The following is a 231,039-nucleotide window of genomic DNA, read 5'->3' on the forward strand; positions in this document are numbered from 1 at the left end:
ACTCCTGACATGTTGTGCATCCTCAATGATTTAGGTGTTCAGTGAATCAATTATGAATAAATTAAGGGTTTTTTTTCAGTTGAAGGTAAAAAGCCCCAACACAAATTCTCTTAAACAAAAAAATAACAAACCTGAGGAGTCCAGGTTTAGATTTGACTTCAGAAGCAGCCAAATGCAAGGCCCAAATACTATCATCAGGATGTGCGGATTCTCTTTCCATTCTCAGACCACCAACACTTCACAGGGCTACATGCGTTCTGAGTCTCATCCAGCAGGAGAAGGGAGAAGTCTTTCACATACATGAATGGGGGTGAGAGGGGGAGCATACAGCATTGCTTCTGCTTGGAACACACACCACTTTTGAGTCAATTACTGGAGTTAAAGGAATGCAAAGTGCTGAATGTCTGAAGCCTCTTTAAGAAGAGCATAAGATCAGCTTCACAGTGGCCACCTGTACTGACAGAGATGGAGGGGATTCACCAAAGGGAAATCTGGTTAAGGTTATTTCTTAGAACAAGTGTGAGTGAGTGTTGGGCTCCATACACAACACATGTCCACACTGAAGCAGCAGGCCCAGGCATGAGTGGGCCACCTTGAATCAAGGTAGTCTTGCAGCAGGGACCAAAACATGAGGTCTAGACAAGGCTCCAGTCCCTGGGAGCCCTGATGGGAGTAAAGCAATGCTGGTGGATTGGAAGTACAGATTGGGGTAACCAGGGAAGTGGGACTCAATCATGATTAGGAACTGCTACTAAAACTAAGGGGAAGGGCAAGACTGTGGGTGAAATTAAAATGAGACCAGCCTCAAATACTTCCTTCAAATGAGATCATGGCTGGCTTTGGTGAAACCAAGGAGATGGTAGCATTCAGTGATGACTTATAGGATGTAGGAGTATTTAAGATATTAGATGTATAAAGATCAGGATGATAATAAGGTTCAAAGTATCACCACCATGGGGCCCCAATTATTATCCTCTTACTCAGCTAGGGCTTAAATATCTCCTCCAGTACTGGCACTTTAGCTTTAGGCATGTTTCAGGCTCTTATATTAAACTGTATGTTGGACATTATCTACAAAGATGTGCCACAGGTACCCCAACTTCAACTTCCTACTTTAACTCCCACCTCTCCTTGCCCCAACCAGTACAATATTTTCCTCCAAATCTGGCTCTTCGTCTATATTGCCTTCATCTAAGCCAGAAATCTATCCACAATCTTTCTCTATCTCTATCTATCTATTATCTATCTATCTATCTATCTATCTATCTATCTATCTATCTATCTATCTACCTACCTACCTATTTATCTTTATCTATATCTCTACCTCTATTTCTTCTCCTGTCTAATCAATCATTAAATCCTGCTTCTTATATTTCCTATTTATTGCCAGCTCTATCCCCTTTCCCCTAGCCCAAAAACTCTTGCCTGAATCAGGCTCATCTTTTGTGAAAAGTATTTCAATTGCCCCCTTGCTGGATTCCTTACCTTGAGATACACATTTCTGAAAACCATAGTCCACATTTCCTCTGTGTTCCCATAGCATTCTGTGCTGCTTCCAACTTAATATTTATAATATCATATGTGGTTATGGGTTTATGTGTCTGTCACCCTTACCAGACACTGAATTTCTTAAGCATGAGAGTTCATCTTTGCATCCTCAGGACCTAACAGTGTCTATAGAAGTAAACCCAATCATTGAGTATTTATATCCTTAAAGACAAGACTGGATCAATAGATACTTTCAACTCTCTGTTAATCACATGACCACACACACAAGATCGACAGTGGCTTGTCTTAGAACCATTGGGTAAAATAATTTTCCTTGGCACTTAGAGTGCAATTGACCAGACTGTTTTTTAGGATTGGTAGACAAAATTCTACTTTATTGGAATCTTTTGCTCTGATGACATGATTTACTTTCACCAGGAATTTGCAGATGCAATGGCCTGTGATTCTGTAATATGCATATTATATCTTTGAAGATGAAAGAAAACATTCCAACCTTGGGCTGTCTCTCTCAATTATAATTATAGATAGCCTACTTTGCGCCATCATTCTGGATAAGATACAGAGTATCTTCGGTCATCAATTTGAAAACTCTACTATAATAGTCTAACCTCATCTAAATAATCAATCTAAAACTCCAAGTAGACATAGGGACATAAAAATCTTACCATGGGGGCGCCTGGGTGGCTCAGTTGGTTAAGCGACTGCCTTCAGCTCAGGTCATGATCCTGGAGTCCCGGGATCGAGTCCTGCATCGGACTCCCTGCTCCGCGGGGAGCCTGCTTCTCCCTCTGCCTCTGTCTCTCTCTCTCTCTCTGTCTCTCATGAATAAATAAATAAAATCTTTAAAAAAAAAAAATCTTACCATGAACAATGAAATTTCTTCTGAATTTATCAGTTAATAGATTGAATTATATGTAATCATTTTGGCTCGCCAACTTAAATGATGCTATGATTATGTAAGTTACTGAAATTTTTAATCATGTTTCTAGGTTACCACATGTGTTTATCTTTGTTTTGATTGTGATATGCTTTAACTCTTCAGACAAGAGATATTACATAATATGTTTATAGGCATATGCTTTATAGTAAAATTGATTAGATGATCTATGATAGGCTTTGATTCTAATAATGAGAAGTTTTTGTAAGTGCCTTCTTACTCTTCCCTGCAAGAAAGCTCAATTGAAAATTAAAGATTTTATCACTTTTTAAAAAGATTTTATTTATTTATTTATTTGAGAGAGAAAGAGAGCACAAGCAGGGGGAGGGGCAGAGGCAGAGGGAGAAGCAGACTCCCCACTGAACAGGGAGCCTGATTCAAGGCTCGATCCCAGGACCCTGAGATCATGACCTGACCTGAAAGCAGATGCTTAACCATCTGAGCCATGCAGGCGCCCCCAAATTTTATCACTTTTAAGAATTAAAGGTACTTATTGATATTTATGCATTCTTAGATACCATGACCAAGTTCCCTTCTTTTAGAAAAATAAGTGTCATATTAGAAAACATTTATCTTATAACTCCAATGAATAACTTAGAAGTAACACTGATGAATTTGCTCAAGACAGCCTTAGGGCTGCGTGATGAAAGGCTCTAGGTGATGAATCTTGCAGAAACAAGTGATCTAAAGTTTAACCATAGTCAAAGGCAGAAAAAAAAAAAGGCACAAATTAGAGATAATGTTATCTTCAAAAGTAACTAAATACGCAAAATTCATTGTCAAGTCATTCCAAAAGATTTAAATCTTGGGTCTTTGAAAATAATACATAGCCTTGTGTTTACTTAATAAACACCCACTGGGTTATTTAATGATTTATGATTTAAAATAAATAAAATGCTTACTTTAAAAATGCACAACCTCTAACATATTTAATAAGCACCTGAGATGATGACAATTCTAAACTATACATACTCAATAATGAGAAAACTCACTATTCTTCATCTTCTGCTCAACATGCATCTTTTTAATTTATAAAAACAAGCTCATTCATTCATGCCAAGGACTGCCTGCTTCTATTAATGATCTATACTGTGCTAGCATGTTAGAAGTTAAATAAAGATAAGAACTGTTGAGGCAAGATCACTTCCAAATAACCTGCTCTAATAAGTTCTGGAAGCTCTTATCATTTAATAATTACACATGGGTTATATTAGATGTATTAGAGTTTTATTTGTAGACATATGGACCCTGACCTTTCAGATTTGTAATTACACAGTGCCTTCTACCAATGCATATTCTGTTTCACAGTGCCTCTGTGTGTGTGTGTGTGTTTGTGTGTGTGTGTGTGTAAGATGAAAGAGAACAAGAGGTCAGTTTTCTTGTCCTCAGTGAGTCAGTGGTGTTGGGTCGGTAAAATTAACATACATATCTCACTCATTAAGTGGAAATAAGTTCACATGTCAATGGGTGTGTGTGTTGATTATGGTGAAGCCTTTGCCCAAAATATATACACAGTTTTCCTAATGAACACTCAAAAAAATTACAGTTGTGAGTTTTTCCTTATTTTTTATAATAACATCTGCCATTCAATGTCTTATGTGCATCTGCCATTCAATGTCTTATGTGGCAGAGAAAGATGAAAATGCCACAATTTGGGGTTAAAATGAAGAGTCATAAATTGGTAGATCACAAAGCTAATCTACCCAACAGGTATATTTTATTTGACAAACACAATGTTTCTAAAAATTATTTAACTCCCAGCATTAAGTGATTGGGAGATTTTGTAAAAAAAAAAAAAAAAAAGTCTACATTGGAGTTCTCTTGACAATCAAAAGATCTAGAAATTTTGGGAGTCTCATTACTATGTGAACTGAGTGGAGTCCTGCTTTAGACTGGGTGTGAATCTTCAGCTTAAGAATTTTCTCCATGCTATACACAGTATTTCATCATTCATATTATCTACCTGGCTCCTGCAAACATTTGAGGTTGTAATTCCTGGTCTCCTTATAGAGTATAATTTAATTATCTGGTAAATAGGTTAATTAAAAATTTATTTTCCCTGTTTCCTTCCCACCCTATAGTGAAGGATATTGATATCTCTTAAGTATTCTGTTTATTAGCTTCAAAATGATTCTTTGTAAGGGCCTTATGATCCTTTAAACAAAACAAAATCCTTTTCATTGGTTGTTCTAAAACCAGAAAGTCAAGTCTTTCTACTCAATGGATTACCAGTTTTTGTAAAAATGTATTTTTGTAAGTTCAGATTTCTATACAATTATTTACCCCTTTACTAGAAAATCAGTCTTAATGATAGCTGACAAGCAACATTATCTTCTTATACAAAGCATGACATATGTCCATGGGGGTAGCCCAAGATCAAGACACCTAGCTGTCAGCTTGTGGATTTATTTACTGACTTTTATTTCTTTAAAAGTGTTATTTTTAGAAAAAGGTTTTTCCTGAAAGCATGTAGGAGAGGTTCTTGGTATTAAATGATGATGAGAAATTATTTTAAAAAATTATTTTTTCCCACTGACATTCATTATTATTATGATTATGTCCACCATAAACTTTTCCTATTTGTTCAAATATTAGACACAGGTAAAAACTGAGTATATGAATATTCCAGTACATTACCCATAATGATAGTAATTTTAAACTCAGAAACTTTAGGAAAAGGTCTGCTGACAGATACATTGTTCAAGTTTTACCTTGAGGCATTTTCCTAGGGCTGAGTTAGGAACAAAGTTTTGCATGGATGGAAACATTGAGGTATCTTAGCTGATAGCAGATACAACCTGCTATATTTAAAAGTGAGGCATTTAACTTTTGTCTCCTTATATGGATGCAAGAAATTAACCTCCAATTTTTTTTAATATCTTCAAAATCTATTTAATGTGCACAAAAAGAGAGCTACATGTTTATGTGCTGATATAAATATTTAAATGAACTAATTTTACCAAATGAAGCATTTTAGAAGTTAAACAACATAAAAATTATAACAGCATTAACTTAAACTTTACTAATTTTCCTTGAGAAATTATTATGTATTTTTCTTCATAAAGGTAAATTTGCCTGAAGAAAACCCCCACAAAAACAACAGCTCTCTATACCAATTAAAGCTTTGGGAAAGAATTTGAGAAATTTATCATTTATTATCTACTACCTCCTACAAAGATGGTTCTACCACCCACTCTCATTGGCCTTCAGCTATTCATCCAGAAATAGAGATGAACGTGTAATGATCTACCAACTTTCCCCAGTGCCCCATTCCACCTGTACTTGATGCCTTGGATTGTGAGTGGAATGTAGACTGTGGCCAAGAACAAGAATAATTTATCCCATCTCAGTAGGGAACTGAATCTGTGACAGAACTCCAACCAGCTGAGTCAACAGGGTAAGGACAGATAATGCTATATACACACAGAGTGCATAATTTAAATTTTCCCCTCAAACTGGATCATCCCAGTTCTCCTACCATCTCTCCCACCATTTCTCAATGCTCTTTAGTAGGTTTTATTTTCTCATAAAATAGAACGGGGTCTTCTTTTAATATTGAGTCTTTTAAAATACATTATTTATTTATTTTATTTAGTTTTAGTTTTTTCAAGTTTTTATTTTAATTCCAGTTAGTTAACATACAGTGTTATATTAGTTTCAGGCATATAATATATAGTGATTTAACAATTACATACATCAACTGCTGCTCATCACCACCTTAATCCCCACCAATTTCACCCATCCCCCCACACACCTCCCCTCTGGTAACCATCAGTTTGTTCTCTATAATTAAGAGTCTGTTTCTTGATTTCTCTCTCTCTCTTTTTTTCCCCCCTTTGCTCATTTGTTTCATTTCTTAAATTCCACATATAAATGACGTAATATGGTATTTGTCTTTCTATGACTTATTTTGCTTAGCACTATACCCTCTAGGTCCATCAATGTCATTGCAAATGGCAAGATTTCACTTTTTATGGCTGAATAATATTTCACTGTATATATATACCACTTTTTTACCCATTCATCGATTGATGGACACAGGCTGCTTCCATAATTTGGCTATTGTAAATAATGCTGCTATAAACATAGGGGTACATGTATCCCTTTGCATTAGTGTTTTTGTATTCTTAGAGAAATACCCAGTAGTGTGATGACTGGATCATAGAGTAGTTCTATTTTTAACTTTTTGAAGAAACTCCTCAGTATATGGGTGTTCCTTTTTCTCCACATCCTCACCAACACCTGTTTTTTCTTGTGTTACTGATTTAGCCATTCTGACGAGTGTGAGGCATTCAAAACTCATTGTAGTTTTGATTTGCATTTCCTGGATAATGAGTGATGATGAGCACCTTTTCATGTGTCTGTTGGCCATCTGGATGTCTTCTTTGGAGAAATGTCTGTTCATGTCTTCTGCCCATTTTTAATTGCATTATTTGTTTTTTGGGTGCTGAGTTTTATAAGTTCTATATATTTTGGATACTAAGCCTTTATCAGATATGTTATTTGCTAATATCTTCTCCCATTCCATAGGTTGTCTTTTAGTTTTGTTGATTGCTTCCTTTGCTTTTCAGAAGCTTTTTATTTTGATGAAGTCACAATAGTTTATTTTTGCTTTTGTTTCCCTTGCCTCAGGAGACGTATCCAGAAAGAAGTTGCTCTGCCCGATGTCAAAGAAGTTACTGACTGTGTTCTCTTCTAGGATTTTTATGGTTTCGGGCCTCACATTTAGGTCTCTAATCCATTTTGCACTTATTTTTGTGTATTATGTAAGAAAGTGGTCCAGTTTCATCCTTTTGCATTGGCTGTCCAGTTTTTCCAACACCGTTTGTTGAAAACCCTGTCTTTTTCCCATTGGATATTCTTTCCTGCTTTTCAAAGATTAATTGACTGTATAGTTGTGGGTTTATTTCTGGGTTTTCTATTCTGTTCCCTCGATCTATGTGTCTGGTTTTGTGCCTGTACCACACTGTTTCGATTACTACAGTTTTGTAACGTAATTTGAAGTCTGGAATTGTGATGCCTCCAGCTTTGCTTTTCTTTTTCAAAATTGCTTTGGCTATTTGGGGTCTTTTGTGGTTCCATACGAATTTTAGAATTGTTTGTTCTAGTTCTGTGAAAAATGCTGGTGCTTATTTTGATTGGGATTGCATTAAATCTGTAGATTGCTTTGTGTAGAATAGACATTTTAACAATATTTATTCTTTCAATCCATGAGCATGGAATGTCTTTCCAGTTCTTTGTGTCCTCTTTAATTTCTTTCATCAGTGTTTTATATTTTTCAGGTCTTTCACCTCTTTGGTTAGGTTTATTTTTAGGTATCTTATTATTTTTGGTGCAACTGTAAATGGTTTTGTTTTCTTAATTCCTCTTTCTGCTGCTTCATTATTAGTGTATACCAATGCAACAGATTTCTGCACGTTAACTTCGTATCCTGAGACTTTACTGAATTTGTTTATAAGGACTAGCAGGTTTTTTTGGTGGGGTCTTTTGGGTTTCCTATATAGTATCATGTCATCTGCAAAAAGTGAGTTTTACTTCTTCCTTACTGATTTGGATGCCTTTTATGTCTTTTTGTTGTCTGATTGCTGTGGCTAGGACTTCCAGTACTATACTGAATACAAGTGCTGAGAGTGGACATCCGATTTGTCTTTTTCCTGATCTTAGAGGAAAAGCTCTCAGTTTTTTACCATTAAGGATGATGTTACTGTGGGTTTTTTCATATATGACCTTGATTATGTTGAGGTATGCTCCCTCTAAACCCACTTTGTTGAGGGTTTTATCGTGAATGGATGTTATACTTCGTCAACTGTTTTTTCTGTGTCTATTGAAATGATCATATCCTTTATCTTACTGATGTGATGCATTACATTGATTGATTTGTAGATATTGAACCACTCTTGCAACCCAGGAATAAATCCCACTTGATCATGATGTATGATATTTTAATGTATTGTTGAAATGGGTTTGCTAGTATTTTGTTGAGAATTTTTGCACCTGTGTTCATCAGGGATATTGGCCTATAATTTTTTTCTTTAGTGTTGTCTTTATCTGGTTTTTGTATCAGGGTAGTGCTGGACTCATAGAATGAATTTGGAAGTTCTCCTTTCTTTTCCAGTTTTAGGAATAGTTTGAGAAGAATAGGTATTACTTTCTCTTTAAATGTTTGGTAGAATTCACCTTCAAAGCCATCCAGTCCTGGACTTTTGTTTGTTGGGAGGTTTTTTTTATTAACTTTGAAAAGATACATGGGATGACTTTGAACTTCTTGAATTTGTTGAGGCTTGTTTTATGGGTTAATATGTGATTTATTCTGGAAAATTTTCCATGTGCACTTGAAAAGAATGTATATTCTGCTGTTTTAGGATGGAATGTTCTGAATATATCTGTTAAATCAATCTGTTCCAGTGTGTCATTCAAAGCCATTGTTTCCTTGCTGATTTTCTGCTTAGATGATCTGTCCATTGCTGTAAGTGGGGTGTTAAAGTCCCCTACTATTATTGGATTATTATCAATTAGTTCCTTTATGTTAGTTATTAACTGTTTTAGGTATTTGGGTGCTCTTATGTTGGGTGTGTAAATATTTACAATTGTTCTATCATATCTTCTTTTTTTTTTTTAAAGATTTTATTTATTTATTTGACAGAGAGAGACATAGTGAGAGCAGGAACACAGGCAGGGGGAATGGGAGAGGGAGAAGCAGGCTTCCCGCCGAGCAGGGAGCCCGATGCGGGACTCGATCCCAGGACCCCCGGGATCATGACCTGAGCCGAAGGCAGACGCTCAACGACTGAGCCACCCAGGCGCCCTCTATCATATCTTCTTGCTGAGTTGTCCCCTTTATGATTATATACTGCCCTTCTTTGTCTCTTATTACAGGCTTTGTTTTAAAGTCTACTTTTTCTGATATTGTACTCCAGCTTTTTTTTGACATCCATTTGTGTGGTAGATGTTTCTCCATCCCCTCACTTTCAATCTGCAAGTCTAAAATGAGTCTCTTACTCTTAATCTCAGGAAACAAACTGAGGGTTGCTGGAGTGGTGGGGGGTGTGAGGGTGCGGTGACTGGGTGATGGACATTGGGGAGTGTATGTGCTATGGTGAGCGCTGTAAATTGTGTAAGACTGATGAATCACAGATCTGTACCCCTGAAACAAATAATACATTATATGTTAATAAAAAATAAATTAATTAAATAAAATGAGTCTCTTTTAGGCAGCATATAGATGGGTCACCCAATGTCTTTTGATTGGAGTGTTTAGTCCACTTAAATTCAAAGTAATCATTGTTATATATGTATTTATTGTCATTTTATTTATTTTATTTTATTTTTTGGTTGTGTCTGAAGATTTTCTCTGATCCTTTTTTGTCTTTCTCTCTTTCATGGTTTACTGATTTTCTTTAGTGATACATTTGGATTTCTTTCCCTTTATTCTTTGCATATTTATTAGTGGTTTTTGATATATGGTTACCATTAGGTTTATACATAACATCTTCTGCATATAGTGGTCTATATTAAGTTAATGGCTGTTTAAAGTCGAACCCATTCTTTACTACTTTCCTCCCCATATTTTAGGTATATGTTGATATATTTACATCCTTTTATTTTATGAATTTCTTTGACTGTTTTTTTTTACAGAAATATTCATTTTTACAACTTTTGTGTTTCCTACCTTTATACTGTTACTTTTGGTCTCTCCACTCAAAGAGTCCCTTTTAATATTTCTTGCAGGACTAATTCAGTGGTCATAACTCCTTTGGTTTGTGTTTGTCTGGGAAACTCTTTATCTCTCCTTCTATTCTAAATGATAGCCCTCCTGGATAGAGTATCTTGGCTGCAGATTTTCCCTGTTTAGCACTTTGAATATATCATGCCACTCGTTTCTGCTGAAAAATCCCCTGATAGCCTTATGGGTTTTCCCTTGTAATTTACTGTCTTTTGTTTTGCTGCTTTTAAATTTTTTTCTTTATCACTATATTTTGCCAATTTAATTACAATATGTCTTGGTGTGATTCTGCTTTTGCTGATTTTGATGGAGTTCTCTGTACATCCTGGATCTGGATATCTGTTTCCTTCCCCAGATTAGAGAAGTTTTCAGCTATTATCTCTTCAAATAAATGTTCTACCCCCTTTCTCTCTCTTCTTTTGGGACTCCTATAATATGAATATTATTATGTTTGATGGAGTCACCGAGTTCCCTAAGTCTATTCTCATTTTGCATAATTATTTTTTCTCTCTTTTGTTCAGTCTAATTACTTTCCATTATTCTGTCTTCTAGGTCATTCATTTGTTCCTCTGCTTCTTCCAGCCTGCGGTTCATTCCATCAAAAGTGTTTCTCATTTGGTTTATTGAGCCCTTTTTATCTCTGTTATGTTATTCATTATATTTGTGTTAAGGGTCTCACTCTTCCACTCTTTTCTCAAGTCTGGTGAGTATTCTTATGATCATTACTTTCAATTCTCTATCAGGCATGTTACTTATATCTGTTTTGCTTAGATCTCTGGCTGTGGCCTTTTCCTGTTTGTTCATTTGGGATAAATTTCTCTGTTTTCTCCATTTCCCAAGTCTTTGCCTGTTTCTGTGTGTTAGGAAAGCCAACCACATCTCCTGTTCTTGAGGATAATGGCCTTATAAAAAGAGGTCCTCTAGTGCCCTGCTGTGTAGTGTCCCTGTTCCCAAGGGCCTGATGCTTCCAGGAATGGCTCCGATGGGTGCCATGTGGGCTCTGCTATTTTACCCTGGCTGCCTTATCCTTCAGGCCACTTGTCTGCAGGGGCTCTCTTTGCCTGTTGTGGGCAGCGTTTGGTCCCTGGCCTAAATGTGGTGTGTTTTAACTAGGTGTGCTCTGGTCTCTTTGTGAAATAAGACCTGTTGCCACCACCACCAGATCCAAGTCTCCACAAAACTCCTGCACCAGGAGACATGGTGTGAGCAAAGGTTTGGGCTGATCTTCTTGGAGGGGCATGAGGGACTCACCACTCTGGGATTGGGGCATGTATGACTAGGAGGGCTGGTTCCACTGGAACACTGGGGATGGGGCTTGGTATAAGCAAGTTAGGTAGTAAGTGTCACTGCTGCGCTGGTTCCTATAGGTGGCTTTGTGCTTACACTGAGGAGCAGGGGAGTGAAATGGTGCTTGCCAGTTCTTTTGTTTCTGGAGAGGTTTCTCTGTGAACATTATCTCTCTGGGACACTCCAAGATGAGCTAATAACCTCCCCACTGTGTGCCCAGGTGCTCTTTGGATTTGCTTTTTCCATGCTGTATGTCTACAGGTTTTTTGCCTGCCTTCCCTCCAAGAGCAGTGCAATGCCCTCAGGGCCATATCCCAGCCAAGCTCCCTGACCTTTAACACTCCAGGCTTTAAGTCTTATAACTTAGTCTTCCTCTTCAATCACATCAGGAGCTATTCTTTTCTACAAATACCTATGTCAATTTAGCCTCTTTGCCATTGGTTAACAGGGTTCATCCACTCATACCTATAGACTCTAGCCTGGGAACAAAACACCCAGAAGTTGGGAAGACAGATTACAATAAGTGCCTGTTATAGCTTTATGTGTAAACTTTGTTCTTCCTATGTACCATATTACCACCTCAGGACAAAGATTACTATATTACTTTTTTATGGACCACAGTACACAAAAGATGCTTAAACATGTGTGCTGACTTAATAAAGGAACATAAGGACTCTCATGGCTTAGACTGGTTCCCAAATTTTAGTATGCATAAGAAATTCTCTGAAGGGTTTATTAAAACACAGATTCCTGTTCTTTGTCCCCAGAGTTTCTGATTCAGTAAATCTGGGTTTGGACCCAAATTTTTGCAATTTTAACCAGTTTCCAGATGCTGTTGATGCTGCAAGTCTAGACATTACACATTAAGAACTATTAGCTTAGACCATAAGCTATTGTAAGACTATAAACTGCTCTATTCATGTATGCAGTAAAGTAACCACTTTTCAACCATTAGCCTATATATACAAGATAGAAGAGCTACCTAAAGTTTAACATTAATGCAGCAAGACTATAAAATAAATTGATTTCTCTAAATTATACAAGAACATGTATTTGATTATTATTTAATGGTAATGATGTGTGCTAGCCAGTAGGGGAAGAAAATAGCATAGTTCAAAGAGGGGAAACTGAAGGGTGTTTCTGGGAGCAGCAAGGGTGGAGTTGCCAGTGGCAAAAATGGGGCAGTTCTGCTCAGAAGCTGTGCTGTGTGGCAGCTCCAAAGGGGTGAGCCTGAGGTTTCTCCTCGCTCAAAAACAGAATGTGATGCTCTAACATCTCCCCATCGTCTCTCCTCCAAATCAAGAAGAGCCCATAGTCTAGGCTCTCTGCATTCTATAGGGAAGGAAATGAATCGTGTGCTTCTCTGCTATTTCACCTAAGCTTAAGTATAACCTAAGAAAGGTGACTTTCAATGCCATTCACTAAGTCCAAAATGTCACAGCAGTGTAACAGCATCAGCAAGAAATGATCTAGTTAGCAGTCTAAAGAACATTTTAAAAATCAATGTTAGAGATTAATTTGCTTTCATTGCAAAGAAGGCAAGTGCACATTGAACGAGAACTTAATGTAGCAAGCAGCAAAAAGGGATCAGCGGAAACAGGCAATCAAAATGCCCGTATTTAGACAGGAACAGTTTCTTCTTTTATTTAGAAAAAGGTCTCTGATTCTCAGTAAAGCTCACTGTTTCTTAAATTTGCATTGCTTCCTCATGTTGAAATTGGAGTTATTCTTCTAGATAGCATAAAATTATTCCTTTATATTTGAATAAAATGCTCAGACCAGTAGCATCAACATGTTATCCTTATGAATAAACAGGGCTTTCAATAAAAGCCGAGGGAAGCAACCTCTGCTCATCTACCTTCAAAACCAAAAGGTTTTTCAGGCTTCTCTGACCAAATTGCATACAAAACACTGCCTTTTAGTGATTTGACCTGCCTTCTGGTGTCACTAAATTTGTTCTTTTTTTTTTTTTTTCTTTCTCTTTCCTGTAGCCTGGGAATTGGGTCTAAACACTTGATTAGATTTAGTTTAAACACTTGTGTCATACTGACACTATAATCTTGTGACCACACCCAGAACCACATACTTCAGCTTGTCTGTTGTGACACTAGGTTTGATAGCTATGCTAAGTGATCAGATGTCCCCACCGTAAAAGCAAGGGGGTTTTTCCCTTTACAATTAAGATCTAATTTATGGACACACTCTGCAAATATATTCTTTTTCATCAGATCCTCACTTAATGATTTTGGCTCTATTGATTATTTTTGCCTGAATCAACTTTCCATCAAGGGCTCCAAACGGTGATTTTCCTAATTCTACTCTTTCTTCCATATTAATGAGCTGGCATTCTTTTGTTTGAAAAGTGGGAGAAGTTTTGGGACACCTGGGTGGCTCAGTGGATTAAGTGACAACTCTTGATTTTGGCTCAGGTCATGATCTCAGGGTCGAGAGATCCAGTTCTGCCCCAGGCTCCGCACTGGGTGCGGAGCCTGCTAACAATTCTCTCTCTCACCCTCCCTCTGCCTCTGCCCCTCCCCCAACTCCCTTCCCCTCTCTCTCTTTCTCAAAAAATAAAAAATAATTTAAAAAAGAAAAAAGGAAAAGTGGGAGGAGTTTTTACACATTAACTGGTTTCAACACTGCTTTCAAAAAAGACATGACAAATAATTTTTTAATCTATTTCCAGAGTAAGTTGTTGATATAATGTCACATCCTCTGGTGGCACATGAGCCTCTCTCTCTCTCTCTCTCATAGCACATTATTAATATCTGCTGCTATATATTCTTAAAGTGATGTTTCTACTTGCTCATCATCTGTTATATAATTTTTTCTACCCAACTATTTCCTCACAGTCACATTTGCTCATTGGTCATATTCTGCTTTCTCTTCTTCACACATTATTTCTAGACCACCTGTGCCAGAGGCTGAAACCATCTTCACTTGAGCTCGGAGAATCTTAAGGAAGCAATTTATTCAACTCTACAGAGCCAGCACCTAGAACTCCATCAGGGTTAGGAGACACTCTACAAATGTTGCTTAAATTGAATTGAATCCATTTAAAGGAAACGTGGCCTCACCAGTAGGGAATGTGGTAGCAAATTCCTTCCAGCCTCAACTTCCACAAATCACAGAACTTCTAATAATCTTTGTGTCCTTTAAGAAATTAAATCACTATGTTATGATAGCTCAGTTGATAGATTTAGCAAGTAAAAATACAGGACACCCAGTTAAATTAGAATTTCAGAAAAATAAAATTTTTTACTATAAGTATTTCCTGTGAAATACTAGGGACATACATATCCTAACAAATTATTTATTTTTATCTGAAATTCAAATTTAATGGGGTATCTTATGTTTTACCTGGCAACCCTACATGATAGGTACTTTATCTTTGCTTACACTTAATGTTTACTGATTTGTGTCACATGTTCACTATTGTTTCAAGTGTCTATCACAGTAAGTGTTTTTTATAGTGATAATCACTAGTCTTTCCTCTTAGACTTACATACTATCTAAGCAAAGCTAACTGTGCCTATAAAATGGAGATAATAAATACTTTTGGTGTCTTTTTTTGTATTTATGGAGATTTATGTGCAAATTTAGTAATTATTTTTATCTCAGCATTTCTAGTAAAGATTGTTGGTTGGCTATGAAGTATATTGTTCTCAAAACATGCCCTGTACTACTTTAATATGAGTTTTCATTCCCTGATATAAAGAGGTAATTCTATTCTACGATAAACTGGGGGACTCCATCAGGTACAGGATCTCAAAATCTCAGTGGTACCAAGGCTTTGCTAGGACAAGGGAACAAAGTCTTATTTCTTTCACACAAACAATTTAGCTCCTGGATACTCCATAAATTAGCTTGTATAAATGGGCATTATTTTCAGGCTTTCGGGGAAGAGATATATTTATAGTTGCACCGCAGAATCTTTTAATTCGATTTTTTCACATATTCTCTAAAAAATGAATAGAAGTTAAAATGCTTTCTATAAAACATAAGATACTACTTTGTCATAACTTACATTCTTGAAATAGTGAATGTGAGTTACTGAATGCTATTCAAACCGTTTGGATCACAGCAAATTCAGTCATTCAAAACTCAGTATCTTGATTACAAATTGGGTTTCCACCAAGCTGCACATACACAGAGAGCTTGTTTACAGTATATAGTAGACATCTTTAGTATTGCCTGCCCAATCTTTCATGTTTCTTTTGATAACAGCACCCTGACTTTTGTTGGGAAGTCACCCTCCCTGCATTGTCAGTCCTGTACCCACCCCCAATCCAGCTATTAGTTCTAGGAGAGGACAAACGACCTAGAACTGACCAATCAGTGCAAAGCATGGGAGTAAGGCAATACAGAATTGGATATGTTACACTTGAGGTACATGGAGGACAAATAGATGGGAAAATCAAAAAAGGAGATGACCACAGGGAGAAACCCGTCTTACTAGCATGTGAATCCCCAGCATCTAAGTACAAATAGTGTCCGACATATTCATTCATGCATGCATTCACTCAAAAACAAAAACAAACAACAAAAAAACCCAAAAAACATGTATCATTTGAAATACCAGGGGTGGCAGAAGTGGAGAAGTGCAGAAGTTGAGGGAATTCGTGCAAGAGTAACTATCTGCTCTGTGAACAAGGCAGACTGGTGGTTTGCCAAAAGGAAGAAGGCAAGAAGCAAAGGAAGATGAAAACAAGAAAAGGGTTGAGTCACAGAAGGGGTTGTGAATGTCAGAATAGTTAGAAAGGAAACTGAAGAAGCAGGTGGATCAGGGTGTAAAATCCAAACATCAAGGAACACTGGAGGGGAAGCTGACACTGGATGCCATATTGTCATGGCAACAATCCCAATGATTGCTTTTCTCCAGCACTGATCTCCCTTTCACCCAAGAATTATGCCTCCGTGTTCTGCCTTCCTGTAGCAGTGCTCCCACTACTCCTATAGCATTTGTCAACATTTTATTATAGTTGGCTAGTCTACCCTCACACAGTGTGAATTCCTCATCTTGGTATCTCTAGCACCTGGCAGAAGGCCTGCCACAGAGTAGGCACGCAGTCAGTGTGTGTTCAACGGAATTGAAGACCTAAATTGAGTAAGTAACTCTCCTGCAGATTGTAATCTGAAAAACAAGCTAATTAAATGATTGTTTTAATGGGAATATAAAAATGTGTTTTGAGGGGAAACCGTGAGGTTTGACATGGAAAAGTTTATGAGTCCGGTGTCATTCAAAAGTGACAAACATGGCAAACACCTAGTATTACAGATCGCTTGGATCAAGCTTATGAAAAGATAGAATTAAAGACAAAGCTTTCCGGACCAAAGTTGCCAGGTTGTCGCTTTTTGTTTTCTGCAGCTGCACTTCCTCATGAGATAATCATCAGATTCTGTCAGAGTGTCTGTTTCTTGTGTAATGCCAAGGTTTCAAAAAGAAAAATGGGTTCACAGTAGAATTGCAGAGCTGTAATCATTCAAAATGTTTGTCACTTCTCGTGACCTATCTAAAAATATTTAAAGCTCTACGTGCTTGGGCAGCTCCTCTGTGGAAATTCTCAACTCTTCTGTTGACTCCGGAGAGCAGACTAAGACTAAACATCTTAGTTATCTATATGTTCATGAATGTAATGGGTGAGGTGGTGCAATGAAAAGGATTGATCCAAATATACCAACATTAAATAAAAGGTTTTATAAATAAAATTTAAGTGGTGTTTTTAAGGAGGTTATTAGGCAGAATAAAAGGAAAAGAACACTCTACGGAGGAAATAGTGCCTTATGCAAAGAAACCAAACTGCCCAGGAAGAGAGGAAGGGGTCATTAGCTTCAAAGTCATTGATTAGGCCATATTTGATAGTGGGTGGGATACCAAGTGTGAAATATCAGGTTGTAGGGGCTCTGTCTGATTTGCTTTTTTCCAGGTATCAGAGCATAAAGACTGGTCTAGAATGTCAGAGGCCTGATCAGCTAGCTTACCTTCTATCTGACACTTATTTTTGTTCCATGTGACCAGAATAAGATCTAAAATGTGAGTCTGAGGGCGCCTGGGTGGCTCAGTTGGTTGGGCGACTGCCTTCGGCTCAGGTATTGATCCTGGAGTCCCGGGATCAAGTCCCACATTGAGCTCTCTGCTCAGCGGGAAGTCTGCTTCTCCCTCTGATCCTCTTCCCTCTCATGCTCTCTGTCTCTCATTCTCTCTCTCAAGTAAATAAATAAAATCTTTTTTAAAAAAATTAAAAAATAAATAAAATGTGAGTCTGAGGGACGCCTGGGTGGCTCAGTTGGTTAAGTGTCTGCCTTCGGCTCAGGTCATGATCTCTAGGTCCTGAGAGTGAGTTCCACATCGGGCTCCTTGCTCAGCGGGGAGCTTGCTTCTCCAACTCTTTCTGCTGCTCCCTGTTTGTGTGCTCTCACGCTCTCTCTCTCTCCCTGACAAATAAATAAATAAAATCTTTAAAATGTGAGTTTGAGTATTACAGGTATTTTGGCCTAAGGTAATTTAAATCCAATTAGATTAGAAAAACGGTTGCGCCCCTAAAACTATTATTCAGTTTATCCTATTCATCTGCATTGAGTTTAGCAGCCAAGGTGCTAACTTTGCTTCACTTTGTCATGGTTTCTTTTGCATATTCCTGCCCCAGGAACTTCTTAGAGGGTTAATTGGAGTAGGAGTTGGGTATTTGTGCCTGGCCAAAACACCCTAAAAATATAACAAAATTTTAACAACTAATGGTTTTTAAAAATTGAAATGCATTCTCCTGGGCATTGGTTTAAGCTGTGCAATGTTACTGAAATTAATTTCCTTATAGGTTTGTTTCCTCCATTAGACTGTTAGTTTCTTCTGGCCAAAAACTGTCTGAATCTACTTTACATTCCTAGAGTATAACACAGAGCCAGGCACATGGTAAGCATTTAAATTGATTGAGAGGGACCATTTGTCCAGTGCCAGTTGTATAATTAGAATTTCTTTCTTTCTTACAGAGTTAGGAACAAAACTGCAGTGACCTGCTGCTATTTTGAGATGCTGACTATCATGGAAATTTTCCCAACCTGCTTTGTTAGGATAGCCCAGCCACAAGAGCTCTACTCAATGTAAAAACGGTACCAAGTATCTTTTGTAAAACCTTGGGGCAGTTAGTGTGAGGCTATGCAAGGAATACTAAATTGGAAGTGCTCTAATCTTGGCTCTGTTACTTAATCTACTAACTGTGGGAAGGCCACTTCATCTCTCGGGGGCCTTAATTTCCTCCTCTGTCCATTAAAGGGATTGTATTAAATTATTTCTAAATTCCCTCCCAGCATTAACATCTGCTTAGAATTCATCTCTGTATTCCTAACACAATGCTGGACCCATAATATGAGCTTAATATTTATTAGTTGAATTAGGTTGAAGTGCTAGGGTCTCTGATACTTTATAATGTTTTAGTTTAAAGCTAACATTGCTTCCAATGAAAAGGTCATTTTCCTCTCAATTTTCCTTTATCCAGCTTATATAAAAAATACTCACATAGTGAAAAAAGTCACAGTAAGTCAACCCGTAGTTTTTAAAATCCTAAGTTGACAAATTTGCCTTTCTGAGTACAATGTCCTCTAGGAGAATGAGATTTTAGGGGGGAAATGTTTAAAATTACTGTGCAGTTTGTGCAGTGACCTTAAGAAGTTTTGATAGTACACAATAACTTACTAGCAATCTATAAATGAAAAAGCACTAGTTTTACTTTTATTTCTGAAATATAATGTATTCCTTCAAATAACTGATTGAAAACCTTTAGTTTACTTATGGTTATTAAATGAATTTCAACGTAATATAGCTATCTTTACTTTAAAAAACCTGTAATTCATGTCTTTTACTAATTCAGGCTTTTTTTCTAATAATCAATAAAATTAGTGTGGTTGTACATATTTACACACCCCAAATCATATAGAACCCTATATGTGGAATTAATTTTAATGGTCATTGTTAATTGGTTGAGGTTGAATTCTCATCTCTCAACAGTAGTAATAGTTACCTGCTGGAGGTAGAGTGTCGTTATGATTCTAAGAAGGAAGGATTGATTTTTTTTTTTTTTTGACTGCTTATCATATGACAGTCACCTTGCATTATCTCATTTGGCCTTCTCAATAACTTTAAGATTATTATCATCTCCATTTTTAAAATGAGAAAACTAACGCTTAAAGTTGTTACTTGCTCCAGAGAAAACAGTTGTATTCCACCCCAAGTTATCAAATATCAAAGCCTATGCATGCTCCTAAATACCATGCTATATTAACTTTGTTATATTAACTGCATCACGGGCGCCTGGGTGGCTCAGTTGGTTAAGCGACTGCCTTCGGCTCAGGTCATGATCCTGGAGTCCCGGGATCGAGTCCCGCATCGGGCTCCCTGCTCGGCGGGGAGTCTGCTTCTCCCTCTGACCCTCCTCCCTCTCATGCTGTCTCTCATTCTCTCTCTCTCAAATAAATAAATAAAATCTTTAAAAAAAAATATTAACTGCATCACATAATTCTTTCAAGAATTCATGAATTTGTCTGACTATAATTTCATCAAAAAGCTTTCTCTAAAACTCAACTCACTAGTCATTTAAGTGTAAAAGGTCAATATCTCCCCAAGATCCTTGAGTTAACAAAAAAAGTTTTAATTTCTAGTATGAATTTACCACTTCCTCTGATACGTGATAAACAAACTACAGTTATAAAGAATCTCCCTATGATTAGCAGGGAACATCATTAATGCTTAACATCACTGAGAGTATCAACCACAAAAACAACTGTGATTTAGTAGTTCCCTGTGGGAGATAGTGATATCAAGATTTTGGTAGTTATGTGTGTATTGAGTTTATCCAAAACTTTAGACCAAAAAAGTTCTCAAAAATATCCTTACTAAATAGTCATTTCAAAGTACTTGTCAGTGGAGCTATTTAGAAATACCTCAAAAATATACTTTTATAAAACACCTTCATCTGCCTAAAACATTAACCATTCCAAATTAGCTAAATAATATTTGGGTTCCTATAATCAGTCATATAGTCTGATGATCAATCAGTAAGTATTTACTAATCTCATGCTTGGAGCTCAAAATTCTGTTATGCAATTACATTCAAGGAATTTTTCCTTAAGAAGGATGAGTCAAAAATATTCAGTTAAGCATTTTTTTATAGTAGGAAATTATAAAATGCCTGAAAAGTCATCAAAAGAAGATTGATAAAAGTATAGTACATTTATATACAGTAGGCCTATATTCATTGACATGGAAAGATGTTCATGATGTATCACTAAATGAGAAAGATGATTATTAAATTCTGTGTAAAGTGATCTCGTTGTTTTTTAAAAAATAAACCTGTGGGACGCCTGGGTGGCTCAGTCAGTTAAGCGTCTGCCTTCAGCTCAGGTCATGATCCCAGGGTCCTGGGATCGAGTCCCGCATCGGGCTCCCTGCTCCGCGGGGAGCCTGCCTCTCCCTCTGCCTCTGCCTCTCTCTCTCTCTATCTCTCATGAATAAAAAAAATAAATAAATAAATAAAATAAACCTGTTCTGGGAGCACTGGGTGTTATACGAAAACAATGAATCATGGAACACTACATCAAAAGCTAATGATGTAATGTATGGTGATTAACATAACAAAATAAAATTTAAAAAATTAAAATAAACCTGTTCTAAATCAGAATGAGATATCACCTCATACCCATTAGGATGGCTATATCAGAAAATCAAGTAATAACACGAGTTAGTGAGGATGTGGAGAAAAAGGAACACTTGTGCACTCTTGGTGGGATTATAAATTGGTGCAGCCACTACGGAAAACAGTATGGAGGTGACTCACAAAACTAAAAATAGAACTACCACATGATCCAGCAATTCCACTTCTGACTATTTATCCAAAGAAAACAAAAACACGGGTGTCTGTGTGGCTCAGTTGGTTAAGCGTCTGCCTTCAGCTCAGGTCATGATCCCAGAGTCCTGGGATCAAGCCCCAAGTCTGGCTGCTGGCTAGGTGGGGACCCTACTTCTCCCTCTCCCTCTGCCTCTCCCACTGCTCATGCTCTCTCTCTCTTCTCTCTGTATCTCTCCATCATAAATGAATAAATAAAATTTTCAAAAAAAGATAGAAAACAAAAACACTAACTCAAAAAGATATATGCACCACCATGTTTATTTCAGAATTATTCACAATAGCCAAGATGCAGAAACAACCTAAGTGTCCATGAATGGATGAATGGAAAAAGAGAATGTGGTGCACACACACACACAATGTGGTATATATATGAATACATATGTAGTATATATAAAATGGAATATTATTCAGCTACATTAAAGAAGGAAATCTTGCCATTTGTGATAACATGGTTGGATCTTGAGGGCTTTATGCTTAGTGAAATAAGTCAGACAGGAAAAGACAAATACCATGCCATTTCACTAATATGTGGAATAAAAAAAAAAAGCTCATAGATACAGAGAACAGAAGTGGGGGTTGGGGGCAGGAAATACGAATGAAAGGGTCAAAAGGTACAAATTTCAGGGGCACCTAGGTGGCTCAGTCAGTTAAGCATCTGACTCTTGGTTGTGGCTCAGGTCATGATCTCCTGGGTCGTGAAATCGAGGCTCAAATCAGGGTCCATGCTCAGTGGGGAGTCTGCTTGAAGATTCTTTCCCTCTGCCCCTCCCCTGTGCTATTTCTCTCTCTCTCTCTCTCAAATAAATAAATCCTTTTTTTAAAGGTACTAATTTCCAGTTATAAAATAAATAAGCACCTGGGTGGCTCAGTCTGTTAAGCATCTGCCTTCAGTTCAGGTCATGATCTCAGAGTCCTGGAATCCAGCCCTGCCACAGGTTCTTTGCTCAGCAGGGAGTCTTCTTCTCCCTCTCCCTCTGTGCATGCTCTCTCTCTCTGTCTCAAATAAATAAAATCTTAATAAATAAATAAATAAGTTATAGAGATATAATGTACAACATGGTGATTATAGTTAATAGTACTGTATTGCATATTTGAAAATTGCTAAGAGAGTAAATCTTAAAAATTCTCATCACTAGAAAAATATTTTGTAACTATTTATAGTAATGGATGTTGACTAGACATATTGTGGTCATCATTTCATAATATAATATAGGTTGTATACTTAAAACTAATAGAATGTTATATGTCAATTATACCTCAATTAAAAAAATTTTAATAAATAGGGAGGTGGGTGGGGGATGGGCTAAATGAGTGATGGATTTTAAGGAGGGCACTTGTGATGAGCACTTGGTGTTGTATGTAAGTGGTAAATCACTAAATTCTCCACCTGAAACCAATTTTACCATATATGTTGACTGACAAGAATTTAAATACAAACTTGAAACAAAAAAATTAATAAATAAATACATATGGGTATGTATTCATGAATGTATTGAAAGAAAAAAATCTGGAAGGTACTCAATGCACAGAAATGCTAGCAGATTTCTGAGTAATGGAATTTACAAGTGACATTACTTTCTTCTTTATATGTTTTATTGTTTCCTGATAATTTTGCAATGAGAATAAATTAGCTTTAAAAGCAGAAAACAAAAACTATTCAAAATAAGTCTGATGAACATTTAGGGGGAAGTTTAATCTGTGGTCCCTGAGAAATGATTACAATGCCCATGTATGCAGCACATTTGAAAAAAATGTATTATGTTTGCCAACAGCCCCTGTTGGAAACTCCTGTATCACTCAGTTAATCAATCATAAGCATTTGTCAAGCATGCATAACATAAAGGACATAATACTTCACAATGTGAGAGAATAGAAGAAACTGAATGTGCCTTAAAGGATCTTAGAACTAGCTGGAGAATGAAAACATATCTACAGGATCCATTTTTACTATTAACTAGTAAGGAGTCTAAAAACTTGTTAACTTGTGTTTATGGACAGAAGGAAGTTAATCTTAGAACCAGTTTAATGCTTGTGCTCAAGATGAGGTTGATGCAGACCTGTAATCCTTTTTGTATCATTTTAAATTTCTAATTTTAAGGGCATTAGTGTCTTAGGATCTGTTGGACTCTACTGTACCGAAAGCTGAATTTATGAAATTTTTTCCTACAACAATGACAAAAACTAAAACTAATAGTTGGGCTTTATTTAATATAATTAACTTTTTATTAAAATCATCTGGAAATGTGATATTCCTCATATCTAAATTTTCTTCATGTCCAGGGCTTACATTTTAAGGGTCACATTTTTTAATGTTTTACCCAAATATTCACAATGTACATTCTTGCCTTCTTAAATAGCTAAATAAAATGTGATATTTTCTCCATAATTTATTATAATGAATATCCTCTATTATATAAATTTGTTCCAGACTACTGAAGAGTATATGACTGTTTGTGCATTTGTTGATTGGGTCCATGCTGTTATGTTTTCTCAGGTCTTGTGTCTGCTTTTTGTTGTTATGGTTGTTAAACAATATAATCCTTTACTCTTCGGGTGTCACCTGTCACTTGCTGCCAAGAATTTGACTTTAGCAGCATTCCTCCTTTTTTTTTTCCCCCCCCCTAATTTACTGCAGGCTAAGAATAAGATCTGGAGAGGAAAAGGTAGGAGCTCCCATATGTAAAGTAAATGGGTTCATGGATTTTGAGACATTTACATTAGCTGTTCTGAGGTCTTTCTTGTCTTCCTGTTTCTCAATACTGGCATTGATTTCTGAGGATCTCATAACCTCCACATTTCTGAGATGTTTTGTATTTCAGAAAACTTTGATGGGACCTTTTAAGTTGACTTTAATCATTAAGCTGATCTTAGAATCTTCATAATATTTTAAGTTTGAAGGCAGGTATCCTTCAGAAGAAAAGGGCAAAGAAGATAGAATAAGTAATGAGAGATGATGCAAAATAAAAAAAGAGACAGATACATTAGGGAAAGGAGGGGGAAGTGGAGAAAAAAGAAGGGAAGGAAGAGGGGAAGACGAGGAGGATGGAAGGAAAGGTGAGGGTATGATGGACAGAGACAGAGAGAGAGGGAAAGAGAAATGGAAAGATTTAGAAGGGGGAAGAAGGGATGCAGAGAAAGGGACAAGAAAAGAGGAGAGAAAGTTAAATCAGCAGTGGGGAAAGGAGAAACTGAGGGGTAGAGAGAGAGAGACAGAGAGATACGGGAAGAAGAGGTAGAGGAATAGAGGCATAGAGGCAGAGCAATAGAGAGATAAGAAGGGAGAGATATAGCACCTGACAAAGCCAGAAGGTGGGACTAACTGGGAGCCATCTTGGACGTGGACTCCCTGCCACACTTCGTTAACCAGTTTGATAACTGAAGTTCAAATTTAAACTTCTGAAGAACAAATGACTAGAGTATAAGATGGCTTTTGAGAACTTAACTGTTTTCTTCCAGTTTTAAAGAGAGTAATTAAGCTATATTGAAGATTAGTAATATTTACTATTGTAACAAGAAAATTATTATCAGGTTATAAATAACCTTATGAACATAGCATAATTTTTTCTGGCTGCAACATTAACAGTCTTAGAACTTAGGTGGTTTCTCTCTCTCTCTCTCTCTCTTTCAATGAGGTATAATTTACCTATAGTAAATTTCATTCTTTTTCACGTACAGTTCTATGATCTTTGACAAATGTTTACCATTATGTAACCATAACCATAATCAAGATAGAGAACAGCTTTATCACTTCAAAATATTAGTACTCTCTTTCTATGTTCTTCCTTTTCTTCCCTTACTCAGGCCAGAGGAAACATTTGTCTTCAGAATTAAGTCAATAACATACCAGATATCTTATAATACAAAAAAACGCCACCATGTCAGAGTTCATCTCTAGAAATGAAGTAAACAGGGTTGAAGTGTGATAGAAGTGATGGAGATAAAGGAAGCCCGAAAGAGTGCCATAGTAAGCACGGAAGAATGCTACAAAAGTACCGGAGTAAGGCTATAGGGACAGGTTTTCAAGCTTTCATTCCATGCTGAATGAATCTGATGCCACACCAATATTTCCTGTACCTGAAGAAGTAGAACATTGCAATAGTCTTTATGAAAACATGCAGAGGAATGGACTTCTCATCTACTCTAAGGTTTGCTTTTAACCTATGCTAAAAGAAAAGTGAAAATTAGTTACCTTCCCAGGTAGAAATATCTTAGCTCATTGCCCACTTGGATGTAAATTAATTAAGAATAAAGACATTCTCAGGGCACCTGTGTGGCTCGGTCAATTAAGCATCTGACTCTTGGTTTTGGCTCAGGTCATGATCTCCTGGGTCATGGGATTGAGCCTCAAGTCAGGCTCTGTGCTCGGCGGAGAGCCTGCTTAAGATTCTCTCCTTCCCCCCACTCACACACACTCTCTCAAATGAATAATAAAAAAAAAAGAATAAAGACATTCTAGAGATGAGCACCAGCTAATGGGGAATTGTTGAATCACTATATTGTACACCTGAAACTAATATAACACTATGTTAAGCACCTGGAATTTAAATAAAAACTTAAAAAATAAAAATAAGAATAAGGACATTTTCATTCATAATTTCAGCCTGTTTGTTTTACGTATCTATACGTACATGGCTAATATAACTTTTATCCCTCTCAGCACATCTTTCATATCTTCTTTTACAACCCTAAGTGCGAATGGAGACTATACAGTCTTCTTTATTCCTAGTTACTCAGATAACTATGTAATAGGTACCAACAAGGTAGAAAAGAATGTCAGTTATAGAATTTTATCTATAAAAACAAAAATATATAAAAAGGATAAAACTTGCAAGGAGGAATCTGAAATAGGATTAAAGTGAAATAAATTAAGATAACTTGAGAAATAAATATCAAAGGAGGGGTGCCTTGGTGGCTCAGTTAAGTGTCTGACTCTTGGTTTCGGCTCAAGTGGTGATCTCATGGGTAGTGGGATGGAGCCAAGTTAGGCTCCTTGCTCAGCAGGGAGTCGGCTTAAAGGATTCTCTCCCTCTGCCTCCCCTCCCCAGAAATAAATAAATAAATCTTTTAAAAAATAAATAAATATCAAAGGAGTTATATGTAATTTACATATAATAGGTGAATTGGTGTGTGTGTATACCAACAGTAAGAAGGATGATGAGTCAGAGGTGAAGATATGTACAATAGGTGTAATAATATTGGACACTTAAATAAAATTCATATAGTTTGGGGAAACTAGAAGTATCTAAAGCCCAATATATATATAATAAGATATATTCACTCTTGATGAATGAAAGACAATTGGAGGGGTTAAGGGGCGCCTGGGTGGCTCAGTTGGTTAAGCGACTGCCTTCGGCTCAGGTCATGATCCTGGAGTCCAAGGATCAAGTCCCGCATCGGGCTCCCTGCTCGGCGGGGAGTCTGCTTCTCCCTCTGACCCTCCCCCCTCTCATGCTCTCTCTCTCTCATTCTCTCTCTCAAATAAATAAATAAAATCTTAAAAAAAAAAAAAAGAAATTGGAGGGGTTAAAAAGTAGAAAAATAGATTAGGTTAATGTGGAAGATACTTAAGAAAAATGGAAAGCTGATAGAGTTGGAGAAATTGTTCAGACTAAGAAATCCAGTGTCTATAATGTAGTTGTAAAGTCGAACAGCTCTGAGAAACTATAAATTGTAGCTACTCTCTCACACTCTACATCATTCTGACTTAGCCTCACATTTTTAACAAAACAAACAAGTAGGTGACCAATAAACCAGTGAGCTTAATTTAGCATGGCTCATTTTCCAAGAGCCTTTAGTTGTGCCTAGTAATCACCAAGCTCTTCTCAAAGCTTCCATTCATTTTATGTTTTTTTTTTAAATTGTGGTATAATTGACGTATAACATTATATTAGTTTCAGGAGTACAACATAAGGATTTCGTGCTTGTATATACTGCAAAGTGATCACAATAAGTCTAGCTTCCCTCTGCAACTCCATTCAAATTCGCCTTCCAAATAGAAAAAAAAAGGCATTGTCCATTCTGATCTAAATATATGAGGGTTTGGGTGGCTTGTCATTGCACTGATGATTTTTCAGTCTTTGAGAATTTTCTTTTAAAATGAGATAGGTCATATTTTAAATAATTAGCCAAGATCTTAATTCTCAGTTTATGCCAAGGATTGATTAACTCTGCTAATAGCAAGAATGAGTCACAGGACAAATGCTTGAGGAGGAGAGAAATGTTTCACAGATAAATTAAGCCTCCTTCACATTTTATCTAAGCTATCTGAGCTACTCTGAATAATTTTGTGTGACCCTTTTACAAATCCTTCAATCATCCCTACCATTTTGATGGTAAATATGTCCCCTTGTTCATATATAAGACCTTCTCTGATAGGGTTATTATTCCTCCAGCTTTGTATCTTGTTATGACTTTCTTGATGTTTTGTGTTCTGGTGCTATTAATCTGTCCCTCTTTCTGCCTTTATGCATGTAAAATTCCCGAGCCCTACACCACCTCACCCACTTCCTTCTCACACACACCCTGTTTGTGCCTAGTCAATTTCTATTCTTCTTTGAGGATGAATTACCTTCTCAAAGATTTCCCTGATAGGCCATGCCTATCTGCCTTTCCCCTCAGCCCCCACTAAAATACACTCCTCTATGCTTCAAGAGTATATAGTACTTTATCCCTTCCCTTACCCTGCAGGATGATATATACACATAGTGCTTATAATAGGAATAGGTACTTAGTAAATTCTGTGTAAGTATTAGCTCTTATCATCATATAAAAATTACCTGTTTGAATATCAGTTTCCTCCAGTAATGTGTAAACTCCTTGATCTACCAGACAATATCTTATTCATTTCCTTTAAATTAGTTCTTAGATTATAGGAAGTGATCAGGGAATGTTCATTGAAATGTAATATGGTAAGGAACTATTATTTATTGCACCCTGTGTCAAGCAAGATTTCTAAAATAGTCCCAAAGAGATGTCCCTGCTTTAATCCTTGGAACCTATAAATATGATGGGATATCACCCCTGTGATTAGGCTTTATTATATGGTCAGTTGACCTTAAAATAAGGAGATTAGCTCATTTCAGCAGCTTTTAAAAGCAAACACCTCTCTCAGGTTGGTGGCAGAAAGGGAAGCAGAGACAGGAAGAAAAGCATGAGAGCCAGCATTGTGGCTGGCAATTTGGAAAGGACCAGGCCTAAGAAACAGAGAGGACTCTAGGAGTTGAGAATGACTCCTGGTCTACTGCCAGCAAAGAAATGGGACCTCAGTCCTGCAACTGCAACTTGTATGAGCTCCTAAGAGCCTCCAGATAAAAGACCAGCTCAGCTGACACCTTGCTTTTGGCCTTGTGATACCCTGAGCATAGAACCCAGCTGAGCCCACTTGGACTTCTGATCTACAGAACTATGAGATACTAAATGGGTATTGCTATAAGGTGTTACATGTGTCATAATTTCTTACTGCACCAGTAGAAAATGAAGTACATGTAAACTATATGCAGGACTCTTTACACAAGTATTGGGAATGAATCTCACTTAAAGACTCCTCCTCTTTTCTAATTTTCTATAAAGAACTTAATTTCAACCTTAACACCTGGGAACTCTATATTGGTCCTTGGTGGTGGTCTTTCACCTCTACCAGGGTTGTGTGTGTCAAGTTTCTGAGATGACAGTACACAGTGCTACTGTGGTCATTAGTCATGTTTGCACACTAGTTAATACTGGAACATCCTATCCTAGCCTGTATGATCTCTTCAGGTATCTTCCTGACATTCAAGTCCCAGCTAGGGGTAGGTTTACTGTCAAACTTCAGGGCCTCTCACTTGAACAGGTCCCTTCCAAGGCCCTATACTTGATTGAGTGTTTGAAATTGTCCATCCTTTTTCTTAGAAAGGAATCACCAAATTGTATAAATGTGAAGCACCACAAAACCCGAATAGTCCCTCAGCTCAGAACTTTCCTGATTAACTAATTAAAGTATTCCCTTCTTCCCTATCCCACATCCGCCTCCCCGCCCCCCGCCCCCCCCCCCCCCCCCCCCCCCCGCCATTGCTGCTAACTTCAGACATTGTCTTTTAGGTTCTTTCTCATCTGAACTTTTTTCCTTCACTACACTTTGCAATATGTGAATTTATTTGTTCATTTAAAATGTGTTCATCTTCTGTCCCTACCCACTAGAATGGAAGCTTATTGAAGGCAGGCACTTCATTTATTTATTCCTGTATCCCCAGAACCTAGGGTAATGATTGATCGACTTCAGGTCTACCAAACTGCTACTGGTTTAGTCTATTTGGGCTGCTATAACAATATACCATAAACTGGGCAGTTGAGAAACAATGAACATTTATTTCTCACAGTTCTGGAGGCTGTACCTTAAGATTGCATCTTAGGGTTGAGGTACAAGAGGATTCAGTGTCTGGTGAGAGCTCCCCTCCAGGTTCGTAGATGGTAATATTTTCACTGTGCCCTCTCTTGGAGGAAGGGGCCAGGGAGCTCTCTGGTGCCTCAGAGAGCACAAATGGGCATAAATGACCTAACCAGTTCCCGAAGGCCCTACCTCCTAATACCATCACCTTGGGTGGTAGGATTTCAACATGAATTTGGGGGAGGGGGACACATATTCAGACCATTGTCCCTGCCAAGTTGGGGCACAGCTATGTTTGGCTAGGGAGAGTTCCAGGCATAGGCTCCAGCCTCTCTGGTGCAGCCATTCAGCCATTCACTCTCAGATCCTGCCACATTCCAGGGACACTTCCGGGGATCAGGTAGCAAATCCGCACTGCTCTAGAGACCCACCAACTTCTTTCTCATCCTTTTAGCCTAGGCATCACTTTTTATTCTCAGTGAGGTCCTTTTTTCCCATGACAGTACCCAAGGGTAGATTGGGAAGACCTCTCTGCCTGGTTCCCCCTTCTCCACCCTAAACGAAAATAATAATTTATGATAACTATGAATTAACATTGTTCAAGGGAGGATAAAATTTAGAAAAATGTTTCTATTTGTATTGATCTATACTATGTAAATGTGGCTTCCATAAATTTCATAGCCACCTGGTACACTACTTCCAACCAGATTACTAGCCTTAAAGTCTTTTAAATAGTAATTTGGGGGTGGCTATTTCAAGCGAGGAAGGAAAATGTTTTGAAAGCAACTTCTGCTTTCTTCCCTGCCACAAACATCCCCTGAAGCAAGGAAGCAGAGTGCTATCAGCTTAAATGAGGGAAGGAAAAGAGGCAAATACAAGAAAAGAAACAAAATCTCAATTTTTTTTCTTTCTTACAAACATTATTCATTTAATCTGAAAACCAGCACATGAAGCTGATATATTATTCCCACCTGCCACAACTGAGCACAGTCATTACCAGTGATGCTGTGTCTGGGGTCACTGCTCATGTTCATTCTCACTAGTAATTTGTTCTGTACAGCTTTTTGCACTCTGGTTTCTGGAGAAATTTAGAAGCTTTTGCTATGATTTGAGTTGAAGGACATTTTGAATAAATCCCTCAACTAAATGCTAATGTTCCAAGATGGAGCTCATGAACCTAAACTCTCCTTCCAGATATTGGAGCAGAATTTAGTTGCTCTTGTAATTTCATTGCTATGGAGGATGACACTTAGCTGTGAAGTTCCTGTCATGTTTTCTCCCAGAGCTCATAGATACTCTTATATAAATAGGCCTTTCAATGGCGTTGCCTTGATTACTGGAGGTGGGTGTGTCATGAAGGCCCTTCTTGTAATCCTCATAAAATTAATTATAATTATTATTATACATGGTAATTAAAGTCAGCCAGTGTTCCCCAAAGTGTGGGACATGTAGAATGGGAGTACACGAAGTAATTTTTGATGGATGGGACATTCAAATACCAGTGAAGCACTTAGCAAAAAGGCTATTCTCTTTTCAATATACTTTAATCTTTGTGATTATGTAGAAAAATAACAGGTTCATGTTAATATGCCCAACACTTGCCAATCTTCCTTTTTTAACAAATTGAGAAGAGGCCTTGGGCCTGGAACCTAGATAGGTAACATAACTAGTATAGCATTTTGTTTTCATTGCATTTGCTTTTAAGGTCTTCTTTTATTTATGTCAATTGGAAATGTTTTCCACTTACAAAAATAACATAATGTTTCCTTTAAAATAAATCTATTTTAAAATATAAATCTAAGGTTTTTTTTAAAAGTTAAAGGAAACATTTTAATAGTATTTGTGGTTTCTGGATCAGGCAAAAATCATGACAAAGTTTGGGGAACACTAAATTAAGAAATTCATATGAATGGCCATGTGATGTTCTGACACTGACCATGATACAGGTTGTAAGTCATGTGCATTAGAGGCAAGTCATTATCTTTTTAGCACTATTTCTGTACTTTGAATTGTTGCCAGACATTCATCTGATTGCCTATTTATGGGGACCAGAGGAGCTTCGTGAGAATATCAGCCACAAGTAAATGTATGACGGTTAGGTTCTTGGGATGAAGCCAGATGTGACAGAGCATTTACCCTGAAGAGTTAAAAGCAAGATGACTTTCAGAGTAGTGGACCATTGGGTACGGAGAGTGAGGCTGACTTTGTAACCCAGAGTCAAGGCAAGGGCTTAGATGCTATGATCTGGAAATCAGGGTTGTTCTAAAAGTAGAGTCTGAAGCAACTTAGGGTGATTCAGGGTTGGTCCCAGTCAACAGTCTGGGTGGGACTGAATATCTTTTGATGCTAGCAGATTGTAAACTTTTCTTTAGATTCCTAAAAACAACACTTGGAAGACATTGTTATACAGAAGAGAGGCTAGCCCAGGTGTAGAGTACAGGAGATAAGACCAAACTGCCTTGTTGACTATTCTATTCTGAACTGTATAAAAGTAAATTAGAATTTCAGGTTTGAATTAGGGATGAGAACTTAAATGTAGACTTTACTTATTATCTTACATACACTTTGTACCAAAATGCATTTCCAATTGTATAATAAAATTTAACATGGAAAAAGATTCACTGAACAGAAGTTGGTTTTTGGAAAATTTTAGTATCCTACATTGTATTAGTGATATATACCTTCAGTATTATAAAGATTATAAAGGCTGGCAAAGCAGTGAGCTATCAATTAAGCAAAGAAACAAAGTGGATCCCAAGAGTTAACTACTTTTTTTAAAGATGTATTTATCTATTTTGAGAGAGACAGAGAGTGTGCAGGAGGAGCATGAGAAGGATAATCTTCAAGCAGACTCCCTGCTGAGTGCAAAGCCCTAAGTGGGGCTTGACCTCACGACCCATGAGATCATGACCTTAGCTGAAACCAAGAGTCAGATGCTTAACTGACTGAGCCACCCTTAACTATTTTCTTTAATAATTAGAGATGAACTTCTTTTGCCGCGTAAAAAAGCTTTTTACCATCTGGCAATTCACCAGTCTTTTACCGAACAAAAGGCTAATTCTGAAATTTTTATTTTCTGCTTGGGTTGACTTTAAAATTTTCCTTTTCTCGTTCTGCGTTCACATATTACAATATGATCGAATATATTTTCAAGTTTAGATTCATTCATAAGTAAATAAATAAACAAATCTCCACATTGTATAGGTTGGTACTAAGTTAAGGCCATACACACACAAGCTTTTGTGCCTATATTACTACATTCTCTAGTTGTTTTTCTTTTGATTTATTTGTCAAAGTGAGAGAGAGACAGAGCACAAAGCAGGGGGAGCAGCAGGCAGAGGGAGAAGCAGGCTCCCAACTGAGCAGGTAGCCCAAAGCGGAACTTGATCCCAGAACCCTGGGATGATGACCTGAGCAGAAGGCAGACACCCAACCGACTGAGCGACCCAGGTGTCCCTCTCTAGTTGTTTTTCTAATAATAAATTTGACTCTAAGTGTAGTATCATATTATTGCTGGACTCTTTAGGTAATGGTACATCAGAAAGAGAGGACAGAAAAATAAGCTTCATGTGTGTAAACATTTAAAATAAATTAATAAAAATTCTTCAAATTGATCATAATTAACAACTAAATTAATGGTTAGTAGGGGATATCTGTGGTGTAATTAGGCTTTTAAAAACATACATATTCTTGGGAGCACCTACCTGGCTCAGCTGGTTGAACATGTGACTCTTGGTCTTGGTGTTGTGAGTTCAAACCCCATGTTGGGTATAGAGATTACTTAAAAATAAAATCTTAAAAAAAATACATATTCCCTTTTGACAACTTCCTGCATGTAATTAAGACCCCAACATGACTGATGATTTGCTGCAGCAAAGAAAACCAGTTAGCAAATTAATACAGTTCAATTTTTATTTTGTATTTTCATTTCTTCTTCTGCTTAAAGTTTGAAGTTCACTCAGCTACCAAAGTATTATGAAGTGATTAGCTTTGTGTTGTTTTTTAAATAAGAAGTTTTGCCTCTTCTGGAATTAGCCATAGGTCTTCAGTATTAATTCAATAATATCATTTAAAAAAAAAAAAAATCCTCCCTACAAGGCAAAGCAGGGGTGCAGTTTAAGACTACTTCCAATAGATTAACATGGAACTTGGTGACCCTTGGAGCTGGGGAAGGAAAGCTAAACTCAATGAAATTTGCATACAATAGCCCAGGTGGGCTTTTGTTGTGTTTGTTTTGTTTTTGACTGCTAGCCTTTGGTAACTGGTACTTAGCTATTTATGGTTTATTAATAAACTGTCATTTTATTAATTCTACATTTTGAAGTACTTGAATCCAAAATAGCATACTTCCCATCAAACTCTTGTCCACATGAAACCTTGAGATACCAACCTGTATTTCAGAGCACTTTTAAGGGCTACCAAGTCGACCATAACATTCTTGGGAAACAGTAAGGATAAGTTTGTCAGTTTTTCTAGGTAGACAGAAAAGCTGACAGGGCAGTTCTCAAATTCCTTTCTTTTATTATAAGAGCTATATTCTGGAGCTCTTAGAGTGAATAGAAATTTTATTATTTTAGCACTAACAGTTCTTCAGCTCCTAACACCATCATTATTCAAGGTCTGATTATTACCATTGGTGCATTTTATGCATGTTACACTCACTTTCTCTTCCTACAATATTTCCAGAGGAAATATTTTTACCCTAATTTGGGTTCTATTATTACCCTAGTTTTTGCATTTCAGAAAATTCAGTCTTGCAGGTGGCTTCCTACTTGCATTTCACTCAATTATTTTCTCAGTATGACAGGCTGCAGTGTAGTCTACTGGAGGATAAGAAAAGCTTAATTGTTCACTGCTGCATCCCCAGCATCTAGAACAATGCCTGCCCAGTACAGGAATACTTGCTGAAGGAATCCTAATCCTGCTGCTGAGTAAAATTAGTTAATTAGTTCTTTGGGGAATCAGTCTAGATGATCCCTAAAATTCCATTTAATGGTAAAAAGTAATGAGTTTTCTTACTTTGGCTCTAAATGTTCTAAAACTGTAGTGGATGAAAACAATGGAGTGTTTCAAAAAATGTATCAATCGGTGGAGACTGCAAATAGATGGCTTGAAAGACTTTAGCTATTGTTACAAGTCTTGTGTGTGGTGTCAAACAAGACAAAAATAAAAAGCTTTTTTTTTTTTTTTTTCATGATTATAACGATTTACAAAGTCTTTTTTTTCTGGACACGTAACCTCAAAAGGTGGTTTAAATATCTCATTATGGTCAATGGATCGCCAATGCCTAGAACAACGACCGGCTCATAGTAAATATTCAATAAATACCAAATGAATTAACTGCGTAATATTAACATTCCTTTGAACTCTAGAAGCAGCTGGGTCTTTACCCATCCTTAGAAAGCAATGGAGCGGGAACCAGAAATCCCTTAAAAGGTTAGGACCAGTAACAAGGCTGAGCTAGTCATTGGTAGTACAAGGCAAGCTTAGAGCACTGAAGAAAGGGTAAGAGGACTCGAAATACGCGTGAGAGAAAAAACAAAACAAAGCAACAAAAAAACAAGCATAAGAGGAAAGACGTTTCTACAGTGGAGGTTGGCAGGAAGCCACCGCAATTAACCGCAGGTCAACCCTTCTTACCAGGCGGTCACCTAGGACTGAGGTCTGGGGTAACTGACACCAGAGCCCTCGGCTACACAGACCCCACTTTTAAGAGCTTATCAATACTGACATGCCCAAGTTCATCCGAGTTCCTCAGAAAGAGAAATCACAAGCGCCTAATTCACGTCCTATCCTCCATTCCATTCAAATAACGCAGCCAATAGGAAAATCCTCCGCCCTGAGCGAACGACTCTGCGGAGCTCAGACAGCCCTGGAGGCAGGTCGGCCCGGTACAGGCGCCGTACAGCCCAACTGTTGGCCTCCGGAACCCCAGGAGCCCTCAGCCAGGCGGGACAACCTTCCTTCCGTGTCTCCGCCCTTCCAGGTTGGTCCCAGCCCCCGCAGCCCGGGAGCCCTGGACCACACCCGCTTCCCTCCGGTGGCCGGGCCGCCCCCGCCGCAGTTCGCGGGAGCGCTCTTCCTGGGGCGGGCACAGGCCTAGGGCGCATGCGCACTGGCCGAAGGGCGCCTCCCTGTCCGGATCTCGCGAAGTTACGTTAGATTGGCCGCCGGTGACGGGTGGCCGGGCCGGGGGCGGGAGGGCTTCTGGGGTAGGAAGGGAGGTCCGCTCGGCCGGGCGAGCCGCCCCAGTGCTCTGTGGGATAGTGGAAGTCTCGAGCGTCTCCTCCCGGTTCCCAGCCCTCTTCTGGCCCGCACTCATAGAAACAGTCACACACCCCCTGCCTCCCCTCTTTTCCCTCTCCGCCTCCCCCTTTCCCCCCCCCTCGCGATAAGAAGACCCGGCGGCAGGAGAGGGGATGAAGATGGCGGACGCGAAGCAGAAGCGGAACGAGCAGCTGAAGCGCTGGATCGGCTCCGAGACGGACCTCGAGCCTCCCGTGGTGAAGCGCCAGAAGACCAAGGTGAAGTTCGACGATGGCGCCGTCTTTCTGGCCGCTTGCTCCAGCGGCGACACGGACGAAGTCCTCAAGCTGCTGCACCGCGGCGCGGACATCAATTACGCCAATGTGGACGGACTCACTGCCCTGCACCAGGTCTGTGCACCCCGCCGCCGGCTCTCCTGATTCTGCGGGTTCTCGTCGGCCTTCCGCTGGGGCCTTCTCTGCGCTCTCGGCCTCTGGAGGCTGGGGGCGGCGGGAGACTCCCTGCTGCGGGGTGAGGGGGCGGCTTCCCGAGAGGGAGGGGGGAGAGAACTGGTGGAGGGAGGGCTTCTGGCTTGAGGCCCCCTTCAGACTAGTTGATGCTGGAGTTGGGAACCGGGTGATTTCCGGGCAGAGGAAAAACGGACTGTGATCAGCTTGGGGCCCCAGGGCCATTTGTGGACGTGTGTCTGGGATTTGGGGTCGAGACCGGGTGGGGTGTACTGGGGTTGTACCTGGGCCCGATGTCAGTGATATACTTGGACGACGGGAGATGCTAAAGAAAACGACCAACAAGGGGCATTAGGGACACTTGGGCAGATGGACGTCTTTGGCTTGTAGGTGGGCATTGGATTTGCTGTAGTTTTTAGGACTTGATTACAAATGATGATGATAATAATAGTAATCAAGAGCCCTAAGCGTAGTGCCTGAGCGACGATTTCCTGTTTTCTCCTTTATTACTCTTGGTCATTGGGGAGGGGGAAATGGGGTGTAATTAGCTGATCTGCTCCGGGTGAAAGGGAAGGGATGGAGGTGGATAAGGTAAGGAAGCGTTCAGAAGGGCTTGCCCACCGCCGGACCCGATTGTACTGAAGTGTCTTTCGGAGAAGAGTTTGCCGCAGTGTCAGAGATCCTCGAGCCTCACGTCTTGGGGTGTGCACTGGGGTTAGAGAAGAATAAACACGGGGCACGCTTTTCAGAGCCGATTACCAAACTCTGATTTTCCTTTTGGGGGTGGAAAAAAAGAAATCTGTTCACAAACTTTTCTCAAAATGGATGCTTTGTGCATGTTAAAGTTTTATAGTAGTCTGATTGGGATCTCTCAATGTTAGCCAAATAAGGAGAAACTATTGGCAATCCAGAGATAATGTTGCTTTGCCTTTAACAGGCCAAAAGCAACACAACCACGTAGAGTTCTGCATAAAAAGCAATTTTTAAGTGATGTTAATAGGTGACAAGATATAGACTCTTTCCATTTTCTTAGTGGGCAATTTGGAATTACTTAGAAAACGACTTTACAGCAATAGTTTCCCCTTAAAATGAAGATTTGTAAACTGTCTCAAAGTTGACTTAGTTATGCGTGGAAGATCATAGCTGTATTTTATTTAATACTGTAACAAAAACTTGTTTGAGAAGTTGAAACTTAAGGCTTTATATTTTATGAATATTGCCTTGCTGCCTTTTTAAAAGGTGTGTGGTGGCATTTTCCTTTTACTGCTTCCTGTTCGGTGAATGATGACCGTTTTAAGTTTTATTTAACTGAATTCTCGTATCAAACTTGGCTTATAGCCTTTGTTTACAAAGTTGACTTGATGGATTGAAATCACTGACAAATTGCAGGACAAATCTGGAATTCAGAATGTGGCACCTAGTAAAAATATAGCGCGGTCTGTAGTTGTTTTTCTATTCCGTAAATTTAGAGTCTCTAAAGTATAGCATACTTTTTATTTGGCTGAGGTTTATTTTAAAGCATGCAAACTCTAGATTCTAAAAACATGGCATTGAGCATGAAAGAAACTTTTGGCACTAAAAATGATAATGTAGTTGTGTAAGATGAAGGATCGTTCAAGTGCAATTTATATGTTTTAGTAGGGAATTGATTCTGAAAGACACAGTTATTGTATGCTTGGGTCAAGGTACAGTTGGATAATGGTTTACATCAATATGTTTTATTAAAATTGTCAAATAGAAATTTAAAGTTTTCACACTTGTGGAGGGACCCCATTGTATTGACTTGGAGGAAGAGGAAATTGGTGTAATATTGGCCTCAGTAGGAAGAGAAAATACATGTAACAGACTCTTTAAGGGTTTTTTTCCCTCTCAGTTTGTACATGTTGCAAGAATCAGCAAATTTATCAATATTTTCCTGATAAACTGAATTCAGTAGTTAGTTTGGCACCATATAGGTATAGTCTTAGTTGGGTATTTTGTTTTAGCTGAGAAGCTTTTAAGCAGAAGTTTCAAAGTTATGCATAATTATTTGCATAATATCTTTTTGTAGTTTATCTGCACATTCCTTAAGTCACTGACGCTAAAGTCTTTAAAATATCAAGTACTAAAATTTTTATCATGTTTTCTCCACTCTCATTTCTTTTTTATCAACTCTTGTACTTTTTTCCCATTGTAACTGTGAGAACAAGGAGTTTGCTTTGGGCAAATTCAGGACAACAGATAGTGAAAGGTGATAAATAAAACTTTTTAAAAAAGAATCACAAGAAAATTTTAAGCTTTTAAGAAATTTCTTGAATGCTGCTTGTTTTAAATACTTAAGTTATAAAACATTTTGACCCACTGATTTAATAACCCTTGAATAGTGTTTTTTTAATTTAACTTCTCAAAAGATCATATGATACCTAAAATGTTTTTGCTAGATTAATTATTGATTAGTCTTTTGGAATATTCATTTACCTTTTTGGTTTTAATCAAGTGTCTTAAATTTCACTGTCAGGAGAAAAGTTTTAGAAATTTCACAACCCATAATAATCTAATATTTTACTTCCATTTTTAATGTAAGCAGCTTATATTTAAAAGTTTATTGGTTGAATGTGCCTTTTCATTAGAAGTTACAAAAGCTACTTAATTTTCAGCTATTCTTTTTGTATAGAAGTATGTCATCCATATTGGAGAAAAAGCAGTGTTCTTGTCAAATTTCCTGTCTTGGTCTCTAGAATAGCCTCCCTCCCCCTGACTCCCATAGCTAGAAAACAATACTGAACAGTATTGAAGCTAAAGTAAACTTCTCATTTTCTGCAACTGAGGTCTAGAGTAGATTTTCATTTTTATTGGTGAGCATTAATCAGTTCTGATTTTATAGGTACCTGGTCGAGTTTTCTGCCTTGTGATCTGTATCTATATTTCAGTATACATTATAAAGATTTTAGGAGAGTAATAGAGGTTTCTGTAGAATGCCTTATTGCTGATTACTACTGATACTGGTATGCATAAACATAGGACTGAGATTTCTTCCAACAGTGTTGAGTTTAACCTTTGATTTTACCTTAAAATCTTATCTACTTCCTCTGTGCCAGTAACTTCCAAGTCAGTTTCCAGTTCTCACATTTCTGCAGAGCTCCAGTGCCTCATTTCCATTTTTCTGGTGATGATGTGTTGATTTAAAATGAAATATTATTCACTGTGTTGTGATTTTATATTTAAAAATGTATTTTTAAGTAGTAATATAGTAAATAGAGGTTAACCGCCTCTGCCATAGAATAGCAATTACTGCATTTACATTTAGCTTTGTGATTTCTTCAAAGGATTCTTATTCAAACATGAATCTTCATAGTTATAAATCAGTTTTATACTCTACTTCTATCACAACAGTTTCAATACATATGTATATGTTTTCATATCCTTAGACTTTACCTGTATCCTTTTTTCAGTCTAAGTAATACTCAGTTGTTAGTTTTACATCATTGTCAGGAATTTCTTTGAATTCAACCTGAAATAAAACTTAAATCTTTCTTCACCAAGCCTGCTCTTCTCATTGATACCTCTGATTCTTTTAATGATGTCATCAGTCTCTGGATCAAGCTTTAAGTATCTCAGTTATTGGTTATTCATCCCCTTGTCTCTATATATCCAATCAATCTTCACAATTGCCTTTGCATCAGTTCTTTTCCTTGCTACTCTCATTATCAACCTAGTTCATACCTTTATTATTTTATCCCTAGAGTGTAGTAATAGGTTAATTGCTTTCTCTGCCTTTATTCTCTCTCTGGTCCAATCCAGCATTCATATTGCTATCAAAATAATTTTTTAATAATATCACTTTCATTGTGTCACTCCTCTCCTTAAATTTAAAGTGTTTCATCATTTAGCTTATAACTGATGTATCTCCATTTGTTCTGTTTTTTACTCTTTACCTTTTTATTTCCATGCCTATGGTCATGATTTTTCTGCCGCTAGAATATCCTTCCTCCCTTCTTTGCCAGTCAAATCTTAGTTATTCTTCAGAGTTCAATGGAATTGCCAGCCAGTAGGGATCTTTCTGTCCTTTGTTGTTGTTGTTTTTAAGATTTTATTTATTTATTTGAGAGAGAGAATGAGAGAGCACACGAGAGGGGGGAGGGTCAGAGGGAGAAGCAGACTCCCCGCAGAGCAGGGAGCCCGATGCGGGACTCGATCCCGGGACTCCAGGATCATGACCTGAGCCGAAGGCAGTCGCTTAACCAACTGAGCCACCCAGGCGCCCTCTTTCTGTCCTTTGAATTTGTGTAATATTATGGCACTGGAGAAACACTCTTCTTCTGGGGTGCTTATTGTATCTTCTATTTTGCCTCTCTGCTGCTTTTGAAACACTTCTTACTGAATTGTGTTTCTTTTTAAGTTTGTCTTTCCTAATAGAATATAAGGACCCAATTTCCCACATGTTTGTATTTCCAGAACCTGGCACATATTAGGTGCTCACTAAAGATTTATTGACTTGTATCTTTTACCTTGTATTGTAAGTACAAAGTTTTATACTTACTTGTATATTGTGAGATAAATTATAAAGCCTTCACATCCAGTACTTACTGTTCTTACACATCGTAGAACTTATCTGTTCATAAAACAAATGAAAATCTTTGCTGTGGATCTTCTGTGCAGATTTTTAAAAAATATCTTGAGCTTTTAAAAAGTTCTTAATATTAACTTCCTTCCTATTAAAAAACCCTAAACCAGTTTAAATCTTGGTTAAGTGAGAGAAAAATATTTAGTTGAGTCATCAATTAATTTGCCACCATCTTCATAAGAGTCTGAACTACGTCTTATAGAGGAATACAAAGTAGAATTAGATCCATGTTCTGTGCTATTATAGTTTTAAAATAAAGTTTTCCTTTTTACTTTTCAATAGAGACAGACTAGCAGATAAGTTTAGTATTCAGTCCTTTTGCTCTTAAAATACAAATTTTATCAACTTTAAGGGAGCCATTTGAAGCTTCTTTGTAAAAATATGTGGCTCCCCTCTTGACAGTAAAAGGAATACTTTTGTGCAGTCTTTTCTTCAGTGCTTCATCTTCTCAGCCAAGCCGTTTTCACTGAATCTTAACCTGAAATGTAACTCTCCTTAAAAGTATTCTAATAGGGCTACTTAAAGTGTTTTCCAACCAAAAGGAAGAGAGATTGGAGCGGTGGATATTGAGTCTCTTGTTAGAGAATAGTGTAATTGCTATATATGAGAAATCTGTTTAAAACTGAATATAGAGTTTATTGTTTATTTTGGGGGGGGTGAGGGATTGTTAAGATCTTAGAAGAATCTACTGAATCACTTAAAAATAACAGTAATACCTGTTTAAAAGAATGCAATATAAATTATTCTCTCTACATAATTTTTTTATTTGAAAGACTGTAACACTTTATGCTGATGGCCCTTAAAACTCTTTATTGAAACCATCCTAAATCCATTAAAAGGAAAAAAAATCCACCTAAACAAACAAAACTTCTAACCCCTCCAAACTGGCCCCTCACTTCCTGCAAATAAATGGACAACCCTAGCCATATATGGGGTGCGCTGGTAGGGCACCAGTGCCCGCACTGCTGCTGTTACAGTGTCTTCTCCGCACTTGCTGCCTTTGTGCTTCCTGGCAGCAGTTTTGTGGTCTGACTTTCAAGTGTCATAACCAAGACCATCTTTCATGTGCTTCAGCTAGTGTGATTGCAAGCTGTGACTGAGCATTTTCTAGTACAACCAGCGAGAAGCACTAGATAGGAGAAATTTGTTACCGCATTTTACAAGTACTGTTCACAAAAGAAAAGTACTTGTACTTAAAAAAAAAAAGTCTAGGAGCACCTGGCTGGCTCAGTTGGTGGACCATGCAACTCTTGATTTCAGGGTTGTACATTCAAGCCCTGTGTCGGGTGTAGAGATTACTTAAAAATAAAATCTTAAAAAAAAAAAAAAAAAAAGTCTTGTTAGGTGATTTTTTTTAAAGATGACTAGAAAGATGACTTTTATGGGGGATGGGGAGTATCGAAAATTGTTTTGTTACTGCTATAACATATTACTTCTCGAGGGTTCCTAAAGTTGGTTTTCATTCCCTTTCTGCCTGAAAACTATTGCCGTTTTTACCCCACTTTTCTTTCGAAAGTTTATGGGGTTCCACAGTCATGTTGAAAAGATGGAGTGTTGGCATTTTGGTATACCTCTTTGAAAGATTGAGGACCTCCAGAAGTCCTTTTGAGTTTATTCTAAGTTGGAGTTGGATATTAGCCATGACTTATCAGTGTTTTATTGAGAAGTGAAATTGGCTGGTGAACATTTGCTGAGGACTTCTTATATGTGGAACACTGTGGTACATGCTTTTACAACCAATATCTCATTTAATTCTTACAGCATCCCTTCTTTCTTGCTCAACATTACCAAGATAATAAACAACAGAGCTGGATTCTAACATGCAGGTCTATCTGATTCCAAAGCCAAAACTTAACACCATGCTAGATTTCTTCTTTTAAATCTGCAGAAGTATTCTTAAATCTTCGGTCATTATGGCTGATGATTAGTAGTTAGAGGTTTCTCAGTTAATCAGCTGAGAATCAAATGAAACACACACACAATTTTTTCTTTTCTTTTTCAAGATTTTATTTATTTATTTGACACAGAGAGAGAGAGACAGCGAGAGATGGAACACAAGCAGGGGGAGTGGGAGAGGGAGAAGCAGGCTTCCCACCGAGCAGGGAGCCCGATGCGGGGCTCGATCCCAGGACCCCAAGATCATGACCTGAGCCGAAGGCAGACGCCTAACAACTGAGCCACCCAGGTGCCCCACACACAATTTTTTCTTCATTTACTTTTGTTTTAGCTAGCCAACCCCTTTATGAGCTTTCTGTGGTAACTGAAATGCAGTAGTACTGTATCTAAATTAATCTCAGAATCTGCTCTAATTTTTAGGAACTGCCAAAATTGTTTTTGACTGGTCATTATGTGCAGAATATTTGATCAAGTGCTTTGGGAAGTTGCAAAGGAAGTTACAAAAGCAACAAAAACTCCTTTTTTTAGGACATAGAGTTTAGTCTTTAACCGTCTCTATTTTCCTTTATCCTAATAGTAATTTATATTATTGCTTTAGGCATTTTTATGTATGCATTTATAGTACATGCTTTGTTTATATATTTACACACACACTTAACTTTTAATGAAAAGAGATAAGTTATAGAGATAAGTTATATGATACTCATACCAGTATTAATTAAAAAAAAAAAGAAAACCTTGAGTTTGTCATTACCACTTAATCTGCAGTTTACTTCTTGAACAGTGATTATATTGGTGTTTATAATTAGGACTTGAGATAATACATGAAATGCTAATAAAATTAACTGAATTAACTTATGAATTAGTAAAACAAACTTCTTAATGTTAATCATGTTTGATTTTAATTGGAAGCCTTGTGTTAGTAGGAATATACAAGTTATAAAAATATTTTTTAAATCATTTTGCAAAATTCAGCCAAATTATGTTTTAGATCTTAACTTGGAAATGGCAACAGAATTTTTTTTTCTTATTGGTAATAAGTGAGAGGATCATTTGAAATTTGATTTACTTGTCCATTAAATCACTGATTCCCAGAATTTTACATTTCATAGGCCTGTAAAATGTTTGCTTAAGTTTCACTGACTAAAAGAGGATAGCCTAATTTTTATTTGCCAACGTGATCACCTTATACTATCGTCACCATTTTCATAAAGAAAAAGAGTATTTTAACAACAAAAGGCTTTGGTATCCAGATAAATAAAGGAAAGTGGGGATTCATGTCAGTCTATAATATTATTACTGTATTGACCAGAAATTTTCTTGATAGTCTTTCATGCAAGTAGAGAGAGTATTTGAGGATGAACAGATTTCATGAATGACTCTATTCCCTGTGTCCTCCTTTTGGTAGAATATGATGGCACTCAGGTGGTGGCAGGCCAGATCATTAAAGTACAAGTGCTTGGCCCCTGATTACCCAAGATGGAGCAAAAAAGAACTTACCTAGAGAGATTCAGAAAACCAGTGAAAGTGACCCACCAGTTCATATTTTAGGAACCACCAGTTTCATATTTATATTTCCATAAGCCTTTGCACGTGTAATCTTCCTCTGGAATGTATTTCCTAGCTTATTTATATTAAAACAGCTCAAAGCACAAAGTGTAGACTTGCATGACCACTGCACATGGTGATTCTCTAAATTACTGTTTAAACTCTAAGTTTGGCACCTATACGCCTCCTGCTATTATTAGTATATCTTATCTCCAGACAAAATAGTGGATTCCTTCAAATAGGGATTTTGATTCATTTTTCTTTAAATCCTCTTTGGTATTTGAATTTTATTTTAGCAGGTGCACAGTAAAAGTTTGTTGGTTAAAAAAAAAATTGAACACATTGTAGACCAATCTTGTGAAGGGCTGAGATCATAGAAAACCAAATGATGACAGTTTGTGTGAGTAAATACAACAGAATTAACAGACATTAAAGATATTGTAATAAAAGTGCTTATACCATTAATTTACTTTTACAATGCTTAAAATGCAGAGGTAGCCATTGTTATAGTCAAAATTTAGCAGGATCTTAGATTTATTTTTGAAATGGAATATATTCCTGACTACCAATATAAGCAGAATTTTGCTCCATTTATGCAACATATTTTAAAAATGAATTTTTTTCAGACAAATTGTTGGTTGTTGGTTTAGGAAAGGAGTCCTTAGCATACTGGCATTAGAAGCTAATTCATATTTTCAAATGATTTTAATCACAGTTTTTTTTTTTGTTTTTTGTTTTTCTAAATAACACTTTCACTGTTTCGCTATATGCCAGTATTTTCTGACCTTATTTGTATTTTGGTTGTTTATCTTTTCATTGTTATGCTGGCTAACCATAAAAAGACAAACTTGAGCACTGTGTTACTGCCCTAAGTGTGCTTGCTTGACTCGAATGCTCTTTCATGGGTGGAGACATTCCACATTGTCATGTGTTGTATAGGCATTTCTGAAATGACATTCGGTAGAAACCATGAAAAGAAATGAAGGCATTCCTCAGCTGTCACCTTCTTAGTAATCTTTTTAAATGCCTTATGTGCATTGAGTGAGATATTCTGCAGGGAGAGATTCACTTAAAAAGCATTACTTTAGCTTGATTATTAAGTCATATTTGGGCTGAAATTACATTTTTTTGTTTAACATGTTCTCTAACAAAAATATAAGGTTATAGAAAGTTTGTGTCAGTTTCTTAAATACTTGCATAGTACAAAAGAGGAATTTTGTGAGAATGTGAATTGATACCCTCTTAGAAGTTAACCATGTGGAAAAGTGTATTTTCCTGGATTAACTTTCAAAACACATGCATACACGCATACCAGTTACCTTTATAGGAAACATACTAAAGTGTGTACATTTTATTTAGTCTTATTTTAGATGATTATAAATTATTCCAATATTAATACTTTTGTTTGGAGCATTTCTGGAACTCTTCAGCTCCAGAATGCTCTTTTGAATATCTTCAGTACTGAAGTGTTTTGTTTTTTTCTTTTCTTTCAGGAGAGTTTAATTTTGAAATGGATAGTTATTTGGTAACCAGACCATATGTCTGGTGAACGTGGATAATCATAGTTAATATCATCAGTGATTAGATGATATTTTAAAAAATGCTTATTTTTAATTGGAATATAATCATAAAGAGGCTGTATTGGATTTTATTTAACTCTTTTTACATTGGACTTATATATGCTTCAGAATTTCTTCATGTTAACCTGGTGTACTCTTTGTGTTCTAGACTTTGCGTGAAATAAGTCAGTGTTTTAGCTTGTGATTTGAACATGATGTTTCTTTGTAGATGTTTGTTTTCCACAAAAGATTTTGATGCTGCTATTGCCAGATTGTGACACTGTATTTCATTAAGAGCTATTGTTTTTCTCAAAAGTATGTTAATTTGTGTAGTTTTTCTTAAAAGATTGGAACAGATGACATGTTCAGCAATCTGTATATCCTTTCCAAGTACATGGAACAGTCTGCATAAAAACTGTCTCATATTCAGGTTTTTTTTCATTACAAAACATCTGTTCCTACTTAACTCTTTTGACCACCATTTTTTTTTTTACAATAAAATGTCTTTAAATGGTCATCTCAACACTTTTACCTACCCTGTGATATACATGAAAAAGCCTTAAGTAATTACTAAGCTTTCAGTGTCTTTTGCTCTTGCTTTTTTGTCCTCTCCATCTCCTTTTCACTTTAGAACATGGCTTACTTTCAAGTTTGTTTATTGTTCTATATGTATTTTATCCCAAATAAACATTTAAGAATAATTATTTAAGTAAAGTATCATAGAAAAACATAAAAAAAAAAAGAAAGAAAGAAATACTGGGATGCCTGGCTGGTTCAGGCAGTACAGCATGTGACTTTTGATCTCAGGGTCGTGAGTTCAAGCTCCATGTTGGATATGGAGCCTACTTTAAAAAAAAAAAAAGATTATTCAGATTTTCAGGCCTGAGGCCTTACTAAACCTTAGTAAACTCTACTTTATCAATTTTTATTCAGTATGTAATTTTCTATAAATGGGATTCTGTTTAATTTTCTGGTTTATAAACTTCTTTTTAAATTAAACTTTTTTTAGAGAGAGAGAGAGAGAGCGCACATGCACACACAAGCGGAGGGAGGCATCTTCTGTTTTCTTCTTTACTTTCTACAATCAGTTAATATCTCCTATTACATGCACACCTGAAAGAGAAATTCTTCCAAATACATACTAGCTTTTATGTATTCACTTAACAGAATCAAAGGCCTCTTCTGTACCATATGCTATTGAATGCTGGGGGGATTTTATTTTTAAGCAAAACAGGTAACACTACCCTCATAGAATTTACCGAATGAAATTACTTAGCCATCAGGGAAATGCAAATCAAAACCACACTTCACACCCACTAGAATGGCTCTAATAAAAATAACAGATGATAACAAGTATTAACTAGGGTTTGGAGAAATTAGAACCTTCTACACTGCTGGTGGTAATATGAAATGATGCAGCCACTTTTGAAACAGTCTGGCAGTTCCTCAAAATGTTAGACATAGAGTTACCTTGTAACCCAACAGTTATACTCCTTGGTATATATCCAAGAGAATTGAAAACAGCTGACTACACAAAATTTGTACATTAATGTTTATAGCAGCATTATTCATAAAAGCCAAAAAGTGGGAGCAACACAAATGTCTATTAGTTGAATGGATAAATAAAATGCCCTATATTATGTTACTGGAATCCGTGGAGTATTATTTGGCAATAAAAAGAAACAAAGTACTAATACTTGATACAACATAGATGAATCTTAATGACATTATGCTTAAGTAAAGGTAGCCAGTCACAAAAGAACACATATTGGATGATTCCATTTATATGAAATGTTCAGAATAGGCAATATATAGAGATAGAAGATAGATTAATGGTTGTCAAAGGCTAGAGGTGTTGAGGGGAAATGGGGAGTGACTGCTAATGGGTATACCATTTCTTTTTAGCATGATAAAAAGTGTTCTAAAATTGATTGTGGTGATAGTTACACAACTCTTAATATACTAAAACTCTTTCAATTCTATACTTGAAATGGGTTATTGTGTGATGTGTGAATTATATCTCAATAAGCTATTGATATCTTTTTAAAAATGAAATTCTCAATTTGTGTTCGCCACTAAGAATTGAGGCATTGGCAGAGGCTGTAATCATCTTCTCCTAGTCCCCCCAACTCCCTAAGCTTAGTGGCAAAGAGGATGGCCAAACATTATCCTTACCCTAACACAGCTTGCAGTGTACTGAGGTATGTAGATAAATATAGAGGTAATTATAAATTTATGTCAGTTATGTGTAATGATATATAATGGTAGTAGTACAGAGTGCTGTGGAAGTTTGTGAAGGCACATCGTACCTGGAATTGGGGAGGAGGAAGGCTTCTTGGGGAAAGTTGATGTTTGAGCTGCTGAGTGATGAGTAAAAGCCAGGGTTGTGAGGGACAGAAGGATGTAGAAAATTATTTCAGAGAGAGGGAATAGTATGTTCAAAGAGAGCTGGAGGTGAACAGAAGTGTTGAAGGATTTTAATCAGGTTAAATGAGACAATCAAATTTTCTCTTTAAGAAAAATCACTTTGGCTGCAATGTGGAGAACGTACTTGAAAAGAGAACAAGACTGGGGGCAGGGAGACTAGGTTAGGAACCTGAGTAGTCTAAGAGATGAACTAACTTAATGGCAGTGGAGTTGGAAAACAGTAGATGGACTCAAGACATATTTAGGAAATAGAATTAGTATGAACTGGAAGTGGATTGACCTGAGGGAATTAGGAGTCTGAGATGTGCATGCACTTGGTTTCTGGTTTGGAGTGGAGTGAAGGTGCTTTTCACAGCATATATTCTATTCAATAAATACTGTGTGCTTACTGTATAGGTCAGAAGCAGAGTATATTTGAATGCTATTGGGGGAGACTGGCAGTAAACAAGAAATTATAACGAAGTGCAAAATGTATGCTAAAGGATATACAAATTCTTGAGCCAGCATGGAGAAGGGGTGGCCTAACTATAAATAATAAATCAAAATCTTGTTAGGAGGTTTTTTTTGTTTTTAAGTCTTGGACTTAGCCTTTTTTCTTAGATCTCCGTGGTTTTCTAGAAATGTGAATACCAAATAGAAAATGATCTATGAGGCTATAGAGAAACCAGACGATAAGGATTCATGGTTAGATTTTTTTTTTTTTTTTTTTTTGGTGAACTATCTAAAAATAAATGCAAAATTTTGTGTTTGTTTTTCCTGTGCCTTTCAAGTTCAGAAGAGTTCATTAGGAACTTAGAAGTAAAGCCAGGTTTACTTTTATGATATTGTGGGGGAGAACAGAGTGTGTTTTTACGGGTTTCAGGGGGTGGAGCACAAAGCTGTTAGGAATAAAGTCATGGTAGTAGTAACAATCTAAAAGTCTTTTATTGCCTAAAATAATGCATTGTGAAAATAAGGTCATAGATTAAAATGAGAGATGAGAGTACATTTTTTTCAGAGCATGTTGGATTTTGCTCAGAGTGGTACAGTTAAAGCATTCAGTCAACAATCTCTAACTTTCCTCAGTTTCTAAATTTACTAAGTTGTGTTTTCAGGGAAAGTAAAGATAAAATATTAGTTATAAATAAGACTTACAACCTGATATATTTCTTTTGTCTAATATATTTTTTATTCAAGTATAATTAACATACAGTGATATATTAGTTTCAGGTGTACAATATAATGATTCAGCAATTCTGTACATTTCTCAGTGCTCATCAAGATAAATATACTCTTAATTCCTTTTATCTATTTCACGTTTCTCCTCACCTACATCCCCTCTGGCAACCACCAATTTATTCTCTATTTAAAAATAGAGTCTGATTTTTAAAATTTTTTTTTGTTCATTTGTTTCTTAAATTCCACATGTGAGTGAAAACATGTGGTATTTGTCTTTCTCTGACTGATTTATTTCACTTAACATTATACCTTTTAGGTCCATGCATGTTGCTGCAAATGTCAAGATGTTCTTTTTTTAATGGAAGAATAATATTCCAGTGTGTGTGTGTGTGTGTGTGTGTGTGTGTGTACCACATCTTCTTAATCCATTCTTCTATCAGTGGGCACTTGGGTTGTATCCATATCTTGTTTATTATGAATAATGCTGCAGTAAACATAGGGGTGGATATATCTTTTTAAATTTGTGTTTTTGTTTTCTTTGGGTGAATACCCAGTAGTGGAATTTACTGAATCATATGGTAATTCTATTTTTAATTTTTTGAGGGACCTCCATACTGTTTATGGTCCACAGTGGCTGTACCAATATGCATTCCCACCAATAGTGCGTTAGGGTTCCCTTTTCTCCATATCCTTGCCAACATTTGTTATTTCTTGTCTTTTCTGTTTTAGCCATTCTGATAAGTGTGAGGTGATATCTCACTGTGGTTTTAATTTGCTTTTCCCTGATGATTTCCCTTATTCTTTTACCTAATATATTTTAAACGGTTTTTTGTTGTTGTTTTTTTTTTTTTGCCCAAAATTTTACAAAGGTTGCTTTGAGTATTTGTGACTTTTTTGCATTTTAATACTTTTTAATGCACATTTAATGAGAAAAGTAGCAGTTGTACAAAGGTTGTGTGGGTTATTTTGACCTTGAGGAAGCATCTTTAGACTTGTTTCAGCTTAGACAAAATAGGAAATGGTTATTATATTTTAAACTTTAATGCAAAATTAACATGGCGTCTTTCCCCTTTTCAACCCACCCTTGACATTTAAAGCTAATCTGGGATAGGGGGTGGTGGGGAGAGATATATGTGTTTATGTGAAAATGGATTGATAGTACATACATTGTTCTCTTCCAAAAAATATTTAAGTATCAAAAAGTTAGTTTCTAGACTGTATGGTATGATTCCATTTGGGGGGAAAAAGTTGTTTGCACAGAAAAAAAATCTGGGGAAATTACTCCAACTGTTAACAGTGGTTATCTCTGGGAGGGAAATAGAGCAGATTTCTAATTATGTCATTTTTTAATCTTTTAAAACAAGGAGAAAAAATGATGAAGATGAATCTGAATTGGAAAAGAATGCTTAAATAACTACTTCCAGTAATGTATTAAGGATTAAATATAGAGATATTGATATAATTTATGGATATTTGTTTGCTAGTCTTTGGCCACTCAAGGAAGCTGGTGTTGAGAGTTCTTTATTTCTGCACTTAATGCCTGCTTTTTTTCTTAACCTTTTTATTTGAAAAGGAAAGACTGATTGGCAATGTGATGGATACCTTGGGAGAGTTTTAAAAACAAGTAAGAAAATTAATCAAGGGGATAGTTAGATATATTTTGAAGCTTTTGGCAAGTGGACTACAGAAAATTCAGAGAAAAGATAAGCATAATTCCCGGAAAGGCAGCTAGTCTTTGAGGAATAAAGGGATTTTAAAAGATAAAATTTGGATTTCAGAATTTTAAATAATTCCAGTGGGAGAAATGTACAGAAAAGATCTAAAAAAGCAATTTGTATACAGTGAACTCTTGCCTTGTTTATATGAAGAGTAAAAGCATTTAATGATAGGTATGTTTTAAGAATGAATTGGAAAATGGCCCCAAATCTCTAAGAGTAGAATCAAGAATGTTGAAGCCCAGAGTTACATGAATTTTGTGAAAATATTTTTCAAGACAGTGAAAAGAGGCCTTAAAATTTTTTTGTTGCTGTTATTGAAGTGTAGCTGACATACAATGTTATATTGGTTTTAGGTATACAACATAGTGATTTGACAATTGTATATGTTACACAATAAGTGTGGTTATTATCTGTCATTATACATTATTATAGTATCATTGACTACATTCCCTATGTTGTACAAAAAGAGGGCTTTTTAAGAGATGTAAACTGCAGCAAGAATAGGAGGAAGTAACTGATGGCATGGCATTTAAGTTACATGTTTTTACATGTATAAAATGGTCTTCTACTCTGGCAAAATTCTGATATCCATTATTAAACAGATTGTTTTAGAAGAGATTGTGTTGATCACTAGATGGCAGATTGAGTTTTCTGAAAACTAAGTTATGTCGATCTATCTTTAACTTCCTTTTTTGACGAGGTTGGTAAATTTAAATGAGGAAAATGTTGCAAACCAAGTATAGCTTGATTTTTTAGTAAACCACTTGGGACAGGCTCTTGTTAGATATTTGTGGTTAATGTGACAAAAATGTGGCACAAATATTAGGATTAGATGGATTAACCGCTGGATGAACCATCATATGCACGTCAGTGATTAATCAATCACTCAGTGGCAACCAAGAGAGGACTAAAGTGGTGGTCCTTGCATTCTTAATTTTGCCCCTATCCTATTTAACATTTTAGTAGATAAAACTGTAGGAGCTGAGAACTTCAAAAACATAAAATAGTTGGTTTTAAACAATAAGATGAAAAGATACTGGGTATTAATGTAAAATATCTGTATTAATATAGTTGGTATAGATCATATAGGTCGGTAAAGATCATCTTTGACAAACATGAAAAAAGGCTACTAAAAATTTAACAACAAGCCTCGTGTCTGACAACATTGTAATAATTTTAAAACATACTAAATCTTTGTAAAGCTAAATTAGTGTTTGGATTTTTAAAAAAAAATCTGTTCCTCTGTACTGTGAGATCACATCTGTAGAACGGTATCTAGTTCTACAGTTTGAGATTTGTCTGCTGTTTGAGTAGGTATTACCAGCTACAGCCTTCTTTTGATTACCCCCCAGGAGCATGGCTTTGTGTAACAAAGTTCTGCAGAGAAAAACAAACCTATATTCCAATCCATTTTCTAGAATTGTTAACGAATTTATACATAATTACACACACATACTTGCAGTTCTTCATATGCTCTAAGACACCTGCCCCCTAAACTATCAGCTCAGCTATTTTCTTTTGAACCCTTGAAAAAAGAAGGGAGCTAATTTTCAAAGGCATATACCTACTTAACCACTAGTAGAAAAATGTTAGAAGGACCTCTTGCACGTATTAGTTAGGATTCTTTAAGTAAGAAAAGAACTAGCCTAAATAAAGTAGAGCAATTCCCTGTAAGATTACAGAGATATCTCATAGAATCTGGACTTCTGGAATGAATTCGAACCAGCAGCTCTATGCAGTCCAGGAAGTACTCTACCTAAATTTTTCATCATTGTTTCTGACAAATCCACTTTATTTTTTTGTACAGCAAACTAGATTTCTTGTTTTCCTGGTTCAAAAGGCAAAATATAAGGACACCAATAATTTTAGAGTTTATATTCTGGTCTAGATATCTAGAGAGAGATCTTTATCTAGATGTTGATATCTTGATCTTCAGAGTTCTAATCCCAAATTCCCAGGAAAGGGAACAATTGATCCACCTTAGGTTTATTCATGTGTCCCCATTTTAGATCATCAACAGTGGCTGGTGGGGCTGGGTCCCCTTGAACAGTATACCTACTCTTAATTATAATTCTAATTGTAATGTATTTTGAGGAAATGAAGGAGACCTTAAATAAGAATTAATAATTAATGCATTAATTTTAGTTTTTTTAGAAGTGAAATTCTTTGTAGAATAAACTAAATTTAAAGCATTTTAGTTTTATATAGTGCTTATAAGATCAGAAAAAATTTTTAAGAACAAAGTAATTTCATGGAGATATACTTTTAAGGTTCATTTTAATTAGATGTCATAGTTACCCCATCCCATTCTGTTCCAGCTAGGTCTTTTAGACTAACTTACATAAACCCTTTTCTTACCCAGTAATCTTTTCTCTTCTTACCCAGTAATCTTTTCTCTTCTTAACGCCCCCCCCCAAACGATTAATACTTGTTGTCAGTTACAAAATAATTCTTGGATGTGAGGGCGATCTGGCTGCGACATCTGTCACCGCATTGATCGCCAGGGTTGATTCGGCTGATCTGGCTGGCTAGGCGGGTGTCCCCTTCCTCCCTCTCCGCTCCATGTGCGTCCCTCCCGAAGCTGCGCGCTCGGTCGAAGAGGACAACCTTCCCCGATAGAGGAGGACCGTTCTTCGGTCAAGGGTATACGAGTAGCTGCGCTCCCCTGCTAGAACCTCCAAACAAGCTCTCAAAATAATTCTTCCCCTTTTTATTGTGAAAACAATATGACATAAAGAGACACAATAGTTAGGATGTAGAACTTTAGTTTATAACAGATTCTTATAACAAGTGTGGGAATTAATCTCTCTGCATCTTCAGAAGGACCTATTTCATTGGAATAATAAACAATAAATTAACACATAATAGTGTTTAACTATATAACAGACACTGTTTTAGGCAGTTATATTTTCTTACAACAATCATATGAGGTAAATATTTTTAGTCTTACTATTCCATTATACCAGGGAAGAAAACAAGGTAACGGTTTTAACTACAAGGTCACAACATAAATTTCAGAGCTGGGAGTTGAACTGGGGCAGTTTGACCCAACACTTTGTTATAGTGCCTCTGTACTACTTGAATCTTCAGATTCCATCCATATGATATCCTCAGGAATCCCTAGAACTAAATACAGGACACTAGGCCAGAACAGATCCAGTAGGTCAGTTAATTCCTGAAGCTGTGTCATGGTGTGTTCCAAGAAGCTTTCTAGATACAGCCAGAGAAATCAGGGTTTAGCTCTTGCCAGCTAACATGCTCTACCATCCCAGGGCTCACTGTTTATGATTGTAAGTGATACTGGAAAAGGAATTTAGGATCCTGTTGGGTATGGTTAATTTCTGTATTATCAGCCCTTGGGTCTAAATACCTTACCTGAAAAATATTAACTGAACATATAATGCCTAAACATGTAACACAGAATTAGCAGGTCACAGGTCTTATGTTAGTATTTTATGTTTTCATTAAGTTCTTTAAAATGTTCCTTTTATTAGAAGATATTATGTAAAAAGCTTATTAAGTGCTTGTTTCATTTTTAATTTACATATATGGGCTTATATACCTGCTTTTCTCCTAGCTTCTCTTGTATTAAGTCATTTTTTCCATTACTAAAAGCTTGTTTGTTTTTATTGGCTAATCTCTTCCAAGTTTAGAACTTCTACGTTTTACAGGACTGTGGATGACAGATAAAAAACAAAAAGACTACAAGAAAAGCAGTTCCTAGTTTCAGCAAAAAATTCAAAGGCATCTCCTTTTTTGTTTGTTGTTTTTTTTCTATTAATTGCTCTCTTCCTATTTTGGAAACTAGTGCCTCGTTTGGGTATGGTAATTATCAGTATCCTCTTTGAAGATCTGAATAATTAAATACAATGCTTTAAATCATCACCCTGTTTCAAATAGAAGTGACTTTTCAGGAAAGATTCTACTCTTTAATTACTCTGTAAGGCACTATAACATTTAACATTGATTAAAGAAAGCTTTATATAGAAGAAATGAATTATAAGTTAGTATCCTAACTAAACATGTACTGTCCCAGAGATCCATTTATAGGAAGAAATTTTCTGTTTTTTCAGAAACTTACTGTGGCAAGCAATCTAGTTGCTCCTTAGGCTAATAATAATGGAGATCACTCCATTTAAAATAGTATGAATCCTTGTTGACTTATACACTGTATGTATAGCAGTCTTACAGTTTTTTTAAAGATTTTATTTATTTGTTTGTTTGTTTATTTTAGAGAGCACACACACAAGCAGGGGAGAGGGGCAGAGAGAAAGGAGAGAATCTCGAGCAGACCCTGTGGAGCTAGGAGCCTGTTGTGGGGCTTGATCTCACAACCCTGAGATCATGACTTGATTGAAATCAAGAGTCAGATGCTTAACCAACTGAGCTACTCAGGTGCCCCAGCAGTCTTCCAATTTTTAAAGAAAATAGATTTATTTTTATATATTTAGTTTAAGCCCACCATTAAGTGAAAATAGACAGTAATAGAATGACTTTCATCTTCCTTTGAAGGCACTTGCTCTGCTTACCAGTTTCTTGTTTTCATCCCTTCCCAAGGAAATACTCCACACTTTACATTTTTTGCTTTATTCTTTTTTTTCTTTTTACCTTGATATTTTTGTTAGTATAAGCTAAGTTTTCTTTGGGCACTTAAATTTTTTTTCCTCAATTTTGAAGTTAATTCTAGATTTGAGTTTTATGTTCTTAGTTGTCTTTGAAAGCCAAAGTATGTTTATTGTACATTAAAAATATGGGCAAATGAGTTCCAGTAGAACTAAGGAAAGGATTAGGACTTGTCTTAATAATCTCCTTGGATAATTAGAAAGTTTATCAAAAAACATCCTAATTTTCTTTTTAATCTTTTTCACAAGGGCTCTCTTCTAGATGGGAGGGACGCTCTGTTGATCTACCTTTCTCTCTCATACTAAATCACCTAAGGGATCACTAAGTGAGAGGAACCAGAGAATTATAACTTATATTTACATATTAATAAAATGCATTTAGGAATTTATGCACAGATAAAAAGAAACATGAAGTACAATTAGTTTTATATAAAATAAGCAATGAAAAGCAAGCTGACTTTTTTTCTACTGATACTTGCTAAGTGTTCAAGGTTTTCAGCTTTTTTTTTCTTTTTTAATGATTAAATATCTGCCTTAAAGAAAACTTGAAAAATATGAGAGGGAGAGGAAGAGAGAGAAGGAGAAAGAGAAAAAAGAGAAACTCTACCTTGCATAGGTGTATGTCTATGTTGTGTGTATTTTTCTGTATTTGTGATTGTACTATAGATACTTTGGGGGGGGGAAGGGGGAGGGGCAGAGGGGAGAGAGAATCCTAAGCAGCCTCTAAGCCCAGCATGGAGCCCAATGCAGGGCTCCATCTCACGCCCCTGAGATCATGACCTGAAACGAAATCAAGAGTTGGTCGCTTAACTGAGCCACCCGGGTACCCCTATAGATACTTTTTTTATCCCACTTACTGTATAGTTAATTTTTCTTAATTTTTGCCACTGAATAATATTCATTTGATGTTTATAATTTTCTTAACCATTCCAATTCTTTTTCTAGGTTTTCATTATTCATAGCTCACTCATTCTTTCATTTATTCATTCAACCAGTAAATATTTATTGTGTGCTTACTCTGGCACTCTCATATTTTGATGTGCATTTTAATGTGTAAGAATTTTTTCTGTGTAAGTAGGGTAATTTCTTAAGCATAGCTTCTCTGAACTGAATCTTCTGGATCAAAATGAAGGAATATTTGAAAGCACTTACTATACACATTACCAAATTGCTCTCAAAGTGTTGTACCAGCCCTATTGCCCACTTGAAACAGGAGTCTGTTTTACTGGAGCCTCACTTGTTTTGTACACATATCATCACCCCCTTTCAGTTGAATGTAATGGCGTGGATAATTCTTAGCATTTCAATATATTATGGTAGGTTATGTAAATTTTTTAAAATATGTATAAATGAATCTGTTTCATAATTTATTTTAATGGCTTCTTCTATAGGAAATGCTTGATTCAGAATCATAAGTAAAAATACATAACACTCGGGACGCCTGGGTGGCTCAGCCGGTTAAGCATCCAACTCTGGATTTTGGCTCAGGTCATGATCTCAGGGTTGTGAGATCGAGCCCTATGTCAGGCTCCACACTGGGCGTGGAGCCTGCTTAACGATTCTCTCTCTCCTCCTTCTACCCCTCCCCCCTTAAAAAAAAAAAAAGAAAAAAGAATGAAGCAAAACCTACATAAACATATACCAGATAACAAATAATGAGTTAAGTTTAACACTGCAAGAGAGGGATGGTAGCTGGAAAAGAACACTGGTTCTGTCTTAGGTATAAATCTTTCCTGTGCCATTTATTAGCTCTCTGTTCTTATATAACTCTTCTGAGCTTGTTTCCTTTTTTATAAAATGTGGATGATGTAAACATCGCTTGGAAAATGATTGTTGGGAAGTCAGGGAAGAAGATTTAGAATAAAAGGTACTGTATGCCTCTCCTTCAAAAAGAAAAAAAAGAGAAAGGAAAAAGATACTAGGATAAAATATTTGAGAAACTTTTCTTTATATAGCTCTGGTTCTCAATTGTTACCGTTATTGTGTGTTATTAAGCTCTAGTGATGCTGTCTTTGAATTAGTGGGCTTTTCAATTTTATTTTGTTAGAATGTTTATATAGAATTTTACGTAACAGCCTATAAAAAGTTGTTTGAAAGTGTTTTAAGTATACTAAGCAGGAAAATAATAGCTCTGGTAAAACATGAATTAGTAAAGAAAGATTATTTTAGGAACATGGCAGCTGGACGAAAGATTAGCCAAGCCATCTGTGAATTGAATTACAGTAGAACATGTTAAAGTGGATTCTCAAACATGAATTTTGCTATTTTAGGTTTTTAGAAATGTTTTTGTATTTGTATTTGAACTTTTGTGTGATCTTGGTATTCACTTCAGGCCAAGTGAAGATGCTTCAATGTGTCTTAAAGGGTCAAACAGTAGTTCTCTCACCTTGCTTTCTGCTTTACTTCTATACCACATAATTTTGTTTGGCCCCTCTAAAGTATCTAGAGCTGTTGCCTTTCAAAAAGTTGAATGTGGAGCAAGTGATATCTGCAGATATTAAAGTTTATTAAACAGCCAGTTGCTTAATAAAATGTTATAGAGTGGTATAGGTGTTTAAGAGCTAGTAAAATGTAAAGGGAAGAACTTCTATCCCTGGAATGAGCTACTTATCTGTCTGAGGCCTTTCCCCTTCAGAGTCTGTTAAGCAAGAATAATATTCTGCAGCAGGGTTCCCGGGATGAAATGAGATGGTATATGTGAAGGTACCTACCACAGCCTTTCTCACCAAAAGGGAAAGAGAGCTAATTATTTTGAGTAACTACTCAGTTTCAGACCTTATGTTAGGTATTGGGGCACAAATGGGACGTATCTGTTTTGAGTTTTTAATCTATTTGGGGATACAGAGTGAGTGTATCTGAATGACCTTAGTCATTCAGGAACATTCTTTCTATTTAATTACTACATAGAAATGGTATTTTATTGTTGTCCAGGAGAATTGGGAAGAAACAGAACTTTTACATAAAACCAATTACTTCCCTGTTTGTAGATGATAAACACAAGCAGATTTTTAGGGGAAAATATCTAATGTTGCATGGGAGGAGAGACAGAGTTTTTGAGTAGAGGGGAAAATGACTTAGCTAGACAGTAATAATTTGTAGTGTGGTTTCACATTGATTATTTTGAAGAGCTGTGAATTAATGATTGTGTTTATATTTACTTTAATTTTCTCAAAGAGTTAATTGTAATGAGCAAAATAGATAAAAGATAGCATATATGCATGAAATTTGGGCTGAATTTATTAAGATCCAGATTGTAGCATTTAGAATAATACAAAAATTTAGGTTCTATTTGATTGGTATTTTTGGTAGAGTCAGTTTAAATGACTTCATAAGTTAAACAGCATGGAAGCAAGACTTTCAAAAAAAGTTACTTTGAAAATTCAGCATTTTTTTTTTTTTTTATGTCTTTGTAAACCCATCTTTTGAGTATCAGGTAAATAAATGCCTGCTGAATTGAATTTTGTAATTCTAAAATAATAATCATGCTATTTTTTTTTCAATTTGAGAATCAAAGATTTCAAAAATCTAGTATTTGCTTTAAAAAGTGGACCAATTTATTGTATTAAAAGAAATACCAGATGTATAAAAATGATGTATGGGGTGCCTGCGTGGCTCAGTCAGTTAAGCGGCTACCTTCAGCTCAGGTCCTGATTCCAGGGTCCTGGGATCAAGCCCCACATTGAGCTCCTTGCTCTGTGGGGAGCCTGCTTCCCCCTCTCCCTCTGCCTGCCTGCCGTTCCCCTTGCTTTGTACTCTCTCACTATCTCTTTGTGTCGAATAAATAAAATCCTTAAAAATAAAATAAAAATGATGTATAAAATGCAACTAACAAAAGGGCTTAAGAGGAAATGTCAAATTTTCACCTTAAATGTTGGTACTGTATTATCAGTAACAGTTGAAGTCAGAGGAAATGATGTTCTTTGTTAGATTAATTTGCTTTGAATTTCTCTGTCTCTCTCAATTTTCAGGAATTGTCAGGTATATAAAGTAGTTGATCCAAGCTGAACAAACTTGGTAGGGAAGAAGATCCCAAGATCTCAAGATCTGTTGACTTTTGTAGTCTCTTCCCCTTGTTCATCTGTATTCTAGCTACACTTCCTTCAGACCCTCAAATATACACACTAAGTTCTTCCATGCCTCCATCCCTTTGCCTGTAACAGTCTCTCCACCCCTTGGCTAACTCCTGTTCATTAAGCTTTGTGACTTCCTGATGGAAACCTTCACTGACTTCCTTATTCTCCTCAAAACTATCTTTCCCTATTAGCACCTTGTTCTCTCATACTTCTCTTAGTGTGTGATTATGCATTTATTTGTTTATTTGTCTGCCATTGAAGCCCAAACATTTATCGCATATCACAGTGCCTGGTTCATAGTGAATTCTCAGTAAATTGTTGAATGATTGAATTTAAAAATTGAGTAGCTTCTCTTTAGATCTTAATCTAATTTTTATTTTGCTCCTTTTTCTTATTCTTTTTTGGCAGATTCAGATAGTAAATAGCTTTTATTATCACTGCATGGTAGTAGTTACCTTTAAGGAAGCTATGCAGTTATCATATATATGTATATGTATATATATATACACACATATATATGAATTTTTTTTTTTTTTTTAGTAATGACTCCAAGAAGTGAGGAGCATATTAAAGCAAGCTTACTTTTTTTTGTCTCTTCAAGAGAAATGAAAACATATGGTTACATAAAAACCTGTATACAGATTTTTATAGTGGCTTTATTTGTAATCACCTAGAACTGAAAACAAATGAAATGCCCTTCAGCTGTCATGTCAATAACCCAAATGTTCTTCAGTTGTCCCTCAGTAACTATAGGAACCCTCCTGAAGAGGATCAGTTGCTCTAGAGAAAACTGGCTCTTGAAGCATGACTACTGCTGAGTTTTTCCTTCAGAGATGACCCGTATTTTTCTAGCTCATGCAGTTAAGTATCTCAGGCAGTCAATTCTGCCAAGAAGCTTATCCTAACTTTTTCCTGATATAGAGCACTCTTGGGTATTGTCCTTGACATCTTGCTTTTTTTCTACAGCAGTTCTATAATTGTTTATTTACTTCACTGTCTCTTCCACTAAAATATAAGTCCCCTAATTTTGTCTTTGTAGCCCTAGCACCTAGCACCTAGTACCTGGGATACTGATTGCTAGACATGCAGGAAATGTTTAATGGTCTGAGGAGTTCTTTTCACAATGACCCATTTCAAAGACTTCATCTTAAGGTTTGAATAGAAGTGCACATTTGGAAATCTCTCTCCCTATTTTATTTGTTGTATAGATACACAGGTGAGTGGTTAGATTAAGATTTTTAATAGGTGGGCAATCCTTCTATACTAAGGTACAGGAAGGACATCTCATTAATTGCCAGCTTGATTTGGTACATCTCCAGTGACTATTCAGGAGCTGCCTTCTCTTAAAATTCAGTGTGTATGCTTCCTGGAGTCATATACTTAAGTTAAAGAAAATAACCATTTCAGATTGTAGGAAGATAAACTTTGGAAACTATTTTAAAATCCCAGATAGAAACCTAAATCTATGTCTGGAAGGATATGTTCGTGGGTGTTAAGGTTAAAGCTGTTAAAGCTGTAGCTGTAAGAAGCTTTGTTCATTATATAAGTTCACTGCTATTAATTTAAAAGGCACATTTATGGAAATGTGTATGTTGTGCATATTCAACATAAATATTTTCCTTATGTATTTGTGTTCCTGTTATGCAGTAGGCATAGGCACTGTTCTAGGCACTAGGACACATCAATGAACAAAGCAGACAAAAATCCCTTCACTTGTGGAGTTTCTATGGAGCTTACATTCTATTTCTGTATGTTTCCATATGTTTGTATCTAGATGTGACACTGTTGTGGATAATCAACATAATAAATGTTTTAGGGTTGCTTCATAGTTTAGCAGAGGACTAGGATAAAATTGGAGGGTACCAACCCTTGATTTTCTGTAGCCTCATTTCACAGATCTGCCTTTTGGTGTTGTTTTTTTTTTTAATTTTTAATTTTTTATTTTTTAATGGCTTATCCAGAACAGGAAGGACAAAGAAATTTTATTAAGCAGTTCAATTAAACTGATACTTGTTCCAACATGTGCAGAGCACTCTGCTATAAACATTGTAGGGGAAAAAAGAGAGCTAACACCATTTGTAACCCCAGGAAGTTTATAGTCTAATAGAGGCAAGGCAAGTACATACATAAGTAATATTATATAGAATAAGATGCCAATTATATTAAACAGGATGTTACCCCAGTGAGTGGCTAAATGAATAAAAACTCACATCATCAAATGTTGGTGAGGATGTGGAGCAATTGGAACTCTCATTGTTGGTGGAGATGTGCATTGGTACAATTACTTTGGGAAAATGTTTATCAAATTCTTATAAACGTAAACATACACCTACCCAGAAATTCCACTCCTAATGTTTACCCAAGAGGGATAAAAACATATGTTCTGAAAAGACTTGTACATAATGTTCGTAGCAGCTTTATTCCTAGTAGTTGAAAAGTGGAAACAGTCCAGGTAGTCATCAGTAAAGGAATGGATTAACTATGATGTAGCCATACAAGGGAATACTTACTTGGCAGTAAAAAGGACAAACTACTAATAGCCACAGCTACATGAATGAATCTCATAAACATTTTGCTTAAAGAAGCCTTTTACAAAATAAGGATCTACTCTAGGACTCCATTTACATGAAATTTAAGAAGGGCAATAGCTTGTTTATGGTGGGGAAAAAAGCCAGAATAATGGTTGCCTTGGGGGGTTGGAGGAGCAGTTTGACTAGAAAGGGACATGAAAGAAGTTTCTGTAGTGATGATGTGTTTTAAATCTTGATAGGGGTTTCGGTTTCACAGGTTTATGCATTGGTTAAAAAACAGCAAGTGTACATTTAAGATCCCTGCATTCCATAGTATGTAAATGTTGTATCAGAAGAAAACTAAACAATTATTGAACTCTACTTAATGATACACATGCTGAACTATTTAGGAGGTAATTTAGTAATTATCTATACTAATTTCTACTGGTTTACTTTTTGGTACATTTCAAAGTAGCTGGATTAACAGATGAATAAAGATAAATAGTTACGTGCCAAAGCAGGTAGTAATGTGTTAATAGTAGAATTTAGATGGTGAGTGCATAGGTATTCACTGTAAAATTCTTTCAACTTTGCTCTGTGTTCGAACATTTTCATAATAAAATGTGGAGGAAAAGAGGGAGAGTGTTTTATGTGGAAGGTGGTATGAAGAAACATTTTTAGGTTTTATGTAGCTTTTAGGATCTAGAGGAATAGAAAGAATGTGGGGGGTCGTCTAGGCAGAGGAGTAGGGAAAGCATGATAGAAGAAAGATACAGCATTAGAAGAAATACCAGGATAAGAATTGAACTAGTAAGTAGTTCACTTCGGCTGAAGCATTGGGTAAAATATTGAAAAAACATAAACATAGAAAAGTGAGAAGTGTGAGAAGTCATTAGGAATTTTGTTTAGGAATGGTAAGACATTTCTTCCTCCAAACCAAAGGAAACAAAGAGGGTGTGAAGATGTAGGAACTTCTAACGTGAAAGGAGTACTATCCTTAGAAAGTTGCTGTTGACCATTTCAGTTTCCTTGATGGTATAAGTGCGTCATGGAGCAGTAGGATTTAATATCAATTGGATCTTAAGGAGACTGGAGAAGATTTAGAGTGGTAAATACAACCAGCATGACAGGAATTCAGGCAAAAGACTGATCTGTTAGTGGAACATTACAATGAGATTAGGGTGACGTTGTAGTGGACCATATCCACGTGGCTTCATGATTTTTCTAGCATTGCTCCAACAGCATCTGCATTAGAGCACAGAAAGCAAGGGGATGGTGTTGTTCAGCCCTGGAGATTGACAAGAGTTATAAGGAATTCTTGGGTGGTGAATGGATAGTTGAAATAGAAAATAGGCAAGTAAAGCCTGTGAAGGTAGACTGGAAAGAATTAGAATGGGTCAAGAATCAGGAATTCACAGTGAGGACCAAAAAAAAAAAAAAAGAGAGAGAGATTCAGTCAAAAGAGGGAGAAAGTGATGGAGGGTAGGGTAGTGTACGCTTCCTGGGAATTTCATCATTCTGAGATCTTAGAGGTGACATTTGGAAGTGGTGGCATCATTCTCCACCTCAGCCTATCAGCCAGAAATTTAGAAGGCATTCTTAAAACTCTTCTTTTCTTGATCTCTATATCAACAAGAATGTTTTAATTCTTGAGTTTTCATTGTGAAGATAATCTAAACTGTATGAACATGAGTAGCTAGATAGATGGGTAGACAAACAACTATCTTGCAGTTGAATACTGCTTCTTCATTTTAATTGCATACATTTTATTTCTGTTGGATTTGGTGCCAAATACAACAGATTTAACAGTCGTAGACAAATGAGGAAAGATCTGGATGGATTTAATGAAAATGTCATGTTTGTAACGGGTGGGGGTCAATTCCCAACCAAATGACATCACAGCCCTCTTTATAAACTAAAGAAAAAAGTGGTGAGAAAATTTATAAATTTGTTTTGGCTTATGTATGTACTACAGCATGTATAAAGGCCTAGGTTTATGTCCATAGCTGTTTAAATAGCATAATAAAAATAATTTCAATTTTAGGGAAGTCCGTGGGAACTTTTTTCCTTTTAGTGGGATTCCCTCATGTTACTCATTTTTGACAAATACTGTTGTGCATAGTAAATTTAGTCTCCTTAGCCTGGTGTATGAGGCTAGCTAGTCTCCCCCTCTCATTTCTAGTTAGTGCTCCCTAATCACCTACCATCCCTTATACTTTGTGATCCTTCAACAGTACCAAATGTTTTCTATCCAGTAGACTGCTTCCCCCTTTTAGGAAAGTTGTTTTAGCCTTCCCCATTTCTTTACCCTTAAAAACATAGATTAGGTTTCTCCTAGAAGCCCTGACTCCTCTAGGCTATTCCTGTTTTCTGAGATCCTAGAAAATCCGACACTTGCCATATTAAATAAAGATCATCTGGGCACCTGGGTGGCTCAGTCATTTAGCGTCTGCCTTCAGCTCAGGTCATGATCCCAGGGTCCTGGGATCGAGCCCTGCATCCGGCTCCCTGCTCAGTGGATAGCCTGCTTCTCCTCTCCCACTCCCCCTGCTTGTGTTCCCTCTCTGGCAGTCTCTCTCTCTGTCAAATAAATAAATAAAATCTTTAAAAACAACAACAACAACAAAAAAGATCATCTTATTTCCTGTTTGGATCCCTTAAAATCATCTATTTCATGACCATCTATATTAAATGATCTTCCTTTGTATGCTAAGCATATTGTACCTAAGGATATTCAGTAGTTTTGGAAAAGACCTGAATAGTGTAGCAGTGCTGGTGAGGAGTATTAAAGTCCACAAACTGGTTTTGGTCTTCTGAAAGATGTTTTCTGGGAGAGGAAGTTTATTATTGTGACAAAATAGAGCTTTGGGGTTTAAGTACATGTCTTATTTATATAATTTGTTCTCTTATTAACATGAAATAGCCGTATCAGAAAATACTTCTATATGTATCAGACATGAGTGTTCCACTGAGGTTTGCATATTGCTAAGTTCTATAAAATGAACTACTTCTACTTTTCCTTTTTTTTGTTCTTGAATTCTTGAAAATTAAATTGCAAAGTAAGTCATCGTATATTTTATTATTCTAAAGACATGAGCATGCAAAGCTGTAAATAAAAGATAAATAATAGAAAAGTGAACTGTTATCTCAGGGTCTTTGATCATTTTCTTGAGGTCACCACCTTTTTTTCCAGGAGCTCTGAAATGATCAGCACCAGTTGTGTCACTTGATTGTTCTTTTTAATCACATCCGTGCAAAGAAAACATTGCCAATAACATTTATCAGTTCTAGTTTTTTCCAGCAGTTGTCAGTTTTGATGTCACTTGGTCAGCCTTCTACATTTTATAGGTAGGTCATAGTTTCTTCAATACATTTTTTTCATATTGGGAACTTTATAACATAAAAAACTGGAAAATAAGCATTACTCATAAAACTGAAACAGACGTTGCAGAATCTACACACTTAAGCATGAGTATTTTTATTTTACTAAGGAGAAGTCCTCACACAGTTTCTATGTGCTCTTATTTAGGCTCAATTTTTTTTTTAGTGTTTGGCAAATTAAGAGCTACAAATTAAAATGAAGATAGGAAATTATCAGATAGTTTCAAGAGGTGATAGATAAAAGCAAGATAGAAGGCAGAAACCTATTAAAAGCAAAAATGATCCCCATAAAGCATTTTAAGTATCATTATAGCTGCATAAACTATTGGCTACAAGGACATTGTTGTGTAACATCAGATTTTAATAGTTGATATCATAATGGGTTGATAGAGGAAAATAAAATTACATTTTTTTGTACTTATTTAAAATGATAAAGGAATGTGTAACAGACTATAGGAAGATATCCATCAAAAGTATTTTTTAAGGAAATTTCCATGATTTTATATATACTCTTTTTTATATGTTTTAACTTTGTGAATTTGATCATAATGTTTTGCAGGAACACTTTTAGGATTATCTGCAAGAATATAAGTGAAACTAGAAAAAAAAAGTAAGAACGCTGTCATGGTAGCTTAGTACCTATGTTTCATGTATTTTAGGGTTATTAGATTTGACTGTTGCCTAGGCATTTCCATCCATGGGAATCCCAAAGCCTTATATGGTCAAGACTGAGCTTTTAGACTTTCAGTGAAATGCAAGGCACCACTCCAAAAAAGAAAGGAAAAAAAAAAACAACTAGCTGGCTTTCACTTTGTCTTCAGTACTGTCTTCTTGGCTGCTTTTATTACCACAGTAGCTAAATTACTAAGAACCTTATGTGCATTGGGAGTCTGTCTTACTAGTGGAAGGAATTCCTTTTGTGGCAGTAGTTTTATGCTAGAATGCTAATGTTATTTTAACAAAACATTGCATGCTATTGGTTATATAATTTTGGGGTTTTTTTCTTTGTGTGTGTGTTTTAAGGAAACTTAAAAGCAGTTTTGGTTTATTTTCTCACTACAGGGGAGGGGAGGGGATCATATATGCATGTGGTGCAATTGGAAAGTGTAGGTTTCATTAATGACAGGTATTAGGGAAGTGAAAATGAAGTTATTTGCTTGGAGTCTTCTTCCTTGGAACTCCTGCTATCTGATTAGGGGACACGGGTGAAAAGGGTGTGAACCTTCAAGAGCAGCAGTGATGGCCAGTGAAAGGGCTGCTAAAATAGTACCTTACTTCTACACTGGTATGATCTTACTTAGTTCTAGTCATCTTTTTTGCTTTGAAGAAAGTGATGTTTCTGAATGACCATATCATGAATATCACTCATTCATACATTTAACTCCCAAGATAGTTTAATACTTTGTAGATACTAGAACTCTTGGTATCAGTTACACATTTTTCATGTATGAAAAGGGAAGGTATTGGGGTGCCTGAGTGGCTCAGTCGTTAAGCGTCTGCCTTCGGCTCAGGTCATGATCCCAGGGTCCTGGGATCGAGCCTCATATCGGGCTCCCTGCTCAATGGGGAACGTGCTTCTCCCTCTCACACTCCCCCCGCTTGTGTTCCCTCTCTCGCTGTCTTTCTCTCTGTCAAATAAATAAATAAAATATTTGAAAAGGGAAGGTATTATTCCCCCTAACATAAGATTTCAAAATGTTTTGCAACCACTCTTCGTGTAGTATTAATTTCTCTGGTACAGTCAACTACAGGTAACAAAGAATCAGCAACCTATTTCTGAGTCCTACCAATGAAGCTAAATCATACTTGTAGGTTCCTCCGTTTCACATTTGATTACTATCTGATGTATTCTAGATACTGTATTATGAATACTTAATGGGATCCTTGGCTTTGAGAGCTCATAGTATAGTGGAGACATGAGAAGAAAGTGAATATAGAGATAGTACATATGGGAAAGTAATAGTAACACAGTATTTTAAGTATGTTAAGACAGATAAGTTTATATGTTACAGAAAATGGGAGAGAGTGATTTAACTCTAGTTACATTAACATAAGCTGGGGAAAGCCTAAGAAATGAAGGCTTAAGATGGTTAAAAGGAGACTAAATTGAGGAGCAATCTATAGGATCCAGCAGTACCTCAGCCATTACTCCAGGGGTACCATTTATCTTCCAGAGAAGTTATAAAGTCCCAAACTGCCTTAGTTAAGTCTTATGATCAAAAAGAAACGAAATTTCATCATCAGGTTACTTTTTCTTGGCACCTGGACTCAACTCCCTCCTATCAACCATCTTTTTTTGAGGTGGCACCTAAGAATATGTTTCTTTAGGATGGTTAGTATCGGGTTTTATCCAAAGACTCTTTAGTGTCATGTTTGCCTCAGCAAAGTTTTGTAGCCTCTGGTCTTTCTGTCAGAAATACCCATGTGTCAGAGTCTTTTAGATAACTGGAGAATCATCCCCAAAGATGAAAATCTCATTTGTAATGTATTGAGTCAGCCATGTTAATCATTGAATGTCTAGTATAGGTAAATAATAAAAAGATCTTTCAGAAGTTTCTTGGTTCCATGTAGTTATTGGTGCATAAAATCTGCATACAAAGTTTTTGTCCTAAAGATGCAAAATAGTATAAAATTATGAAAATACTAATTCACTATTGATTAATTATATCTGAGGGGCTCTTGGAATTTACAGAGCAGTGGTACACTCATTTATTATGTTTCAGATGGATTGTATGGGACAGTAGCCCCAGACTGAATGCCGCAGCTTGGACATAAAAATAGATTTTGGTGATAAAAATGGATTTTATTGGGAAAAGGGACTTGTTGACAAGTACTAGTAAAGAAAGGTTTAATCCAGTATTTCCTAAATTTTTAGAAGTTTTTAAGAACATTTTTGTCAGAAACCATTTATTAACTTTTTTAGTAGTTTCATGGAAACAATTTGGGAAATACAACAGTAAATTTTTGTGATAAATTGCTTTCAGAAGGGCTCCATACCGACAGTTGTTTGAGGAGGCAAATTGAAGATTTAGGTATTCTTATTTCTGCCTTGTTATTTTCTCTTGACTAGATAGAGATCTGCATTTGAAGGAATATAAAAACTTTATTTTATGTAAATGTAAAAGTACTAGCATCTTTTTATAACATTTTGGGGAAAATTATTTAATGAATATATTATACAGTAGAAAATCATGCATTTCCCTTTCCCTCAATGCAAAGTAATATATAAAAGCTGATTATTTTTCTTTCTGCTATTCATATGCCCTCCCTCCTCAGAAGTAAATATTGTAGGAATAATAGGGGTTTTCAAATTTATTTATTAGGATAGCTCTACTTAGTTAGAAGGTTATTCTTTTGTACCTTTTGACTCATCAAACATGTACTCACTGGCACATTACCAGGAGATTGTTACTTACTTATTCTGAAGTTATAATTTCAGATTGTTCTGGCATATTCAAGAAATGGAGGTGGTCCAGTGTGATTAAAGTTTTTACTTTGTGAAAATGGAGAGATAGGTCTAGATAATTTAGATAACTCTTTGTGTAAAGGACCACTTGATAGCATTTAAAAGGAGTTGAAATATAGGAGAAATGACAAATTAGAGATTAAGTAGAGAAGGGAGCATGATGTTTGGATACACACAGGCTGAAGCAATGAAAATTGGTATAAATACCTCTTACTTTCATCCCCAATCTGGTAATGTAGCCACTGTTTATTGCTGCGTAACAAATTACCTCTAAACTTAAAATAATAAACATTTATTATCTCATATTTTCTATGGTTCAGGAATTCGGGTGGGGCTTATCTAGGTGCTTCTGCCTCAGGATATCACATGAGATTGCCCTCAAGCTGTTGGCTGGGATTGCAGTCTTATGTGAAGGTTTAACTGGGCTTGGGGGGTGGGTAAGTAGGGATCCACTTCAAAGCTAACTCACATGGTTATTGATAGGCTTTGCTTGCCTGCCACATGGTCTTCTTACCAGGACTGCCTCTTGACATGGCATTTGTATGCTCCCAGGTTGTGAGTGATCCAAGAGAGGACGAGAGAGTACATACATGACATCCCATCACTTCTACCCTGTCCAGTTTGTTGGAAGCAAGTCCAGCCTACACTCAAGGGGAGGAATTTACACAAGGTTGTGACTACCATGAGGCAGAGATCTTTGCCATCTTAGAGCCTACCTACCATAACAGCAAACTAAAATAAAATAATTTTTGGGCACCTGGGTGGCTCAGTTGGTTAAGCGACTGCCTTCGGCTCAGGTCATGATCCTGGAGTCCCGGGATCGAGTCCCGCATCGGGCTCCCTGCTCGGCAGGGAGTCTGCTTCTCCCTCTGACCCTCCTCCCTCTCATGCTGTCTGTCTCTCATTCTCTCTCTCTCAAATAAATAAATAAAATCTTTAAAAAAAAAGACAAAAAAATAAATAAAAATAAAATAAAATAATTTTTGTGGCATTTTATATCCCTCAATTTATATTAGTAAATATTTAACAGTTGCTTCCTATTAGTACTGTGCTTAACTACTTTGCTTACTAGTAACTTTATTTCTTTCTTACTTTTCAGCAAAGTACTTGAAAATCAATTACATCTTTGCTCATTTGTTTTTGTTTATCCCCGTCTGCTCTCCATTTGAATGTTTGGTGACCCTCTTATTTTGTGACTTGGAAATATTAACTCCTGCTTTCTTAACTCCTCCGTCAGTGGTCCCAGAAATATAGAATAGCTTAGTAGTCTAAAATGGAAAATAATATTTGATTATAATAACCAAGTAGATTTTTTTTAAAATTTTCTCTCCTAGGACTCAGAATTATATATTGTTAACGTCATCTTTGATGTTTTTTGCCAAAGCATATCCGAATATGGCAGAACAAGTATCAGGTTCTCAGCCTGTCAGATAATATTTTTGCTCTTTGCTTTCTGAAAGGGATGCAGGGATATAGTTTCCAGACCTAGCCTGTTTCTTCTCTGCAATTCCCCCCCCCGCATCTATGTCATGGGCATGACAAAAAAATCTGTTTCTCTTCCCAAACCTCTCCCCTTTTCTTCAATTTGAATTTATTTATATACATATACATATTTTTTAAAATTTCAACATTTTTGAGGTTTCATAAAAGGTATATACTAAAGTAATCCATGCATACTAAAATACAGAGGAGAATTTGAGATTTAGAAAGATTATGTCGTTTTGAGATTTTTTATCTATGCATTTGTTTATTTCTGATTAGACTGAGTTGCAGGCAGGATTTGGCTCTTTAATTTTGAGCCAGGCACTGTGCTGTATGCTAAAAAAAAAAAGAGTAGTAATAATTGCCCAATGGATGTTAATTATCCATAACTTACCATCATTTAGGGAACATTATTTTAGGGTCTCTCTGTGCAGACCATTTGACATACTTTTATTAAAAAGGACACATATTGCATATACTATTTTAATTAAAAAGTGTTAAATTTAGTTTTGCTTTAATTTGCTAAAGAAAACAACTGAAGACTGAAGTAATGGTTGAATTTTAGATTAAATTTTCTTTACAACTAGAGGGAGTATCTCTTTAAATGTTCCTTTAAGATTAAGAAAATAGTCTATGAATACGGTGACATAAGATTTTTTTTAAAGACCACATTCCAATTTTAGAAAGATTTGACTATTCTATAAGAAAGATTAGCATATCAGCACTCATCCATTTTTGTCCTCTCTCCCCTCCTTTCATTTTGTTAGCTGTATTAATATTTCTAGTCTGTTAGAATTTATAATATTTAGATTCTTTTTGATTTACTTATGAGTCCTTTGATCATCCTGTCTTGATTTCTGAATATATTTTATTTAATTGGTTGGATTTTATTGTTAAATAGGGTTTATCATCTTACCTTTGATCTCGTGTTTTATTTAGTGTGTTATTAAGGAGCACCAAAATGTGGGGCATTTGGCTTATCACGTTGTGTTTTCTTCCATACTGCCTTCTCTTTCTGGATTTTTGCCTACTAACACATTTTTTTCTTTCCTTTTATTTTGTCTCCCCTAGTTCTTAAATACTGATGGTCCTCCAGTTTTTTGTTGTTGTTGTTGTTGTTGTTTTTAAAGATTTTATTTATTTATTTGACAGAGAGAGAGATAGCGAGAGCAGGAACACAAGCAGGGGGAGTGGGAGAGGGAGAAGCAGGCTTCCTGCCGAGCAGAGAGCCCGATGTGGGACTCGATCCCAGGACCCTGGGATCATGACCTGAGCCGAAGGCAGACGCTTAACGACTGAACCACCCAGGCACCCGGTCCTCCAGTTTTGACATAGGCTTTTCTGATCCCATTGTATAAATGGCGCTTGTGCATTGTTTATCTCTAGCTGCAGTTACCCTGGATATCAGAGGTTTTCAATCTAGTCTGTTTTTACAAATTAGGTGGGGAATTTCTTTAAAGTGGAAATTCTTGGATACCACCCTCAGAAATTCTGATTTCTCCTCTTTCTCCCAAATTCAGGTTAAGTACTCTAGTTATGTGCATAGCGTTTATTATACCTCTTTCTGCTATTGTTTGTTTAGTTATCTGTCTTGCCTGCTGGACTCTAAGCTCTATGAGTACAGAAATCTGGTCTATATACTTCACCAGTATATTTCTAGCAACTAGCATAGTGGCTGAACTGGACACTCAGTAAATACTTTCTGAGTTAACGAAGAATCTCCTGCTCTTTATCGGCCACATACTTTGCTGGACACTGAAGAAACTCATCAAGAAAAATAACAAGTATGTGAATTTTTTTGTTTTGTTTTGGAAAGCCGTAAGAATTTTATGTCCTCACTATAGAGACATTTTTGGAAAATAACTCAATGACTTTGACTTGTGTTAATTAACATTTTGGCACATATTCTTCCAGACCCTTCATTAGGTATATCTATGGCAAGAATGGTATCATGTTATACATATTTTTGTAAGCTATTTTTTTGATTTAATAGAAATATTAAGTAGAAGCTTTTATTTCCTCTCCTGAAACTAAATTATTTTCTTCTTAGTATATACATTGATTAAACCCCTCCAGGTCAGTGTGTGACCGCTTCTGATAAAAGACTACAAGGAAAACAGCAACCTGTAACTACTTTCCTGTCTAGCGCTCAGACATTAATGAAACCTGGCCAAAGATTTATTTACTCCAAAAAGTTTTCTTTAACTCATCTCTACTCCCATACTTTTTCTTGATTAATGCTATATTTTTAAAATTGCTTATTATTTTTCTGTTTTGTCTGCTTTTTTTCCTAATTATAGATTATAAGGATTCTGTTTTAGCTCATTAACAAAAATTTATTGGGTGGCTCTGTTAGGTATTGTGGGGTATATAAGGCATTTCCTATTCTTAAGGAACTGTCATCTAGTTGGGAGAAAAGACAGGAACACATGAAACAATAAAAGGCAGCAAGTCTCGCACAGTACTTAGCACAGTTTTATGTACACATACACACACTAGGTAATAAATGCCTACTCATTAAGGAGAAGTTAACATTTTGTTTTGATTCATTTTATATGTATTTATTATATAGTTCCTGTGTGCCAGGCACTGTGCATAAAGGAAACAATATATTCTTTAGTGTTCTTCCTTGTATTCACCAGAATGCATTATATATGGTAGGCAATCAATAAAAATTATTAGCGAGAGAGTGATCCTGAAATTCAGTTCTTTTTAGATCCCTAAGGATTTTAAACTCTAGAAGAAATGCTGTTCCCTAAGTTCCCAAATAAAAGTGTTGGCCTCTAAAGATCTAGGTTTAACTTACTACTTTATAGAGCTTTATCACTAAAGGAAATAACAGTGAATAAGAGGATAAGGCTATATTTCAGTCTTTGAATATTTATAGTTTCCAGTTTTTAGTGTTGTCTTTCAAATACGTAGTACTTGTTGGATGAGGCATGAATGTTCAGGCAGTACTTAGATTATTTTTCCCCTAGAAACTTTTTTTTTGGTCTCAAAAAACATTTTTTCAGATGTTTTATAGTCTCTTTGCCCTGTCTAGTTCATTCAGTTCACAAATACATATTGGATCTTCTCTTTGTCAGATATGTGTCTCCTTTATTCTCTCTAGGATGCCATATGTACGTAAGCCTGAACTTTTCTTAATCCAAATGAAGAATTTCCCATGTTCCAGCATTGCGTATAATCTGTGTTTTAAATTTATTGTCCAGATCGTTTTGTCATTTGAATATATGATTTATTATGAAGGCAAGTTTTTTTGTTTTTGTTTTTTTTTTACATCTAGAGTTCCTATCTGCTTATATGATAAGAGTAGAAAGCCAAAAATATTTTAAAGTTAATGCAGTACTGGGGGAGCATGGGTGGCTCATTCAGTTGAGTGTCTGCCTTCGGCTCAGGTCATGATCCCAGGGTCCTGGGATTGAGCCCCACATTGGACTCCTTGCTCGATGGGGAGCCTGCTTCTCCCTCTCCCTCTGCCTACAGCTCACCCTGCTTGTGTTCTCTCTCTCTCTGTTAAATTAAAAAAAAAAAAAAAACCATATAATGTATTATTTGTTTCAGAGGTAAAAAATATTAAAAAAAAATAAAGTTAATGCAGTACTGAACTAGTTACTTGTTTTCATAACTAATATACTAGATGACTCCTAAGATTATACATGCTCATTATTTGCCCATCTTAATGCAAGACCAAGGTATTTATTTTTTTATTATTCAATATGAGAGTACTGCTTAGAGTTCTTCATTTTTTTTCTTGTATAAACCTCCTTTGATAGTCCAAATTCAGTTTTCTTTAAAATAGACAAATACTTGCTTGGATATCTTTAGTTCAGTTCCTCTTTAAGCATACTCACTGACATGTGTGTCAATCTGAGTGCTTAGAGTATGGACTACTTTCTAATATATCTACAGATTTCTGTTATCAGAAGTTGAGCAGAACCAAGTTTTCATTAGTAAGAGTCCTAAAGAATTGTTTCCAGGAAGTGAAAATTGATTTAGATAACTTCCATATTCAAATTGATTTGTCTGTTAATTGTGTTACTAATGATTAGGCACAGATTGTAAACATTTCAACTAATTGGTTACGATTTCATTTAAACTTAAGTTCTCTAATGACATTTATACAACTAAATCTTTTTCTCTTGCTTTTCTTTTCTGAGTCATATATAATTTGTATGCATGAGCTTATTTAAAACTTTTATATATAAAAGTTTGAAGGAAGTTTGAAATCCTGAAGATTTCCTTAGTGCATCTTTTAAAATTTAATCCTCCTCCCACCCAATAATTGTGAGTGGGACTTTTACCAAAAATGGTACTAAAAGTCTCCAGCATATAACCTTGTTTTGTAATTTATAGAGGAACGAGAAAGTAAGTTTTAGTTAAGAATATAAAAAAAAGTTTTAAATGGAGGTGATTTAGCATGGTGATTATGTATTAATACAAACATAAAAGCACTTAATATTTGGTAGGTACTACTCTAAGTGCTTTCTATATTAATTCATATACTTCTCATAGTAAACTTTTGAGGTGGGTACTATTATTACCCTCATTTTCCAGAGGAAACTGTGGCACACAGGATGTTAAGTAATTTATCCAACAACACCTGGCCAGTAAGTGGCAGAACTGGATTAATCCCTTACAGTGTGGCTCTAGCCTATGTATTTTAAACAAAACCAGTTTCATGAAAAGGAATATTACAGTGTTAGAATTTATTTCAAATGCTACTAATTTTGTAGTTGTGATTTTACTCAGTTGAATTATGTAGTCGCTTAACACAGTTGTTTTTATTTCTCTAGGAATGAAATTTAATGATTTTTCAAACTATACATGCCCCACCCAAAAGTTGTCATTAGGCCACTGATTTTGTCTACTTTTCAGCCAATGTTGTATAGTCCCTTTATTCAACTCTTTGTTGTTAGATTGCAGCTTTTTTCTTTAGAAGTGTGGGAAACAAAGCTTGTCCTTGAGCTAACTTGCTGAGAAAAATAACTAGGTCTCCTTTTCAATAAAAACATTTGTTTTATTTACCTGAACTAGTTTGTTGAATTAATTTACAGCTCAAGTTGACAAAGCTGCCTGTACCAGGAATTAAATGACAAATGTGTCTTCACACAGCCATTTATTATTGGCAGTTGCTCTGGATATGTATTCATGAAACACTTAAGATATACCCACCTCCAAAATCTTATCTAACATAGTTTGAGTCATTGTTCCTTTCCATATATGGCTTAATTAACTGACCATATTTAGTCAAATATTTTTTTTCAAAGTAATTTTTTATTATGTTAATCACCGTACATTACATCATTAGTTTATAACACCCAGTGCTCCATTCAGTATGTGCCCTCTTTAATACCCATCACCAGGCTAACCCATCCTCCCATCCCCCTCCCCTCTAGAACCCTCAGTTTGTTTCTCAGAGCCCATAGTCTCTCATGGTTCATCTCCTCCTCCAATTTCCCCCCCTTCATTTTTCCCTTCCTGCTATCTTCTTTTTTTTTTTTTTAACATATAATGTATTATTTGTTTCAGAGGTACAGGTTAGCAAGTCATGTGTCTCTTAATGTGCTGCATGTTTTAGCTTTCTCTTAGCAACAATATTTTTATGGGCATGCCTTGCCATTTTCTTATGTATGCTTTATAAATGTTCAGGAGAATACTTGCACCACAAACTTGAGATTCATATGTAATAGATAATTTTGTGACAACGTTTTTAGCATTTAAATTATATTAAAACATTTCAGAAACTTACTACAGCTATAAACAAAGGAAGCAGGTTTAGCATTAACTGCTTTAGGTATTTTTATTGGTGTTTTTTAAATTATACTGATTTAAAAACAAATATTTTAAATCAGAATCAGCAACATTTCATTTATTGGGAATTAGCTATACCCATAGGTTAATTTTTTTGAAGAGCCAGAGGGGATTGCCTTCCTAAACTTTAAAAATTAACCATTCATCTTGAAAATCTTTTCAGTGTCAAAGATTTACTCATAAGATGGCAAATAAACTCTATTCTAGATCCTGCATACCTTTATCCTCACTATATGTGACTTTGCATCTTCATACACCAGGAAATGTTTGTCAGTTGTTCATCTGTTAAGCTCTAGTGTAGAGCCTCCTCCAGGAAATATTCCCAGACTCTCATCCACCGTTCCTCCTTAGTTCTCCTTTTCTGAGCTCCCACAATAAGTAGTGCACAGCCCTATAACTATATCATATTCCTTTTAATATAGTCATCTCGTATGTGTATTTATCTTCTGTACTGGATGGTAAGCTTCTTGAGAACTTTCTCTTTGACTGAATAAAATACCACAAATGTCTTTGTTTTCCAAATAGAATATACAGATCATAATTTAATCTTAACACTTCTCTTAATATTTTCAGAGTCACTTCTCTACATCCTCTCCCCAAGGGATTTCAAGCCCCACTCTATTATTACGTTAATGCAGATAATTCCCAGATTCATGTTTTCATTTCACATTTATTTTCAGAGCTCTAGATCTGCATATCCAATTGGCCACTGGATATGCATGGTTAGATAGGTATACAGACACCTGTAAATTCAGCATATCCAAAGCTATGAAATCACCTATCTTTCCCCAACCTGCTTCTTGAACCTGTAGTGTTTATTTTCATGAATGGCTTCTTCCTGTCCCTCACCTTATGTATCCAGTCTTTAAGCCTTGCATATTTTCTCTTAAGTTTTTCAATATAGATCAGTCTGAATAACTGCTAAGGCTCAGTTCAGGCTCTTCTCTTTTCGTATTACTTCCGGTAATCTTTCTGAAATACTGATCTGATCATGTCACCCCTTTGCTTAAAACCTCTGAAGAGCTCTTTTCAAACATTATCTTCTTAAAATTATAAAATGTTTTCTCCTACTTCTCTCTACTGCTGAATTGAGCCAGTATTACTGATGGTAGTATTGTAGTCAATTCCTTGGATGTGTGGGAGTAGAAAGTGGATTGAAAACCACCAGGCGTATCAAATCCAGTCATCTTTGCATTATATTCAGATCTTTTACCTGGAATATACTGAGATGTTTTAGCACATAGCCTTATCCTGTTTTATGACTTACTATATACCACTGGATGATTTACTTACTTTATTCCATGCATTTTGTAAATCACAGTGCATTTGCCCAGTGAAGTTATTTCCAGTCAAATTGCTAGTTGAATAACTCTTATGTAATCTGTAAAACCTTGCTCAAACGTATACTTTTTTTTTTTTTTTTTTTTTTTGAGTAAACTCTACCCACAGCATGGGGCTAGAACTCATGACCCCAAGGTCAAGAATCACGTGCTCTACTGACTGAGCCAGCCAGGCGCTCCTCAGATGTATATTTCTTAATGAGACCTATATGGACCATCTTAGTCACAAGAAGTTATCTTTATGTCCCAATGATATTTTAGTAGTTTTCTAGCCACTGCTGTTATGCTCTTATAAGATCATTGTTATTTATTTATGGACAAGCCTGCTGTATTACAGTGTGATCCTTCCCCTTCCCTGTATTCCTAGGGCCTTGGTTGATACAGTTTTTAGTATATATAATGTGAAGAGTAGCTAAAGGAAATTTGAAATATTTAGCCTAAAAAAGAGTATTTGAGAATTCTTGGAGGGGGGTAGATTCTTAGAATCCTTCTCAGTTAAGAGAGGGATTTTATTTGATTTTGGAGCATCAGGGACCGGGGGATAGAAATTAAAGGAAGATCTATTTTATTTTAGCATGTACAATTTAGAGAGAGATAAGTAAAGTGTCTTATTCTGGAGGTAATACATAGAGCAGACTTTCAGTAAATGGTAGCCTATTACTTTTTTCTTTTTAATTTGAGGTATAATTTACAGTAAAGCTGTATAATATACAGCTTTGGATTGTGCAATTAATGAATTTTTATATATGAATATGCCTAAGTAAAAATCAGAAAAAAAGGAAACATTTCCAGTCTTCTAGAAAACTCCCTCATGCCCCTCCCTTCATTTCCCCACAAATTTAACTATGATTCTGAACTTCAGTGCCAGAGATTAGTTTTGCTTAGAAACCTGTAGTATATATCCTTTCTGTCTGCCTTTTTTCACTCATCTATGTCTGTGAAGATCATCTGTGTTGTTGAAGGTAGCAATGGTTTGTTCTTTTTGTTTGCTGTTCTTTTCTCATTAATGTATAAGATCCCATTACATGAATAGAATCTTCTCACACACATACGCTCCATGCTATTTATTTATTTACTACTACACTTTATTCTATTATACTTTATAGTATAATATTCTATTATACTGTTACACTTTCAAATGGTTTTCTGAGGGGGTTGTATGAATTTTACACTTTCACCAACAGTTTGGTTGTTTCTCCATGTTAAAATAGGTTTACTGTTTCTCTTTTTAAGAATCAAGTCTTGGGCGCCTGAGTGGCTCAGTCGTTAAGTGTCTGCCTTCGGCTCAGGTCATGATCCCAGGGTCCTGGGATCGAGTCCCACATCGGGCTCCCTGCTCGGCGGGAAGCCTGCTCTCCCTCTCCCACTCCCACTGCTTGTGTTCCTGCTCTCGCTCTCTGTCTCTGTCAAATAAATAAATAAAATCTTAAAAAAAAAAAAAAAAAAAAAGAATCAAGTCTTGGGGCACCAGGCTGGCTCAGTTGGTGGAGCGTGCGACTCTTGATCTTTGGGTTGTGAGGTTGAGCCCCACGTTGGGTGTAGAGACTACTTAAAAATAATGTCTTTAAAAAAAAAAGAGAATCAAGTCTTAAATTTTCTTATATAAACTGCCTATTTATTGTAAACATTTTGGACATAAAGGAAAATTTAAAGAAGAAAATAAAAATTTTTCTTGGTCTCACAACCAATGATAATGCCTGTTAACCTTCAGTATATATTCTGGTTTTTTTGTGTACATTTAAAAAAAATTTTTTTTAAAGATTTTATTTGTTTATTTGACAGAGAGAGAGACAGCGAGAGAGGGAACACAAGCAGGAGGAGTGGGAGAGGGAGAAGCAGGCTTCCTGCTGAGTAGGGAGCCTCATGTGGGGCTCAGTCCCAGGACCCCAGGATCATGACCTGAGCCGAAGGCAGATATTTAACAGCTGAGCCACCCAGGCATCCCTTGTGTACATATTTTTTTAGGAGCCACCCAGGTGCCCCTTATATACATATTTTTTTAGTAAAATTGAAATCGTATTAGGTAAACAGTCCTTACATCCTTTTTTAAAAATTTATTGTGAGCATTTCCCATATCCCTTTATAAAGAATCATTTCTTGTTTGCTTGACATTTTCTTTCATTTTTTTAAAAATGATAATCAGATTCATATTAGATGGATTTATCAAATAGAGTTTTATATTTTTTATATCAATGATAAAAGTCAGAACACTGTTAATGGAGCCTGTACGAATTAAAGCAGATTGAGTGAAAAGGGTAATAGAATTAAATCAATCTTTAAAAAAAAAAGGTATTAAATCAATATCTTTTCTCAAGGAAAATTAATGATTAAGCCTATAAGTAGATCTAATATTAATCGATGCCACTGTGAGTCATTAGCAATCTTAAATAACATTTTATAGACTGCTTTCTAATGTAATAGTATTTTGACATTTCTTCTTTTTTTGTTATTAGATAGCTTAATGGTTCTCAAATCTCTCCAGCCCTTTCTTTAACCACTGCTTCTTGAAAATGGTTCTTTTCCCAAGCAATATATACTTAAAGTCCATATGAATGTTACTTATATATTCATTTACCATCTGCCATTTGTAAGGTACTGTTCTGACACTATGGGACCTTGCCATCAGGTTGCTTATAACTTGTTCCAAGGAGAAGAATCACAGATACATAAGAATCTTAAACATATTAGGGAATTTTAGAGATATATAACCCACCAGCTTCTTTCCTCCACTTGAAAAATAAGGACATTAAGCCTCAAAAGATTAAATTACTTGTCCATCACTACAAAATTTGTGACAGAGCCAAAACTAGAGCCTAGAATTAAAAGCTATGATTCCCTGTCAGTATTTTTCCCCTTTGTACTTTGTCCATAGTGGTTTTTTTGACACTCATTTTTTTCCCTAAGAAAATGCTACCAAAAGTGTTTTCTTTTGCTTCTGTGATAGGTAAAGAAAAATTGATTTCATTCATACAACACCTTGTAAGTGCCTAGAACTTATGATATCCTGTTGCAGAGACTACAAAGAGGTGAGAAGTATGTTGATAAACTAGGACTATCTGTGGAAAACAGTGTTAAGTGTGGAAGAGGGCTTATTATTTTGGAATCTAAACATCTGTTAGAGTGCCAGCTATCATCGCCCACCTGTCGACTTATTCAAGCTGCTTAATCTCTTTGAATCTTAGCTTTCTCATTCGTTCATCCGTTTATTAAGCCCCTACCACATGCCAAGAACTGTGTAAGATGCTGCAGATACAGCAAAATTCCTGTTCTCATGAGGGTTTATGTGAGGATACTGTATATAAATCAGTAAAATAGATAAAGTACCAGTCATACTACCTGCACAAAGTAAACAAAAGTCCCTTCTTAGTTACTATAGGCTGCAGTTCTCAAACTTTTTTGTCTCAAGACTGCTTTATACTCTAAAAAATTATTGAAAGACCCCAAAGAACTTTTATTTCTGTGGTGTGTATGTATTAATACATGATAATATAGAGGTTAAAACAGGATTTAAGTATTAATTCATTTTAAAGCAGCAATACTGTACCCATGTTCCATAAATAAATAGCATTTTAAAATTAAAATAATTCATTCATTTGCTCTTAAGACTTGAATTCATCATTGACAACAAATACTGTTTTTCTTTTGAAATGACAAACTGTTCATTTTTAAGAAAATACATGCCAAAAACCCAAGTTAGACTAAGTATAGTTTCTCATTTAAGTAAAAGTTGTATTCCGTGGGAAAAGTGGCTAGTTCAGCTTGCATCTTAGTTGCACAAGTGCTTTTCCTTAGAGCAGTCATTATACTTGGAAGAAGTGTTTTATCCATACTTCCTATCTTGTTCCGCAGAATATTAAAAAGATGTGTATTCAAGGGTCAAAATTTAATAAGACTTATAGGTTTTACTACTTTGTCAAGGACATTCATAAATAAAAATAGCTTTTAAAGAAAACTATGACTGCATAGTGGCAAATATAGTGACTTAGAATTTTTTTGACCATTGCCTTGATTTGTACTAAGGCACAAGCAAGTTTTGCCACTGGTGCTTTCTGCACCCTCAAGTGCACCTGTCAACACAGTGAAAAGGGGAAATACCATCTTAGTATTATTTTGAGAATAGTTTTGCCTTGTGAATTCCTTGAAAGGATCTCTCCCCCCTCAACAGACCACATTTTGGGAACCACTGCTGTAGAGGATATTATTGGTACTTATGTAATGTCTTGATTGTTATTATAATACGTATTTATTTTTATCATAGATTGGCATAGTCTAGTCACATACAGTACTGCTGTATGTGCATCTAAGCAAGGACTCTTGCAGTTTAGTTGGTACCATTAGCCTGTTTGATGGCAGTACAGTCGAGAGAGCAGCAGACTAAAAGAGAATATTTATGTTATAAAAGCTGCTAAGTTTATTAGCGTTGATTCAGATTTTTTCTTATTTTGCTTTCTGTTTTGTTTTTAGGCTTGCATTGATGACAATGTTGATATGGTGAAGTTTCTGGTTGAAAATGGAGCAAATATTAATCAACCTGATAATGAAGGCTGGATACCACTACATGCAGCTGCTTCCTGTGGATATCTCGACATTGCAGAGTAAGGCAGTTCTGTGTTTACTTTTGTCCAAATATCCAAACACTATTTTAGATACCTGAGATTTTATAGAAATTGTTGTTACAGATAAATTAGTGAGCTCTTATATTACCTTAATTCATGAAAAGTATTCTTCCCAGGAAAAAGAATAAGCAGTTCTTGGGAATCCATATGTCAAGTCTCTCTTTGGGAGGTCATCTTCTGTCTCCCCACCCTCTTTGGCTTTTGGTACTTTGTATTAATATGAGTAATTGTACACTTCTCCATTCCTATCTCATGTAGAGCATTGTCAAATGATTCAAGGTTAATACTTAGCAGTCTAGTCTATCCTTATGTAATTGTGAGTTGTTAGGGGAAACTAACAGTAACTCAGGTTACTTTGCTATAGGGAGAATATGATACATAGTTCTGTAATTAGTCAAAACATTTATACTTAGTTATTAAGATTGTTTTCTAAAAATATGTTTTTTAGAAAATTCGATGACCTTTAATGGTAGTTTCCAGGAAAATCTGATTCTTCAAACATTTAACAAGGAAATATAGTTTCCTGACAAAATAATTTTTTCACTAAATTATTTCACTTTTTTGTTACTATGTATCAAATACCATAAACAGGTTTTATTGTCTATCTGCTCACATCAGAGTTTATCAATGGTAAATATTGAATATGGGAGTTCTACTCTGTGAATCTCTCTTAGTAAGCCTTAAATATTGTTATTTCTTCGTGTATTTCATTTTTCCCCCTGTGTGTATTGGAACTATGATACATCATATATTTTTAAAGATTTTATTTGATTGAAGAGATTGAGATTGTGTGCATGAGCAGGAGTTGGGCAGAGGGAGAGGGAGAAGCAGACTCCCCGCTGAGCAGGGATTTCAGCTTGAGGCTCAATCCCAGGACTCTGAGATCATGACCTGAGCTAAAGGCAGATGCTTAACCTACTGAGGCACCTAGATGCCCCAGTACATCATTTTAAAGGGGAGGCAGTGTTTGGTAAAATGAAAAGTACTCTGGCCTAGGAATAGAATGTCTGAGTCACTTGAGTTTTATTACTACCTGTAACACTAATTACATTTCATCTTTTCCTTTCTAGGCCTTGATTTCTTTTTCTTTTCTTTTCTTTTCTTTTTTTAAGATTTATTTATTTATTTGAGAGAGAGTGCGCTCATGAGTGTGAGAGCAGGGTGGGGGCAGCAGGAGAGGGAGAGAAAGAATCCTCAAGCACATTCCCCACTGAGCACGGAGCCCAACACAGGGCTCAATGCCAGGACCCTAAATCATGACCTGGGCCAAAATCAAGAGTTGGACACTTAACCAAGTGAGCCACTCAAGCACCCCGGGCCTTGATTTCTCTATGTATAAAATGAGGTAGTCTTTTGTCATTGCAAAACAGTAGTGGTTGTTCATAATTACAGTCGTGGTTCTCAACTTCCTTACTCCTTTCTGTTCTTTTCATCCTCAACAGAGGACTTGAATCTCTTCTTCATAGAAAAAATAGCTAATGTGCATTTATCTTTAGCTGCCCTTAAATATTTTGTACTCAGGTTCTGGAGTCAAACGATGTGAATTTTGAACGCTTCCTCAGCCACTCTCAAAGGGGTATGACCTTGGGCAAGTAGCTTAACTTGTATATGCTTCTGTTTTCTCCTCTGTAGAAGGGGAGTAGTATTTCTTAGGTTTGTTATGAGAGTTAACTGAGTGATCCATCAGAGTACCTGGCACATAGTAAATACTCAATATATATTAACTTTTGACCATTATCTTGTTTAACTTCTCTTGGGAAATGAAAACTCAACCTTTTTCTTCAAATGTTTAATCCCTGTGTTTCCTTTTTTTAATTTATGCTTCTGAGTTCGAAAAGACAGTAATAATTACACTGAATAATTTCTTCCACTTGATTGATAACCCATTGTGTATGTTGGAATGATTTTAGCTGCAGTACCAGTATCAAATTTAAAATGACCTAAAAAGTAAGGGTCCTTGTTTTACAGTATATAATCTTAGTTTAGAGGAAGAGCATTCAAGTTTATGGAACTGCTCCAAGGGCCTGGGATCTCTCAGTTTTTTTCTTCTGCCTTTCCCAAATATGAACTTTATTCTTAGCCTTGTCCCCTCCTGGTCACAGGATGATTGCTGCAACTCCTCAGTTGTGTTTTTACATATGTACATCCGAGAGCAAAATAAAAAGTGAAGTGGGGAATGGAAAGTATCTTCTCCATATCCTATGCATGTCAGAGAGGGGAACTTTTCCCAGAGAGTCCTCTGAGTGCATCACATTTCCCCTTCAGGGATTTCCGTTGGCCTGGGCTTGGTCACTTGCCCATGTCTACCTTGGGAAAAGCAAGTCCTTGGCATATTCATTGTTTTACATGTCAGTAAATAGGTATGAGGAAGGGTAAGCAGTCTGATGCAGGTGTTAATATTTTCAGTAGAATAACTACAATTTTTCTTTTTTTTTTTTAGAGGGTAGGCTATGGAACAAAGTGCTTCATAGGACTTAACACAAACAAAAGTGACCTGGTTTGGCCAAGGTTGAGTAGAGTTTTGCTGATCTAACTACCTTTCTTTAGGCAGTTTGAATTTCTGTCTGTGGTATAACCTAAGTATTTAAATTCATAGTGTCTTTGAACAAAATTAAAATTGGAAGAATGATGACTTTTTCTTTTTTGCTCTTTTCTGCTTTTTTTTAAGTAATGGGAATGTTTATAAAAGACAGTTTAACTCTGATGTATATTGACTGGGTTATTAAGGTGATGATAGTCCAAAACCATTCCAAATACATGATTATTTTTATCAGCATTAGCTCTTTCACCAGCTAATCTCACTAATGAGAGAAATTAATGAAACCCTAGTTTTCTTTGGTCTAGAAAAGTATAGCATGGTGGCTTAAGACACAGGGTGAAGATATCCCCCAAGTCAGAGTGTTTATAGGGTAAAAGAAGGCCCTGTTAATAATGATGTAGAAATAATATTTATAAACCAGGAACAACCTAGGAAAATTGGGTCACTCTGCTAAGTGAAGTATTTGGAGTTAAATTTGTTATAAATCCTGGTTCTGCCATTCACTAATTTTTTGCCCTTGGCCAAGCTACTTCGCCTCAATGATTAATACTATTTATACAGTAGGAATGATCTGGCTTCTTCCTACCTCTTATTTCTCTTACCGCTTTCCATATTTTTCATTCTCTCAAAACTGGACTACTTTTAATTCTCCAGATTTTTACTGCTGGTTCATATTAATGAGTTTTTGCGTATATTGGTTCATTTGCCTTATTTCTTTACTTGACCAGCTCCTGCCAAACTCTCAAATGCAATTACATAAGGGTCACTTTTTCCAGAAATATTTCTGATATTCCTGGCTAATTCTTCATCATCATCATCATCTCTACAACATATCAGATGTTCACATGCTTTGATAGGAACTCCATTATGCACAGAATAGTTCTAATTCATCCCTATTGAAATGAGAGATGAAACAAACAATGAAACACACATAGTTTACTCTGAAGTTTTGGGGATGATTTGGATACAGTGACTTCTAAATTTTTCATCCCTAAGGGCACCTGGCTGGCCCAGTCAGTGGAACAAGCAGCTTTTGACCTCAGGGTTGTGAGTTTGAGCTCCAAGGAGATTACCTTAAAAATAAAATCTTACCAAAAAAATTAATAAATTTTTACCTCTGTTGGACATAGTAGAACAGAGAACGTGAGATTACAGTTTAGTTTCTAGACATTAACAATTTCACATCTGGTTTGTAGCCTAGCAGAAGCCAAGTGAATAGATGGATGATGGCTCTTCATATTATGGCTCAATTAATTTACCTTTTCACCAAATAATTACTCTCAACCTCCCTGCTTTGAATAAGGTAGAAGTCTTAGGAAAAACTAAAAATAGAGATTGTTTAATAATGCCCCTTCTCCAGAGTGGATTAGAGGAACAGTAAAGGAGGTTTGTGGGGAGTATGATGTTAACTCAGCATATGCATTGTTTTACTAAATACTGATGGGTCAGGTATTGAAATGTATGCACTAACATCATTCTCTTCCTTCGGTATGCGGAATTGTGTCTGTATGTAATTCGTATGTTGAAGCTCTAACCCCCAGAACCTTGGATCGTGATTGTGTAGATGCAGCCCTTAAAGAGATAATTAAGTTAAAATCAGGCCCTTAGGATAGGCCCTAATTCACTCTTACTGGTTTCCTTATAAGAAAAGGAAATTTGGACGTGTATCATATGATCTCCCTGATATGAGGAATTCTTAATCTGAGGAAACAAACTGAGGGTTGCTGGAGTGGTGGGGGGGGGTGGGAGGGATGGGGTGGCTGGGTGATAGACATTGGGGAGGATATGTGCTATGGTGAGTGCTATGCATTATGTAAGACTGTTGAATCACAGACCTGTACCTCTGAAACAAATAATACATCATATATATTAAAAAAAGAGGAAGATAGTAGGAAGGGAAAAAAGAAGGTGGGGAAATTGGAGGGGGAGATGAACCATGAGAGACTATGGACTCTGAGAACAAACTGAGGGTTCTGGGGTGGGGTGGGGGATGGGTTAGCCTGGTGATGGGTATTAAAGAGGGCACGTACTGAATGGAGCACTGGATGTTATATGCAAACAATGGATCATGGAACACTACATCAAAAACTAATGATATAATATATGGTGATTAACATAAAATTTTTTTAAAAATAAAATTAAAAGTTAAAAAAAAAAGGAAATTTGGATGCAAAAAGAGACACCTAGTTCGTGCACACAGAAAAGACCCCCGGAAGCTATGCTGTGAAAAAGGTAGCCATCTGTGACCAAAAAGAGAACCCTTGGAAGAAACCCTTTAAACCTGCCAACACCTTGATCTTAGACTTCAAGCCTCTAAAACTATGAGAAAATAAACTTCTATTGCTTAAGTCACTTAGTCTGTGGTATTTTTTTTAATGCTATTTTGTTATGGTAGCACTAGTACACTAATATAGGCAGTATAAAATTCTTACTGTCGTATCAAGGTATTCTTCCCTAAAAATTATAGTGTCATCATTGGGTTGTGGTTTAAAAGTAAAATTGAATAGTATGGCTTTGGACATATTAGAATAAGGCAGTTACAGAGCCCAAAAAACTGTGTATTTAATTTAGTGCTCCGATATATAAGTTCATTTAAACTTAGCTCTCTAACCATAAAGTATAAATTATATATTGAAATTATTATGTACAGGGGTGCCTGGGTGGCTCAGTTGGTGAAGCATCCAGATCTTTATTTCGGCCCAGGTCATGATCTCAGGGTCATGAAGTCGAGCCCCATGTCAGGCTCCTTGCTCAGCCTGGAGTCCTCTTGAGATTTTTCTCTCCCTCTCTGACTGACCCTCCCCCTGCTCGTGTGCTCTGTCTTTTTCTAAAATAAATAAAATCTTTTTAAAACACTAAATTATTATGCACAAAGCATTGAAAACCAAGTCCTCTGACTGAAGAAATAAATGAAAACATAGGAGCTATACAGTGGCAGCATTTTAATTTTATCATTCTTTTTCATTTATTAACTGGAATATTGTTGTAAAAGAAACTTCCTCATATTTCTTTAGTCACTCCTGATACAAGTTTTATAGAAAAGAGAGGATATAGTCTTTTTTTCTTTTCCTCTGTATACTGATTTTTAAAATAATGAGTTGGTTCACTAGTTACCTTCAAAGAGGACTAATAGGTTTTTTGAGGGATAAGCAACTTCAGGAGCTCTTGCATTTAAATATACTTAATGTGCTTAATATATTGCTGTTACTGTCTTTATTGATTAGTAAATTATACGTCTTTGGTTATCAAGAGTCTCTTCACGTTGGCTTCTAAGACCTTGGGATATGAACTAATTAAGTGATCTTTAAACCTTCCTTGGTATCTAGTATTACAAGATGTTCCAGACTCTTTTTTTTTTTTTCCCCCTGCCCTGGGTCTGGAATTGCCATTTCTCCAGTGAGCCCTGTTCCTTATAATGGGTGTTAGAAGTGCTCATTGCTACTGAGTTGGTCATTGTTTCAAATTCATATTTGGCACCGAGGTGTTTTCCTTTACCCTTATCTCGTATCAATATTTCCTTTCTCCCTTTATTTCATTGCCAGGAATTGTAATGTTAAAATAACACATGGTTACTAATTTGCTTCATTATATATTACACATACATTAGACTACTTATAACAACAATACCACTAACAATAACAATATGATTACTGAAAGCAGTTTGAAGTTTTGTGTGGGGGCATTTCTTTTAGTCTTTAAGGTATCCCACTTCAGATATACCATCAAATTACTGTGTATTGAAAGCATTTGAAATAGTTTTTTTCTGTGTGGTTATGCCACCAACTAGATATACTATTAGGTTCATTGTTTAATTTTATTTATTTTTTAGAGTTTGCTTTTTTAAATTTTGTTTTATAATTTACAGAAAATACTGAGTTCTAATGGCAGTCCCTTCTGTCCTTTTTCCTTCTACACTATTTTGAAATTTTTTATTTTATCCCAGTTTGTTTTTTAATACAAGTATCACTGAAAATATTTTCCCTTGTAGGTAAATGATAAAATACCATACCATATACATATTTCTTCACTTGCTTTTTTCACTCAACAGTCTATTCTGGAGATCATTATATAGTGGGATATATAGAGCTATTTCTCATTGTTCTATTTAGGTTTTAGTACTCCATTGAATAGTATGTCATTGTGGTTTATTCAGCCTGTCCTTGGTTGACCAAAGAATGCTGTCTATTTGAATAACTCTAGTTTTAGCCTTGGAATTGTCTTTTCATTTTTGCAAATAATAGGAATTTTTATGTTTATGTGAAAAAATTTTGTATTTGAATAATAAAACTTAAACAATTTGTTTCATTGTTTTGGTTATTGATGTGATTATTATTCTGATATCTTTTTATATTTTAATTTCATCACCACTTTTCTTTTTTAGGTTTCTACTGCAGATGTTTAGGAGTGCCTTTTTTTTTTTTTTTTTTTTTTTAAGATTTTATTCATTTACTTGAGAGAGAAAGAGAAACTACATGTGTGAACAGGGGAAGGGGCACAGTGTGGGAGGGAAAAGAAGAAGGAAAGAATCCCAAGAAGACTCAATGCTGAGCAGGGCCCATGGGCTTGATCCCATGACCCTGAGGTTATGACTGAGCCAAAATCAAGAGTTGTAAGATCAACCAACTGAGCCCCTGAGGCACTCCTAGGAGTGCTTTTATCTTGAGTAGCTTTGGTGTTTGCCACAAAATTTTTCAATAGTAGAGAAAATTAGCCCTGTATAAAGCTAGCATTATGTAGTGTACATAGGATGGAATAGTGATTAATGTGTACGTTTAATGCATTTTTCTTTGTGTTTGGAGTTATTTCAAAGCCACTACTATTGAAGACCTTATATCATTATAAAATGCTAGTAGGGGGGACCTGGCTGGCTCCTTCAGTTAAGTATCTGCCTTCGGCTCAGGGTCCTGGGATGGAGCCCTGCAATAGAGTTCCCTGCTCAGCAGGGAGTCTGCTTCTCCCTCTCCCTCTGCCCCCACCCCACCCCCGGCCCCGGCTTGTGCTCTCTCTCGCTAACTCTCTCAAATAAATAAAATCTTTTAAAAAAATGCTAGTAGGATTACATTCAGTGACATTTTCATGGTCTTATTTACAACGTGGAAAAAGTTTCATGAGCTTTGTCATTGATCATTAAAGAATCAGCTATTTAAGGATATGATAACTTTTAAATATTTGTGGTGGCTTATTTATGGCTTGGCTTTTCTTCCTCATTATAGCTTTATTCCATAAACATCCAGTATAATCCTCAAGATTTCTCTTGGCTTTCCCTTCAAAATATATCCAGTATCTGACTATTTTCATCACCTCTTTAATTTCTTCCTGATCCTGGACACTGTTGTTTTTCACTGGAATTATTATAGTTGCAACAATTCTAATTATAACCATGCTCTTCCCACTTCCCCCCATCTGTTTTCCACACAGCAGCCAGGATGATCCATTTAAAATATTACAAGTGGGATAACATCACATTTTTATTCAAATCCTTCCAGTGGATTCATAATGCATTTCAGAGTAAAAGCCAGAATTGCTATTAACTTTAGGCAGATTGGCAGCTTCTCTAAACCTCTGTTTCCTCATCTCCCTATTCTATAAGATTATTTTGAAGATTAGATAATGTATATAAGACACTTGGCACAATACACAGCATATTTAGTATTTAGTAAATGTTAGCTAAGTTGATATTATTCAGAATAACTGTATTAGGTCATTACTTTTAGTGAAAAATAGCTAAGCTCTTGGTTCTCCTGATTATAAAGAAAATTGTCATCTGGTGTGATGGGAGGAGCAGAGGATAGTAAAGTAGTCATATGTGTACCTACTTTGATATGTGGATGTTTGAGCTTCAAGAAAAGTTGGCAAATCCATGAATTTTGCTTTTATTTACATATTTCTTATCAGGAATGAATCTTTATTCGTCTAAAGCAGACTGTGTATTTTGATTAGGAATCTCAGAAGGCAAAACTAAGTCTAGGATCCTAGGCAAATATTAAAATTTTATATAAGAGATACTTATATCTTACTATAATAATAATAATGAGATGTGTTTGCTTAAAACTATAAAGATCATTTTCTCTTATACATTCTTACTGCTTTTTTAAAGAACACTATGGGAATGTTCACTGTTACTTCTATTTTACACTCAGAACTGAACCTTCATTCTCAGGACTTAAATTCTGATGTTCTTTTTGTTATATCACAAATATCTCCTACAGTAACGTTAGGCATTGTGAGATATAATAATGGCTACAACTCCGTTCCTAATCTCAAACTTACAGATACATGTGAAGTTAGTTACATAGAATAAATAGAAAGAAATGTACAAGGAACACTGAAGTGATTGGTTTTGATTAGGCCAGAGAACGATCCTAGAGGAGATGACATTAACTGTTATCTTAAACAGTGAGCAGGGTTTATGCCTGTGAGAGTTGGGAGCTATCTGAACAAAGTCATGTTATGCATGAATGAGAAATAATATATGGTAAAGCTCTTTTAACTGGCCTCCACTGTATTAAATAACATTTGCTTTGTTAAAATATAATGACTGATCCCCATAAAGTTGTTAAAACTGAACATTGCAGCACATAGGCTACTTCTACTAAGCATACTCACTTCTGTTTCACCGATTGATTTATAAGCCTACCAAAAATTATTGTGTTATTGAACTTGTTATTATTTAATTAGATAGTCCAAAACTGATGAAATGTGTACAAAAAAGAAAATTACTATTGTAACAAAGTTAAATACTTTGAAAGACTTGATAAAGGCAAGGCCTTAAAAATATAATTGCTGATGTGGTGCCCGGGTGGCTCAGTCAGTTGAGTGTCCAACTCTTGATTTAGTCTCAGGTCATGATCTCAGGGTTGTGAGATTGAGCCCTGCATGGGGCTCCACTCTCAGAAGGGAGTCTGCTTGATATTCTCTCTCTCCTCTCCCTCTGTCCCTTCCCCTGCTTGCACTCACTCTCTCTAAAATAAATAATCATATATATATATAATTGCTATTTAAGTAGATGTGGTTGTGATAAGTGAAAGGTTGAAAGTAAAAGACCTAGAGGGATTGTGTACTCTGCTCTCCTGTTGACTTCAAGTTTTTGCTTCATTTTAATGACACTTGGAAGTCTTAGGGAATGCATTATGAGTGTGGTTTATGCAAGAAAGGTAGCATAGGTTTAAGTCATTGGAGACATTCTCTAGTATCTTCAATGTTGAAATAATTATCTTACTTATATTTAATTATTTTCATATATATATTATGTTTTATGATTCCCTATTTTTATCAGCTTTTCTGGTTAACCAAGCAAATACTGGTTCTGATTCCATTGGATAAAAGTAGTTTTTTGGAGCTGTAGTGTTTTTTTTGTTTTGTTTTGTTTTAAGATTTTATTTATTTATTTGACAGAGACACAGCGAGAGAGGGAACACAAGCAAGGGGAGTGGGAGAGGGAGAAGCAGGCTTCCCGCGGAGCAGGGAGCCCTATGTGGAGCTCGATCCCAGGACCCTGGGACCATGACCTGAGCTGAAGGCAGACGCCTAATGCCTGAGCCACCCACGTGCCCCAGGAGCTGTAGTTTTTAAGGAAGAAGAGCATTAGTGGTATATGGAGAGTAACAGATCCAGTTAGGAAAATGAACTGAGTCTACAGCATAGAGGAATTTGTATGCCTTGCTAAGTTTGACCTTTATGGTGATTCATTTTTAGGGACGTGACGATCCTCATTCTGTATTTTAGGAAGACTATTTTTCACAGGTTAGTATTGTTGGACAAGAGAGCTAGGGCAGTGGCAGTGAAATTGAAGTGGGGCAGATCTGAGAGAAGTTGGAAAATAGAATTGATAAGGCTTGGTTGTGATTCACTGGATCTAGGTAGTGAGGTAGGAGGAAAAATCAAAGGTGGTGATAATGCCTGATAATAGCTAATGTTCATTGAGTGTTTAATATGTGTTAGTCACTACTCTCAGTCCTTTATATAATTTCAGTCATCCTAACAATCACATGAAAATATGTTGCTACCACCACCCCACAGGCCTATATGCACAGTTACAAACCCCAAAAACTTGGAAAAATGACAAACTAATTGTAAATTTGGGTGTAGGCTCATTTAGCAGCAAACCATGGCCTAAACTGATACGAGGCTATTTATAGTCTTTCTTTTTTTTTTTTTTTTTTTTTTTTAAAGATTTTATTTATTTATTTGACAGAGAGAGACACAGCGAGAGAGGGAACACAAGCAGGGGAAGTGGGAGAGGGAGAAGCAGGCTCCCCGCCGAGCAGGGAGCCCGATGCGGGACTTGATCCAGGGACTCCCGGATCATGACCTGAGCCGAAGGCAGTCGCTTAACCAACTGAGCCACCCAGGCGCCCTATTTATAGTCTTTCTTGATCCCATTTACTGTATCTTTATTTTTTGCAGAAATATTAATGTGTTTGGTTATAAAGTGCTGCCTCAGATTCAGTGGGGGTTTTACATAATCTGCAATGTTATCTTTCTGAAATATGAAAAATTTTGAAGTTTGGGTTTGGGTGAGTGATGGTAGACCTGTATGATAATTATTCTTTTATAGATGAGGAAACTTGAGTCAGGGAGTAATCACACCCAGTAAGTGGCAGAACTGGGTTATGAACCTAGTCAGTCCTAACTTTTCAAGTCTGTACCTTAAACCAGTACACTGTTCTGCCTCCTTGTCTAACCTTTGCAATTAGCAAAATGATGCCTTTAAACTTATTAAGAGACCTAAAGAGCAAGACCAGGGGGAAGCAGAGAAGAGACCATAGTGGAATGTGGTTTTAAATACGCCTACTTGAGGGTCCTGGGTAGCTCAATCAGTTAAGCGTCTACCTTTGGCTCAGGTCATGAAACCCCGGGGTCCTGGGATTGAACCCTGCATTGGGCTCCCGGCTCAGCAGGGAGCCTGCTTCCCCTTCTCCTTCTCCCCCGCTGCTTGTGCTCTCTCGCTCTATCTGAAATAAATAAATAAAATCTTTCAAAAAAAAAAATAGGCCCTATTTGAGATGTTAATGGAAATGGTGCTGTAGGAAGCCAGGAATATATTGGGTGTGTTCGTAAGGCATATATTGGATTTCATGAAGTTTATCATGCCCTTGTTGTAACACAGTGTCATTATTTTGTATATCAACTTAAAAAAGGTTAAGAAAATGAAACTGTGATACTGTGTGTGTGTTTGTGTGTGTGTTTAATCACCAAATTTTTTCACACAGTATTATTTTCTGTGCAATTTAGAGTGTCATTGATGCAACATTACTAAAGAATGTTCTCTTATTGCCTTTGGAATTTTATTTTAAGGCATTGGTATGCATTCTACAAGTTTTGATTTTGATGCTTTCTTGATCTTACCAGAAAGTATTGACAAAAAGTTTCAGACGACATCCAGGAAGACATTTTAAGTTCAACAAATAAGGTACCAACAATGCACATAAGTTGACTGAAGGGAAAACAGTATAAATAGCTGTGACCGAGGTCACATGAGGACAGATAATCACAACCATGTTGTGTTTGCCATCTGGCCAATAGCCATTGTAAGGCATCATGGATTGTAACATTCATTGATTGTAGAAGATTTCCATGATTTTAAAATGTGAGGGAGATGTACATTTTAGAATTGTTGCATAATGAGTAGGATTTTTGCCTCTTGGAATTGAAAGTTGCAGTAATAAAGTAAGACAGTAGTGCATATAATTGATTTTAATAAACAAATACGCCTTTTCAGGAGTTAGTGCATCATCAAAGAAGTATAGAGTCACTGTTCTGGGGAGTAATTGAGAGAAACAGGAAATGCTAAAGACAGAACCTTGAGGATTTCCTATATTTAAAAGGTGGCTTTACAAAGAGAATAGAGGAATTTAAATACTTTCCCACATTTTGAGTTTGTCTGTCTGTTTGGTTTTTTTTTTACAAATGATAATCCAGGTTCCTAGACAACTGGAAAATAGACTCCAGTTTCACAAATAGATTCATTTCTCTCACAAGTATTAGCCTGGTCTTTGCTATTGGCATAATTAATTATATCTGTGACATAATTGTGGAACTGTGATGTCAGAAATTAAGCAAAGTATTTGGCAAGGTATCAGGACTAACAGTTGGACTAACAACATGATTTATATATGAAGATAATACTTTTGCCTTTAGAGTCTTGACAAATTAAAAAAAAATTAAGGTTAAAATTGCTAATGTTCTACACATTGAAATTTGACAATTAAAAAAGAATTTCTGCTTCTGGGAAGATAGAGTAGACGTGGTTTTCCCTATTCTTCCTGCTAAGAACTACTAAAAACCCTGAATCTTATATATATAACATAAGATTCTGAGAGGTAGAAAGAGGGCATGATGGCTAGGCATCATAAGACCCACAGGAGTGAGTTTCCTAGCTTTTCTTTTTTGCCTCATAGTATCTTTGTGAAAACAATGATAATCCAAAAAGCACAAATGGGCACACCAAAAAAAGAAAAAGTCCCAACAAAAGCCTAATCTTTTTAGCCAAGTACTGGGAGAGGGGCACCCTAGCAAGACAGAAAACTTAAAAATAATAATAACCACTCTATTTAACCAGGCAAAGTCCACAGGAAAAAAACCTTAGTCTCACCCATGCCCTCACCAGCGAAGACTGTAGGGAGTGTAGACCTCCACTCTTCCCAGGCTATATTGAGGTGCACCAACAGTCCTGCCCTGATGTCAGATTAGACCAGAGGTAGCCAAGACTTTAATCCCCATCAAATGGTTAACTAGCCCCCCCCCCCCCCAGTAGATACTAACCAACTCCTGCTCCTCTTCCCTTGAGTATGTCAGAAGAGGCCTGGTGGGGAGTGAATACTTCCACCACCACCTACCACTAAAGATGCCTACCTCCCTCCCCTTATTGTCAGTGGAGGCCACATGGGAAGTAGTAATGAAGCACTCATACCCTTCTCATTCAGGGAGATATCAGTGAAGTCTTGATGGTAAGCTAGAAGTAACAAGGAGCCATCACCCCATCTCTGGTGTCAGAGACTTCTGTCCCCACCTTGTGGTAATGAAGTGGCACCTCCACAGCTTCCTCTGCTACAGCAGAGCCAAACAAAGCCCGCTAACTTGGAAGGTTTAAGCAAGATCTAGAGTCCTTTAACATAATACTCAAAAGTGTCTAGATTTCAATTAAAAATCAATTGTCATACCAAGGAAATTCCCAAATTGAATGAAAGAAGACAACCAGTAGAGACCAACATGGAACTGACACATACTACTCTTAAAATTATCTGACAGATGATAGAGCAGCTATCATAAACATGTTTCAACAAGCAATTACATGAGCATGCTTGAAACAAATGAAAAAATTAAGTCTCAGCAAAAAGAAAGTCTGCAAAGAAATAGAAGATATTAAGAAGAATCAAATGAGAATGACCTGAAAAATCTAATAACCAAAATAAAAATGGGTAGACTTGAGTAGAATGGAGGGGATAGAAGAAAGAATTAGTCAACTGAAAAATAGATCAATGGAAATTACCAAATCTTAGCAACAGAGAGGAAATAGACTAAAATAAAATGAGTAGACCCTCAGAGACTTGTGGGGCTATAACAAAGAGCTAACATTTGTACCATTAGAGTCCCAGAAAAGAAGAGGAAGACATGGCTGGAGAAGTATTTAATGAAATGATAGGTGGTTGGCAAATGATACCAACCTACAGATTCAAAAAGCCTAGCAAATTCCAAACAGGATAAAACAAAGCCCTCCACACCAAGACATCTCATATACAAACCTCTGAAAACTAAAGACAAAAGTCTTGAAAGCAGTGAGAAAGAAACTGTATTTTAAGGAGGGAAATTTGAATGACAACAGATTTCTCATTAGAAACCATAGAGACCAGAAGAAAGGGGCATAACGTTTATCAAGTGCTGAATGAAGAACTGCTGTTTCTAATAAAACTTTTCAAAGGTTCCACATCAGAGCTGTTGTTTGGATTCTTACAGCTGTTTTCAACTATTCTTCATCATGGTATAGAACTTCAAGAATGAAATAGCAAAGTGCGTTTCTGCTGAAGATGCATAAGGTTGTTTATACTTATTTTAAGATTTTTGTTGCTCAGAGACTACCAAAAGAAAATAGCATATATTTCTTAATAGTGTAATGTTCTACTTACCCATCTTTGAAAAGTTCAGGTAGTTCATAATTCTGTGTCGTTATATGGCTTTGAGGAACTCATTTTGATTTTCAAGGAACAACTATTCCAGTGGTATTCTTGTGACTTTCTGATTAAAAAAAATTATTGTAAAATCACATAATACTAAATTTATCATTTTAACCATTTTTAAGTGTGTAGAGTGGTGGTGTCAAATATATTCACATTGTTGTGCAGATCTCTAGAATTTTTCATCTTGTAATACTGAAACTCTATGCGCTAAACACTAATTTCCCCTCTCCTCTACCCTCAGCCGTTGGTAACCAGCTTTCTATTTTTACTGTTTCTATGATTTTGATACCTTTAGATACTTCATATGAGTGCAATCATAAAGTATTTGTCCTTTTGTAACTATCATATATTGCTTAGCACAGTGACCTTGAGGTTCATCTGTGTGACAGAATTTCCTTTTTTAAAGCTGTACTGACTTTCTAGTTTTTAAAGATTCATGTATTGAGTACATGAAAGTTCGTGTATTGGTTATAATGACTTCTTGATACTAGTTTTATTACAGTGAATTAAAAAAGTCAGTATACGTTAAATTTGGACACTAAATATATTCAGCTCTTGCTGATGGAATTTCTTCTTCCTTGTCTCTTTGATCATTGTGTCCTCATTAGCTTCTACTTTAAAGACAATTTTAATTAAAGGATCAAATTTTTTAAGTGAAAACTATTTCCCTTTCTCATAATCTCTTCTATGGATTGGTTTTTGACAAAACTCATAATCCAAGACAATAGAGACTGTCAAAATTTGTCTTCCAAATTCAATTAACATTGAATAATTCTGCAAATTTATCTAATATACCATCCAAGTTGCAACCAATAACTTGGTTAAGAACTTTACACCTTTTGTCAGATTTTTAAATTAGGACATGTGCAAATAATTTTGTAAAAGTCCATTTGGATCATGTCTTGATTTTGAGGTCAGTTAATTTATCCAAAATTATTTCTTGATTCAGGGTGCTAGATAATTATAAATCTCAATAAACCTAGTGGTTTAACATTTTTCACTTCTACAATTTATAAAGAATTTCATCATTTATAGGCATCTCCTATGTTGGCCTCATTTGTATCACTTGAAATCATTAACCATTGTTAAGGCGATAAAACCCTGCTATAAACAACAACTCTAAAGCATACAAAAAAAAAAGTACTCATCTGAGAAACAGCCCAATCTTCTGACTTTCCACTTGGGATATTCTATGTGAAATCTTTGCTTTTTTCTTTCCAAGAAATCTTAAAATAAATGTTTCCTAATTAGCAGTCACATGAGCTGCTTATAATATCCTAGCTTTTTTTGTTCTGAAGGAAATATAGCCATCTGTTTTCAGTATCTGGAGGACCCCGCAGAGTCAATTTCTGGTATTCCAGATAGTCTGTACTATTTTATTTCACATTATCTTAAACATTGCTTTTTAAATGTGATGATTTTGCATGATGGGATAAAAGGTAGAATTTTATTTTTAGGCATTAACTTATTGAAATTTCACATAGCCCTGTAATTTTCCTGTAGACTGGGCTTCCAGTGTTCTAATGAATGTCACACAGCTGTCAAGAGGCAGAGTTGAGAGCCTAACTCAAAGTCTACAGAAGTCAGACATTTGCTTTTTTTCACACAACCAATCTTTGAATGTTTTTTTGAGATTATTCATTGTAGCTAAGAATTAATGCCATGGGACTTTATTTCTTTATTTTTATGTATCTTTGTAAAAAATTTATATTTGCAAATGGTAGTCCTGGAGTGCAGGCGATTTTTGTGAATTATATGAGTACATACATATACCTTAACTTTTGGCTCAGGAATTGCTCCAGGCTCTGTTTCCTGCCAGTAGTTTTGGAACTTTACTCTTGTTAGTTTCTCTTAACATCCTTCCTGTTTATAAAAATTTTGGATTGTCTGTATTTGGCTTTGACCTGGTATTTCCTTGAGACTCTGCTTCCCATGTAGTTCCCCCTGCTGCAAGCACTGGAGCTACTCTGAAGTACTCCTTTTATTCTCAGTCTTTATATCCTATGAGTGATTTCTACCTAAGGAAAATAGAAGTGGTTTCATATAAATAGGGCTAATTGGTTGATATTTTGCATAGCAGATTATTTTACATACTCTCTTGGAGCATAGCACAGTTTATTATGCTACTTATATCTTTTTTTTCTGTTTTGCTCCAGACTCATTTATTTATTTGTAGTATGTAAATGTTCTCATTTAGTTTTATATTACATTTTTTAAAACTCTGAAACAGAAAAAGTTGCCTCAATTCAAGCATGACTTCTTTTTGTAGAAGTCCCATGAAGATCATAAAAATGAAATACTACCTTATATAGGGAGAAATGTTTACAATGTATTATTAAGTGTGGTGTAAAAGCATCAGGCTGCAGAATGGTATGGTAGCCATTTTTGTGTTCTGACACACATATACAAAATAAACTTTCTACAGAAAATTTGGGTAACAAAAAATTCCCCCCAATAAAACTACTCATAAAAATCCCTTCTAATTACCACTTAGAGATAATAGATAATCACTGTTAACTTTATAGTGTATATTCTTTTATTCTCCATGTATGTGTCTGTAAAAGTTACATCTCCACATAGATACATGTAATAGGATGGTAAAAGCCTTCTTAAAGCAAAAGATTGACAGACCTGCCTTTATACAACCTTTAAACTTAGTAAGATACAAAATACTTTAAGAAAAGTTTTTTGTGTCTGTTTTTGTTTTTTAAAGATTTATTTATTTATTTGAGGGGGGTAGAGGGAGAGAAAGTCTTAAGCAGACTGCACTGAGCACCGAGTCCGATGTGGAGCTCGATCCCATGACCCTGAGATCACAACCCAAGCCAAAACCAAGAGTCGGCCACTTAACCCATTGTACCACCCAGGCGCCCTGAAAAGTTTTTTTTTCTTTTTTTTTAATGCAGTTACAGCGTGAAGAAATATTTGTTACATAGCTGTTAGTCAGATGTAGGAAATAACTTCATTTTCTCTATATCATTCATTAGTACCACCATTCATCTATCACATCATACAAGTCAAGAACTTCAATTTATCCTGGACACCTTCCTCACCCTCACTTCTCATATCCAACTGATCTCCCAGTGTCCTCTTGGGTATCTTTGGAATTCATCCATTTCTTCCATAAAATTCAAGCTTACGACATAATTTTTTTTTTTTTTTTTACTACGGCAGTAGCTCCTTAACTGATCTTCCCCCTTTCATTCTATTTTCCGTACTGCACAAAGTGATCTTTTTGAAACATATTCCTGATCATATAACATCTTGGAAAATAGACACCGTGTGTGTGTGTGTGTGTGTGTGTGTGTGTAAGACAGATACACATAGAGATTGATCAGTTCTTTCAGGAAAATGAACCAGGCCCTTGTAGGCCATACATACTTACTGTCACAGGGTATATGGTACCTTTTGTTCTCTCTTACCTGAAACACACTTTCCTTCCATTGTCTTTATTAGTACCTACATATTCTTCAGAGAATCCTTTCCTGACCTAACTGAATTAGATTATCCTATTATTCACTCGTAGAGACCCCAAAATTCTCTGTCATAAGACTTACCAAATTTTACAATAATCTAACTCTTTTACTAGACTGTAAGCTCTTGCAGGGAAATGTCTGTGTTTGTTTTGCTTACCATTGTATTCCTGGCATATAACATAGTACTAGGTACATATTAGATACCTGTCTTAGCTTTGACTGGGATAATAAAATACCATAAACTGAGTGACTTAAACAATAGGCATTTGTTTCTCATAGTTCTGGACACTCAGGAATTAAAGGACCAAGGTGCTGGCCAATTCTGTGTCTGGTGAGGGCCCTTTTCCTGACTTGCAGATAGCTGCCATCTTGCTGTGCCCCTTATGGCAGAAAGACAGTGAGCTCTAGTCTCTTCTTCTTCTGTAAGAACAGTAATCCCGTCATGGGTGCATCACCCTCATGATTTCATCTAAGCCTAATTATTTACCAAAAGTCCCACCCCCTAATACCCATCACATTGGAGGTTAGGATTTCAACATGAAATTTGGGGGTACAAACATGCAGTCCATAAAAACATTCCCTAAGTATTTGTTAAATTAATGAACACATTCGAAGTACCAGCAAAAGATGTAAATAAGTTCACAAGAGGAGAAAATACAAATGCCAGTAAACATATCCAAATATTTTCAACCTCTTGTGTGATCAGGAAATAAAGTTTTATCCCCATGATGTTGGGAAAATTTTTAAAGATTGATAATGTCAATTGTCCATTTAAGAACATGTCCATTAGAAGGATAGTATGAAATAAAAGTATGATTCAGCCATACTGTGGAATATCTTTCAACTATTATAATGCATTGCATTCCTGTACATTGAAAACAATCTCATTAATTTTTGTTTCACAACAAGAACCTCAAAAGTGACTGTGTACATATGTTTATATACACACAAAGAAATTCATAGCAAAGTTACTAGGAAGATATTGTTCGTAATGTTTATCTCTGGGGAGGGAGCATAATAGTAGAAGGAGAGGTATAAAGGTGTTCTTGTTTTTTTCTTTTTTTTAAACTGGACATTTTTACTATTTTTATAATGAGAATATTTTTGTGTAGTCCATAAAAATATATAAATAAGAGTTAAGTTGGTTAGGGACATAGAGGAAAAAAGCCCATTCTTTACATATACAAAAGTAAAATCAGGAATGCCAAAGGAGCATGGGTTAGTTCTGGCACTATAAGCATAGTTCTGTATTGTTGGGGCCTAAAGTGTGATACAAGACAGAAGAGAAATGAGGCTGAAAAAGAAGACAAAACCAGCTCATTGAGGGCCATGTATGTTTTCTCTTAGAATGGTACAACCATGCAAAGATTTTTAAGTGGGAAATTGACTCCAGTCATTTTAAATGGGAGATTCTGGGAGATGTATAGTTGATGCAGTGAAAGAGATTCCTAACCTTTTTGTATCTGGATCACTTCGTCAGGTTTGATGAAGCATGTGGATACTTTCTCAGGATTGTATTTTGGATATATAAAATAAAATACAAAGTACACCAAAAACCAGTTCTATTAGGTTTCATTTTCAGAACATTAGAAAAACACATTTATGGTATAGTTATATATGTGCTTCTTTAGTAACACATTAAAGAGACCTAAAGGTTCATTTAACAATTACTTTAATTTCAAAACAGTGATGATCATAAATAGTATTTTAAGATATCTGCATCAGTTCAATGACCTTCTGACTTTAGTTCCATCAACCCCAGGTTAAGAACTATTGCATATGGGGCACCTGGGTGGCTCAGTCAGTTGAGCGTCTGACTTTTGATTTCGGCTCAGGTTAGGATCTCAGGGTCCTGGGATTGAGCCCCACGTTGGGCCTATGCTCAGTGGATTCTCTCTCTCCCTCTGTACCCCACACGCACATTCTCTCTCTCTCTCTCAAATAAATAAATAAATAAATAAATCTTAAAAAAAAAAAACTATCATATATGGCATGAGACTGGGAGCATGGATATCAGTTAGGAAACCAATCAGTATGGAGGTAATGAAAAATTTAGTGGGGACAGTCTGAAATGATCCTATGGAAGACTTTCTAATTATCCTTAAATAACATTTTTGTATTCATAAGGCAATGTATGTGCATTATAGAAAAATTAGGAAATATAAATTAAAATAAAAAAACATGTTCTACTTTTTTAAAACAAATTAATGCATCTATCCTTGATTTTTAGTGTTGCTCTTATGTAGGAGTTATCTCATTTGTTATGCCTTTAGTCTTAATGATACCGTCATTTCTTAACTGTTTTCCCTTTCATTTTACAGATTTTTGATTGGTCAGGGAGCACATGTAGGAGCTGTCAACAGTGAAGGAGACACACCATTAGATATTGCTGAGGAGGAGGCAATGGAAGAGCTACTTCAAAATGAAGTTAATCGGCAAGGTAATGTAAAAGCGACCTAAATGGGAAGAAATGTTTAAAACTGTTTTAGAAAGAATATGAACTTGACTTTTTCAATAAAATAATTGTTGGTACTGAAGGGGAAATCATAATTTGAGTGGAAAAAAATCACCTTCCATAGCAATATGTGTAGCATTAGTCTGTTTGAAAAAAATATATGATTCTCAATTCTCCATCTTTTTTTTTTTTTAAGATTTTATTTATTTGCGAGAGAGAATGAGAGACAGAGAGCATGAGAGGGAGGAGGGTCAGAGGGAGAAGCAGACTCCCTGCTGAGCAGGGAGCCCGATGCGGGACTCGATCCCGGGACTCCAGGATCACGACCTGAGCCGAAGGCAGTCGCTTAACCAACTGAGCCACCCAGGCGCCCTCTCCATCTTTTTAATATTTTTAAAATTGAAAGAAGAATCGTAAGTTGTAGGATCAGACACAAAATTATGTGGTAAAAGAAGCTTTGGAGAGAAAATAGGCAAAGAGGATAGGGAAGCGCGCAGGATGAATGAGATACGTTACAAATTTAAATAGAGAGGTAGTAGTATTTAAGCTAAGATCTGAATGATGTGAGGGGATGAATCATGCATCTGGGGAAAGAACATTCCAGACAGGGAGCTACAAGTGCAAGGATGGGAGGGTGCATGGTTTATTCAGAGAAGCAATAAGTAGACTAGTCTGACTAAAGTATGCAAAACAAGGAAGAGGCTGGAGGGAGATGATGTCACAGAGGTAACAGTGAACCATACCACATCAAGGCCTTGTGGGCCGTTGGAATGACTTTGGCTTTTAGGCAGAGAGAAGTAGGGAGCCAGTGGAGGAATTGAGGTAGAGGAGTGACATGATCCGACTTACTTTAGAAAGGATCTCTGTGGCTGTTGTGTTGAGAATAGATTGTAGGAAAGTAAGGGCAGAAATAGGTGGTGGTGGACAAAGTGATGAGAAAAGGTTGGATTTTAGATATATTTTGAAGGTTTGTTCAAGAGAATTATTGAGTGATTAAGTGTAGGGTATGCAAGAAAGAAGGTATAAATGAGATATGAATATTGTGGGAAAAGTAGGTTTTATGGGGAAAGTTCAGGGATTTATTTTCAGATACGTCGAGTTTGTTTTGCTGATTAGATATTTAAGCAGTTGAATCTGTGAATCTCCAGGTACAGGCTGGAGATACAAATTTGAGAGACATCAGTTTATAGATGAGGAGTAATTGTTTATGGGTAGAGTTTTATTTAGAAGAAATGAGTATTCTAAACTGATGGTGGTAATAATAGTTTCACAACTCTGCAAATATACTAAAAACCACTGAACTGTATATCATAAATGTATATGAATTGTATCTTGAGATATATATATAATACATATTTATGTTTTATGTGTCTAGCAATTCTTTTTTGGGGGTACATACTCAAAAAGTTAAAAGGAAGGTTTCAAAAAGATATTTGTACACCCATGTTTATAACAGCGTTATTCACATAAGCAAAAGATGGAGGTAAACCAAATGTCTGTCAATGGATGAGTAAATAAACAAAATGTGGTATGTACATACAATGGACTATTAATTCAGCATTAAAAAGGAAATTCTGACACATACTGTAGCATGGATGAACCTTGGGGACATGATGGTAAACAAAATAAGACAGTCACAAAAAGACAAATACTGTATGATTCCACTTACATGAAGTACTTCAGGAGTCAGATTAATAGAGAAAGTAAGTAGAATGATGGCTGTCAAGGAGATGGGAATGGGGGTTTTTGATTAATGGGTGTAGCATTTCAGTTTTGCAAGATGAAAAGAGTTCTAGAGATGGGTTGCACAACAGTGTAAATGTACTTAGCACTACTGAAATGCATACTTAAAAATGTTAAGATGATAAATTTTATGTTATGTGTACTTTACAATTAAAATTAATAATTAAAATTAATATGTATAAATAAAATTATTCTGTATGATTTCCACTGTATTCCATTATGTTTAGGCAGTGATTAAATGAGTATTATCAGAAGAGAACTGTTTTACTAAGGTGTTAAAAGATAAAGGAAAGGTATGGAATATTGTTTTAGAAGGTAGGCACTTACTGAAGTATGGTTGATCATGAAATAGAAGCAAAGGAGTAGAAGCTAAGTTAGTACCTTGAAAAGAGATTTTTTTTCCTGGAATTAGGAAAATTCATAATGACCCTAAATGTTTTTAAAAAAATCTTAAGGGGCGCCCGGGTGACTCATTTGGTTAAGTGTCCAACTCCTGATTTCAGCTCAGGTCATGATCTCGGGGTCGTGAGTTCGAGCCCCACGTCAGGGCTCCATGCTGAGCTTGGAGTCTGCTTAAGATTCTCTCTCTCCCTCCCCCCCACTGCCCGTCCCCCCTCCAAATGTGTGTGCACTCTCTCTTTCTCTCTCTCTCTTAAAAATAAAAATAATAATAATAATCTTAAGACACTGAAGCTGATAAGATATTTTAGTGCCTAAACAGAGTTGAGGCATTGTAACAGGTAGTTAGAAGGTCCCTGGAGCCCAGGAGAAACAGGGCATACATTAGAAAAGTAGTTAAAAACTGGGGCTTGGATAAGTACACAGAAGAGCTTTTAACAGGAATGTTCTAGACAGGCATTTTGGAGTAACAGGATAGTCAAGGCTTGAGGAAACTGGAAAATGGATATAAGGCATCACAACCTGGAAAGAAGACTGCCTTACCTGCCCATATCTTGCTCTGATGAAAGCCTAGATGGATAGCTAACCATTTCCTGTTAAACACTAGTTAAAATAAATCTTTTTATACTGCCTAATATTAGCAATTATCATGTGCTAGGAAGGGCATGGAGATGTACTGAAAACTTCTTGCCTTTGGTTTCCTTGTATATAAAGGAAGCTTTTTGCAAGACTGATTTTAATTGTAATGATTCGTTCAGTATTGGTTAATATGCCGGCAAATGCTCCGGGTGCTGGGTATGGAAAAGACAGAAAGGAAGAAAGAAGACAATCTTTATTCTTCAGGATTTCACAGCATATCAGAAGTGGCAGATATATATAAACAGAGCTTAACAATGCAGTGTGCTATGTGCTAAAATATAGATAGGAACAGAAGGTTGTGGAAGAACAGAAAAGGCTATGACTAACTGCCTCCAATAGTCAGTAAAAATTTCAGAATGGTGACATTTGAGAATGAGTTTGCTTAGCAGAGAAAGGAGGTGGTGGACAAAAAAGGCCTATCAGGCAAGGGTGTATCAGCATGTGCAAAGAAAAGGAATTGGAGACATAGCATATGCGGAGAACTCATTAGAATTGTAATCGAAATGCAAAGTCAAGACAAAATTAGTAGGAGGGTGAGACCTGAAAAAATTAGGCTGGAGCCAGATGGTGAAGGACATCCATTTTGTAGACATTAGATGCAGCAAGGATCTCCAAGCAGGAAATGGACTTGATTGAATTTGGTCTTTAGTAATAACAGCTGATGGCAGTTTGGAGGATGATTTAAAATGGGGATTACATGGTGGCATATCTTCCTCCAGGAAGGCTCTTAAATTATTCCAGCTGAAAGATGAGGACAAAACAATTACATTTAAGATAGAAAAGAGCAGGGCTGTCTTGAGGAAGTATTAAGGTAAAATTAAAACACTAGGATGAATAATTGAATGTGGAGATAAAGGAAGAATTGAGACCAACTATTTGCCTCCTTAAGTTTCCAGTTTAAGAATTAATGATGGCTGGGGTGCCTGGGTGGCTCAATTGGTTGATCATCTGACTTCGGCTCAGCTCGTGATCTCAGGGTCTTGGGATCAAGCCCCGCATAGAGCCTTGAACCCCGCATCAAGCCCCACGCCTCGCATCCGGCTCTGCATTGGGCTCCACGCTCAGCAGGGAGCCTGCTTGTCCCTCTCCCTCTGCCTTCCCCCCCTCCAACTCATGTTCTCTTTGTCTCTGTCTCAAATGAATAAATAAATAAAATCTTAAAAAAAAAAAAAAAAAGAATTGGGGCGCCTGGGTGACTCGGTTGGTTAAGCGTCTGCCTTTGGCTCGGGTCATGATTCTGGGATCCTGGGATCAAGCCCCATGTCGGGCTCCATGCTCAGCAGGGAGCCTGCTTCTCTCCCTCTGAAACACCCCCTGCTTGTGCTCTTTCTCTCTGTTGAACAAATAAGTTAAAAAGAAAAGAATTAATGATGGCTAAATTCATATGGGAAAATATGGGCTGAAGTAGGAACAGATTTAGGGAGTACATGAGTTTGTTTTGGGATATACTGAGTTTGTGGTAGCTAAAGGACATTCACATAACAATATTTGGTACATTGTTGGAACTTAAGAGATGTCACAATGGAAAATGTAAATCTGGGAGAATAATAGATGACGGGGAGTTCTGAGAAATAGATGAGATGACTTTGGAACTGAAAAGTGAAAAGCTAATACTAATAATAGTAGTTAACTCTTACTAAATGCTGACAATGTATGCCACGCATTGAGCCAATTGGTTTTAAGTGCCTCCTTTCATTTTATCCTCACAACAATGCTAAGAGATGACTACTACTATTACCCTCATATTACACATGGCAAATTGAGAATCAGTGATTTACCCAAGATCATACAGGTAGGAAGTAGTACTGCAGTTCAGTCCCAAATAGTGTGATAGATCTCTTGAGCCCACACTCTTCATCACTGTACCATACTGTATTTTATTAAGAATGTCTCCTAGAACTCTGAACAACAAACAGGGTTCTAGAGGGGAGGGGGGTGGGAGGATGGGTAGCCTGGTGATGGGTATTGAGGAGGGCACATTCTGCATGGAGCACTGGGTGTTGTGCACAAACAATGAATCATGGAACACTTCATCTAAAACTAATGATGTAATGTATGGGGATTAACATAAGAATAAAAAAAAATTAAAAAAAATAAAAAAAGAATGTCTCCTAGAAAATACTTTATGGTATTCAGTTTATTCATATAATGGGAATACATGAACTTATATAGCATAACTTTGTTCCAGAGAAACAAATTATAGGGATATTTCTAATAGATTTTAATAATTATAAAAAGAGCACCTTCAATATACCTCTTATAGTGATAAGATTTCTAAAATTATTTATCCTGATATGAACGTTTTTATTTAATATTTTAAAATTCTTCAGTTCTTTCAGCTCTAATTTCTTAATAATATATTTGGTCAATAACTAGTTATGCTTAAGTAAATTGCCTTTGAAACTAGCAATGATTTGGAGTGCCCCACTGGCTCATTTGGTAGAGCATGAAACTCTTGATCTCAGGGTTGTGAGTTCAAGCCTCACATTGGGTGTAGAATTTACTTAAAAACAAAACAAAAGTAGTAACGATTGAGCCTTAGCTTAAAGTATTTCTGGCTTGTATTTTAATGCAATTGCCTTTATTTAGCTTGGGACACAAGTCAATCTTTGTATCTCCTAGCTGTGACCAAACTCCAATTTATTCTTATTTTTTCTCACCAAGAGATTTGGCTACATTTCAATCTTATATTTACTGTTTTTCAATAGTAGTAACGGATGTTAAATACTCTAATCACTTTATTATACCCAATTTAGTTTTGATATCTATTGTTTTCATTATTTAAAACCTTGCAATTGTAATAGGTAGGCTAAGGACCAATTAAATGCATTATAGAATTTTCTGTCTGTTAGACCATAAAACAAGAAAGGAGAAGCAGAATCATAGGCATTTAGAGCTGATAGTGATACTTAATACCTTGGTGCTTACTCCTGATCTAAACATTTCACATATCTCAATTAATTTAATCCTCACAACAACCTTAGGGGATAGGTGCTTTCATTACCCTTTTTTTACAAGTAAGTGTTTTGCAAATAAACTGAATATTAGCAGAGATTTAAGTATCTTGCCCAAAATAATAGAGCTAATAAGTGGCAGATGAGGGATTGAAACCCAGCAGTCTAGGTTCAATTTCAGTGTTCTTAGTCCATTATACTAATATTCAAAGAAGTTACGGCTTTCTCAAGGTCACTAGCTAGTTAAAACAGTGGAACTAGAAAAAAAGTATTGTAATATGTAGTACAGTAAGGGTTTTTTTTTCTTCTAGATTTTAATTAACTAAAGCAGGGCCTATAACTAATCAGTAGCATTTAAATTTTTTTAAAATATGAAAGTAAGTTTTTCTTTCTAACTGGATTTTCTTAAGCATAAGAAATTTCCCTTCACACATACTTTAATTTTAAACATGTGTTGCTTGTTTTTACATATAATTTATATGAGCATGATTTGGAGGCAAAAGAGGTAATTGCTTTGTAATTAGATAAAGATAGCATGAAACTAGGCAAATCCAGAAGTGAGAAGTATATATTTTTTAATTTCAGGTCCAGAGGAAATTTAGAATAGTAAAAGATAATAAAAGTAAGAATATTCAAGATGGTAAAGACAAAAAGCATAATGATAATAAAGAGTTCTGTGTTTTAAAAGACTTACAGTAAAATATAAAGCATAAGAAAATAAATCAGTCTGAGAAAAATCATTTAGTAAAAATGTTATATTTAATGTATTATAATTATAACTTTATAATTTCTTTTATGAATAACATTAGAAGTCATCTTAAATAATATGAGATGATTATCTTTCGGTAGGAAGTTTTTGATAATATAATTGATTCATTATGAAATGGTAATACTTTTTAAATAACAGTTATAGGTTTTGTTCATTACACATATATAGTCTTTTTGGGAAATATTTTTTTTTTTTTAATTCACTTATTCACTTAGAGAACACGAGTGGGAGGGGCAGAGGGAGAGGAAGAGCGAATCTCAAGCTGAGTCCGCACTGAACGTGAGCCCCACTTGCGACTCAATCCCACAACCCTGAGATCACCACCTGAGCTGAAACCAAGAGTTGGACACTCAACCGATTGCACCACCCAGGCGCCCCCTTTTTTGGGAAATCTTATTGCAAGTTTCTTTCAGATGTGATGAGATATAACAGTCTCTAGTTTGAAGATGACTTTACCTGTACTTAATGTAATTTGGGGATTTTAAAAATGTTTTCAATTATGGTCTACTTTTTAAAAGTTGAGCTTCAGTTGAATGGTTTAGTTGTGCCTTGAATAATTGGTAATTTGCTTAGGCAAGGGAAGGATAACAGACCATGTAGAAGATAATAGCTTGCACAACAGCACACAAACATGATGTACTTGGGGACCTTGGTGGAGATCTAGATGGTAAGAACACTGGGTGATGCTGTAAGAGAAAGAGTAGATGTTAAAAGTGTATTGAGGGCGCCTGGGTGGCTCAGATGGTTAAGCGTCTGCCTTCGGCTCAGGTCATGATCTCAGGGTCCTGGGATCGAGTCCCGCATCGGGCTCCCTGCTCCTTGGGAGCCTGCTTCTCCCTCTGCCTTTCTCTCTCGCTCTGTCTCTCATGAATTTAAAAAAAAAAAAAAAGTGTATTGAGACCAAATCATATAAAAGGCTTTGTCTACTACACAAAAGAGCTTGAGTTTTGTCTTACAGGGCGTGAGCAGCCATTGACAAATTTATGTAGAAATGTGAATGATTATATTTTGATATGGAAAAACTGGGCTGGCATTGGTGTAGGAAATGAATCAGAAGGTACTGAGGTTGAGTGAGTAAAGGGCCAGTAGTAGTAGTAGTTAAAGTGTGGGATATAGGACATGAACTAAGATGGTGATGAACTATGATACCATCAAGATGACAAGTCTAGGAGATGGCAATTCAGAGTCTGTGAACTAACTGGATGAGGGCTGGGAATAAAGGTAGAGGGAAGGGTTAAGGATGTCTTCCAGGTTGCTGGGTAAGTAGTGGTACCTAGTACATTAAATACAAGACAGGCAGCAAGCTGACTGGCTAGGAAAATTGAATTAAGATTTTAGCGTTAAGTTTCAGATGCCTGTGGCATATAATTTTATTATATTATTTCCCTAGTCTTGACTCTTTTCCATTCTCCAAGCTCAGATATCCAACTGACTACTTGATATCCAGTTAATATATGTCTGTCAGGGCATCTCAAACTTCACATTTCTCATATTGAAAATTTAATTTTTCCAGTTGCTCAGGCTGAAAACCTTTGATTCATATGTGACTTCTCTTTTTCTCCTACATCCAAACTAACAACAAATTCTGTTGGTGTACCTTGAAGAATCCAGAATCTAATCTCTTTACTACCTTAACTACTACCCTAGTTTAAGTAAGCTACTATCATCTCTTGTCTGAATTATTGTAGTAGCCTCCAATTTGATACCTCGGTTTCTTTTCTTAACTTTTCAGCTTAAGTCAGATTGTGTCACTCTGCTCATTGTTCTCACTACTCTGTAGATACCCTGGCCTTCTAAACAGAACATTTCAAGCAGGCTTCTACCTCAGAGACTACTACTAGGACTTCCCTATGCTGAAATGCCTCCCAGATTAGAGTATGACTGTCACTCTATTTTTTGCTGTAATGTCACCTTATCAAAGAGACTTCTTTACCAAACCATATAAAACAAGTTGGTTTTTTTTTTTATCATTACCCTCTGTCCCTTTACCTTGCTTTGTTTTTCTTCACATACAGATTATTTTCTGCCATCTAATAAGTTCACTTCTATACCCATTGCACCTTATAAGAAGTACCTGACATCTAGTAGGCACTCGGTACATATTGAATGGGTGGGTGAATGGATAAATGGATGAATGAAAGAAAAAAAAATCCTGACCAGACAGTTGGGTAGATGGATATGAATTATAGGAGAGATCTTAGCTGAGAAGATGTGTGTGTGTGTGTGTGTGTGTGTGTATAATTGTTTTTACCCATGTATTCATTCATCATGTAGTTAGTATACATTTACTGATCCCTTTTACCTCTGTATTAGGTACTCATCTAGACAGTGGGGATACAGGATAAAAAAGCAGTATCTTTACCTTTAATAAGTTCATAGGTTCCTGGAGTAAGACACACTATATAATTGCATTGTGGTGTATGCTGTTCATTAAATAGCCAGCAGTTGAAGTCCATGAGACCACATGAAATCATTTAGAAATTTCAGGATTATCTTTTCTACTTTAATTTTTTTCTCAAGATTTTGAGCTCTTTGAAGGTAAGAAAGAGGTAGAGTGTCCTGTTCCTTTTTTTTTTTTTTTAATTCTTCCCACTCTTACCATCTCAATCTAACTTAGTGCTTAATAAATGCTTTTAAGTGAATGAACATCTATATGACTTATTAAATTTATAATGCTGATACTAATAGTGAAGAATGTACTATGTTGGAAAAAGAAAGAGTTTGGTAGAGAATCTGTTTGAAAGTCTGGCAAATTTGAAAGTCATAAATTTTCTGAGTCAAAGTGTTCAATAAACATTTCTACCTAGTAGGCTAGAGTTCAGAGAACTGGTCAAAGCAGTTAGATAGAAATTTAAGACTTAATTACATTTTGTTTTGTCTTGTTTTTAAACTAAAGGATGATATACCTAAGGAAATAATCAAATTTTTAAAAACAAAAGGATTTATCAGAAAAGGTAAAAAAGAAAGCCAAAATAATACTGTGGGGCAAAAACTAAGTAATCAGTAGAGAAGGCTAATAAAATAGCTGCAGTATTACCACATTTCATTATTGAACCAGCTTGTTATTAGCAGCCCATTTTTTAAAAATAAAATTTCACTTTTAATTTTTATTTAAACTTGAAATGTTTTGAATAATTTTATTTCCCAACATAGAACATTTTCTATAAAGAAAAAATAAAAGCAATATTTATTTTATCAGGGGTTGATATAGAAGCAGCTCGAAAAGAAGAAGAACGGATAATGCTTAGAGATGCAAGACAGTGGCTAAATAGTGGTCACATAAATGATGTCCGGCATGCAAAATCTGGAGGGACAGCACTTCACGTTGCAGCTGCTAAAGGCTATACAGAAGTTTTAAAGTAAGTATTGTTTTTCACAGTCATTTTTCTAATTTGGTTTATTTTCTTTATTTCTTGTTCCTTTTCTTAAGATACCTGCAGACATTATTTTGAAACAGTTTATAAAAGTTATTTAATGTCTATTTATAGGAGAAAGAGAAAACTACCTTGAATATTATTGGTTTATTTCTAAGGTTCTTTCTTTACTCTTGAATTTTGATTATTTTCTTTGGTTGCAATTTTCCACTACGTCAAAGTGTCAGACAACCATTATATGTTACCATCTGGGTTGATAAATTACTACAAAGTCATTTTGAGCTTCCCAGATTGGCTAACTCTGGTTACTGAGACTAAGAACAGTATTCTATATAACATAATCATCAAATTCAGAGAGCTTGATTCCTAATGAATATTCATTTACATGTAATTTATCTAAAATGCAGTTTTCTTTTTACTACATAACGCTGGGACTCAGAGTGCTTTTAGCATAATAATAAATATCAAGCCATGAGCAACTGAGACTTTATAGGTCTATGTATTGATCCACAAATTTCCTTGAAACAAAGCTCTTTTACATCACAATAAATTTTTTTCTTTTACTTATGCAGTGCAAAGGTGTTGGCAGCCATATGAAAAACACAATTCAGTGGGTAACTTTTGTTATATGTATCTGAAAGGAATTAAGACTAGCCCTCAGCAAAATCTTCTGCACCCTTTATGTTGTTATGTTTCACTGGAGCTTCTAATATCAAACTATTCTTTTTATTTCACCTTCTCAGTAAAAACAGTTAAGTTTAACTGGGTCAGCTATTCCCAAGTTTTCTCCTTTTTTCAGTCCCTACTCACTTCAATAACTGAAGCCTTCTAGAATAGTCCAGTTAACTTTTAATTACCTCTTCTTGTCCTCTGTGTTTCTCTCTTTAATCCAAAACTTAGCAAACTTTCAGACGCCATTAGGTCACAAATGAACTTAGTGACTTGACAACAGCATTTTTTTTTTAATTGAAATATTAGAGAATTGCATATGGTAAAGGTAATATTTTTTGAGTACTAGTTGCACTGTAAAATAGTTTTCTAGACAGCTTCCGAGTGGTCTTTATAATTAGGTTATCTAGGCTCTTAAAATTCTTTATTAAGATTCTCAGTGGGGATTGAGATATATTTTAAACTCCTCAAATTAGTACATGAGACCATAAGTCATCCTCTTTTAAGCTAAGCTGCTACCATTGCTCCTCAGGCATGCATTATTCCAACTATATATATATATATATATATCTACTTGAAGTTCTGTCATGATGTCTTAATGCCTGCTTTGTTTCTGTCTAGATACCTCATTCACCATCTCTTCAACTTGGAGGCAAATTCCTTTCGATCCTTTGACTCAGTTCAAGGCTCTTAAGCCTATGAAAAAAACATGTTCAACCTTATTCATAATAAGTACAGATAAAGCTACAATGAATTACCATTTTTCATCTGTCATATTGGCAAAGATTGAAATGTTGACACACTGTGTTGGCAAGGTTGGGGAAAAGGCACTCTTACATTACTGGTGAAAGTATGACAATTGAACAGATTCTATCAAAGTAACAGTTATTCTTTGGCTTAGCAGTTAGTTCTACCTCTAGAAATTTTTTTTTATAGATATTTTCACAGGAAATAAGGTATGTGGTAACAGTGTTATTTATAATAGGAGTAGGAGAATGTTGAATAAATTTGATACCTCCTTTCAGTGAATACTCTTGTAGCAATTAAAACACTATATATAGATATAGAAGGAGCACTAGGATGTATTAACTTTAAAAAAAAAAAAACAAGGACAGAAGGATTCATCATTTGTGTTTATATTTTAAAATTTTAGGGGCATCTGGCTGGCTCAGTCGGTGGAACATACAACTCTTGGTCTCAGGGTTGTGGTTTTGAGCCCCATGTTGGGTGTATAGGTTACTTAAAGTTAAAATCTTTAAGAAAAAAAAATTTTTTAATTGTATTTGCTGATATATACATAAAATCTCTTTAAGGATCCAATCAAATTTAGTAGTACAGTTATATAAGGGAGGGGAAACTGGTTGGCTAAAGGTCAGCAGTGGGAGTGTGACTTCCCTATATAGCCATTTATTCTTTTTTATTTTTGAACTTCGTAAATATATTACTTATGAAAATAAGTACAAATATGTATGAAGTGAAAAATAAATAGAAGATATTGGTTTCAAATGTAACTTCTCCCCACTTGTTACCCGTATCACTTTCCCCACATACACAACCCCTTTCAATTGATCTTCATGCTTTTCAACTCTGTACTGCCATTGCATCTCTATCACAGAAACTGTCTTTGAGGGTTGATTGTTTTCTTGACCTTTGTCCTCCATTTGAAGCTCCTTGAATATAATAAACACTGTCTTATTATTTTGAGTATTGTGTAGCCTGGCATATAGAGAGAGCCATATGTTTATTGGGGGAAAAAAAATTTTCTACCTTTCTGTCTTGCCTCTCCACATAGACTCCCAAGTACTTATAATTTTTGTCACTCAGAATATTTAACATTATATGGGGCGCCTGGGTGGCTCAGTTGGTTAAGTGACTGCCTTCGGCTCAGGTCATGATCCTAGAGTCCCTGGATCGAGTCCCACATCGGGCTCCCCCTGGATCGAGTCCCACATCGGGCTCCTTGCTTAGCAGGGAGTCCGCTTCTCCCTCTGACCCTCCCCCCTCTTGTGCTCTCTCTCTCTCTCAAATAAATAAATAAAATCTTTAAAAAAAAAATAAAGCTTTAAAAAAAAATATTTAACATAGTTCATATTTTCTAATGGGGGATATATTTTTTATCTTTTATATATTTTTATATCTTCTAGTATTCTGTCTCTTTATTAAACTCTTAATAAAGTTTCTGATAATGTATGTTAATGGACTTTTTTTTTTAACTTTCAGCTGTTAGCTTGTTCTTTAGATTGGAGGCTCTTAAATGTTGGTCTACAGGCAGGTAACGGGACTTACTAAAAATATAAATTGGCAGAGCCCATCTCCCAGTATGCTGCTTAATTCCATAGGACTGTGGTGGAGTTGGGGAATTTTCTTTTTTTTTTTTTTTTAAACAAGCTCTTAAGATGGTTTTGTTTTGGATCCAGAATTGGAAATGGCTGCTTTAGATATTCTTAGGAAATAGGGGATCAGTTCGTGAAATATAAATAAATGAAGGGTTATGTATTAGCTATCACTACCACCTCCTGTAGGTAAAAAGAAGCCCTTCTCAAGCTCAACTTCTTGGAAAGTAAGGTACAGGTCAACCAGATTTCATGAGTTATAAAGTATTTACTGTCTGCCTGTGTGTGTGAGGCTGTGTTATGTGCAATTTATAGACCTATTCTTTGCTCTCTGAGCTTAATTTCTAAATAAAATAAAGGTTAATGTCAATATACAGTTAGGAGGGCATACTAACATAATTTATACAGTTCTTTGCATTGTATTAAAATGTATTCCTCTTTTCTAGCTTTGTTGATAATTAGAATATCTGCTTTCTACTGCTGCAGAGAAGTAGAATCGACCCCTCGAATATTTGTTTTGCTTTGTTTTGTTCCTAACAGATTGTCATTTTCCTATGAAAATTACCCATGGTAGATCATTAAGGTTTGTGAAAGTTTTCACAAACTAGTTCCTCAACTGCAAGGCAACAGAAAAACTATAAAATAAATTTGTTTGATCCCAGTATATTTTTAGAACATATTTAGCTTGCGATGATATGTTATATGGACACCTGAAGACATTCCCTCAATAAATCAGTTTAACATACAAATTGATCCAGGAGTTTTTGAGTTCACATTGAAAAATTATTGGCTTTCCTATGAAAATTTCAACTATAATTCATAATAACAAGAATTAATAAGTGTTTCACCTAACCATAAGACTTATTAGTCATTAGGAATTAATTAAAGTTGAATGCATTATTATGGCAGTAATTCAAGATCCTCATTGCCAGTGTTTTCTGAAAATTATTTTCTTTTGTCCTAGTTAATTCATTGAAGGGAAGGGAGAAGATGTGAACTGGGAAAAGAAATACATCACAAATTTCTGTTAACTTGCATGGTATAAAGCTAATGACTATGTTTGCTCATTTTTAGATTTATTAATGATTATCTAATTCACTGTAATTTCTTTAGACTTTTAATACAGGCAGGCTATGATGTTAATATTAAGGATTATGATGGCTGGACACCTCTTCATGCTGCTGCTCACTGGGGTAAAGAGGAAGCATGTCGAATTTTAGTGGACAATCTGTGTGATATGGAGATGGTCAACAAAGTGGTAGGCCTTTTAAATGTATTTTAAATATTTAAATTCTTAGAAATATCCAGTATGTATTTTAAATATTTAAGTTTTAGAAATAAAGGTTTTAGAAGTCTCAAAAATGTTGGAATATAAATTCTATAATTGTATTAAGTTGTATGAACTGTATAAAACAACATTTTATCAACCATTTATTGATTTTTATTATTAATTGTTTAAGTCTTTCTCAAATACCTGTGAGGTGGTTTTGGCCTTGTTCCTCAAAGAAAGAAGTATTACTCTGAGTAATCATATTACCATACATGATAGATTTGAGTACTTGGGAACTGAAAAATTAAGAAAATTTTGCATTTCTCTGCGAATGTTTTCTCCCATCATTCTGAGTTAGAACACATACAGAAATATATTTCTATTTCTCTTTAGCTGATAGTCTTTTAACAGCTTGCTTATAGTAGCTTTTTAAATGACATGGATAGTGGGGTCTTACAGCATGTGAGACTAGTAAAAACCATAAAGTTTTATCCCAAATAAAATAATTGAGATGCAACATCTAGTCCTAGTTTTGTGATGAGAAAACCATTTATGAGGTAAAAGTTTTACTTAATGTCACCCAGTTTGACCAATTACAAGGATTGTATTAGTTTTGCATAAAAAAAAAATCCACTTTGGTAGAGGGAAAGAAGGAGTGAATGTCATATAAGTGTTTTTTTTATAAAATCATGAACAGATTCAGGTTATCAGATTCCTTATTAGATCAGATATTTTTTCCTTTACTCCCTTCTAAGCACCATCAGTCAGTTCCAGTGTCACCAGTATTCCTATTAGTTCCTCCTATTCTGTGTTCATGATTCTTACCATCTGCCATCATTTTGGTAATCTGATTTCTCTATTTTTTATTATAATAGTTTTCTGTTTTGTAATCAGTATTAGAAGACAAATAAATGTTGATACTGTTAAATTTTAAGTTAAAAAGCCAGCTAATTTTAGCTTGGCAATTCATACTTCCTCTCCTTAGTGTAGAAATTCCCCCAGGAGTTGGAATTTTTCTGAAGAAATTAGTAAATACCTCTTATGTTCTAATGTCTGTTCTGCATTCCTGTCTCTCTCCCAAACAGTGTCCCTTAAAGGCCACTTGTTCATTGACATGGACAGTACTGATAATTGGTTCATTCATTGGTAGTGGCCTCCAGATAAGGACCAGGAGAGAGAAGCTTATTAATGGAAATGGTTTTCCAAAAATATTTTATCATTTTCCAGTTTAAACATGTTATATTTTGGTGACTCATAGACAATATATAGTATGTATGAAAAAAAATTTTTTTTTTTTAAGATTTTATTTATTTATTTGAGAGAGAGAGAGAGCACATGAGAGGGGGGGAGGGTCAGAGGGAGAAGCAGACTTCCTGCTGAGCAGGGAGCCCGATGCGGGACTCGATCCCAGGACTCCAGGATCATGACCTGAGCCGAAGGCAGTCGCTCAACCAACTGAGCCACCCAGGCGCCCTGAAAAAAATTATTTTATCTTGTATCTGTTCTAAAATTAATTCCTATGCCATACAGTTCATCATAATTATGCTCTAGGAGAAGGACTGCATATAAATAATTTTGCTTTATCTCCTTTTGTTTCTGTCTTACTATAGTAGCAGTTTTTTGTGTCATTCTAAATTTTTATATCTTATCCCCTCATTTCATCATTTCAGTATATCTTTATAGTATCTTAAAAGCATTATGCCTCATAGTTCCTTAGAATTTTATAGTTTTCAACTTGTTTTCACATATATTATCTAATGCTGTCCTTTTAACAACCCTACAAAGTTGTTATCAGAGTTACGCAGATTTGAGAACATGATCAGAGAAGTCAAGTGATTTTCTTAAAGCCCTAATAAATAAGTAAGAATAATTTATTCTGGGGGCGCCTGGGTGATTCAGTCAGTTAAGCGTCCAACTCTTGGTCCTGGCTTAGGTCATGATCTCATGGGTCATGAGATCGAGCCCTGCACTGGGCTCTGCACTTAGCTGGAAATCTGCTTGAGATTCTCTCCCTCTGCCCCCCCCCCACTCATGTGCATGTGCTCTCCCTTGCTCTCTCTTTCTGAAATAAATAAATCTCTTAATAAAAAAGACTAAATTTTCTGCTAAGTTCCTCTGCAGATTTTTCTTAGTTTTTGATTTCTCATGTTTTATTTTTCCAGATACTAACTCATAAGTTGTAAAAATATGACTTTAAAATTTTTATCAAAATTGGATTTTTCTTTTAAAATATCAGGATTTTAAAGACATCTTTTAATAGTGAGACGCAAATAATGTATATAGCATTCTAAAGGCCTTTTGCCATAAGGATATCAAAATGCAAGCATTGTTGTTGGGAGGGAGACTGTATTCTATAGTAATGGAAGATATTTTTACAAGACTTTTAATTTTTAAAATTTTAATTTTATAATTTTGCCTTTGTGAGTTAGTCTTTCTGTTATCATTGGCTGCATTTTAAAAAAATATGTCATAATTCATATCAATCAAAATTAGTCTTTATTGTGTAAGCCTGCTTAAGTGAATTTATCTTGTCATTTGATACCGTCAGTACTTGTAGATTGAAGATTTTTAGTAAATTTCTTTTAAAAATGATATCAAAGAGTACTTACAGAACTTTCAGGATTTAGATGAATTCTTTACTATTAGAAAATATAATTTTGGTAAATGTATAATATAGAAAATGCAACAAATCATATAGAAAATTTGAAAGTCTTTCTACATAAAAATGGGAGAAGTGTTCTTAAAATAGAGATTTTGGTCTTGTTTCTTTAACTTGTAAGACATTTGCTGTCATTTTAACTCATTATTATAAATTATGTGATACAGACTTTAAATATCAAGATTTTTAATTTTTTTCTTAATTAAAATAATTGTTTTACTAGAATATACCCAAATATTGTCCCTTTTTAAATATTAACTAAGATGTTTTTCTAATTGGAATTTTCTTTTAATGAAATATGACAATGATTGGTAGACAGCTTTTTAGTTTGATAGCTGTTATTACAAAGATTTAAGTGAATAACAAAACTGCTTCTGCTTAATGGGCACACAGATTTTTTTTTTCCCTACTTTTATCTGAGCTTATTCTTATTTTCTGTCAAGACAGTGGAGCATTAGAGACTTAGATTCTATTCCCGCTTTCCCTTCATTGCCTGCATGACCTTGAGCAAATGCCATACACTCAGCCTAGGTTTCCTCGTCTGTACAATGGGAATCATAATGCTTGTCCTGACTACTTCACTGGTTGTTGTGAAAATGAAGAGAGATCACACCTCTAAAAGCAATTCAGTTAGAATAAGTGAGGAAGGAATGAAGAGTCTATGAGGTTAGACTTAAACAGTAGCTCTAGTGTGCTTCTGGTAATTTACAGATGTATTGAAAACTGATTTTTTTAAGCAGTAATTTTTTTTTAAGATTGTTTTCTTGATTGAAAAGAGTTCTTATTTTCTCATACCTCAGCATTGTACCCTCCTCCATTATTTCTTGGTTACGTTGCGTGATTCTGTTTATATGCCCTACTGTGTTAGCATTCCGTTAACAAAGCATAGTAGTAGCCTTACAGTAATTAAGAACCAGGTCACGTTTATAACTTTACAATTGGCTACCTTCGTAACTGTCCTATTGTTTAATGAGCATGGTTAAGTTGAGGGTCTGCTTTTCTGAAATGAGGAACTTTTCTCTGCTTATAGCCTGCATTTTACTCTAGTTTTTATTCTCTGTCAGCTGCTGTTTGCAGAGTAGACTCGTTTATCAAGGGAGAAAGTGAAAAAAAAGGTTAGTAAGGTGATCCAGTTTCTTATTCTTATAAAGGAAAATTCCTTGGTCACTAAAATAACCCCATTGCATTTAACCACTGCTAAAATTTAATTACAATTCAAAAAAATTTTTAAGGTGCAGTATTTCATTCATGAGAAGGGTTGATAAATGCTTAAAATAATACTTAAAAAGAAGCCAGTGAGTTATTTTCACTTAACATGATCTTGAAAACAATTTGCATAACGTAGCATGTGTAACATTATAAAACTAATTATACAAAGAGACTATGATATAGCAAAATGGATTAACATGTGTTTCTAATCTAAAGGGCACCCTCAAAATTTGAGCCAATTATTTTGTTTCAGAGCCACTTATTCTTCGGGAATTTAATTCTTAGCATTTAATACTGAAGGTTGAAATAGGGAGAAAGGTTTATTAAAGCTAGAACATTTTCTCCTGGACTGAATGGGAAAGGATAGATTGGTTCTTAAATTCTTGCTGGGAAGCTTTTCTAACAAGAAAAGGCAGATATGTAAGTGTTTTTGAATCCTGTAAATTTTACATGCATACATTCCCCTATCTTGATAAAGTAGCATTTCGTGTATTTTAGGATACATTTCATAGACCATATTTTTTATTTTATAAACAGACAATGGAATAACCAGCTCAGATATTGGGTAGCTTAGATTTCATTTTGTAGTGCTGGGAAATGTAACTCCTGTCCAAGTAGATGGCAACATCCTAATGTTGGTCTAGAATTGAGGGTTTTAGATTTGTTTGTTTCCTTTTTTGTTTTTTAATATTTTATTTATTTATTTGACAGAGAGATAGAGCACAAGTAGGCAGAGAGGCAGGCAGAGGGAGAAGGAGAAGCGGGCTCCCCGCTGAGCAGGGAGCCTGATGCGGGGCTCGATCCCAGGACCTTGGGATCATGACCTGAGCCGAAAGCAGCTACTTAACCAACTGAGCCACCCAGGCGCCCCTAGATTTGTTTTTTAATGGAAGAGTTTGTGTGATTTTAGAAGTCGTCATTATCTACTCATCTGGCTTTTTTGTAGCTGTGAGACGCCTTTTATGAAAGAAATTTGAATTGCCTTTCAGAATGATATATTTTCTAGTTGAAAAAAAGTAGAATTTTTTTCTGAGAAAAGATCATATACCGGCCAACATATAAAATAGAATGTATTCTAATAACCACCTTTTTTGACATTCTGGAAACCTGTACCAGTAGGGTTATTATAAGGACAAATGCAAGCAACAGGAGAAAACCTTAGTATGTTTGGTCAGCAACTCTTGGAAATTTTCTTTTCCACAGTGAATAAAAATAGATTGACAGATGTTCATCTGAACTAATATTTGAAACTGAGGCATACCTGTGGCTGGCTGAACTTTAAGCAGTTTAGAAATATATATTTTTATTTTGTTACTCTGTTAAGACTTTAGTTAATTTTTATGGCTGTAATAAAAAGAAAAAAGGCCTCGAAAGGTTATAAACACGGAGTTACCACATGATCTGGTAATTTTACCTAGAGCTGTATCCCCAAGAAAATGAAAACAAATGTTCACTCAAAAGCTTGTGTACAAATGTTCATAGCAGTATTATTTATTATATATAACCAAAAAGCAGAAAGCAAAAGCAAATATCCATCAACTGACAAATAGATTAGCACATGTGGTATGTCAAGCAATGGACTGTTACTCGACAATAAGAAGGATTGAAGTTAGTGCTATATGTGGCAACATGGATGAAACTTGAAGACATTATACAAAGTGAAAGAAGCCAGTCACAAAGGACCACATATTGTATGATTTCATTTATATGAAATGTTCAGAACAGGCAAATTTGTAGTAACAGTACATAGGTTAGTTGTTGCCTTGGGCTGGAGGGTTGGGAAGGGAGATGAGAAAAGTGGGGAGATCATTTCTTTTTGGGGTGATGAAAATGTCCTATGTTGTTAATGGTAAAGGTTGTAATACTCTATGAATATACTGTTGTACACTTTATTTTTTTAATTTTATTATGTTATGTTAGTCACCATACTCCACCATATCATTAGTTTTTAATGCAGTGATGCACGATTTAATGTTTTCATGTAACACCCAGTGCTTAAATGGCTTTTTGTATGGTGAGTTTTATGTCAATAAAGCTGTTACCAAAGAAAGTAAGGGGAGGTGTATCAGCTGCATCTCTCACATGGATTTCTTATATACCTCCTTTAAGTCATATACTGTTGTATTACTACATACATAACAAATTACGTACATAACAAAATGTTATCTAACTTCTTTTTGTATAATTATACAGAATCACCAAAGGTGTCTTATAGTTTATTGACTTTTTACCGTCACCAACCCCCTTTGTTTCCTACCCAGGGCCAGACAGCGTTTGATGTAGCAGATGAGGATATTTTAGGATATTTAGAAGAATTGCAAAAGAAACAAAATCTGGTATGTTTGATGACTGTCTAAAAATTGTCTGTATTAGTGAATTTTCCTAATAGCTTTAACTTTCAGATAGCTGAAAAAGTATTTTTGTGATATTTTATACTTTTTGGTTTTAAGTTATTCCTGACAGTCAAACCAAATGACGGTGAAAGAGAATAAAGGAATCGTGGTAGTATTCAGCCTTTTGTATTGCTTGTCCCCATTTCTCTTACCTCCTCTTCACAAAATGAATACTTCTATAATGTACTACTCAAAAATAACATATTTTTGTAATTTCATAATAAAGTTTGCTTAGAAGGTGGAGACTATAAAATCTCAGGTTTCTAAAATAGCAGGCCCTGGATGAAGAAGAAGTTATGTAGGTAGGAAAGAGATTTTTAAGTAAAAAATATCATCAGACATCCTAAGTGGCTAATGGATCCTGACTTTGTCAGTGATTTATGGTTGGAGGGATGTAAAAAATCCAACTTTGTCCTTCACCTAGCTTTTTAACTATTTAGTCCTCTTTATTCTTTATCCAAGCCAGCCCCCCCTTTTTTTTTCAGGAAAAACTTAAATCTTTGTTTTGTTTTGGTTTTGTTTCATGTTTTGAAAACTACTTTGTTGTTATTTCAAATTCTGTATTTTACTCATTAATACTATTTTAATAGTATTATTTTCCTTTCCATAACTTTTATAAAGCTGCATAGTGAAAAACGGGAGAAGAAATCTCCACTAATTGAATCAACAGCCAATATGGATAATAATCAGTCACAGAAGACCTTTAAAAAGTAAGTAAAATACTAAAATAGGTTTTGTTATTATGAATGAATTGGCATGATGGCCATAGACATGATTATTAGATTTTGTGGATCTGAGAAGAATTAGTGTTTTTTGGTCTTTTGTGTTTTTAATCTTTTGAAAACTATTTTCCTTTCATAGCAAAGAGACACTGATTATTGAGCCAGAGAAAAATGCATCCCGTATTGAATCTCTGGAACAAGAAAAAGTTGATGATGAAGAAGAAGGAAAGAAAGATGAATCTAGCTGCTCTAGTGAAGAAGATGAAGAAGATGACTCAGAATCAGAAGCTGAAACAGGTAAAATTTGAAGCATAATGGGATTTTCAGTGAATTTTGATGCATTGTAAAATAAGATAAGATCAGGCTTTAATCAGGCTTTTGAAACTTTACTGACTGATTTGCTACTTGTTCAGATACCTGCCAAGCCAGTAAATTATCTTCCGGGGAGTATTAGAAATTTGAGTATAGTTGTGAATTTATTGTTCTCTAATGACCTGGAGGTTCTTACTTACCTCTGCGTTTTGCTGAACTGTATTTTTAGGTTTGAAGAAGGTGAAGATTCCCTTAGGATGGTACAGATAGGGTATGAATGGGCTCCCAGCAATTCAAGAATGCTTCTGATACTTTCTGAGGCTCAACAATCCAGGAAGTTGGTTCCAGTATCATCCCAAATATTCCCTAAGCAATAGTAAAATTTTAGAAAGTTGAGGCTGAATCAAGATACTTTCCTATGGGGTGTGGAGAAATTTGCTTTGTTTCAAGAAATTTTGAAGATACAGGAAAGTATAATACACCTTCAGGGGCGCCTGCGTGGCTTGGTCGTTAAGCGTCCGCTTTCGGCTCAGGTCATGATCCCAGGGTCCTGGGATCGAGCCCCGCATTGGGCTCCCTGCTTGGCGGGGAGTCTGCTTCTCCCTCTCCCACTCCCTCTGCTTGTGTTCCCTCTCTCGCTGTGTCTCTCTCTGTCAAATAAATAAATAAATAATCTTAAAAAAAAAAAAAAATACACCTCCATATTCCAACTACCAAGAATGAACAGCTGCTGACATTTAGCTATGTTTTCTTCAAATTTTTCTTATAATAAAATTTTAAAAATTACAGTTGTCTCCTTTAACCATTAACCCTAGGGGCGCCTGGGTGGCTCAGTTGTTTAAGCGACTGCCTTCAGCTCGGGTCATGATCCTGGAGTCCCGGGAACGAGTCCCACATCGGGCTCCCTGCTCGGCGGGGAGTCTGCTTCTCCTCCCTCTGACCCTCCTCCCTCTCCTGCTCTCTCTTTCGTTCTCTCTCTCTCTCAAATAAATAAATAAATGAATCTTTAACCATTAACCCTAGTCTGCTTCCCTTTCCTTTCTTCCCAAAGTCAATCACTGTCTTGAGTTTTTTCTTTTATCTTCCAGTCCATTTTATACTTATATCTTATACATTCAGAAGTAATATATAGTAATTATAGGACAGTTTTGTGTTTTCATTTTTATACCTAGAAGTTGTTAGGCAACTTGCTTTTTTTTTTTCACTCAAAAGTTGTAACTTTTAGATTTGTTTACATCTATCTGTATCTTTTTTTTTTTTTTTAAGATTTTATTTATTTATTTGACAGAGAGAGACATAGCGAGAGAGGAAACACAAGCAGGGGGAGGGGGGGAGAGGGAGAAGCAGGCCTCCCTGTGGTGCAGGGAGCCCGATGTGGGGCTCGATCCCAGGACCCTGGGATCACGACCCGAGCCAAAGGCAGACGCCCAACGACTGAGCCACCCAGGCGCCCCTACATCTATCTGTATCTTTACCTACATAACTTACCCCTCTAGTTGTTGTATAGTATTCATTAAATACATCTGTTTCCCTTCTGATAAAAATTTATCTTATTCCCATTTTTCCATTGTTGACAAATAATGCCATTGTGATCATTTGTGCAATTGTCTCCTTATGTACATAGGTAAGAGATATTCTACTAGGTATATACTTAAAAATGGAGTTATTGTGTCACATTTTCAGTTTTCATGGATGTTGCCAAATTTCTTTACAAAGTCACTATCACAATTTACATTCTTTTCTTTTTTATTATCGGGGTATGGTTTCTGCATTGCATTGCTTCATCTGGCCCACATGGTTTTATACATTTTATTTGCCAGAGTGCTTTTATTAAATAACATTTATTTTCTTACTCTGCATCGGTTAATCATTCACATCTTCAGATCAGTGTGAAATTCCAGTATTGCCATCTTTGAGTTGTATAACCTGATATGTTAACATGTAAATTTATCAGAAAAAATAGTCCATTTCCATTAAGATTTTTGATCAAAAAAAAGAAAAAAGAAAAAATTATCAGGACCAGTATGGTGGTCATCAGTAAATAGAAATGAAGCCCTAGAATTTCTTGGGCTCCCTGTATTTCCTCTAGACACAGCAACAGTTTTGGATCATTTTATTTTTACTCACTCAGCAAAATATTTCACCTAAGAAAATACGGGAAACTAAAGTTTACTAAGTAAACGCACATCGAAGAAGATAGTGATTATCTTTTCCCATTAAAAACAAAATGTTATTAAACAGATAAAGGCTAGCTTTGTTGCCAGGTACTGTGTCTTAAATTCCTTTTTTTTTTTGAAGCTTACTAATCCTACAAGTAAATTATTTTTTGGTAAAACACAAAGTGTTTTTGAGATATGTGAATGTCTAGATTCTAGTCACCAGGGATATAATTTTTAATTTATTACTGTCATATTGCTGGTCAGGTGAGTCAGCATATCTTTTGTCTTGGTGAGAGTATAGGTAAAATTGGAAACTAAAGCAACCAGGTAGTCATTGAATATTGTAACTCTTTTTTATGACATGCTAATTAAAGTATTTCTAATTATAAAAATAAATTATATGAGAATGAGCATGCACAGTGCTTAATAACATGGACTGATTCGTGAGTGTAATTGTATTTGTGGTTAATTTATTTAATCTCCGATTTCTCTAATCTCAGATTTCTCTGATTTTTCCTGCTTTAAATGGATACTATATATAGCAAATATTTAAACCAAAAGGAAAAAAGAGAAAATAAAAGGAAAAAAAAATCTTGAATTTTTATCTTGTTTTTTATTTTTCCTACTAGACTGTAAGCTGTATGCGGTTAAGATATTTTGGTTTTTCATTAACTGGTATATCCCCAGTACCTACCTAGGACAGTAGGACGCAGTACCTAGTACTTGAAATATGGAGACATTTAAAAATATTTGTTGAATTACTCTCTCCAGTTAGGTAGACTGTTTTCCAGGATGATGGTCTAATAGATTGTGCATGATTTGTACTTAAATTGTACTGAATAGGCTTAGCTTCTATTGAATGAAAAGAGGTATTGTTTAACACTGAGAATAAAGTTTATTAGACTGTGGTTAGCTCATTCAGTTTATTCAAAAAGCTAAGATCATAGTGGTTTTTAAATGAGCCACTTTCGCCTTGTTCTTTGGTATGGTTTGAGATATTATGCTTTTCACCCTATTAACATCTTGTGGGTATTTTCTTAGTCACAAATAGAATTGAATGAATCAATTCAGAACTATTTGGTGTTTATACATGTGTATATATAGCCCTAAAGATAATTATATTTTAATATTGTCTACTTATAAAGTATAATGGCATACAATAATGATAAGGTGGAAAATTATTTTAGGAAACTGACCTAAGGGAGAGAGAGGTTTAATGAATATGAGTATAATGAAAATGAGTATCTCATAGAGTTTTAAAGTACTATACTTCTTCTCAAAAGTATAGAAGAATACCTGTCCTCCCTCATTTTGAAACCAAAGGACTATTTTAAAACTAGATAAATGATCTTTGACCATTTGAAAAGTAAGCCTTTCTGGCCCATTTATAAATGACAGTTAATTTATAGATTTAAATTTATAGATAACTGTTTTTGCTAAAAGCCAGTCTGATTTCTGTGTTCAAATATAGGGGCACCTGGGTCATGCAGTTGGTTAAGCATCTGACTCAGGTGGTGATATCAGGGTTGTGAGATCAAGCCCTGTGTCAGGCTTTGTGCTCAGCGTGGAGTCTGCTTGAGATTCTCTCTCCCTCTCACACTCGTGTGCGTGTGCTCTCTCTCTCAAATAAGTAAATCTTTAAAAATATGTGTTCAAATGCAGTCTGAATCTTTTCTGGCATCGATGTTTTCAAAAACGTTTTTCCAAGTGCTTCATTGTTAGTTGGAAATTGTCTCAATACATTGTGAAAAGAGATTTAATCTTAAATCAACTAATATTCTGGTTTAAGATTGGACTTTTTAGGGGTGAGCAAATATGCTCTTTGTGACATTTAACATGCTATTTGACAGGAATATAAGCTGATTATTGCCAAAAAGCACTTTTTAGATTTCTTGGAATAAAGAACTATGAGTTTTAAATAAACAATGTAAATTGTAGATCTATTAGAAAAATTGTATAGCTCTTGTAATCTTTTTAGTTGCACTGTATTCATGCATTCAGCTTTTTTTTTTTTTTTTTTAAGATTTTATTTATTTGTCAGAGAGAAAGAGAGAGCACAAGCATCAGGGGAGTGTCAGGGAGAGGGAGAAGCAGGCTCTCCGCTGAGCAGGGAGCCCGATGGGGGTTAAATAAATTAACCACAAATACAATTAGACTCCTGAATCAGTCCGTGTTCATGAACCCTGGGATCATGACCTGAGCTGAAGGCAGACACTTAACCGGCTGAGCCACCCAGGCATCCTGCATTCAGCTTTTAAATATTAATTTTTTTATATTTCTATAGTGTTAAAAGTATGAAAATCAGATTCTGGTTTTGCTTTTTATTCTTAGAAGCTTTGTTGTGTCCTCATGTTCTGTTACTTGTTTCTGCATGCATATTGAGACATTTCTAGAAACTCCTTGAAAAATTCACTTGTTAAAAGGGGGAAAAAAATGGAAAAGACTTGAATTAACAAAACCTTAAACAAAAATGAATATAAAATACTATTTTTCTAGATATTGAAACAATCCATACTGAATCTTGACTCCATGTTTTTCATGTTTTGGTAATAGATAAGACAAAGCCCATGGCTTCTGTAACTAATGCCAATACTTCTAGTACACAAGCAGCTCCTGTAGCTGTTACAACACCTGTGTCATCTGGTCAGGCCACACCTACATCACCTATGAAAAAGGTAAGCCAAAATTGTGTTTGCTAAAAATACATATATTCTGTTTAAGTACTAAAGCATTAAGACAGTTCTTAAATTTTTATGGTTTATTCCAAAAATATTTAAGGTTTAGAATAAGAATATATTTTTCTTTTATAATTTGAGATTTCCTTTGAACCGTATTCTTTTTAAAAAATACTTTTTAAAGTATTAGTTTGCATATGAAAACTAATGATAATGGTCATGGTAGTTTTTATTTCTGTTGAACTTTTGAGAAACATGGGTTTTATATCCTTTATCCCTGGTAAGTAAAGGCGCATTTTGATAATTTCACAGTTAAGCACAAAAATTACTATCATAAGTCAATGAGAGAGCTAGCATCTAGATTTTCTAACTCTGTACAAAGCACCAGGCATGCAAGTATGGTATGCCAGTAAGAGCATGATCTCTGATGTCAGACAAACCAGAGATCCGCTCCTGACCCCACCTCTTATTAATTGTAAGGACATTGAGCAAGTTACTGTCTTCCTTAATCTGTCAGGGAAAAGGCAAAACAAAAATAATAAACAAAAAGAGAAAGTAAATTAGCATTATAAGCCTTGATTGAGAGAGAGAGCCTGGCTAGTGACTAAGTGCTCTCAAAATGTTAGTTTTATTTCTTCCTCTTCTCCCTTACTCTGTTCCCCATTTGTTCTCTGTCCTTTTGCTTCCTTTTCTCCACCAAACAGTGCTTCCCAAGAAGTGTGTGTTGATCCAGAACCTGTACTTCTTTTAACTCAAAGATTATAGGTTTTGTTTTGTTTACCACTGGTCTCTTTTTAAAGGCTTCTCCCAACCACCCTTACTTATCTTTAATGAGCATACTCATGTCCCTCTGTGTACACACACACACTTTTTTGTGGAAACATTTAAGAATTGAGTCCAATCAACACAACACTTTACCCCTAAATACTTGAGTACGTATCTCCTAAATACGAAAGCGTTATCCTTCATTCCCATACTAAAATGATCCTATTTAGGATATTTAACTTTGGTATAATACTGTTATCTATGTTCATTATATATAAACCATAGTCAAGATTTTTTTCAGTTGTCCTCCTACTAATGTTTTTCTGTTTGTTTTTTCAAATCAAGGGTCCACTGAGGGATTGCACATTGTGTTTAACTGTCGTGTCTCTGCCTTTGGACTTCTTATTTTGTTGCTTATCTGACGTTATTTGGTTTGCATGGATTTGAGGACTGATTTTAAATCCCCATAGTGTTTCTATTACGTTGTCAGTTTTGTTAATCTTTGGATTTGGCTCCAAGTGGTCAAAATGTTTAGAATAATAAACTAGAGAAGTTTTTGAAACTCCATACTGCTAGTAATAATCTTCCTCTAAAACTCTTGCTAAGGAAAGTGATAATGTGGGTTCTTAGTGGTAGAAATGTATGGATTTCAGTGGTACATTTTGAATATCAGGGAAATACATGAATGATTTATCTTACCTTCTGTATTCCATAATTGAGGGTTTCCTAAATTCAGCTAGAACCTGCATTCATATGATAATAATTATATTATATATGCTTAAAAATGCAGTTCTCTGGGGGTAATCTCTCTGCAGAATTTTAAAGATGATTATCATGCTATAACTGGAGTCACCATAGGCTGTTTTAAACTTTATTTAATTCTAGAGCCCTTGTATATGTCTTCAGTAAGTACCAAACTTTAGCTCTTTTGATTTACTGTTAAAATTATAGGATTATCAAAAGTTCCCAAAAGCTCCATCCCCTGAAATATCTGGCCACAAATAACTGGCTCTCATTCTTTTGAGTATTTAGCTAAGCGATCTCTTTACTACTATAGTCAAATAATTGCAGTAGACTCCTTTTGATCAATTATATTTTTCTTAAGCATAGCCCCGATTTAATAACTTAATTGCTCTTAATAACTTTTAATAATTGTTAAAGTAATAATAACTGTTAGAGTTAGGCCTGTAACCTCTTGGCTATAAAAATCCTTATTCAGAACTACTTCTGATTCTGTAATTAAATTGAAGTAATAACAACTATCTGCTTTCTGTGATTTGCATATGTAGAAACTCCATTTCATTCTCAGTTTCAGGTATCATAACTTACTTTGAAGATTACATTTATTTAGTCTTTGTTCTTAAGGTTTTGTAGCCAAATTTTATTTTAATCCATAAAGTTGTGGCGTACAAATAATTTGAAGTATTATTTTAATGGCTAGAGCAATCTTATTTTTTATAACTTTTAAAGCCCATTATTATGTTAAGTGATACTTTTTATGTTAATTTAGCATTTTAATGTTTTCTAAGTTAGTTTCAAGAATTTCCCTTTAACTTAGAGTCCTAACAGATGAATTTCCTTAGATGAATTGTTAATCTGTAAAATGCATATTAAAAGATTTTGTAGTTCAGAGTTCTGTTTTTAGGTTCCCACTCACTACTCTGGTTTTGATATATAGACAAAGGTATCTTAAGTTTTCTTGCTTCCTCCACCAGTGCATAAACTGTATAGAAATGCACACACAGGGGCGCCTGGATGGCTCAGTTAGTTAAACGTCTGCCTTCAGCTCAGGTCATGATCTCGGGGTCCTGGGATCAAGTCCCACATTGGGCTCCCTGCTCAGTGGGGAGTCTGCTTCTCCCTCTCCCTCTGCCTGCCACTCCCCGCTTGTGCTCTCTGTCAAATAAATAAATAAAATCTTTTTAAAAATTTAAAAAAAAATCACGCACGTGCATACACACACACAGCAAGAAATAGATCACAAAACAGGAAGCTCTAAAACAGTATTAAATATCACTTATTATTATCTCTAATAATTCACGGTAGCTACAGAGAAATGTAGATATAGTCTCTTTAAATGATCTTCCCTTAAGTTCTTAACTCTTCAGCTAAGATTAAAGAGCAACCAGGCCTGTGATTTGTGGAGATGTTTCCTATAAAACCATCAGTTTGGTTTTATGATTTAAAGTTTTAACAGTAGGGGCACCTGGCTGGCTCCGTCAGGAGAGCATGCAACTCTTGATCTCGGGGTCATGAGTTTAAAGCCTGCAATGGGTGTAGAGATTATTAAAAAAAAATAATAAGTAAACTTTAAAATATTAACAGTAAGTTTATATACTCTCTTTAATCAAAATAAATATTGCTGCGATCTCTGAAAAAGATTACCTACTTTTCTGTATGCACATAAATTCTGGTAAGTGTAAGCTGTATTTACTAGATGGTAAAAATTCATAATTTTTTTAGAATTAAGTGTTTTGGTTAGTTGAATCCAATTATTAAATGTAATAGTAATTTAATAAAAAACTATGTACTGTGGCCATATGTATGCCAATAGAAGTGTACAAATATAGAATGACGGTTTATCTTGGGAAAAAAATGGAAGAGATCGTATTTATTTGAGGAAATAAAATTAGAACATTTGAGATCTTGAATGAGTAGGTAGTATTTCAACTAACAGGAGAGTTTGTACAGTGTACTGAAAGGAAGAGACAAGAAACAATGTGAGCAAAGTAGGGATAATGTGAAATATTTTGCAGGAAAAATAAGTTGTGTAGTTTAGTTGATTTATAGGGTACATATACAAAGTAAAACAGGAAAAGTAAAGCCAAATTATGGAATGTCTTCATTTCTTTTTTTTTTTTTTAAAGATTTTATTTATTTATTTGAGAGAGAGAATGAGAGACAGAGAGCATGAGACGGGGGAGGGTCAGAGGGAGAAGCAGACTCCCTGCCAAGCAGGGAGCCCGATGCGGGACTCGATCCCGGGACTCCAGGATCATGACCTGAGCCGAAGGCAGTCGCTTAACCAACTGAGCCACCCAGGCGCCCCGGAATGTCTTCATTTCTATGGTAAAATTTTTATAGTTTGATAGATAGTAGAGAACCATTGAAAATGTTTGAATGGGGCCATGAGAATATTAATTGGGCAGCAACATACAGGTGTATTTGAAAGGAGGCTAATTGAGAGAAGATTGAATAGAAAGTTGTTGGTTTTTTTTTTTTTAATTTATTTGAGAGAGAGAATGAGATAGAGAGAGAGCATGAGACGGGGGAGGGTCAGAGGGAGAAGCAGACTCCCCGCTGAGCAGGGACCCCGATGCGGGACTCGATCCTGGGACTCCAGGATCATGACCTGAGCCGAAGGCAGCCGCTTAACCAACTGAGCCACCCAGGCACCCCGAATAGAAAGTTTTTTTAGTGATTTCATTTCATAATTTTTTTTGATGTAGTGTTCCATGATTCATTGTTTGCGTATAACACCCAGTGCTCCATTCAGTATGTGCCCTCTTTAATACCCATCACCAGGCTAACCCATCCCCCCACCCCCCTCCCCTCTAGAACCCTCAGTTTGTTTCTCAAGAGTCCATAGTCTCTCATGGCTTGTCTCCCCCTCTGATTTCCCCCCCTTCATTTTTTCCTTCCTTCTATCTTCTTACTCTCTTTTTTTAAAAAACATATAATGTATTATTTGTTTCAGAGGTACAGGTCTGTGATTCAACAGTCTTACACAATTCACAGTGTTCACCATAGCACATACCCTCCCCAGTGTCTATCACCCAGCCACACCATCCCTCCCACCCCCCACCACTCCAGCAACCCTCAGTTTGTTTCCTGAGATTAAGAATTCCTCAGATTAAGAATTCCTCATATCAGTGAGGTCATATGATACATGTCTTTCTCTGACTGACTTATTTCGCTCAGCATAATACCCTCCAGTTCCATCCATGTCATTGCAAATGGTAAGATTTCATTCCTTTTGATGGCTGCATAATATTCCATTGTATATATACACCACATCTTCTTTATCCATTCATCTGATGATGGACATCTTGGCTCTTTCCATAGTTTGGCTATTGTGGACATTGCTGCTATAAACATTGGGGTGCATGTACCCCTTCGGGTCCCTACATTTGTATCTTTGGGGTAAATACCCAGTAGTGCAATTGCTGGGTCGTAGGGTAGCTCTATTTTCAACTTTTTAGGAACCTCCATACTGTTTTCCAGAGTGGCTGCACCAGCTTGCGTTCCCACCAACAGTGTAGGAGGGTTTAAATCTTAATATATTATCTCTTTGCTCCTAGAAAAAAATAAAAAATTTAAAAAAAGGAAGTTATTGAAGTTGCCCGAGATGATAGAGTAGAGAAGTGGCAGTGGTCTTATAAAGGACAAGGAGATTCAGAGACTTGGCATCTAATTTATAAATGGGGGGAGATGACTAAGAAGTCTAACAGGACTATGAAATTTCAAATATAGGGAAGTGAAGAAATTTATTGTGCTACCAACAGAAATAGGGAACTGAGGGTGAGCCAGTTTGGAAATAAAGGTGTTTGATTTTAAATATGTTGAGTTTCAGGTTCCAGTTGTAGTTCTAGATAGTTCATTCTCTAGGTAAATAGAAATTTAGGACTGGCTGGGGCTCCTGGGTGGCTCAGTCGGTTAAGCGGCTGCCTTCGGCTCAGGTCACGTTCCCAGGGTCCTGGGATCGAGCCCCACATCGGGCTCCTTGCTCAGCGGAGAGCCTGCTTCTCCCTCTCCCTCTGCCTGCTGCTCCCCCTGCTTGTGCTCTCTATCTCTCTCTGTGTGTCAAATAAATAAATAAAATCTTTAAAAAAAAAATTCTCAAGACTGCGAATTTAGGAGTCAGGCTGAACTAGAGATAAATTTGAGAATAAGCTGAGTACTGTTAATATTTAGCCTGAGGAAGTATAGAAGACCCTATTCCTGCAGGAGAAGAAAGTAGAAAGGGAAGATAGGAGATCTGAAAACAGTCTTGAGAAGCTTATGTTGCAGGACTGTGCTAACAACAGCAAAAAGACCAAGAACGAAGGTGGTCAGAAGAGTAAGAAAGTCGAAACAGTGTACTGTTTACAAAAGTCAAAAGAGTTTCAGGGAGTGGGTATAGTTGAGTATTTTAGAGATGTTCATTTATAGATTAAGTAAAATTGAAAGGAGCTTTGAAACACAGAAAGCAATAAATCCAAATTCACATTAGGCAAAATGGAGATATATCAGTCATTATAGTGCAACAAATGTCCATTTCAAAATTGATAATACTGCCTCATTTTTCTCAACCCTAAAATAGCAGTGATAATAGCATTTCACTGGGCGGTTGCAAGGATTGCCCATGTGAAAGACTTTTAAGCTTAGAGCCTGACAGGAGCAAACATCTATTCAATGTTAGCTTCTGTTGTACCATTCAGTAAATGTTAGGTTACCTATTTGTCCTGGAGGAGTAACTTTATTTCCAGTTTGGGGGAGGTTCTAGGTGAAGAATTGGCAAACCATGGTCCGTGGGCCAAGAGCTGGCCCACTACCTGTTTTTGTACAGCCCACATATTAGAATGGTTTTAATATTTTTAAATGGTTGGGAAAATCAAAAGAATGTTTTGTGACACAAATTCAAATTTCAATGTACCTAAATGAAGTTTTATTAGAACATAGCCACATTCATTCACTTATGTATTACCTGTGGCTGCTTTGTTCCAACAGTGTAGATGAACAGTTGAAACAGAGACCCTATGGTTTGCAAAGCCTAAAATTCACAATCTGGTCCTTTACAGAAAAGTTCTCCAACCCCTATTCTTGGATGCTACGACTTTAGACTCAGAAATCAATAACCAGTCATCTCAGTGCCTGTCTTATTGTATACAATGTTTACAGAAGTCCCCGGACTTTCTCAGTCAGTGGAACCCTTAATGGTTTATTAATTTTTTTCACAGTGCCTCTTGGCCAGAGAAGTACCTCTTCGTTTCATTCATTAAGTAGTTAAGTGCAAGTAAGTTAACAATGGCAGTTTGTGCAGCGTCCAACAGGTGTCACTGTGCTTTCTCTTAAAACTTTAAAATACCCCACAGTCCCTTGTGATTTTATACTGGCACCCTAGAATTCTTCAGCGCACATTTTGGGAACTGGGGAATGCTGTGTATCTTGAGTTTGTTTTTTTACCCTATTGATAGGAATTACAGGAGGTATCAGAAGTATCTGACACAATAGTTTTGTCTATGAAGTAGCCCTTTGACATCCTGGGTGCTTTAATAAGCTCTCTTAAACTGCTAATGATAGCAAACTTTGGCAATAAATATGGAGAAAAGTGTTTTTTTTTTTAATTACCCATATCCTATAATTATAGGAACTTGTTAGTTGCTATATTCACCCATCTAGTTCTTAACTGCGGTTAAATATTTAAACTCTGAGTTGATGAAATGAAGTAGGTAAAGATAACAGATGTTTCATTTTTATGGCTTTTGGAAAGCCTTGAAAATGAAGTATTTGTATAAAAAATTAATTTTTAGTTAAAATGTTTAATATTTTGTAAAATCAAATAGTTTAAGGCTATGATATTAAAAATATTGATGAATTAAATGTCATAAATGGAAGATATGTCATTTATTACTTTTTGTTGATTATGCTGGATTAAAAATGTTTTAACCTAAGTATATAAATGAATAAAGACAAAATTCAAGTGCAGTCAGTTTGTTCATTCATATACTATAACATCATCTGCTCCATGTGCCTTTAACTGCTTTAGAAATTTCTTTATTAGATTCTTTCAGAATCTTTCTCATACTAAAACTAGAACTTGTTCCCAGTAACTTAAGATTGGATCATTACCCAGTTATTGGGCTTTAATTTGCTATAAAAACCTTTTTTTTTTTTTAAGTGTGTTTTGTTCGTAACTTCCTTTTCTGTTTTTATGCTTTCAATCTTTATCTCTTTACCTGTCTTATTTTAATTGGCTTTAGTATGATTTCATTGCTCCTATCATGCCTGTGGTGGAATCAGTAGATCCTGCATCATGGAGGCAGGGCTTGCGCAAAACTGGCATTGTTCTTGTGCCCAATAAGGGTGAAAAATCTATGGTGAGGCATTTCTATGTGCTGCAAGGATTTATATTAGGTTACAACATAACAAGTTTAATATAAATACTGGTGCCAAAGATGCATGGTTTTAAAGTCCTTATGGTGTGCTCATTTCCGTTCTCTGTATTTGCATCATAATTTTTCTGTGTGATATAAAGTGTGGAGTGTGTTTTATTAAATCTAACTTTTGGAAAGGTAGTTCTATTTTTTTTTTTTTTTCAGTTTTAGATCTTTACATTTTTTACTAAGACATTAACCTACTTAGTCTAAGTGTTTCTCCTGAAACTATTAACTATAATTTGAGACATATTATCTGTAAACTTGTCATTTCCAGCTTAAGGATTGATCAGTCTTGATAATTATTTTTTCTTCTCCTTAAAAATAAAATAAAAACAGTTTCCAACCTCAGCTACAAAAGTTTCTCCCAAAGAAGAAGAAAGAAAAGATGAGTCTCCTGCATCTTGGAGGCTAGGACTTAGAAAGACTGGCAGTTACGGCGCACTTGCAGAAATCACAGCATCTAAAGAGGCTCAGAAAGACAAAGACACTGCAGGGGTGATGCGTTCAGCTTCAAGTCCCAGGCTTTCCTCCTCTTTGGATAATAAAGAAAAGGTAATCTGTTTCCTAATCTGGTTTCTATCAAAACTCTAATAATTTGTTTTCTAGGAACATCAGATCTGATGGATTTTCTACTGTGTATCATTATTAGATCTGTGTTATCAACTTAATTCACCTGACTTAATGAATTGCATGATAATAATACAAATATACCTACCTTAAACAGATGTCAATATGGAATTATAGGCATATATCCGAGATAGTGTGTGTTTGACTCCAGACCACTGCAGTAAAGCAAGTCAAATGAATTTTTTTGTTTCCCACTGTATGTAAAAAAATATATTTATACTATACTGTAGTCTCTTAAGTGTGCAATAGCATTATGTCTAAAGAAAATATACATACCTTAATTAAAAAATACTTTATTGCTAAAAAATGCTAACCATATTCTGAGCTTTCAGCAGGTCATAATCACTGATCATAGATTACCATAGCAAATGTAATAATAATGAAAAAGCTTGAGGGTGCCTGGGCAGCTCATTCAGTTAAGTATCTGACTCTTGGTGTTGGCTCAGATTATGATCTCAGGGTCGTGAGATCAAGGCCCCCTTCGGGCTCTTCACTCAGTGCAGAGTTTGCTTGAGATTCTCTCTCCCTCTCCTTCTGCCCCTCCCCCTGCTTGCATGCATGCTGTCTCAAACAAAAAAATAAATCTTTAAAAAAAAATTTGAAATATTTTGAAATATTGTAGGACTCACCAAAATGTGACACAGAGACACAAAGTGAGCAAATGCTGTTGGAAAATGGCTGGGATGTACTTGCTTGATGCAGGGTTGTAACAAATTCCAATTTATGAAAACCACGATATCTGTTAAATGCAATAAAATGAAGTGTGCCTCTGTAAGTGTTGGGAAAATCAGGTGTATTCGCCAAAAAAATAAATTATGAAATTATACTTAAATGAATCCCTTACCTACTTGAGAGCTTACAATAAAATGTATTAAGGGACATTTATTCTAGAATTTATTTATTCCAGAATGTAATTGTACTCCTAGGTTGCATTTATCCCGTGTCTGCAATTTTTTTATCTGCTTTTTCATCTGATACATCAAAAGCAACATCCTTCTAATGAGTAGTTTTAATAACTATATTTGGAAAGGAGTATTAAATTATAAATTATATCAAATAGAATGTACCACAGTTCATTCAGTGATATTTTATATAGCTGAATTATTTATTTTCTATTGCATTTTCAGTGCTTAGACTTTTTTCCATATAGTTTCCTTCCTCTATTTAAAAGTGTTTCTTTGTATCAGGAATTCAGAAATGGAATTTCTCATCAAGTAATTTTAATGTTTTTTTGTTTTGTATAAATTGACTGCCCAATTATTTTCCAAGTACTTGATGCCAGTATAGTGGGAACGTATCAGATGGCCTTGCTACTATAGTTTCAACCAGATTTGGATAAATATAATTTTCGTAATTTTCTGAATATTTTAATGTTATATCAAAGTAGTAAATAATAATTGGGACTTACCAGTCAACCATATTTGAGCTTTATTTCCCTGGAAAAAGAAGAATATTTTACTTTATTATACTGCATTACCTTATATAATCTGTTATAGAAATTTAGAAAAAGTCATTAAAATGTGGAGGGTTTTTTTTTCCTTATACTAAAATATTGTCTAATTCTAGATTAAAGGAGAAAGAAAGGAAAATTGGTTTAAACACTTTGTTCTTTAGTGTTTATAGTACTATAGATAGACATTAATTTTAGAGTATAGCTAGGAACTTTGGAAGAATACTGTCAACTGTGATGGCTGTATAATTGTACCTTGTTGAATACTTTTTCCTTAATACTTCTAGCAGCTCCTATAATCATCACACAGATTTATTTTTACTCATTTTTTTTTCCTGTTGTGTAGGAGAAAGATAGTAAAGGAACTAGGCTTGCATATGTTGCACCTACAATACCAAGACGACTAGCCAGTACATCTGACATTGAAGAGAAGGAAAACAGGTGGATTCATTGTGATTTGCTCTATGTTTTTACTATGAAATCTTTATTGGGGTGCCTGGGTGACTCATTCGGTTAAGCATCCAACTCTTGATTTCAGCTCACGTCATGATCTCAGGGTCGTGAGATTGAGCCCCGTGTCGGGCTCTGTGCTGGGCATGGAGCCTTCCTGGGATTCTCGCTCTGCCCTATCCCCTCCCCATATTTTGTGATCATAAGTAAAACTTCAGTAAATGTCTTAATTTCCTCCCCCCTATAATTAGGATTATACCCTAGGGATAGAATCTTAGAACTGGAATTACTTTCACTTCTTAATAATGTGCCAGAGTGTTTTCCCAAGGGATTTTACTAGTTTCTGCTTCTACTAATGTTTATTAATATACAGCTTTCTTAACCCTATTTTAAAATTATATACCAGAATTTGAAGGATGTTCTTTTCACAGAGATTCTTCAAGTTTGCGAACAAGTAGTTCTTACACAAGAAGAAAATGGGAAGATGATCTCAAAAAGAACAGCACAATTAATGAAGGATCAACTTATCATAAAAGGTAATATAATTCTTGAATAACTTTCATGTCTTTTATAAAAATATGAGGTAATTTGTTTGGAGTCCTCATTTTAATATCATTAAGAAAATAATGCGTTTTTATAAATATGTCTTTTGTTGTTTAAATAAAACATCGTTTAAAGACCCAGAATATATATTTAAAGATGGGTGAAAATTTGCTTCCACTTATGCCTTCCTATTATATATATATGTTTCATTAGATTTGATTTATTAGGAAGTATCTTTTAGATTGTAGCATATTTAAAAGGAACTCCTTATATAATTAACTAGAGCAGTTGAAATAGATCAGTGTCTTCATTGATCTGGTCACTATTTACTGACCTAGAAGTTTCTACGTTTCTTAGAACTCAGAGATATGGAAATGTCCGTAATAAAATCACATTGGAGAGGAGAGGGGAAAAAACCTTTTAATATTTTCTCTGCTAAAAGCAGCCAAAAAGAAGAGTAAAAGATGAGCAAGTATAATATAGGCATGGGTCATTCCTAAGGATGTGACTCATTGCTGAAACACTTTTCTTCAAAAAGGTCCATCTTCACTTTCCCTGAGTAAAACTAAACGTAAGTGTTTTTCTCAGACCCAGTCTGGCATGACCATATGGTCTGGAACATTCCAGGAATGAAAAATACCAGATCAGATCATCTTTGAGTCCTACTGAGGGAGGGGGGAGGCAGTAAAATGATACACTACTAAATTAGTGAAATCATCCAGACTCCTAGCAAGTTGTAGATGCAACTCTTGGTGCTGGAGCCGGTGGTGTATTTAGGAACACCGTTTTTTAGATTCTTCCTAGCCTTGTGAATCTGTGTAATATATAGACATTAACTATAGAATACACATACAAACACATCCTATATAGATATGACTCTTTCCTTCAGTTGCTCCTTTGGTAGAAGACCAGATGATTTGATTAGTTCTAGTGTTCCAAGCACCACATCAACACCAACAGTTACCTCTGCAGCTGGGCTTCAGAAAAGCCTGCTTTCCGGCACAAGCACTACTACAAAGATTACAACGGGTTCTTCCTCAGCAGGCACACAAAGCAGGTGAGTCACAGATACATTTTGTGTTCAGGCCTACTGTGTGCTTATGTATGTGCATGCATTTTTGTTTAGAAGATTGTGGGGCTCTGGATTTTTTCATTTACCTCATTAAAATTATTTACAATCAAAAATTGGTTCCAAAAAGAGGCAATTATGCATGTCTGGGGAAAAAATTAAGTTCCCGAATTATTAACTTTCTTTGAATCAGGCTGCTTAAAATGTAAATTTCTCCTTTGACAGTTCTGGGTGAGCTTTTTGGTTCATAGTTGAAAGATGTCTTGCCTTGTGTTTTAAAAAAATCCATCCCTGTTGTCACGTTTCAGCTGCTAGAAAGTGCTTTCATTGTTTAGCTGTTTTCCTTTTCTCTTTTTGTGTTGCTGCTTATGATGCGATAGTACCTCAAATCGTTTGTGGGCTGAGGATAGTACTGAAAAAGAAAAGGACAGTGTTCCTACGGCATTGACCATCCCTGTTGCTCCAACTGTTGTAAATGCTGCAGCCTCAACCACAACCCTGACTACAACTACTGCTGGCACTGTCTCCTCCACATCAGAGGTCAGGGAGAGACGCAGGTGTGTAAAGGTCCTCACAGGACTGCTGCTCGGTCTTGCCCACTGATGAAAGTTGTCTGTTTTGCTTTTTAATCTTGTCCAGTTGGTGACCATCTCTTGAGTAGGTTAATAAATGAAATAACCTGTATCAGCTCAGAACTGTGTAGATTGATATAATGGGCAATTATTAGCATTTCGGCTTGGTGACTCCCTCGGACAGAATTGATGTTTTCATTTCAAGGCAGTAGCCAGACACTTGTCTTCTTAGCCATCTTCATTTTTTTTAATGGTTGTTTTAATTCAGGACATTTTTGTGATGGAAGATCTGTCTGAACACACCCAGTCAGACTCATGGAAGACTAGATCTGACAAAAACATACTTTTCATTTTTCTCTATGTTTCCCCCATTATTAAAAAAATTTGATGGATGTTAACTGTTTTTGTTTTGTTATTTTTGAGATTTTCATTTTAAGAGTCTCTTAAAGATTTCTTAGGCATACATGTAAGCCAGATAATTTGTAAGTACATTGAGTACATTCACTTAGTTTTAATCCTAGCACATAAAAGGCACTTATTAAATTTCTTAAAGGGTTTATGAATTTATTTTGTGTGCTTAAATGTTATTAAGAGCATTGCTTTACTTCTTCCTGCTGCTCATAATTGGTATGGAATCACAGATGTGGAAAGGAACTTACCTGTGGTATCTTTGCTTTACAGAAGGAAACTAAGACCCAGAGATATTAAGTGACTTTTCTACTTTTATATAATTCTTAATTTAAAAATAACAACCTTTCAGTTGCTTAGAAAATAATAAGCAGTCTGTGACTACTAAGGACTAAAATTATGCACCCTATATAATTACAAGAAAGAGATCAGTATGACAGTATGATATAGTAATGATTAAGGCAGTGGATTTTGACTGATATATTCTGCTTTTTGATGGTCAGCTCTTTTTTTTTTAAGATTTTATTTATTTATTTTTGCAAGAGAGAGAGCGTGAGCACGAGCAGGGGGAGGGACAGAGGGAGAAGCAGATTCCCTGCTAAGCAGGGAGCCCGATGTGGGACTCGATCCCAGGACCCTGGGATCATGACCTGAGCCAAAGGCAGATGCCCAACCAACTGAGCCACCCAGGTGCCTTAGTCCGCTCTTTTTAATTAAAAACACATAAAATATATGAATTAATTTTCTTCTCTACATTTTATTCATAGAGGTCTGCTCTGTACAGGAACCCCAGGAGAGGAGAAAGGAACTGAATACTAGATGGGGTCTCTTAAAGTAATAGGAAATACATTGTGTATTACAAATTGATAGGCTAGATTTTTATGCTAATTTGGAGGAAATGTATGGAAAATTTAAATGAACAGATATTGAAGTCTTCCATTTAGTAATTTTTATCCCCTTAACCTATCTATATGTTAAACAAGATATGATAAATACATTTAACTTTTATGGTAACTTGAAACTGTAGAAAAAGAATCGAGGCTCTTTTGAAGAGAGTGTGATGGTTGATTAGTTCTGTTTGCCTTGGAGATTAAAAGGGCAAATGGCAATGCAGATTTCCCTGCTTTAAACTAAATATGGGAATTTTGACCATTACATAGGGGAGTCAGATTCAGAAGTCCATATTCATTCTTACTTTCAGAGAAGCTCTTGAAATACTGAAATGATAACGTGCAGCCATCTAAGCTGCTATAAAGTTTTTCTGTTTAACCAGATTCGCTATTACATTGAGGTTTCATCTCCTTTTATTTTTTTTCTTCCCCTCATCTGGGAGAAGTCCAAAAAGCAATAAATTGCATAGAGGCAGTAGATGCATAAATAAGTATTAAATGAATGGCTAAAAAAAATAGCCATTGGGACATACTTTTCAAGCTGATGTTTCAAAGAGCAGTTTCCACGTGTAGCAGGTGTACCACAAAAGAAAAGTATTTTCTACTTAAATAATCGTGGGAAATGCGTAGTTAAACAAGATTAAGCAGGGTTCTTCCTTCGGTTCTTCTCAGAGCCTCTAACATGTTGTGATTTTCCTAGAGAAGGTTAAAATGGATAGCATTTTCCAAATACATATAACCAACTTCTGCCACAAAGAAGCTCCTCACTATATTCCAGAATTAATTTTCTTAAACTGAAACTATAATAACAAGTTTATTGTTATTCTCTTTCACCTTTTAAATTACTTGTCCCAGAAAAATCACTGGAGTTGTTATAAAAATAGGAAGTATCTGTTATATCTGTTTTAGTATCTGTTATATCTAAATAAAAAGCTTAAATCTCACAAGAGTTGATACATAGACAAAATGAAAATTATAAAACAGTGGGAGAAAGAGAAGTATCAAGCTTAGTGCAGCTTGAGCATCATGGACCATCAAGAGGGCAGGTATCCTACAAATCTGCTCATCTCTTTGGATCTGTCCATTGATACAGATGAAGCCATGTGTTGCTGAATCTCTAAAAGAAAGTCAAACTAAAGAAATGTTGATAACTAAAATGTTTTGTTTAGTGAATTTCTTCCTTGCCCTATACGTTTAGGAGGACAAATTAAAAGTAACAGAAAACAGGGGCTCGTGGGTGGTTCAGTTGGTTAAGCGTCTGCCTTTGGCGCTCAGATCATGATCCCAGGGTCCTGGGATCAAGCCCCGTATCAGCCTCCCTGCTCAGTGGGGACCCTGCTTTTCCGTCTGCCTGCCGTTGACCCTGCTGTGCTTGCACACTCTCGCTCTCAAATAAATAAAAATCTTAAAAAAAAAAATAAAAGCAGAAAACAAATAATTAGACATTTAATTTTTTTAATTAAAATTTTAGGTTATAAACTTAAATCTGTACCAGTATTCTAGTAGAAACCAAATTTAGTAAGATACTAATACTAATACGTGAGGTGTGCCTGATTTATGAGATGAATACAGTGCTACTATAATAGCAACAAGACATAATCTTTCAAGATCCTCTAGAAACCTAGAGCTGAAAATTAGATAGAGAACATATGGATAAAGAGAAAAAAAATCAATTATATCATTATGAAATAGTTCTATAAGTTATTCATCCAAGTAGAGAGATCAGATGATACTTGCTCAGACCATCAGATGATAAAAACAACTTAAGTAAAAAAAAAAGTAGGGAGAGGATTTTCATCTTTCTCTAAATTTGTTGGATGTCTCAATCAAAAACATCCTCTAGAGAAGTTCTTGACTTACCTTGCCTAAAGTTTATCTGTAAAGTAGAAGCAACACAGAAAACCAGTCTTCTAGAACTAACTTTAACCAATAAGTAAGAGTTAACTGATGGAATTGAGACAAGTAGATTTTGGATGATCAGGTGAATCCTAGGAATAATGCATCATGTATTCTAGTTTTAGAGAGACAGATTTCTAAAAACTGAAGAGTGTGAAGGAAGAGAATGATAAATCAAAAGGAATGGGGCTCTCCAAAAGAATTCTGAAAAAACTGTAAATTATTCTAAGGAGCTTGAGATATGTTATACTCTCTGAACATAGAGCTTTAAAGGGTGCATAGAAAAAATAAAAGATAAGGCATAAAACCAAGAATAAATTCCAAAGTTTGCTATGGATATATGAATAGTTTTAGGGAGTTTAAAGAGAACGAATTACCAATTGGAAAGCATACTAAAGCTGAAAAGCCTTTTTAAAAAGTCCCATTTGGAGGGGAGGGGCAGGATGGTATAAACTAGATAAATTTGATAGACAGCATAGAAAATAGGGATACTCTACTTCTGAGTGTTCTCTGAGAAATGTGAGTTAGATGGTAATATAACTACATAAAGTATTAACAGTTGAACATCCCAGGTAATATTGATCATTGGAAGGAAGTTTTTTTGTTGTGTTGCAGGGCTCTCTGTCTTATCTTTGCTTATTCAACCCTTTAATTAATTAAATACTAATCTCTTGACTAGATTGCTTGCTTTTGAAATGGTGCATATCCTGTGACAGGATGGAACATAGGCTTAGATGTGCAAGATGAAATGTAGTGAAGCTAAATGTTAAGTCCTCTTTATATCAGAAAATCAGTAACCAGAAATAAGATGCTGGTTTTAAAGCAGTTTATGTATAAAAGCACTTGACTTTTTAGAGAACTCAAAGTGTGAACGAGAGTATATCTGCCAAAAACATCATTAATAAATGCACAATGGCAGAATTCAGGGAGTGTTGCTTGCTGACTAGTCATCCCATATGTTGAATGTTGCCTTCAGTCCTAACCATTCTACCGTAAAAAGACATTGACAGTCTAGAGTTTAGCCAGATAACTTCACCTTTCGTCTAGCATGGTATTGTGGGGAACCAAAAAAGGGGCTAAGAGGACTGATGTCGCATGTCTTTAAAAAAAAAAACAAACAAAAAACAAAAACTAATGATGTATGGTGATTAACATAACAATAAAAAATTAAAAACAAAAAACAAAAAAACCTGTAGTTAGGAAGAACTTGAAAAATATAAGTTAGTATGATTATTTCCAATCTAAAGATTTATCAGATTGTATTGCTGAATTTTCAGGGTGGATGTAACCATTTTTGAAGACTTCGTAAAACCCGTTAAAATGCTTAACTTTGTAATCATTCACACATTCATATGTAATTATATTCACAGATATTATATCTCCAACTAACAATTTTTACTTATTACTATAGATCATACCTCACTCCTGTTAGAGATGAAGAGTCTGAATCCCAAAGAAAAGCAAGATCTAGACAAGCAAGACAGTCTAGAAGATCAACACAGGTATATTTAATGTGTATAATATATAAAACTTCAAAACAAATTACCTCTCTCTTTTTCACTTCTCTCTGAAAATATTGATGTCATTGGTGGCGCCTAGCTGGCTCAGTTGGATATCTGGGGTCATGAGGTCGAGCCCCACATTGGGTATAGGGATTATTTAAATAAATTTTTAAAAACTTTAAAAAAATTTTAAAAAGGAAATATCAGTGTCAGTATATAATGTGGGTAAATCTCAAAAATAAAGATTGCGTTAGTAATCCTGCCCTAGCCTTTGTATATGGTCACATTGTTAATATTATATTTATTTATAATTAATATTATATTATATTTTAATTATATATATAATATAATAATTAATATTATATTATATTTAATCCAATTAGCCATATGCCTTTGTATGTCTTTGAATTTTTAGTCTTGTAGGTATAACTTGTTGCTAAGATGGTATCTGGCACAGAGTATTCAATAAGTGTTAATCAATATGTCTGATAATTATTAAAGAATTCTATGAATATTTGGAGTTATGGGGAATAGGTCTGTTATGTTAGATATTTCAGACAGCTAATGTGCAAGTATGAGGAAAATGTCACTCAGTCTAGTTATCATCTCCCTAACCTCCTTGCCATTCTAAGTATATCTAATATATCACTATCCTTCTATCCTTTGTCTGTCCTTTCCTACAGTTGAGGAGCTTCAAAGTCCAGATTCAACTTCTTGATCCTTACTCTTACTCACATTTCAAGCTGAACTGTTTGCTAAGATCTTAACATACTATTTCTGTCTTTGTACCTTTACTTCTTGAAATCTAACCTGTTCTTCAAGGCTTATCCTTCAGAAATTATTTTTTTACTGAAATTTTCTCTGTAAATATATACATAAAAACAAATACATATAAATTTAGCATATAAACAATATTTATATCAGTTTTTCCTTCTTTCTCTGAACTTCTTAGGAATTCATGTGTTATTTCTGTCATCTCCCTGTTTTTGTTAATTTCTTGAATATAGAGACTATTTATTACACATATTTTATATCTTTCCCAATACCTATTATTGTGCTTGCTCATGATGATTCTTCATAGAATGAATGTGACTTGCCAAGTAGAAATTCTGTTTCAAATTCCAAACCAATTCCAAACATGTGTATTTGACTTTAATACATTCATATTAAATTTGTCTACTTATAAAATACTCCTTTGAAACAAGCTATAATGCCTCTCATTATTAAATTTACCTTTTTTGTGTACAGGGAGTAACATTGACTGATCTTCAGGAAGCTGAAAAAACAATAGGAAGAAGTCGTTCTACCCGAACCAGAGAACAAGAAAATGAAGAAAAAGAAAAAGAGGAAAAAGAAAAACAGGATAAAGAGAAGCAAGAAGAAAAGAAGGAGTCAGAAACATCAAGAGAAGATGAATATAAACAAAAGTACTCTAGAACATATGATGAGGTAATAGTATACCAACAACACAACAACACAGCTAGGTCAAATGGTATGAATAGTTCTTGTGACTCAAAATACAAGAGATTTATATACTAACAACCATATACAAAATACTCAAAAGGATTTTAACTAGAAATCTGAATTATTTTGAGATGATTAGAACACTATTTTTCCTTTAAAATGAATTTAAGTGTTTATATGTTTTTAACTTTAGTATTTTAGATGGGTATTAATTTTAATATTTCACAGACTTACCAACGTTACAGACCGGTATCGACTTCAAGTTCAACCACTCCATCCTCTTCAGTTTCTACCATGAGCAGTTCACTTTATGCTTCAAGTCAACTAAACAGGCCAAATAGTCTTGTAGGTATAACTTCTGCTTACTCCAGAGGATTAACAAAAGAAAATGAAAGAGGTAAGAAGACCAAATTTTGAAAACACTTTGTTTCCTACAAATAATCCTTTGAATCTTTTTTTTTTTTTTGTGGTTCAACAGAAAAGGAAACAGCATTCTAAACTGGGAATCATTCTGCCATTCTTTCAGAAAGAATATGATGGATGAGAATGAGAAAAGTAGAAAATAAAAATAGAAATTATGTAGTCTGGCATTGATACATATATCTTTATACCAAGACTTCACAAAAATTTTTATGTCCACCAACGTAGGAAAAAAGTCAATATAGAAGAACTGATGGGAGACTATTTCTAGGAACAGTATATTAGTGCCTTAAGTTATTTCTTACCTATTGTGTGGATCATAGTTCTTAAATTTTTTGTGTGTGAAATTGTTTTAAACTAAAATCACCTACACATGTAATGTCCTTGCTAAAACAAAATTGTTTTTATGCTTGCTTCTTGAGAAATTTCTTCTTCAGCTATATGTGGGCATATTGATGATCACTATTAACATTTCCTATTATTTCATATAGACTTCCTATTTAAATTTTAATAATTCCTATTTTAAATCGGAGGTGGGTACTACATAAAATCATTTCTGTATGTAGACATTTTATATTTTAAAAAGAAAATCTCATAGTATTAGTCATGACAGTAACAATCATCATATAGGATAAACTTCAGAAAATTTTTTCTTAATTTTCAGCTGACTTTTTTTTTGGTTAGAAATATTTCAGTTTTGTTTTTTTTTTTAAGATTTATTTATTTGAGAGAGAGAGAGCATGCATACGTGAGTTGTGGGAGAAGCAGAGGGAGAGGGAAAGAGAGAATCACAAGCAGCAGACTCAGCTGAGCACGAAGCCCCATGCAGGGCTCGATCCCACGACCCTGAGATCATCACCTGAGTCAAAATTAAGAGTTGAAATCAAGAGTCGGAGGCTTAACTGACTGAGCCCTCCCAGGCACCCTTCAGTTCTTTAAACCACTGAGTGTGAGGCCCACATAATGTTTGTAAAAATTTTGAGCCAATGAAAGTTTAGATTTTCATCTTCTATTGAAAAATTGGAAGATTTAACAACAGTGGGTCTAAAAAAATCTCACATATCAACAACTGGCTAGAGCCAAATAGCAGCCCCGCATTACTTGGAATAGTGCCCTCCTGACCAGTTTTATCCATTTATGTTATCTGGATGGCCACTGTAGACATTGGAGTTTGAGATTGTTGCTCTAAACCAATTCCAAAAACAAGTCTAAAAAATCCTCTTAATACTATAATTTTGGAATTTCTTTTGCTGTAACTCTTTGCTAATGACACGGAGACTTTTGAAAAATAATTTTTAACATTACTTTGTTCCACATAGATGTCTGCTTTTTAAAACAGATTTAAAGGCCCTAATACCTTTTTAGTATGTAAGTCTGAAGCTATTTTAACTGTCCTAGGAAGGAAACAAATTTTGAGACTATATTTTTTTATGTTGATTTGTTTTTAATAAAATATAAATTATTTTTTTTCCAGAAAAAAAGTGTTTGTTCATAGATGCTATTTAATAGAAATGGAATGAATACTGTATTTATTATTTTTTATATGTATTTATTATTTATTCTACTACTGAATGAGGACTGGGAATAGTAGAAACAAACTGATAAATTTGTTGGATGCCTGCTAGTTCTTCCATCATTAAGAACTGGTTTCCGGGTGCCTGGGTGGCTCAGTTGGTTAGGCGACTGCCTTCGGCTCAGGTCATGATTTTGGAGTCCCGGGATGGAGTCCCATATCAGGCTCCTTGCTCAGCAGGGGGTCTGCTTCTCCCTCTGACCCTCCCCCCTCTCATGTGCTCTCTCTCTCTCATTCTCTCTCTCAAATAAATAAATAAAATCTTAAAAAAAAAAAAAAAAAGAACTGGTTTCCTTGAAGTGTTAACTTCGGGTTTAGTAAGTATCTCCCTATCAGACATTAATAACAAGCCCTATTCTTTTCATAGGATTCAATTATTTTCTATCCAGCAAATAGTAAGTGTGTCTTTTGGCAAAAGTTTTGTATTAGGCACTAGAAAAATGAAATAATTAAAATTCTTGTCTTGATCAAGAACCTATCCAGTGGGAGATACAAATACATGTTTAAGCCAGGTGTTTTATAGGAGCACTGAGAGGGACAAAAAATAATTCTGATTGGAGAATTTTAGAAGACTTCATGAGGAGATTGACTTTGAATTGTTATTATATTTTTCTTATAAAATACTGTCAAGATACATTACTACCATGTGTTTCATTGTAATCCTTAACAGAGGGAGAAAAGAGAGAAGAGGAAAAAGAAGGAGAAGATAAATCACAACCTAAATCAATCCGAGAACGGCGGCGACCAAGAGAGAAAAGGAGATCTACAGGAGTTTCATTTTGGACACAAGATGTGAGAACCTATTAACATATAACTACTTGATAGTATACTTAATTTTTCCAGAAGTACGTGCTAATAATTTCTTATATACCTCAGATTACATATTCTTTAGGTCATCACTATGTGTTTTGAGTCAAGTTATTAAATCAGAAAAGTTTTTCTTTATAAGGATAGTTAATGAGTACTTAGATTTTTGGTATTACTGAAAAGCAAGAGTTCTGTCCCAATTTTGGAATAAAAATAATAGCTAATAACTACAGCTCAGGAAATATATATATATATATATATATATATAATACAGAAATAAATATATATATATAAAATATAGAATTATACAGTGGCTAAACTGTTTTACCTTGGAGATTCTTCGAAAGAAAGATGCTTTACATATTTTATTATTATTATATATTAGTTTCAAGTATACAATATAGTAATTCAACAATTACATACGAAATGCCCACTACAATAAGTGTAGTAACCATCTCTCATTTTACAGTTATTACAGTATTATTGACTATATTCCCTATGCTGTACTTTTCATCGCCTTATTTTATAAATGGAAGTTTGAACCTCTTAATCCCCTTCATCTTTTTAACCTGTCTTCCCATCCCTTCTTGAAACAGTTTGTTCTCTATTTATGAATCTGTTTGTTTGTAATTTTTTGGACTTTTATTAGAGTCCACATAAAGTAAAATCATGTGGTATTTGTTTTTCTCTGTTTGACTTATTTCACTTAACATAATACTCTCTAGGTCTATCCATGTTGTTGTGAATGGCAAGATTTTGTTTTTTATGGCTGAGTAATATTCCATTGTATGTATTTCCACATCTTCTTTATTTAATCTGTCGATGGATACTTAAGTTGTTTCCTTGTCTTGGCTATTGTAAATAATGCTGCAGTGAACATGGGGATAAATCTGTCTTTAAGGATTAGTGTTTTAGTTTTCTTCAGGTAAATTACCCAGTAGGGGGATTACTGGATAATATGGTATTTCTTTTTAATTTTTTGAGGAAGCTCAATACTGTTTTCCATAGTGGCTGCACGTATTTGCATTCCCACCAACAGTGCATCCTCGCCAACATTTCTTACTTCTTATCTTTTTGATGCTAACCATTCTGACAGGTGCAAGATAATATCTCGTTGTGGGGTGGTTTTTTTTTTGCATTTCCCTGATGATTAGTGCTGTCGAGCACCTTTTCATACATCTGTTAGCCATCTGTGTCTTTTTGGAAAAATGTCTTTTTGATTCTCTTCTATTTTTTAATCGGACTTTTTTTGCGGGGCAGGTGTTGAGTTGTATGCGGTTTTTATATTTTTTTAATATTAACCCCTTACCAGATAATATTATTTGCAAGTATCTTCTTCCATTCAGTGGGTTAGCCTTTTCATTCAGATGATGGTTTCCTTCATTGTACAAAATCTTTCTAGTTTGATAAGTCCCAGTTGTTTATTTTTGCTGATGTTTCCCTTGCCTGAGGGGACAGATCCAAAAATAAACTGCTTAGGGCTGATATCCAAGAATTTACTGCCTGTGTTAAATGGTCTTTAATCCAGTCTGAGTTTATTTTTGTGAATGGTATAAAAATGGCCCAGTTTCATTCTTTTTCATGTAGCTGAGTGGTTTTCCAGCACCATTTTTTTAAGAGACTTTTTCCTTATTATATATTCTTTTGCTCTGTCGAAGATTAACCATATAAGCAGGGGTTTATTTTTGGTTTCTCTATTCTGCTCTATTGATCTGTGTGTCTGTTTTTGTGACGGTACCATAGTGTTTTGATTACTATCACTTTGTAGTATACTTTGACATCTTGGATTGTGATACCTCTGGTTTTGTTAAGATTCTTTCTCAAGATTGCCTTGGCTTTTCAGGGTTATTTGTGGTCCCATATAAATTTTAGGATTATTCTAATTCTGTGAAAAATACTATTGCTTTTTGATAGAGATTGTATGAATTTGTAGATTGCCTTGAGTAGTGTGTACATTTTGACAGTATTTTTCTAGTCCATGAGCATTGTGTATCTTTTCATTTGTGTCATCTGCAGTTTCTTTCATCAATATCTTACCATTTCAGAGTATAGGTCTTTCACCTTCTTGGTTATATTCATTCCTAGGTATTTTATTCTTTTTGATGCAGTTGTAAATGGGAATTTTTTTAATTTCTCTTTCAGCTAGTTTGTTATTAATGTGTAGAAATGCAACATATATTTTTGTGTATTGATTTTGTATCCTGCAACTTACTGAATTCATTTATTAGTTCTAATAGCTTTCAGTGGAATCTTCAAGGTTTTCTCTCTGTGGTTTGTCATCTGCAAATAGTGACAGTTTTACTTATTCCTTACTAATTTGGATTACTTTTATTTCTTTTTCTTGTCTGATTACTGTGGGTGGGACTTCTACTATGTTGAGTGGTGAGAGGGCATATCCTTGTCCTGTTTCTGATATCAAAGGAAAAGCTTTCAGCTTTTCACAGTGGACTGTGTTAGCTATGGATGGGTTCATCATCTGTGGCCTTCTTTATGTTGACATATGTTTCCTTTAAAATTTTATTTTGAAAATTTTTATCTTGAAAGGATATTGAATTTTGTCAAATACTTTTTCTAGATCGAGACAGTCATATTATTTTTATTGTTCATTTTGTTAATGTGTTATATCATATTGATTGATTTATGGATATTGTCCCTTTGCATTCCTGAGATAAGTCTCATGCGATCATGGTGAATAATCCTTTTAATATATTGTTGTATTTGGTTAATATTTCATTGAGGATTTTTGCATGTATGTTCATCAGTGATCTTGATCTATAATTTTGTGTCTTTGTCTGATTTTGGTATCAGGGTAATGCTGGCCTTATAGAATGAATTTGGAAGCATTCCTTCCTCTTCTGTTTTTTGGAAAATTTGAGAAAGATAGGTATTAGTTCTGTAAATATTTGGTAGAACTCACTTGTAAAGCCATCTGATTCTGGACTTCACTCTTTGCTGGGCATTTTTTGAATACTGATTCAATTTCATTACTAGTAATCAGTCTGTTCAGATTTTGTTTTCTCCCTGATTTAATCTTAGAAGATTATATGTTTCTAGAAATTTATCCATTTTTTCTAATTTGTTGGCATGTCATTGTTTTTTATAGTCTCTTATAATTCTTTGTACTCCTGTGGTGTCCATTGTAACTTCTTTCATTTTTTATTTTATTTATTTCAGTTCTCTTTTTTTCTTGGGGAAGCTGGCTAAAGGTTTGTCAATTTTGTTTCTTCTTTCAAAGAACCAGCTCTTAGTTTCATTGATCTTTTTTATTGCTTTTTAGTCTATATTTCATTTATTTCTGCTCTGATCTTTATTATTTCCTTTTTCCTGCTAACTTTGGGCTTTGTTATTTTTCTAATTCCTTTAGGTATAAGGTTAGATTGTTTGAGATTTTTCTTGTTTCTTGAGGTAAGCCTGTATCGCTATAAACTTCCCTTTTAAGACCATATGTATAATTGATTTTGTTTTTTAACAAATACTTTTGTTTTTTAACCTTCATATACTAGCCAGTGAAATTTTTTCCTTTTATAATTTTCTTATTTCTAGTTATGGCCTTCTCTTCCACTTATAGAAGTCTCTAACATTTCTTGTAAGGCTGGTTTAGTGGTGATGAAGTCCTTTAACTTTTTTATCTGGGAAACTCTTTCTCTCTCCTTCAATTCTTAATGATAACCTTTCTAAGTAATCTTGGTTGTAGTTTTTTTCCAGAAGATTGTAGGTTTTTTCCATGACAGCCTTATGTCACACCACTCTCTTCTGGCCTGCAAAGTTTCTGCTGAAAAATAAGCTAAGCCTTGTAGGGTTTCCCTTGTACATAACTAGTTGATTTTAAGATTCTCTTTAATTTTTGACATTTTGATTAATATGTATCTTGGTGTGGACCTCCTTGGATTCCTCTTGTTTGGGGATCTGTGCGCTTCCTGGATTTGGATGTCTGTTCCCTTCCTCAGGTTAGGGAAGTTTTCAGTTATTATTTCTTAAAATAAGTTCTCTGCCTCTCTCTCTCTTCTCCTTCTGGGACCCCTATAATGTTAATGTTAATATACTTGATGTTGTCCCAGAGGTCCCTTAACCTGTTCTCATTTTTTAGTTTTTTTTTCTTTTTGTTGTTCACCCTCGATGCTTTCCACTAACCCTGTCTTCCAGATTGCAGATTCATTGTTTTGCATTCTCTAATCTGCTGTTGACTCTAGTGTATCTTTCATTTCAGTTTCTGTATTCTTCGGCTCTGATTGGTTCTTCTGTTTTCTTTGTTGAAGTTCACCTTTAGTTCATCCATTCTTCTCTCAAGTCTGGTGAACATCTTTATGACCATGACTTTGAACCCTGTATCAGGTATATTGGTTATTTCCATTTCGTTCTTTTTCTGAGGTTTTGTCTTATTCTTTCATTTGGAACATAGTCCTCTGTTTCCTCATTTTTTCCTACTCTTTCTATTTTGTTTCTCTGTATTAAGTAGGTCAGCCATGTCTCCTGGTCTTGAAAGTAGTGGCCTTGTGTAGAAAGGGTTTTGTGGTGCCCTGTGACACAACCCTTCCCCCCACCCTATCAACAGAACCAGGCACTCCAGGGGTGTCCCCTGTGTGAGCTTTGTGTACCTTCCTCTTGTAACTAGGCCATGATCTGGGGGCACTGGTGGGTGGCTGGCCCTCAGCCCCACTGGCTGCAGTGACCAGCTGCGACTACTGCGGCTACACTGATGGGCAGTGCTGGCCCCCAGTGCAGCTGACTGAGAAGCCTGGCTGTAGCTGCTGTGGGTAGGCTAGTGAGTGGGACTACTCCCCAGGATAGGAGTAGCTTTGAAAGTGGTCCAGTCCCCACCAGGGCTGCCTGCTAGGTGTGATGGGGCAGTAATCATTGCCTGGGGCACCAGTTCTGACCAAGGCTGCCCGCCAGGTGTTACAAAGCAGGAGCCACTTTGAAGGGGTGCCTGCCAGTGTGAGTGGATTGCGCAGGGAGCATCCACAGGGAGAGCTGGGGTGGGGTGAGCAGTTCTAGGAAGGTAGATAGAGGGTGTCAGAACTGGCGCCTGTGTCTGGCCAACTAGGCAGAAGGGGGTTGGAAATGATGCTAGCTAGTACCTCCTTTCCCAGAGAAAGCTCCTACAGCACCTCAAGCACGTACCCTAAAATTAGTAAGTAAATCTTCATGTCTAACCCAGCTGCTTTTCAAACTACTGCTTCTGTGCAGGGTCCCGAACCAAATGACATAGTACAATGGCCCTTTGAAAGTGGAGTGTCCATTTCCTATAGCCTTCTGGCTCTTCCAGAGTTAAGCCCCACTGATTTTCAAAGTTCCTGGAGTTAAGCCTTGCTTATTTTCAAAGCAGAATGTTATGGAGATTCATCTTCCCCATGCAGGTCCCCAGGGTAGGGGTTGCCCAATGTGAGGCATGATTCCCCTTGCTCCTTGAGGAGGAGTTCTGTACCTGTGATATACCTCTCATTTGTGGGTTGCCATGTGGGAGGTTTGGTACCCAACTGCTTTTCTGCCCCTCCTACCCTTTCTCCATGGGGCTTCTGTATGTTTTTTAGCAATGGAAGATCTGTTCTGCTAATTTTCAGGTTGTTTTCAGAGTAAGTTACATTATATGTAGCTGTTGCCTCAGTGTGTCCATGGAAGGAGATGAACTCAGGATCCTCATACTTCACTATCTACCTAGAACTCCTTAAGATGCTCTACATTCCATTTTCATGAATGTGATTATATAATATACATAACCGATGTTTGATCGAAGCAGTGCTTTGGCTTGTCAAATTATAACAATTTAATCATACAAAATTTTATTTTTTTTCTTATCCCTGTTTGTATATATATCTACCTAACATTGCTATTCATATACAGGAGAAAGAAAAACTATAGCATAGCACAGTTAACATGAAATTTATGCTGTTTCAATAGAACATAGAAATATAGAAGGACAAACATAATCTGTTTGAGTTTTTTCAGCCTCTTGGGTGTTTTTTTTTCCATTTTTCTTTTAATTTTTAATATAGAAGATTCCAACGTACAAAAGTAACAGAGAAGTATAATGACCCTGCTCCAGATATCCATTGTTTAAGCTAAATCCCTACCGTCTCCCCAACTCCCATATTATTTGAAGAAAATCTACAGAATATCATTTCATCTAAAAATTTTAGTATGTATTTTTAAGAGGAAAGGATTCCTTTTTAAAAATTACTAGAATTGGGGGGCACCTGGGTGACTCAGTTGGTTAAGCGACTGCCTTCGGCTCAGGTCATGATCCTGGAGTCCCGCATCGGGCTCCCTGCTCGGCAGGGAGTCTGCTTCTCCCTCTGACCCTCCCCCCCCTCATGTGCTCTCTGTCTCTCTCATTCTCTCTGTCTCAAATAAATAAATAAAACCTTAAAAAAAAAAAAATTACTAGAATTGGGGCGCCTGGGTGGCTCAGTCATTAAGCGTCTGCCTTCGGCTCAGGTCATGATCCCAGGGTCCTGGGATCGAGCCCCGCATCAGGCTCCCTGATCGGCGTGCTTCTCCCTCTCCTGCTCCCCCTCTTGTGTTCCCTCTCTCGCTGTCTCTCTGTCAAATAAATTTTAAAAATCTTAAAAAAAAAAAAAATTACTAGAATTGTATTTTTTAAGTAATAAGTAGTCACAATATGTGTTACCATACAACAAATGATCACAATACCGTGATCACATTTACTGTTAACTAAGTTAACAGTAATCCTTCATATTTAATATCCAGTCAGTTTTAATGTCCATTTGATTCATATATGCGATAAGTGGTTTGTTGTACTTTTATACTTTGCTGGTTTGGTTGGAATGCAGTAGGGACTATGTGTTATGATTCATTATATCTTTAAAGCCTCTTTTAATCAGTTTCTCCCTCTCATTTTTTTCCTTACAATTATTTTTGAATGAACTGGGTTATCATACTCCAGAAGTGTTGTTTAACACATTCATGTGGTTTTTTATATTTCCTATAAATTGGTAGCTGCCATTTTACCAATTGGTAACTATCAGGTAGAGAACTGATCCCATTCTGGTTCAGAAATTCTTTTGGCAAGGTATGTTTGTTCATCAAGAAGTATATGATATCTGGTTGATTTTAATTGATTGCTCATTTACATTTTAATAACAGTAAAATAAAATCTCACAGTCTTAGTTAGCATCCTAACATAGTAACACTTTCTTGTTACTTAAAATTATATTTTTAATAATTTGTATGTATTAGGAGGTTCATAGTCAAAGCTGTTTTTATTATATAGTATTTATTTTTCCTGAGTTTTATTCAGACCAGCTTTCCTTTCAGAACTTCACTTTCTGGAATACCCTTAACTTGCACTGCAAGGATTCTTCCAGGGATTCATATTGGCAGTACTCATCTTTTTAACTTGACCCTGCCTTGAACTGTGTTCTAATTAGCCACCAGAGCACAGGTCTTCTTTCCCCATCTTAGCCACATTTGAACCCATATCAGACAACATACAAAAAGAACCAAGAGCTCTGTCAAAGAAAGGGTGTTATGTAGTTAAGCAGCTTTTTAATCTCTTGTGTTAGTAGGCTCCCCCCCCTTTTTTTTATTACTACTTTTAGGACCTCTGAACTTCCCCACTTTTTAAACTTCCAGTTTCTATGTTTTCCCATGAAACTGCAGTTTTTAAAACGATCATTTCATGATGTGGAATTCATATTTTTATATTAACATGTATATTAATAAATAAAACTAGGAACAGCACCACTGATTTCACGTGATTTCTATTTAGTGTGCTGTAAGCTCCCAAGAAATTTCCGGATGTTGATAAACTACCTAAATATAATAGGACTTTTGCATAAATCTTGCCAAGCTTATAGAACCCAACTTTTCTTACATAATATAATGAATTTCCTATTTTTGCTGCCCCATTATAGTTGAGTGTCTAAATAGTACCTTTTAAACTATTAAAGTACATGCAGTATCATTACAGTATAAAATGTAATACCTTCTTCTGCTAAGCTCCAGTTTCCTCATCCCCACTGTGAATATGTTTCCTAAATCATGTTTTTAGGTAGATGGTCTTTTTCCACCATGTATATTAAGCTACTTAGATTGTGTCATGCAGACAAAATAAGGTTTCCTCAAAATAGGGTAGAAAAATTCCCACTTAAAAATCAGTTTTCCTTTTGATTTATTTCCTGGTAGGTTTTTCTCAAGGGTCGTTTTAAATTAGAAAAGCCCCGGGGCGCCTGGATGGCTCAGTTGGTTAAGCGACGGACTCTTGATTTCCACTTAGGTCATGATCTCAAGGTCATGAGATTGAGCCCCACAGAGTCTGCTTGAGATTCTCTCTGCCTCTCCCCTCCCCCGCCCCATGTACCCCCTCCATCGCTTGCTCACACGCGCTCTCTCTCAGATAAATAAATTTTTTTAAAAATGTAGAAAAGCCCTAAAATATTTAAGTATCAAGTGTTTGAAATTTATTTTTACTTTTCTAAAGTAAATTGACAATCTATTTTAGAGCGATGAAAATGAGCAAGAACAACAATCAGATACAGAAGAAGGATCCAATAAGAAAGAAACTCAGGTAAAAAGCATTTTTTGTGTTTAGAAGTATTCATATTTTTTAAGAATTACTGTTTGCTTGTGTTTGAATTTATTCATGCAATACAGTTACTGCACACTGTACCTGCATGCTGAGGGTAGACTTGGTGTCTCTCTGGGATCAGGGGTAAATGGACTAGAAGGGACACAAAGAGTATTTCAGAGGCAATGGAAATATTCTGGATCTTGATTATAGTGGTGATATTCTGGATATATACAGCTGTCAAACTTATCAAACTGTATACTCTAAGTGGCTGGTTTATTATATGTAAATTAATCTTCAAAACTGAAAAGAAAAAACAAAAGTATCTAAGGGATATCAAGAAGTAGTGGAAGGCAAAGTTACCTTCTAGAGAAGACAGTAGGTCTTTTTAACTTTCTTTACATTTGTTTAGAAATTTAGTGCTCTAAAGAACTTTCATATTATCACAACTGATTGTACCAAACAGTCTTCTCCAAAAGGGAGAAGATTACTCAATAGTAATAAAGAAACTAAGGCAAGTTTTAATGACTTAAAAGGTTACATAACTAGCAAATGCTGAAAGTTTCTTACCACTTTTTCCCCCTCTATTCCCTATTGTTTGGCTGTGGAGAAAGCTGACATGCTTTAAAGAGCTCTATTCACATAGGGGTAGAGCTGTATAATACGAGTTAGTTCTAATCTTCTAAGCTTAGCAGTATCTAACCTGAAATGGCATTCTGTCATATCATCTTTATTTTTGACATGGAGTTCCTAAAGAGAGCTATTGAAATGCTTTTCAGTCAGCAAGGATCTACGATAATATGAAGTGACCAGAAGTTGGTTACCTGTGCTATGTGACTATGGAGGTTACTTTTAGGGCCAAGTTATCTATTTTGTCCGGAAAGGTACTTTTATTTTATAATTAGGTACCCAGACAGATACTGAAGAATTAATTACTTGCAAGAGTAAATTATTTGCAGGGTAAAGTTTTACCACTTTTAGACCTTTTGCCTCTCAATTGTCCGCACTCCCCCAGTTCCCCTATGTCTCGTGTTTATTATATTCTGTAAACCTGCCCATTGTCTTCCTTTCCCAGTGTTACCCTATGAATTCCCATCTTTCAAGGGAAAAATAATAGGTAAACGAAAGGAAATGGGTTAGTAAACCATCCCCAGTTGGCACTTCTCACTGCCTTATCACATTGACCTCACCCATCAAGCTGGGATAGAAGGGAAAAGATTTTCTGACTTCAAAGTTGTGACCTTGAAGCATACTGATACTTGTGTTTAAGTTTTACTGTTAAAATTATACATGAGATACATTAACATTGAGTAGAAATTGTTTCTAAGAAACATTTTCTTAGTTCCAAACAATTTAAGTAGGTTTTGTTCATTTTAAATAGGGGGTTATTTAGCTCTTGATTTTGTGCTAGCATTCAATTACAAGTAACAGAAAACCCAGCTGAAACCAAATTAAACGAAGAGAATTTATTATGCTCCAGTTGTATTGCACAACCCTCTATGTCAGCTTCATCCTGAAGCAGGTTTACCTTAGGTGTCTGGGATTAATAATCGGCTTCGGCCAGACAACGTCCACCACTAGGATATTGCAGCCATTTTGCTACTAATGTGGGCTATATACCATCTCACCTAAACCAAATGACTGGTACACCATGAGGAAAAGGAAGAGTGGAGGTTAACACACTAACACAGTGTCTTCTACAATAAACAAGAAAAATGTTTCTAGCCATTAAGTATGCCACTCTTTTAAAAACTTGTAGCAGGAGCCCTTTTTTGTGTAAAAGTATTAGCAGCAAAATTCTTCTGTGCATTTCCTGAAATAAATAATGTCATCATCACCTCAAAAGTGTGTTTGATAATAGAACACCTGAATCCAAGTTAACCACATTAAAAACTGGCATGGGGTCATACACTTTTTTGCTTCAAAGTAAATTGTATAGTGTCAAAAAGTTCCTACAAATTCTGAATTGCATGTGAAGCTCAAGCTGTCTACCTTCAGGATATCAATTAAAAGAAATTAAATTTTATCACAGAAAATTATATATTATTAGAATCATATATTATTATAACATTCATTATTTCTAAAAATGGTGCTTCTGTTGCTTTGGTTATTGTGATTTGCTTTCATTAAGTTATTGGATAATAAAACTTTTACCATGCAGAGGATACTAGTAATAAATCAAGAATTTAAGTATGACACCAAGGCAAGAAAAAGAAAAGATTAACAGATTTGATTATTTAAACGTAGAAAACTAAAATATGACAGAAACAGTACCCTTCTTAAAGTTGAGACACATTTGCTGAGTTAAAAGTGAATAGTCTTAGCCGTCTTTTATAACATTTAAAAGATTGGTATTTATACTATGAAAAGACTCAAGGAAAAGGAAGTAGAGACAGAATACAAAATTCATAAATTTTACAAAAGAAATATAAATGGTCAGGAAGCTTGAAAATGCATTTAATCTCATTAATAAACCAAAGACATGACAGTTAATATAAAAAGTGAAATTGGCAAAGGCTAATGATGCTCAGATTTGGTATGATCACTATTGACATAGTATTTTTATATAAGATTTTGGGACTGTAATAAATTCATCCTTTATGGAGATTAACAGTAGAAATCAAATTCATACATGGGTATGTATACAAAAAAGGTAAGAGTTATCTAGAGGATTGGAGGCAGGGGAGTTATAGAGGAACTTTTTATGCTGTGGTACTTTTAGATGAGCTTATAGTACTGAAATTAAGTGTATTTTTACTTTGGAAAAATAATTTTAAAACACAGGGAGCAAGAACATTGCTATATGAAATAAGGACATATGCTAAATGAAATAAGCTGGTCACAAAATAGACATAGTGTATGATTCCACTTACGTGAGGTATCTAAACTATTCAAACTCTTAGAAAGTAGAATTGTGGTTTCCAAGGGCTGGGGGTAGAAGAATATGGGGAGTTGTTCAATGGGTATAAAGTTTGTTTTGCAAGATGAAAACATTCTAGAGATGTGTTGCATAACAATGTGAATATAGTTAACACTATTGAGCTATACTCCTAAAAGTAGTTTAGATGGTAACTTTTATGTCATGTGTTTTTTATTACAATCTTAAAAATGTAAAAAATACATGATTTTTTTAATTTGTTATGTGTTTTTGTTTTTAGTTTTTTATTTTATTATGTTATGTTAGTCACCATATAATACATCATTAGTTTTTGATGTAGTGATCCACGATTCATTGTTTTCACATAACACCCATTGCTCCATGTAGTACGTTAGTACCATGATTTTTAAAGACAAAGAAATGGAATTTGAGTGATTTCTGTGACTGCTTGGAGTTTTTATTTTTTCTTAAATTTAAATTAGTGAACCAGAGTACAAACTATGAGGTGAATGGCGATCTTTTCATTTGATATGCACACATTTTATTTCATACTTGGATATTTTTCTGAATTTGAATAGATCTCTTAGGTTTTTTTATTGTGTTTTTTTTTGAGATATAATTGACATATAATATTGTATTAGTTTCAGGTGTTCAACATAGTGACTCATTATTTGTATATATTGAAAAATTATCACCACAGTAAGTCTAGTTAACATCCATTCCCACATTTACTTTTTTTCTCTTGTGATAAGAACTTTCAAAGTCTATTAGCAATGTATGAATTTGAATCTCTTGAAAGTTGAAATTTAACTTCAGAATTGTTAATTGTTATAAAACTAATGAACAAATCAATGAAATAAAGCATTACATCAAAAAAAATAGGAAGCAAGTGCAAAATTAAAATTGGTTTTGCAAAGGAAATTTAAATAGACTTTAGTAAGGCATTTTTAGTCCAAATTAGACTTAATCCCAAAGGAATCCAATAATTTTACAGTGCATTCAAAGATAAATGTAATGGAAAAATACAAATACCTACTTCAGAAACTTAAACCATTTCTGAATAGTTGCCTTACAGAGAAGTGTAGTTTGAGCAAGAGCTTCAATAGAAAGGGAAAGAGCTAAAGATGACCACCAAAAAACAAAAATACTTTGTCCCCAACTAAGATTCTTTTACCCTATTAATCATTTCACCATTTAGATAAGAAGAGTTATGAAACATTGATAAAGTATACCACTTGCTTGAGAAAATTAAGTCTCCATTTGCTAAACTTTGATGGAATTTATAGCTGGGTTTCTAGAAAGTAAATTTTAAACAAAATTATGTGTATATTATTGTACATAAAATACCTTAGGTATTCATTTGTTTGCCTCTCGTGTTACTGTCTCAAAAACAGAAAAATAAGAAAAATAGTTGCTTTGGGATGTCACGTAGTAAACTTGACATTTCTTAATATAAATAAACCTATTACTTTCTCCTGAGTAGGTAGAAGTAATAGATTTTTGTCCTAGTCTTCTTTTTTTTTCTTCTAATTAAAAATATTGGGGTGCCTGGGTGGCTCAGTTGGTTAAGCGACTGCCTTCAGCTCAGGTCATGATCCTGGAGTCCCGGGATCGAGTCCCACATCGGGCTCCCTGCTCGGCAGGGAGTCTGCTTCTCCCTCTGACCCTCCTCCCTCTCATGCTCTCTGTCTCTCATTCTCTCTCTCGCAAATAAATAAAATCTTAAAAAAAAAAAAAAATTTAATATAAATAAATAAATAAAATAAAAAATAAAAATATTGTATGGTGGTATTTGTAGGAATTCATAAAAGATGACCATAAATTGCCAAATGTAATTATATGGTTATTGTGCATGAAAAATGTGTGATGACTCTATTCTAGAACTTCTTTCTAAGAACACTCACATTAAAGTTAAAACGTATATATAGTAAATAGATAAGTTACTTTAATAGTGTGAAAACTGTATAAATGTTAAATTTACTTCATCAATCAAGGTACTTTAATGAGAGTATAAAAATATAATATGCCTCTGATTTTCTTTCTAGACGGATTCCATATCTAGGTATGTTTTACATTTTTACTAACTTTTTCTTATTTTTATTCTGTGTTGCTTAGATATTTATAGATTTTGTAAGTTAGAATTATTTGAGTAATAAAAATCTGTAGATGTTTAGATGACTTAATAACTCTTACCAGCTTTCTTTGTCAAAGCCTTTACTTCTAGTTCAGTAGTCATAGTAAGTCACTATAAAAAAGAAAATTTTTGTTAAATCCTTACAACAGTGATAACTTTTTAAATTTTCCTAAGCTTCCTAAATTACTTCACTGTTAACTATGTCATTATTAACAGCAGGGGCTGGTGAAACCCACCAGAAATTTATTTGATTAGGTATTCTGAATCTTCTCTCTGATCCCTGCTTTAGATAAAAACAATGAAGACACTAAAAATTGTCATCTATCTCAAAATTATTCACCTTTTAGAGAACCTCCACAGTGTCCTTAAGTCTAATCTCCATTGCATTTCTCTCACTCATAATAGTTAACTAAAACCTTGTAAAACTAAGAACAAATTTTTATGTACTGATGATTCTTTTGAATTGAAATGTAGAGACAATAGCATTTATCAGGAAAAGGTAACCTGAATTAATAATGAGATAATAAGAAAATTCTCATGTACAAATGAGATAGGTTCTTTCTGTTTAGGGCAGACCTATTATCTATCACTTTGGATAGAGGAGTTTATCAAATCTCAGATGTTACTAATTTTTAAACAATTACATGCCACTTAAAGGAAAACTGCTACCAATTAAACTATAATATACCATCAGTTATAAGCCATGTTCTGATTTCAGAGATTTTAAAATGTAGAAAAAGTATACAGTCTAAAATTGTTGAAATAATTTATCACGATGTGAAACCAGTTCTGACTTTTTAGATATATTGAATCTCTCCTCAAATAATAGAAATTAATAGTATTATAAATAACTTTCCATTTATTATCACAGATACAGATGATAATAGATGAAAGAGAATATTACCTACTATTTGGAATATCAAGTTAAAATGTACTAGGATGCATGTTAATGGGAGCCGTAAAAACCTATAATAAAGATTTTTACTTTAACTCATCTTTTAAAGATATGAAACCAGTTCCACATCAGCTGGTGATCGGTATGATTCCTTGCTGGGTCGCTCTGGATCATACAGTTACTTAGAAGAAAGAAAACCTTACAGTAGCAGGCTAGAAAAGGACGACTCAACTGACTTTAAAAAGGTACTTGGATTATTCAACTACATTTCATTAAAAATAATCTTTTGTCTTAATATATTTATGTTTGGATATTATTCCTAGAAACTCAGAATGAAATCAGTATCTTGAAATAACTTACTTTAATTTTCAGTTTGGGGCACTAAATGGTAGGGAGAATATAAATAGCTGTTTGGGGTTTTTTGGTTTTTTTTAAAGATTTAATTTATTTGTCAGAGAGACAGCGAGAGAGGGAACACAAGCAGAGGGAGTGGGAGAGGGAGAAGCAGGCTTCCTGCCGAGCAAGGAGCCGGATGCGGGACTCAATCCCAGGATCCTGGAATCAGGACCCGAGCCAAAGGCAGACACTTAACCGACTATGCCACCCAGGCATCCCTAGCTGTTTGTTTTTTAAAGGGAAGAGACTTTATTTCACACTTAAGTGTCTCAGGCCAGTACTGTGATACTGTGATTGCGCTGAAAAGAGGCATGGGAGCCCGAGGGGGGGGGGGCGAGGCGGGGGTGGTGTGCGCATGTACTCTCACACAAGCATGCACACATACTTTACCTATTTGTCACTAAGAGGCAGCCAGAGAACAGAGCTTTTCCTAGGTAACTAAAAAACTTGTGATAGTGTAAGTGCTATTATGTCTTAAGGATGGAAGTATTTAAGAAGTAAGTCCTGGAAACTCAACAGTCTAGGATTATGACTCGTAATTCTTAATATTATGAGCTTAGAATAAACCTGATGAAGTTTGTTCGGGAAAAAGAAGGCTTGTGATATTTGTACATGTTTCCCCAGGTAGTTGGCAGCTATTTGAATTTTCTTACAAGCCAGGTCAGCAAAAGAAGGAAGGTGGGGGATCAGTTTACATTATGTATAAGATTGTCATTCATTCGGTAAAGAACTGAACACTAAACTGTCCTAAGTAGTGAGCTTCTACTCATAGGCAGTAGAGTTGGAGATAACTGTCCTTGTTCTTGTGGACATCTTCCATGTAGTAGCAGAGACCGACATGATCATACAGTCATATTAATGTATAATTTAAAACTTGAAACAATTATCTGAAGTAAAGAATGCATTTCATAAGAGTGTATAACAAAGGAAAGTGACAGGGCCTAAAGATAGATTTCCTAAAGAAGTGAAGCTTCAGAGGCGAATCATAGAAGGACAATTAGTTAACTGGCAAAATGGGAGAAAAAAGTTTTCTGGATGGAATGAGATATAAAGACGTAGACGTGGTGGCAGAAAGGCATGGGATGCATTGAAGTGATTAAATCTTCAGTATAGCTAGTAGGGCAGAAGGGATGGTCGTGTGAGGTTACACTTAGATGTAGAGGCCAGGGCCAGACTGTGCAGTGCTTCACAGACTATCTTAAGGGTATCTTTGTACTGAGAACACTGGGAAGCTATTCGGGGTTTCTGATGTCCGGGCTAATGGAGTGGTTGGCATATGAAATTGAGATTGTCATTTTAGAAGAAGTTAACTCTTGCTGCTATGTATAGGACAAATTGGAGGTCAGGAAAACAATTCTAATACTGGAATAGTCTAGATAAGAGATGATTTTAAGCATCTATACTCGTAGTAGGAGAGATGGGGGAGAAAGAAGTAGTAGATTCAAATGTTATGAAAGTATTCAAGAAATCGTTCACTTTCCTTCAAATTTTAGTAAAAGCAGTACAATTATAATGATAAATACAACTGATGCTCCATGTCAGTGCCAGGAATTCAAGGGAGAATGATAGGCAGGAAAGCTCACAGACCCCAGATGAAGATCACAGTGGCTCCTCAGCTCTAGCTATAGTTACTCTGTGTGGTTCCTCTTTATCATATAACTGAAGATTTGTTAATGGAAATAGAAAAGTTAGATTTTTCAGTGAATTCTTAAATTTTAAATACTGGAACTAATGTGTTAAAGAGTTTACATGGGACAAATACCTGCATAACCAAAAATTTTTGCCTTGCAACCATAAAGCATTAAAATATTTTTAATGTATCCTTTAATGGTTCATATGTTATATTAATCTTTCTGTTTTAATATTGCAAGGTAATCAGTGGGAAATCTTAAAATATTAAGAGAGCAGAAAAGTAATTTGTTGTTCTACCCTAATTTTTATAGCTTTATGAACAGATTCTAGCTGAAAATGAAAAGCTAAAAGCACAGCTACATGATACAAATATGGAACTGACCGATCTTAAATTACAATTGGAAAAGGCCACCCAGGTTTGTACCTTTTTCTCTGTTACCCTGAAAGTAATGGTTTTGATTTATTCTGTCTAAAAATTAGATTGAAATATTCTCAGGTGTTTCTTTGAAACATAAGTTTGGTTACTGATAATAGCTTATTACTAAGAAGGAATCAAAATAATACATAACTTCCATTTACTTCTTTCTAGAATAAATTAAAAACATAGAAGTAAAACCTTATAATGGAAAGTTGAAGTATTTTTAAGCCAAAAATACCTATGTTGTGATACATAAAGGGCTTAAATGCTTATTTCCAGCATACCAAATGTAGCAAGGTATTAAAAGCATCTGTACAGAATCTTCTTAAAGCCATTAAAAATTTTATAATTTATAATCATTTTTATTCATTATAAATGTTTCCTGTTTGTTCCCAAAATTAATTTGATATACTAAAGCTAGAAGATAGCTTGTCATTAACTCTTTTTACTTACCTTCTATGCAACAGCCTACAGGAGACTGTTTTAGACAAGAAAATTGGGATAGCCAAACAAAATTCACAACCATATACATATGATCTAGGCTATGTATGATCTAGGAATTGTTTCCCAAGCTTTTTCCATGGAATACTAATTGTGGGAGATAGTAATAGGCACATTCCTTGCTCATTCTCCACCTGTCCCCCTTCAAAGAAAAGAGTTTTGTGACCCAAGTATTTCATGGGAAATAAACTATATTACATCTTGGAGATTTTACAGGATACTATTCAGGTGTTAAAAGGCTCTAAGCAGTCTTGTAATTTTTAAGAAAACAAACTTGTTTAATTTTAACATGAGACTTTATAGTATAAACACATTTCTGCAGTTCAGCTTTTGGAATCCAGTTTGAAATCACTCATCTAGAAATGACATCTCTGGTTCCATAAATGAGACCATACTTTCTTTGGCCATTCTTTTACATTCATCTTTTTTATAATCTTTTAATTCTCTATGTTGAACTTACACTTGTTAGCAGGTCCCCTTTTTGTCCTTGTTAACCACTATTACATTGTGAAGCAGTTGTCTGTGCACAATGGAGGCTTTGTTAAAATTCCAGGAGTTAAAGCTAAAAAAAGAAGAAGATAGCAGGAGGGGAAGAATGGAGCGGGGGAAATCGGAGGGGGAGACGAACCATGAGAGATGATGGACTCTGAAAAACAAACTGAGGGTTCTAGAGGGGAGGGGGATGGGAGGATGGGTTAGCCTGGTGATGGGTATTAAAGAGGGCACATTCTGCATGGAGCACTGGGTGTTATACACAAACAATGAATCATGGAACACTACATCAAAAACTAATGATGTAATGTATGGTGATTAACAACAATAAAAAATTTTTTAAAAAAAGAAGGCTCTGCAGATTCCATCAGTTGATGAGGGTTTACTATAAAGATACACAGAGAAGTAAGTCAGAACAAGAACACGTTTCATAGTGAGGTGTCATAAAAACTTGGAACATCATTCAAGTTACAACTTGCTGGGGTAACTTAGACTTCATGATAAACTGGAAAGTCATCATTCTTTGGGTTGTATTAGTAGCTTCATGAGCCTCCTCACACAAAAATACCATCACTGGTTTTCTGAAAATAACTCTAGCTCGAGAGATTTGATCATAATGTTTTCTAAATAAAAATGTCCACTGCTTTAAAAAAAAAAAGTCCACTGCTTCCTACTGCTGTGTCCTGTCATTACGGTGAGTCAGCTAATCCATGTTTTTACTGCTTACTACCTTCTCTGTTTCTCTGTTCTTCTGCCTACCCTGTTGTCGTTTAATTCTTCCTAGATGTGTCTCATTCAAAGTCTGCAAGAGAGGGGATCTGATAGAATTAGCCAGTTTTTATCAGCATGGAGCAGTCCTGTTAGTGACTATTTCATAGGACACTGGACAACCCAGAGCAAGTTGCCTTTGGGTCATGTACCAATTTCTGATCCTTTGGATTGTGGCCAGAAAAACAAGTTACTATTAACTGCCTTAGCAGACATTCTGAGTACCATGCCCAGTATACTGAATGAATAATGGGAAGGGTAATTCAGAGTATAAGATATTGGTAAATATTCAGAGTTAATATCTTAGTTGGAAAAACTATAAATGTTTTTAAAATTTAAGGGTACATGTAAAAGCAAAACTGATAAGCATTAAACTTTTTGTTCAATTTTAGAGTATTTATCCTGAGCATTTAAGTCTACCAAGAATCATTCCACCTGATTTTTATTTTCTTTTTGGGGCATTACTCCCATAACTATTCATGGGTATACATAGTGGCGGCAGTTTGACAGTAGCATGGAGTTTTATCCAACTATCATCCTGTTAATAGTGTGTTTAATAATAATTGGCCAAGGGACTTAGAATTCTTTTTTTTTTTTTTTTTTTAAGATTTTATTTATTTGACAGAGAGAGACGCAGAGGGAGTGGGAGAGGGAGAAGCAGACTTCCTGCTGAGCAGGGAGCCCGATGTGGGGCTTGATCCCAGGATCCTGGGATCATGACCTGAGCCGAAGGCAGACGGTTAACAACTGAGCCACCCAGGTGCCCTGTGACTCTAGAATCCCTGAATCCTGCCTTCATCCAGCCACCCTCCTTCCTGTATGTAGTCTCCAATGGAGGGAAATAGGCTGATTTACCAGAAACCAGTTTGATGAATAATATTTTGTCAAATGTCAATTCACTAGATTCACTAATAATGATTTTTTAGCAGCTTTAACTAGAACATTAACCAAAAATATTAACTCAACTTGATTTTTTAACCTAAGAAATGAGCAGATGAATCATAAAATTGCTAAATGTTCCTATATGAAGAAAAATCCTCAAAAAATGCTAGTTTTCCATCTAAAATTTTATTGACTTATATGTAATGTCATTGTTTCAGCTGTTTCTGAATTCTTTTGGGTGCTTTTGAATGTCATTTTTAAATTTTTCAGTCTTTTTTTTCCCCCCCAAGTAATCTCTACACCCAGCATGGGGCTCAAACTCATGACCCTGTGATCAAGAGTCCCGTGCTGTTCTGATGGAGCCACCAAGGCACCCCTACATTTTTCAGTCTTTATTTAAAGCGGTTTTAGGATTCATTTGCACATCTTCAAGAGGCATATTAGCCTTTGTTCTGCATTTTTAGCAGTTAAATATAAATTTAAATTTAAAAACATCAAAAAGAAATCAGAATTAGCTGGAAAGTCTCATCATACTTGAAATTCTGAATTTGATTTGTAACAATAAGTAATTAAAATACGCCGACTTTTATTTTTCCAGAAAGAGCACAAAAGCATAAAACCATTTAAAACAACAGAGAAAAGGAAGGACACCTGGCCATGATTAGATCTTTACATTTTATATACCATAACCATAAAAAAGAAATTGTGAAAAGAAGATCAAAAAGTAATTTAGGTTACAGGCCTTGATGAGACTAAAGTATGAATGCTGAAATGGTTGGCAGAACAGAAAATTACATAAAGAAACGTTTAGGGCACCTGACTGGCTCAGTTAGTAGAGCACAACTATTGTTCTTGGGGTTGTAGGTTCGAGCTCCATGTTGGGTGTAGAGATTACTTAAAAATAAAATTTAAAAAGAAAAAAAAACAATGAAATATATTTGTAAGTATATCTTGTGGTTAATAGTCATAAAAGAGCATTCTTGTTAAAGTTGTGAAAAAACATTTTTGGTAAATTGGTAAAATAGATTATTCAGCAAATTCACTTTTGAGAAATGAGTCATTTGATGGTTTTTATAGCAAACTGACCAGGAATCCTGAGGAAGATACATGTACAGAAGTTAGTGTAAGAACTAGGATACCACTTGTTTTTTGTTTTTAAGATTTTGTTTATTTACTGGAGAGGGAGAAAGAGAGAGTGTGTATAAGTGGGAGGAAGAGCAGAGAGAGAAGAAGACTCCCTGCTGAGCAAGGAGCCCAACTCAGGGCTGGATCCCAGGACCCTGAGATCATGACCTGAGCAAAAGTCAGACACTCAACCAACTGAGCTACCCAGGCACACCTAGGATACCCCTTGTTTTTAACTGGGCCTTTACTCAGGATCCATATGCAGAACTCTCAGGTATTAGTTATAACATGTGGCTTAAAACCACAAGGGTCCTTTCCATCTCCCAAATCTCAGGATTTTTTCAACTTTGAGTTGATAGCATAGTATAGGAAGCAGGAAAAATGAGAGCCCTAAGCTCACCAGGAGAAGAAAAGCTATATAGCTAGGATTTCTTATAAGTGACAGGGGGTGTGAACTTTCTTACCAATTTTGGAGCATGGATGATTGGAAAAGAAAACTCTAGATAGAGAGTGAGCAATACGAAGCTGTGAGAGACAACAGAATTTAGGCCAGTTTACTGGCTTGGCTGCATGGATACTCACTCATCCTAGTCCCAACTACCTTTCAGTCAAGGTCCTAGAATCTGGCCATTCAGATTAGCCACTCCTCCTAGTGGTGTGTGAGAGAGAGCTTGAGCATCGGAGAGGAAACTCTAGGGTGTTTTTGGTTTTGTTCCACAGTACTCACCCATCCTTAGCCCATACTATAACTGTGTAAAGACCTGAGGAAAAGTGATGGGTAGACCATGAGAGCTGTGGAAACCATTCTACTTCTAAGTATTCCTTTAACTCTAAATTTATATTGTTTTAATAGAAAATTGTTTTCTCTTTTCTTTATTTATGCCTGTGTATTACTCCAACTGAATGTTGTGATTTATTTGAACACCACTAGAGGAGTTACTATGGTCCTCCTTCACCCCCCCACCTTTTATTGCACTTAATATCCCTTTTATATTTCTTACTTTGTTACAGAGACAAGAAAGGTTTGCTGATAGGTCACTATTAGAAATGGAAAAAAGGGTAAGTATCCATTTTATTAATTAATCATTTTCCCCCTTTATTGTTTTACATAAGCAATAGTAGGGGTTTTTTTTCTTTTAGTTTTATTTTTATGAATGGTAGTTTTTGTTAGTGTAGATTAATACTGATTTAATCATGAATGTTTTCTGGCTTAGCTTCTTTATACAGTTCTATGGGATCTCTCTAGATGTGAAATTACCTTACCTCTCTAGATATTAAGACTTAATTTACCATGTTACTCTTTTAACAGATTAAAAAAATCTTTGCCTTGATTCTGAAATGTACCCATTGTGGTAGTGAATCTGATGTTTTTGAAATGCCATTTATCTCTTTGGTTTTCTGTGGTGGTATACTTAAAACATTTTGATCATGTATACATTTAGTTTAATTCTTTGGAAAATTTAAATCCATTCTTAAAGTTTGTAAAGATTCTAAGAACATCAAATTCTCAAATTTCTTTTAAAGTTAATGATAAGTATTTGAATTTAAATACTTAACATTTTTAATTAGTATATATATATATTTTTAAGATTTTTATTTATTTATTGAGAGAGAGAGAGAGAATGATAGAGAGAGAGCATGAGAGGGAGGAGGGTCAGAGGGAGAAGCAGACTCCCTGCTGAGCAGGGAGCCCGATGCAGGACTCGATCCTGGGACTCCAAGATCATGACCTGAGCTGAAGGCAGTCGCTTAACCAACTGAGCCACCCAGGCGCCCCTAAATAGTATATTTTAAACAAAAATTTGATTACTAGAGAAGCCTTTTGCCCTTTTATGTCTTTCTATAATTTTTTATTTGGCAATGATATATTCACTTGTATTTCTCCATTTATTATTGTTATTGCTCAGAGGTCTGGCAGTGGCCATAGGAAGAATTCTGCAAGTTTAGTCTGAGCAGTTGAGAATTTATCGATGATCAAAAGTTAAAGGAAAAGAGTGTCTGTTAGTCCAAGTGAGCAGTGGCTAGACCTGCAAGGTCTTAGCTGGAGGAGAAAGCACATCCTGGGTAGCTAGGTCAAAGAATAAATAATCAGGAGCAGTTAATAAAACATTTTCTTCCATCCCATTACAAAAATAGCCAATTTACCTTTTTTACGAAAAAAAAAAGAGTGTCCTTTTTTATCTAGGCTTGTGCACACATAGTACACATGTTCATACTCTGACATTCTCACCTGACCTCCTTTGTCTGCCTATCAAATGCAAATAAATTACAAAGTAGCTAATTTACTTTCAATTTAACAGATATTAGTAATCATAGTATTGATAATAACTGCTAACATTTATTCAGTACTATAATGTACCAGGCAGGCACTGGGCTAAGCATTTTACATGTATTTTCTCTTAACCATATTTTCTGATGTTGGTAAGTTTGTCAAACAGAAGAAATTGCCTACAACCTTATAGATGCTGCTTTGGTGACAAGACAGTTTGGTAGAGTGTTCTTGTCTTGCCTTATCAGAAAGTAGTTAAAATCTTGAAGGTACCTAACAAAATTGAGGATGATGACGGCAGTAGGAAATACACTGTTTATGAGATTTCACCAAGTTATGAGGATCAAATATGACGCTATATATCCTAGTGTTTTGGGAAGTGCAGTGGTTTTTATGAATTAGTCATGGCTGTATTATTAACTAGGAGAAAGTTCTGTTCGTAGAAGATAACATTTTTGTCTATATAATAGTTTTTAAACAAGCTATTAATAGAATAACACGGTACTTAAAAGACTATGAGTAGGATTCCATCTACTTTTTACATCACATAATCTAAAAACATTAACATTTACAGTAAATGTACTGCTTTACTAAATATCAACATTAATTATTAATCTGGGAAAGAATGTCTTGGAAATTCATAGTGATTAAACTAAATTTAAATGGTTTGTATCTGAAAGGTGACCGGCAAGAGTCAGTATCTTCTGGGCGGTATGACCTAACAACCAAAGTTTTACAGCACATTAATTACCGCTGCTTGCTTTTTGCGTAACACCTTAGAATGCTGATTATTTATAAGGGAGGATAAACTGTACACTGCAGTAATGTATGTTGCCTTTGCCTGTCACTCTTCAAAAGGAGGTACTTTAAAGCATACTTTAAAGAAGCATGCAGTTGCTTCTTCGTTAGATTCACTGCATTAATGCTGCACACAGTATCAACCTAAGTCCAAAGCTGTAAGTCAGTTGTATAAATGTTGGCTAGCAAACATTATAGGTGGAGGAGATGGACTTCTCTTCGATCCTTTTGAAATTTAGGCATGTTTGCTGCTTGCGTTTCTGCTTCTGTCACTGTAGAATAATTGCATCTATGTGTGTTTTTTTTTTCTTTTCTATATAATCCTCAGTCTTGAATATTGGTTTATTCCTCAGTTTTATGTGAACTAAAAAAACAGTTTGAACATGTTATGTAGCATCTTACTAGAAAGTCAAAGCTTTGAAGAAAGAGCTTATAGAAATTAATAAAAATCATAATCTTCATATTTACTTCTCAAAATTTAGAAAGCTCTTTACACATCACTGGCATCACATCTTTTTCCACACTGCTCCTGATTTGATTTTTGACTCTAAAGTATCACTCTCTCACAGTTTAGAAGAAAATTAAGAATATAATAATTACGTGATTAATATTGGTACCTTAAATTGATCTAGGAACGAAGAGCTCTAGAAAGAAGAATATCTGAAATGGAAGAAGAGCTCAAAGTAAGTAAACCATGCTTCTACTTATGAGAGATGGTGCTGCTAATTAACTCAAGCGTTACAGTACTCTTATAGATAACTATGTTTATGTTAATTGTTCTCAATACTGATTATGTAATTTGTGAGTTATCTGTATCTTGTGCTTCTCTTCCTTCCTAAATCCAGGTTTTATGTGAGCTAGAAGAACATTTACAATTCAAATCATTTTGTTGATTAGTTTTTTTGGCTTTTTTGATGTTCAGGTATAGAAAAAATCAGACAATAATAACCATAAGATTTGGGATTTATTATTTATTCTTCACATTTCACATACTCTGTTTCTTGGAGAGTAAATGGTGGAGGGGGTAGCAATACAAAAATATTTTCCTTTGAAAATAAAGGACATTACAGTAGTGGACGAGCAGAGCTATGTTTTATTGAAGTCTGAATTACCTGTAGAAGTATCTGTTTGTTTTGAATGTTGGAAGGAACTCTCTTGCTAGGGGAAAAAAATAGCATAGTTAATGGATTACCTTTTATTGTGTTATCTTGCATAAAATATGTTTATCACATTACGAATTAATGAACTGATACATAGGAAAATGTGCCCATAAAATTAGAATTTCAAGATTTAATTATTACTGAATTTGGTTCCTTATTAAAACATTTTTGAATGGCTTTGGAGACAAAGTTTTTGGATTTTGTTATGTATTTTGTTTGATATGGAATTTTAGGACTACACTATTTACTTTTGCAAATTTCATGGAATGAATATCCTTATAGTCAAGACTCTTAATTTTTTCTTCTTATATTCGTTATCTGTGATTCTTTGTGTTTTTATTGTACTCTTTTCGATTTTCTTATTTTTTTATATTTTATTTCTTTATGTTCTAATTCCTGCAGAACCTGCACCAAATAAAGCAAATTCAAACTCTGAGAGAGTTAAATGAGCGACTGCTGACTGAGAATAGGGCCTTGACAAGAGTGGTAGCCAAGCGCTCAGGGTTCTGTAGGCACCTGCAGTCTGTGAACCTATAATTTATAGTTTCATCATTTCTTCTTGGTAGAGCCAGGCAGGTGTTTTTGTATTAGTAAGCGTGTCTTAAGCTCACTTGTACAAATTAATGCCATTGTGTCTGAAGCTTATCATATAACTGTTAATTATGCATGGCTTCTCAGAATGTTAGAAAGTGTCACTAATTGTATATTCTGGCTGATAAACTACAATAAATTTAGGAAATGATTTAGAGATTTAAAGACTTGTCTGCACCTTTGCAAAGCTTGTGCACATTTTTGGCTCTACAAATATTTTAGGGATTAAATATTTAAATACAATTTTAAAATTCTTTGCTAGAAAGAAAATGGAACATAAGCAGTATAAAATATTTTACATATAATTAATATGTTGAAGCTGAAGATTAAGCATGCTTTATTTTTCAAAATAATACCATTTTCAATCAGAACCACTTTAGTTAATACAGTTCTTTATAGTACTATAAGTAATATAGTACTTTAGTAAATAGTTCTTTATTACAGAGGTATCCTAATACATAAACTTAAGATTACTGTATTTTATATCCATACATTGTGAACACAAGAATTGATTGGTTCCACATAAAGTTAAACTCTTCATAAAGCTTTTGCTTTATGTAATTTTGCCAAGTAGAAGTTTTACTTTTATCTAATTTTACAACCTACTACATTTTGATAGCTGAGAAACGATATTGGAAAGATATTTTAAGTATCTTGGAAAGCATGTTTTAACATCCAAAATATAAGCTCTCCCACTTCTAGCAAACAAATCTGGCAGAGCACATCTGATTTAATTCATTCTTGGAAAATGCAGTTTACTGATAACATTTCTACCCCCTCCTTCAGTTTGTCTGTAAAACAAAAAATAGATTTGCTTTGAGGATGTGAGGGTGTGTTTTTCTGTTTGCTCCAAATACTGGTGATTTTTTCAGTGCTTAGATATTTTCATAAACACAGACTGACTACTTTGGCTTATAAATTATTTTATACTGTTCTAATAATAGTAATAATTATTATAATTTAATGAGCCACCTATCTTAGATCATACATTGTACTACATGCTTAAACTTGGTACTACAGATGAATCCTTTAAGGAATTTTAATAATTTAGAACAAGTCTAACTTCCTCAAAACTTTGCTAAATAGGCTGGTTTCCTTGTGGAGTAATAGTAAGTACTATGGTTTGAGGTCTGATGTAAATAAAGTAAAAGGCCTCGGTTTAGGTGCTGACAGGAAGTCTTAAAGGAACTCCCTTTGAGAGCCCATCCTAACAAAAACAGGCTTCATTTTTTTGGCTGCTCTAATATGGTGTGCTTGTGAGTCATAAATAGCAAGTGATTTAGTACATTCCAGTTGATAACTTTGGGAGAATAAACTTTTAATTCCATCGTTTATTAAACTAATTAGCTTCACAAATCAAGTTTTTTCTTTCTTTCATATACGTTTTAGCCACTAGAAATTTATACAACTGACAAAGCTTGTTCATGTGTCTTGTGGTGAAAACATAAAATTTATTAAGAGTAACATTGTATCTTCTTATTAAAGTAAAACTTTTTTCTTTTATTTTTCCCCTCACAGATGTTACCAGACCTAAAAGCAGACAACCAGAGGCTAAAGGATGAAAATGGGGCCTTGATTAGAGTTATAAGCAAACTTTCCAAATAAAAAGCAGCAAATAATGGAATTGCACATATTAGCAACCCAGTGGACCATAACTGACAGTCACTGGAAGCCTGGGAAGAATCCTTGGAGACTGTCATTTTTGGATATCCTGCCAAATGCCCTCTTATCTAGGAATTTTGTTTTGTTTAATTTTCTGGTTTTGTTTTTTTTTTTCTTGTATCAAGACCATTGTTTCATGTTAATGCAGCTGCTGAGAAGATTTTTTTTTTTAATGACTGAGAAAACTTGTTTACAGCTCCAGCATATAAGGAAAGTGTTCAAGGCCAGATATGCCTCAGATACTTAACCAGTAAGCCTTAGTTGTACATAAATACTTTTGTGTCAACAAAAACTTTCAGCTCTCACAGAAGACAGTTATTCAACATTTTTTGATGTGCCACAGTTTCCAGTTTTTCGATATTTAATTTTTTGCTTTACATCTAAGTTTGGGTTTGTATTTTTTTCCTTCTAACTCTTCATGTGGCAGACTCTTCTATGTTTTCACAGCTTTCTCATTTACAGAAAAGAACACTTGTTCTTCTGATATCATTGCTATGTATTAGGCTAATGCTGTGTTGTCTTCCACCTGGAACTGAATTGCTTGGTGGAACATTTGCTTTCACTGTTTGTGCAATATGCATTTATTTCTTATATGAATGCTTTAAAGTCAATTGAGATTAGGTTCTTTTAAGTCCTATTTTCTGCCTTCATTGGTCACTTTTTTGTTTTTGTTTGTTTTTTATTATTGTAGTATAAGATGTTAGATTCTGTAATCTTCACGTTCATTTTAGCAGGTACTGAGTGATGCTGTATATATAAATAAATGTATTGTTTTGATTTTTAGACCACCACATGGTATGCTTGACTATTTCCTTATTTCAAATGTCTGTTAATGCAAAGTAGGCTACTCCATAATAGTGTTAAAACAAAATTTGCTAACAATGTGATATAAAGACTTTAAAAGTAACACATTATATGGAGCCCTATCTTTACAAAAGTTTTCTACTGTAAAGTGCTTTTACTTTTATTTCCAGTTTTCATTTGATAGTATTCAGCCACAATTAAAGTTGCATAAGATAATTGCTTCACATTTCACATACCTATATTTATCTGAGTGCTGTCTAAAACTGTTGTGCTAGCCAAAGTAATGCTATGAAATCATTTGCAGACTTAACCCGTGAGTTAATGTAAAATGCACTGTTATTGCCATGTGAAGAGGCATTGACTTTGATACCACCATCATGTTCAGACCATTTTATACATTTCAGTGGCCTTTTTAAAAAAAGAAAAGAAAAAAAAAAAAGCAAAATCAAGTACATAGTGAAGATGGCTTTTATTTGGACAAATAGCTTTTATATTTTCATCAAACCATGCAAAAAAATACTACATATTTCTGGCACATAACTGTCTCCTTAACCACTGAACAGTTCAGCCATTTGAATAAATTGTACATCATAAAGCTTATAGTAGCTAATTGTATTATTGATTGTATTGTATACTATATTAAATGTGAATTTGTACCCCTTCATTTTAAAAGGTCATTGTGTTCTACTGCCTATTTTAGATTACTTTGGGGCTGGGAAAGGGTGTTTTGGTAAGCAGGATTTTAAGTCCTCTCTCTCTTGATTGGTTTTATGAAGATATAAGGTTATGCTCTTACTACCAAGCTCAGGATTCTTGATTTTTAAAGGTACAAGGATAGTTATGGGAATTTTATTTTTGGTTATATTTGAACTGTATGAATGGTGGGTCTGAATATAGAGAATTTCCATGGTCTTATGTGGACGTAAAATATACAGATAATTGATCAGTTTGAGTGACCGCAACACGTTCTGGTTGCACAACAGTTAGGCATGCTAAGGATTATATTTGTGAAGTTTGGATGCCTGTGAAGAATGATTAAATACATGTTTCTAATATTTTAGTGTTTTGTATTTAGGTTATTTATTCTTTGTATCTAAAACTGAACAGCTACTGTGCTATTATATTGGTTTTATTGGTAGTATTGAGCAGACCTTGTTTCTGCATGAAACTAGTTGCAAAACCCACTATTTTGGAAATAAAAATGTATTTTGACATATACAAATAAAATGAATAAAACTATTTTAAATGTGTGACCTTTTACTGAAGACATTTAAATTTTGTTCTGAGATATTTAAATTCTGCATGGGTATTTTTTCACTAATTGCTTTACTTGGATTCCAATTTGAATAATTTCTGAAATTGTAATATTGTGATAATTTGCACAACATTGTACATGCACATCTGTAAATGCAATCTTAATTGCCATATTTATGCAATCTGTGTACCAATTTGGACAAATGTTTATATATTTTACATAAAGCTGTCTGTATGCAGAATCTGAGAACTAGTTTTTTTATGATAATAAGTGGGTAAAAAATAATAACTGAGTCTCAAGATAGTAGCTTTGTAGCACAAGATTTCATTTACATAAACATTTTGTGGTTTCTAAATTAAACCTGTGCTTTTTTCTTAGCTGCAAACATGGGTTTGGGAATACATACAAAGATAATATTCCATTGAAATGTAAAATATTAGATCATTCCTCAACCTAGGTTTGTCCAAAGTTCAGCCCCCCCATCTACTTACACATCTGTAACTATATAACTCTCATAGGAGGCACTTTCAGTTTGGGAACTTTGGTAGAGGACTTGTAGTAAGCCTATGTTTAAATACAACAAGAATTGAATTCTAGTTCCAGTACTTTACCCTGTGCAAGCTCACAGAACGAAAGATATTACTGTTGTTTGTCCTACATAAAATAAGTTCACATGCCAATACTTCAAAGCCAAATGAAAAGCAGCTGTTAAGCTGTTTTTGTTGTGTTGAGACTATTCATATAAAAAGTAGATACTCACCAAACCATTAGGCTACTTTGCTCTTTTGCTTAAAGGTTTATTATCACTTAGTCTTCCCTGGCTCATCTGAAACAGTCACGAGTCTGAATGTCCACATTCACTGAGTCTGTTGTCGTAAGAAGCAGATAATCCAGAAGGCCAAATTCTCCCTAGACTGGGACCATGTATTTCCCATAGGACATAATAGCCCTGTAGTTTGTTCTTCACTTTGTCATGATAAGCAGAATACAGAACAGACCCCATTAACAATTATTAACTATCCATCAGTGAAAACCTTTGGCTGCAGAGATGAAGGCTGACTGATGAGCAATCTTTTCTCTGATGTCCATGTTGTATACTGTATGTGAGTGATCTCTGTGTGTGAGTGTGCATGTGCATGTACAACAGGTGTACAGTCCAAAAAGGATTGGGTATAGAATGAAATTGCTTTTCCTATTTATCACATATCTCTAACTAAATACATTTCTTGACTTTCATTTTGGAAAGGTTCTCTGGGGTTAAGTGCTCTGTAAACCACAGGTTGCTCTTTCTCTGAGGTAAGTGACACACAGTGTCATATTTCTGTTCCTTGCCTACAAAATGACCAGATGACAAAGTAATAAATTTTAAAACGTAGGAATCAGAAGTTTAAGATTCTATAATAAGGTAATATAAATAATTCTCTAATTACCATAACTTCAAATTTTATCACAAGTGTTTTAAAGTTTATTTTAACTAAGCTTTTTTGAGCCAGGCTGTCACAACTTGTCACTACTTGAATGCCAATAAATATATAGGTTACAAAAATTCACTAGATTTTCATTTTAAAAGGCTAATGAAAAGGGGGAAAAGTTTAAGAATTATAAATGTTAGTAGATCTTGTCTTGAGTAATATGCAGTTAATAGGGCCTGTACTTTGTGTTTTTATGTCTGGGAGACTGGTGGTAGAAAAGAAGAAATTACCTTCTCTCCCCTTCATCACAGTCTGTTTTTCTTACAGGTCTGATATGATACAAATCCACTTCAGTAGGATATCTCATTTGATCTGTACAACAGGCTGGGTAAATAAAGTCTGTCTCCATTTTATAGGTGAGAAATCTGAGATTATTAACTGATTTAACATTCCAAAACTAACAAAGCAGAGCTCTTACCCAAAGTTAGTTGGGGTTGTCATTGTTTTCCCATCTCTTAATCCAGGACTTTTTCTACTATTATCAAACTACTATTAGTTAGTTTGATGGTTTATTTGCATGAAATTGCATAAGTTACCTATGAGCCTATTTTATATGTCTAGGCTTAAAATAAGGATAGCATTTCTTGATTTTATTTACTTTTTGCATTCTTTTCTAATTCTACATCCTCACCCCCACACTCAACTAAGTTTCTCCTCTCCTTAAAACTTATTACTAAACCATTTTGCCCTATAATGGGGTTTTTTTTTTAGATGAATGCTTTAATGCTCAAGCAGCTAGTTGATTCCCTGATGCAAATTCCAACTGTATCCGGTAGATCAAGTATTTAAAGATATTTTCACATACCCACATGCAAAAGAACTTATGCATTTTTTTTTTTTAAAGAGTTTTATTGGGTGATAGACATTGGGGAGGTATGTGCTACGGTGAGCGCTCTCAATTGTGTAAGACTGTTGAATCACAGACATGTACCTCTGAAACAAATAATACATTATATGTAAAAAAAAAAAAGAAAGCAGGAAGGGAAGAATGAAGGGGGGGAAATCAGAGGGGGAGATGAACCATGAGAGACTATGGACTGTGAGAAACAAACAGGGTTCTAGAGGGGAGGCGGGTAGGAGGATGGGTTAGCCTGGTGATGGGTATTAAAGAGGAAACGTACTGCATGGAGCACTGGGTGTTATATGCAAACAATGAATCATGGAACACTACGTCAAAAACTAATGATGTATGATGATTAACAAAATTTTTTTTAAGATTTTTTAATTAATTTATTTGACAGAGACAGTGAGAAAGGGAACACAAGCAGGGGGAGCAGGAGAGGGAGAAGCAGGCTCCCCACCGATCAGGGAGCCCAATGCAGGGCTCGATCCCAGGACCCTGGGATCATGACCTGAGCCGAAGGCAGACGCCTAACAACTGAGCCACCCAGTTGCCCCAACTTCTGCATTCTTAAAAAATAGACCTGTTTAGTTGGTGATTGGAGCTTACTTCCCAAGAACTTTTTTATTCCCAAGTAAGATAGGCAACATTAATAGTGCTGTTGTTTTAGCAACAAATTTTTCTCCCCAATGAAAATTTGTGGAATGTCAATATGTTAAAAATTGTATTTATGTTAACTCAGATATGACCTCACCCCAAAAGAAAGTACTCAAAAATCAAAATAGGCCTAAGGCAGCATAACAACAGCATGATTTTCTCACTTGTTACTTATTCTATGTTTTTAAACACTTGACAAGGAAAGACTTTTGGATTCAGTCAGATCTAGATGTAAATCTTAGTTTCACCACTTTATGATTGTGTGACATTGGTCAAATTACTTAAACATTCGGGCTCAATTTCTTTGGGTAAATGACATATCTGTATAAAGTGCCTTGAATACTTCCTAGAGTTTAGTGGATAGATGTTCAGAATTGCAATTATTATTACTTTGAAGAAATTACATTAATTTGTGACTTTCTAAAAGTACTAATTTACTTTGGAATGTAATTTATTATATCCAAAGAAGCTTGTAGCTTTTTTTTTTTTTTTTAAGATCTATCCATTTATTTTAGAGAGTGGGGGAGTGGCAGAGAGAGGGAGAGAGAATCTTAAGCAGACTCCCCGCTGAGCACAGAGCCCCACGCAGGACTCGATCTCATGACCCTGAGATCTGACCCAAAGAAGCTTGTAGTATTTAAAAATTTTAATAGTTTCTCCTTAGACTATATTAAAACAAAATTTTGGAACAATTTACCCAGTTACCATAAACACCTAATTTTTACTCTAGGATCAGTAAGGGAGAAAGATACATAAGAGGTGGATTTTGAGGACTTCCTTCAATCACTGAAAGAAGGAAAAGGTACACCTCTATAACCATGCCACATCTGTGCCAACAGATTCCATGGACACTGGCTCTAGTGTGTGAATCTAACCCATTTATGGATCCCAGTTGCTGTTAACAGAGGAGAGATGGGGAAAGTGGCAGAGAATTTATATATGTGACATAAAATTTATTTCCCATAGAAGAGGCAGGTGGTAAGTATGGGCTAGTAATTGTTTTAATACTTACTAGTAATAATTGCTACTCAATATTTCTTGTTTTCATTAAGATTTATAGTTGTTGGAATGACAGGATCATCACTAATTTTGGATGATTTTAAAGTTTACATGGTGCTTCTCGTAAAATATCCTGCCACCTTCTTGGTTGTTTATCAGCCTGCAGATCAGACTAACCTTGTTACATAATGATGTTCCACATAAGAGCTTTATTACCTTATCTGTTCTTTCGTCTGAAATTTATAGTCCTGCCTCTCATTCTTACTCTATACTAGACTGCACATCTGTCTAGGACTTGCTTTACTGTAACCAGCAGTAGAAAAACCAGGGGGAAAGCTAAATTTTACTCTTCTCTGTGTACCACACCCTATATATCTTGGTGTTGTAATTAAAAAAAAAATTTTTTTAAGCTGTTTCTTTTACTGTACTGTGAACCCCTTGAAAGAACGGTCATTTTCATTTTTGTTCTCAGCACTTAGCCTAGTGCCTTGCACATGGTAGGTGTTTGCTGAATTTTTAAAAAAGGAACAAGTTAACCCAAATAATTAAATTCTGATATGTACACTTTGTGGAAGAAGAAATCTTAGTTGGCTTCTAGATTTAAGTTTTTTAAGCTACTGAATATAAACATTCCAATTCCTGCAAACTTAGTTTCAGTCATTCAACAAGTTCTTGTTAGCACTTAACCGCCAGACATTGCCCTATGTGGTGGTACACACTCAGAAGCAAAGCAAGCAACAATAAAATCCTTGCCTTGTGGAGGTTACATTCAAATAGTGGGAAGATTGGAAATAGGCAAAATACATTATGGTAGAAGATAAGCTCTATGGAAAAAACAGAGCAGGATAAGAGATTTCAGGGATGAGCGGGGGGCGGGGCAGGGGGAGCTGGTTAGAGAAGGCCTTACTGAGAAGATAACATTTGAGTGGCACTCGGCTGGCTCAGTCAGTAGAATATGTGATTCTCGGTCTCAGGGTTGTAAGTTCCAGCCCCATGTTGGTTGTAGCGATTACTTAAAAAAAAAATAAAATCTTACACAACAACAAAAAAATAACATTTGAGCCAAAACTGGAAGAAGGAGAGGGGAAAAATACCACAGGTATCTGGGAGAAGGGCATTTTCAGAGGGAGCAAGGAAAGCAAAGTCCCTGAGATGCAGATGTTCTTGAGTGTCTGACATCCAGGCTAATGTTGCAGCCACGTGAGCAGGAAGAGTAGGAGAGATCAGAGAGGCAACCAAGAGCTAGAGTAGGGACTTCATTTAGAAATGTATTGGCCACATACTGTGCACTTGCCTTGCCCCTGAGTGATAGACTTGCTTCTTCAGCAACCTTAGTACTTTTATTCATGCCCTTTTGCCAACAGTAACTTGTAGCTCTTTATAATAAAAGCCTTGTATACTATTTTTTATAAAAAAAATAAGAATTAGATTATAAATTTTGAATTAGGAAGAATAATTATACTAGAAAACTTAGACTTAGGTCTCCTAAGGGGAAACTTAATTAAATGTAAAACATTCGCTAAGAGTCCTGACAAACCAAGTTAGAAATGGAAAAACATTATTATAAACATCAATACTATATAAAAGAAGCAGATCAGTTCTTTGGGCAAAATTAATATTTTAGATCAGTTCTCAAAAGAATTGTTCTCATTGGTTTTACCATTGGTCTGTATACCTATTGCATTGTCCTCACTTGTGGGCTTTGTTTTGGGGGTTTTTTTGTTGTTGTTTTTGGTAGTAGTATTTCTGTTCAGATGGTCATTTCTCATTTCTGCTTTCAAAAGCAAAATCTAGATTGTAAAATGTGCTTCTATAATTGCTAAAATGTTCCAAGAAGGATCAGATTACTTTAATCTCAGTGTGTAGTATCCACCATCTTTCTTGTCCTAGGACTGCCCCGGGAATGGTTAGCTTAATCTTTCTTCTACAACGACTCAAATATGAGTTACCCGGTGAGCTTGTCCAGACACAGTTTGAACCACACTCCTATTTCTGATTCAGTATTTAGGATCTTGAGTGGGACCAGTGAATTTGCATTTCTATCAAGTTAACCAGGTGATGCTGATACTGCTGGTTAGGGACTGTATTTTGAGACATATGGCATTATAATATCATTTGTCCATCTCCTGAATGGAAATAGAGAATTTGAAAGTAAGTCCCTTGTGAGAAACTAAAATGTAGGTATAGTATATTAACAGTTAAAAGGAGATCATAGAGATAATAAACCTTGAGTAACACCAGTGATAGTTTAAAAGATCATGTGTCCAGTTGTAACACATACCTGGGCTGAGGAAAAGGACACGTGCAAACAAATCAGATACGGTTTGCCAAGAAATCAAAACAGAAAAGGATTTTTTTGCATATGAGACAAGCAACTTGACAACAGTCCCATACATTTGGTCAGGAAAAGGGTAACCAATGCCCTTACCTTTTTTCCAGTTGCTAGAGAGATAAAAAGCCTAAAACTCCAGGTGGAGGGAGGCAAATGTCTTAAAAATCTAGCTTTCTTGCAAGCTTAAATCAGGAAAGCCAACATAACTACCTTCTTACCTTTAAAGCCCAAGCTACCTGCATTACATAAAGTGCCTCATAAGCAATGCACAGCATGCTACAGGGACTCTGCTACATCTAAACATGAATCCGTTTTTCCTGCATGTCCTAAGTGGCTGGCTTTATAGAACTGCTACTTAATATAGCTAAACTTTGGGGTGCCTGGGTGGCTCATTCGTTAGGCGTCTACCTTTGGCTCAGGTCATGATCCCAGGGTCCTGGGATCGAGCCCTGCATCGGGCTCCCTGCTCCACAGGAGGCCTGCTTCTCCCTCTCCCACTCCCCCTGCTTGTGTTCCTTCTGTCATTGTGTCTCTCTGTCAAATAAATAAAAAATCTTTAAAAATATATATATATATAGCTAAACTTTTTTGGATCTCTATCAGAGTTTAAGTTGTCATCCTGAGACCAACAGTGTCAGCATCAACTGGGAATTTATTAGGCATGCAAATTCTTGGGCCCCACTACAGACCTAATGAATCAGAAACTGAAGATGAGGCCCAACAGTCTTCTTCAACAAGCCTTCCAAGGGATTATGATGCAAGATAAAATTTGAGAACTACTGGTCTAAAGTTTTTAAATCGAGATAACCTGAACTGAAATTGAATTAAATGTTTAAAAATATTTTCTCTATAGACTTTATCAGTGGAGAGTGAAAAGAATGATCATTACAGAGTAAGAAATCTCTAGCTGTGTCGGGAGCATGCTGCAAGTTTCACTCCCTCAATCTGAAAAATGTTAGGAGACATTTTACCCTTGAAACTGGATTGGGAAGGGTCATAATCAGATTAATTCATCTGAAGTGGAGCAGATCCACCTCAAAGGAAGAAAGCATTCCCTTTAGTGGATGCCTTCAAAAGGAACCCAACAAGAAATTTTTGTTTGGGAAAGGATATGGGTATACTATAAAATGAGTTTGTTATTCAGTGCTTATAAAGTTACAAGTACAGTCCCAGTCTAATAGAGGTCTCCTACCTCAAGGTGAGGTTCAGAATCACTAAGAAAAACCACATCCCTGAGACCAGAAATACAAAGTCTAAGGCTGAGGCTGAAGCAGAATGACAGAAAGCTCCTCTGGCCTCTCTCCACCCTCCCACCCTCTCGACAAGCATCAGATAACAAGTATTAAGTAACAAACAACAGAAGTCTACTGTTTGGGGAAGGGACAAGAGCATGGAGAGACCCTCTCTGAAGCCCAAACTCAAAGAGAAGACGTAAGGGAGAAGCAGAACATTGAGAAAACCAATTCCCACCCTAACCACAAGAAAAATCCAGTAGAATTTAAAACATGGGACCTGGAAAGTAAACACAGCAGCAACAAAAGACAAACCCAGCTCAATTCCAGCTGTATTGACTCAACCCTCTACAAGCCTAGCAAAAGAAGGGGTGTCACTTCAATAATAAATACTATTTGCCTCAGTATCTACTGTTCTATACATTATGTGCAATAAGCAATCAAGTACAAAATACAAAACATAAACTTTTTAAAATCCATCATCAAGAGACAAAACAATCAGCAGAACCAGACTTAAGTATGACATGGATGGAATGATCAGATAGGAAATCTAAAATAATTATGATTAATATATTAGCCTCAAGTGGAAAAGGTAGGGAACAGGAATAAATAGACAAGGAAATTCAGCAGAGATATGGAAGCTATAAGAAGAGTCAAATGGGAAAGGGCAGTCCAAGATGATGATGTAGGAAGGTCCTGAACTCACTTCCTCCCACAGACGTAGCAAATCTATAGCTACATATGGAAAAATTCCCTCTGAAAAAGCCTGAAAACTAGCCAAACAGATCCTCCACAACAAAAGATAAAAGGGCCACATTGAGACTGGTAGGAGAAGCAAAGACATGGTCTTACCAAAAAGCCCACCCCAGTGCAGTGACCCAAAATCATGAGGGATATCATGAAGCCTGAACTTCTCCCTGAGGACTGAGGGTTCATTCCCCACACCAGGCACCCCAACCTTTGGGACCTTCACTAGAAAGCTAAGCACCCCAAACAAGGCTACTTGGGATCTTTTGTGGTTCCATTAGCCAAACCAGCGTTGAGAAAGACAAAGCTGGAGGCATCACACTCTTCTGATTTCAAACTATATTACAAAGCTTTAGTAATCAAAGCAATATGGCACTGGCATAAAACCAGACACATAGATCAAAAGAACAGAATAGAAATCCCAGAAATAAGCCCATACACATATGGTCAATTAATTTGTGAAAAAGAAGGCAAGAATATACAACACAGAACAGTCTCTTCAATAAATTATGAGGGAAAACTGAACAGCCACATGCAAAGGAATGAAATTGGACCACTATCTTACACCATATACAAAAATTAACTCAAAAGGTATTAGAGTTTTTAAAAATGTATTAACGAGTTGAATGAAATCCTGAAACTGTAAAACTCCCAGAAGAAAACATAGTCAATAAGCTCCTTTGCATCAATCTCAGCAATGATTTTTTTGGATCTGACTCCAAAAACAGAGGCAACAAAAGCCAAAACAAAGTAATAGGATTATATCAAGCTAAAAAGTTTCTGCACAACAAAGGAAACCAACAAAATTAAAAGGCAATGTACTGAATAGGAGAAAATATTTGCAAATCATATATCCAATAAGGGGTTAATATCCAAAATATATAAACACTAATACATAACTCAATACCAAAAAAATCTGCAAACTCCAATTAAAAAATGAGCAGAGTTGGGGCATCTGGGTGGCTCAGTTAGTTAAGCATCTGACTCTTGATCTCAGCTCAGGTCTTGATCTCAGGGTTGTGAGTTCACTCTCTGTGTTGGATGTGGAGCCTACTTAAAAAAAAAATGAGCAGAGGATCTGAATAGACTTTTTCTTTCTTTCTTTCTTTCTTTCTTTCTTTCTTTCTTTCTTTCTTTCTTTCTTTCTTTCTTTCTTTCTTTCTTCCTTCCTTCCTTCCTTCCTTCCTTCCTTCCTTCCTTCCTTTCCTTCCTTTCCTTCCTTCCCTTCCTTCCCTTCCTTCCCTTCCTTCCCTTCCTTCCCTTCCTTCCCTTCCTTCCCTTCCTTCCCTTCCTTCCCTTCCTTTCCTTCCTTTCCTTCCTTTCCTTTCATAAGCTCTACACCCAGTGTGGGGCTTGGACTCAGGACCCTGAGGTCAAGAGTTGCATGCTCTATGGACTGAGCCAGCTGAATAGACATTTTTCTATTCAGGTGCCCCTGAATAGACATTTTTCTACAGAAGACATACCGATGGCCAACAGATGCATGAGAAGATGCCCAACATCACTAATCATCAAGGAAATGCAAATCAAAATCACAATGAGGCTTTTTGTGCATCTGCTTCATTGGTTGTGCAGGCTGCGAGCCCTACTCGCGTTGCACCCCAACCACCTACCCCCAATCTTGGCCCGGTTTTCCAGGCCACTCATGGCGAGCCTCAGGGCAGGGTGGCCGGCATGGGCCCGTAGTCTGGGGCCGCGTGTTCTGCCCGGGGTTCGGATCTCTGAGACACGTGGGCCCGCGCGCTTGGGCGCTGCCCTTATGAGGCCGCATGATCCTGGGCCAGTCCTTAACATCACCTTTGCTGAATGTGACCCGAAGCAGATCCTTGACCCCCGAGCCTACAGACCCTTCACAGATGGTCGAATTCGCTCTCTGTCCCACCTCTGTTTGGCCTTATCACCAAGCACCTTTGTCCGTACAGCCATCCAGACTGAGGAAGACCCAGAAACTTTGGGGCCACGTGAGACACGGCCACGGTGACATCACCAAGCACCAGAAGCACCTAGGAGGCCGGGGTAATGCTGGGCATGCGTCACCACAGGATCCACTTCGACAAATATCACCCAGGTTACTTTGGAAAAGTTGGTATGAGACATTACCACTTACAGAGGAACCAGAGCTTCTGCCCAACTGTGAACCTTGATAAACTGTGGACCTTGGTCAGTGAGCAGACGCGGGTAAATGCCGCCAAAAAGAAGACTGGAGCTGCTCCTATCATTGATGTGGTGCGACCAGGCTACTACAAAGTTTTGGGAAAGGGAAAACTCCCAAAACAGCCTGTCATCGTGAAGGCCAAATTCTTCCGTAGAAGAGCAGAGGAGATTAAGGGTGTCGGGGCACCTGCATTCTAGTAGCTTGAAGCCATGTTGGGGGGGCGGGGGGGGTGTTCATTAAATGCTAACAAGTGCTTCTCAAAAAAAAAAAATCACAGTGAGGGCGCCTGGGTGGCTCAGATGGTTGAGCGTCTGCCTTCGGCTCAGGTCATGATCTCAGGCTCCTGGGATCGAGTCCCGCATCGGGCTCCCTGCTCCTTGGGAGCCTGCTTCTCCCTCTGCCTCTCTCTCTCTCTGTCTCTCATGAATAAATAAATAAAAATCTTAAAAAAAAAAAAATCACAATTCGATACCACCTCACACGTGTTAAAATGGCTAGTATTTAAAAAAAGGAAAGAAAGAAAGAAAAGGAAGTGTTAGTAAGGATGTAGAGAAAAGGGGACTTCTGTGCACTGTTGGTGGGAATATAAATGGTACAGCCACTATGGAAAACAGCATGAAGTTTCCTCAAAAATTTTTAAATATAAGTACCATATGATTCAGCAATTCCACTACTAGGTAATTTATCCAAAGAAAACAAAAACACTAATTCAAAAAGATATATGCACCCCTATGTTTATTGCAGCAACAGCCAAGATACGGAAACAACCTAAGTTTCCATTGGTATATATATATACACAGTGGAATACTGCTTGGCCGTGAAAAAGAACAAAATCTTGCCATTTGCAACATGGATGGATCTTGAGGGACTTATGCTAATGAAATAAGTCAGAAAAATGCAAATACCATTTATATGTGGAATCTAAAAACAAAATAAACAAAACTCAAAGATACAGACAGTAAAACTGTGGCTGCTGGAGGGAAGGGAGTTTTGGGAGGCAGGCAAAATGGGTGAAGAGGGCCAAGAGATACAGACTTCCAATTATAAAATAAGTAAGTCAGGAGGATATAAGGCACAGCACAGTGACCATGGTCAATAATATTGTAGTACATACTTGAAAGTTGCCAAGAGAGTAAATCCTAAAAGTTCTTATGAAGTGAAAAAAAAAATTATAACTCTGTATGATGATGAATGGTAAGTAAACTTACCGTAGTGAGATCATTTCAACAGAGTATACAAATATTGAATCATTATGTTGTATGCCTGGAAATAATGTAATGTTATATGTCAACTATAGTTCAATTAAAAAAAGAAATTTTAAAAAAAAAGGACATTGGGATGCCTGCCTGGCTCTGTCAGTAGAGAATGTGAGTCTTGATCATGGGGTCGTGATTTCAAGCCCCACATTGGGCACAGAGCTTAATTTAAAAAATAATAAGAATAACCTGCAAAAAAAAAGCTCACATGTAAATCATAAAAAACTATGGTAACAGATAGGAAGAATGCCTCCTGACTGATGTGAAGAAACATCAGTAATTTGACACAGCCGAAGAGTGAATTGAAGATAGGTCAAAAGAAGTTATCCAAACTGAATCTCAAAAAGAAAAAAAAAAAAGCAACAACACACCACACCAAAGTTGTGGGATAATATTATATAGTCTACTATGTGTCATTTGAATCCCACGAGGAAAAGGGAGATGAATGGGGTAGAGGAAATATTTGAAGAGATAATGGTCAAGAAGTTTTCAAAATTAATGAAACATATCAGAGCACAGTTGCAAAAAGCTCAGAGAATGGCAAGGGTTTTTTTTTTTTTAATTTTTTTAACCTAGATACACTATATTCAAGCTGCTAAAAACCAAAATAAAGAGAATCTTGTAAACAATCCATAGGGAAAAATACGATATGTGTATACAGAACAAAGATGAGACTAATGCAAATTTCTTCCATTTTGTATAAAGTGCTGTAATATTAACTTGTAGCAGACTATCATAAATTAAGGATGGATATTGCAATTCCTAGAGCAGAGTTCTTAACTGGGGCTCCATCTCTGCAACATGTTGCTAAGAGTTTTGTTAGAGATCATGGTTTGATGAAGTGCCTGAAACAAGCAAAGGCCAAGATGTATTAAATGTTTGGCTCAGCAATGTGCAAGCCCAACAACAGTGGAGTGACATCTTTAAAGTGCTAAAATTAAAAAGAACTGATGGCTCTAAATTCTAAGCACAGCAAAACTATGTTTGAAAAATAAGGAGGGGCGCCTGGGTGGCTCAAGTCGGTTAAGCATCTGCCTTCAGCCCCAGTCATGATCTCAGGGTCCTGGGATCAAGTCCCACATCAGGCTCCCTGTTCATTTTTTTTTTTTTTTTAAAGAATCTCTTAAGATTTTATTTATCTATTTGAGAGAGAGAGAGTGAGAGAATGGGGGGGGGGTAGTGGCAGAGGGAGAAGCAGACTCCTTGCAAGGAGCCCGACATGGGACTCGATCCCAGGACCCTGGGATCATGACCTGAGCCGAAGGCAGACGCTTAACCGACTGAGCCACCCAGATGCCCCAGGCTCCCTGTTCAGCGGGGAGTCTGCTTCTCCCTCTACCTCTGTGCTCGCTCTCTCTCTCTCCCCCTCTCAAATAAATAAAATCTTAAAAAAAGGAACAAATGCTTTTTCAGAAAAAAAAATTGGAGAAACTCAATAGATCTGCACTACAAAAAAGTGTTGAAGTTCTTGAGGTAGAAGGAATAGGATATGAGACAGTAATATGGATCTCCACAAAGAAATGAAGATTCGAGGAAGCGGTTAAAATGTACATAAATATAAAGAACATTGTACTTTTTTTTTTTTTAAAGATTTTATTTATTTATTTGACAGACAGCAAGAGCAGGAACACAAGCAGGGGGGAATGGAAGAGGGAGAAGCAGGCTTCCCGCCGAGCAGGGAGCCTGATGCGGGGCTCGATCCCAGCACCCTGGGATCATGACCTGAGCCGAAGGCAGACGCTTAACGACTGAGCCACCCAGGTGCCCCGAACATTGTACTTCTATTAAAGTTCTTAAAATAGGCGCCCCAAAAGGTGTGTTTATATAGAAAATGAGTCATCTCCGGGTCAGCTGTTAGGTGGGAGCAGGATGGTTTTGCAAGGGTGGAGAGGTGTAAAGAAACAAGGAAACTTTGCCATATACAAAGGCAATTAGCCTCAATTCATTGCCAAATAGCTTGAGTTATAAACCTGCTGGATTACTTCATGCAGTAGAAGAATAACTGAGTCTGCCATAGGAAAACTTAATTTTATTAAAAATTTCCGACTTGGGGCGCCTGGGTGGCTCAGTCGTTAAGCGTCTGCCTTCGGCTCAGGTCATGATCCCAGGGTCCTGGGATCGAGTCCCACATCGGGCTCCCTGCTCGGCGGGAAGCCTGCTTCTCCCCCTCCCACTCCCCCTGCTTGTGTTCCTGCTCTCACTGTCTCTCTCTCTGTCAAATAAATAAATAAAATCTTAAAAAAAAAAAAAATTCCGACTTAATATTATCTAAAATAATTAATATATATCTACAACTAGTATGTATGCATCTTTATGCAAATCAGAAAGGGATATGGAAAAAGGAAAACTGATTTATAGAGTGATGAAATTCAGGAATGATTTTTAAGGCGGTAGATCTCAATTCTTTTCCCCCTGGGATGCATATAATGGGTGACTTTCACATTCCCTTGGAATTCCTAGACAACCTCTGGCACAAGTAAGGACATACTCGAGATTATGGGAAATTCTTTTTTCACCTGCAGTAAGACACTGCCCCCCCCCCCACCTTTTCCTCTCCTACTCTAATGTATAGAGAGAGTGAGAGAGAGCATGAGCTGGGGGGGAGGCAGATGGAGAGAGAGGCAGACTCCCCACCGAGCAGGGAGCCTGATGTGGGGCTTGATCCCAGGACCCTGAGATCATGACCTGAGTTGAAGGCAGAAGCTTAACCGACTGAGCCACCCAGGCACCCCTTGTGCATTCTTATTTAAGTGTCTCAAATGTCCATCATCTCTCCACCTGGAACATAAGTATCTGGAAGACTGAGAACTTAAGGCCTCAGGCATCAATTTCTTTGATTTCTTCACCTTTCGCACGTTCTGAGATAGCCTTCATCTTTCCCCTTTTACTTGGCTAAGTCACCTGTCAGGTCTCAGCTTGAACATTCTTTCTTCCAATAAGCTTAAGAGTGCCTATGCTTTTCCCTTTTATAAAACACTCATCACACTTCACTATATCTCTCCCTACCTGCCTCCAAGCTCAGTGAGACTACACCTGACTTGTTCATTGCTTTTTACCGGCACCTAGCCCAGCACTTGGCAATAAAATGTGCCCAACAAATATTTGTTGGCTTGACATGGATTTCTTTCCTTCTCATGCATAATAATATATTAAATACATTCTCAGTATTTAATATATTCCTATTTAATGAGGGAAAGGACAACGAGAATTTATTCATCAGAGATAAATAAATATGACTGGTTGGAGTGTGTCTGCAGAATAATTGGGCATGGTATTCAAACCTTCCACCGACTGGCCCCTTGTTCTCTCCTTTCCTTCCCCAAATAATTTATTGAGACCTACTATGTAGAGGCACTGGAGATATGATGGTCAACAAAATGAAGTCCATATCCTCAGTGACTTAGTTTATAGCCTAGTAGGGAAGATAGAATATTAACAAGTAAACAAAGGATGTAACTCCCGGCAGCAGTAAGCACTGGATAGAAAAACAAAAATAGAGGAAGTGGATGGTAACTGGGTATGGGGTGACTATGCCAGTTGAGGGGGACAAGAAAGGCATCTCAGAGGAAGGACCAGAGAAAATTGACAGCTGAGCTGTACGCATGTGTGTAAGGAGAGTGGTATTCACAGAGGGGACTGCAAATGTCAATCCTGAGACAGAAACGGACTTAGCATGCTTGAGGAAGAGAAGGGAGATAGTGAGATAGAGGAAAACTAACCAGGGTAAAGAGTGGTAATAAATAGAGGGGGAGAGTTAAGGAGGCAAGCAATGGAGGGCCTCATGAACCAGAGGAAGGTTCTGGGATTGTATTCTAAGTACGATGGGAAGATGCGGAGCATGAGAGGGACGTAATCCATCTTCCTCTCTTTCAGCGTTGACTGAGCCCCTGCTATATGCCAAGCACCAGGCCAGGCCTACTTCTCCGATCACAAGTGGACTCGCCCCCCTCCCCGCTCCAGCCACACTAGCATCCTAGCCCTCCTGGACCTGGCCTCAGGCGTTCCGCACCGCCGCCCCTGACCCGCACTGTTTCCTGTGCAGACTCCCAGCGGCAGCATCCCTCTGGCGCAGCCTGATTTTCTTTGGGCTCCCCCGGCTCTACTTTCTGCCTCTGCCACGGTAGTTATAATTCTCTGTGAGTACATCAATTTCTCCCACCAGACCATAAGTCAGCAGCATGTCTTATTTTTGTCTAAAGCCCTGAAATGAGTCATTTCTTCCCTTTATACTTGTATAAATTAAATCCAGTTTGGAGGCTATTTTAAGCTTAAAAGAACAATATGTATGATATGCTAGGAGGTGAAAACGAGCTCAGTGGCATGGAAAAAAAGATATTCGTTGAAGCTAATGAAAAAATATAGCAATATATATGTTTAATGAAGCATTTTATCATTCATAAAATTGAATAAAGAGATTTAGTGAACCTCACAGAATCGCAGACTTAGAATTGATCTCGTGGCCTTTTAAAAGGTCTGCTTCTCCTTATCAGGCCAGAGGATCCCTGGGCGAATAGCCTAGGGGTCACAGAGCATAAAGGAGGAATGACAAGCCTGGGTGGAGGAGAGAGGGTGCTAGTTACCATCACGATGTAAAAAGACTCTGCATTCACACCCCCCAGGAGGCTCCTTGCATGTGCTAGTGGTCCTAGCTGTGGGGCTCACACGTGCACATCCCCTACGCATGCTATCTTTCCTCTACCTCTGCATCTGGGGAACTGGAACATTTGCAAGCTCCTATACCCGCTTCCATACTTCTTGCGGTGACCGCACAGAATACACCTAAAGAAATGCACTTCTGAGCATTTCTCCTGCAGCCTTGGTACATACAATATGTGCATTAGGAACACAGGCAAACCCACACCTATTGTGAGACACACCCAAAACCGAGTGAATGAATGAATGGTTAAATAGCTAAGGGGTATAGTATATTCTATATGATAGAATAATAGTAGATACAAATAAAGAGACAATAATGTAAATTTGAAAAAGCAAAGAAAAATATTGAGGTGCCTTAAGTTTTTTAATTATCTAGCTGGAAAAGATAAGTAGACAAAATATATTGAGTGGCTTTTTTTTAAAGATTTATTTATTTATTTGAGAGAAAAAGAATGAAAGGGGGAGGGGCTGAGGGAAAGGGAGAGAGAGAATCCCAAGCAGACCCTACGCTGAGTGTGGAGCCTGACATGGGGCTCGATCTCATGACCCTGGGATCATGACAGAGCCAAAATCAAGAGTCAGACGCTTAACCCACCAAGCCACCCAGGTGCCCCCATTAAGTGGCTTAATAAGGGAAATGTTAAGCATATTTCAAATGGCAAAGCTGTATAAATACGCATACTTAAGAATTGTTTCTTACATATAATTAGTCGTCAGAGTTTTAAAAGCTTATTTTAAATTTTCATTATAATTTCACTTTAAATATTGCCAGATTTTAAAAGGGCTGAATTTGCCCTTTACCAATATGCCAGCATTTCTTTTGCTAAGTCCATCAATACACCATTGAGTTAAAAATGTATTTATCTGTAAGCACAACTTATTAATGTGAGAGCGTGTTGGTATTAAACAGTTGTTAGGGGTCCCTAAGGTAGACACTACATCTCAGTAGAGACACTTCAGCGTATTTAGGTTCTGGATATTGGACAGTAAAAATATCAGAAGGGATAGTAAGTCTTGAATAGCACCTTGAAATTATAATCTGTGTTCATTTATACATCTTTGCAAATGTTATTAGAAACAAGAGTATTGGGGTGTCTGGGTGGTTCAGTCGGTTGAGCATCTAACTCTTGGTTTTGGCTCAGGTGGTGGACTCAGGTGGTGTGATCGAGCCCTGAGTCAGGCTCCAAGCTCAGCAAGGAGTCTGCCTAAGATTCTCTCTCTGTTTGCCCCTCCCCTGCTCTCTAAATAAATAAACAAATAAATAAAATCTTAGAAAAGAAAGAAAGAAAGAAAGAAAGAAAGAAAGAAAGAAAGAAAGAAAGAAAGAAGAAAGAAAGAAAGAAAGAAAGAAAGAAGAAAGAAAGAAAGAAAGAAAGAAAGAAAGAAAGAAAGAAAGAAAGAAAGAAAGAAAGAAAGAAAGAAAGAAAGAAAGAAAGAAAAAGAAAGGAAGGAAGGAAGAAAGAAAGGAAGGAAGAAACAAGAATATTTTTTCAAATCTTGGTACAGAAATCTCTTTTGACACCACCACCATTTTTTTTAAGATTTTATTTATTTTTCGGAGAGAGCACAAGCAGGGGGAGCGGCAGGCAGAGGGAGAAACAGGCTCCCCGCTGAGCAAGGAGCCTGATGAGCAGGGCTCCATCCCAGGACCCTGGGATCATGACCTGAGCCGAAGGCAGCTACTTAACCGACTGAGCCACCCAGGCATCCCACCACAACCATTTCACATTTGATTGATACTGATCCTAAAAATAGAACTGCTCTTTTTGTAGCCTACATACTTATTATTCCCTTATTCTTTAAAAAGTTACGTGTTGGCTCTAAACTAAGAAATTTGTAACCTCAAGTTAAAATGGAACGAGTTTCACTATCTTGTAATTATTAAAGATTTAAAAATATGTATCCCCAGGCACAAAATCTACTTGTTATAATTATGTATAATAGATTCTTAGGGCATTAAGAATTTTATGTGAACCTTATTAAAAACAGCTCATGACTTCTTTGCTAATGCAAGTCTGTGCTGCCAGTAAAACCAAAGATCATGGGAAAAAACTTTAAATTCTTTGCTGATGGCTTTACTAAATATTGTCTAGTATGTTAGTCACAAAGAAAAAAGAAATGAGCATCACCTACTGTGTGCCAAGTGTTCACGAGCACCTCATGCACAATATAGATACATGATTTAATCCACATAACACCTGTGAGAGGCAGTATGATTCCCAGTTTACAAGAAGAAACTGAAGTCATGAACTCAGGGCCTAAGCAAAGAAGCCAGGATCTGAACAGTGTCTGACTCAGCGCCCGTTCCACGTCATGTAGCTTTAAGAAGTCAACATAAAAGGCCTTGAGGGCCCTTGTGAGGCCTAGTCAGAAGAGCATATGATTCTTGATTTCGAGGTTGTGAGTTTGAGCCCCATGTTGGATGTAGACATTACTTGAAAACAAAATCTTTTAAAAAATTTTTTTAAAAATTTAAAAAGGCCGGGGCGCTTGGGTGGCTCAGTCGTTAAGCGGCTGCCTTCGGCTCAGGTCATGATCCCAGGGTCCTGGGATCGAGTCCCACATCGTGCTCCCTGCTCAGCGGGAAGCCTGCTTCTCCCTCTCCCACTCCCCCTGCTTGTGTTCCTGCTCTCGCTGTCTCTGCCTCTGTCAAATAAATAAATAAAATCTCAAAAAAAAAAAAAAATTTAAAAAGGCCTCATAGACTTTTCTTCAAAATCTATTTTGTTCCCACCTGTCTTCAACAATTGATCTGAACTGTTTTAACTGCAAAGATCCGAAGGTATTCCAATAGTGTGCAGATTTTTTTTTAGGAGGAAATAGCTTTAATTTGGCAGTGGGTAACTTACATGAAGAACTTAAAATTGCCTGAAATAACTAATGAGAGCTACCTATAAAGTTCATCTCTGATCCTAGCCCTTGGAAATGGGCTACATTTGCATCATTTGTTCTTAAATAAATCTTTTTTGTGTTGGCAGTGTGAAAATATACCTCTAGTCAATGGTTTAAAAGTATTCAGTTATTAAAATAAATCTGGAACAACTGAAAGCATAATTTGTACAAGTTGAAACTTTTAAATGGGACTTAAACTTGTTTTTCAAATTTATCCTGTTAGTTAACTTTCTCAGCCCCCTCAAGCATTATCTGAGAACTTTGTTGCTTTTGCCCTCATGGTACCTCACCTCTGTTCCTAAAACTTTCTTTTCTTCTCTCTTACTGGTTCCATTCCTCCTGATGGCTGCTTTGTATCCTGCTATTCTTGGTTCCAGATTCCCTCCCTCCACAGACTTGTCAACAACTTCCCTTATCCTTGTCTACCAAATGTCTTTTGTGTACTTGAGTTTAGTCATTATTGTCATTATTGTTCTAAAAATAGCTTTGATAAGTGGACCAGCCCAGAAAACCAGCAATTTTTGAAGTTAATAACACCTTAAGCAAACAAATGATTTTATGATTCACTCCTTTCACGACCCCTTGTAAAAGCAAGAAAATTGTTATATGGTGAGAATATAGAAGCAAGTAAGTATTTTAAGCATTCAATAGTTGTTGATATGGGGTTTGGTCTGCTCAAATAATTACTTTAGTGTTAGGAGAAGGATTATATCTAAGTGTAAATTTTCACTGAAAGAAATGTATGTTCATTAAAAACTTCAAAGAGTTGAATCCCTTCTAATGGTTAAATTGTGCACTTATTTCTAACTATAGCCCTTATGATATTAGTCTTTAACATGGTCACAGATTTTTTTTTTTACACAGAGTAAATACCCCATTTAGTGAAAAGTCTAAATTGCAGATTTTTTAAAAAGAAGATGTTAGTACTTTTCAACCCCTACTGCAAACTGACCATTAAGTTTACAGGAATCCTAAGTAAGAATTCACTATTCTGATTTAAAAATTGGTTGCAATTAACAAGTAATTTGGGCTTGAAAATGATTCATCTTGAGACACCTGGCTGGCTCAGTTGTTGGAGCATGCAATTTTTGATCTTGGGGTCGTGAGTTTAAGCCTCATGTTGGGTGTAGAGATTACATAAAAATAAAATCTTAAAAAAAATTTCATTTAAGTAATTTTCTCTAAGAAGAAAGTTTTTCATTGGCAGACATAAATTGGACAGTTAAGCCAAAAATGAGCCTCTTCCTTTATATTCTGAAGTGCATTTTCAGTGAGATATCAAAGAAATAAAGTGGCTGAGGTAGTTGGCAATGAGTTTTAGTATGTTAATTGAAATAGCATTAACAAAAAGGGAATCTAAAATGTCTTCTGAATTACTTGCTGCAGTATAATATCTATCCCTTGAACCACTAGGTGGCACCAACAAGCTTTTTCCAAATATGTACACTAAAGGCTGTATGTTTAAGACACTCCTTGAATTCCATCCACTTAGGAACAATACCTGATACGATCATTACCAACATGTCTACAAATTCAATCCATGTGTTTAAAGAAGACTGTATAAAGTTATGGCTCTAGACAACCTTAAATGTTATTACTTTAGCAAATTACTAGCTGCTTAAGAAACTGCACTTTTGACAAAAATGTTGAGCAGTCTATCAAAATACAAAGCACCGTGATTTAGTAAAACAATGCTGGGCTGAGGGCCAGTAGCCCTGGTTCTGTTCTCATCTCCATCACCAACTATCTTAGTGTCCTTTGTAAGTCACTAAGCCTTTCTGGTTACCAGTCTTCTAGTCAGTACAATGAAAGATTAGGACTAGAAGAGTTGATATCAAAATGACTTGAGTAAAAACACTTCTACAGAATCTCTCAGAATTCTATGGAAAACCAATGAAAGCAAGGCTGGGAGGGGAGGGCACCCGGCGGAGTGTTAGAAGAAGGATATATGAGAAGCTCTTCCTGCTCTACCTCTCACCACTTTGCACCATGTCCAACCCATGGTCCCAATGTCCAGAAAAAAATGATTTGGAGACCAATGGGGTAGGAAATGACTAAGGTCCCTTCTGTTCCAGAAGTCTGGTCCAAGTATGTAGCTATGTGCAATTTCTTAAACATTTATTTTTTTTTTAACTTTACTTGCTCAATTCCAGGATAGAGTACAGATACTATTTCCTCCATTTTCAAAGGAGTAAACTGAGACTGAGTAATGGGTTTCTAAAAATCACCTGGACATAGGATCAGAATCCAAGACTTCTGGTTTTTATTTTAATTCAACTATTTATTTATTTATTATTTTTTATGTTCAATTAGCCAACTATTTATTTTTATAAAAGTATAGATTCACATGCAGTTATAAAAAAAAATAACACAGAGTGGGGCACCTGACTGTCTCAGTCGGTAGAGCTTGCCACTCTTGATCTCGGGGTCATGAGTTCGAGTCCCATGTTGGGTGTAGAGATTACTTAACAATAAAATCTTTTAAAAAATAAATAAATAACAAAGAAATCACATTACTATTTACCCATTTTTTTCTTAATGGTAACATTTTGCAAAATTAAAGTACTATAGCACAACCAGGATATGGACACTAATACAGTCAGGATTCAGAACAATTAGGGGCACCTTGGTGGCTCAGTCAATAGGGTGTCAACTCTTGATCTCAGCTTGGGTCTGGATATCAGGGTCATGGGTTCAGGCTCTATGGTGGGCTCTACACAGGGTGTGGGGCCTACTGAAAAAAAAAAGATACAGAACAATTATACCACCACAGAAATTCCTGTGTTGTGCGTTTATAGTTACACACACCTTCCCTCCATAGTCCCCTAGGAACCACTAATTTGTTCTCCGTTTCTTTAATTTTGTCATCTCAAGAATGTTATATAAATGAAATCAAATATTGGGGTGCTGGGTGGCTCAGCTGGTTAAGCGTCCAACTCTTGATTTTGGCTCAGGTCATGATCTCAAGGTCAAGAGATAGAGCCCCAAGTCTGAGTGTGGAGCCTGCTTAAGATTCTCTCTCTTCCTCTCCCTCTGTCCCTCCCCCATGTGCACATGCTCTCTCTTTCTCTCTCAAAAAAAAACCCATATAGTATATAACCTTTTAAGGTTTAGTTTTTCACTCATCATAATTCCCTAGATTTATCCAGACTGTTGCATGTATCAAGTATTCATTCTTTTTTATTGTGAAGAATCTTTCATGATATGGATGTACCACAGATTTTTAACCATTCACCCACTGAAGGATATGTGGGTTGTTTTCAGTTTTTGGCTCTTATGAGTAAAGATGCTATAAGCATTTGTGTATAGATTTTTGTATGAATGTAAGTTTTCATTTCTATGGGATAAATACCCAGGAGTGCAATTGCTGAGTCACTGTCTAGTTGCATGTTTAATTTTTTAAAGAAACTGCTAAACTATTATCCAAAACAGATATACCATTGTCCATTCCCACTGGCAATGTAGGAGTGATCCAGTTTCACCCCATCTTCACCAGAATTTGGTGTTTGCATTACTTTTCAAAAAATTTTATTTTTTTATCTTTTTAAAGATTTTTTTTTAAGATTTTATTTATTTGAGAGAGAGAGGGAGAGAGAGCATGAGAACAGGGTGAGGGGCAGAGGGAGAAGCAGACTCCCAGCTGAGCAGGGAGCCCGATGCAGGGCTCGATCCCAGGACCCTGGGATCATGACCTGAGCCGAAGGCAGTCACTTAACCGACTGAGCCATGTAGGCGCCCTCAAAAAATTTTAACCATTCCAATAGGTGTGTAGTGGTATTTCATTGTGGTTTTTTTTAAGGTTTTATTTATTTATTTATTTATTTATTTATTTATTTATTTATTTATGAGAGAGAGAGCAGAGCAAGAGGGAGAGAGCATGAGTGGGGGTTGAGGGGCAGAGGGAGAAGGAGAAGCAGGCTTCCCGAGGATCATGACCTGAGCCCTAGGCAGATGCCTAACCAACTGAGCCACCCAGGCACCCCTGTCATTGTGGTTTTAATTTGCATTTCCCTCATGGCTGTTAATGTTAAACATCATTCTTTGTACTTATTTGCTATCTGTGTATTCTTTTTTATGAAATGTCTCTTCATGTCTTTTGCTCATTTTCTATTTGAGTTTTAAGTGTTGAGTTTTAAGAGATCTTTATGTATTCCAAACATTAGTGTTTGTGTTTTCATCCTCTTAACAGAATCGTTTACAGAGCAAAAGTTTTTAATTTTGATGAAGTCCAGTCTGTCCATTTTTCCTTTTATAAATCAGGTTTTGGTGTCAGGTTTAAGAACTCTTTGTTCATCACTAGATTTCAAAGATTTTTCAACTACTTCTTCTAAAAGTTTTATAATTTTTTATTTGTGTGGTGGTTGGCTGGGACAGAGTGGTTGTCTCAAAGTTTTCTGTCTTGCTAGGCTACTGCTTTCTTGGTTCTTTGGTTAGAGAGAACAGGTGTTTTTGTTTTCTGTTTGTGCCTATTGATGTGTCTAGTTTGGGGGCTTCTCTAGCATCTATTCCAGGATAAATAAGACAAAAAGGAAACCCAGGGGATTCACCATCATGTCATTCCTCGGGTTCCAAGGTCCCTAGCTGGTCTGTCTCCTTCTCTCCACCTTTCAGAGTCATCTATGTTTGCACAGAGTTTTAAGTTGTATTTAATGGCAGAAGTAGGGAAAAGTATACTTACTGCCTCTTCCCAGAAGTAGAAGTCTTATTTCTAGTCTTTTTATCTCATCTATAGAAGCAATAATCTCTACCTTATAGTAGAATATACTAATAAAGGTATCTCAAAGTGTGTAATTAGTGTCAAATGCAGAAGAGATTGTTACAGCTTAAGGACATTTCATGAAGCAAAAACGACTCCAGTTCCCATCCTAATAAGTAAATGCCATCACGTAAGTCCTATAATTCTCCAAACATTATCTAATAAAGAGCTCAAAAATAATTATCACGCCTTTAGCTTTTACCATGTGCCAGACATTATGTTGGTTGTCTTATATGCAATTAATCCTCTCAACAGCCAAATGCTGTAAGCATGACTGCAGCCATCAGTTTTCCCATTGAGGAAATGTGAGGCTTAGAGACTTGAAGTAAATACGCCAGGTCTTGCATTTGAGCTGAGTCTATCTGAAACCAAATACTGAACTTTAACCACTCTGCTGTGCAGATTCATTTTTACTTTCAAAACGAAAATAAAGGCATGCAGAAGGGACCTCGGGGTGCCATCTGCCTAGTTCAAACCAAAACTAAACTGTTGTAGACCATTGAAATATTGAAAAAATATGGGAGCACACAGTGACATTGGAATCAGACACTTTGAAGTGAAGTGTGGAGATAACAAACAAGAAATGAACAAAAATATTGAATATAGAGGTGAAGATTGTACTCCTGACAATGTCACTTGCTTTAGTGTTCCTCAGTTTTTCTATGGGAAGATGATGTGGGGAAGGATGCACTGTTCTTTAATTGAGTGTGATGTAAGATTTGCCAGCATTATGAATCACAAGACAGATGAAATATTTTATGTGGCTTTTAAAGCTCTTGAGCCTCAGGGGAAAATACATTCCTAGTCAATGAAGTATGATGAGGTTGTGTATCAGTTCTACCTTTTCAAGTTATATAAAAGTACTTTTCCTTTAACAATTAATGTTCTTTTCATTAATCAAATGCATCCCAATGATATCATCTTTGAATTCATTCTTCTTCTCTTGGAACATACGGATTCCTAGGAGTGTCTTTCTAAACAAACACCTCTCATAATTATTTGAAGACTCAATCTGAGCTGATCTTTTCTTGTTCATATTCTATCTGCTTATCTCCTAAATTTTCTGAGTCAAAGTCAGCAAATGATCTTGGTCTTTCTTCCTTGCCTTTAAATGATATCACTTATAAGAGCATCTGGTTGGAAGAGTGTCTCCCTAGAGTTGAAGCCCATGACAACCGTACAATGTCAGAGGTGTATAGGAATTTAACAAAGGAAGATGGAACATGAGCTTTCTCTTATGATAGATATATGGCACCCCCTCTACTAGTCTGTCAACCTTTTCTTGCCTTCACTTCATTGTAGTGATCAACATAATAGGCCTTTGTTTACCAGAAGACCAAACAGCATTTCCTTTCATTCTATTTATTTTTACATTTTTGTCATATAGAACTTTACAACTATGACTTTATGCTACATGAAGTAATGTTTCTGATGATTTTTTAAGGTACTCATTTTGAAATTACAACAGGGTTCATACATTTGATTAATATCAAACTGAGTATGTCTATGGAATTTATACATTTCTACAAATTCTAATTCATGTCTTAAAAAATTAACTAGGGGCACCTGGGAGGCTCATTTGGTTAAGCATCCGGCTCTTGGTTCGGCTCAGTCATGATCTCAGGGTCGTGGGATTGAGCCCTGCTGCCTGAGATTCTCTCTCTCTCTCTCAAATAAATAAATAAATAAAATCTTAAAAAAGTTAACTGGACAATGACTATTACAGAATATTCAAGGAAAAGTTTCTGAAGTAAACATTTTAACCTCCTTTTTGAATTGGTTAATTTTAGTAAAATGAAAGAAGATATATTTGTAATATTCAAGTCAATGTAGTTAATTATTTTTAATAATAATAGCTGCAACTTGTTAGGCACTTAGTGACTTCCTCTGTTGAAGATTTTACATAAAAAATTCCATTTACTTTTCACAACAACCATATGAATTAAGTATAATCTTTTGCCCATTTTACAGATGAAAAGATGATACTTAGGAAAGGTAAGTAAATTTCCCCAAAGACAAACCCAGATTTGTTTGACCCCAAAGCCTGATATCCTCTAGTAAATCTCTAATAAAAATAATCAAAAGGGGTGCCTGGGGGCTCAGTCGGTTAAACGTCAGACTCTTGATTTTGGCTCAGGTCATGATCTCAGGGTTGTGAGATGGAGCTCCATCCTGGGCTTGGAGCCTGCTTAGGATTCTTTTTCTCTCAGCCTCTGCCCCTCTCCCTGCTCATGTGCACTCTCCCTGTCTCAGTCTCTCTGTCTAAAATAAATAAATAAATCTTAAAATATAATCAGGAACTGCAAATTCTTATTTTCCCTCACATAAATGCCTGCTAACTTCAAGGCTTCCCTTCTGATTGAAGAAGACTGATAGAAATACCAGCTTTCATTTGGTTGAAACTTGGTTCATATTAAAGCACAGTTTCAACCTCGGGGTTTATTCTATTCAATCTACTCTAAAACTCAGTGAAGTAAGTGTTACTATTTTTCCCCTTTGCAGGTGAAGATACTTAGGCAGAAGAAATTAAGTAACTTGACCAAGATCACACAGTAAGTGATATAAGCAGGATTCAGTGAAAGGAAGTCCGACTTTGAAATTCATATCTTAAGCAGTATGTTCTACAGCCCCTGGCTGATTCTGATACTGAAAGGCCATCTTCATTTGTTGAGTTCTTCAAAATATTAACATGGCATCAACATATCTTTTAGTTTTAGAAATACTTTCCCTCCATTTTCCCTTCCCTTTTGCTATTTGGTAGAGCCATATGAAATTGGTGATACTCAACCATTCACAAAAATGGCAATGTCATACATATAATATATTTTTGTAATATACTTTCTCAATATAGCTCCTTTCTTTCATCTTCTTTGACTTCTTGAATACCCATATCTCTCCTAATGTTCAATACTTTTACAAGTCTGGAGAATAATAGAATAAGAAATTTGGGCCTCACCTTTCTTGTTATACAGGCCTATTGCCTTCTGACCTCCCACCTTTGAACATCATTTTGTACATTTATTGTAATATTTATATCGAATAGGGATACCAGTCATGATTTTAGTGGTTTAAACTAGTGAGTATGTTTTCCCTGTTATTTATCCAGGATTGAAAGAAACAAGCCAAACCAAAATAAAGTTGGAAAAATTTTCAAAGTCAGTTTCTCTTTTCAACATTTTTCAATCAACATGTATCAAGTACCTACAAGGTAATAACACTCTATATGACTGTAAGGTGTAGAAAGATAAAAAATGAAAACAACAACAACATCATATTGGTCCTGGAAGAATTTAAAGGAGAGCCTATATACTTAACTATTAAGCTTTCCTTGGAATTTTCTGGTTTCTGACCATATGTCCTTGAGGGAGAGTTATAGAGAAAATTCTGTCAGGAGCTATTGCTTTCACACCTTATTGTTGACTAACTTTACAAATTACCAATTATGATTTTTTTTTGAAATGGTAGTTTATAGTTCTGCAAAATAACTTTTTTTAAAAAAAACTTTTCTTTGGGGCACCTGGGTGGCTCAGTCATTAAGTGCTTGCCTTCGGCTCAGGTCATGATCCCAGGGTCCTGGGATCGAGTCCCGCATCGGGCTCCCTGCTCTGCGGGGAGCCTGCTTCTCCCTCTCCCACTCCCCCGCTTGTGTTCCCCTTCTCACTGTGTCTCTCTGTCAAATAAATAAATAAAATCTTAAAAAAAAAAAGATTTATTTATTTGAGAGAGAGCAAGCATGTGAGTGGAGAGAAGAGCAGAGGGAGAGAGAGAATCTCCAGCAGACTCCCCACTGAGCACAGAGCCAGACAAGGGGCTTGATCTCACGACCCTGAGATCATGACCTGAGCCGAAATCAAGAATCAGATGCTTAACCAACTGAGCCACCCAGGCACCCCTCTGCAAAATAATTTCTAATGATAAGCCGTATGGGTGAACTGATCATCAGTCTAGATTCCTTTTCTTAAATATGGAGATGGCCAACAAAAAGGCACTCCCAAGTTCTGTGGTCACCTGGTTTGCGTGGCCTCACAAACGGGTTCAGGGAGACTGAAGACACAAAGAGTCCCAAGATCGGGGTTCCATCATGCTCTTGGGACCCCATGCAACACCAGTGGACTTTACATTAGGGGCTGAGGAGGGCAAGAGAGCCAAGCCTGTTCTTTGGCCTGACTCCCTCTTCAAAGCTGGAGCGATAGGTATTTCATAACTTTGAGATCCATACTATTTAGTAAGGGTGGTTCTTTTTCAGTCTCACATTGTTTGCTCATTCGTTTGGCAAACATTTGCTAAGTGCCTGCTTGTGTGCCAGGATTAATGCTAAAGGATAGGAAAATGGATAATATATGGTGGTTACCCTTGAGGGGCTCATAATCCAGAAGTACAAACAGCTATAAAATATGATGATGGCTAAAGTAGGGGCCTGTGAGCCGACTACTACAGAGGAGTAAGCACTTAGCTTCTTCAAGAATGGGCACAGAGGAAATCTGAGGGAGTATGCTGAGGAGGTGACATTTCAGCTGATTCATGAAGAATAAGTAGGTGTTTTCAAGGCAGAAAGGGGAACAAAGGAAGCCACTACAGAAGGAGAGAATAAAATTTGTATATCCTAGTTTGTTTGTATATACCTGAACCTACTTGAAAAAGAGTCAGAGACCTCCAAAGTATGTTTAGGTTATGCTAAGATTAGACTTTACCCAGAAGCACACTAGAGGACAATGAAGGATTTTAATCCAGTAATGTAATCATCAGATTCATGTTTTAAAATATCATTCTGCTTTTATTGTGGAGAATGACTTAGTGGCTAAGTAGCCATCCAGGTTAGAACAGATAAGAGTTTCCAAAATGGGAGCTAGGGCAGGAATTTAAGAGATTTGGGAAGTAGAAACTCCAGGGAGTAGTTACTGATAAAGTGTGGGAGTTGAAAGAGGGGAGCCTACGATTACCTCCAGGTTTCTGACTGGATGGATTATAATAATATATATTTCATTAATTCTATAAAACATACTTTTCTTTTCACATATAACATCCCTGAAATTGAAACCCATCTTATATTCCATTGTATGTCTACTTAATGTTTTCAGTACTTTTGTTCTTACTCCATGATACAATAAATAATGGCGCATCAGCCACATGATGACATCTTAGACCTAGTATAATATGGGAAATAAGATCAGGAATACAGCAGAAAGATCAGCTTTGGGCAGGAGGGCTAGGAGGGAAAAGGTCATCACCTATGAGAGTTGAGGGAGATGGTACTTTTAACCATTATGCAGCACTTTAGTATAGGTGCTGCCGAAGTGAGCACATGCAGCACTTTATTATTTAAAACAAAAACCACATTCCTATTCTGCTGCACATGGGATGCTTGGTTATTCTAAGCAGGTGAAATGTTCAACTCTGGAAGCTGGACATTGAGGGATGGAGGTCAGGTGATGATATGCAGGTTTGGAGCTCCCCTAGAAAGCTAAGTTTATGGAAGGATGGGGCCAAAAAATTATATATATATTTTAAAGATTTTATTTATTTGAGAGAGAGACACAGCGAGAGTGGGAACACAAGCAGGGGGAGTGGGAGAGGGAGAAGCAGGCTTCCCGCTGAGCGGGGAGCCTGATGTGAGGCTCGATCCCAGGACCCTGGGATCATGACCTGAGCCGAAGGCAGACGCCCAATGACTGAGCCACCCAGGCGCCCCCCAAAAATTATATTTTTTAACTGACTTATCTTTTGTTGAATTTGGCATCCTGCATTATTAGGTATCAATTATCAACAAAAGTTCATAATATAAATGCATATCTTTGTATTTTCAATCGTGTATCATTTCAGTAGTCAAAATACCTGAACTTATCCCCTGTTCTAAAAAATAAATGGGCACAATCCTATCAGTGGAAATAGCAAGTCGCTGCTCTAATGTCCTGGCCAGTCTCCATACTTTCTCTCGTCCTTCCATGGTGGATCATCACCTATCTCCCAAGATGGTCATTTGCAACTGAAATTTCATGTCATTTTGAGCAAGGAAATGTTTCCAATGTTTCCCATCACCTTTAGGATGAAATCCAGAATTACCTTAGCCTCTCACATGCTCTATCATCAGGGCTCCTTACCTCACTGACTCCGTTTTTGACTCTCCTTTTGTACTGCCCTCTGGTAAGGGCGTGCCTTACTGCCCTCACACCACCCCTGAGACACTGCCAATTTCTTCCCCCCCTCAGGACCTGTGTCCTCGTTTGTTCTGCCTCAACCCTCCTTCCTCTAGGTCTTCTCCTGGTCATCTCCCTTCCTTAGGTCTCTGTCAAGTGTCGCTGACCCAGGTAAGCATTGTCTAAACCCCCCCACCTGAGAAAGCAGTGCCCCATGCTGCCATTATCTTTCCTTCAGCCGACTTTGTTTCTCTTCCTTGTACTTACCACAACCTGTAATTACACATTTAACTGTTCACCTAAGAAAACGTGAAATATAAAAAGAAGGACTTTAGCTTGTCTGAGAATTGGGCCTAGGACACAGTAAGTGTGAATTAAATAAGAATTCAGGAGCCAAAAGCTGTGGACCTCAATGTCAGAAGCGAATGTCGCTGAGAAGAGTCTGTGCTACTCTCCATGCCCACCACGGCCACAGCTCTCTCTCAACACAGTAGCCAAAGATCCTCATGCATAAATTTCTGTGCTTTATCCTAAGATTCTAAGATCCTTGCCTCAACCAATTAATCCAGAGATGGGGGGCGGGGACATAAATATCTATAGGCTTACTTCTCCAAAGTAAGCTCCAAGTGGTCCACAGACCAGCAGCAGCACCTGCGAATTTCTTCAAAGTGCCGGTTCTCAGAGCCTACTGAATCAGAACCTGCATTTTTAACAAGATCCCTAGGTGATTTGGATGAGCATTGAGATTTGAGAAGCACTGATTTATAGCATTGTTTTTCAAACTGCGAAGTTATGAAATCAATTTAGCAAGTCACGACAAGCAAATTTTTAAATGAATAGAACAGAATGGGATAGGATAGGCTAGGTTCAGAACAGAAAAGATCAGACTATAAAACATGCAGATAGCTTAAGTGTTATCTTAAGAAACCCTATGGGTATATGCACGTATGCATAAGATCACAATGTAATACATTTCTTACTGTGGATTATGGCCACAATGCTTGGAAGCTGCTGACCCACAGGACAGCCAGGAACTTGAGGTAAGAATTAACCCACGGAGGAAAGTGATACTGTATTGTGACAACCAAACCAAATAGATCTTCCAAATAAAGTCTAGAGACTTAAAAGAAAGGGTTGTTTTGAGAAACCTTTTCCAGACTGTTAAAATTTTCCTAGTTTCAGGTTACCACATGTAGAATAGTACATAAGTTACTCAACTCTCACTCCTACATTGCAACTTGAAAAAAATCAGTGTCTAAAAGCTCTAAAAAGACAGTAATTTGGGGTTTTGGAAATGTCCTCACCTTAACATGTGTGCTGTTAATGAATATCTGATTTACAGAGTTACAGTGGCTTTTGGTGTTTTAAAGAAAACCACAAAATAAAATAGCAAAAGAGTAAATTTTAGCCATAATGATTGATAAAGTCTCAGTACAAATCTAATTGTTAGCAATCCAAAAATGTGTTTTTATAGCAATATGACATTTTCAAACTATCTACCTTCATCATCTAAAAAGCTGATGCCTATGTCAGACTCACCAAAGCCTTTCCTTTGTTCAGCAGACATTGCAACATATCACTAGTATAAAACCACACGGGGTGCATGGATTACCTAACATTCACTCGTTCAGCTCTTTTTAAACATCTCTTATATTTAAGGCATTGTGGAAGATAAATGAAAGCCTTTGAACAATATCAAAGGCAATTTTTCTAAACAGCAAAACTTGAGTATTGATAGATTAGACAAGCAGGAGCCAATTTTTTTTTTTTACATTTGAGAGAAAAAAGAAAGAGTGTAAATTAAGGCCAAGTTTTGGCTAATTAGAGGCTGATGAGTTGATGAGTTAGCATGCTATTGGGTTATTTGGATCTCATACTCCCTTCCTATTCTTTTTGTTTGGCAATTTCATTCTCCTCTGGTACATCCATTAAAGAATGAGCAATTTCAGGGGTGCCTCGGTGGCTCAGGTGGTTAAGCACCCAACTCTTGATTTCAGCTCAGGTCATGATCTCAAGGTCGTGAGATCAAGCCTCACATCCAGCTCCTCACTCAACAGGGAGGCTGCTTAAGCTTCTCTCTCTCCCTCTCCCTCTACCCCTTCCCCTGTGTGTATGCATGGGCGCACATGTGCCCTCTCTCCCTCTCTCTCAAATAAATAAATAAGTCTTAAAAAAAAAAAAAAAGAATGAGCAATTTCAGAGCAAGACATGGAAACTTCTATCACTTAAGTTTCCTTTTGGGGCATTCTGCCTCTGCATATCACCTGTAATCCTTGAGGAGATTAATTTCGAACAACCTCATATGTGTAAAAATGTTAGCATAGTGTTAGGTTAGCAAAAAAAGGATGAAACAACGAGTAATTAGCGACCATGCTGCCATGGTTTCTTATATCCTTTGTTTTCCCAAATATCCTTATGATAAATCCCCAACACTAGAAAGAACCTGTACATGAGCCTCTTCATTTTCCAAAAGTTTGATCTCTGGTAAACACCCCAGATTCTGATGATTAAAAACTTCTGAATGGAGCCTTCTGCTTCTAGCTATGACAAAGACGCTTATATTGGAGTAGCATTCCCATTCCTATCAGGAATAAGTTAAGGGTCTTCTTTATCACCCCTACTATTTAGCCAACATAATTAGAGAACAGAAATGAATAAAAGTAAAAATGGGAAAAAGTGAAGCAAAATCATCATTATTTGCTGATGGCATGATTTTTTACCAGAAAGCATAAGAGAATTTAATGAAAAACTGTTAGAAACAATAAGAGAATTCAAAATCCATAAGAACATTCATAGAGCCAGTTTGAAGGAAGAAACTGGAAAAACGCAAGATATACAGAGAGTGTGAACAATTTATATGAAGAAAACTAAAAGACTACTGAGGGACACACACACAAAAAGATGTACTACAGGACGTACTATGCTCTTGTTCAGAAAATTTAGCATGACAAGATGTCAATTCTCCCTAAATTAATCTGTAAATGCAGTGTAATCCCAATAAAAACACTGAGATGATTTATTTTGGAACTAGACAAACTGATTCTAAAGTTCAAATGGAAAATAAGCAAATAAAGAGCCTGGGAAAGTCAAAAAAGAATAAGAAAAATAAGATGTTTTTTTCTATCAGATAGTACACTATATTTTATAAGCTATAACATTTTAAAATGTTACTGTTGCATGTAGAACAGTACTTGGCTTATGTTATATATATAAGTATGTATATATATACATACATATATATAAGTATATTGTATATACATATAATATACAGTTGTTGATTAAATGAACAGTTAAATCAATAGATTTGTCTAGAAAACCCAAATTGGACCCAAATTCTTACTGGAATTTATCATGTGAAAAAGTGGGATTTAAAAGTCATGGAGGGGTGCCTGGCTGGCTCACATGGTAGAACATGTGACATTTGATCTCTGGATTGTAAATTTGAGCCCCACGTTGGGTATAGAGATTACTTAAGAAAATAAAATCTTTATTTTGTTTTTTTAATTTTTTTTTAAGATTTTATTTATTTATTTGACAGAGAGAGACACAGCGAGAGAGGGAACACAAGCAGGGGGAGAGGGAGAAGCAGGCTTCCCGCGGAGCAAGGAGCCCGATGCGGGGCTCGATCCCAGGACCCCGGGATTATGACCTGAGCTGAAGGCAGACGCTTAATGACTGAGCCACCCAGGAGCCCTCCATGACTTTTTTTTTTAGAGATTTTATTTTTTTAGGGGCGCCTGATTCCTGGGATCAAGCCCTGCTTCAGGCTCCCTGCTCAGCGGGAAGCCTGCTTCTCCCTCTCCCACTCCCCCTGCTTGTGTTCCCTCTCGCTGTGTCTCTCTCTGTCAAATAAATAAATAAAATCTTAAAAAAAAAAGTCATGGAGAAAAGAGGAATTATTCTATAAATGGTGTTGGGACAATCGGGTAACCAGTTGGAAAAAAAGAATAATTGAAAGCATGCCTCACACCTTATGTAGAAGGAATTCTAAATGAATAAAAATATTTAAATGTTAAAAAACAAACTGTTGGGGCGCCTGGGTGGCTTGGTTGGTTAAGCGTCTGCCTTTGGCTCAGGTCATGACCTCGGGGTCCTGGGATCTAGCCCCTCGTGTCTCTCTCTCTCTCTCAAATAAATACATAAAATCTTTTTTTTAAAACTGTTAAGGTATTAGAATAAAAACAGTAATTAAAAAAATAATTTCTGGGCACCTGGGTGGTTCAGTTGGTAAAGTGACTGCCTTTGGCTCAGGTCATGATCCTGGAGTCCCAGGATCGAGTCCCACATCGAGTCGAGCATTGGGCTCCCTGCTCAGTAGGGAGTTTGCTTCTCCCTCTGGCCCTCCCCCCACTCATGCTCTCTCTGTCATTCTCTCTCTCTCGAATAAATAAATAAAATCTTAAGAAAAAATTAAAAGATGGTTTAGTTGGGCTACATAATAGTAAAAATTTTCTGTATTATAAAAACCATTTATTATAAACACAATCAAAAGAGAACTGAAAAATTAGGTAAAACTTTTGCTACCCACATCCCAAAAAAGCTGTAAACTCTTTACTAAGGAGAGTTTCTAGGGGGGCGCCTGGGTGGCTCAGTCGTTAAGCATCTGCATTCAGCTCAGGTCATGATCCCAGGGTCCTGGGATCGAGCCCTGCATCGGGCTCCCTGTTCAGCGGGAAGCCTGCTTCTCCCTCTCCCACTCCCCCTGCTTGTGTTCCCTCTCTTGCTGTGTCTCTCTCTGTCAAATAAATAAATAAAATCTAAAAAAGAAAAAAGAAATAAAAACGGCCTTTAGACATTTCACTTCAATCATAAAAAGTAAAATGCAAATTAGACTTAAAACAAGATTTCATGGCTTACTCATCAGATAAGCAAACCTCACAAATCTTGACAATACAGTGTTGCTCCAGGTGGGGTCCTCCCATTCATTGCTGAAAGAACTGTAAATTGGTACTCTTCAGAAAGTAATTTAGCAATATCTGTTAAAATTAAAACTGCACAGACCATTAAAATGGCAATTCCACTTCTAGGAATTTAACTCACAAATATACTCTTAGATGTGTCAAATGACCTATATGCAAGATTTGCGTTACTGTAACAGCAAAGTATGGGAAGCAGGGTAAAAGTCAGGAGAGGACTGATTAAACAAATTATGGCAGATTCATCTGACAGAATGCCACTGGACCAACAGAATAACTAGGCCCCTCTCTCTCTCTGTCTCGTTCTCTCTTTCTTTCTCTCTCTCTCCTTTAGATGGCTACAGCCACTCTCCAACTCCTACCCCCCCAACATGCTGCTTCAGTTTTCTCCATAGCCCGCACCACCATCTGGCTTCCTATACATATTTCATTGCTTATTTGTCTTTCCTGGACTTTCCTCTACTAGAAGGTAAGTCCCATGAAGGCAGAGATTTTGCCCACTGCTATATCTTTACCATCTAAGAGTGTCTGGCACATGGTAGACACTGCATAAATACTTGTCAAATGAATGCATAAAAGAATGGATAGATACAGAAAAATCTCTAAAAATCCATTTTAATGTGAAGAAAGCAAAATGCAGTAGTATTCTATGCTTGGTGTAAAAAATTATATACTTACATAAACGTATACACATATAGCCACGCATTTATACACACACACACACACACACGCACGCGCACTTGCCTATCCAGACACTTTATGGAAGGAGATACAGGAAGCCGGTGCCAGTGGTTGTCCCTGAGCAGGACAGCAATGCTGGGCAGCTGGCCATTGTAGGTGGGAGGGAAACTAGATTTTTCACACTTTGCCCTTATAGCACTTGAATATCAGTCCACAAACATGTATTAAGTAATCAAAAACCAATTTTCAAAAACTAATTTATTTATTTATTTATTTAAAGTAATCTCTACACCCAACATGGGACTCAAACCCATGACCCTGAGATCCAAAGTTGCATGCTGTACTGACTGAGCCAGCCAGAGTCCCCAATTAAAAAAAAAAATTATCGATTTAAAAAATGAACCTGAGAAAACAGAAGCTTCTGAAAGAGACAGAGAATTAATAACGAGAGGCCCAAGAGGCAAACAGAGAGAGTCGAATGTTCTGGGGATGAGGGAAAGAGCAGGGGAGAGGGAGGAAATGTCTCCTGTGCCTTTGGCCCTAAAGAGCTCAAGCCCCCTCATCCCTGTGCCTCCATCCCCTCCAGCTCACCTGTGTCCCCCCCCCCACCCCAGCCTTCCAAAGGCCCCACCTTTCCCATTTCTTGCACACACTTTACAATTCTGTGTTTGAGCTTACGTGGTTCCATCTGTTGGAATGCACTTTCCTCCCTTGTCTACTTAAAACATTTATTCGAATCTTCCTGGTGAGGCCACCCCTTTCCTCTTTGTGCTTCCACAATAATTTGTTCTTATTTCTTTTTTTTTATTTTATTATGTTAATCACCATACATTACATCATTAGTTTTTGATGCTGTGTTTCATGAGTCATTGTTTGCGTATAACACCCAGTGCTCCATGCAGAATGTGCCCTCTTTAATACCCATCACCAGGCTAACCCATCCCCTTGCCCCCCTCCCCTCTAGAACCCTCAGTTTGTTTCTCAGAGTCCATAGTCTCTCATGGTTCGTCTCCCCCTCCAATTTCCTCCTCTTCATTTTTCCCTTCCTACTATCTTCTTCTTCTTCTTCTTCTTCTTCTTCTTTTTTTTTTTTTTGGGCATATAATGTATTATTTGTTTCAGAGGTACAGGTCTGTGATTCATCAGTCTTACACAATTCACAGCACTCACCATAGCACATACCCTCCCCAGTGTCCATCACCCAGCCACCCCATCCCTCCCACACTCCTCCACTCCAGCAACCCTCAGTTTATTTCATGAGATTAAGAATTCCCCGATGATGGGCTCCTGGGTGGCTCAGTTGGTTAAGCGACTGCCTTCGGCTCAGGTCATGATCCTGGAGTCCCAGGATCGAGTCCCGCATCGGGCTCCCTGCTCGGCAGGGAGTCTACTTCTCCCTCTGACCCTCCTCCCTCTCATGCTCTCTGTCTCTCATTCTCTCTGTCTCAAATAAATAAATAAAATCTTTAAAAAAAAAAAAAAAAGAATTCCCCGATGTTCATAGCAGCAATGTCCACAATAGCCAAACTATGGAAAGAGCCAGGATGTCCATCGACAGATGAATGGATAAAGAAAATGTGGTGTATATGTTCAATGGAATATTATGCAGCCATCAAAAGGAATGAAATCTTGCCATTTGCAATGATGTGGATGGAACTGGAGGGTATTATGAGGAATTTGTTCTTATTTCTATTTAGAACTAAACACCATCAGTTTGCTTACAGATTTGTTTGTTTGCTTGTTTGTTTTTAAGCAGGCTCCATGCCCAACGTGGTGCTTGAACTCACGACACTGAGATCAGGAGTCACACGCTCTCTGGACTGAGTCAGCCAGGGGCCCCGTTTCCAAGTCTTACATACAGATTTTTTTTACTGTATCTGTTTTTGTTTACAGATGTGTTTACCCACCTGCAAGCACCTTGAAGGAAGGCACTGCCATGTATCCGGGTTCTCCATCGTCTCAACAGTAACTTGCATGGAACAAGCCTGTCGCACAGTAGGTACACCCCCAAAATGTTCATGAATGACCCACGATCCTTTTCTTCATGTAGCTTATACATTAATTTTAAAATGAGGAGCAATTTCTATTGGAAAATCAAGGGACTACAGACTTTTATTGAGGGGTCTTAGAAAATGTTAGCCATCAGCCCACTCACATTATAGCAGAATGCCCACCAGTAACATTGCCCAGGGAGAATTCAACTTTTAAAAAAGTTCAATAAATGGGGCACCCAGAGGGCTCAGTCTGTTAAGCCACGGACTCTTGGTTTCAGCTCAGGTCATGATCTCAGGGTGGTGGGATCAAGCCCCACGTCAGGTCCGAGCTCAGTGTGGAGTCTGCATCAGATTCTTTCACCCTCCTCTGCTGTTCCCTCCCCGCTCGTGCATGTTATCTATCTAATAAATAAACAAAATCTTTAAAAAAATTTTTTTAAATAATGTTTAAAAAGTTCAATAAATGGATTTTGTGGAAATATTCAAATTCACCTGAAAGAGGTCTGACCAATAAAACATGACCATAACCAGATTAAAATCATTAACATATACAAAGAAAGAATGTGTCCATCAGTAGCCAAGTTAGCAGCTTCCTTAGCAAACAAGAGATGGAATGCAAAGGTCCTGGGGAGAGCCGTTCTGTTCTGTTCAGTTTGGCAAGACTCTCCTTATTTGTGGGGATGAATGCTCTGGCTCTCTTACCAGAGGCCAATAAACACTGGATTCCTCTAATTAACCCCTATTGTTCATTTTCCACATTTACCAAGTAAACTTCCAGTTATGTTTTCACTCCCATGTAGGTCTGCCTTCTTGGAGAATCCACACTGCTGGGGATGACTTTAACATTCCTGTGTTTCTGACCTTCATATTTTTCATTATAAATCAATGAGTTATTTGGCGCTTAGACATCAGGCAAGTGGGCTACATTAATATGGACGCATTGTTGAAAATTAATATACTTTTTAATTGCTGATAAAAATCAGAGTTCTGAATTGGCAAAGCTGAGGATCAAAGGCTGGCTATGGTACATACACCAGGGAATACTTCTCCAACCAGAACTGACCCCGCCTCCCCAGTAAGCCCTGGCAGACAGTTGGCTCACTCCCAGGGCAACCTTAGAACAGCCATCCTGCCCTCATGCCATTTGAGAAATATTTATACATAGAGCACCTACTGTATGCCAGACACTAGGATGCAAAGACAAAGAGGGAAGGGGCTACTCAGGTTTCCCAAGTGCTGTGGTTCGACTAGTCCTGTTGTTCTTAGCCCTAAGAATCACTGATTATGACACCCTAAAATTTTGATGAAATCGAAACAAATCTTTCATGGAAAAATGCACAGAAACTGGTCTGTTTGCATTTAGTTTACTTTATAACATTGAAAATGAATGCCTTTGACATATAATATAGGATGGGCTCAGGAATCAGACAGCTATGTGCTGAAATATTTGGCTTTATCATGTACAAGCTGTGTGACACTGGACAAATTACTTATTGTCTCCACGCCTCAGTTTGCTGATCTGTTAAAGGGAATATTAGTGCTCCCCTGATGGGACTGTTGATAATTGTTAGACATTATGTTAGACATGAAGTGACAGCCCAGTCCCTAGTGTGTAGGAAGCAATGACTTACTGCTATTAATGTTATTATGCAAAATATTGTCTTCACTAATTTGAACACCAATAAAATCAAAGGCAACCTTAACTTTACTCAGTAGTAAATTCCAGTGAAAGGATGCTTTTGATTTGAATAAGAAGTTGGGTTATGTCAAAAAAAAAAAAAAGTTAGGTTATATCATTTATGTCATCCACTTGATTTCACTTTTTTTTATGGCAATAAACACTGAAAACATTGGCTTATAGATGTCAAAGAACATACCCCAAGACTAAGTTGAATTCCTGCCTCATCCTCACCACTGTAAATTAATGGAATCATCTTTGGTTAGGTATACTGGTGAAGCTTTCTGGGGGTCAAAAAGGATGATTAATTCATGTTTTAATGTTAAAGTCATCAGAGCAGAAGTAACTTGCAATAGAATTCTATGGTGTTGTGGGGTATTGAAAATTTCTGTTTGTAGAGAAATTAATGAGACTTTCTCAGTGGGCTTCAGACCACAGAAAGTCCTTCTCTTCACTGGAAAGCTTACAGTGTTGCCTGCATTCTGTCTTCACTTCCTGAAATGGCGCTGAGCTATGAGTTGGTGGGTTCCTTTTAGCAGTATCCATAATACCCTCTGTAGAACCTTAAATCAAAAGATTTGCTTTAATCTCCCGGTCAGAAATATTTATGATGTAACAAAACCAGGAAGGAACTCCTCTTAATTACATTGTTCTGAGAAATCTAGTCTTTCTCTCTCTTTCTTTCTGTGTCTCTCTCTCTTTAGAGCACACATACAACTTAAGCATGAGTTCAATCACATACTTGAAGATGTATTCTTTGTAAAGTTAGTGGACTAAGTGTAACAGAGAAGAGCTTCCTACTCTGATCTCTTTTCTAGTCAAAATTTCTTGAAAAGGCTGAGGTCAGGACCAGGCAGTGATAGAGTTGATGACTTTCACAGCAGTAAACAAGACTCCTTTGAGAATTGCTGGCACAAATCAATTCTTGTTGATGTTGAGGGCAATGAGTCACGACGACGCGTGGAGCACCTTCAGCAAAGCCGCCCAACCAGGTATGTTACTGAGCCTGGAGAATCAAAGGCTCTGTCCGCACAAAGTGTTCCTTGGCAAAGACATTTTTTCACCATTTGGAACATGACAATGGCTTGTCAAGTTTCCAAAAGGGGAGCAGAAAAATTGGAAGAGTGCTTGAACGGTACCAGTGTGCAAATAAAGAATGATAATTAAGAGCTGGTTGAAATGAGAGGCATCAGCAGCTTCTTCCAGTTGTTTGCCTGTTGAATAAAAGTGGTTTAGGAGCCAGTTTAGTGACCTGTTTCCAGATATTAGAAGAAAGATCAGTGATTATCGAGAGGATCATGCCTTTTGAAATTGGTATGCCTTCAGTTTTCTTCCTTTGCCCCAAGCAATAAACCATTTCAAATATTTCCAGGGTACATGGCTTCATTAAATTTTCTACAATTTTGGTTCTTTTGCTTGGCATAAACAGGGATGTTTTAAGTTTGCCCAAGACGTGATGGACAAGCCCAATTTTGTTAAGGTTTGGCCTTTTAAAGTCAAACCTTTTTCTTATGAAATGATTTATCCAAGTCCAGACATTTGCCTTTAAAAATTACTTTAAATTCTAGCATATTTTAAACATATAAAAGTATAGAAAATAATATAACAAAGAGCCTAGGTCCTCTCCACCCCCATTGAGATTTAACAAATGTTAATGATTTGCAACATTTATCTTAGACCTCTTTTATTTTTTATTTTATTTTTTAAAGATTTATTTATTTTAAAGAGGGAGAGAAAGAGCCAGGGGAGGGAGGGGAAGAGGGAGAGTGAGTTTTAAGCAGACTGCCTGCTGAGCAAGGAGCCCGAGGAAGGGCTCCATCTCACAACCCTGAGACCACGAACTGAGCAGAAACCAAGAGTTTGATGCTTACCGGACTGCGCCACCCAGACGCCCCAGATCTCCTTTATTTTTTAAAAATTAAACATAAATAAAGCAAATTACAGTTCCTCGATCTTTTCCTTTCATCTGTCCTCGGAAGTCACTAATATGCTGAATTTGGTGTGTTTGTGTTTATATTATTCAAGTATGTATTTGTCAAATATATGCATATATTTATTTTTATTGTACATTTTAGAAATTTATATGAATAGTATATGTTACATATCCATTTGAAACTGGGTTTTAATGATGTTTCTGAAATGCTATAAATATTCTGTTGTACTAATAAACTGTAAATTTATATATTCACTTTCCTGCTAACTACAGGTATATCTCCACTTTGCCACTATGACATTAAGTGCTGCAGTGAAGAACCTTTATGTCCACGTGTCCCTGTGTTCACGTTAGAGTTTCTCTAGGGTAGATACCTGAGAGTACCATCACTGAGTTGTCAGGAAATCACATCTTCAATTCAGCCAGGTAAAAGGGGAAGAAGTGTGTTCCTTTACTCTCCACAACTCCGACACCAAATGTTGGGGGGGGTGTGGTTCTCACACTAACCAGTTCTCCTACTCTCTGAACACAAACCAGATGTCCTACAATTCAATGATAACACTAACTACCTGGAATTAGTGCAGACTCCACAGGTCAGTGACCCAGTCGCATAAGACTGCAACAGTGAGTAAAGATAACTCTTCTAAGAATTTTGAGTGAACACCAAAGAAGAAAGGGGACATTGACCAGAATAGATCCCATAGTCAAGGGAAGGTTTTTTGTTTTTTTTTTTTTAAGATTTTATTTATTTATTTATTTGAGAGAGAGAGAAACAGCATGATAGGGGAGAGGGTCAGAGGGAGAAGCAGGCTCCCCGCTGAGCAGGGAGCCTGATGTGGGACTCGATCCCAGGACCCTGGGATCATGACCTGAGCCGAAGGCAGTCACTTAACCAACTGAGCCACCCAGGCGCTCAAGGGAAATTTTTTTTCCTTTAAGAGGGTATGATAGAATAACGGCTCCCAAAGCGTTTCCAGGGCCTAATCCCTAGAACCTGTGAGTATATTAAGTTATAGTAAAGGAGAATTAAGGTTGAAGATGGAATTAAGGTTGCTAATCAGCTAACTTCAAAATAGATTATCCCGGAATATGCAGGTACACCCAATCCAACGTATCCTATATACGTTGGATGCTTACAGGTGCAAAAGGGAGGCAGAAGAGAGAATCATAGGGATTTGTGATAAAGAAAGAAAGATACAGAGAGATACAACATTGCTTATTTTGAAAATGGGGGAAAAGGACCTGGAGCCAAGGAATGTGGGAGGTTCTAAAGGTTGGAAATGGCAAGGAAACAGATTCTTCCAGAAACCCTCCCGAAAGGAATGGAGCCCTGCCAGTCCCCTCATTTTTGAGGAGTGAGACCCAGGTGGGACATCTACTACAGAACTATACGATGATGAAGTTGTGTTGTTGAAGCGCTAGGTCTGTGAAAGTTTGTTAGGGCAGTAAATAGAAAACTAATAGAGAAGGGATAACTAGAGTTCATTTATATGTTGAAGGGAATGATTTAATAGAGGAAGAGGAATTGATTATGCACAAGAGGTGAGTATAGTGGCAGGAGCAAACCCCTGAAAAGGGAAAGACACAGATGGCAGAACTGCTTTTGAACTCCATCTTAAAGTAAGAAGGCAGAGAGTACATCCAGACATAGGAAAGTGGGTAGAGCAGTCTCAGCAATATGAGGAGGTCCCCTCTGATCAGTCCTACTTTAGTCAATGAAACAGGAAAGCAAGAAGTTCATCAACTGAGAGTGAGGGTGGGATGAGGAGTACTGGAGGTGTAAGGGACTGATGTGAACTAGTCATTTTGGAGTACAGAAGAACAAGCTTACGAGGACTGCGGGATTGCTAGACAGTATGGACAGTGCAGTTGAGACAATGGCAAACAGTTAAAGTAGGGTTAGAAGGCATGCCCTACTGTTTTTATTAATCTTATTTAGCTGAGCAGGTGCAGACACAGAGGAGGCTAATAACAATCAACTTGAGAATCTAAGCTGAGTAAGGAATTTAGGACATGAAAAAATAGATAATGAGAAATCGCTGGATCAATAGAACAAAAAATGGTTTGGGGGGCGTACCGGAGTGAGCGTGGTAGAGGAGTAGGAGGTAATGGTTGGGAAATGGGATGTTTAAACTGGGAATCTGGAGGTGCACTGCTGGTGATGACAAAGTCAAGGTACTAACTGTGGACATGTCTGACTAAAGAGGGATACAGAGGAAAAGATTATTGGAAGTCAAGTATCTGAGATGCTAAGAGATTGGATAGATTATCTTTGCATGTTATCACTAAGAAGTGACATAAATAGGAGAAGAAGACAGCCAGCCAGGAGCTAAGATCCTCAGTGATTCAGAGTGGCTGGGAAGTTGGCTAGTGACCACAACAAAGAGGTTGCCCCTTCTAGAGGGTGGCAAGTGTAGTCTAAACAGAAGCTCTTTTCTATCTGGGATATATTTCATAATACAAGCTATAAAATTATAAATGCCGAGTATATTATTTTCTTTTTTGATGGGAATAGTATGAAATAGAATTTACCAGAGTTCCTGTGTGTATGGTACATTCATCTATATATTTGTACTACAAATAGAGGATACATCTGTGTGTAAAGTCACCTATTTTGTGCATCAGTAAGTAATAATAAAATCAATAATAAAAATGCAGACAAAATAGTATTATAGAAATACATCAGAGTAAAATAATGAATAATTTAGGTTATCTTTCTGGATTTTGCAATGTTTATGGCATTTTCAATTTATTAACTCATAATTTTTAAAGCTGTCTTATTCTAAATATTTATTTTCTCATACATTCTTTTTCTTAAAAAAGGTTCTTAAGTTATACAAGCCTCAGATACCACAAAACCTAGGTCTTTCCTGGATAAGCCACATATGTGGCCTAAGATTACCAGCAGTCAACTGAAAAAGGGAAAACTTACAAGCTATATAACACGTAGTTTTACTATGGTTAAAAAACCCCACAAAACCAGCAACAGAAGGAATATGCAGCTATTCTTTTTTTTTTTTCTTCCACAGATTGGGATTATAATGTGCATTTGGTTATGTAAACTGGTTTTTGCATTTTAATTGGATAAACCCTACTCCATATCTTTATTTGTTTGTCTGTTTTTTACTACTCCGTATCTTTATTTATTTATTTATTTTTATTTTTTAAAGATTTTATTTATTTATTTGAGAGAGAATGAGATAGCGAGAGAGAGCATGAGAGGGGGGAGGGTCAGAGGGAGAAGCAGACTCCCTGCTGAGCAAGGAGCCCGATGCGGGACTCGATCCAGGGACTCCAGGATCATGACCTGAGCCGAAGGCAGTCGCCCAACCAACTGAGCCACCCAGGCGCCCACTACTCCGTATCTTTAAATATCTATTTATAATATTGATTTTCATGCTTTTTTGACTCTGCCTACCATACGGGTTGAACTTCACATGCCCCCACAATTGAGACCAGTAGGTCACCAAACAACACTCACCTTTACATGAGGGCTTTTCTCTAATGTTTTTCTTTTTCTTTCTTTTTAAAAAAATCCTAATATCCCACTAACTCGATCACGGCCCATTAAGGGGTCATGATTGCAGTGTGAGAGGCTCTGTTTGATACCATTATTTTATTTTTATTTTTATTTATTGAAGTATAGTTGGTACATAATGTTATGTTAGTTGCAGGTGTACAATGTTGTGATTCACCAGTTGTATATATTATGCTGTGCTCACTGTGAGTGTAGCTACAGTCTATCGCTGTATAATGCTATTACAAAACCATGTAACTATTTTTAATATTAATGTCAGGCATTTTTCCTAGTTTTTATTATAATAGGAACATTATGTAATATAACATGCCACATCTTTATACACAGACTACAGAAAATACAATACATCTCACTGACTTCTTTCTGATAGTGTCAATTCAATAGGGACTTAGGATGTAATTCAATAAGGAGATGTAGAGGTCTCCACTTATCTGGCCTCATCACAGATTAGATTTCAAAGTATCTGGAAATCTGCAAAATGGATAGATTAGGCTTCCTGTTAAACATAACAGGCAGAACACACATGTTTACCTCTATTCCCTCAAGTAATTTTACTAAAACAAAAATAAAGTAATAAACCAGTCACAACAAAGAGGATGGGAGATGAGAACAAAATGTTGGAAGATGGAAGATGGGAAACAGACATTAGCAGAGCAGGGAAAGGTGACTTCCAACCACCTGCAAGAGACAAAGCTGACAAGAAGTAATCTTTTTTGTCCGGAAGAAAGCTCAGAAATTGGAGGCAGAAGCACGTACTTCCGAAAACAGAAGAAGGTGGTGAAAACAGAAGAATTAGTTGAAAATCTGTGTGAGGAACAGTTAGATTCTCAAGTCCCTTCTCTAAGGCCCAGGAGCAAGGAGGCTGTCTCTCCTGATACTGCCAGAGAACCGGAAGTTCACACTCAGCGGTTGTTGAATCACGAATGTACTGAACTTGCGTACACCAGGAATACTGAGCATAGGTATGGGATAAAACCTGCATATTGAGTAATGAGACTTCCCAAGTCTTCTTCCCTACTTGGCACCTGAAAGGTTGACAACTGGCAACGCAGGCAGAAACTAAATTTCTCTCAGGGAAACTGTTCTGGACAAGAGAAAAGTCTCATAGATGCTGACATTTGACACGTGCCTCCACAAAATGCCTGGGTCCAAACATCAGCCTCCTAAATGAGGACCATCAGTCCACAAGCTCTGTCTTTTCACAAAAGAGCATCCAGGCAGCTTTTCAGCACTACTGTCTTAAATATGAATGAATGGCAGACAGAGGACGAAATCCTCTAACCCAAAAGATGAAGACTAAAGCAATCAAAAAGAAAAAAAGGAACATATAGATAAGAGACAAAGTGCAGGACCAGCAGAATAAAAGTTAAAAAAATTTCCTTAGGGAGAGAAAAGATGGTGAATCTATGACGCAAGAACAGGATGATATGGAAAAAGAACACTTTGAGAATAAGAAACAAATCTTACCAAAAAAATGGTAGCAGAAACAGAAAATTTGAAAGAAAGGTTGGCATATAAGATGAAGAAAATTTGGGGGAACCTGGGTGGCTCAGTTGGTTAAGCAGCTGCTTTCAGCTCAGGACATGATCCTGGGGTCCTGGGATCAAGCCCCACATCTGGCTCCCTGCTCAGCGGAGAGCCTGCTTCTCCCTCTCCCTCTGCCACGCCACTCTGCCTACTTGAGCTCTCTCTCTTTCTCTCTATCAAATAAATGAATGAAATCTTTAAAAAAAAAAAAAAGATGAAGAAAATTTCCCTGAAAGTAGAAAAACATGCCAAAGAGATGGAAACTAGGAGAGAAAAGATTAAACATTAGAGAATGTTTAGAAGTCCAACATTTATTTAACAGAAGTTCTAGAGAGAACAGAGAAAATTGAAGAGAAGAATTACCAAAGGTATAGGATAAGGAAGTTTCCCAGCTAAAGGGCAGATGGCAGACTGAAAGGGCCCACTGAGTGCCAGTATAATAGTGAGAAAAGGCTAAATCAGGGCAAATCCAAGATACTCTGGAAGATCTAGGTAAGAAGTTCCAGAAACTTCCACAGAGAAAATATAAAGGAATCAGAATGCCATTGGTCTTCTCAGCATCAACTCTGGAAACTAGAAGACAGTATAGTGATCTTTTTTTTTTCTTTTTTGTTAAGAGAGAAAGAGACAGAGTGTGTGTGTGGGGGGGAGGCAGAGGGAGAGAATCTCGTGCAGACTCCCTGATGAACACGGAGCCCTGCACAGGACTCCATCTCACGACCCTGAGATCATGACCTGACCCAACCAATTGAGCCACCAGGTACCCATGACACCTTTAAAATTATGAAGGAAAATGACTTCTAACCTAGAGTTCCATGACCCACCAAACTGTTGAGTGTGAAGATAAATTAAAAATGTTTTCCAACATACAAGGTCTTCAAGAATATGAAATCCTATCTCCAGAATAAACTGAAGATGTACTCCACTGAAATGACAGGGGAAAAAAGGAAAGAGGACAATATGGGATTCAGGAAACAAGAGGTTTGCATAGGAAATGATTCCCAGGATGTTAGGGAAACATAATCCTAGGATGACCACAGAGCCATCAGTCTTAAAATCAACCCAGATCACATCTGGGGATGGAGGACTCCAAGAGAGATATCTCCAAGAAAAAGAAACAGAACTGATAGGTTACCTGACATGATTAATTACACTGGGAGGAGGAATTTCTGGGTTTCAATTTGTGACTGCTATATGGAATATGATGAAATGGTTTTAAAAATCACAAGTTTTACCTGCTAAAGGAAAAGAAATAATTGTGTAAAAAGACAAAAGTTGTAAAAATGCAATCATAGTACACTGCATGGCTCAGCTGTGAACAATATTTGCATAGTCTTAACACAACAAACATTAAATGTTTATTTAATAAAATTGTAATATAAATATAGCAGGAGTTTAGGAATAAGAAAAGTGTGTAGTTAGTATAAGAGAGCTACATTTTCTTTTTCTCTATTAGAAAGTCAAAAAAATATGTCTAAAAATGAAGAAATCAAGAAGGTGCTAAGGCTATTAAAATTAATATGATGATTTATATTAGCAGAAACAGATAAAAATTTAAAATTTTGGGTAGGGTTTTGGGAGTGGGAAGGCTAGGCAGGGGATTGTTGTCTTTTGTAATAATCCTTGCAGAACTAAAGTATTTACCTTCTAAGACTAGTACATGTATTATTTTGATTTTAGAGGGTGAATTGCTTATGTTCCAGAAATATTTGCATTGAAGGCACAATAGCTATTCCTCAATATCCTGTTAATTATTTCAACACATACAAATCAGCTATTTCACATCATAGCTAATCCACTGCCTCGAAAACATGAAGTAAGACTTAACATTTAGAGTGAGTTTCATTCAGATATATTATAATGAATCTCTTTGTTAGCATCATCATATTTCCCTTTATTATTTAAGGGCAAGTGTATCACCAAAATTAGTTATTTTAGGGCTAGCTCAGTTCTCAACTGGGGAAGATTTTTCCCTCCAGGGAACATTTGGCAAAGTCACAACTGGGGGTTGGGGGCAACTACTGATATCTAGTGGCTACAAGCCAAGGATGCTGCTAAGCATCCTACAATGGGCAGGACAAACCCCCAAGAATTACCAAGTCCCCCATGTCAACAGTGCCATGGTTGAGAAACAATGCTCTGAGTCTTTGAGGATTATTTCATCAGAATGCTAAACATAAAAATTGATGATACGCAAACGTTTTGTAATTTAGGACTGACTCAGCTAAATATCTTAGTGCAGTGCTGGAAGCAGTCTGGCTGTGAAATACATCTTTGGAAATGAGAATGGTAAGGCAAAGACAAAAGGTATAATAAATGATAACAATAATAATACACAGTGCTTTGTACCTCAATAATCTCTTTCATCCATAGTTCCTAGGGCATTTATAGACTAATAATAACTACTCTGGTTCTCATATACTACCTTTTATCCAAGGATCTCAGGCACCTTCACAACACTCTCACAATGTAGGAAGTATCATTATCCCCATTTATATGTAAGTAAACAGAGGCCCCAAAGTTAAGCAACTTGCCCAAAGCCACGGGAGTCAGTAGTAGCCAATTCCTGAGTCAGAGCCTATGAATACGAAGAGAACTAGTCCAAAAGTGCAGTGATAAATTTCTGTGGTGTAAGCGTTATTCTAGTTCATTCTGTCTATAATTTTCAAATTAATATTGTATGTTCAGTACCTTTACTGTTTTGCCTGCCTTCTCTCCCTCCACACCCCTCCCCAACTTCTTAGAGACCAAAAACTGTTTGATATCCTATTAATAAAAGGATATTTACTAAGTGTCTTCCTTGAACCAAGCACACAGTGTCGATTCTTTTTTTTTTTTTTTAAGATTTTATTTATTTATTTGAGAGAGAGGATGAGAGGAGAGAGAGAACACATGAGAGGGGGGAGGGTCAGAGGGAGAAGCAGACCCCCCGCCGAGCAGGGAGCCCGATGCGGGACTCGATCCCGGGACTCCAGGATCGTGACCTGAGCCAAAGGCAGTCGCTTTAACCAGCTGAGCCACCCAGGCGCCCCACAGTGTCGATTCTTATGATAGCTTAAAAATATATGCTGTTGGGGCGCCTGGGTGGCTCAGTCGTTAAGCGTCTGCCTTCGGCTCAGGTCATGATCCCAGGGTCCTGGGATCGAGCCCCGCATCGGGCTTCCTGCTCGGCGGGAAGCCTGCTTCTCCCTCTCCGACTCCTCCTGCTTGTGTTCCTGCTCTCGCTGTCTCTCTCTCTGTCAAATAAATAAATAAAATCTTTTTTTTTTTTTTAATATATATATGCTGTTGTTGCTGATTTGATAGTAAAGAAAGCTGAGTTTCAGAGAATACAAACACCCCGGAGATCTCTCAGCTACTTATGAACTTGTATTCAGGCACACTGTATCCTCTTTCCGCTGTATCCTGCAGCCGGTCCAGGAGAAAATCCTTTGGTAAGTTACAATGTGAATCTATTTAATGCCCAACCCTCCTACTACCCCCTTAAAACTCAGAAAACAAAACACTCTAGTGAGTCTGTAATTGAGGAATTTCAGGTGGCACGCCCAGGATGGTACCAGCTAGGCTCAGCCTTTGAAACCAGTTCCCAAGGAAGGCCTTTAATTTTCTAAGGATTTTTGCAGAGCTTCCTCCCTGCTACCCACACGTTCACCCCAACAGCCAGACCCAAGACGGGAACTGTGTGACTTTCCCTCCGAGAAACAAATAGCATGTGAATCACTTTCTTCCAATCTCATTCTTGTGGCAGGCACACACTGACTGCTCACCCACCATGTGCCACCTGGGCAAAACAGGAATACTAAGTAGGTAGAAAGATTTATGTTAGGTAAGAGTGTGACTCAGGGCTCGCCTACTTTTTTTTTTTTACAAAGTGGTGACCTGGCAATTGTAGCCTGTGACCATGATGTGCCCTGGCACCACTTGTAATACAGTGAGGTCTGTCTCTTCAGGTGCATGATGGTGGCAGTTCACCCAGCCCTGATCCAGAAATGTTAGATGACTTGCATCTGAGGATAAAATATACCCTATGACACGTTTAAGGATAGAAAAAGAGAGTCAATCACCGCCCCAGGTCGCATCAAATCAGCATCAACACAGCTTTGGTGTCTTGGTAGGGAGCTTTACTGCTAAATTCACTCTGTAAAGAAGAGGTGTAGAGACAGGGTTAAAAGGACAATTACAAATAGGGTTGGGATGCCAATGCAATACACTGTCAAAATGAGTTTTTAGTTTTCTCTTGCAAGCCTAAAATAGTAGTAAACCCTTGATAGTTCACTGATAATTTAAGCCCCTCCTTCTTTCAGCCCACCCTT

The 231,039-nt window shown here is 36.2% G+C and overlaps 1 protein-coding gene and 1 pseudogene across 10 annotated transcripts; both read left to right on the top strand.

The window, feature by feature from the left end:
- The first annotated feature begins 35,870 nt into the window (after positions 1 to 35,870).
- On the top strand, positions 35,871 to 180,314 carry PPP1R12A (protein phosphatase 1 regulatory subunit 12A). 10 transcript variants are annotated; one of them, XM_054506901.2, is made up of 26 exons: positions 35,873 to 36,373; positions 82,492 to 82,622; positions 103,156 to 103,274; positions 112,993 to 113,152; positions 117,283 to 117,427; positions 123,569 to 123,643; positions 124,322 to 124,410; positions 124,562 to 124,719; positions 129,447 to 129,568; positions 137,809 to 138,024; positions 139,896 to 139,990; positions 140,431 to 140,535; positions 141,432 to 141,599; positions 141,992 to 142,168; positions 146,789 to 146,879; positions 148,128 to 148,328; positions 148,572 to 148,740; positions 151,007 to 151,128; positions 159,605 to 159,670; positions 164,594 to 164,610; positions 165,687 to 165,822; positions 167,917 to 168,021; positions 172,803 to 172,850; positions 174,741 to 174,771; positions 175,491 to 175,541; positions 178,128 to 180,314. In XM_054506901.2, the coding sequence occupies exons 1-25, from the start codon at positions 36,137 to 36,139 to the stop codon at positions 175,520 to 175,522; spliced, it is 3,015 nt and encodes a 1,004-aa protein (XP_054362876.1). In that variant the 5' UTR covers positions 35,873 to 36,136; the 3' UTR covers positions 175,523 to 175,541; positions 178,128 to 180,314. The 10 variants fall into 10 exon arrangements, with proteins under 10 accessions (XP_064446913.1, XP_054362879.1, XP_054362878.1 ...); XM_045872909.3 differs by lacking the exon at positions 174,741 to 174,771 and adding an exon at positions 176,421 to 176,590; XM_054506902.2 differs by lacking the exon at positions 178,128 to 180,314 and adding an exon at positions 176,421 to 176,560.
- Positions 180,315 to 186,950: 6,636 nt separating this feature from the next.
- LOC123837399 (large ribosomal subunit protein uL15-like) lies at positions 186,951 to 190,962 on the top strand (annotated as a pseudogene).
- Positions 190,963 to 231,039: the final 40,077 nt, after the last annotated feature.

This window comes from Mirounga angustirostris, unplaced genomic scaffold, assembly GCF_029215605.1.
Source record: "Mirounga angustirostris isolate CCGP_5_RB_7025 unplaced genomic scaffold, mMirAng1.0.hap1 SCAF_5, whole genome shotgun sequence".
NCBI lineage: Eukaryota > Metazoa > Chordata > Mammalia > Carnivora > Phocidae > Mirounga > Mirounga angustirostris.

Excerpts from the sequence above, each read along its gene's own strand:
- PPP1R12A (XM_045872909.3), top strand. The coding sequence starts at position 36,137 with ATGAAGATGGCGGACGCGAAGCAGAAGCGGAACGAGCAGCTGAAGCGC. Across the intron at positions 36,374-82,491 it reads GACTCACTGCCCTGCACCAG|GCTTGCATTGATGACAATGT; the intron begins GTCTGTGCACCC and ends TTTTGTTTTTAG. Across the intron at positions 139,991-140,430 it reads ATTGAAGAGAAGGAAAACAG|AGATTCTTCAAGTTTGCGAA; the intron begins GTGGATTCATTG and ends TTCTTTTCACAG.